The following is a 249,850-nucleotide window of genomic DNA, read 5'->3' as shown; positions in this document are numbered from 1 at the left end:
GTTAACCTTTCACTATTCTTTTAAAGCTTCTCCTAAGCAGCATTACAAAATTAAATAGAGAAAACACCAGACGTTTGATGGCCTCAAAATAACATGTTTACAGTGCATCACAAATTTTGTCCAAGAACAAAATGATGTTGGGTGTCATCTATGGGTGTTCTGTTGTTTGTATGTAAGTCAAAAGAGCATTTGTTGGGTTATTCATTGGAATTTACAAAACAATGGAAGAACCAAATTATATTTTATTTTGGTCCTGTATGAAGGACTGGAGTCAGTTTAGCCAATAATGTAAATTTATAGATATTAAGCATATTTGAAAGGTGAATGTCTGGATAACCAGAACATCTAAAAGAAATATTATAACAATTCAATTTTTTTTTTTTTTTTTTTTTTTTTTTTTTTTTGTGACTATGAATACATCAACAAGAAAATTCTGCTTCAATTCATCTTTTTATAGCATCTGCATTATGATGTCATTAAACTTTACTCAGTATGTTCTGCATGAAGAAAACTTTAAGTGACTGATTTTGAACTGCTAGATGTATCTACATATTTTAATTTAAAAAATAAAATAAAGGCTTCTGAAAATAGCTGTCTTTATTTGATAGGTATAGTTAGGTTGTTATTCATCTCTCTTCTCGAAACTGAGAGATTGAAGTTCACAGCCTGTTGTTCTTTCATACAAAACCAAAAAGTTTCACTGCCAGGAATAAAGTAAGATCGAAAGGGCGTTCAGGTATTTATTTGATGTTTAGACCAAAGCTAAACTTGGTCACGTGGAATCAATTGATTGTGTAATACTAGCTGGTCATAGTGTTTACTAATTACTGGAGTGGATTTACCAATTTTATTTAGCTACTTTGACATTTTTGCATCTGGCATTCCACCTTGTTTAATATGCTACAACTTAAGAGTTTGTATGACTTAGCCATGCTAATAACATGCTATAAAAGTTATCACCATTTTGCTTTGCAAAAATGTTGTTGGCTTCATAGCTATTTATATAAAGAAGAATTGTCAGTTGTATTCTAATGTCTAAATAGTTTTGTTTAATATTTTTCACTATTACACCTCTTTCATGCACTTCAAAAACCACTGTTCCAATGTTTAATATCAATACATAGTGATCATAACATCCATCCTAAATGTTGAAATAGTATTGGCATTGCTTGAGTTTTGTTTGTTTGGATTGAATGGTGTAATTAAATTGTGTGTTAAAACTTACGATCTGTAGAAAAAGGTTTCATGAGCCAAATGTATTTGAAACTTAGTCAGTAAATGTATTCATTGTTGTGGGGGGCATTTTTAGTTGTCTGGTCTGGACCAATTGTAATCCTGCAATTTTTTAGCAAAGCTTGGTTGGTCAGAGGTTATATTCAAACTGGTTTGTACCAATATTCCAATGTTTTCAGATTTTCCAATTTTTTTCCAATTTTCCAGACAAGCTCCTATTTAACAACATTGAAAATGATCACCTATCGCATGTACACTGCAAAAACCTAGAGTTTATTTCTCCTTAAATGTACCATATTTTCTAAGGAATAGCAAAGTCTGAGATTTCCAAAATATACAAACAGAGCTTGTGTATCGGCGAGCTACATTGAGTCACCTCCCAGCATCAAAGCGCTCATGTTCTGTTGTTCACATAGAAATGAGTTTTTGCTGTTTTATCACTTTATTTAGATGAGCACACCCACAGGACAATAATATGTGATGGCATAAATGAATAATTAGCTTGATTTATATTTATCAGTCACATGAAATAGGAAAGAATTGAAAGGAAAAACTATTAAACTATTCAAGGAATGAATTATGTTATAGGAATTCAGTATAAAATCATGTCAAATATTTTATCCAAAAATTGACATGAATCATAGGAGCCCATAATTATAAACTTAATTTCAAGGAACTTATTATAAGTAGCTGAGAGGAACTCACTTCAACCTTCCCAAGTTTTGTGTTTCTTCGTTGGTAATCTGTGTATATAAAACTTGTTGTATCTCAGTATGTTTCTCTTGCCAGTTTATTCAATAATAATTTATTATCCCTAGGTGTTAACCATTGTGCAATAACTTGCTTTTTTTTCCTTCTTCGTAGTTTGTTTAATATCTATCTATGCATTTACAATTCCAATCTCATTTTGCCATTATTATTTTAATGCTTGCTTCATCATATTTGCCTGGTGCACTTTCAGCAGGAATTAGTAGGAGCATTTCAATCATTTTCATTTTATTCAAATAATGTGTATTACATTCTTTTTTATTCTGGACAAAATTCTGAAAGTAAATACATACTTTTTGCCAGTTTCTGTTGGCTATAAAAAGATGTAAAATGTGCAGTTAGCTGTCTTATGGCATTTCAGTTTATTTTTCTTTTACTTTAATTGCTCTGGCCTCTATAAATTGTGCAATATTACATTTCAATTTGTCAGGCTGGTAAATTTACTTGCCATATTTTTATCATGAACATGAACATAGGCTGAATGTTTTGATTTTTGTTTTTTCCCTCTTCGTCATGTTATATATCACACATGTTGCCTGATGGTGAATATGTACATAATACAAATTTGGTGATCGTAAATGTTAGAGGGGGGGGGGGGGGAGGGGAGGTTCATTTTGTGTTGTCCACCTGATACCTTTATTATATCATACCAAATGGTACAACAAGTGAGACTGATTCTGACAGCATTGATAAACGCTTAATTTATTTGTAAAACAGTAACGATAGAAAGACAATGTTAATGAACAAGGACATCTGAAACAGTAAGCTATGATCTGAAGACTCCAGGATTACAACTAGACTCACTAGCTTATTGGCCGAATTTCATAGTAGTTTATATGTTTAAGTTATCAGACACTACAGGGAGCAACCTAAATACAAGTACAATAGTACAAGTAAAGCAGGGTTTCAATTTACCAAGAAGCATCATATTTGAAAAGTGTTTTTTTTATGTAAGGTCTTGTCATGTGATGTTTGTAATGTAAAATGATCTTTAAGGAAATTAAAGCATGGAGGTATGGTTAAAGGGTGAGGGGTGGGGTGAGGGAGGGGATTGCACATCTGTTATGTTGAAAATATCCTAACACAAGTAGGACCTGTATACTAACTCATTAACATTAAAAGAAAGAAATTAACTTGTCATTGTCTTTCCCCGCAGTAAAGTTTGGGAATGTCACCGCATTAATGAGGCTTTGTTGATATAATTTTGATTTCATATTAAGTGTTAATATACCGTGTGTATATGAAAATATCGCAATGGTCCTAACTGTCCTTTTAAACTTATTATATACAGATGTTAGTAATCCTCGGTATTAAAAAACAGTATTTCAGTGATTTGGTGTAATGGTGTGCTTGCGTTGGTGGTATCTGATTTTTCATAGTAAACATTGCCAATTCAATTAATAAATAAAACAAAAGAGAATATATATATATATTTGTCTTCTGATTTATTCTGACTTGCTATGCTATGGAAGTAACATAATGTATTCTCACAGCTAAAAATTGAAATTTGAAATAGTGTCAAGAAACTTTGAATGGAAGAATATATGTATACATGATATTAATTATTAATTAGAACACTTAAAATATTTACAACTTAACCGTATTTCTCACTCCCCCCACCCCCACTCTCCATCCAGATATGTAAGAAGATCCTGAACGGTCAGCTAATGATAATAGTTTTCCCTTCTTTATGCATTTAATCCTCCAAGAGAGGCTTCCTTTAAAAGACAAAAGTTAATATTCGAAATAGGAATGATCTGGAAAGCTGAATATAAATTCCAGGGGTGTTTTTAACGACCATATACTTCCGCTAAAAGTTTGACCACGATGAGACTAGCTAATTGTCTTTATAAAGTTTTAAAGGGAGATAGAATTGTTCAGAACCACATATCTACTTCCAAAAGCCTTTGTAGGTATATAATAAAAGTAAGAGGGGCTCGGCCTTGCGATTTAAGCTGGATATTCATCAGAGGCAGGATCCTGCTATGGGATGAAAACGCCAGGTCCTCCAACTTTTATGTAAATTTAAAAGGGCAGCGGGAAAGTCCTACACCTCCTTCACATTCAGAGGCAAAGACAAAAATTTAATATCAGCAATCTACTTTTACCTCGAATCTATACTGTCTTTATATTATAAAATGCAACGCTCTTATGCAACTTGAAATCAGTCTTTTGGGGCATAACTAATAAGGAAGACAATTTAATATTTTGTCTACATAATTAACCGTTTCTGGATTTATGGCTGACGTCATCAACAATTAGTGGTTTATTTGGTTTATCTTAAATATATCATATCTCGCCTAGAAGGCTGGTACAGCTGAGAAAATCCCGTATAAGCTACCTTACATGACACAAACATGTATCCATATTAAAATATTTAAGATATAGAGGAGGGATAGAGTCAAATCTTTGAAGGAAAATATTGCAAATAATCCTTAAAATTTCCCTTCCAATTAATCACAAATCCTACTCCTCAAGGAAATCATCGGTAAGACATGGGATCATGCTGAGAGTGATCAATAGATGACATTAATAAATTATACACTGAACATGTGATCTCTGTGTTGCTTCATTTTCTCTCCTTGAATAAAGTAGTCAAAGAGAAAAAGAACACTTGACCTGAAAAATTATATTCTCGAAACGTTTGGTTTGATTGCTAATGTCAGTATATACTTACTAATTTATTATAACAAAAACTTTACTGTTGCAACATCTGATGCTTATGCACGAGGCAAAACTTCTGCATAATTCTTAGTACTGCTGGCCTTGTATGGTTACTTGCATAAAGTGGATATTTATGCAACTGTGAGTCAGATTCAAATATCATTTTGGATCTTTCAGTAAAGGCGATATGATAACACTGATATATGCAATCATAATGGCATGGTGGTATGTGTTAAATGAAGAGATATATTACGGCACTCAAGAAGCTAGATACCTGACATTTGGTTCACCTGAATGAAACTACCAGCAGTCATATAGCTGACTCTGATGGTGTTAAACCGAACTTTCATTTACACAATTACACTACCTCTGAACCCCCCCCCCCCACACCACAACTCATACCAAACCAATAGTATATTACAAGTCTACTGTTAAACGAACCACTGATAATAAAATACTTTACGAGATGTTTCTTATCACATACCTGCTTCCCCATTTGTCTTGTGATAATTCATCTTTATTAATGTGACTACGGAAATATCTCGAGATAATTGAGAAAATGGCTACAATGCTGTAACCCTACAACACACTTTAAGTATTCTTTGATGTTCAAACTGTAGTTGTAGTTACCATTAATTAATTAAGTTAGATAAATTGTTTCAATGCAGTTTGCTCACAATCAAGTAGAGTTTTGGTTAAAATTTGCTTACAATACTGATAGCAATATCCAGGCTATTCAGTGCTTTTAAACTTTCACAGTGGCCAAAACTAAAGATGTGTAAAAAGAAAAATTCAATTCCTGGTATAACATATCATGCCTTTAAGACCTACAAAACGTTTTTTGGATCTGTTTGCCATCTCATAATTAAGATATAATCAATCTCTCTTTGTTTCCTATAACTAATCCTCAAATATAATTTGGGCTCATTTTTTTTACATTAAGAGGACACATGTATTGCCCCTGATATTTTAGACAGCTAAACTTGTTCAAACTTTTAAAAAAAATTCTCCCCTACATGATTTAAGGTGAGGGCAATTATAGACAAATACAGGTATCTGGGTAACACAAATCACCTTGAAGTTGCCTGTTAAGGAGATGTTAAAATCTAAACAACAAAACACTTTTGTTTCTCTTGCACTGACATTTTGAGGGCAATGCAGATGATGACATTTTTAGATGTTATTAAGTTATTTTTTCAACATTCCCTACTCTCCTGTTGCATTTGGTTAATGTTGCCTCTTACCTGAGAGAAATATGGAAGTTTAGACGATCATACACTAACAAGTATACGTTCAATATTACTGGTCACATGCTAACTGCCAGTTTAAAAGAAATTATGCCTAATGTAAGGGTGACCGTGGGTCAACTCCGAAGGGAGATGGCATGTTGCGGAGCCATGGTGTGTTTCTGCGATAGCCAAACTGACCGTGGTAACCAAAATTAGGTTTAGCATCTGACATAAACTGCCCGTGTCCATCGACTTGATCTTGCGAATGACCGGCTGCAAAATAAAATGTAGATATACAAAAAGTGTAGGAAGAAAAGGCAAAACCTTAAAAGGTGGATCCTAATATTTTGACATTTCCATTGTACACAAGGATTCTACAACCTGGACAGCGGAAGTAGTTATTATAATATTACCGATGGGGTCAAACAGTGGATGTACACAATGAACACACAAAACGGCTTAGCTTCAAGTTCAACTATGAGATCTGATGTTTACTGAGTATCGTTGGGATGATGAGATGGAAAGAGAGCAAGTGTAGACGAGGTTCTTAGTTATCTTACTTTTATTATACATGGAAAACTACTGCTTGGAGAATACATATATTAGCAGAGGGTGGTAAATGGTCCTAGGGAGCTAGGGTAACGTTGAGCTATTAAGGTAGATCTCACAACAGCTCTATGTGAAGCTATGTTGGATGTACAACTAATTAAACTTGGACCAACCCCAGATCGGATCATTGATCAGCTTGATTAATCCATGCATTCTCATAGATAATTTGTTATTTTAGGAAAGAGACATTCAACATTCAAAATTCAGTACTTAAAGAGGGCTTCGCTAAATTAAAGTCTGCCTATTGGAAGAAACATTCAGTAGACTGGATTTTAATTTTGTTTTGCTGAGAGCTGGAGAAAAAGGAGAATGGAAATGGACTGCCGTCATATTTTTGCAGTTTGTTTTTATTAAAAGTTCGCAAATAATCAAGAGTATAGGGAATCAACAGGTTACACTACACCATTGTTACATTGTGACTCCTGTCTGTGGCAAAATTAGCAATTGCACTTTTCGTGTTTGGTACCTGCTACGTACCTCCTTCACTTTGGAAAGTCTACCAACACCATTATCAACTACCAAGTCACGTTATTAAACCAAGATTGGAGACAAACATAGATCAGCTAGTTTACATCATGAATTTCATCAAACCACAAACCTTTAGCTGCTCGGGGAGCTTCATTCCTTGCATGTAGGTATCTGTAACCAGAACCAGACTCAATGAATCTATCAATCACTGGACCATCAATGGAAGTCCCACCTTTATCCTGAAAGATATAAAACATAGCAAAGTTGCACTACAGTTTCTGATATGTTATATAAAGTACATGTCAAGGTACCGTACGTGAAATTCTTCATTCTCCCCGAAAAGCTGTCTAAGCAAACCTTCATTTTTGGGGGGGGGAGGGGGTGGGGGGAGGGATTGATAATATTCGTCATTGCAGATGTACAACACCTATCATAAACAAAGAGGTAAATGTGATGTGATGCACTAATTGCCATTGAATAGTTGAAGGATGACAGAAGTACAAAATGAATATTTCATAATGTTTCATAAACTTGCATCACTTCTATGAAATGAAGTCCAAATTCATCAATGTACCAGTAAGGTTAACATGACATGTTCAGCTATGTTTGTATCGATCAGCAATTCCATGCATGTTTGCAACATTCCCATGATATGAATGCATAACATGTAAATTTATTTATAAGTTAACAGTACAAAGATAAGGAAATACTGGCCCAAATTAAATTATTCACAGAGAAGAGGAAATGGGTCAATTTAGATTTATCAAATAGACCAAACTTCGGTCTTTATCGAACAGGCCATTTCTACGTGAACTGGGTAGCACTTATCTATTCCACCAATTTTAATGCTAGCTTTTTCAATCCAGTGAATTAATTAACCCACAGGTGGCCTACAATTGATTTCCTGCTTAGGCTAGTTTAAGAATAAGAGGCAACCTCTACACTACAGTAACCTGTATGAATTTGGAATTTTAATTAATTCACTAAATTACTGAAGGAGACATGTTGAACATTGGCTAAGCCATTAACAGGCTAGCGATGGAATAAGAGAAGCAAACAAAATTTTAATTTCAGCTCATACTTGCTCTGTTTTTCTGAGAGTAACATCAACACCCTCTCGCTGAAAATAAACTTTCACATGCTTGTCTTTTTGTGAATTATACGCTGGTATTGCAGGGCCAAGTTTTGGTTGTGAATGTGAAAAGTCTTTACAAATTGTATCCACAGCTATGCAGTCTAAAAGGAAATGTTTTTCTTTATCTGCTAATTCTTCGGGAGTCGGTGATGGTGGACCTCTGTGTGGTTTCTGCTTCTTTTTCTTTCCTGTTTGTGATACTCGCGATGAAGGTCTGCTCACTTCGTCTTTTGCTTCTTTCTCTACTTCCTCGCTGCCAGTGTTTTCAACTTCGCCGTCTACATTTCCCTCCTGGTTGATACTTTCCACTTCTGCATTTTCAGCCATTTTTAGTTTCTCGACAATACGTCTACGGTGCTTTCTCCAACATGAAACCTAACTTAGGCTAGGCTCGCAACCAACAAGGCCTAACGTGTGTTTATTTCCGTAGCTCAGAAAAACTTCGTAGGCCGACAATATACAAACACTGTATTTGTTGCAACAGGTGGTTTTCCGGCAAAGCTGCTCGTTGCCTAGTAACGCCAATATTGATCTACTTCCGGGTTGTTAGACGTTCTCACAGAGCCGTTCACAAAATCAATCAAATGTAACACTTTCGAGGAACGCCAACAAATATGGCATTACAACTTAACTCAAATAAATCACCGATGTGGCCAAAAAATTGACGATCTTATACAATATGATTCTTAGAGCATAATTTGAGTTTCGTTAACTGGCTTCCGACGTGGACAGAATGTTCACTTGTTTGTCGGCGGTATAGCCCTGACCAGAGAAGGAACTCGCAGAACGATCGATTAAATTGATGATCCTTTGCCCTGGCAAGTCTTAGCAACGCATTATTCATTGTTACCTTGAACTTAAACAGAATATCGATTGGTATATAATCAATATCTTGCACTTGTTGTACTGTGTGCGATAGATTTGAAGGCTACTACAATAAAACAACAATTGAGTTTTTCTCCAATTGCAAACTTTCCTCAACTCATTGCCATAAAAAAAGAAGACTAAATTGATGTCTGGATTATCAACTAAACTTAACAAATTGTAAATAACGTGTAATTTAAAACCCCAGTCCTGAGACAAAATATCATAAAACTCTAGCCATGTAATTTATTCAGTGCATGAGGCCTATAATTTTTAAAGAGAAGGAGCAGTTTCAACATAACGTGTACTCGGATTTAAGGACACATAGTCGGCATTTGGTCGACATTTGGCACGCGCGAAGCCCTTCTCATCAGCCGCCCCCCCCCCCCTTGAGCATATTTAAAAAAAAATTGTTTTAATGTTTTTATGATATCGCTAGTAATTTCAAAACAGAAAATGCTAAGATGCAACTTACAAGGCATGGGAAGTGCCATTTCCAGCGATCTGGGAGGCATTGTAAGCCATAATTTTCTTATCCCGCCATATGTCAATAACCAATAACTCTTTTATGCGTGCAAGATTACATGCCCATATAATGACATTGTGCCAAGGGTGTATCACTCAATGAAATTATAACAATATTACACGCCTTGATGGAACTTTTCTCAGATTAGAATTCCCTAAATGAAACTTTATAGTAGGATTGAGTACCCAGATGAAATTTTCACATTGCAAGATTTTATACTTTGTTGACAAACTTTACCAATATTTTATCGAATGTACCTCGATGAAACTTTACCAAGTTTACATACCCGCAATCAAACTTTACCCAAGATTTCACACCTCAATGAAACTTTGAGAAGACTGTATAATTCAACTTGCATGGTTACCGTTTGTTTACTAGTACAGAAAGTTTGTAGAGCTTTGGGGATCCAAGTATAATCCCAATGCCTCCACCCATTATACCCCCTCCCCCTCACCCACACACACCAAGTTATCAACCCAAATGTTACAGGATTTCCTCCTTCAAAACCCTTCGTTCGTAAATTCAAGTTGTTGTTGATGTCGACTTCGTTGTTATTGTTGTTTCGTAGTTGTTGTTGTTGTTGTTGAGAAAGTTATTATTGTTTTTAATTAACCCCATCGATTTGATCCCTTACTTTCCCAAAGCAATTATTGAAGTGAATTCCTATTGGATCGATCTGCAAGCAACTGTTTGAATCAATTTTGATGAATTTTATGCTTTTTGAAACTAAAACCTCATAAGATCGATGTATAGGTCTGTATAGTGCAGCTCAATGTCAAGGAATGAGGTTAACAGTCGAAATCTTCTACTCTGATTTTACTTGTAGTAAAACTATTTATGGAAAAATGTCTAGGCGACGAAATGTTGATTTTTGAATGGAATGCATTCTTGACTCACGAATTAGCGGGCATTTGATGCACTAATCTAGGAGTTTGTTTGATTTTCACAATTTCGCCGATTTTTTTTTGTCTTCTTCTTTTTTTATAAGAAATGTTCTTTGGGTTGCTAAAATTGTTGACCAAACGCACAATGGTACTTCACGTTGACAATCAATAACAAATCTCAAACTTACCTTACAAACCATAGGATGTATACCCCTAGGTCTTGGAAATGTCACGGTCTGGGTTAACAACTTCTTAACTGCTGATTTTCGGAAATACTTTTCGCTGTGTTTATCGTAGAGTGCGTCGTATGGTTCAATGAGTGGCTTTCGTTTGGTGACCTGATGAAATATAATAAAAAATATTTGTATACGGTTATAGGGTTAAGTTGAAACATATTTTTCATCCTTATCCCCACACCCGAAGAAATCTTGGTACAAACAAACCACATTTTATATCTTCGAATTTCTTTCTGCCCTTTTCAACAGTCGATGAAAAATTGGAAAATGTTTATATACATCTCGATCTATAACGACATCATAGTATGGCAAGCCAAAATGGATAAAATGGCTGTCTTCTACGTGTGCTCGAAACAAGCAATCAGTGCAGCGTTTTCACTCATGTAACACGTTTGTCATTGCCTAACAGAATTCGAAAGCCTTGGTGTGTAATGCAAGAGTAGAAGTTGCGTGCACCGTGTCCACGCATTGTGTAAACGTAGGCTATGTATACTAGAAGACTAATTTTTATCTATTTGTAAATTCGCGCCCAAACTAAGGGCCAACAACTTCGAATCATCCAGTGTGATATCCAATTCAATATAAGGTTGTTGTATTTATCATATTTAGGAAAATGCTGCTGCGGATTGCTTGTTTCGAGCAAGATGTTAGGCAACCGTTATTGGCCATGTTGGCTCGCCATAGAGGTCGGACTTTCCAATGTGTCTGGCTATGCACATACCTGGTTGGTTATGAAAACACTGTTATTAATAAAGCTCCCTCTTCTTTCTGCCAACTCTTCTCGCGTTTTCTCTGGAGGGAGTCGTTTTCTGCCAGACAGTGTCAAAGTTTGGAGTTTAGGACGATGGAATGGATAGGGTTTTATCGGAGTAGATGTGCAGTGTCTTGGTTTCATATCCTGAGAGGAGGAGAAGAAAAATGGTAATGATTATTTGGAATACAATCTCAATTGTTACCATACAGGTTGTTCATAACGGGGTGTACCGTTGCAAAGAGGATGCTAACCATATACAATTCTAGGGGGACTTCAGCCCTCTCCAAGAAAAGTACTCAAGGGGACTCACCCCCCCCCTCCAAAAGGGCAGATAACATAATTATTACAAGAATCAAAACCTAGCACACAATATCCATATAACTATAACAAATGTATGAACAGTCTGCACAGTATACATAACTATAACACATGTATGTACAGTCTGCACAGTATCTATAACTATAACACATGTATGTACAGTCTGCACAGTATACATTACTATAACACATGTATGTACAGTCTGCACAGTATACCGCATAACTATAACACATATATGTTCAGTCTGCGCAGTATACATAACTATAACATATATATGTGCAGTCTGCACAGCGTACGTAACTATAACACATGTATGTTCAGTCTGCGCAGTATACATAACTATAACATATATATGTGCAGTCTGCACAGCGTACGTAACTATAACACATGTATATTCAGTCTGCGCAGTATACATAACTATAACACATGTATGTACAGTCGTAATCCTCCCAATATAAAATTCTTCAACAATGTCTCAAAAGTTGCAAACTGTAGCACCATCTTGAAGCCGAACACCCTTTATATAACCAAAGTTTTCTTTCAAAGGATGAAGTATCCCCCTAGATCCTTTCTGGGGGGGGAGGCACATAACATCCACCCCGACAAAATATGGCGTTTGTGCATCTGGTTGTAGGCGGTTGGCTGAAAATTGTGATGCTTTAACTGTCTTCAGTTTTCAGCAGTTTGCAACCAACATACTATAAATTTTGAACATAAGGAACTCGCAATATGATCAATAGTCTACCTTAAAAGTATTGCCAATTTGATATTTAATTTACTTCACTTTTGTGACATCAATTAACTTTCTAGTATCATTAATATGTGTTTCCATAACCTGAATCACTTACAAGGTTTCTTGCAAAAATTTATTCAGGACAAAACCAAAGCCAATAACCGAAATCTCGATACGATGTAAGACCTAAAATTATATTCCTTTTAACAAATACCCCCTCTCCCCCTCCACCTCTTACCCAGCTCCCCAAGTGCACGCCACGAATTCGGAAAGTACAAATTCGCGGAAGAGAGAGAGACCAAAAATAACATACAGGCTTATACACACATTATTAGTAAGATGTGGTTAGTCACCGGCTATCCCCTCCCCCTTCCTCTCTACCACAATCTCCAATCCACCTTGCATTATGAACAATGCAAGGTAAAGTTTACTGTAATATGTATATATAGGCTGTTAGTCATTTGGAAGTAGACCTAAGAGCATTAATTGTTGTCATTACACAGAACGTTTAAACAGTAATATATCTTATAAAACTTAAATTTCGCAATTAATGATCCTTCGGTATCACGTGACACCGACATAAAATAATTAATATTCATGCACAAATACACACCGACTTGGACTTAAATATTGAGTGTTCTAATCCATAAATGCGCCATCTACCTCGTGACATTCGTAAAAAAAAAAAGAACAAACAGCCATCTTTCCAGAAAAGAAAAAAATGGTTTGACACTTTGGTGAGAAAGTCTAGAAATCTGTAACAACGGCCCGATGACAAATAGACACGTTGTAAGGACAAGGAGATGATATTTTGTGTCTACGTGTTTTATTGACCAATGGATTACTTGTACAATGGAAACGACTCAATTTGGTTTGCAGATGCATTAGTTAAGTAAACTTATTATCTACTTCAAGTGCTACAGAAACAGTCAACAATTCTTAAACAAAGAAAGCTATCTTGAAAGTTGTTGCTGATACCTTCCATTGCTTCCTCTTTACCTTGAAATATATTACATGCATAGAAAAGTATGAAAACCATTATAATAACTTAAATTAATGAAGATTGAAAATTAATATCACTAGTCAATATTTTTAGATTAAACTGGTCAATCTATAATTCTACATGTCATCACCAGACATGCTCTAACGCGTCTGGTGCTATTGATTATACATAACTTTTAATCGAAATTAAACCAACCTGACCTGTTTTTGTGTGTATACCCAACATTGTTATAGCATATATGTTGTACCTGTGCTCCAACTGGTCACCCCCCCCCCCACCATCATGACGTAAATTTACTCTCACTCTGGGGTATTTTGGAGATCTATATAGTGTAGCCAATAATGCAAGACTAAGGTTGGTACTCATCATATACCCACGTACATAGATCATTGTATTAGTACGGTACCTGATGGTACAATTGCACTTATTCATTGTACTCTTAGCCATGTGGTTGTACTAGTAATTTGGGTCCATTGGAAATAATGATAGTACAGATATATTATGTACCATAATATCACTTTAGCCTTATATACTCGTACTCATACAAAGGTGTATTCTATGTGTACTCCTACTCATTCTGTACACGAACTCGTGCTGTTGTACCCGTATTCATGCTGTTGTACTCGTATTCATGCTTTTGTACTCGTACTCATACTGTTGTTTTCGTACTCATGATATTGTAGTCGTATATGTTGTACTCGTACTCATGCTGTTGTACTCGTACCCGTGCTGTTGTACTTGTATATACTGTTGTACTCATACTCATACTGTTGTATTCGTACTCATGCTGTTCCACCCGCACCCGTGCTATTGTACTCTTACTACAAGTCTGCCTGGGATATGTCTGTGGGTTTCAATCCCTCCCTAGTATCTGATGTGACGTTAGAAATATTCAGAATTTCAATCGAACCTTTAAATGTAACAATTGGAATGAAAGAGAAAATTTAATTTAATTTTCATTTAAAATTCGAACCCACCACTCTCAAATGTTGTCCTATATATAGTAAAACATAAACCTCGGCAGTGTCTTCCACTGCTCTGAATTCTCTTCTTCTTATTTTCTTTTTTAAAAGAATGCTTCTTGCCTCGGTGTTTTTTCCTTCTTAATTTAAATCCAGGAGAAATATAAATATATATATACTTTTAATGGGGAAAAAGTTATCTGTCGAATGATATGAACCATTCACTCGATTCATATCCAAAACAAGAGAAATATGGAAACCAACTGAATATATTAAGTGTACCATTAATATTTTAACCGCATTTTAATATTCAAGTGTGAAACGTATAAAAATGTCAGTTAAAAATCTCTCAAATTAGATGAATTATACCACGTCAGACTCTTAAAAAAAGATTAAAAACATATAGTCTTATGAAAAAAAGTCATAAATAATATAGAACGGCTATATCACTTGAAATATTTATACTCGTTAATTTGCGTATCAATGATGTCTTATTATTGTACAAATAATTCCATCAGCCAATTTTTTTTATGAGGAAACGTAAAAAAGGTTTTGTAAATGACACTTTTCTTCTTCCTCTTAATGATCAGCCATCAACCGATAAAATAATCATAACAGAAGGGGGGGGGATGAGAGAACTTGAATCCAATAAATCTCAGAAATAAGGAAACTTGATAAATTCCACTCGGTTTTCTTTTCAACTTACACACATATATATACATACATATATATACAACTGATACAACGTCCGTAAATTATCCTTAAAATGCCGTGTTTATATAATTTATCAATATTTGAAAATGTTGTTTGTCGTTTTCTTGATAAGTAAATTGATCGTTACGTCTGAGTTATCTTCTGTTTGGGTTTTGGCTCGTGGTTCGTTATCAGTTACTGATGGTTGCGTACGGTATAGAAGGGCTTGATTTAGCGAATCTTCCCAGACAGGACTTTAAGATAACTTTAAACGGTGTATAACAAGCATAAATAACCATAAAGACATTCTGAACGAGAGGGGAAAAAGGTACCTTTCTTTGGCCTCTAGAGCACGGAAAGTTATTACTGTCTGTAATAAACAAATTTTATTCGCTATTAATTCATTTCTGTATCTGTGTTATATTTGTGCATGCATTCACGGTTACGTGTAAAGACATACATACAAAATCGAACGTGTTTTGTTTTTACTTGCATATGCTTTTAAGGTTTAAAGCAAAGTTACCGTACCTTATTCCTTCCATGTGACAATCTATCGCACTCACACCCCCCCCCCCCGTCCCACTCTCTCGTCGCCCCAACAAGTACCACCATCACTTTAGTGAATTTAAGGGCCGCAAAAAGAAATAAGCAAGTTTGAGGTTTCCCACCGATTCAACTTTAAATAAAATTCTAGAATACTGTATATGTCTAGTAGTCGAGAGTTTCCTCCCTATTACACCCGTCCGATGGACCCTAGTGACCCTTTATCCCCTGCTCCTCCCGAATCAGCCACAGAGAACTAATGAACCATTATTATGTGAATAAACTTTTTAAACGTTGTAGATCTTTCGTTATACTGTTTTATGGTTTTCCCTTTTCTCATACAGAAGAAAATATTAAAGTTCGATGTTTAAATCATTCTCACCGCATGGGTTACGGTTAACTGCCTCCCCCCGCCCGCTCCTCCCCATCCCTCCTCCCCATCCCTCCAATTCCCTTCATCAAAATACCGCCACCTCTGTGTGTCATCGAAAGGAAAATATCAACTTACGTTTATTATCGTTTTCCGTAAAAGTAGATTAACAGCCGGTGATTTAAAATAATGAGCTGCGTACGGGTCGAACCTAGCGTCGTATTTCGGTATGATGTCAGCCGACCATTTATATCGGAGTTTATCGGTGATGATACAGTCGAGGATAAAACCATCTTCCATTTCCCTCAATCTGTCTGGTGACGGGGCTGGTCTAACAGTGTCGTACACCCTGTCGATTCTCGCCAAAGGATTTCCGAAGAGGATGTGTGGGTGGGTCATTTTCGTGGAACTGTCGTGATAAATTGACGAAGAAATTGTTAATAAAAAGTGATACCTTGATTTAATCCAACATGATGTTGAAAACAGCAGGAAACGGCATATCATGCAGCAGGGGGTCGAGAGCTATAGGTTGGGGAAGATTATGTGAATTCACCCGTAGTCATTTTTATTATTAAGTATATTATGATATCAGAATCCATTATTATTTATATGTTTCACATGGCCTTGAGCTGCCCACCCTCACCCACCCGACCCTCCCCTTCCCAGTCGTAAGGACTGATCGAGGGAGACAAGAATGAACCACTTTGACTTAACTTCTCGTACAGAACACGCTACGATATGATGATGGTAACCCTGTTTGATCCCAGGAGGGGATCCTTCAGAGAGAAGAGAAGTTTGAAAGAGGAGAGTAAACATCTCACATTTTGAAACTACTATAAGTGCATTTATTAGGGGGGGGGGGGGTAACAGTAGGTTAGGAGATTACTTTTGAGAAGTAGAGTAATCGGAGTAGTAAGAGCAATGTTCATCTTGTCGATAAATGGGATAAATATGAAGAAAATAGTCAGAACAAATTACAAGAGTGTGGGATGAGAGAGGCAGACACATTGTTTGCCGGAAGAATGATTCAATATCGGAATGACACGGGCATGACTTAAAGTAGCCCACCTCAACAAGGGCCCACGTACATGTCAAATGTCTGTTTATGCGTTGATTTGTTAAAAATACAAGCACGCGCGGGCCTAATGTTAAAGTACGAATTGCCATTCTCTTTTGTTCTTTCCAATGTTGCTTACAATTCCCTTCCCTTCCTTTCCCGTTTAGTCTATTGTTTATACCATTCTATTAACCGTCTCTATCTGTCTTCGCCACCCCTATCCCCACCCCCTATCCCCACCCCTATCCCCACCCCTATCCCCACCACCTGTCCCCACCCTATCCCCACCCCTATCCCCACCCCTTCATCGTCTTTCTCAAGATATTCCAGTGAACATATTCACAAGAGGCCATTGGATTCCCAGGTCATGTGACAGGGGAGGAAGACAAGCACATCTCATGTAGGATGGCGGATATATAAAGCAGAAAAATAGGTGGAACCTAGAGAATGATGCAAAGTAGATTAGCAAATTATTCAGAATGGAAGCAACAACAACAATAATAGACAACAAAACAGCCAGAGGAAGTGGAAGCTGACTTCATTGGTGGTGGCGGTATGGGGTGCGGTGGATTCCCCAATCACATATACCTGTTGACTTGTCCAATGTATCAATGTCATACACCAAAGTCACTACGTTATACAAACTAACAACAAACGATGGGTTACCATTCACCACCCGACTGATTCAATCAAAGTCATAACAATAACACTTTTGTCATAAAGATCATTTCATTAAGTGGTTTAGCAAAACACCAGTCTATTTCTATTGTATCGGTTCGTTAATCCACTGATTTACTTACTTTACAATTAAATCCCGTCGGCACATGTGTTTCTGATCTCATCTTTAAACTGTTACCTTAATCTGATATGATTAAGTCACAAACTCCTCAGATCTTCCCGTCCATGAGGTGCTATCATGCCCCTTTCATTCATTCACTCTGGTCGCTTGTGGTTTATTTTCTAATTAGACAGTTCTATTATGCTTATATAAACCAAAGCAAACCCTGTTAATGAACCCAACAGTCATTGAAAGCAGGAATCGACAAACGAAATAGAACATAAACAATAAAACAATTGTAAAAGGCTGCTGCTAGATGTCAAACTGGATTCGAACAACTTGCTTCATCCTGGATTCTCTTTAAATATCTACAAAACCAAACATGTTCTTTGTCATCTAAATTTTGCTTACGTTCAAACGCACAGTATTACAGCCAAAAGCAAAATGTTCATATATTAACAGTTTGGTAGCGTAACTGAACAGAGAAGGAGGTTAGATACATGTATAGCGACTGTATTGCAGTGAAATTGTTTTTTTTTATATAACCTAACCTTAGTCCTAACAAGATCAGTTGGTATATACAAGGAGCCCAACGAGTCACACCTTTTCATGAGCGTTTCTAACAATTTCTTGACTCGAGTAATTCTATAGTCACACTTTACATTATCATCTCCAAGGTGCCGAACGACTTCGGTACAAACTTAGTTGGAGTTGTCTCTAATTTAAGAGGATTTGAATCGGTAATACAAGTCAAACGTTTCTAAGATATCAATCCGAAATGTTAACTTTCACTCCTAAATTTAACGCACATGACAACAACAATTTACAACAGTCCTCAAAACAAAAATCGACAAACAATTTGAATTGAAACAGAAAACAAATTTATAAAACAAATTAACATTCAATTTCTTTTTTTATTACCTTGGATACCCTTCCGTGGTTAGCACGTCCGATGCCAGCATGTTATCCTTTGTCGAGTGCGCGATTATTTGTAGAAAAGTTGAAGAAAATCAAGCGTGGAGTTAGCGTTCGTTGAAGAAACCTAACACCTCTCCTCTAAACACATGAGTATCTTTCAAAGTTAATGTTACCTCTTCTCCTTTCTTCAATTGATAACAATAAGATAATGTTCTTGAATATCTCTTTCTTCTTCTCTTTCTCTTTATCACCCTCCCTTTCTTTCTTTCAATCTCTTTTGATAAGTCAATCGCTTATTTCTTTTCTCAATCTCAATGTTAACTGAACAAAGCCCGTTTTTTATATAAATATATCGATCAGGTTTCGCTTGGATTACTTTCTTTTGCATCCCGGGGCTGGCTGTTTTTCTACTATGGATTTGTTAATTGAGACACGGTGTATATACATCAATGTATGTGTATATATTGTCTGTAGCGTTACTAAGGAGCCGTGTTCAGATTCTTGGTTCCAGCGTTCATGTTTGCTTAAAGTACAATCATTCTTCGATCGGCACTACGGACACGCAATGTTTTCTGTCTCTCCTTTGTATGAGGGGGGGGGGGGTAGGATCGGGAAGGGGGTTGCAGAGGGAATCATTTGTATCATGAAATAGCCTGAAAATATAATAATATTATTTTTCACTTTCTTATTGTCCCTTTATGAATTGTTAGGAGGTTTTTCTTGTTGGAGAACAAGAATGTCTCTAAAAGAGCGGGGGGTCGGGGGGGGGGTGTTATCAATCGTTGAGTTAAATTCCAAAAGTATATTATTTCACCATTAGGGTACTTGGTGTTTTATTTTGGTTTATAAGAGCCAGGTCGCCCCTGGGAGATTACATCACCGGGCTCCAGAGATTGGCGATTTAAAAAAAAAATACATTGAATTTGTTAATCACTGATTTAAACCAAAGAGTAATTTTTTAACTCTTAACTGAAATACATTTAAAAAGGAAATGTTTTCATCATCATACATTCTACACGGGAGGCTTGAATTAAGAACATTTTCAGAATCAAGCAGGGCTATATCTAACAGAATATAAAAAATGAATACGGGACTCACTTGTTGTGTTTAATAGTACGAATTAGGAACAAAATTCAATGAGCTCAAAGTTTATTCCTTTTTTATTGTTTTTTTGAGAAAATGTATATGTTGAATATATGGTGTTACATAAATTGAATATGTTGATATGATTTTGGTACTGAAATGCAGTACTTAATAATCTGTTCATCAATTGTTTACCACAAGGACCACTTCAAGTTGAAAAAGAAATCGCATGAATTCAAGACAAACATAATGTGAGATAATTTTTTTTTTAATCTTAAAATCGATTTAAATATTAAGTCTAATTTTCGTCAAATAACTGCGATTTTTTTCAATTCTTTCAGGCTTTAATAAGCCGTCACCAACCCAGGTTTCTGTACATTAAACATAACTATATATATCCTCAGTATGCATATCTTTCGTACATCAAAAACCATGTTATGTTAACATAATTACTCATGGATTCAAGGCAAACATAACATTGGCTTCAAAACGTGGAAAAAGCCCCAATTTAAAAAAAAATAACATCAATCAAATAATGTATGGCTTTAAAAAGAGGGAAAATCACCAACTGTGTCGCTCTCCCCCCCCCCCCCACCCTTTGAAGACTGCAGTTTTCATAGGGTACATTATTATTTATCCCATTCTTCCCATGGTCCCCCTTATTGACTCTGCGCCCCGGGGCTGAATCCCTGCAGCTGACACACTATAGTTCCTGTAAGGGCCGTATTATGATCATGTCTATTTCTGCAAGACAACTTACATATAATCATTTATCTTGATTTCATGTGTGTGTTAAGAAAGGCTACTTATGTGCATGCCTACAGGTAGTAACAACTCATGTAGCAAAGTGATGGTTAATTCAAGTGTCACCCAGTAGTTGGGACAACCTTTTTTATATACTGTTTTGTCAAGTCCCGCTTTCAGAGCACTCATCTTGGCAGTATGAGCAGTATGAATATCATGTTTGTATCAGATAAAGGTAAGGAACTGTTTGTACTGCCAATACAAGTGCTTTGAAGCATGATATTGGAGGACAGTTTAGAGAGGTATTAGCATTATGAACTTGTCCCAACTGGCTGTAAATTGTAATGAAAATGATGAATTAACATGAGTCGGTTTAAAATTAAGTAAAATATAATTCCGCTAGGGAGATATACTTAAAAGTCTAAAAGCTGTGATGTCACAGCGCTTCTATAGGATCTGACACATGTTATATTAAGTTGCTTATCTTTTCTTATTTTGAAACCAAATGTCATTATTATGTTATGTTAAGAAGTTAAGTATTTTAGATTCAGCGATTAGGTATAAATAAACATTGTAATACATAAAGGAAAACGTAAAAACTTGCACCACATGTCGATCGATCAAGTCATATTTAGACTAAATCACATTCACCCTTCCCCTATTAAGTCTATGATATCCCAAATTTAGTTAACATTTTCTTAGCTATTGAAATGAAATGAATGAACACGCAAATCAACTTTTACTTAAGTTCATTTGAAAGGAAATTTGAGTATAGTCAAGAACTCAAGATATATACATTAAAGTGTTACGGCATTTTAACTTAATTCGAACAATTTTGTCAATATTAACGCAAAAATCTGCCATTTGAGTACATATATATATATTAAATATATATAAATTTCTATCCCACTTTCTCCCATTATCTTCACAAACTTGTTCACTGTTGCGAAACTTAACCGAGAGAATAAATAAACTGCACTTTTGATTCACACAAGGTCTTTGAGAACAGTTTATGACATTAATGTATGCAGAGTCTGATATTTATTGATTGTCTCACCTTCAACAAATAACTACCAGCTAATCCTATTGTATTCTGTGTTTTGTTTGTTGCAGTGTAATCTTGATATTGATTATGAAATGATCTCATGTGGAGAAGGAATTAAATAATGGAAGGCGCGATGGCTAATGATTGCCAAGTTAGTAATATCTCACCCCCCCCCCCAAAAAAAAACCCACCCAGAATCGGATTGGCCCACCGGTTTATCGGCTCGGAACCGGTGCGACTCTGTTACCAAATGGGCCGATTTCTTCTTGGTTTCGAAAGGTGTCAGACGGACGTGCTAAATTCTCCGCTTGTTTCGTGGCCCCAACTTCGCCGCCGGTGGTATAACTGCACTTGTTGCAATTTGTGGCCTATCCCGCCACATTGTTTTTCTATGTACAATCAGGCATAAGTAACTTTCCGGTTTTTTTTTTTTTCATTTGCAACTAATGTTAATGTACTACTTTTGCTGTATGTGTGAAAAGTGGAGGAGAAAGTGAGCTTTTATTCTTTATTCAAAGAGGAACCATATTCAGGGTTACCGCTGCCTTCATATGTAGAAAAGAACCAGCACTGTTATAAATATATATCAAAGCAAAATATTCAAATTAGTTTGTCTACAACGAGAAAGTGTTTTCAATTTATTAAATAAACAGATGAACGATACTACCTAACAAAATGGAACGCGGCACTTTTAATAAACCGAACGATTTTATTTTAAACTTAACCCAATATATATATATATATATATATATATATATATATATATATATATATATATATATATATATATATATATATATATATATATATATATATATATATATATATATATATATATATAGTCTAACGAAGTTATAATTTGATTTATGTTTAACTCGACCAAGTCTTTGATAGACATGTTTACGTTACGCATCTCGATACCGTCACATGCCATGCGTGAAAGTATACATGTCAAGTCTCCAAACAGTTATCATATTAGTTTGTCAAAACGATTTCTCGATTTAACAGGATTATGCTAAGCTCTGCGTACCAATTAACTTCGTATACCCTCTTGTCATTCATAACCAAATTAGCATGTATATGTTTTGTTGATCACTTAAGCGACATCGATATTAATCGACGTAGAGGGATTCTGATTGGCTAATACAACCTATCATAAACGGCCAAATAAGTGGTTTTACCGAGACTCATTTTGAGAGTTAATGAGACATGTCTGAGTTGCCTTCGTTCATCTGTACAATACGTTAGTGTAAATCAATAGCATGCACCCAGTCAACTTCATTGTAACCCCCCTTATATGATAACTCCCTAGGGTACACTTCTCGGCGGCAACCAGAAAGGTAAGGGCCAAAAAGACTTTAGAGATAACCCAATTTGTGTCTTTAGAGATGATGATTGGTAAGCCCATTCCTCAGATTCACCGACTTCTATTGTATTCTTGAGGTGTTGCTCCTGTGTTCGGAAGCAAACTCTATTCTTTCTATTGTAACGTTTGCATTCATAGCAATTACAACTTTGTATAGTTAGTGTGACGCGAGTAGTCAGGCCTAAGTCTATTGTGACCCAATGACTCCGCTCATTGAAACGCCCAACCGGAGCCCGTAAGTCACTGCTAGGATAGGTAATGATAGTCTCGTCAGTTTTGTTGTGATAGCATTTGGACCAGTTCATTCCCATATTCATGACTGTAGCGCGTAATATCATACTAATTGTTAAAGTTATTTCATAATTTCAACCAGAAAGCTTTGAAAATACTCTTTGCAGTACATAACGTGTTTTTAAGCAACTGAGAAATCTTCACGAACGTTTTCCAGAAGTGTGTCGGCAACTCGAGTCTCTATTAACTGACCTATCAGAGAGTGGACGAATCTTAAATGAATATTTATGAGTGGCATTATCACGATCACGGTCGCATCATAAGGCGCGCCGAATTCTATGCAAACTTTTTTCTTCAAAGGAAAATCCTGAACAGATTAGAGTAATTGATAAAGTATTCAGTTAAGAGTTTTACACAGTACATTACAAGTTGTTCACTTTCGAAGTTACGTCGCATAGTTAAGTATCTGAAGTTACAAAGTATCAGCAGGAAGGCAAAAGAGAAGTCGACTTCAGCGGAGAAACTTGGAAGAGAGTATTAATTTCTAATATTTTACAGGAACTTTCTTTTGATTTATTTTGCAGAGACAGGCATTAACGTTCTTACTTGGTTTTCTGTCTAGTAATAGTTAACAAATTATTTCCGTCTAAAAGGAATTGCTCAGCATGACAGATATGTTGTTCCGATCGCCAGAACGTTTAGCCATCCCCAGCGTGGCAGCAAATTCTGAGCCAGGATTGCCAAACCAGAATGTCACACGGAACATGAACTATCAATATCCTCATTTACCGGCATATTTGCCTTCGGTTTGGCGGTATCCAGGCTTTCCAGCTCCACCGGTAGACGTGACCAGTCACACCGATCCCAAAGATCGTTCGTCTCCTGACAGCATGCCATCACCGAACTCGGAAGGGTCTGCGACTTCGGCCCGAACTATCTTATCTCCGGAGACGGCGACAGTCAACAGAGAGAAGCGAACCATCGGGATGATTACGGGGGATGACAAATCTACGGACCCTGCAGGCGAACAGGGTCGTACATCTCCAAAACGACCAAAGCTCGACGAGGAGGCGGCGAGAAGAACCAAGCCCGCGGACTCGTCGCTTGCGATGCACAAGTCATCAGGGGATCCTGGAAGCCCGCTCTCAAGTTATGAAAGTCATGCCATACTCGGTAAGTTCGCCCTATCAGAATCAATTATTAAAAACTGTAAAAAAAATATAATTAGAAAGAAATAATAATAATAACAATTGAAATATCAAAGCTTTAGCAAACTTTTATTCACTTCCTTTTGGCATGGTTAAAACATGTACTAAATATTCTGTTCCGTTAGTGAAACCATTTATTAATTTATTTATACAACTTGCTTTCCACAAACTTTCGAGAACGCGAAAGGGGTAACATTCAGGCAGCCCCTCTCTTATACTGCAGCTATATATCTATGAAACAATTATCGATGTAATTATTGAGAATTATATCTTAGTCTTACTTAAGAAATTCACCTCAGAGAGGCTATATATACATAATTTACTACGCAAGACATCAAGAAATGGAGATTTTTTTGCGGGGGGGGGGGGAATTTGCCATCAATTTATTTCTGGAAAATGGAAGTTTCTGTTTAAGAAAATTTCTAAGGTGATAAAAAAAAATTCCATGTTGCAATGTAATATCTTCTTCTGCAAAAATATTCAACTATTAAAATCAGTTTATACATCGGCAAAGTGACGCCTTTATTTACAAAATAAGAGCAGCGATTTGAAAATTCTTACAAATCACATTATACCTATTTTCTTTTTAAGCCAATGAAAACGTCATGTTACTTGATAGTTATATAAATAATATATTTGTTTTCTATGCACAAAAATACAAAAAAATTAATCCTTATTTTATGAATACAATTTTCTTCAGAAAGTATAGAAATAAGAAATTTGCTTCGTGATCAATAAAGTTGGTAATTGAATACGGAAATAAAATTTACTAGGTCTTTAAGAAACATTGGTAATATTTACGTTATACAATTGCAATATATAATTTATAACTAAAAATTGTTTACTAAAAACGTTTATCATTGTAGACTGAAATATTTGTTGAATACTGCTGAGTTTGCTTGACTTTGTGTCTTATCTGCTAATTTTTCGAAAAATGTTTCTCAAGGAAGAAATTTACAAAATGTCATTTTAATTTTTTTTTTTTTTTTGGGGGGGGGGGTGGTCTTAGACAACAACAAAATACACATAATATGCGGTGTAACCGTTAAGTACTTTTTTAATTATAAAATACAAATAGAAATAAGAATGAATGTAATTGACTCACTATCAACCATCTTATTATCATTATATATTTTATGTCTTTATTATCCCTCATGCCTGTTTCCTTCTCTCTTTCCTCTTTCCGATCTATCTTCTTCTTGTATTGTCCTTAATGTATTGATTTTTCTATACATGGTCACTATAGCTTAGATAACACTCCTATCTGTTTATCTAGTGCCCTTCATATAATTACTTTCCAACCGTATTAATTTTGTATTTAACTTGTACAAACATGTGAGAAATAAATTTGAAATAGAAAATTAAAATTAAATTTAGATTTAGATATATATCGAGAAACAGAGGTAATGAATTATCTATTAACAATTATGTCAAAAGAGGTTTTGCTATTACATCTATAATATATTACTATTAATAATTATAATAATAATTATTATTATTATTGTAAAAGATCTTATAATACTGTTTGTTTTAGAAAGGTTAAAACATTTTGTATTGTTTGAGTTTTTATATGTTCAGTACAAAAATTTCTCTTCAAAAATTGTGAAAATCTTATGATCCCCATGCACTTGTCTCACTTTCTTTCTCATTAGTCAAATTTGATCAGATTTAAAAAAAAATTGCAAATTCTGGTGGTTTCTATATATAAGTGGAAATATCATATATGTTTAAACCCATGTCACAGACTCTTCATATTTCTCGCTCTTTGTTGGTTGTAAGGAATATTTCAGATTGTGATATATCTCTTATCTTTTAAGCAATTACTTAGGTTATTACATACTGAGAAAAAAAGTTGAAAAAAAATGAAAAAAAAGGTAAATGCCAACATCATAAAGGCGTCTGGATTATTCCATGCATGAATAAATGATCCAAATTATGAAAGTTATGGTGTCATTGTTATAGCCTGCCAAAGCCCATGCACTGGAAAACAAATAAAGCAAACATAAATGTTTTTGAAATAAACAAAATGTAATACAAAGAAACCTATATCTAATTCTAAACAAAAATACTATTTTCGTTTGAGAGTTCAAATAGCAACATTATCTACATTAAAATGTAAGAAAGATTTTTTTTCCCTTCAAAAATATTTAAGATTTTTCAAAATATGTCATTTTCTACAATTTGTACAACTTTTTAATTCACCACAATGTAAAAGAGACGTATATGTTTTTTACATTTTATATAATTGTATATTATACGCTCCAGTAGCATGAAATAAATACTAATAACGTATCATATATAAAATTATTTAAATAAAATGAATCAATCGAACTATAGTTTAAAGGAATAAATGAACTATGAATTATATAGAGACAAATATTCGATTTTTAATCTCAACCAGCCCGGTTGCAATCAATCAATATAAAAACTGTCACATTTTATAAATATGCATATATATATCAACTTAATTGAGACGGGCTGGTTTCTCTCAACTGGTTATGGAATAGTGAACATGTAATAATTGTCAATATTCGTTTGCGGAGAGGGGAAGGTGTGGACCAGTCGTGATAAGAGAGGAGAGCAATGGGTAATCGCCTATTGAAAATGCTGCTAATATTTCCTCAGGAGCAATGCTATATTGATTATTTCTATATCTCGAAACATTGAGAAAAAGGTGTTTAAATTGTTGATAATGATTCCACTAAGGCCCTCAGATAGCCACGTTTAGCAAAATAATAAATAAAATCATAAAAATTTAAAAACAAGTGATTGATGAAGGTAAGAGTACAAAGACTTGCATAAGCCCATGTATATATGCGTGTCAGTATAAAGGAGCTGCTCAGAGATTAATATTATACATTGATGTGAGAGATTATGGAATTGACCAAATATTGCAACACCCGGTTTTTATACCATATTAGGTAATAATTATATGATTTATAAGAAAATGATTCTAAATTCAGTACTTAGTATGTTTATGTGGTTTTTATCTCATCAGATTCTGGAGATAACAGTCAAATAAGAAGATACCGGACAGCGTTTACAAGAGAACAGATTGGTCGACTAGAGGAGGAATTCTTGAGAGAAAACTACGTCTCCAGGCCAAAAAGATGCGAGCTAGCTGCCTCTCTGAATCTTCCAGAATCTACAATAAAGGTAAATAACCGACATAGGACCAGAATAAGACAACTAGCACATCGCTAGATTATTTAATATTAATTAAATACAATATAATGTCTGAATCATAAAGTTATTTTGAACATTTAATTAAAAAGTGGATTTAGTTAAATTATTCTTGGTAAAATTGTATTCAATACTTTTTATTCTAGGCGCTTGCATGATAACAGTTCATATGCGCGTTGTTATAACGGTGAACTTGTGGCAAACACAAAATGATATGCATAATAAATGTAAATTAGTTAGTGATTACTTAATTATGAGAGCGTTTAATAAGTTTGTGGCTGAAAATTGTTGTAAAAGAGAGTACGTAAATCCGATAAACATAACACTGTCATTGCCTGGCGCAAATGTCCAAATTCAACATTCACTGACAGTTATATAAACAGAAAAGAACAGGTGAAAGAAGTACGCTCCTTACAAATGTCAAGTGAAAAATGTACTGAAAAAGCGCAAGGATCGCTCTCTATAAATAACATCCTTTTAGAAGCAAAAATAAAAAATGTAAATATCATAAATTGGAAGATCATTTTTAAGAGTTTACTTAACCTTACTTTACTTAAATAAAAACGTATATAAAGTTAATTTTAAAATCTCAAAGGTTAGCCAAATCAAACTCAAATCGTTATTATATAGATACTAATATAATAAATAGTTCATATATATAACTGACCGTAAACAAACATGACTATACAAATGAAATCGCTTGCTTTATTAACAATAAAATATATAGGTTTAGGCGCCAAAAGTTATAATTTTTCCTGAAATTGTTCATGTATATAAATATCAACTTGAAATGGTTTCCTCCCTTCACATTGTCTGTTAGACCGAAGAGTGTCCGTTTTAGCCGATTGTAGCGTAAAATAATAAGAGAAACGGGCCATGATTATTGTCGTAACCGCGAGATGTTTAAAGTTTGTCCATCAAAAGAAGTTTTTACTTTTATTTTTCAGAGGGAACAAAATTATTACGTTGCCCCTTCTTAAGTTGATTTTATATATAAATTAGGTCACTTTATACTGTGAAATCAGATCTTGCATCCACCCATATCCGTTCAGGTATAGGTGAAAAAAGGGTTATCCGGGTCTCAAATTATAAACAAGATCTATCTTTTCTTTTCTCATTCAACTAAAACAGTTTCCTCTTTTCCGACTTTCTTTCTTTTATTTTTTTTTATCTGAAAGTTTTTATAGTGTCCAGTTGATGTTCCATACATCCTACTTCTTTTAAGTTTACGATATTTTAATCATTGCTAAGTACATGTATAAAAGAATTAGTGCGTCACAGAAAGGGATTATAATTTGCTACAAAAACAAAAAGAGATCAACAGTCCTGCTTCGAGTTAAAAGCATTTCTTTCTAAATGAGGGTCGACAGGGGTTAGGCTGTTAACGCATCCCTGCTCTTCCTCTCGGTGAGCTCTCCCTCTTCCCTGCGACATTTTATTTCCTTGACGAAATTCACTAGCTTTCTTTCTCTGTCTCTTTAACTCACTTTCCTTCCTCTAGAGTTATTATTAACATTGTCATATACACCCTCAGTCCGTTCGACTCTGTATAGTTTCTTTTTTTTTCTTCTCCCTTGTAACTTTTAACATGTGGTTCAGTATTGCCTTAGATAACGCTAATGGGCCTTTTAATACGAACGGCGGTATTAAAGTCTAGATAACACGCTCTCTTTAGATATATGCGTTTTTAACCCTTGCGTTTGAAATGTCTTTTAATGCCCCCATAATAATTGTAAGATATTCTTTTGTATTTCTATCCGAAGCCATTTATTCGCGAGTTTTGAAGCGGCACTGTTCCATAAAATGATCGTCTTTTGAAGTGTTTATATAGGGATAATAGTAACGAGAGTGGATGGCTCTCTCCTCATTTTTGTCTCCACGTGTATATATAGGTTCTCTCTATTTCTAATTGATATTTTGAAACGTCGGTTCCATATGCTTTTCTCTATATCTCCCTCTGCTATTTAATGTGTTTATCGTAATAGCATATCCTTCTTAGGGTTCCAATAAGTAGCGTCTTGGTTTATGGTAGTTTAAATAGGCAAGATTATGTAAACAATCGCCTGCCACGAAGAAGGTATAAAGTGAGATAGTATGAGCTTTGGTTTGGGGGTTATGGGAGGGGAGTAGAGTAGAGTAAAAAAAAAAAAACAGGAAACAAAAGTAGTGTATTGGATCGTTTAAAAACAATAAAGGTTCTCTCTTCTTATAAGAAACATAATAATGTCAGATTGTTGTCCGACTTTTAGGACCAGATTTTTGCTTGCGAGAGAGAGACAGAGAGAGATTATATTGGTACCAAAAAAGAAACGAAGAAAAAGAAAACGTCAGCTTTTAAATACACACTTGTAGGTACAAATTTACCAATTAGCAATTGTCATTGCAAATTAAATTCGATGATTTTAGCGAAATGTTGTTGTGTATATAGAAGGAATGGTTTATTCGTCTGAGGTGAAAACCCAAGGGAATTAAAACATTGGAGATGTAAAAATAATTGCGTCTGAAAAACTGACTCGGTCGATCATGAAATAAGGACGGATGTCAAACTGTTTTTCTGTTTCTATGTAGAGAATGAGTTAATTTTATTGGGACACTGTTTATATGACCCTTTGAAAGAGGCCGCTACTACTGATTTTTCTATTTTCTTGTTAGTTTGGTAAATATTTTAGCCTGAGTAAACCGAAAAGGGTAAAAGTATAAAACAGAAAAGAAGAGAGAAAAACGAAAGTGCAAGTGAAAGTATAGTCCTCGTTTGGAGAATTTAACGGGATGCAAGTTGAGTTGTTATCTAATATGGAATGGCATGATCATACCATCAGTTTGCGGGGCAAAATGGGAGCGTGCCACTCAACCTGTTTGGATGGGTTTACCTACTGACAGACTCCCGGATGATTCCGAGGTAGTAAAGAGTATTTGTAATAAACAGCGAGTCTTCAATACAGCCAAAATTAGATCGTAAGTCACTTCATCACTGAACAAAGCAAACGCAGTCTGAACTAACAAGATTGGGATGGAGTCGGCGTAGGGTGGGGGGGATAGGGGTGAGGATATGGTGGTTACTCGGGAAAGACACTGAGCTCCTTTTTTTAAGTTTCTGAGGGTTAACTTGACTGTCGTTACAAAAATTCTTTCTCATTTATTTTCAGGTTTGGTTTCAAAATCGTCGGATGAAAGACAAAAGGCAACGGATGTCGTTAGCAGCCTGTCACTGGCCCCACCATTTACCCCCCATCGACCCTCACTTCTACTCTTTGCTCCTCTCTGGTCGGATGCCGTACCCGTGTCATTCGTCTGTATCTCCTCATCTGAATTACTACCCACAACCACTTCCGGGAACCGCAGCACCGAATTACACAGCGATGGACGCCTACGCATTGCAACTGCGAGAGAGGGCCGAGCTAGTCAGGGCGTTATCAGCGCATACGTACCAACATGGCAGTGTTCCCATCGGCAGCGACGTCATCGCTAACCCGACGGCCTACCGGTCTAACGCTGCACTCTCTCTCTCCAGTGGAACCCATACCTGTTCTTGCCACCACACACATCTTACGCATGCGCATTTGACGCCACCTCATTCAACTCACGCTTCATCAACGCAACATTCTTGTCATCCTGTCGTGACGTCATCGGCTGTAAGTGAGAGCCGCCCGTCGATTCCAGCCGTACCACTAGGCTTGCCAACCATTGCTTCTACACCGCATTCATCGGTGATCCCGCTCCATGCCACTTACTGACGTCACCACGTGGTAATTTTGAACTTCAACGTTTAAGCTGTCTTCAATACCGCTGGATATCTCTGATGGGTAATGTTAATGAGGATGTCTTTAGGGGTGACCTTTATACTAGTCACAAACTCTGAACTTCTCCGATAAATCAAACAAACTTGCTGCAATGAAACGTTCGACGATGCACATTTCTTATTAAATAAATGATCTCTGTATTGAAAAAAAAACAATATGATTAACCACATAGAATAATGTTGGTTACCATCCAAAGCCAAACTGTAGGGGCGCGGAAGGGTGAATCATTGAACAATTTTATACTTTCGTTACGCTACAGTGGTGGAGAGTTTCTCGGAGGTTTCGTCCTAATACAGGATGCTCATTTACTGTGCAATTTTATTTTTTAACTACGCTGTTTAAAAGTTAAGAGTTTTCAAAGTATTTTCTTTTTGTAATATCATCGTTATGCATTTCTTAGATCTTAAGAAGAATATATTGGATATAAATATATTCCATTTCATTAGTTGACAATAGTTTTAAAAAATGACATTATTTCCTGATCAGTTATGTTACAATAGAAAATAGAAACCAACTTGCCCAACCAAAAACGAAAGCTTACGGTATAGTCAATTGGAAAATTAACAAACACAACAAGGAAAAGTAGCATACGAGAAAGTTTATTTAGTCTTATGTTAATCATGATATATATATATAGGTATTGGACAATTAAAGAAGAATATTGCGTTAATATTGAGACCAACCATCAGCTTTATCTGTGTGTGATATTATTACGAAAAATGGTTAAATATATATTGCTTTACTAATATTCTAGCTTCTTATTACAGGATGAAATTAGGCTGAAGTTTGGCCTTGATATTCATAGTTCAAGTGTGAGGTTGGGGGGGGGGTGGGGATAAGTGTTAGTAATATTTCATATTTATTCCAGTTTTCAAGATATTCACCTTGAGAATATGTTGAATCTCTGGAAAGCTCTTTTAAGGCTAATGTGATGATGACATAGATGTTCCTCAGTGCAAGATTAAATGTAATAACGCAATTGAAATATATTCATTTCATATACAACTGAACACCGTTTGTCATTGGCAAATTTGTAATGCTTTGTAAGTATGTCATTTGAGGCCGGCCATTCAATTCTTATGTGTTCATATTGAGCTTTGCCTTGTATCGGAGGAACTGTGTTAAGTTAATGGTCTGTACATTAGACTACATAATCCAGTCGTTTTAATTGATGAACCTCACTTGTTTAAAGGGTAATTTCTCAAAAATAAATACAAATGTTGTATAAATACAACCTTAAACGGATGGTATAGTGCTTTTTAAACGATCTACAAACTAATCGCAATTTTTTTTTTTTTTCTGGGAGTCCTTTACCTTGTTAAGCCTGAATTGGCTTTTTAGAGGACTTCCCTCCACATGTATATATCCAGTGGAAAATCAAATAAATCAAATCAAATCAAATTAATATTGTGCTTTTAAAAAGTCATCCCTCAAAGTTTGGTTGCTCTGAATTCCGCAATCCGAGTCCGTTCTGAGTTGAGCTATTATCAATTATTTCTTTTTTCAATATATTGCGGTAAAAAAAAAACAATCGTACTGTTTTGCGCATATGCTGAAATGCAAATGCGAAAAAAAGGGTTCCCGGACGACGAAAAGGTTCAGATTTGGATGAATTCCATATTAAACGAAATCAATAATCATTTTGTGAAATTTGTTAGAAAGATATCCTAGTTTGTTTAATTGGGGAGGGGTGGGGGAGAGGGGCAAACACCGGACCGTTTGCTGTAAACTTGATGGAAGTCGTTGAGTGAACTCAACAAACCGGTATAGGTAACATTTAATGGGTGACGTATAGACTGGGAAAGTGATGCCGATTTCCAAACTAATTAGAATTAAAGAATTAAAGTTAAAACAAATGGTACAAAGCACTAAGAAGTTGTTCTTTGTTCTATTGTTGATGATTATTGTTAAAAGATTCGTCTAAAATGTTTTTTTTTTGTAAATATTTGTTTGTACATAACAGGTCGAAGAAGAAATAAGTATTATTGCACATCTTGAAAATATTTTCATTTTCATCATTCTTATATTTTCTTTCTCTCTCGTTCATATTTTTTTTTGTCCATACATAGAAACGCCTGTTTCTTGGCAATGTCTTATAGCTACCGGTGGATGATAAATTAATTAGTTAATTAGTCCTCTTTACCCACTCCAATTGCGCATACTACAGACGTATACTACCCATGTAGTAACAATATCCCCCTCCCACCCCTCACCACCACATTCTCCGTTTTCGCCTAAGTTAATTGTTTACTTGGTTATTTTATTTCTTAAATTAATGGAGACTTTTGTGTTGAATAGATTTCTTCCATCGTATTATTTTATTTACGATATATATATTAGCTGAAAGCAGGAGACCCAACCATCACCATTGCTAAATCTGATTGAGACAATTGTTATGACCGCCCACCCCCTCATCCTACCCTACACTACCGTACATTTTACATGCCCTACCCCCTCATCCTACCCTACCGTACATTTTACATACCCCACCCCCTCATCCCCTCTACCGTACATTTTACATACCCCACCCCCTCATCCGACCCCACTGTACATTTTACATACCCACCTCCTCATCCTTCCCCACCGTTCACTTTACATACCCCACCCCTCATCCTTCCCCACCGTACATTTTACATACCCCCTCGTCCAACCCCACCGTACATTTTACATACCCACCCCCTCATCCTACCCTACCGTACATTTTACATACCCCCTCATCCTACCCTACCGTACATTTTACATTCAGGAGAAAGAAATCGATTTAAGGCAAATATTTTAAATGGTGGGTGTGGGGGGGGTAGATAATACTGTTGAGGCCCGGGGTATTCAGCAGAATAGAATTAAGTAATTATACACATGCTGCAGTTGCCCAGATTGGACATTACTTGATGATGTAAAACTTCCAAATTTGTACTTTTTGGAATGAGATGAATAAGATAAGTGTTTCATAGCAATTTGGACTTTAACGTCAAATGGTAATTTTTTTCTTTGGCGTAAAATTTTCTACTTTTTTTCTTCACGTCAAATTTATGTCAAATCTTTGTGATACAATATCAATAATTATACATAATTTGGTGAATATATGAAACGAAAGATCTTTGATTTGATTTCCTTGCACTCACTTTTACTAAGACGAAGGTTCCCGGTGAATAATGAAGTAAAAAGTGAGAGCGCAGAGACAAATTCCTGCCCCCACCTACAAAGTGTGGGGGAGGGGGGCATGTTTATACAGGCCAATATGTAAACGCTGAATGTGATGTCTTCTTCACCGGTCAAATTCGCTCCAACTGAGCGACTGTCAGTCACAAAAGATGGTCTCAATGTTGACAACTCCAGTCTTGTTCATACGAAACTCGGCCGCGGTGCATTGGTAAAAATATATATAGCAATCCGACAGATGAGCAATCCTGTACTGTAACGTACATCGTACAATTCCTGTTGTATAAGAATAAAAGCTCAAACTTCTTCAATTAAATACGATCGACCCTGACAAAACGAGGTGTAAACAGGTTTTTGTAATTAGATTGTGATTTTTTTTAGATCGGAAGGTTACTTTACAAGGGGGAGGGGAGGGGTGGTTGGGGGAGCACTGTTAAACGCGAGATGAGAATTCGAATTTTACGCATCACGCATCTTCAAAAAAAACTCTTTCACAGCCAAATTTAAGATCATCTTTTAATGAGATTAGATCTTAATTTTTTTCATCACAACAAAACTTTCAAAGTTACATCATATGTTATATGTTACTCTTGGGCCAATATTTTGGAAGGTTAACATTTCAAGATATGCTTTACCGTCGGTTACCATGCACGTTCCATCTTATTTCCAGATATTTGAGGGCTGCATAAAGTTACACTATTAAAATGAAATAATTGAAGGAACAGACGTTGGCGAATGCCAGTTAGGATGATTGTTAAACTGTCCCACCAGTTCACTTTCTAACATATTTAAGGGCAATGGGAGTTATAATTTTATTGCAAATAAATAACATTGAAAAAGACTATAAAAAAAACCTGTTTTACAAATCTTGTTATTATATATATATATATATATATATATATATATATATATATATATATATATATATATATATATATATATATATATTCTGTATATATTCTTAACATAAAGTCTGTTCAAAGTATCTCTTACGAGATCCGGCTTTAGGAATCACAAATGATTTCGAGTTGGTTAGCATCATGTTTGATCTCTAGAGTACGGCAAAATATGTCACCAAAAACAGAACTAGTATTGTTCGATACAGGTGACAAACGCCTACAGTGGAATTACGACCTTCCTTACCGGTTTCGAACCTCTGGACATACAATCAGCGTCCATAGCCTAGTGGTTAGGGTGTCCGCGTACAGAGCGGAAGGCCCGTGGTTCGAATCCCGGTGGAGGCTGAAAGTTTTTTCACTGTTCTTGATTTTCCAACTCATTACGATTTTCATTTATATATATATATATATATATATACATACATATATATATATACATATTTATTAATATATATAGTTTCGTTTTTGCCTCATTGTAATAAATATAGTTCTATGTTCGGTACGTCTTCTTAGTTTCTACTCTATGTGCAGATGGTTTATGGTTCGATAACATTATATCGTCGATCACTATAGACATTAAGAAAATGACACGTCACAAACTTTAAAGGGCTAGTGTTATTCGAAAGGTGACGGGAGATCTACACAGTTAAACATACGACCTCCTTGGTTAGAAATAACTGGTTCAAATTCCGAAGGAGGTTGGATATTTTTTCCTTTTCACACTTCTATCATATTTGCTACTTCACTGCTGTTCTAAAATTTACAGATAATATTTGTTATATCGTATACGTTCTATTTCCTTTACTTTCTTTCTTTGTTTACTCTCTCCACCTTTTTCTCTCTTTCTCATGGGCCGTCTTTAATTATCTCGCCGTCCGGCACCGTTCAATCAATTCATCACCTTTGCCGCCCCCTCGACTTCTAGGGACGTCGATCTCGCCCACAAGCACCTGAATTATTCGCATCATCTTTAACGTCTCCCGTAAATCATTGCAAAGAATGACTTTTCCTATACGCTAAACAAAAGCTTGTCGAATTAACCTAAGCTGATAAGTCGTTTGTATCATTTACTGTCAAGATGCTATAGGTTTAACCGAAATCTCGTCAAGCTATTAAGGCTCGTGAGATATTGTTTGTCCCTGTACCCAGAAAGCTTTTATTTACTTAACTTTAACGCAGAGTGGATTTCTGACGGGGATTAGCAGATAATCCCATAGTTCCTTAAATTTGCTGTTAATGATATCATTTTTCAACAGATTCAAATCCCAACCACCACCAATTTATCATTTAGAGCTCAGTGTAGCATCTAAGTGATCTGCTTTCAAATGCACCCGACTCCACTATACTTTTTCTGTCGCTTTTGATGAATCTTAATTCGGTACGATTTGTACGATAAATTTAGTAGATATATATATATATATATATATATATATATATATATATTTAAATGTGACCTCTGATAACGTTATCTGTAATTTGAGAACTGAAGACGTATTAACAATTGCTCTCATTTTAAGACACTGTTAAATATAAATGCAACTTCGATATACAATATAATTGAATGTATAACTTTTGACTTCGTTAATTCTCTCTTTTCTCTCTCTTTTTTGTTTTTTGTTTTGTTTCTTTAAGTGATGGTAAATGAATTTCTTTAGCCAAATGTAGCACCTTGCCACTTTATTTCTGTGTTAAACCTACACGAGTCATAGATGAATACCCTTCTAACTATAATGGTACGAATAATAGCTGTAATAGTGGCTACAATGTACGGAATCATTAGCTTTTATGAAATCCGCGAGCGAGGCGCGAGTTTCCGCCGACTATTGCCGTTGAGTCTATGGGGAGATCTGCTAGTCGCTCTAGGGATTTCCTGTGAATGCACCGAGCTATTATCTCACCCTGTTTCTGCGATGAGACAAGAAAAAAGAAAGTCGTACCATATTATACCAATATGTTTTAGAACTGTGTCGCGTAGATAGAATTTGTCTTTTTTTGTTACAAATAGATTTAATAGATTGGTATTCCCATGTGGGACACTTTTTTTCTTTTTTAATATTTTCAACCGAAAAGAGATGACATCGATAAAATAAGAAAAAGCGAGAACTTATTGCTCCGCATTTCACGAAAACTTTTTCATTTTTTAACAGTTAATTTATCATTTCTTAACTGCGATCAAATAATGTTGAATGTTTTTGTAGTCACCAAAAAGGAAACAGTATCATACATTTAAAACGGATATATGTATATATTTGGCAGGAAATTTGCTTGACTCGCCTTTAAGAGTGACCAGTGAACTGTGTTAATATTTCCCCGTGGGGACGTTAAATTAAAAGTCGAGATGTTTCATGAATTCCTGCCTGCGCATACTTTATAAATGTGCTGAGATAAGAGCAAATAAATTAATAGATGGGTCAAAAGAAACATAGAGTGACGTCAGAATTTTGATGAAGTGAGAATCGAGATTAATATTTTCACATATTTTGGCAATTATTTCATCATGTCCGGTTATGTATTTAAAATATGTAAACGTATATATAGATGAACACATGGACCGTAGGTGGAAGTGCAGGCGTCCAATGTCACGATATAGTGGTTCATGGTTTCTGTGTTACTTTTCTTTTAAAAAAAAACTTGAAAAAACTAACCACTCCATATATCAATAAAGCTAATAACTGACCGTTTTCTCATTAAATGTGCTTTGTTATATTTTAACTAAACCTCATATAAGAGTTGGGTTGACTCTGACAACTTATAACGTTCGATGTCGCTCAATGTAATATTGTAAATGCATGAATAAAACAAAGAGAAGAGCATAACTGCTTAATTTTTATTGAAACATAGTTAATATAGTCGCCCAGATTATATTGATAGATTTTTGTTAATCTCTGGAAAATCGAAAATCAGAAATGTATAACTTCTTGGTATAATTCTTCATTCTTGGTAATGCCAGTCAAATCACTGACTCTATAATGTTAGTATAGAAGAATCGTGTAGAAAATGTACAAACAAACACAAAATAATATCTAAAGGAAAGGAAAAGAAAAGAAACCAATGAGCAAAAAAAAATGGTCAGAATAAGTTAAAGGGTCAGTTGTCAGGAAGGAACAAAAAACAATTGATTGCGGTTGTGAAATCGTTACAAATTTCATAATGACGTCATCAGATAAACTAAAGAATCTGTGCGTTATACTCAGAATACCATATTAAAACCATTGTAACGGGGAAAACAAGACACCATTATTTACGCTGTGCATTAAATTTAGATAATGTTATTATAGGGTAACCTAAAAACCTGTTCGACCCGCTGAAGAGGGAGTCCCCCGGGGAGAATGGCCGATGTTTATTAGCAATAGTGTATAAAAACGGTTAATGTATCAACAATATTGTTCTCTTAAAGGAGAGATGCAGCATAAAAATATGTTTTTATTTTAAATTCGCTGGGAGGATGAAGGTCCTAGTCGTATGTCCCCATACACTTGCCCATCAGAGGACCCATGCATAAAATAAGTTGGGAGCGGCGTGTGTACGTCGCAATGATCAAAGCAAACAGACGGTCGGTGTTAACCTAAGACGTTTTATCCAAACCTAATCGACCAGATCAGAAAAGTAGACTCCTCGTCTGGAAAACGTTTCAGGACAAAGGTCCAAAATATGTTTGAAGGAATGAGGTAGAAATAGTTAAGGGGTTTCAATCCTTAGTCGGTAAAGAATACAATTATGGCGTACTTAGCGATCTAGTAACTCACTATCGATCTTTTATACGGAGAGGCTCGGAAGGATAAAGACCGAATGGACGATTCAAGAGGATGGACAAACCAGGTTCGATTTAATTGAGGAACAAGTCACTCATTACCCCCTGTAACTGATACCATGAGATTAAAGTAAGCCCGCAGCAGGTAAATAAAGTCACGTGACTTGATTGAGCCTACGAACACAGAGGACAGGTGATGATATCGACTGGAGATGAGCCCATCGAAAGAATTTGCAAACTGTCTTTTTCTTAACTTCAAAATAAAATAAAACTGTTAGCAAAACTTGTCATTTAGCCTCTGAGGAAGACCCTGCTAGGATCGAAACGTCAGGCCAACTTACTTTTACACTTTTTCTTAACTTAGAAGATAATGCATACCGTAGCGGTGTTAACTTTATCAACTACAGATTCAATCTAATTGGTTATTATTTCAATCTAGAGTAATTGAGACTGAAGGCTAATATGATATTTACAAATTGATATATATTCCTTAACTATAGAAGGTAACTTCTAAATATATTAAGCGATGTAACAATTACGAGATGTGGTCACTCCCACACCCCCCCCCCGCTTTATTTATTTTAATATTATCTGCTACTTTTCCTCCCTTCGATATAAGGTAATATTTGAAATATAAGTAATAAATAACCTTTATTACTTGTATTAACAAAATCTTTCTACTTAGCTTATCATCGATCAGCTACGACTTTTCAAAAGAAGAAATAAACGGCCGTTTGGATGTTTGTCTTTAAAAACTTGATTAAAAAAAACACACAATAAAACAGTAACACCACAAAAGAAGACGTAAAGATTCCCTCACGTTCTTATTTGTATTGTTTTGAGATTGTGAATGACAATGAAGCGACTATTCAACTTAATTTAAGCATTTTAACCAAACCTTATAATACGGAATAATAACAAACCAATCATAATTGGTTGTAAATGGCCGGTATGTTTACATAAATTGTCAATATGTTTTCTTTTCTCTTGTTAAGGGAGACTTCGAGTATCTATCATATTTTCAACGAGGTCGTACAACATATATAGTGTAAGACTTTGAAAATGCATTAAAGTTTTTGTTTTTATTCTTCTTCTCCTTATTCATCCTAATCCTATTCATCTAAAAATTTGGCTTGTTTTGATATCACTCGTCATTATGTGCTGAAAGGGTAAAGTTGTATAGAAAAGAAATTGATGTTGGAAACGGTAAAACTAGGAAAGCAGTTAATGGGATTTGTTACAACAAACGGAAGTCATTGTTTTCCCAAAACTTGCAATGAAAAGGAACCGCAAAACCCTGAAGAGAGGGGGCTTTAATAAAAAGAAACAAAAGACTTCTCGAACTGAGTCACCACGGAGATAGTTGAATTAATTAATAACTACATACGGTAGCATCTGAGTGTGTTTATGTAAGTCGAAACGTATTATTATTTTATTAAAATCCTGTCAACATTTCACGAATGTAAAAATTATTTTCAACGGTTATGACTTTGGATGACTGTTTCCGATTAAAGTATAAGTTATAATTAATAATTATATATAATAATCAATGTAGTGTAACTACAGAGAGTATATAGGCAAAAGCTCCCATTTTCCGGCATAAAATATATAGACTGAGGAATCAGTACGGATGTCTTATATACACTATAAGTGAAAGTTTTATGTTCAGGATTGCATGGCAAACTTTGCTAATCTCATTGCATTATTGGAAACTTACGGTATATATACGTACTCAATATTAACAATAAAAATCCCATGAAAATATTATTGGGGGGGGGGGTCTTCCCCAGGAAATTAAAGGTCACGTCGAATGGTCACAGTACATTCTAAGGACATTTTTAGGTCTGTATATAGGTGGTTCTATAAGCACAAGGTTGTCCTATGAAGTACTTTGTGGGAGGTCGAAAAAATGGGTGGGGAAGGGAAGGGGGGTTACATTAACAATGGTCTAATACTCCCCTGGCAGAATGTAACAAAAACCGACTGGACCATTCCCCCTCCCCAATTTCGATTGGAGTGGGAACCCCCCCTCCCCTTCCATCCTTTGCGCACATCACTTTTACGCAAAGAGGGCATCGCACCTCACGGTTTCCTTCCGTCTCAACGCGGACTAACACATCGCCGGGTCGTACACACAACAAACCTCGTCACAGTGTTGGGCTATGTTTACTGTATACAATATGTATCGGAGGTCAAGCAATATCAGGGGAGTACCAAAGTACGTTCACCGCCGATAAGCTCATCCAAATTACCTTCTTTTATCTTCTTTGTAAAAACTTCCTTGGCAGGATCGATTTTGTCATCTAATTTCAGTCTGTAAGAGGTGCTTAGGATACCCAACAGGGTATTTAGCGTGTCTGCTCGAATGGTTTACTAACACAGATTAGTATCTTGTTAATTCGTTTTACCGCCGTCTGTCGCCAAACCTAGGTTTATTTCTTTCAATGAGGCTATTGAGCTCAATTCTTATGTTTCTTGTTTGTGTTCATTTAAAGGCTTTCCCTTGTACGATTTCGTACATCACTAAATCATGTTTCTATGTATAAAGTGTTTTGATTGTTACAGATCAAGAATATATTTACCTTTGATTTGGTTTGATTTTACATGTTTTGATTATAGCTTTAACTGCCATTTTTTCCAATCTAGTGATAGGGATGTAGACGATGGGCTCTAACTTATCGCGAGTTACCATCAATTCAGATAATTCTGAAAATAAAATGATATATATATATATATATATATATATATATATATATATATATATATATATATATATATATATATATATATATATATACATGAAGATATAAAGTTATGTATACTTCCAGAATGTGGTTAGATATTGATAACTACAGAGCTGTCACAAGTATATTAATAGAATGAAATGAAAGTGCCAATCATTCTCCAGATCATCGCTATCAAATATGTTTATGAGGTAAAATGATGATATGTCTGACGATGCTACATAACATGCAAAACTGATGCAAATTGACATATACGGTAAGGTTTGTTAAAATTGACTTATTGATATGTCTATTTCAATCGGTACGTGTTTTATTATTTCAATTGGAACATTAGCTTAGAAACTGGCAGATTCAATTTAAAATGACCCTATATGAAATAAACCAATGAATGTCTTTCAACTGGTATTGACATACATCGATTTAAATATATAACGATTCCCCTAATACAGATGGACCGCCATGTTGTCTCATTATTCTCTGAACACTCATCAGAGAAAAAGGAGGTGGATTCTTATAAGCCGGTGCTCATCCATGATTTATGACATTGATATGACTTGAAAGGAGCTTTCGTTGGCTTCCTAACCGTTGTTAAATGCTAAACTGTAATGAACTATATTAAACTAAAAATTAAACTATAACAACGGCGTTAATCTTTAGTAGGGGGTTTTGCCATTAAATTTTACCAAAAAGTTGGAGTGACGTAAATACTAAATTTTTGAGATTTTTAATTTGTAGCTTTCAGATACCATCTCGCAATTCTTTAGTAAAGTGTTTTGCCATAGATATACATAGATCTATTCTCTATCTAGTTTGTTTTATTTATTGCTGTACTTTTTGTTTACCCATGAACCACTGCGAGATGTATCACATACATGAAATGTACATAATGAAGTCAAATGTTGATTACAATGGTTTAAATAAATAGTCTAAAAGACATTAATAACATGATTTCAATCCGATTAGTGTGGGATAATTATTCTAAATGATCTCAGTAAAATTAAAATTAAATTTTTTTTTAGTTCTCTCTATAGGGCGAAACATAGTTAACTATAAACCACAGAAAACAATGAGAAACGCAAACAAAATAAAGGAGACAAACTGAATGAAAGGACTGGCAGTTTATTTTCTTGTTTTCTGTTTGATTCTTCATAAACGAAAATGGGGAGGGGAGGGTCTCTGCCGATAACTAACAATGGTATTGCAGGGGTTTCTTTTACTGATATAGAGAGCTTCTACTCCACCATTAAATAACATTGTCTTAACGTTAATTATCTCATATCTTGACGAGTGCACCCTCCGCACATCCGTATGTACGGCTTTTATGTGCAGAGAGAAACAACTTACCAGTTTGTCAGAATGAACATTGACAAATACCAAAAGCTTCCAATCACTAACAAGTCATTTACCCCGAAATTTGCCCAACAAATATAAACGTCACTTCATCATCTCCAAATAGGCGATGGTCATTTGAGAGATGAGCGGCCGGGCGCCGGACTGATGAATATTTACTATTACAACTATTCAATTCAGCATTCCCCTTCAACTTAACTTCCGGACTTCAAACGGGTTCCGCACGATGCTTCTATTGTTACCGACAGATAGTCTATTTATACCAAACAATACCTTGCAAAAAGAGGAGGTCCAAATTTAACTTCTCGGAGAAAACATTAAGATGAAAAGACCCGCAGCGAAGATGACCAATTAATTGTGTAACCACATCATTGGAACTTCCAAGTAATCAAGTGGAAGAGAGGCAATCACACATAACGATTTTGTTTGGACCTAAATACCGGTCCCTCGGTATCTAGCTCCGACGTCCAACCCCGGTAGTGACGGTGTAATAGATACCAGTCACTCCTGCTCGGAATAAACTTTAAATTGATAACATGTAATCAGGGCATTCCCCCTGCCAAGTATTCCTTCAAGTTTTACACCCTCTTTAACAGTTTTGTAAATACACTTCATTTAAGCAAATCTTAGTCTTGATTTGGTTCTTACGATGTCATTTGATAGAAACTCAACTATAATTAAAAACGAATTTGGATAATACAGTCCTATATCTAACCGGGCGGATTCTTCTATTTAATTTGAAACATTATGGTATATGTGAAATGTCGTTCCGAAAACCAAATGAATACTTAAATTGTGTATAAAGTCTCATACTAACATTAATTCATTAAATGAAATATAGTTTATGGTGTGAAGTGTCGTTCTTAAAAAAAATAATATAAGAACGACAAAACACATGAATGTATGTACACAGTGAGTGTGTATAAATTCCCGTATACTAACACTAATTAATTAATTAATATGGTATTAGTAAGGTATGTGTATTGTCGTTCGCCAAATTCAAACGAAAACGACAATTAAACATGTGTTTAGTGTATTGTGTAAAAGTCCAATACCAACATTAATTAAACTAAATGAAATTAATAAGGGGTACGAAAGGTCGTTCTTAATACAAGATTAGAACGACAAAACTTATCACAAACTGTAATTGTGTCAAAGTTCAAAATATCGGTATTTCCAAATACCTATAGCATTGCTAATACTATAGCGTGTTGTTGTATCCGGGTTATATTTCGAATAAGGCAGAAAAATGGTCGAAAATGTTCAATTTGTGTGTGTGTAGAGGGGGGGGGGGATGCATGTGAGTTTACCACTTACACGGAAAATAAATGTATGTGATATGGTATCAGTATATAACTGAATGGAATCAGTAGATATCATTTTTTTAAATGATTTAAATTATAATTATTGTCGTTTAGTAAAAACAAAATGTCGGAGCCGGTCCTGTTTTGTTGAATCAATTGAAATTTTAAGCACGGCGAACCTTTTAGGCCTACGTAACGTACAGGAACACTCGGTCACTATATATGGTTAAAAAATAGGGAAATCAAGGAGCTATGCACGGTAATAACAGGTCCACGTGTGTTTATAGCTACCATGACGTCTTTACAACATACGATGCATGGCACTGCAATTGAAGGAAGCCGGCTATTATTTTACTACAAATTAATTTTTTTTTTTTTTTTTTTGGGGGGGGGGGGTTCTTTCATGTACACACTATCGAGTCACAACATAATTGTAATAAATATAGGAAAATTTTGAGAGCGATTATCATTACAGTCTGCAAATTTTGTGCATTATCATTAACTTTCTTTTTGGGGGGCCGAAATCGCCTTTATTTAATATCTGTTGTCCTGCTTTTCCTCCCACCCCCACCCCCACGCTCCCCCACCCTCCCCGTCGTAATACTTCGTTATACCCATGTATAATATCTCACCTCTCTCTTTCTTTCTTACTTACTTAGCATATTTTTTTCATTGCCCCTGACATTTTTATCACACTGTTTTATATCCTATTTTGCCCCGTCTATTCGTCACGACTTGTATAGCCAATATCGTTTTTGTTTTTTTTCCAACGTCTATTTCTTTTTCCCTTTTCTTATCTTTGTAAGTCAGATAACAAGTCAAGGAGCTTTTAATAAATATGATCCAACTGTGAATAAAGATTTCGTTTATTACCCTTAACGATCAATTTTTTATCAGCCGTTAGTAATCGTGAAGTCAAAAACTCAAGGTTGTTCCATTGTGACATGGGAATCACAAGACCTTTTAAGATTATAATTGGTTCACTTTCTAGAAAGGCAAAATGCCTAAATAATAAAATTGGATTAGGTGGGCCAAATAGCTACCGGGATTAGTAGAGATTTTCTTTGAATTGGGATGATTTTGTTGTTAAAGATGAAATTAGCGAGGAGGGATCACCAATCAAATAAAAAAATAAAAAATATGATAAATCATCACACGGAACCCTAATAAATGTGAGGAAATTTGTGGAAATATTCAAAATAAATCAAACTGTTACTTAAATATAATCTAGCGTACATATATCTATCTATAATTTATAAGCATTTAATTTATTTAGTCAAAAGTACAGAATTTAAAATTAAAAAAAAAGGGTAGAGAGTATGTCGTTTTATTCGATTTTGTCGTAGGCCTATAGGTTTCAATGTGTTGTACGGTCACATAATCCGTATTACTTGTAGATGATTTGACGACAAAACAAATCATTTCAATTAAGAGATTCTTGATTATTTTGTAATCACACAACCATGAATATATTCCGAAACACTGTAATGTAAATATCTGCTTGTTTTATGCTCACAACATTAATGTAAACAAATATTTAATAAAAATAGATTTATCAGTTAATATTTTTTTTATACTGATTTTTAATTATCATTATGTAAAGATATTGGTAAATATATCATAATGTGGATATGTTGGATACAGTAGTGCCGTGTGTGCTAACATGCAAACAGTAATGAGAGTAAACATTATACTACCGGTATGCAACTCATACCGGTACGTCGAGAGGCCAGGCAGGCACCGGGGAGGGACAATTGTGTTATACCGCCCCCTTCTCTTGAAATCTATATTTCTCTATCTTCCCTGTGGCCTCCTATTTGACCACGGTTCGGTGGTGTGGGGGGGGGGGGCGGAGGGGCTGAACCCCTTTTGGGTTGAAATTTGTAGGTATAATGGAAATGTCAAATACTATCAAAATATGTGGTTGCCATTGGGACCGAGGTGAAAGCTCACGTGGTTAGGGTCAAATGTATATTTTTTAGCGCAATTTTGTTTCAAAAACTCCTCCTTAACGGCTGTACCGATTATCTTCAAACTTAGTTGGAAGGTACTCCGTGATGGGAACTTTTTTTTAAGGAAAAGTCGCCCAGGAAAGAACCTGGGCACGAAAACGAAACTATACCAAACGACTGACCCGCTCTCAACCCCAGTCCCCTTGCATCGGGACTGTGACTGTGTGATCATCGTCGGGTGTACATCACCATTCCCCTCGAAAGGGAACAGATACTACACTTGATCTTAGCCAAAATGCCGAGGAGCGATGGGAAGTGATAGGAAATTGTGTCCCGCACACTCCCTGGAACCAAAGGTCAAATTATAATGCGTTTGTGTTGTTGCTATTTAACCCCATAACATTGAATTCACATTGAACCTTCACAGATGAGAATTTCAAGTGCTATAAAAAATATATATAGTTGCCGTGTAACTAAGGTCAAAGGTCACGTGATCTAAGGTCAAATGTATATCACTTGGATCACTTGTCTATAGACCACCCTCAACATTGGAGTCGGCTTCAACGACCTCCGGAACCACCCCCCTCCCCTTCCTTCCTCTTCTTTTTTTTTAAATCCTGGAAGCGCTCTTACAAAATAAATTATTGTTTTCTCCATCGGAGATTGACTTGACCTATATAGACGGTGATGCATAGTTTCTTTCGAAATTAACATTAAACATTTCCAAGCTTATTTAGAGCGTATATAATTCCACCATATAGCCATCCATCGATAGCTGCATATATAGTCAATTATAACATCAAGCTCTACAAGTGTGGTTCCTTCGTATTTTGTTCCTGTGAAGAGGTGAAGAAAAAAATGGAGATTTCTTCTATACAAAAGTATAGTAACAAGGTTATTCAATTCGGTACTGTCCTATAACTGCAGTAAATATACATAAGATCATTCGAAATGTAACATTAAACACATGTAATTAATCTTAATTTAGACTTTCAAAACAGCCATCTTTTCAATGACAACATTGTCATTTATCACAAAAACAAAACTTACAAATGCCCTTGAAATACCTTTCATTCACTTCTTTTCCCACTAAAACAGGACAACAAGAAAATAATGAAGGTTCTTCTGTGTATGCAACATATATACGACAATGACATGTTACTTGGTGTTACATATAAAGGGAGGGGGGAGGGGGTTCCAGAATAATTATTATTATTTCTTTGTCCGGATAAAATACCAGTCTCAACTAATTTGCAGCAATAAAAGAAATATAATTTATCACCCAAAAGCGACGGCCTAAATGATAGGTATTAATCGTACCAAATAAAAGACTAAACAGATTCTACTTAACCTTTTGTGTGAGTGTGTGGGTATATAATGTATAGATATATATACGCACACACCCATAGAGCTTGTGCATCATTTAGACACTTGTACGGATTCCTAATTCACCTGTGATAGCCACTTAGGAAAATTCCACCGTGTGCCAGTGTCGTATATTTATTGTTGTAGACAATACCAACTTTTACCGTCCTTTATAAATAAATTAGAGAAATTCTAGGTAATTAGACCGATAATCGAGGATGAATCGTCCCGTTCTTGTCAATAATTAATGAGGAAATTCTTGAAATTAAAAGTTTGTATATGTATAGGAAAGAGCTTAGGGCAAAAAAAAAACAGGTAAGAAAAACAGAGAGTTGGATGATCAAATTTCAATTCATTCTAACGAAAACAAGGATCCGTGCTGCTTTTTTTCCTATAGATTTAGATATAGAAGTATATATGTGACATATCAAACTTTATTTAAAATCTGAAACACTATAGATGAAGTAGGAATTAACTTATTTCGTTTGTACTTTGGCTTTAGCAACAACAAGAACAAAAAAGATGATTAAAAATTAAAATGAAGAAAGTATATTGAACTACAGTAAAGGTATTACAATGGCAACGCTTGTTAAGTTTCGCACCGGTATATATATATATATATATATATATATATATATATATATATATATATATATATATACATTTTCGCTAACTTCTTGTTAAAAGTTAACATAATTATGTATGGTTTAGAAGGACGGTCGGTAAACATATGAGGTGCGACCCAAGAGCGGGTCGCGAAAGAGGACAATCGAACCAATTTGATTTGCCAATATAAAGAATTGTGTTGTTTTTACTTGTTACAGAATTAAATGCTATAAAATGAAATGAATCAGCACTTTTCTTTCATACCAAAAGCGGACTGATCGGTCAGACAATTGGCAGTGCCCGGGGGAACAGAGCATTCGAGGTCCGCAAGCTTTCATGTATACCCTCCTAAGAAGTTCCCATATGTAGCACGTATGGTTACGAACTTCATTCCAATAGTCTTACTACCGGTATTGTTATACAAAAAAGAGGAGTAAATTGTTAAATAAGAAATATTCTGGGAACAAGCAAATTTCGATTTTTGTTATTGTTGCTATCTTCGAATACGTTCGAGCATGTCCAGAAACGTACTCTCAGTTTAATAATAAACGTCCGTTCTGAAGCTCGCGCTCATTTCTAGTAATATAACTGACTTCTCCTTCCAGTTGGATACTGACCTTTCGAATAGCAATTTAATCTGAGAGTTATAGAAACTTACAATTAATGCGGATAGTCCATGAAAGTATTAGCTATATTCAGAAATAAGCTAAATGTAGACACTTTGTCTTAGGAAGAGGTTCGTGAATCCCTCGTATTTTTATTACTGGCTATGTCGCTGGTATATATATAGTGGGCGTATAATGAATGTTATTGCCCGGGGTGCCAGAGTTACCATAAGTCCCCCCCCCCCCCACCCGCCCCGCTTTATGGCATGAATTATATACTTGGATATAAAGTGGAATCTCCTGGTTTTCTACAAAGTAGGTATATTAATAATTTATATATTTGAACCCCAGACTCTCTCTATTTAATTTTTGAAATTCGATAAATGGAGATGTGATAGCCTATCTCAATCAACCGTTGCAATCTGAGTAATTCATAGAATACAATACCGTATATACAAAATCCCTGTGTAAATATTGGAACAATCATCCCAGCGTAAAGCGTATATATATATATATATATATATATATATATATATATATATATATATATATATATATATATATATATATATATATATATACGCTACTTTTACCATTAGCCTAGATATATTAACGGCCAACTTAGCATTAGTAACTTTCAAGATGTATTAAAAGGTTAATCTGCAGTCTAAATCTGACACCGGGATTTAATCTTGATTCACGTTACAGCGTCTTAAAATTACAAGAAAAATATGGGTTACAAAATAATTACTATCTGTCATTGACTGCTAAACAAACCTGACCTGTCTCTTGTCACTTCGCTCTTCCATGTGAACTTAATTTTTTCCTTCTATTCTGGTTTTCAATTATCTGTTTTTCTTTGGCTGTGATATTGTTCCAGCCCATTTTGGTTTAATTATACACAGATAATTGCATGATAATACTATCGCGGTAGTCTTGTGACTATCCAAAGGGTGATATATATAAACGAAATTTGACAAGCAAAATTGATTAAAGTAAGGTCTGAACATTTAAGTCATTTTTTATTTAGCTGTTTTTCAATTTCACTTTAGCAAAATTTAGAGAAGATCTTTAAAGCATAACGTGGTTTGTTATTCTTTCAAACAAACGTTAAAAAATAGAAGCAAAAAAAAAAAAAAAAACAGAAAGAAAGAAAGAAACAAGTGTGTTGGATTCACTTTTAGGACTTCCTTAAGTGGAATTTTTATTACAGTATTTTATGTATGATATTTTATGGTATAAATACTATAAAAACGAATCATTAGAATTTCTATTTTTCCAGAATAGCTATTAAAAAACTCCCTGAATAAGTGTCATTCAATACTGTTTTGCTCTGATGTCAACGATTTCTCGATCTGCCACGAGATGAGCGTAGTTAGGACCGTGTTTTACTTGAAGGTGTGCATGAAAAGGTGGCGGGAGGGGGGGGGGGGGGAGGCGGGTGACTCTCCTTTCACATAAATTATGTATCAAAGAGTGCGCCTATGCACTACACTGAGTTCCATCTCAAATAATATATGGGTGAGAGTATGATAACAGCAAAGGAAGAGGGAAATAAGGAAATTTATACAAAAAAATTACTGAAATAACAACACAAAAGACTATACTAAAGAGATACACAAATATGAGCATCGGCGGTGTTACTAGACCAGTCCGGCCTGCCGCGGCGGACGCCCCGATGCATGGGTGGGGTGGGGGGGGGGGTGGGATGTCAAGTACCGGGGATATAAAACATCGGATGAAACCTCCATGCCGAGTCAGTAGACTGGCGGAGCGGCTAGTGTGAATATTGCACGTACAATCAGTAAACCAGACCCGAACCCTTGTACTCAGCTTAAGGGTCAATCACCATGGGCGGATTTAGCTTGTAGGGGGCCGGACCAGAAGATTGTGGGAGTCGTTTAAGCAGAATCAATGACGATTAATGACAATATTTGTAACGTTAGTCCATGGTGTAACGACATCGCTGTAATACCGTAATAAAATGTTATAGGTATATCAGTAGGGAACATCTCCCAGGTATAAATGTTGTGCTAGCACTTCTGTGTCACGCAGATAGCAGCAGTGTTTGGTATTTCTTTGATACAGTATAATTGGATATCAGGTAAACACATCTCAATTTATTATTCAGATCGCGATGAAACTGCCATATTACTTATTGTGTGCGTGTCATATTACACCGCCTAAGATGGTGAGTTTTAACGTCGAAACATGTAGCGGCAGAGTCTGGCCTCGCACTTAAATCGGGCACAACAACCACTTTTAACTAACATACATGAACGTTCATGTAAAGTTTATGTTAACTTCGGTAAATTGTGTTTTACGTCGTTTAACTTCCATTTTCCACTAGCTTGTCTATATATGTATGGTGTCATTCCATCATCTTAAAAAAAACCGTATAGATTTAAATTTGTCACTCATGGTGAAACTTTTATCAAAGTTTAATATATATGATGGTGAATTTAGTCAGGCTTCACTTTTCGTCGCTTTGTGAGTTTAAACTACTTTTGCCAATTATAGTCATATAATAATACTGGTACGTGACTGGAAACATAGCCTATGAGATTTGTCCGGTAACAACAGCCTGACTTTGTATAATCGTTTAATACAGTACACATAGCCTTCTGGAATTTTTTTTTTTTCATTTGGAAATATGTCTAAAATCGGTCTTCTCCTGGTCCTTTTGCCATGGAATTACATTACACGGTACGGTCATGTTTTTAGGGACATAACATTTCCTAAAGAGCCCGAGTTTTGCATCACTAGATTTCGACAAAATAAACACAAATTGAAGTTGTAAATAATCGGGAAAGCATATGGAATCACACACGGACCTTAAAGAAGAAGTTAATTAGTTAAGTTAATTGCATTCTCTTCGTTACATATCCAACATTAGAAGGAATGGTGTTGCTGGAAGTAACAATTTCCATATGAATTCTGGAGTACTCATTTTTATAGAGAAGACCTCCTGTCGTACACCTGCATGTGAACTATATGCATGATAAACTATGAATCTTGCCTGCAAGCATAAACCATTTTAGTTACGCATTGTTTTGATTTTTAAGTTTGAAGTAAAGATGTCAATGAACAGATTACTAGTTAAAATATCAGCTGTGTTTCAACAAAGAGTATAAAATCCCATTACGTGTTGGTTATAACCTGTAACAATTGTCCTTATATAGTAAGGGGTAGTTTTTCATTGTTTATCAGAATATAAGCCCCGTTGACTTGCATATGTAAAGTAATGGTAACCAGAACTCGGTGATATTCTGTAAATATCAAGGTTTGATCCCTGAAGTGCACAACAGGATGTCGACTGCACACTTAGAAAAGTTTAAAACATCCTCAGTCAATGCATTAAAATGATCAACAGAAAGGTTTGCTGTAAACAACTCAAAGGCTATTGTTAAAGAAGACAAAGGAAACTTAAGGGGAGGGCTAGGGTTGTTCCCTACTGTATCTAATATAACTTCACTGGCGTATTTGTGTGTTCGAAACATTTATTTTATACGGTTCCCGGAGACCCTGGGCCTGCGCATCCCTTGAAAGTTTAATTGCTTTTGCTTTGTCAAAAGTTAATGGTGTGTTTCAATTGAACTGAGCCCACAACAGCGTGTCAAGTGCATCCGAGCTGTATAACCCAACGAACTAAGAAGAGACAAATTTAACCATCATAAAGATGATGGCGCTAGCTTAAAACTCAATGATTTTTTTTTTTTTATAGAAATGACTATTATGTCCTTTGAAATTATCCGTACATTCAATAGTAGAAGAATAGCAGCTCATCAGTTCATGTGTTCCGTCAACGGTGGCTGCACACATACAAGTGTGACAGTGTAAAATCTCTCCCTTAATATTTTAACCGGGGATATTATAGTTTAGTTTAAAATACCCTACCGGATAATATGAAAGAAGAATTGTTTGGGGGGGAGAGGACCCCAGACCCCCCCACCCTACACAGGAGTCGACCTCAGAGCAGTCGTCCTCCTTTATAAAATTTCTTCTTTCGCATCTGGTCCTGTCATATAATTTCATATCCCTACATAAATCCTTCAAGGGGGGGGGGGGGGGGGGCAGGGCGGACTATAGACTGTGTCGTGCTTTCAGTTTTACCCATCCTCATACTAACATGATAGAACTGCAAACCGTCCAAACTGTCATAGGGTACGCCAAGGCAAACTATTGCACCGGGGTTAAAATCCTCGGGTGGATATTATACACTCACACAACATTCGCAAACAATTATTAGACCCAGGCTCCGACCATAGGCAGGATTCACGCACGCCACTTCTGGTCGATTTGACCGACCCCTTTGGCATCCTCCCTTGATGACAAAAGGGAGACATAGACACGGGATCCTAGGCCACAAAAAGTGCCATACCACCACCAAAGTGCTATGAACTCCCGTGTGCATTGAACCCTATAGGAACCCTGAAACAACAGACAGAGTAACAGTCTTTCATCTGCCCCTTAAAGCATAGGCCACTACGTCAGCTGATAGAATATTTGTTTAAGTCAGTGTATAAAGACTCCAGAGAGAAGTAAGCAAAAGAGAAAAGGAGTATCGCATAAACTAACTTCAGATGGATTCGAACCCGGAACATCGGGTAACAAGTCCGAGCTTTATACACTGAGCCACCTGATCCATGTACTTAGCTTTACACACTGAGCCACCTGATCCAGGTACTTGTCAATGAGCTTAAATGTATCTTGCCGGTTGGGAAATGTGCATTCATAGCAATAAATTCCGCTCATTTCATCAAAATATTCTTCCAGGCAACCTTGCTCACCTTAGCACAATGGATAAGAATACTAAAATTTACAATAAGCTTACAATGTTTCTTTATTGCATCGCAACAGACAGGGAAGGACTTCATGTTTTTTCAGTGGAAATATTTAAATCTAAAATCAACATACACTACAATGCTATCGTAGCAAGTAGAAAAATAATGAATCGATTTCGTAAGGCTACAATGATTTGATGTCAATAGAATAACCTCCAATCATACTTCTTAAAGGGAGAACGGTTGGAAGAAATTCTAACATTAAACGATCAAAACCTTTTCACTCTTCGTTTCAAATAAAGCATTTTCAGATTGAATAGTCGAACCTTTATATAAATAAAAATGATAAAAAGTAAACTTAAAATATGAAGCTGCATATTTGATATAAAATGTCGTAAGTTTGAGGAACGAGTAAAAATGTTGAGATAGAATAGTCGAAAGTTTCAGAAAGCGTCGAGGGTTGGGGAATATAGACGAAAATTTGAAATAAATAGTCGATATTTTTAAATAAACAATGTCGGAAAAAGAGGTATGGAAAGAAACAATAAACTGGTCGAATAAGTCAAAACACCCAAATTCTGAGATAAACAGTAGATATAAGTCGAAATTTTTAGAAAATATCCAAGCACTGAGGGAAAAGGTTAAATTTTAAGGCAAACGAGTCGAAATTTTGATAAAAATGTTAAACATTTCTGATGCCATCTGTGTCACCGTAGCATCAACAGAAGGAACAGTTCATTTTGCGAAGATGCCTAAACTGGACAAAGTCCCAAGCCCCCCCCCCCCCCACTTTGCGATTGCTTGGAGCCCCAATGTGTTTGGTGCCCTGATTTTCGTTTCGCAACGGTTTGAGGTGTCTTCGTCTCATTCCCCGGCCTCCACCTCCACTTCAAGTGGACTGCCGTCCCTGTTACGTCGAACGGGTTCAGTAAAACTACAAAAAAGCTATAGAAAATCAATATGAAATGGACCTCCACTACGATATGGTTTACGGACACATCCATCATCTTTTAAGACTATGCGGTACAGCCACCATACATAGACATGGAGGTATGCATGATTTCGTATCTACGTTTCTAGTTTTATTATTTAACCAAGCAGATTTTTGTTCTACCTCTGGGATTGTTGACATGCCTGACTAATGAAGTGTACACCCTGAAGTGAATTGCCCACGCATAGACCCCACTGCTAATGTGTTGTAATGTATAACCAAGCACAGACATTTCTGTTAGTCACATAATAACGACGGATGCCAGGTACAAAAATCATGACAAAATCATGATTTATAAAAGAAAAACATTTGTTTAGCTATGAATCAGCATAAACACACATAATAATATATGAGTTGTTATGAAAAGTATGTAAATTAAAGACATGTAAGGAGTTTACGAGCTATGCCAGATATATGTATCCACATTTACTCGCTAATCACCAATTCAACACAGTCCTACCGAACAATCCTCCACATCTAACTAAAATGATTGATTTCTAACTCAAATATCGCCTTGTTTTGCGAGCGCGCCTCATTCTGCAATCCTCAAGACAGACCTGTGTCTCAAAAAGTGACGAAAGCTTCAAAGAACGTGATTTGGCGACGCAATGCTACATTGTCCTTTACATAGACGGTTTACTATACAGAAGTTAAAAAACCTCATCGTTCATGCAGCTGTCATCCAGCGACGATGTTTTGGCGTTCCATGCAGTTGATCACTGTGTTAAAAACACCACATTGAACCCACAGCTAGATATTTCTGCGATTTATATTGAACAGAATAGGCTAGGCCTAGTAAATACTATCTCGGTCCAGGCCCTAACCCAAGCCTGATATTTGTCTAACTTTGAAAGTTTTCTAAAATACAGCAACAATGCAGGTTTCTCGTTTTATTAAAAGAGCACTTCTTTGCTCTAGAATAAACCAAACCCAAACAGCTCTCTATTTTTCGCCGTTCTCAAGTAAGTTTACAATGATTGTGCTGAGACTTGAGTGTATTGTGATATTTATACTAAGCACAGCTTACACCGCTACATAAACAGCTAGGCTAAAGTCAACGTCAAGCCTTACTGTGATTGTTGGGTAGTCTATCTTTTAGCAAACAGTGTGAAATTAAGGGTCGAACTCGTTTTAGTGGAGCTTAGCCCAGATCTGCACCCTTACTAGTGTAGCCGAGGCCAGTGTACCCTGATGTGCAACGTTAGTTGGCTAGGCTGCCAGGTAGTTGTACTACTTCTGACATGCTATCAATTCCAGAAACATGAAAACAATGTTTAATGCATGGTTAGTATGCGCTAATGTAGGGGTCATGCGAAGTTACCGTATACCATACATAAAATGTTGACTCACGCATTGTGCAATGTTAAAAGAATACTGTAGGTCTAGCTATCCTTGCAGAGTTAGATTTCACTTTTCACAGCCTGTTGCAATTATATTTCTACTTCTCTCCATCAGCTTCATCAGAAGATATGGTAAGTTTATATGCTTTTAATTGTTCATTCATACAACTCTATGCACACACATATGGTGTGCAATACCCTTCTGTAGCTGCCAGACAGAGTGCTACCATTTAAAGCGGGACCAATAGTAAATATACAATAATATTCCACAACACATTCAAGCTTTGGCTTTAACAAATTTGTTCTCAGATTAACAATGGAATATAAGTGCAATTATGTAATTGATATTGTATATAAAGTGAATTGTTTCAAAGAAGAGATGTACTTGGCCTATGCGGAACGTAATCTATGGAACGCCACTTATTGAATACATAGGCAGACAGTTTAAAATGTGAGACCAAACTATTATGGCACATTTGGACAGCCTGTGTGAGATTATCAAACAATATACAAAATTAATTTTCTCAGCAGGCCTCCAGGTCAGCTGTTGGATTTATCGGTCTTGGCAACATGGGAGGATACATGGCTAAAAACCTGCTACAAAATGGTTACCCGATCGTCGTCAATGATGTTTACCCAGAGGCTACAGCAGAAATCCATGAGTTGGGAGGAGAGGTGGTTGAGACCCCAGCTGAAGTTGCAGAAAAAGTGGATCGTATCGTCACCATGTTGCCATCCAGTCCAAATGTGTTGGAAGTATATAACGGACCAAATGGTATATTAGGGTGAGTATTACAAGATTTACGGAAGTAGCCACAGTATGCGAGAAAGCTTTCATGTGATGGGTTAAAGAAATTTGCTTAAAAAGCAAAATGATCGACTCCTTCGCCTACCACCCACTGCTCACCCCCCCCCCCCCACCCCGACCCCACCCCCATCCCCCACCAATATGTTGTTCTATTTAATTTGATTAAGTACCACAAAAATTAATTTGGCAACAGGAGTGAAGAAATTTAATTATGTACATATCAGAAAAGGAACATGTGTGGAGGTCAACGTTAGACCAACCAGGTTCTCAAGTTACATAACTGAAGTTTTTGTTTTGGTCTCCTGTAAGTAGTTTTCACAAGTCTTGTTTGAGTCAGTTGATTATTTTCTATAAATCCAAGGTTGGATCTAATTAAGCTTCTCATTATACTCAAAGGTGCCAATGGGATACTTAAAGGTAACAAGACTCTGTCCCTTTATTAATGAATCATGCATGTCATATGAAAAGAGTTGTTTGTGTAAAATTGTCAAAGATATCCTTCCCAGTTTTATCAAAGTTCCCCATGAGAACATGCCTGCATTGTAGTTCTCTCAACACACATTACAAAGAGAAAGCCTTTTGTAAGCTGATTATCTACCATTATCACCTTAGTATTGAATATTATTGTAATATTCCCCCAAATCAATGCACAAAACTGCACAGTGGTTTTCAAACACTTTACTATCCTCATTACTATTTTCTCCTTCTCTAGGAAAGTGAAAAAGGGGTGTCTTTTGATCGACAGTAGCACCATAGATCCATATGTTTCTCAGGAAGTGGCTGCTCTTGCTGAGAAGCATGGAGCAACATTCATGGATGCTCCAGTATCTGGAGGTGGGTGAGATGAATTTTCCCGTCATCATCAAGGGCAATTATTTTTTTAAAAATCTCTAAATAGCTTCTTGTCTCTGCAAATTTATACACAGCCAGAGAAATTGAAAAGCAAATGCCATAAGCTCACAAGACATTTCTCTTTCTTTATTGTATAGTCATTAGTCTTGTGAACAAAAGCTCTGTTTTAGAGTGCCCTCCATATTATGTTAATTTTTCTACTGTACTCTGTGTTATGATTTTTGTACAATAAGGTGAGAAATAAATTTGAAGTGAATTGCATTGTAAGGAATAAAATTGTGTTCTATATATAACTCTTGTAATAATATTGTGATCCCCACAAATTTAAAAAACTATGAAAAATTGAAAGCAGGTGCTATTTATATCCAAGGTCTCTTAACCAACCCTTTGCATGTTTTGCAGTGGCTGGTTGTGTCCATACATAACTACCATGTAAATGCATTCATGAATGCAAAATGTGCTAAACTAGTTTGCTAAGTTTTTGGTTTCGATGATAATTGTAACCTTTGCATTCATGATGGCGTATGTGTGTATGTAAGTGTGCATATGTGTGTGCGTTTGTGATGCCCAGCTTGTAAACACGATATCTGAAGAAGAGAAGGTTGGACCGATTTATAATTGGTGTGTAAAAGTACCACATTGAGTACAAGAAGCCTATTGTTTTTGGTGGAGGTCAAAGGTCATTTGGGGTCACCAGGACTCAAGTTGTGAAAACCTTGTGAACATGATATCTCAAGAAGGGAATCTTGGGCAGACTTCATATTTGGTGTGTAGGAGTACCACATTGAGTACAAAGGTCTATTGTTTTTGGTGGAGGTCAAGGTCATTTGGGGTCATTGAGGTCAAATTGTGAAAACCTTGTAAACATGATCTTGTAAGAAGGGAATCTTGGACAGATCTCATATTTGGTTTGTATTATTGCTTCTGGTGGAGGTCAAAGCCTCAAAGGCCAAGGTTTGGAATAATCTGTCATCAAGAAAGCCAAGCCAATAGTTGTGATATCATCATAACCTCGCAAAACTGTTCCATGTGTAGGAAGAATGATATTAATTTTTTGGTTATTCTGCGATTAATGTTCAGTAGGAAAAGCACTTTTGGATGGGAAATGTTTCTTTCTGATTCTTTATACAGTTGTTATTTTAGAAGAGTATGTATCCGTAGGTTCATATTTTTTCTTCCCTATGTAATGAACCTTCTTTGTTTTTACTTTAGGAGTAAAAGCTGCCAAAGAGGCTTCCTTGACTTTTATGGTTGGAGGAAAAAGTGAAGAATTCAAAGCAGCTGAAGAACTACTGAGGCACATGGGGAAGAATATTGTACATACTGGACCTGTTGGTACAGGACAAGTGAGTGCTTTCTCTCCAGTAATAAAACAAATATTGTAACTGGACCTGTTGGTACAGGACAAGTGAGTTCTTTCTCTCCAGTAATGAAACAAATATTATACATACTGGACCTGTTGGTACAGGACAAGTGAGTTCTTTCTCTCCAGTAATAAAACAAATATTATACATACTGGACCTGTTGGTACAGGACAAGTGAGTTCTTTCTCTCCAGTAATAAAACAAATATACATACTGGACCTGTTGGTACAGGACAAGTGAGTTCTTTCTCTCCAGTAATAGAGCATCTACTGTAGTAAGGAATATTTACTGCTATGACTGGCATAACTGTGTTACATGCAACACATTAATAGTCCAGATTTAATAATTAAGATTTAATTGAATGTATGGTTCAGTAGCATACTTCAGTTCACTTAAGTTCCTTCTTCACTGGATGGAAAATGAGTGTTGTCTCTAACATATTCTTTAAAAAGAAAATCACTCAAAACAAGGTTACTTTTTAAGCTGATTACCAGCGATAAGCCTGAGCCTAGTATGAAAAGGGTAGTCCAACGGAAAATATATTTTCGCCTGACGAAAGAGAAGTATATTGAAAGCAACTTGATGAAATTTGAAAGGGAATACTACGTAGAGTTTGCGAGATGCTGGAAACTGTCACAGCTACTTGCAGGTGTCATGTAATAGTAGAACACTGAGAGCAAAATGTGTTTTGTTATTTTTGCTTTATTTTACACTTTATTGTTTTGATCTTGGATAAGATAAGGCTATAATTTTACCACAGAGGATGAGCAGTTAACAATACACCAGTGACTGTAGCATCTTGAAATGGGTGACAATTTGAAGTAGAAATTTGAATGTAAATTTTAAACAAAAACATAAAAGCATATTTATCAGTGTGCTGTTTGCTTCAAGTTCATTGTTGGTAGAAAATGTGTCATGTCAATTGTTGTTATACAGTACTGAAAACAGTGTGCAGAAATTGAATGGAAATTTCACCAGTATATGTTTCTCTATCTTCATGCAAAGATAAATTTTCATTGGGACTAATCTTTATAGTGATCTGATAAATGTTTAGTAGGGTTATACAATGTTAAAAGTTTTAAATAATGTGATTTATTTCCATCATGGTGTCCATTAAGAGAGTAATAATAGGTCAATACATATGCAGTGGTTCTGGTAATTAAGTGCAATATAGATCTATGTAATTTTGGGCTATTTTTGATGACTGATTATTTGCAGCCTTGATTGATTCACGCAACAAATATTACTGGCATGTAATAGAGTGGAATATATTTTATACATTCTGTAAGATCCTTTAAACCCCTAAAACAGCATGCAACAAACCTTTAAGAACTTTTAGGGGCAGGCCAATGTACAGTAAGAGAGCTTCCATCAATTCTAAAGATCCAATTTTATTACATTCATACAAGTTTCAAATATTTCCAAGATTTGCCTCTCCTGCTGAACCAATCTACTAAACAATGAAGCAAACCGTGCGGGAAAAAATTTCTGTCAGATGCATACTTATATTCTAACATGAACTACTTACAATTTAAGGGAGATCCATTTCTGGTACTATCCAGAGTCATAGTATTGATAAGATGGACAATGAAATGATTGGTCTTTCAATCCGGCAAGAAGATGATGGTTTCATCCAATTCTATTTTACAGACTGCCAAAATTTGCAATAACATGATGCTGGCTATTTCAATGATTGGAGTCTCGGAATCTATGAACCTCGGAATGAGGTAAGGACTTATCTTTATTAGCTGTCATCTGTTGAATGTTCCCTTGGTGTTTTATTGAGGTCTCTTTGGTTTTTGCAAATGTATTGCTTGTTTGTACGCAGATGGCATGAAGTAAAACTTGTTCGAATGAATGGCATCGTTTGTTGTTTGTTGTTCAAAATAATGCTTGATATTCTGGAGTGCCGATGATCTTAGAATCTCGAGATAACAATGATCGAGAATAAGCATCATACAAACAGACATTTGTTCCTCTCAAAACACAATGTAAGTTTGTTAAATGTAAGGCTTGGAAAAACATCAATCATACCTACTTTGATTTGCTCCTCAAGTCATTACAGTGCCGTGATATAATAGAGGGTGTAAACTGGGGATTAAAACTCTGCTATAGTGTGCTGTAATTGAACCGAGTTCTCGTACAACACAGTGGTACTTTATGCTATGATCCTCTGTGAATTCTTCATAGAATCACTGTCTTTGTCTGTCCGTCTGATCTCCTGCTCATTGTAACTTTTGAAGAAATAAGTTTCTTGTACTTTTCACAAATTACTTTCTCCATTTTATGAAAAGGTGCTGACCTACAACTATATATCATACAGTTGTCTTGGAAACTCGTTGCTTTGTACGTTCTCTTCAATAATTCCCCTTACTTTTCTTCACACTTTCAGGCTTGGTTTGGATGCTAAGATCCTAGCCGGGATTCTGAATACCAGCAGCGGTCGAAGCTGGGCCAGTGAGGTTTATAACCCTGTTCCAGGAGTGTTAGAAGGAGTGCCTTCTAGTAACAACTATAAAGGAGGCTTTGCTACAGCACTTATGACCAAGGTTAGTCAGTTCAGCACTTCATAGTGTTGTTATTTTTCTTTCTTTTTTTCATTTTTTTATTTATTTTTTCGTTTTTGATGGTATGAGTAGAATTTATGTGAGTCTCAAAAGTGCTGTACAAAATGTAGACAACATTATTACTCTGTCTACCGCAAGCTATCATTCGATTCCAAATTTTATTTTTTCTCATGTGACATTCAGAAAAACACATTAAGTAACATGACTAATTAACACAAAACTAACTGTGATATAGACACTAGCCAATAAAACCTAAAAAAAAAACACAAGAGACTGTTTAGTAAAGCTAGTGACTGCCAAGACAATATGAGATAGGACCTTGTATAATACATCCCTCATCCCTACATCCTTACATGCATACTACATCCCTCCTCAACTTGGTTGGTTCTTTTATGCAGTAGTTGCTATTCCTTTATTAAAACTGTAAGATCAAGATTTACAGAAAGTTCATCAGGTGCTGCTTGGTTCTTGAGCCTCTTGCACACTTTGTCATGTGTGAGGGTATTGTCTGTTGATAAACCACAGCGCAATGTCTGCTGATAAGAACTGAGTCTCTGTGGTTTATTTACATGTGTCCCTGCCAATGGTTTCTTTGGGTCCTCACATTTCGACAGTAACTGGCATTTAGACTGTTTTTCAAAAAACAAACCAAAAATTTAAGCAAACACTTTTCAAAGTTTAGTTTACCATTTTACAATTACAATATAGGTCAAAAATATGTTAGTGATATTATAATTCTTGTGAAACCAAAACCCCAAAGGCCTGTCAAGACCACCAGTGTTTTAAAATCAGCACCAAACATCACCAAACTGGTCTGTGCAAGGGATGCACCCAGCTTGGCACTACCTTTGTCATACAAAAATAACACTTGAAAAAAGTGGATACAAACATACAAATCCAATAAGAGGCATGGCAACAATTTTGTGTGTTGGAAAGCATTGGAAACAGGCAAGTGAATTTGGCCTGTGTGAGTGAAAAACTGCCCAAAACTTAGTTCAAGAGAATGAACTTAGAGGTAGATTCAGAGTGTACCTTGCTAACAATTGTTAAAGGAAGAACAAAATCTTGGTTGAGATATGATAACTAAATAATCATAAAAATTCCATTCTCGCTATAAAGGTCATCCCATTCAAGTCAGCCAAGGTTACTCCTGTCAAAAATCTGGATGACAGAATTTTTTTAAGAATTAATCAGATAATCAGTTTCTTCTTCTCCATGCCAGTTCTGAGCTGGCTTTTTCTTATTGAGCTAGTCATCACTGTCTGTAACGTGTAGTCATAATGATGTTGAGAAGGTGGGAGGGGAGAGGGGGGGGGTGAGTGGATGCCTGCAGTGGCTCTGAGCTTGCTGATAGCAAAATAATGATAGAACAATCTTTGATTATTTTTTATTTAAAGCACCTGATTGCATTTCATCTAAATAATATTTCACTCCCCAACGTATTCACTCAATTTTCTCTCGTCTGTGGAGGGCGCACATCAAGACATGCTGTTTACAATCTTGGAGAGCATCTTTCATTTTTTTTATACAAACTCAACTCAAGTCGTACCAGAGCTACATTTTGTATCTTTGTGATCATCTTTGATGATTTGTACTTGTTGCGAATGCTCTCTGTATGAAGAAGGCAGACAGAATAAAATTACCAAGATTTCTCATTTCCTTTCTCCTTCTTCATTTTTCCACGATTTCCGTAAAGGATCTGGGCTTGGCTCAAAATGCAGCCACTACAACAAAGTCGCCTATACCTATGGGTTCCTTAGCCCATCAGCTCTACAGAATACTATGTAACAAAGGGTACGCCATGAAAGATTTCTCTTCCGTCTACGAATATCTGAAAGATGAAGGATCCTCGTAGGACAAAGACTGACGTTGGAGAGCAGCTGGTATCATCGTCAAAAAAAAAGCACCAAAAACTTTAAAGGAGCAGTTTGCAGTTGTCTGTTGTAAAGATGCTTGGAGTGCCGGAAATTTCCATTATTGGTTAATTTCATCTTCTGGACAAACAAATCAAGTTCTGGAAATTAATATGAGGTGTCAGAATTTATATCACCACAGAGTAGTTTATTATCCTCTCCTCATCTGGATAGCACAGGCTCTCTTCCGTTCTTTGGTTAACAGCTGTAAATACCGTATCTACAGGATACGGTGAGAATCTCGTCTCAGTTTAAGCTGCATCTTGAATTGACTCTAACACATTTAAATTGCACAATTCCTAGTGATTGAATGGCCGAATAGTAATTTACGAAGAATTGTTTAATTGCAGACATACTTAGTAACAGAAAAAAATACTCAGTAAAATAAATGAAAACAAAGAAATAGGCCCAAAAAATTCATGAAGTCATACAGTAAGTAGGACAGGAAGAAAATTCCTATCAAACTGAATGGGAACTAATTCAAATAATTAGGAACAGCCATAGGATTGTCACGGTCATCACTCTTGGGTTATACTGCTCGATATCCAAATTATGTGTTAATATTAATCATAAAACCTTGGTCAATGTGAAATATATTCACAGTACAATGCAACAACATATAGCTGTAACACATGTTCATTCTAAATATTAGTTCATCTCAGTATCTCTCTCTTGTTCATCTTACCTCGAGATGGATGAGCAGATGAGATACTGAACAGGGCATATAGTCATTTTGTCATCTTGCAGTAACTTTTTAATGTTACCATAGTAATGGCCAATCGCTTGCTAGAAGTACTTGGCCAAAACCTTAAAGAATCTGGTTGCTTGGCAACAATTCAATTATTTCGAAGAAGAGACAAAAGAAAAATAAAATGTTCATCTAAGACTTTCTAAGTATTCTGTACTTGAGAAAATTTAAATTAACAAAAGTTAATGGGCCTAATGTTTCAGTCCTAGCAGGGCCTTCTTCAAAATTGTTTGCGCTTGAAGAAGATCCAGCTAGCATTGGACTGTCAGGCCTTCTAGCTTGTAGATATATTAAATTATTTTACCATATCGCCCCACATACCGGCATAACTACTCAATATACGGTACAACTGCTACTGATTTAATATCTTTGACCCCAAACATACAGTCAGTATGTGTAGTTAGCTCTTTCTGTGTGTATAACGTAACGTTAACATTCTTATATGCTAAATAGGATGGGTACGCACGCTACAAAAGGGCTGTGGCCTAGATTGAGTGATAATGCGAGAAAATTGACAGACAATTTTCAAGCTTTCAAAATACGTTTTGAAATTAAGGAAGAAGATAAAAGTTGGGAGTTTTTGTAACAGGGTCCAAACAGATGTGTTGTTAACTGACATCAAGCAGTGTGTGAGTTAAGTATTTTTTACCAAGTTATCAATGATGAGTAAGTGGTGCAAATATTCAACGAGATGGGGGGGGGGGGATGTAATGTAAGCTGAGAACTCAAGCCCTTCATTAACAAAATGTAAAACTCTCAGAAGTTCTCTACAGAAATATGGATGTGACAATTTTGTCTGTGACATACAGAAGTTGAATAACACATTATTGTTAACACAGTTTGAAAGAACAAAACAGAAATTAAATGAGGTAAGATTTCATATTTTCATGTCTTGCAAATTGTTCCTTTAATAGTCAGACAAAATGGCAGCTTGGTTTAATGTTTTGAAGAATGGATCTTGTGGATGCTTGGTCTGATATTGTGGTTGAAAGAATTCACTTGTTTTTTTCTTTTGTTTTCATTGGTTTACAGTGTTGCTAAATTACAAAGAAGGGCAAAAAAGTACAAAGATTGCTATCAAAATCTGTATGTTTTCATAAACAATGTCACTAGTTATCAGTGTGTTTTATAGTGTATTAAACCTGAAGAAACATGAGAACCATCACCATTACATAATATTATCATTGTTGACTGTTTGTATTTATGCAACAAGTGATAAATGGAATTGTATTGCATTATTCTAAGAGGCTTAGCAAAACATACTGAGAGCAAGCAATTTATTTAAGAGATTGCCTGGCAAACATCACTGGACAGCAGGCAGAGATTGGTAATTAAGGGAAAAGGTAGATAATTAAAAAACAAACAGAAATAAAACAAGAAAACAAAGAGAAAGAGAGAGATAGACAGAAATGGATTAGTAGTTTTGTGGTAGTTTAATATTTTGTTTATTAATAAATCAAATGTTAAAAACAGACTGGAAAATGAGGAAAGAAATTATGAATAATTGAAAGGAAAAAAGTTGACTAGATTAGGATTTGAACCCACTGACCTAAGGAATGCAAGCCCACTTTTCTGCAAGATCAGCTAAACACTATTACACAGTTTATTCTTTTCTTAATAGCAGAAGTATGGTAAAGGCAGAGTTTTGTAAATGCTGTTGTGCTTGATAGGGTGTACCTGTTGGAACTGCAAGGTTTCTTTTCAGAGCAGTTTTACCAGGGCTTAAAGGGGGTTATTCCCTTTGAATAAAGGTTAACTTTGAAAACAGTTTGAATAAAACAGGTTTTTATAAGTACTTTAAAAAAAAACAGAAAACAGAAAACTTGATTAATAGCCCTACTTGATTGAATAACATGTAGATGGCTTATCTAAACAGGCCATAACAAAAGGGAAACTGCGAGTGACAAATTCTGTGCTTCCCTGGTCTTCAGTTTTGTATCTTTGGGGGTAATGATCATGAGAGGAAGGTGAGCAGTTAAATATGGGTTGTAATATTTGTAACTGCCCATTTAACTTTTATTATTTCTGTTAGATGATTTGCTAATTTGCAGTGTCTGATACGTAATTTTCCTCTGTTTCTTTACACTCTATTTATGTAATCATGACTTTGCAATGATGTTTTAGTTTTCAGATTGTTTAAGCACTTTGTCCAGTTGCATGGCTAATTTTAATTCTGTATGGGTTTCAGGTTTTCATTTGTCGTGCATTTGAACCTAAAAAAACCCCAACCTTCTTATCGGGTAGCTGGTTGCTAGGCTAACATGTTACTAATTAGTGTTCAGGTGTTCATATGTTATACATACGAACCCTAGACAACCATATCTTTCGTATTAGAGGGCTAGTTGCAAGGCTAACTTGTTTTCGAATGGTATTTAGGTTTTCAATTGACATTTATATGAACCTTAGAGAACCCTAGCCCTGGTATTGGAAAGCTGGTTGCAAGGCTAGCTACCAAATGGTGTTCAGGTGTTCATATGTCATACGTATGAACCTTAGAGGACTCTATCCCTCCTATTAGAGAGCTATTTGCAAGGCTAGCTACCAAATGGTGTTCAGGTGTTCATATGTCATACATATGAACCTTAGCGAGCTCTATCCCTCGTATTAGAGAGATATTTGCAAGGCTAGCTACCAAATGGTTTTAAGGTGTTCATATGTCATACATATGAACCTTAGCGAGCTCTATCCCTCGTATTAGAGAGCTATTTGCAAGGCTAGCTACCAAATGGTTTTAAGGTGTTCATATGTCATATATATGAACCTTAGCGAGCTCTATCCCTCGTATTAGAGAGCTATTTGCAAGGCTAGCTTGTTGTGGGATGATATTTAGGTTTCCAGGTGTCAGATATGACATCTTGCAGTTTTTGTTGACAAATCATGAAAAATTGTTTCTATCTGCCTTAAACAGTAGACAATTCTATTAACAATATCTTATGCTACTATATGCTATGTGTATCTTTTACACTGGCCTCACACAAATTGATGCTATTTAAGTACTATTCAAGATGTGAAGATGATTGTTTTTCACCTACCTTAATATGATTTTGATATTTAATCTTCATAGGATTCATCAATTTTAAGTTTTCTTGAAGAGAAAGTTGTGTGATTGTGCATGACTTGTAATGTACAGGTGCAATACCCATTTACACTAGCGTAATGTAGTGATGTTGATTCAAAAATGAAACCGTCTCCACTTGAAAGATTTTCATACACATCACGGATTCTTCACATAATTTTTGTCTGTATTTATAACCTTTTTTTTAAAAGTTAAATTTTGCCGCAATGCCGTTACCATGTTGTTACAAATTACACACGTGTGATTTTTCCTTTTTACTATGTTTATGTAACCACCCTGTTATTATCTCTGCTATGAACTCACCTATTCTGCACAAATTCTCTGTAATTAACAGGACATTGCCTAATTTCACAGACACATGTCATCATGGATGAAATTTAATATGACATGGTCTGATTTCACGCAGGTGCAGCATAAAGATCCAAATCTTGAATTTCGAGTGGAATATTTTGGAAAAAAAATTGGAAAGTGATATCACTGTTACCACAATTAACTAGGTTTAAACATTGGCTGACTAATGGTAGGAAGACATGTAACTGACTCACTTACACAGAAGTCATGTCAACATATGCTGACTTGCAAGTAGCAGCTAAGGGTAACATATGCTGACTTACAAGTAGCAGCTAAGGGTAACATATGCTGACTTACAAGTAGCAGCTAAGGGTAACATATGCTGACTTACAAGTAGCAGCTAAGGGTAACATATGCTGACTTACAAGTAGAAGCCATGTTAACATATGCTGACTTGCAAGTAGCAGCTAAGGGTAACATATTCTGACTTACAAGTAGAAGCCATGTTAACATATGCTGACTTACAAGTAGCAGCTAAGGGTAACATATGCTGACTTACAAGTAGAAGCCATGTTCATTCATACTTAGTAAAGATTCCTAAATCCTATTGGTCCATTCAGGTCAGCTGACCGTGGTTAATCCTGTGAGTAACGCACAGTAAAATTACAGGGCATCACTTTAATAAATCTTTGGTTATATGTAACCAAAAATGTTTTGTTTTATGATTTTCCCCCACACAAATGGTAGTGTATGAATTAACGGGGTTAATCAACGGTCTAGGATGCGTTACTCACAGGATTAATGCACGATCGGGGGATAATGCAAGCGATGCACGAGGGCGGAGCCCGAGTGCATCCAGCGATAGCATTAACACCCGGAGGGGCATTAATCCTGTGAGTAACGCACGCTAGACCGTTGATTAACCCCTTATGCTGACTTACAAGTAGCAGCTAAGGGTAACATATGCTGACTTACAAGTAGAAGCCATGTCAGCATATGCTGACTTGCAAGTAGCAGCCATGTTAACATATGCTGACTTACAAGTAGCAGCTAAGGGTAACATATGCTGACTTACAAGTAGCAGTTAAGGGTAACATATGCTGACTTACAAGTAGAAGCCATGTTAACATATGCTGACTTACAAGTAGCAGCTAAGGGTAACATATGCTGACTTACAAGTAGAAGCCATGTCAACATATGCTGACTTGCAAGTAGCAGCCATGTTAACATATGCTGACTTACAAGTAGCAGCTAAGGGTAACATATGCTGACTTACTAGTAGCATTCACATCATTGTATGCTAACATATGTCATGTGATGTCAACATAAATTTGACTTACAAGAAGTCGTCATGTCAACAGTGTGCGACTAATAAGTGGAAATCATTTCAACATTCGCTAACTCACTAATACATATTCCTATACAATGATAGCCTCACCATCAATGTAATGATACACTTTTTCTCTTTTTCAAGTAATCCTTCAACTAAAGCTTAAGGTGGTCACATGACTGAGATAGGGTACGCTCTCATGTAGAAGAGAATGCTTATTTGCCAAGAGATATTCATATAATGAATTTTATTGATGAAAATTGAAGTTAAATACACAGCTTCCTTTCAAAGGATATTAATCAATGTGATCATTAACATCGCTTATCTGTACCTGTAGCCTCATCTTGTCTCTTTTCTTTCCAAAAATCACGTAAAATCTGTTGTAATTTACTGCTTAGACTAATAACACCTTTTCTATAACTTTTACATGAAACATTTGGATTATTCATTAAGTGATTTATCGATAAGATTGAGATTCCGATGATCAGACTGATATTTACCATATAGTTTCTTGAAGTCCATTATCTGTGATGACATATGGTATTGAGGTATTTTTGCCACATCCTGTGAGAGTAATCAAGTCAGCACATTTTTCAACATCGGCATCTGTCAAACTGTTGAAAGATACGATAGTATAAGCAGCCTACATAAGAACAAAGGTTTACCGCCATGGGGCTTGTGGTCTACACGTATTTCCACAGGTTATATAGTGGCCAACATGTGTGGAATTTCACTACTTTGGTTTAAATATATATATATATATGCAGAATAACATATTCGCTGCAAGTACCGTACGTGAAGACTGGTAAGATACATATTAACATGGTGCAACCTCGTCAATCTACTTCACTCCTGGAGTAATTGGTGAAGGGGGTCAGTTTCACAACAGTGAAGTTACTTTTTAGGCTTATTCTCACCCTAAGGTCGGATCCTGTGTGATTTAAAAAAGTTCACAACACTTGAGATTGTAGGGAAGATGGCCATGGTATAGATAAAGTTCTACAGCACGCGAATGTTCCACGTTAAGACTTCCTATCCCTGATGGTATGGCATTTTAGTGTTTGTTCATCTCAGACTCCCTCATTGTCGAGTCGGATACTCCCCCTCCCCCCACACACACCCACCACCGCTCGCTTTGACGGCAAAGTTCTTGGCAGTTCTAACATCACCTGCGTATAAAGGCCCTTGTCAAAATGTTAATTTGCTTCCGTCGCCTTGGTGATAGATCCATGAGTAAAAGAGCGATAGGCATGTAACTATTATTCCATTCCTATCATTCGAAAGCCTTCAGACATCTCTTAATCATAACAGCCCCACCCAGACAACTTCAAGTGTCAATAAATAGATATGAAATATAAATATCTAATAGAGAGGATTTCCACGTGATAGCATATTTACAAGAACATCACACTGGACGAGTACTAAATAATCATGATGTGACAAGTTTGTCTTGGCAAATGCTAACCTAGAAAGGTATACTCTACAAATTGTGATTAATTGAATTGATCTAAAAATATGAAAACACACAGGTGGGATATTAATGACTAAAGAATGGTTCTTAGAGGTCATGACCTGTCCAAAGACACTTAATCTTCAAACCACATGTATGATGCGAATTTGTACTGAAGAAATAACAATTACGAAGAATGGCGACTGGTAAAGCTATTTAAAGTTAAGTTTAGTAACAAATCTTTCACGTAACTCAAGGCTGACGGCAATAACCGTAAAACCACCCATAGGTCAAGTGAAGAATTGGCCAAATATAGAATCTTCTTCATCGTGGTCCGCCTGGTACCGTAATATGGTAATGCGATTTCCAAGCTGTTTGTAAGTAACGTAGTTTATTTATCGAATTTGGTGTACTGTTGAGATAATTGCATCATTTGCAATTTTTGTAAAAAGAATTCTGAAACAGCTAATCTGGATTTGCTTTTAATTTGTCAGGCTTTTACAACTCTATTTATAAAGATGTACTTCTACTACATGCTATTTATACTGGACACAAATAAATTGAATTGACGCTCAGTCAGTCGGTACACGTGTGATCAAATTTTCTGGAAATCTAACCAAAAAGCTAAAATGTAAATCACCTTACATCCCTGATATAAAGTAACTACCTAAAGTTTTTTTTTCTAACACAAAGCGTATTAGAAGAACATTCGGACTCTCTGTGAATCTTATTAGGTGGTGACGTGAAGAGGATATTTAAATGACATTTGCTACAAACCAAAAGCATTTAAATTTTCAGAAAGTGATGTGAAGAGATTTTACGGTTGGAAATTTATGGAAAATTAATGCACGGTTTGAGACGAAATGGGAAACATGCATAAAGTTCGTATTTTAATTTTATGCTGTTATGTATAGCCTACCAATCTCTCATGTAGCTTATAGAAGTTAAGACCAGAACCAGGTTATAATTGCCCATTTTCCGCGTGGGACATTCCCACCAATACCGAAATTGTTACCTATGAAGTACTTATTAAATAACTTGTTGATTGGGTAGTTCATATCCTGTCGGCAAACTATTAACACTTCGTAACGGTCCCGCTGTATGTGTGTAGGTTGCTCTATTGGTCGATAGTTGCTTCAGTGTACACACACATTTGACTCTCCACGTCTCATTGGGGTTCGAAAATTGGTCTAGCTATACATGGCACCACTAACTGACCTCGAATAATCCCGAACATAATACAGTTGACAGACTGTTTGACCATTTTACCTGATAACCTAAAACAAACAGGATACATATCTATATTAGGATTTGTAGACTGTTCTGGATCGTTAACAAGAACGAAGCCTTCTATTGAAAGCTATGAAAGGGTCAACGAATTATAGCCTAATGAAGACGTAACTAAGTCAAAGTACATCCATATGTAAACATTAACGTTGTTTTATTAGTCAATATGATGTTATAGGTATGGTATTAAAACTACATTTTAAGATGAATTTGCCGCAACGTAGTGGCATCCTATTTAGGACCGTTAAATTAAATATATATATATATATATATATATATATATATTTGTTGTGTTGCTCTATTTCAAGGACCAAAAGGTAGAAATGGGAGATTGCCATGCATGTGTACAGGCCTATATACGGTACATTCCTATATTAAAGAAAAGAGAAAAAGATTGTGGATATCACTAACTCCCAGCAAAATACATGTAGGCTATGCTATATCTCAATATATGGTCTGATTGGGGCAATCAACAACGATCGCAGTCCGACAGATTGATCATACCGTGCAGCTAAACTTGAAATAATTTCTAACCTCCTCTCTTCTCGTATCGTGTAATCGTGTCGTGTGGCATGTAGTGTAAACGGTGGGCTCATATTATTACACGGTTTATCAACTTTAATGCTGTATCCTGTCGTAGAATGGTGTGATTGGAGCCTAAGTGGCACCAAAATTGCACAAGAGAAAATAAGACAAATTAGCCTCAAAGAGTTGCAAATGAACCAATGGAGTATTACATTTCATGTGACGTTGAAAACTTTTATTATTAGAAACAATTTCTTGTGGGAAAATACACGATTGGCTTATATAAATCGTGAAAATTTTAAAGTTAAAAGTACTCTTATTAATATCGTCAGCGGTAAGGATTGGTAAATGCTATGTCCTTGAATGAGATATAAGTATTGTTTAAACAAACAGATATGTTGATTTATGCGTCATGTTCCTCCGATCATTTCATTTCATATCTATAGTTGTCGTTTCACACGTGGTTGGTTTTGACTGTTTCCGCAGTTTAAGGATGTCCTTATAGATAATTCATAGCCCCCCCCCCCCCCAAAAAAAAAAAAAACTGAAAGGAAGAAACATTTGACTGCTATATAGTATCATGTTTCTGTATAGCTATTCTGGTTTCCAGATATTCACTTTTAAAATAGCCTAATTAATTTCTCGAATGCTCCTTTAAAGGCTAAATTAATGATAACGTCGGCTCCTAAGTGCAGGCCTGACATTAATGTTAACCCACTGTTTTATAAATTCTAATAACTCAACAAAAACATGTTCTTTTAACTTCACATAAACAACAGTGCACCCGTGGATAACAATTAACAGTCAACACCATGCACATGTGTCCTTTATAAATGTATAATACATTAGAAACCCGTCATTTGAGGCCATAAACGTTTCACGTGTTGCATCTGATTAGGAATGACCTAATGGTCTGTGAATCAGACTACAAAGGTCCAGTGATGAACCTCATATGTTGAAAGGGCCTTCTCTCAGAGATTAAAAGTTCTATTGAACTGGACTGATAAATAGCATGTAGCTTTTAATGGCCTACAACATACCTTTGAATTGCCTATTTCTTAAACGAATTAGTGCAAGTTCATGGGATTTCGTTTGAAATGTATTTATTTCCTCTTTGCTGGCGAAGAGGAAGGTATACTGTTACACGCACATATAACTTTGACCAACTTTAAATTGGTATATTTTTTACGCCCACATCCATAGAGCGCCAGCAAAATATCTTCGTTCCCACGTGTGTTATTATTTGGCACGACTATGTAGCTTTAGGGTATATAACATTTAACAGGAATGTAGGCCTGTAAGTATAAGCTTCGAGGTATATCGGGGCGTGTCAACTACCCAGTCGGTCCCTTTGGATAATTATGTCACCGAGCCCCATGTTTTAAATCTTCTTTTTCTTTAGTACAGTTAAGAAGCGTGAGAATGACAGAATTTAGCCAGAAGTTAGTTTTTACTCCATGCATGTTCTTGGGCCTCTAAGTGACTCTGGGCCCCCGGGGTTGTATTCCCTCTCCCCTCCCCCTCCCCTCACCCCCTCCCATAGTTTCTTAATACACGAAGTAAGCGATTGACAGTTCTCTGAAGTTTTTTCTGTTAATGAGTTTACAGGTTTGGTAACCATAATCCACGGCAAGGACAAATTGTTTTTAAAATACTTTAAGATGAATCACAATTTTGTTAAACTTATTACAAGGCTAAGTGGAACCTTTTTAGGTTAATCGTTTCCTGCTGTGTTCCAATAAAAACCTTAATTTAACCTTGACCAATAAAAAGATACATGCATATATTGCAGTTATTTGCTTAGTGTCCAAAGGAGACAAGGTTCGGAAGTGAAAATACCTGCCGCCAGTCACTTGGAAGAACTACGTCATGATGACGCTAGATTTTAGTCAGCCGTTTTGTGCCGTTGACACGAATCTGTAGATGAATGTGCATGGTTACTAGTAACAACATGAAAACTGATATAGAAACACATTTTTAATGATGACCACTTATATTTCGAATTAGAGAAAATCAAGGAGGAAAAGACAAGAAAATATTCATCGACGCCTGTATAGTATTTCACCAGCGGTTCTTGAAACTTTACTATATTTTGAGTTATCGGCTGATTATGGTCCCACATGTGTAACGTGAATCCTTTGTTTTATTAATTATAATTAATCAACCAGAACATGCATCTTTTAACTTCATATACTAAACAACAGAGCTAGCTTCCTTGGATTACATTCAAACATGAAAAGTGTTGTTGTACTTTACTTCCGATAGATTGGTTTTTAACGGTCTGCAACATATATGCAACAAAATGTTGTGTCCCTAAGTCATTCTTTAAAGATAATCCGCACAAAATACAAAGAAAGCACCCATATTTATACTAAACGTTGTATCTAACGGATTCAAGTCTTAAAGCAGCTCCTTTTTGCATTTCAGTATAGTAAGCCATCATATTCCACTCAGCAGCAGTTTCACTCCTGTATATACCATATACGAACGCAATTTTGTACGAAATTAAGGTATTGGTAAATTACCTTGCCCAGATTCTCATGTGTATATTATGCCGGACCTAGGGTCCTAGTCATGGGGTATTGGTTCCCGATATCTGTGTTTTAAAGTCACGTATAAGTTGTAAAAACATATATATCTTGTGACGTGCGTTATAAACTGAGATCAAACTAAAGCCACAGTGCTTTTTACGTGACCCGCCATGCGGGATCCAAAACGTCACGGCCAAACGGCACTAAAAAATAAATATGCCCACCGACCTGCAGAGACAAACCCCCAACCACCCACTCAAACATTCAAAAAACCACAGTGAAACGAAACACCCCCCCCCCCCCCAGCACACCACCGTCCAAAAAAGGCAGCCCCAGATAAACGGCGAAAATCGCCTTCAACATTAAGGCAAATTTAGTAGTGCTGTTTACGTGACCCGCCATGCGGGATCCAAATCGTCACGGCCAAACGGCACTACCGAATCATCCCATTCTGATAAACGAAACTCAGGTCAAGCGAGCCAAACTTTTACTTTGCATGGCGTGAGATGTATAGCCTGTAACGCTGAGAAACTTCAACCACCCTCATGCTTTAAACCAACTTCAAAGTTATAAATACCACCAGGTGAAAATCATTTGCAATAAGGTCAAAGGCGCTTGTAAGATATATAATGAAGGCTCGCCCTCGGTCGCGAAAATAGCTTGTTTTAGCCGGAGGTAGTTACAACTCTCCTATTAAGATCCAGCTATATTGCATTGGGAATAGTTTCCCCGACTACAATAGTTCCCATTTTTGTGAGAGAAACTTTCGTCTTAAGGACCGACAAGGGATACTTTGTAGAGACTGTGTTTATTAATTCATTTGTTCGCAATGCAAATATTCTAAGATCTACAGCGACACCGTCACTCTGAGCCCTCTCGGCTGCAGGCTATAAATAAAGGTAGCTGGTTGGATTTGCCCTACATTGTTTGATAAGACTCCATCGAGTAGAGAACCGAAGTTTGACAAAAAAATTATAATCGAGTTAGAAGATGGACACTACAGCAGCACTTTTACGAACGGCTGTATTCCTCGCCGGTACTTGTATTCTTGTGGAAGGCGGAGGTAAATATTTATGCCTTTAAATTTGATACTTATTGCACTTAATTATTTGACACAAATAAAATACCTGAAGAATATGTGTGATGGGTCTCGCAGAAGTGACACTTTTCTCAGTTATAGGTTTTAAGTGTGTAATACGTTATACATGCAGCAATGTTTGCCTGGTTTAGATTTTCGTATACAGCAAGGAGAAATATTACAGCTAACTATATCGCAGTATTCCCACAAAAAGTTTATTGCGCGTTCGAGCATATTCTCTACCCCCCCCCCCCCCCCGCTTAAATTATCGCTTTTTTGAAACAGAGAATATGCCTATAGGCCGAAAATATTTCGCATATAGTGACCCTTAAATTAAATATTTAAAAAAATTATCACTTTTTAACACTGCAAACAGAAGTAGGACCATATATTGTTATAAATAGGCTTAAATTTAATTAGCAGATTGCAGCTAATAATTTAACTTGTAAGAAAATGGTTAATTGCTATCAAGTAAAAAAAAATGCGTGTTTTATTACAAAATGTCCAACCTTACAATATATACCGACACTTTTCGTACGGGACCGGCATATGAACTTGAACACCACCAACATGTGGAGCCCTGGGACACCATGCTGACAGTTGACATCCCTAAGGCAATACCGTCAAATAGACGTCGCTAAAAAGTGTAATGTTATAGAAAATGAATAAAGAAAACCCCCAAACTTAAAGCCATATTGTAAACATATAATGTCTCTGGTTAGGTCGGTTTACTGGACATGATCTCTGCTTGTATATAATCTTACCCAGTATAATATATGTGACCGTATACAAAAAAGAAATGAAACTAAAATAGCTAGTGTCCCCCCCCCCCCCTTCACCCCGGAATATCTAGATATGATGATATCTTACACCTCAAGTGTTTTGGTCTCTAATAACGGAATAGTGGCCGATGGACTTATATTGCAAAATCATTGAGTTCTGGAGAAAAAAGTCCCTCGCTCTTGAAGCAAATGTAAATACAATGTATCGTCAGATATGGCCATACTATAGTTCGTTGCAAATGGGAGATATTTTAAATTCATTATTTTTTTTCTGGGTGGGGGGGGGGCTAGTTTACATATACTGCGAGAGAATTTTCAACCTGGCAACGCCTATCGGTGTTTGGTTTCTACTTGTGTCTAATATTGGTGCCGTTCGTATATGGCATATTATCGTTAACAGTTTGGCAATAAGTGATGTTGACTTATTATGGTCAATGGCTATGGTTTAGTATGCTTAGATTAAATGAAAATAACTGTTATGAAGACGTCCTACATTTTTCGCCACAGCATAAGCAGTAATTTGATGAGCAATATTGAAATCATTTAAATATAATTATTTTACGTGGAAAATCTAATGTCATACCCACTCATTAATGTATTCTTATGTAGGCCTAGCTTTACCTCTCTGGCGCTTTGAGATTCTATACACCGGTGTATATATACTAACAATGATCTGAACTAAGCACCACATTAGTTATATGTTAGAAAAACTGTCTGGAATTCGCTAATTTGATACTATTTAAGAGTATGACATGCACGCATCCATCTATTATACGAATGGATTATAATGTGTCACTAAACAACGAGACATAGCCTATATATATACCAAACTGACTACTAAAAGGCTCAAAACCCTCAAACAAATTTATTATTTTTTTATTTTATTTATAATATTCAGAATTTTGTGACAACTTTTTGTGCTCAAAATCTTCATGGTGACCGGCCGGGCAGATTGGTCTACTAGCGGCATACTGGTTTAGTCAGTCAATGAACTATGACTATAGGCCAATATAAATCTCTGTAGCTACTAATATCACTCGGTCTCGAAAGTTTCGTCCCAGGTGGCAAACGCGCCACTTGCTTGTTTCAATGCCCCAAATGCCACCGGTTGTAACACTGAGACGGTAGCAGTTTATGCCCCCATTCCGCCCCTGATGGTGGCGTAGACTAAACAAAGTCAGTCTTTACAGATGTTTGTAACTATATGAAGCGATGCTTCTATATTGGTTTTCTAGTTGTATACCCTTTCTGCCACTACATTATTATCGACAGATCGTACCCTGCCGTTGAACTTTTACGTATAAACCGTCGATTAAGTTCAGTAAGTGAAACTAGGAAAGTCGTCGCGCCGCCGACGTGTCATCTCATTTTGAGGTTGACCCCTCATCATGTATTTGAGTAGTTTCTAGAAATGAACTGATATGTACTTGGCCCAAGTAACACTTCCCTCGTCTGCAGTCATTGAGTAAATGTCATTCTATATATATACAGAACAAAATATTATTCAAACGTGCATGGAGAACAGAATGACGCCATTCAAAAACAAGCAGCTATAGGAATCGTCTGAAGCCATGAACGAAGCGCACATACTCATATAGCACAAACCCATATTGCAATGTCACGTAGGCATATTACATATAAACAAGATGAACAGACGTATCGCATTTAGCGGCCAAAGAAATATTGGTGTCTGAAGATTTCGTGAATGTATTTGACTTGTCTTAATGTTCAAAAGCTGAGTATAGTCGGTTTGAGGTATCAGTCCAATGTACACTTACTTGTGTTGGAATTGTCTAGTGAAAATCACTGTTGTGAAAAGTATTGAGGTCACACTCACACTCACACCCACTACCCCGCCCCCCCCCCCCCTGCAGATGTCAGGTGCCATGCACTATCCTACTTGTTGGTAGCTTACATTTTCAATAGAAAATCGGGTGTTATTTTGTAATTTTTCCAGCTTAGCACTGCTATACATTATGGCAGTTTTAACCACCGGGGCCATATATCTTCCAGCAAACCGTAATAGTTTGGTAAGGAAAGTGCATGACCATTTTATGACCAGCGAAATAGATCTTAAAGATACAGACAAAACATCTATAGTCTTTACTGTTATCGTATTAATCATGAAATAGCAACTCAGGTCACTACATACCAGACTTATATTTTGACGTCATGACATCGCCGTTCTAATAATAATTCAATATAAATTCGTTTGACTGATTTTATCGGAACAGGAAGAAGCCTTTTATCAAAGGTGATAAATATTCCGTTATCAAAATATCTAACTTTTGCCATTTTCTTGGTGGGCTACACTATATAGCCATGGTTAACCCTGACGTTTTCACCTAGATGGGCCTTTGTTGTTGTTTTTTCTTGTACCTATCCACGCCTGGGAGCTTAGGATGTCGCTGACTCAGTTCTCATATGTAGAACATTAATATTCACATTTATTATCACTGAAAATGATTGGCTCTGTCACTGATTAAAGCCCACAAAGAGGCGTAGGGACCAGTTACTGACATCGGGGACAACTTTGTCACCTGGCCACGTTTTTGAAGTCTCCACTTCCCCTTAAGGCTATTATTAAAATAAATCCGCATCCTTCTTTAATCCATATTGTTCTAGGGACACTACCGACCCCGGATTCCGGGACCAAAGTCCCTGCCCCCCCCCTCCACCTCCCTTAACGCAATATCTTGTGTATTATCATTTGTGTGTTATTATTTTCAACTAACAGATTAATATTGACATAAAAGACAACCTTACTTTTTGTAGTTGCTTGAATTGGCATTATGTACGTTGTAATCCGCGAAGACAAGATCTCTTTTATGTAGCAGGCTACACGGGAATAATAACATCCGTTTGTGACCTACGTAAAGCAGACAATAACAACATTATACTCTTGTAAAGTTGAAAATAGGAAGCCGCCATATTCTTGATAACATTTCATTATAATGTTAACTATAGTCTGCAAATCAAGTGAAGTGCGATAATAGGTGATAATCGTTCGGGGAGAGATCAAGCTTATAATGAAACTTGAATGAGGCAAACATATTGAATGAATGAATTTGGAAATGAAATAAAGATATAAACTTGTGATTAGACACACAGTTCGGCTGTCTAGGAAAACCTCATTATATAGCTTATATGCAGACCTAAGTAAATTGGTCGCATGTAGACCAATTTGAAATATTGAATTCTAATTCTTGACATGCAGGAAGGGCAGAGAAACCATTCACAGAAAACTATCACCAGACGGTAACGCAAAACTGTCGATATCCTATTTTTCAACACTGAAATGCAGTGATGTTGTTTTATAGAAGAATATTGGATCACGCCAGAGGTGTAACGATTAATATGGTAGCCCGGGGCGGAGGGGGGGGGGGTCAAGGATTAGATTAGGCCCGTAAATGAGCAAAGCGGGCAACTGTGAGACCACACTAATGCAATGAGATTTGGTACCCACACCTTGATGAAATTTTAACCTGTTACCCTGAACGAAATGTGTGTTCTTTTTAGGCTCAGGGCCCCTAAGGCTCCGGGGCTTGGGACTTTGCCCGTTTTAACCCCCGCCCCCCTTCCCCCCTGGCGTTACACCGCTCGAAATAGCCAGCGTACGAACAATTATTTTCTCTACATTAATATAAATAATAATTATTACACACACCACCATCAACATTAACACCCTCATGTACAGGACTTGCTCCGGAAATCTACTTTGCTTCCTGTAGCTTTCAGGGGCGGCGAAAAGAGGGTTCAATAGAAGTAGGACACACGTACTTCGAGGGGCATTGGGAGATGTGATTTTGATTTGGTGCAAACCAAAAACCTTCACCTCAAGCATTTCGACATAATAGATCCTGCGTTCCGTTCCACAAATTCAAGTATTTGTATCTTTTCCAACACATGGCTACTGCTTAATTATTGTTTTCCTTCTTCCTTATTTTCAACTACACCTTTCAATTACAGACTGTTTTCTTTATTGTTCACAGAAGTTGTTTATAATAACTTCAATTATCTAAAAAACAATCATAATGACAAAGTTGGAACATGAATGGTATACTTTTAATCACCCCGAAAGTGACATTATACTTAATAAAACGGGGGAGGTGCCAGGGTCCCTCCCTCTCCCCTCTGGTTTTGCCGCCAGTGGCGTCGCCAAGGGGGGGGGGGCAGGGGGGACGTGCCCCCCTGGAAAACCTAGTGCCCCCCCGAGTGCCCCCCCATCTGAGATTTGGGTTGGTCAAAAAATATATACATATATTTTGTTATATTCAACTCCCATCATCTGAATTGGTTTTTCATAAGGACAAAAACTTCTACTCAATGTGGTACTCATATACACCAAATGTTAGATTGGTCCAAGCTTCCCTTCTTGAGATATTGTGTCCACAAGTGAGGCGACGCACACACATACACACATTCTCCGCCTGCATGAATGCATAGGTTACGATTATCATCGAAACCAAAAACGATCGCTTAATTATGTCTATGATCAGAAGACCCACATTAAGATTGATATCGGCACATCCTGGCAAGACACAAGTTCTGAATATATGGTACAACCTTGTCACAATTATTTTTTCAGTGTTTTCCCGAGTATCTGCATGCACTTCATCTGTCGAGCAACGTATTCAAGCTAGGAGAGACTGATCTGAATACTATTTAAGTGACGTTAGCCTTATAGTCTTACAGATAATACTGGGGAATTGATTATGTAGCCGCTAAAAATATTCTGCTAACAAAGCTCTCTTATTATGGTCAGTGGCATCGCCAAGGGGGGGGGGGTAGGGGGCACGTGCCCCCCTGGAAAACCTAGTGCCCCCCCATCTGAGATTTGGGTTGGTAAAAAAATATATATATATTTTGTTATATTCAACTCCCATCATCTGAGTTGGTTTTTCATAAGGACAAAGAAGCACAGTAATTCGTATTTTCTTCAAATGAGCTGCGAAAAAATGAAAAAGTTCATCCTTGACTGTCGGGTATCGAAGTCGTAACCCGCGCCATCACAACAGGTGTCGATATTTACATTGAATGTGTCAGTGCTCACGCCATACCAGCGGCTATACACGTCCGGGAGTAGAGGGGGGTAGAGTATTCCAGTTTTTAAGTAGGGTAGTTGAGAAGGCTCCTATTTTGCTCATATTGTAACATGTGAAGACTAGCAGAAAAATGATACTTTCATTCTTCTCACACGTATCACTCTTTGACGTTCATATTGTACATAGACAAGCAGAAATATTATACCTTTATTCTTCTCTCAGTTATTACTCTTCCAAGTTCATTCTATTCCTTTTTTAATGCACTTGACTCATTGTCATGCTGCTTGTGTGCATTTGTCATATGGGTGAGAGTGTTTGTCTGCTGTCTGTGTGTGTCTTTTACCTCTCGTGAATTGGATGCCTGTGAAATGCCGAAAATCCGGACCTGCTATGAGAAGGGAGGGTACTGCAGTATGTTGCCTTGGTCTGAGGTTGACAGGTTAGGAGCTGACGAAATGTGAGAATGTGAGGGTCCGCAGGCACCATACTTGCCTATATTTGTGGACCCATATATTAACCCTGTTGTGTAGGGGTGCAGAGGTCATTTGAGGTCAGATGCTTGTAGGAACAAATGGCGAATGTTCACACCTGCATACTGAGCCATACTCGATGTGTGATCAAACTTTGGATTGCATGGTGAGATCCCTGATAGGAGCCAATAACGATGCTGGAACCTGTTACATCTTAATAGATAATGGGAGAAAACGAGAAGGACAAGAAAGGAGTCGGGGGTCATGCACACATTAATTCAACAAATGTAGGTTCTATTGATAGGGTTAGGCATAATATCGACAGCATATGTGGTTCATATCCTCTGCAAAATTCTGTGCGTTGTTAAAATCATTACCTCAAAAATAGCAATTTCTGGAGATATCTTCAGATCGAATTTAGCATCAAATGTGGCACCATTTTGCATCCAGCCCATCCTCCGTATGCGAAAATTTTCCAAAGGGGAGGGGGGCACCCCCTCCCCTTAGACCCCTCCCCCAGGACGGCGATCCGTATCCACCTAAGTGCCCCCATCAAATGCTGGTGCCCCCCCTATGCCCCCCCAGACTGAAAAGTCTGGTGACGCCACTGTTTGCCGCCCGTGGATAGTCCAGTGTTATATGTGTGGAAACCCACGCGGAAGTCAAATATGCAGTCACTGTACATAAAAGGTAATATGACGTATACCGGGGATTAAAAGCACTCGTATCCATTGTTTTCTTTGCATAGCCAATAACCCTACTAAATTAGAGATATGCGTTCCACATGTAGCTCTCGTTAAGTATTCGTCAGAACGTAACATTAATTCCACCGGGAACTGACAAAGTAGGCTATACCACGAACACGCCTACATTAGTCTGTTGAGTCATACTATGTTAAACTCATTACCTCGACATACAAAACATCTTCTGTAACTTTGTAAAAACATAACTGATTTACGACCCAAAAAAATGGAGTAATAACTTTCCATCCCGGCACAGTAAACATTTCAGCAAGGGACTTTAAAAACCACATTGACGCCCATGCGAAGTGTAAAACAGAGCAAGCATGTCTCTTTCACATTCGGCAAATGATTGTTAGTTTAAGCTATCACGTTTGGTTAAAAAATAGAATATTTGGATATAATTTCAACATTAGTTTCATGTGTATGTGGGTGTAACCAAGGAAATATTGAAGTATTCAAGTTAATATGTCATTGGGGACGTCTGGGATAGACTGTTTTTTCTTTCTGAATTGATGGTTCATCGCCTGGTGTCGGTTGAGGTTTGTTGCCGATTGATATAGAGGACGAGTTTATACAATATATCCATCAACGATAGTATTCATTTACATGAATCATTCTGTTGCATACGTCACAAACATATCGCACATAACCAAACTACAAAGGATGTGTACCTCTTTCCTTTTAATATAACCTTACTGTAAGTGGATAACATAGTTCAACTCGGTCACTCAGCCACTGACAAAACACAGAACAGAATATGAGAAGACTATATCAATCCGTTTGGCATGAATTGAAGAATTGTAAGAGAGTGTCTTCTTCCGGAGGTCAAACACCTTCCACGTTTCATCACTGCTATAGACGGTTATCATAGAAATATGACATGGATTGTTTTTTTTTTGTTGACAAAGAGCAAAGTGCTAGTTTTCAGCAGCTTGTTGCAGTTCATAGACATATTTAGTATTTACCGTTCCACTCAAGGGGCGGTTATAGTCATACCGGTTTACCGGCTCGGAACCGGTACGCCGCTGTGTCCAAGGTACCGCAGAAAAAACCAAGACCAGATGTGAACGCCAAGACCAGATATGAACGCCAAGACCAGATATGCCGAAGCTTTCGATTTTTCCTTTGTCGCGAAAGTTACTACCTTCGGCCACGGCGCCGAATGTGCTTGTTTCAATGTTTCAATTTTCAGTAGCAAGTTTATGCCCATAATTATATAGCCTAGTCCGAGGGGAGGGGGAGGGGGAGGGGAAGGCTGAGCTATCTCTTATTTCCTTTTAGAGCGAAGGAGGGTGAATAAAGTCCCCAATAGTGGTTGCGCCCCTGTTGTTGAAGTTAAATATTATTTGAATATTATATGAATCATGTTTTGTGTTCACGGTCGGTTTCTCCAAAGATACAGACATACTTTTCCTCATATGCATTTCACGAGCATACAGTTTAATGTGGCATATTTCGTAAGTAGTATTTGCAAGAAACGATCGTTCAGTTAATACCGGCCGAGCGAAATCATATCACCTTTCATACTTTCATTCCCAGTATACCTATGTATAGTTTGTACAAAGTATACTCAAAGGGAGTTTTTCCTGATTAACGGTCATTGGATGTAAATATAAACAAACGATAAATACTTTCACCGTGCTAATGAATATTTATTTTATTTAATGTAGGCCCTTTTTTAATTAATAACCAAGTTTTGTCTTGTTTTAATTATTCTCGTCGATTTATGACGACACGTATTTTCCAACTTACAAAATTTGGATTTCTCTATCATTTTTGTACATTTTCGTATTGTTTTCTTTTGTTCTAACAGGGATTGGAGCTCAAGTAATTTGTCCAGCAGGATACAAGTACTACCAGGGTTCGTGCTATTCATTCAAGACAGAAGTTGTTAATTTTGAAACAGCTCGAGAAATATGTCAGGCAGATGGTGGCGATTTAACAAGTATAATGACGAGGTCAGAAAATATCTATGTCGGTAACATGGCGGACGGTCAAAGGTCATGGATTGGAGGAATCCGTACGAAATCTGGTAATTCAAATATGTATAATATATATATATATATATATATATATATATATATATAAATTGGTTTCCATGGTTATGTATCTGGTTAGTTATACAGTTATCTATGTGCAAAACACTTACGTTCACAAGTCATATGTTTTCCAGAGTTTCATTAACTGTGTATGTGCTAACTTGACTAGATTCAATCACTTTTATAAATGAATAGCCGAAGTATAGACAGTGTAATTCTGAAATGGTGAATTTGATAAACTACCGTTTATATTACAAGGAATCTCAGCCTAAAACAATTTAATTTGACATTTTAAACGTTACTGTTTGCTCTATGTTGTCTCGTACTGTATCTGTAACTAGTGAAATAAGAGGTATATATTCGCCTACGTACAACATGAAAGTTCTCAGAATACACCCAGGAATGCTTTGACAATATTTCAGTTGACACGAATGATACAGGGCGGATCCATGGATAATGAGAGGAGTCCCGGGAACTATCTTTCGCACTAAAAATTAGCTGCGCCAATAACTTAGTTCAAAACAAGAACATTGGAAGCTTTAACGTACATCGTGAGCTGCCCTTCCTTGCATTTTAGGGAGCTTCAGGACTTACAAAGAATGTTTAGATTCGCAAAGTATAAACTATACCGTACCGTACTATATCACATGACTGTGAAAAACAACTGAGTTTGGGCTATATACCTATTCTTTTCACTGGTGTCGGTAACCATAGTGCTTTGCTTTATATACTATTTAAAGTCTTGCTCATTATGCCTACAAGAAGTACGAGTGTCTACACTCTTTATACTTAACATTCTGCTACTTTCAAGCGGCGTTGTAACCGGTTATAAACACTTGTTACTCGCTCTTCAGTTGTTTATGTTTGGTCTCCGCAATTACTACCTGCTAGTTTCCTATCTGCGTAGATCTCTTTCCTCAAGTCGTTTAGTCTTCCCCTTGAAGGAGACTCTGCTAATCCGATGACTTTGACCTTTAACCTATCGACAGATGCAGTCACAACAAGCTTCCGGTGGGTCAGCAGGGAACCGTGGGGATTCACCAGTTGGAGGAAGCGGGAACCGAACAACTGGGGAGGACGTGAGCATTGTATCGAAACTAACTTCGTCAGAAGAGCCTGGTGGAATGATCATTTCTGCACCAAAGAAAAGCCTTTTGTTTGCGAGATTTCTATACTTTAAGTAAAACAACAACAAGAACAACAAACAAAACACACCATCAACAAATTCTATGGAAAGACCAGTTAACTAAATACAGGCATACTATATATATGTCTTCCAAACAATGTAGAAACAATAACCAAACAATAATGAACTATATGAAACTATGAGATTAGGACCAAAGTAAGATGTCATTAAGGGAATTAATTGGGCCACCAATGGCTTCGTTAGAGGTCGCGAACTTGTCAATACCGTATTACGTCATCAACGCATCACTGCCGTACTTCGTGCGTTACGTGCTATCTTTCACTGCCAAGCTATGTCACTATTTTCTCACAACACTGAAGCTACAAATCACCTTGTTTACTGTAGCAAATTAACACAGCATCTTCTTCTCGGATACCTGACTGCAGATATTTAGTACGAGTACAAATCGCATAAGTACCGTATACCGGAGTACAAGTAAAAACTTGTCATTGTTATGAGTCCGAGTACAAAAACAAGCACTAAGTCAACGACAATTACTTACACTATAGTGTTTATTAATATAAGTAAATGAACAACGATAAACTGACAAGGGAAATTATAAACAATGGTAAAGAGCAAAGAAAATTATGGCTAGAGTGGGATTCGATCCAGTGACCTCTGGCCTGGTTAAAAGCCCAGCGCTCTGACTGCCCCCCTCAGCAAATATATAAATAGTCGTGAACTTCTCTTCTCTTTTCCACTTATCAGATTATATATTAGTATCTACATATTGCCTAGAGTAAGATTACTGGTGGTGCATATTCATGAGGTCGATTACGTAAGGGAGCTGATATACTTGGTATGAGTGAATACTATACTATACCATAGTATGTTAGGATACTATACAACGAATATACCATCAATGTCTGTAACCCCTAATTCAGGCAGCCAGTTAGGACAATTTCCTAATGCTAATATACCTCTCTAAACTGTACTCCATTATCATACTTCAAAGCACTGGTATTGACAGTACAAATAGTTCCTAACATTTCATCTGATAGAAACATGATATTGATACTGCTCATACTGAAATGCGAGTGCTCTGAAGCGGGACATGGCAGTACAGTATAGACAACAAAAAATTGTACCAACTCATGGGTACTTCAGGTATCAATGAGCTACAGATGGTACCTGGACTTGAAGTTTAAAACTGTAGCGTCTGTGTCAGTGCCCTCACTTTCTTAATGCAATATAGTCATTGCAACAAGGACAGTACTCTTCCGTCGCCTTCCTGTGTTCAAGCCATTAAGCTTGTAACAGAAGGTAAACAGCATAAGTCCCTCGATGACATGATATTTTCACAAGCATTTAATATTTAAGTCTTGTATACATGTAATATAATAAAGCGTGGGCGGCGTAGGAATTTAACACACCTTTGACAGTTCGATTTCGACGGTCACGAATCCATATTTGTTATTTGTTTTTTTGGGCCCTAATGTCATCTAACGTTTAGACAGTATATGAAGATGCAACCGGGAACTATAACCCGCCTCAGCAACTAGGAAAGTATGCATCAGACATGTGTAATGTTAATTTGGAATAATCATCAGATCTATAAGCGCTTCACTCATCGAAATATGTTCATTCAGGAGTCGTGAATATACGATCATGTTAATTTTATGTAAATATCTATTTCATTAACTTAATTTCGCCAAATGTGCAAGCATTTCTTATTTGTCTTTAGTAATAAATTTCGAATGAGAAAATCATCGGTTATTTTATTTTATTGGGTATTTGTCAGATATTCTGAAGATTTTGCTGCATTAGACTATTAAACCACTGGACGAAAATTCATTGCAAAAAAAAAATACAGAGAACTGAAATTTCCAACAAGCACGTGCATCTTTTTTGGAATGTTCTTGCTTTTGATATCTTTTTTAAAACTATTATCACACACAGGCGTATTAAACGCGTATATATAGGAGTAATGGGGAGGGGAAGGAGTAGGGGAGGTCGTACGCCCACAGAAACATTTTGGTATATCATACCTCCCCCCCCCCCACACACACATACACTCCTTCCCCCTCGGAAGTTAACTTAAAACATTAGTCCAGGTCAAAAGTTCTTTTTGATATGTTAAAGAGGAACATAATCTAAGCATTCTCGTGAAATTTGCATTCCATTCCTTCATACCGTTTTTAAGATATTGACAGTTGAAGTTGCCACCTTTCGTAACAACAGTGAACTTGGAGCAAACAGGTGTGACGTCATTGTTGCGCATTTGTATTTCTTAAAAATTTACGCCTAATTTTATAATCCACAATTGGATGCATCCATAATGTAAATGTACCATAGGTATAAGTAATTTATAATCTTCATATCCCCTTTAAACAAACTAGTTACCCTATCCAATCCAAGGTTAAATCAATAGACTGAAAAATAAAGAAGAAAAAAACAACTCATTATTTGTCAGTGTGCAACTATGACATCTACCTGTTTGCTTCAAGTTCAGAAATGGTCATCAAACTTAATTTCAATCTCGTTTGATAAAAATAAACAGTGTATTTGTCGTGTACGATAAAACAGAGATTGGGGGAATGGCAACAAGAATCTAGATGGCGCATTTGTAAAGAAATTGACATAAATATAATAACAAAATGAAAAAAAAAAACGAAAGGAAAGGAAAGAAGCATGGCGGAATAACAAATCAATGATAGTTGATAATAAAATTATATTTTCAAATGTTTGCAATCTATGATATCAATCGGTAGTGAGCTCCAAATTTTGGCTCCGATAAAATGGATGCGAAGTTGCGAAGAATTAAGCCTAAAATATGGAATAGATAAATGATTCTTAGCACGGCTACGACATGAATGAGTATCACCAAGCAGTTGAAAAAGTTGTCAAACATAGACGAAGCTGCATAATGTAACCATTATACAACATAATATCAATTTATGTGAACAATACTAAGAATTTGAGATTCGCAAAAAGCGGTGCAGTACACTTTTCAACAGATACAAATATTGTATGTAGATGTAAAAAAAAAAGTCATCTATCGATAAAGTTCGGCCCGTAACCAGGGGATTCTGAGTGGGAGGGGCACCAACCATTTTAGAAGGAGTACAACACTATAATGTCCTGTTACTTGTGAAGGATTTGTACAAATGACGGTGTCTTGGCCAGAGGATGATGGGACTGCCATGTAGTCTGCACTGGAGAGGACGGTTCGCCCTGTGCCACAGTGGCCTGATTCCAAGCCTTTACATATGGACGGATGCTGGTACCGCTCCCGATGTGTCCATTGTCAGGACACAACTTACTATAATGATGACATAATTTTGTATAATTTTTTGACATTTCATTAAACGAAGGAGAGGTTTAGCATAAAGAGTGAAGAGGGAAGCAACACACATAGGCGTACGGGACCATTTCAGTTTGGGGGGGCAGAAAATTTTGTGCCCGAAAGTTCCCGTGACACTATCTAAACGGAGCGCCACCATCAGTTGGCGCGTAGCGTACAAGAAATTTTTGGGCAAAATATGCCTCTCAGATTGCCGGAAATGGCACTTCTGAGGCTTTGCAAGTTGCATCTAAACATTCCTTATTTTATAATCTCAAGTTTAGAAATTTACACTTCCCCAAAAATTTGGTAAATTAGAAGAAGAAAAAATGGTAAAATCACTTTGAAGGGGAAAAATAGGACAGTATATTTATTAAGCTCCTATTTAGTTACGGTATTTATAATTTTAACACATTACTCAGCTACCTCCAGAAAAACATACATTGTAGGCGGGAAAATGTCGCTGTGTCGGGTGAGACTGCAATTTGTCTCACAAAAAAAGTATAAAAAATAACAAAGAATATGATAAACCTGTACTTTTAAGCGTAGGTACTCCCCCCCCCACCATCCATGAAAAAGAAATTTTTCTTTTATACACTCATGTCGGGGATGTCCAGGTATACAGTTGACTAGTGAGAAAATGTTTACTGCGGTATTTTCACTTCAGAGACTGCTAATATCCATGCATACATGTCACCACGATTGTGAGCGGCGTTCCCCTGTTAATAATTTTGGGCGATATTGCAAAAAGCGTGGGAGCCCAGATGAGCTGCGCTTACGGTGGTGTTACACGGAAATATTCGGGCATCATGATGCTAAATAAAGAAAATCATCAGGCCTATATTAATATTAACGTCACAAAACAAATAACACAGAACGCTCTCCATGGAATTGTCGGGCAAAAATATGAAAAAGATTCGGGCAAGCTACTGCATATTTATATATATATTTTTTTCTCCTCTTAGGCTGCCCGAATTTTTCAGGACTTTTGCCCGAATTTCTTGTCCTCTGGAAATTTGGGGGGGGGGCAGTCTGCCCCTGCCCCCCGCCTCGTACGCCTATGACAACACAGAAAGTCAATGAAAGCGTTACGTTGGGAAAAATGATGTAACAGAGGGTGGAGGATACATTTGTTAGGCTAGCATGTCTGGTTCGTTACACTTGCTGACATGGAGCATCCTATTCTATTTATAGGGGAACTGATGGGTATAATGGTGACTAACCAGATCCGATTCATAACAAAATATTGTTAAACAAAGGAAACAAAGGAGAAACCATAAATAAAGATAACATTGAACGGAAATATGCTTTCTGGAATGTGAATCTTTTAGGACTAGAAAGAAGGTCGTTTACCACGGAAGAAAATGGTAAACTTCCCCTTACTTAATAACAAAATAGTGCATCTAACATTTGCTTGCTACCTGAACGTACCTGGTGTAAAAACTTGCCGGATTTTGTTAACTGACAAATATAGAGGGCGTTACCTGTTTTGTCACAGTAAACGTACCGTCCACGACTTTACATTCTCCCTCTTTTCAATATCTAAACACAAGAGGTGTGTTTAATAGAGTCAGTTTTACACAAAAAGCGGTGATTAGAAATGGAAGTATAAACTTGAATACTGAACAAAATGAAAACAAGTAAACAGAACAACTTTATTCTTAAAATTCAATTACAGACAAAATATGAAAGATTGAAGTGAAGTTAATGACTAATTAAGGAGTCAGTAACAAATGAAACGGAGATTGCATGCAGGGTAATCTATTTAATCACAGAATACATACGCCAGCAGTAGTCAACATACTTTTTTAGCTTGTTTACCTTGTTCGATTTTATTGTCAATAATTTTAAATGTTCTGGAGTCAGTGTGTTGCAACCTAGTAAATAAATTAAGTACTTAGTAAATAAATCAAATCAATTAGCAAACTAGTAAATGTTATATGTTTAGTCATCGCAACAATGTTCACTTTGAAAAAAAATAAAAGAAAAAAATATCACCTGAGACACTAATTTGATTCTGTTAAAAAGTGAACTTATTTTCACTATTTCACCATGGTCCAGCAAGCGTCATTTAATCTTTTGGATTCGGAGCTGTGCTGAGATTTGTTTTCGACGACATATTGTTTTTGTTCGGTCGCGTACATAAAACCATGGTCTGCTCAAAACAGCGGATGAACTTCGGACATGTGGAATTTCACAATTCTTTACTTAAATAAATTCATATTCAGTAGGCCTACTGTCTAGGCGATTTGATCGGAACATACAATATGCATGCATCGCCACCTGCATTGACAGACTCAGCCTCTGTACATAAGTTCACCCAAGACAACAACTCTGAACTGACGGGTGATCAATACGTGAAGAAAGCTCCCCAATAGAAACATATTAGGTATATGCACCGATAATACAGTGTATCAGTTTACGGATTCGTTTAACAGACTTAACTCATTCGAAAATATTTCAATGACCATGAAATGGTAACGCAGAGAACGTTCAACCTTACAGCAAACGTTTGTATAAACATTCAAGGGAGCCGCTGGGAGCAGTGGCGTAGCCAGACTTTTCCATCTGGGGGGGGCAAAGGGGGGGCGAAGGGTCTGATTGGTGGGGCAGACTAAGCTAGTACAAAAGACATACCAAACAGTTTGCATGACAAACCGTGGCAAATCGGGTATTGTGTCAGCAATGTAGGGTACAGATGGTCACTCTAGTTAGCTGACGTTTTATGTTATTTCCACATAGGTATTATTAACGATAAAACAGATCACTGAAAAAGTCCTCGATAATTCTCTTTAAAAATCTGAATAGACTATGCTCTTTCTGTCAGTATTCAAAGATGATCAGCATGATATCTGACTTGCCTGGGAGTGTAACCACCCCCCCAATCAACAAAAGATGTTATCATTCCCCCTTCGGGCCCTTCTTTTGCACTTTCTAGGGGTCACTCAAACAGTCTAGCGAAGGTTAATTCGCCTATTCTGATGACTGTCTGCGAACTTATCAACGAATTTCGCGCACTATTACAGACAGACTAAATTAAGGTGACCATATTTTCGTGACTGAAATCGGGGACATTTATTGCGTGACTGATATGGGGGAGGGGTTTAAGGGGAGGGGCTGTCCCCCTCCCCTTTGGAAAATTTTCAAGTGCCTAAGGAAACACATCGCGATTGTTCGCGTAGGCGTAGCAAACATTTTGTAAGTTTCAGTCAAAATGCAAATTGTTTCTAAATACTGTGATATTCATTTTGCCATACACGTCACTCACGTGTGAATCATTTCGGAACACAATCCAGGGATCAGGGATAACCATGTGAACATAAAACTGAACGTAGCCTCCGCTTGTGAGTGCCGCGGAGACCGTTTAATGAAATTGCCAACCCGTTTCCACATTTGACAATACAGAGACAGTGGCGGTTTTTGCGCTGCTGCTTTGGTCAAATTCTTTTTCAAGGCAATGTTGCCATGGAAGTGATTTTTATTTTGGCCACCCAATTTCGCAGATAGAGAATTAGGAAGGTAAAGAATAAAAATTGCACAAAAACCATGGTAATATGCACATAGGCCCAGCAACATATTTAGTGTGCATTCAAGTTTTTTTTCTCAGTCAATAAATTCCATTTGGGGGGGCAAGTGGGGGGGGGGGCGAGCATTTCAACTGGGGGGCTCCCGCCCCCCTGCCCCCCCGCCCCCTGCCCCCCCCCCCCGCTGGCTACGCCACTGGCTGGGAGAATACTAATAACCCTCCTAAACATCTTGTCCTGATGTGCTTTCACATAATAAAAGCCTCTACATGGGCGTATCATCGTAAGCTTTCTCAAAGCAATTTTGTGAAGTTTCACTGGGGAAAACTACAACGTAATAGAAACTTTTTAGTTCTATCTAGTAAATTCTTTTTACTTTTACAAAGATATGCAATGACTTTCAGAGAAAATCTTACATAAAGAAGCAGGGATACCGGTTGGACGTCTTCATGTAAAATATATTTGGATTGGCCCACAATCCTTCCCTGACCTTATACGGCTGCGCAACTGAACTCTTCGGTGTATATACTACGGTTGTACCTGATCATGAATAATTAGTGAAAGCCGATTAGCGGCGTTTATGTTTGAACAACTTAGAAACTTGGAATAAAATTCAAAACGTACAGAAATATCAACATTATTCTTTGCAACTTTTGTTTAACATGATTTTCCAATTTTGAATTGCTCCACGTACCGAACATTCGACTAATACAGGGCTTAGATTTATGATATATTTTAACGATCTTACTATAGAACTAGTAAAAAATAAAGGCCATCCAATTATATGGATCATACACAATACCGTAGTTGAGCTACTGACCAATTACACGCGGGAAACATGGCGATGGCTTTCCAAAAATGGTTTTTACCATTTTGCTCAATACTACTTGGAGCTTCGGTTTCCTTCGGTCACAGACTGAATATTCCTAGGATTATGCTTCCATATTATGCCACAACTGCCATAAATTTTACTCTTGAAGCCGCCGAGGGATGTTATCGATGGTAGAATCTTCCTTCAATTTGTACATTACGTTAGCCTAACGTTAGGCCCACTTGTTAGGCTCTGTAGCCTGTACTTTCCGGTTGTCGTTATTGCCTCTTGTAGTCGTTAATGTTAAGGCTTGTAACTTTTGTAAACATCATGATATAACTTCGTGATGAAGAATCGTCTAAAGTATAAGTTGAAATAAAAACATTGGTATATATCTCAGTACGGTAAGATGAATGTTAACGCCGCATTTCCATTAGTTAGTGAAACTGGTACTTACGGTATGTCATAGCAACGCCTCACGTTAGGCTAAGTAATGGCATGGAACCTAGTTGTTACAAGTTGCTAACATTGTGGCTTTTTGTTTTCTCAAGGCGAATAACGATGTATGTCCACTCTTGGTCTCTCATCTAGATCACTAATTAGAGATAACCACCATTGTTTGTGAATGTAGATTGAATGCCGGCCCCATTGTTCAAAGTGTTGCCACATGATACGCTGAGAACACCTAGGCTAGGGTCAAGTCTGGTGATCTGGGGAAATCGGTAGCTCTTGGACAGTGGCATTAAAATTAAGGATGAAACAAAAGTCATAGCTCAATGCATGAGTTGAGGAATAGTAGGCCTAGTACATATGTCAACATCTGAGCAACATTGTGATACTAAATTAAATTTGAATGATTCCTTCCTTACATTTGCTTTTGAGAGGAACCCTCTAAATTGTCTAATATAAAGACCAATTTCTTTTAATTAGGGGGCCTACTGACAATTGTAGTTGTTTTTCAAGTGTGCAAAAAGAAAAGGGAGTTACCAAAATATGTCATAAAAGATTCATTTTTAGAAACATCTTGAGAAAACTTGATTTTTGCATTGGGTGAATACGGAAATGTAGTTGAAAAAGGCTACATATTTTTAGGCCAATTGCTTCTGTAATACCACATTTTATCCTATTGTAGTAAGTGCACTTTCAGTGTTCTAACAATGTGTTTTCTTTGTCAGGATAATTATCTGTTTGGACATTTTAATGTGTTACTGCATCATCAGAGATTACTTTTGTTACCAATCAACATATCACAAGAAAGTTTTTCTTTTTACATTTGTAGGAGATCACTTAATCCTGAATTTGTGTCTGTCCAGCCAATCGGAGCGAAACCGGGAAGGGAATGCTCTACAAGGGCAGTGGTTACAGCTGTTTCTACCCACCCATCTCAGAAGACTACAGTTGTGTATGCTGAAGAAGAAGGTGATGTACAAGCACAAGCAATTTGCCTAGTTCTATTTCTTTTGACTTTAGCGTATAATAGTTATCATGTGTTACTTGAAGCTCAAGTTATCCTTCAATCTATAATATATTGATTGATTGACTGACTGACTGATTCATTCACTCATTGTTATGATAAACAGGCTTGAAAGTTATAATGTTTGCACAATTTCATATTGTGTACACCGTGCATAGGTTGCAACAAGCATTTTACAATAACAATTTATTTTGTCAACAGGAAGTGGCCTTAGCCTACGGTGTGATGTCATAGTAGCCAAGATTGTCTTCATTGACATCGTCACGACAACACGCATCCTCTACCTGGGAGATTCCCCTGAGGAATTTGAAGTCAGAGCATTGGATGACAAAGGTTTGCACTCATTCATTCAATGACCGCTACACACTTTTATGCAAATCTCTATGGTTTTTGCAGTATAAGAGACATTTTAACATGCTGAACAGGTGATTGGTAAGTTTCAAAACACTGCAAAAGAACATACACTCACTGTTCAAAAAGCAGTACCTGGTTAATTGTTTGTTGGATATCCAAGTTGAGAAAATAAGGAAGTCATGAATGTTTTTAATTTACAGTGATGCATTATTCGACCAAACAAAGGATTTCATTGTACAAGACACAGTCATTAAGTTTCGGCCACAAGTCAACACGTAGAACAGAATGCATGTCTTTTGTAAATAGATCACAGAGAAACTTTCAATTCAGTATATATTCTGATCATACCAGTCAAAGTGTTGTAGTGTAGTTGCAAATTTTCTAATCTTTACTTGAGTTTATATTTCAGAGAGTGTTTGAATCTTTCATTAAAGTGTAAATTCCATTTGGTATTTTGCAGGTAATACGTTTAGTAGTCTGGAAGGATTGGAGTTTGAGTGGGCTCTCCTATCAGATGACACAGCACCAACAGTCATTGATGCCAAAAGCATCCTTAAGTAAGTTTTTAAAATAATGATCTTGTAACACCAATGTCTGAACCAGAGATTTCAAGTGAGCAGATTTTGAAATTTTGATGAGCATCTTTCGAATCTGAATTATTTGCTTGTATTTCCAAGTTTGAAAAAAAGAAGAAATTGAAAAAATGTTGTTGAATCTGCTGAGATTGAGCACTAGTAAAATGATCCAAAGTTGATAAACTTTGAAATACACATAGCCATGCAATATTAATATTTTCTCAACAGCCGAGTTTAGTTTTAGATATGAAATTAACACAAGAAGGTGCTACTGTACAGTATGCCCTTGATCATCCCGTAACACCTTGCTTATATATGAGTACCAAGGTTAGGTAGTCCATTAGTGACAGTGTTTTAAATTCAATTCAGTTCATTTCTACCAAACATATCACAGATTCATCAGTACATATAGGATATGATATTTTTGACAAGTTTTATGAGACAAACAAAGGAAAACTTATTGGTTATTAATAGGTAGGGGAGCCAGATATAAGCAGAACTTTTTAAAGTCTGGCACCTTAAGGAGAGAAACAATTGGTACCGTACAAAAAATAGAAGAGAAAAAATGGAGAAGGAGAGAGAGAGAAAGGGAACACAACAGCAGGACAAAGAAACAGAAACAAGATGCACTCTAAAATGATAATCAAATACAAAGTATACGTGTTCTACATGGCTACCCGTTGCTCTCATAGCAACAGCCTTTCCACAAGATATCTGTTACTGTTACGCAAAGGAAGAAAGCATTTTACAAAAGTTTGGAAAGATATGTCATATTATTACTATGGTTTCTTTAGTTTTGACTGACCATGGTAAGTCATTATTACATTTCTCATTTCAGGTTCGTCACATTCCAAGACTCAAAGTACTCGGCTCTTTCGCACATAGCCAAGTTTGAAGCCAAAGACAAACAAGGCGATCGTATTCTGATCGAAGGACTCCGGGCAGGCTCTGCAAAGGTTGAAACCAGACTTAAGGCAGAAGTATTTCAGGTAAATTTCACATATATTTTATTAATTGTCAAATTGTAAGTTATTTGGATATATATAGTTATGAGTTTTATTGCTACAGAAATCGTTACCTGCTTTCAAATGTTTGTGTCTCTTGAATGTCCCTGTCAACCTCCAGTCTCTCCCCCCCACCCCCCACCCATCTTTCTCTGCAGGTTTCAAATTTATGAATACTCTCTTGAAATACCCATAATTCATAGACTTCAATAGATAAATGGCTTGGAAACAAATCACCTTTTTAACTTCAAATATATTTGGAAGGTTGCAGGTCATTTGCAGGAAAGATTTGATTGGTTATGCTAGGGGAGTTTGAATAGGCTTCTGCTTTGATAAGAAAGCTTTCCGGTTTACTAAGGATATCAAGCTAAGTATAGCCTCTGTATCAATAGTCAATTATTCTTTCAGTAGAAACACATGTATTTCACAGAACCATCCAAAGCTCAGTTGACTCTCGGCTAGGTTTTAAACCGTGGAATGTAATTTTCGAAGTAGTCTAGCCTTTTGTGGCATGTCACATTTGTAAGTACAGGTTTGATCTAAAAGTAGATTTTTGGGAAGTTGGAGGTAGGTGAGAGTGGGGAACAAGACATTATGTATGGCATTTTCAACAGTGTAGCGAACTGGTCACCTCCATACATATAAAATCAAGTCATCTCATTGTGTTTCTTGTCTCCTAAGGATGTCAAGCCTAGCGTGGTGCGGCTCATCGTTATCGACCATCTGATGCTGAATCCGTCCCAAGACATTTACATCCTGGTGTATTGTCAAGTACAGTTCTACGTCGAGAAACTTCGACAAGGAAAAGTCACAGGTAACGAGATGGCCACAACAAACTCATATTTGACCTCTGTCAGTTGTGCAATGTTCAGCAATCTTTGTCATGGTAATGCTTGCAGGACTGACTATTTCAAACAGATTGCTAGTCGATACTCGGGCAATCATAATTCTGTTTTAAGGTTGCCAGGACAAACATGTTTTCTTGGTTTCATGTTGGAATCAATAGCTGTGCTCGTATCGTACGTATGTGAGCTTGTGGTCTCTGGACCACCTTGGGGTGATGTTTTTAGTCTTTGGAGATCAATTGATATTTCTAGTTTCTATGGGATGGTATCTGTTCTCTGTCTACTACAGCTCAGTTCAAGACCCTTTAAAATTACCTGAAATCTGTTAATTAATCTTGACAGAAACCAATTTCACAAGTTAATGACCTTTAGTACTTAAAAAGAAAACTTGTTTCACTCGTCCCCATCAAATAGTTTTAACTTTGAGTTAATTAGTGCGTGTGGATCGCTCCGAATACCCCAGCAGAGTTTTCTGCATTAAATATAACACAGAGTGCTAGGTCATTCTTCTGTCGATATCCAAAATACAACTTTAATAGGACATGTAATGCAGAACTATGGTCCATGTCTTTCCATCTGTTGACATCAACGAACTAACTTTTCTTTGTTAGTCCTTCCGATGCCATCCAGTCAATACCATCTTGATGTGGGTAATGGTACAGTGGCTACCCTGGATGCATCCACCTCCATGCTCACTGGCCTGGCCCTAGGGGACACCCATGTGACTCTAAAAGACCACAACATCAGAGAGGGGTTCAGTCTGCCTTCAACAGGGGTGCATGTCATAGAACCAAAGTACCTTGGTGAGTTTTTTTAAAATTTTATTTTCACCTCTGACCTTGTGATTTTGTAAGCACTAGATGAACAGTACCTGATCCCTAAGCATATATAGCGACAAGAATATTCTTATATTAAAGAATTATTCATTGACAGATAGAGTACCTCTTGTGATCTGACAGCTATTTTTATGTACTCGTGGGTCACTCAGCTGGAGTTGCTTCTGTTGTTAATGGTTTTGTACTGTGTTAGCTTAACAATGAGATGGTACTCTTAGGTAACTATTGATGATGCTCAACAAAGGCTTTTCTTCTCTTTAAGTGCTCATTTTGGTGTTTTAGCAGAAGAAGAAATTTTGCTCCTTTCAAAGCCATCTTATTCTTTGTATTTGTAGATGTTTCAAAGCTAATGCTGGGTTAAACAGTTGCAAAACAAAAGGTTGTTTTGAAGTCTTTAGATTGAGCAAACTTTGAAATAAAAAATTAAACAGTGCTATCTTGTTTCATTATGCTTTCTTTGTGTTTTGCTTGCAAAAATTAATGAAATTACTTTGATGAATAACCTTGAGTGAAAGGTGAGTAAAAACTGAGCTGACTGCTTGTTAATAAAAGTTGACATTTACGCTTTTATCACTTATTTTTGATTTTACATTTTGTTTAGCTACAAATGGTTTACATGCTCAAAGATGCCAGTCTACTTACATAACTCTTACATAACCTGACATCCTTACATACCCTGACCTATCTACGACATGTATGTATCAAATGTAACAGAATAATATGATCTTAAAGATACCCCGCTATATCGTCATGGTAATAAGTATCGAGATATAGTTGCCCCACCATTTAAATGAAGGAGCTAAATGCAATTAAATATTTTCGTTTCATATCATAGTCTTTGATGCTTTGATTTCATTATTCATATCTCACAAAAATACAAAATTTCATGTGTGTTTCTTTCCACCAGGTGCTAGTAAGTATAGATGTTTACATTTCTGTTAGCATGGCTTTATACATATCCTCTAAAGCTAAATGTTGGGTAAAAGAAATGCTCAAATATGCATGTAGTGCAGTGTGATAATCATTGTGTAGTCCAATAACAATTGTGCGATTTAAGTAGCTGTTGTGTGGGTCAAAAAAAGCTATTGTATCCATCAAGTAGTAATAGGGTGCAGGTCAAACAGCTGTTGTGTGGGTCATGTAACTATAGAGTGCAGGTCAAACAGCTGTTGTGTGGGTCATGTAGCTATATAGTGCAGGTCAAACAGCTGTTGTGTGGGTCATGTAGCTATAGGGTGCAGGTCAAACAGCTGTTGTGTGGGTCATGTAGCTATATAGTGCAGGTCAAACAGCTGTTGTGTGGGTCATGTAGCTATATAGTGCAGGTCAAACAGCTGTTGTGTGGGTCATGTAGCTATAGGGTGCAGGTCAAACAGCTGTTGTGTGGGTCATGTAGCTATATAGTGCAGGTCAAACAGCTGTTGTGTGGGTCATGTAGCTATATAGTGCAGGTCAAACAGCTGTTGTGTGGGTCATGTAGCTATAGGGTGCAGGTCAAACAGCTATTGTGTGGGTCATGTAGCTATATGGTGCAGGTCAAACAGCTATTGTGTGGGTCATGTAGCTATAGGGTGCAGGTCAAACAGCTGTTGTGTGGGTCATGTAGTCACAGAGTGCAGGTCAAACAGCTGTTGTGTGGGTCATGAAGCTATAGAGTGCAGGTCAAACAGCTGTTGTGTGGGTCATGTAGCTATATAGTGCAGGTCAAACAGCTGTTGTGTGGGTCATGTAGCTATAGGGTGCAGGTCAAACAGCTGTTGTGTGGGTCATGTAGCTATAGGGTGCAGGTCAAACAGCTGTTGTGTGGGTCATGTAGCTATATGGTGCAGGTCAAACAGCTGTTGTGTGGGTCATGTAGCTATATGGTGCAGGTCAAACAGCTGTTGTGTGGGTCATGTAGCTATATAGTGCAGGTCAAACAGCTGTTGTGTGGGTCATGTAGCTATAGGGTGCAGGTCAAACAGCTGTTGTGTGGGTCATGTAGTCATAGGGTGCAGGTCAAACAGCTGTTGTGTGGGTCATGTAGCTATAGGGTGCAGGTCAAACAGCTGTTGTGTGGGTCATGTAGCTATAGAGTGCAGGTCAAACAGCTGTTGTGTGGGTCATGTAGCTATATAGTGCAGGTCAAACAGCTGTTGTGTGGGTCATGTAGCTATATAGTGCAGGTCAAACAGCTATTGTGTGGGTCATGTAGCTATATAGTGCAGGTCAAACAGCTATTGTGTGGGTCATGTAGCTATATAGTGCAGGTCAAACAGCTGTTGTGTGGGTCATGTAGTCATAGAGTGCAGGTCAAACAGCTGTTGTGTGGGTCATGAAGCTATAGAGTGCAGGTCAAACAGCTGTTGTGTGGGTCATGTAGCTATATAGTGCAGGTCAAACAGCTGTTGTGTGGGTCATGTAGCTATAGGGTGCAGGTCAAACAGCTGTTGTGTGGGTCATGTAGCTATAGGGTGCAGGTCAAACAGCTGTTGTGTGGGTCATGTAGCTATAGGGTGCAGGTCAAACAGCTGTTGTGTGGGTCATGTAGCTATATAGTGCAGGTCAAACAGCTGTTGTGTGGGTCATGTAGCTATATAGTGCAGGTCAAACAGCTATTGTGTGGGTCATGTTGCTATAGGGTGCAGGTCAAACAGCTGTTGTGTGGGTCATGTAGTCATAGAGTGCAGGTCAAACAGCTGTTGTGTGGGTCATGAAGCTATAGAGTGCAGGTCAAACAGCTGTTGTGTGGGTCATGTTGCTTTGTAGTACAGGTCAAACAGCTGTTGCGTGGGTCATGTAGCTATATAGTGCAGGTCAAACAGCTGTTGTGTGGGTCATGTAGCTATAGGGCGCAGGTTAAATTTTTTTAACAAGAAAAATATTTTTGCATAAAGTTGCAATTGAAGAGAGACTGCCTGTCTCTCTCATTCATTCTACCAGTCTTCATTTCTTGATGTAACAGCTGTTTTTTTATCTTTCCTGTTTTCCTTTGTTTTTCATTTTCGAGAAAGCTCTCAGTTTGGCTTTATTCTTGTCTGAAAGTAAAGCATTTGCTTGTATAAGATGATATTGTGATTCATTCATGGAAGTCAAGAGACATAATTTAAAACTCATTTGGTAAATATTAAAATATATCTATTGAGGACAAATACACAGTGATTGATGCAGCACTTTTATTATTCACTCGTACACTCTGCTCGGCATCTTTGGAATGAACTCACAAAAGAACAACCTACTCACAAATACAGAGAAGAGCTGCTAGCTAGTGAAGTTATAGTTACTTATGTAGTGCAGTATATATATATTTGTATCGGTTTTAACTGCCATATTGCATCATATAATCACATAATGGCTTAGCTTCAGTTTAAACTTCTCTCCCATTTCTTGCAATAATGACCTACCACTTCCCTTGATGAATTAACTAGTGTTGCTACGATAATCGTTTTCAATATCGGTATCGACCGATATTTGCAATATCGGCAGCATATCGGTATTGGTAAAATTTTGCCTAATTGCCGATAACAGCAAACCGATATTGAACTTTTCTTTTTAACAGCAGTGCTACTTCTTTATACTTGCAATGATCTGTTAATCTGCCTAAGACGATCCATTTCTTTAGCGTCAGTTAAACTCAGATTCATTTTCGATTAATATCCATGGAAAGCTGACCCTCCGTAACCTCTAAAAACATGTCGACGGCGCGCGAATATAACCAATGACCTTCGTGAACCTTGGCCTACACACAGCATTAGTGCAGCATATATACACTGTACTAACCATTCATTTTCTCAAAGGCCGTGATAACCTTGAACATGATGTATAACTGCACAGTTCAGCAGTGTTGGAAAACCTTGTTCAATTTCCCACGAACACAAAATACTGACAACTTTTTTTATTTAAATTGTCACGAAACTGATAAATTTAAAAAGGCTCACATTTACTGCGTCCAGTTTATTTTAACTGTTAAAAAATATCGGTATCGGACCGATATTGGGATGATAATATTGGATATCGGCCAAAACCGATATTGGTGATATCGGCGCAACACTAGAATTAACCTCTGTAGTACGTGCTGGATACAAATGAACATCCTCATCGGATTTTAACTAAATACCCTTACAGGATGTGGCACCCTGGGATACAATGGGCCATGTAAATTTTATGTAGCTTCTGAAATACATCCCAGAATATGTTTGCAACCCTTTAACTTGCTTTTTATCTCCCTGTTGTTGTTGTTGTTGTGCCTTTGTTTTGTTTCATAATGTAATTACCCTCTATACCCTCAGATAAACTCATTTTAATAATTTTGCTGACATTAAGCATGTTTTCAGTTTGACCATGTAGTATGAAACTAATGGATTTACTCTTCATATGATTTCATATTCGCCTGTTGTAATGTGCTACTTTGCCAGTGGATAAAGCCATGACTGTTCTCTATGGTACTTGAAGTGGTAGTACTTAGTTGGCTTCTACAGTATGTTGACATTTATAACACATTCTCTCTCTCTCTCCCTCCCTCACTTATTACATAGAGCCTTCATAGAGCCTTGAGACTTTTATGAATTTATAAAATGTTGTTTGACTTTTACAAACTGGTTCTCAAGAAAGTCAATCACTTCTGTAATCTCTTGGGATAATATCGTTTTTTCTGGAGGGCTGAGCCTCAATGCCTTCTCAGGGCTAATTCTCTATGCCTTCTCAGGGCTATACCTCTATGCCTTTTCAGAGGGCTAAGCCTCTATGCCTTTTTCAGAGCACTCAGCCTCTATGGCTTTTTAGAGGACTAAACCTCTGCCTTTTCAGAGGGCATTGCCTCTATGCCTTTTCAGACGGCTAATCCTCTTTGCCCTTTTAGAGCAGGAAGCCTCTATGCCTTTCAGATGTCTTTTCAGAAGGCTAAGCCTCTTTGCTTCTTCAGAGGGCTACTTTCTAGACTTATTTGCTCTGTTTTTTTACTTGGTTTTGATCATGTTAAATGACTATGTAACCTTTTGTAGGATGTTGGCTATGACTTGAAGTACCAAGACACAAAGAGAAAGCAAAAGACAAAAGCAAGTAGCTAAGTTTCAGTCGAGGGATATTTGTGATAACTATTGACAACAACCCTTAAATGTGATTAGCATCTGCTTAACATTAGAAGGTCCTATCAGGAAGAGGAAAAGGAGACAGGAGACAAAAAAGTAGAGGAGGGTAAATATGACAGAAAAGGGAAATGCCATTTGATAATGACCATCCTTTCCGATACATTCATGTTCTTGTTTAATAAAAATGATAATAAGTAATATTTATATAGCCCATAATCAGCAAGGCTGCTCAAAGCACTTTACAAATGTAAAAGCCTAAAGCAACAATATAAAAAACACCCGTACTAAACGATAATAATTAAAGCCCTAAACGCATATAGTCCAATACAAAGTCAGAAATATGTAAATAGTAAAATAGTTTTAAACAAAGAATACACAAAATATTAGAACATAGTCAATAATAAAATATAAATAAGTATGAGAAACTAAAGTACAATAAGAGAAATGTTTGTTTCATATGCAGAGCATTGTAATTGGTCCGAGTCAAACAATTTTGTTCAGATATCATGACCAAAACCAGCTTTGGAGGTCGTCCGTTGAACGACTACTTGTTTATGTTAAATTCATGATGAATGATGAATTGGTATCACCCTCCATCACTTTTGGAAAACTTTCTTACTGACATAAAAAATTTAGTGGTAGGCTTAAAGGGGAGTTTTACTGGCCCAAAGCTAGTGTTCTATTCACCAAGCTTACAAATCATCAGGCTTATGCATCATCAAGCTTACGCATCATCAAGCCTATACATTGTCAAGCCTACAGTCTACATATTGGTCATCTCTGTTGTTTTGCTGCTCTTTTTCGTACAACTCAAATTTGCTGTTCAGACAGTCCAAACGTAAGACCTGTTTGTCCGAGAGACAACCAGAAAAAATCGTTTGAATCATGTCTTTTTATATAAATTGTTTCCTCACATTGTGTTCATTCATATGCTGTTTTTAATTACATTGCATGGTTAAGCAGTCATAGCTATGGAAAGTTATTGTTAGCGAACAAGTTAATGTATACGCAGATGATAATTGGTATGTTGGCATTTCTGGGCATTTTTACCAAACAACAAAGTGTTCAACGTCTCGGTGTGCTCAACTGGTAATGGGTTACTCATTAGTCAATCTGATCAAAACTGCTCTCTTTCGTCAAAAAGACTCTTTCATCATATCAGCATAAATTAATCATATTCTCCGCAACATTTACATTTACTCAAGTAACTGACTACACTGACGGTCAGTTGCCGTTGGCGCACGTACAACTTGAGGTAATATAATGTCCCTAAAAATCATCTGTTACGAAAATCAACACATTGCCGTGCTACTTTAATCAAATTGCCGTAGGTTGCTTTTAACCATCTTTACCAGTGCTCAAGAATTGTACTTTGAAAAGGCGCCTTGATACCTCTTTCAAACTGTAAAAAAAATATTGTCTTGGCAATCTTTTGAACGCTTAATGCAAAGAATAACATTACTGTAGTACCCTCCTCTTTTATCTTTAAATTGAATCTTGCCTATTAATGCGAATGAGGTGATATATTTAACTTTTTGTCAGGGTGGACAAGTGATACTAATTTGATGTAATTGATCTTAAATTCCCTAACTCAGACAGCTTTGTCCAAATTTGTATTTTGATGCAGACATTAACATGCAGAGCTATACGTTATGCATTGCATAGGCAATTAAACATTATAATGCATTGCATAGGCAATTAAACGTTATACATTGCATAGGGCAATTAAACGTAACAATTTAAGGATGATATCATTTATGCAAAACTATATTTTAGTGAACTATAAACAAAAACTATAAAATTGTTGATCGTTAAAAAGTCACTCCCATCAGAACTGGTTTTAATTTCTATGCCACTTTTAATCTTGTTTTTTGAGAAATGACCATTTAAACATCTGAGGCTTGTCATTAAAAGCGGCTGGATTACTGAGCCTAACACACAGACAACCTGGTCAGTGCTTTCAAGTCAGTGCAATACTTTGATAGGAATACAAAGAGATTTATGGCCAAAAATAGTATACTTTCAATCCACTTAAAATTTATCAAAGAGATATTGTATTTTATGTCATCCATGGGTGCTCTGTTCTTACAAGGGGAGTTTACGACACGTTTTGGTTGGATGAATTAATTATTACTATTTATAAAACAATAGATGCAGTTTATTGTAATTCTCCCTTAATTATCTATAACTTTGCGGGCAAATGGAATCTTCCAATTACATCACTGATGTTTTAAACAGTTTTTCTTCTTTCTGCTTTTTAAGTTAGATTGAACATATTGAAGTTTTGAGTGAATGTGTGTCTTTTGCTCTAAAGGGTTGTGATGTTAATAGTAGTATGCTCCCTGGACCACAGTCAGGATTTAATTTTGTTCACCCTCGACCACGATGCTTGTTGTGTTTACTCATTCTAGTTGGTTAAACCTACAGTTAAAGGTCACAGCAATGGTTTGATTTGTCGGCTCCTTATCAGGTTTATGAAGGTCATTTCTGTTCATACTTTCTAATTCTGTTATAATTAATTTGTCGTAGATCGTAAACCGCTTTACGCATATTTTAACTGATGACAATTTGATTTATATTCGTAGGGTTTGTGATCTTCCCTGGCAAGAACTGGGTGTTACAAACCAACAGTTGGTACGAGATACTGATCGAGGTCTACGACCGTGACAGCAACAAGATGTTTCCAGCTAACATTCCAGTAAGTAACTTGTCAGTCCACGCCCGAAAGAGAATTGGTATTAGAGCCTAGTTACGGTATTTCTGCTGGTGTAGACATGTTATCTTTGATATTTGAAATGAGAGTTAACCGATTGCTCTTTAAGTTTCAGTATTGTAACTCAGTGAAGAACCTCATCATGTAGTAACAATGGAAAACACTGACAAAACAATTAGTTAAGTGTGGACAGGAATTCTACGTTAGACTATGGTGTGCAAGGAGTAACTGATCGAGAAAGACAGAGAACGGGAAATATCTTCTAAGTGTAGTAATATCTGTATGTAAATATAACAGATGCGTGTCTTGTGGTATATGTCTCAGTATCCACATAACACAAAGTGTATATATAAATGAACCAGATGTATGTCTTGATGTACACTTCTCATATTTCTAGGGGTGTCCACGTATCGCGATGTGTATATGTAAATATACCAGATGTAAGTCTTGATGTAAACTTCTCATATTTCTAAGCGTGTCCACATATAGCAATGTGATTATGTAAATATACTAGATGTATGTCTTGATGGACACTTCTCAGTTCCCATATATCTAGGGGTGTCCACGTATCGCGATGTGTATATGTAAATGAACCAGATGTATGTCTTGATGTAAACTTCTCATATTTCTCAAGGGTGTCCACATATCGCGATGTTTATGTAAATATACCAGATGTATGTCTTGATGTATATACATCTGGGTGTATAAATATCGCGATGTGCATAAATATACTAGCTGTATGTCTTGATGGACGCTTCTCATATTTCTAGGGGTGTCCACTTATAGCGATGTGTATATATAAATAATAATAAATATACTAGATGTATGTCTTGATGTACACTTCTCATATTTCTCGAGGGTGTCCACTTATCGCGATGTGTATATGTAAATAAACCAGATGTATGTCTTGATATTTATACGTCTGGGTGTATGATACATATCGCGATGTGTTTAAATATACTAGATGTATGTCTTGAATGACACTTCTCATATTTCTAGGGGTTCACATATCGCGATGTGTATATGTAAATATACCAACACACAGATGTCAGTGTTCATGTATCCTTTGTTCCTCTTAAATTGTTTATAGCTCACTATTAATCCTTTGAGTGTGTTTAATAATTCACTATTTACTTTAGCAAACATCTTGTAGTGCGGCCATTACAAGTGCTAACTGGCCTTTTTCTTCTCCCCTTGTCTCTTTGGACAGAACATACGCATCGAAACCATCTTTCCAGAACTTTACTTTGAAGTGAAACGTTCCACTGAGAATGGCTCCTTTCATTACATCCGCACCAAACAGAGCGGAATCACAGAGATAGAGGCATCTCTATTAGCTATCGTGAAACCTGTAAGTTCATTTGGCTTTTGAATGTAAAACTGCTCTCCTTATCTGCTTTGATACCCTTACATCTCTTCAAAAGTAGAGGAATTTATTGTAAATCCCTTTCATCTGACTTGGACTGGTCACATGTTTGTTGGAAATTGATACTCTAAGAACAGTTTATTTGCCAGAGGCACTCTATCGCAACTTTTAGCAGACTGCCAGATATAAACTTCCTGCACGACATTTTTCGAATGAAAGATACTTATCAGGGATTTCTGTCACGGTTCAATTTGATCATGCGCCAAAGTGGAAGCATCGCAGGGACTATCAAAGACTAGAGAACATGAAAGTCATATGTGACTTCAGTATTGTTACGTCTGCAAAGTTTCTTCGGAGTCATAAAAGTTTGGAGAGGACCTTTTCCGCTCATACCCATGAAGAATGGGGTATCAAGTCCTGCTAATCAATCACTGATAACAAGAAACTTGACTTAGAAAACAGGTTGGAGAGTTAGACTTTAACGTTGGACAGTTAGACTGAAACATTGGGAATTTAGAGTGGAAAGTAATAGTCTGGAAAGCATATATGCATATCTGATTGTGTTTGTATGGCTTGACCTGACCCATTATTACCATGGCAACCATACAATCGTTAGACTGAGTATGGTAAGTTACTCCATTCTTTGATGAGAGGGATGTATGTTAGGATTTTATGTCTCCACAAAGGTAGTCAGAAAGTGATTTGTTTTGAATAAATCAAACCTGACTGCCAGATAGCACTGCCATTACATTGTTATTGGTGGACGGTAGCACGATGGAGTTTATCAACCCAATTACCCAATCACAAGAGAGGCTTTCTGGCTAAAACCAATCTGTGACCTAAGGAGTTCAACATACCAGCCTCTTTGCCTCTTCTACAGGATGGTGAGAAAGTGTTGTTTGTAAATCCCATCAGTGAGTCCCAAGAAGTAGAAATATATGACCCTGTGAAGGTCATGCCAGAGTACCTGAGTTTTCCATGGTTACCGACAGGCAACAGACAGTACAGTTATCGTTTGGAAGTGAGTATCCCTCTTTTTGATTTCTGCATAGTTGATGAATGTAACCTCTTTGAGTTTGATTATTATATGAAGTTACACCAGGAAGTAATGTCGTCAAAATTGAAAACGGCTGTTTAACATGAATTGTATGAATGAACAAACTCATATCTTAGCTCAATCTTAAAAATTATTTTAAGCTCTTTCACTGTTTCAATTTCTTTCAATCTTCAATCAGTAAAATGTTATCTTGTTAAGTATTTGTCAGATATCAGGTCCTTTGATATTTGGCATGTATTAGAATGAAGTTCATGCTGGAAAGTGATAAAGATAAATCAGACCAGGTGTGTCAGATCTTTGGATGTCCTCTAAAAGATTTGAAAAAAAAGGCCGTTTTGAAAGGATGAGATCCGAACTAGAGTATCCTCAGTGTTAAAAAGCGCTTAGCTCTACTACTTGATTTACTAATCCTACTGATGTTCCTCCTTAATCCAATCGTTTGGGGCACTGTCAGAAGCCACTGATCCTTGTAAACAATGTAACCCAGGGACCACACCCCAAGTTTCATTTGATACAGCCAAGAAAGTGACAGGGGAAGGGAAAGTGAATGGATTTTCACCTTTCTATGTGAGTTTACGAGATAGAGTAATAATAACACTATCACTTTTACAAAAAATTTTTCATTAGTTTGCCTTTGCATATTGACATTTTCATATTCTTCTTCTTCATCTTTCTTAATATTTCCCACGGGTTGTTGCTTTCTTCCTACCTCCTTAATCCTTTAATCCGACAGGCGACAGGTGGAACTGGTACCTACATTTGGTCATCCTCAGACCTACCAGTGGCCAACGTTAACGTCCAGGGGACGGTGACAACGACAAAAGAAATGGGCGTCACCGAGGTTACTGCAGCGGACAGTAGGAACCCTTCTCATTATGGAACATGTATGGTAAGGACCATCCTCACAGAGAGGTCAAACTCAAGTCAAACTTGCTGTATTTTGTATTTCGTATATGATCATCGTTTCAGTCTATGGCGAGAATAGTACCATCATTTGTAAGAATCAGAGGAAACCTCACATGATGGCAAACTGGAAATATATTTTATCTTAATGAGGAAAAAAAGGAGTGTTGTTCTAAAAGAAAATTTGGATTTATTCTGTTCTCAGCGAGTTTCACATCAGTTCGTGATGACGTATTAGTTTGCATTGCTATTCATGAATAACAATACTACAACGTAAATTAGCAACGTTGTCGGTGACGCAATGTGATCCTTACAAATCTCTGTTCCTTTCCACTAAATTTTCTGTTTTACTTACATTTTTACAATTTATTGTAGGTCAGGTGGAGTAAAGAACCTGTGACTGTATTTTTTACATATAGGATCAGTATATGCTATACATATCTCACATAATTGCAGCTGTAATGCCGTATATGTCAGGGTTGGGCATGAAATTGATCTGGGGAACTGTAGTGGAATTTGTACACAATCCACTTGCTGCAACACTTGAGGATTTACCTACTCTCGCAACAAAAATGGACATTTGACATTAATATGTGCGGAAGACAAGATCATAACGTTTTACTACATGTTGTCCATCTGTTATACGTTGAACTATTCTATCATAAGTAGGAGCTTGATGCAAATTATATAAGGTATACATAATTGATATATTACCTTGCTCAAGGACCCACGAGACCCCATAAACAGGGTTGAAAACCTCCTTGGGAGTCGCAGAAGATTTCTCACGAGCAGCAACTTGCTCGTCTGTGCCTCACATAATACATTTGCTCGGCATCATCAGTGTTTTTGTCTCTGTTTTTTCTATTGTTTTTAGGTCTACGTCCAAGCTCCCACCGAGATGCAGTTCATCGATGGTCAGGTGGAGGTGATGGTTGGGGACGAACTTCATCTACCTCTGGCAATGTTTGGAGAGGTTTTGGAAAGTAAGAATTTATATCTGTTGCATATTCATGGTGGGAGTTTAAAGGAGCATACAAGGTAGTAGGTTTGTAACTATGGTCTCTCCTTTTGAAGATTTATTGGAATCATTCGTAGTGAATTTTCCTCTCTGAATTCTTCCCAGCAGGTCTTGGCTTGGTCCAAATACTAATTAAGAACTCTTTGCAGTCCTCGTTAAACTACTGTGCACATTTAAAGGATTGGCAATGAGATGATTTTCCTCCCAACAGAAGAAAGTACAGAATCCTCCATGCCTTCTCTTACAGGTGCCAAGCTTCAAGGCAAAAAAGAAAGAAACAAATAACAAAACCATAAATCAGATTTCCATAGGTAGTGAACCCTTATTGCTGGGAGAAATTTTTGAAATCCATTTCAGATATTTTCTGTCAGAGCATTTATTTCAGTCTTCCATTTTATGATATTTATGATATTGTATTATACAATAAGATTTAGTCCCTTGGGTTTAGAACTGAGAGGAACTGTATGTAAAAACCAAAGCAAAGGTAGAAAATTATTATATCCTATTTTTGCTATCTCGCATATAAATGGCAACAGTAGCAGAGTCTTGTTACATGTCTAATGAAGTAACTTTCACATTACAGAAAATGTGAAGATAAATACCAACTAAAACTTACATAAATACTAATATAATGATAGTAAATAATGAATAACATAATAATAATAATAAATAATAGTATAATTAGAATCTTTGATTAAGACTGGGACTTCAGCTGTCTGCTCAGGTTTATTACCATAATTCCTTTGGGCATAATAAAGTTTTCATGGTGTGATGAAGCAGCCCCTTATTTGCCATATTTGCTCATGTAATATTAGTGTTTAATAACTGTACATAACAAGACCCTTTCACTGTATGTATTGGCACTCTCTTTACATGTGTATGACCTTTGACATTTAAGATGATTAAGAGAAATTAGGGCATGGTTAAATTTTTTTCTTGATTTGTCATCATTAGTTCCTCAATTGTATATATTGGTAATACTGTAATTTTTTTCAATGGCTTTCCGTATCGAGACCATCTTTTCGTATTATGTCTTGACACCCCCTTCACATGTTTATGACCTTTGACATTTCAGATGGTAAAAAGATCAGGATTAGCATGACTGACTGTAGCATGGTTGCACTGAGATCCTCCATCGCTGACGAGAATATCTTTGAACCAATCGACTCCAGGGAGGATGTCGAGCTCCCCCCAGGTGCCTGTACCTTCATCCACGTCAGGGCCCTGAAGCCAGGCCACACCCAGGTCCGGGTGGTGCTGGACCAGGTTAAGCCACCTGTGGAAGCCTTGGTCACCATCGCTGCCTATAAAGAGTTACTGGTGTGTACTGATAAGTCTCCGTTCTCTTGTTTAGTTTCGGTACTTCTGCCATTTCGTGTCCAGTTTTCCCCCTCACCCCCCATATTTCCCCCTGCCCCGCTTCCATAATAAAGTTTCAGCTGCATCTTGGTGATTGTCATTTGCCTGTTAATTTCTTCATAGGCTTTATCGATCTTGTCTCGCGGACTTTTGAAGTCTCATAAATGTTCCCGTTGGAGCGATAGTGAATAAAATAGTTTTCTGTCACAGAAACAAACGAAGGATGCTTGTTCTTAGTTTCTTCCTTTCATGTACAACATACCTTGAGTGACTCCCTCAAAATATAAACAACAAGGAGCATCTTGTTCATATTTAGCAATTTGGTAAAGCTTCATTATAATTAGCACTGGTTCTTATCCTTGCAGGCATTGGACCCCGATTCCGTGGCAATTGTGACCCCCGGGTCATCGAAAACAGTTGTTTTCCAAGGAGGACCTCAACCATGGGTCTTAGATCCCACTCAGTACTTTGAACGTCTCAACGGAGAAAAGGCGGAACATGTTTCAATAAACCATTTGAAATCTTCGAGAGGTTAGTTAGTTTAAGTGATGAAAATGCTCTTCTTTTGAATAGAAAGAGTCCCAATGGATGTTATCGCCCATATTTTGGGATGACTTTGACATGAAGTAACTTCTTGAAACACTTGTTTTCTACTTAATAAATTGCCCTGTTCTTGGAGGTTTGGATTGGGAACCCATCAGTGGCTTCTGATCATTAGAGATAATTATTATCCCAATTTTTTAATTTGTTTTTATAATAAAATATAATTTATTTATTAACTGAAATTTGTGAAAAATATTTTCTGGGAAGAAAATTTTGTTCCTGTAATATTCAAAAGCTTGTTTACAAAACTGTGGTTCATGTGTTATGAAATTGGAATTCCTTTGTTTCGTAAACGATATGTTGGCAAGGGTTTCTGAAATTGCATTGACGTATCAATCGCAGGTACTTATTTGATTTAAAGTGAATTTTAGAAACGAAAAACCAAACATTGAGTTTGGATTGGTACCTTTAACAGGGTGAGGAGAAAAACAGTTATTGTTTTCATTTTAATTGTAGCAGCTGTATACGACCGTATTTTTGTTTTGGGGCTGTTGTTTGCTAGAAGTAGCTTTACTTCATACAGCTTTCCCAAGTGTTATAATGACATGAATTACTGTGTCCAGGTATCTATAAGATAACTTAAGGTATATTCAATGTACTGTCATCCTCTGTTGTTTTATATAGCGACCTTCCTACCATCTATGACTCATATTTCCCAGAGATTGCAATTTGTCTGCACTGTCTCTCTTCATCCTCATCTCTTCAGGTTCGAGAGGTCTCCACGTATTTCAAGTGCTCTGCACGAAGAGAGGCGAGCAGGTCCTGACGGCCGAGGTAGGGAACGGCCCCACCTCCAGGAATAAATACCCGGCTATCGCCAAGGCCTTCGTTCAGTTCAGATGCGCAAACCCAGTTAGTCTGCAGGTGTTACCCCTGTTGGTGAGACCGGACGATTTGGATGAACCCTGCCCCGTCAACCTTGATGCTAATGGACAGGTAGGTTTAACATTTTTTGACTATATTTTGTCATTCCCACCCACCTGGCGAGAACTTTGTGAATTTCATTAGTAGTGGAATGGTACAATGCAGCAAAGTTTGGATGCATTGAAAACTTCATCTCTGACTCACAGTCCGTTGAATCTAGTATGGGTGTGATAAACGTAGGCTGGCATCAAGCCTCCCTTTTCCTCCTTCCCTCCCCTTCTCCTTTGCCCCCTCCTCCTCCCCTCCCTTGCCCACTCTTATTTCCCCAGACCTACTGCTGACTTTATGAATATTTTCCATGGGACGTATAAGTTCCATTTCTTGCTGATAATGTATTACTACTACTCGGCTTTGGAAATGTGTGACACTTTTGGGGAAAAAAATCTGCCTTTATTAAAGATTATGAGAGAGCTCTCCCACTTTAGTCTGGAATCAACCCACCTGAACATCTGTAATGTATAGTGTGCATTACATTTTTCTGAGAGGGTTCTGTGTTGTGAAAAACTTAATGTTTGTCTTAAATATTCATATAACTCTAGCTGGTGATGTCGCAACGCCGACTGATGCGAGGGCTTTGCAAGGTCTTATTGGTCTTTGCAGAAATTCGAAATTCCCCTCAATCCACAAAGTTTACCAAGACAAAAAAAAAACAAAACATGACTGTTCATTTGCATCATTTTCTGTAAGAGCTTTTGAAACAAAAAGAATAAAAAGTTTGAATTGTTTTTGAAAAAGGTTGTAAACTGCAAAATGAACAGAACAGAACACTATTTTCACCAAACACATGACCTTGAATGTATTTTCATCTCCTCAGATCCCCGTCATGAATAACAACGAGATCGAGTTTGAGGTCAAAGCTGTAGACGGACAGGGCAACTTCTTTGACAATTCTTCCTCTCTCATAATTAAGTGGAGCAGCACAAATAACAACTTGGCCAGTTTCGATTCCTCGATCATGACCTACGCTGACCTCGATGGGGACGTGATCGGTTCAAGAACACTGAAAGGTCCGTCTATTGTGTCATTCTCTTCAGGTGGCTTTGAAAAGGGTTTAATTTGATTATGTTGTCACTATAAAATCACAGCAATCAGTCATGTTTGTATTTTCTGTACATACCACTAGTAGTAGTGATTGGGAAAGGATCCAATAAAATGTCTGGGGCTCCAGATTATCTCTTAAACACTTGAGTGCAGTTATAGGGAATGCTTTTGCTATTCATCCCATGATGCAATGGGATATTGTATTGGCTAGTTGCTCCAGATTGTCTCTCGCAAGTTGTGTTTACTTACGGGGAATAATTTAGAATTTTTTCATTGTGAAAATAACAACGTGGAAGTTTATGAATTTCGTCAGTAAATCTAATTGTGTTTGTTTTTTAATAGCACTAAGTAAGCTTCCCCAATCAAGTTTGTGAAGTTTTGTATAGCATTTTGTAACAACGTGGAAGTTTATGAATTTTGTTGTATCAGAAAATGTCAGGAAATACAAGTTTCTAATTATGTTTGTTTTAATAGCACTTGGTGAGCTTATCCATAGCATTTTGTTATGCTATGATGGAAATAGTAAGTTCTAAGTTGCATTTGCAGTAGCAAGTGTGTGGACTTTTGTATAGCATATTGTGATGCTATGCCCGGTAATGCTATGCAAATGAGTTATATCATATGGTCATTATTGTCATTTTTTGTTGTTGTATTTACAGCGATTCAAGTTTGTAAACTGAGTACGAAAGAGGGTCCAGTGACCCTGACTGCCACCAGTACCTCCTATGATACCGGTCTCTTACAACAACACGGCGTTAAGATGTCGAGTAAAGTGGAAATGCTCAGCACCAGCGTGGATCTGATGCTGGTCAGCGAGGCACGGATCGAACCCACAAAGCTGTCCATCTTTAACCATCCGTCTAATAAGGTATTAACATACATCCAGGCCAGTTTAGTTTATAAATAAACATCTACTTTCACACACCATGGTGAACAAACCTCCTTGTGTCATTTCATACAAACAGAGAAAACGGCAAGGAAGGGAGTTCAAGAGAAACTCAGCTTTTTCTTGTTGCAGATATGTTTAAAGCAAGCTGAGAACCAAACAGTGATTGACAAATAAAACCTACTGAGTTTATTTTTCCATCCTTTTTCTTTGTTTTTTGTGTCCTTTTCTTCTTCCTTCCTTCCATTCTTTTGTTCTTCTTTCTCTGTTGTGATGGCCGAAGAGGAGGAGGAAGGTGCCACCAATAACAGCATCATTCACCTCGTGAGGTTGGGAGGTGTTTTGTCAGATACATCTCCCTCGTCTGAGAAAACTTGATATTTTTGTTTTCATCTCCTTTCATTGAGCATGATGCACATTAAGGCAACTGTATCAAAAGTAGATCGCTGAGGAGGATGCAGCATCGTGCAGCCACAGTAAGGCAACTGTATCAAAAGTAGATCGCTGAGGAGGATGCACATTAAGGCAACTGAATCAAAAGTAGATCGCTGAGGAGGACGCAGCTAGGCTGTGCCTGTTGTGCTCTGCAGTCTGCAAGCAAAGGCACTGCTGGATTGCCAAGCTGATCTCTGTTGTTTAACATCAATTCAGTCTTTCTGCAGTGGATTTTACAGCTATTGCAGCTTTCATCGTTGACCCAGCGACTGAACGAAATCTCATATGAAATGAACGATATTGTTAGTGGAAGCTCTTTCTGTCAGTGATATGGACGTAGCATTATCTGAATTTGTCAAATTTATTTTTATTTAATGCAATTAATAGCTGATTTAAGTTTTGTTTCATACAGAGGGAGGCAAAAACGGAAAGATGATCTCTTTTCTTTCTGTAACAGGCCGAACTGAAACTTCTCGGTGGTTCCAGTCATTTCCTTCTTCGACCGAACCCTCCGGGGTTAGCAGACGTCACTTTCATCGAAAAGAAGAAGACCATCAAAGTGGTACCGCTCCACGACGGCAAGCTCACCATCACCGCCATCGATCTCTGTCTCGCTACTACCCATCATGCATCAGCCGAAGTCAATATGGCCGGTGTTCACACGATACAGCTGCTCGTTGTCGATCGGGTAGGTAACATTCGTCTGTTATCGTACACGGTTTTTGTTTCCAATTTCATAATTCATTAAACAGGTGGTCAATCATATTGATCCGTTGACAATCCTATTAAAGACGAACTCTGTTTGGTTTTCATGAAAATCCTGCTGGGTTGGAATCGATCGGGCAAACGAACATATACTTTACCTAGATTTTTGCAGGGCAGGTAGTTGAGTCAAACAAAGTTGGGCGAAGAGGGCTCTTTACATCCTGTAGTCCATGCTATTGCCCAAGAGGCCAGTGTCGTTCTTGTGAGAATAATTCTCTCCATTGCTTGCTTACAGGTTCAAGTCGAGCATGATATCATTGCAGAGGTCAGGGTGTTGGATTCCACCGGTCAGCCTCTTTCCGTGTCATTTTTCCCGCTGATGAATCTCAAACCAAACGTTGAATCTGATATTATTGAAGTCAGGTGAGCAGATTCATAGATCAAGTGACTTGTTTATTTGTTTGTAACAAAATGATCCTTTTCCTACCTTCAGCCATTTCCTCTTTCTACCTTCACAATCCCCTATCCCTCCCAACCCCCTTCAATATCCCATCCCCTTCCCCCATCCTCTCCCTAGACATCCCCTCACCACCCCTGTTACCTCCCCCTAGAATTTATTATATGAGCTTTAGTTAATGTTACAGCCTGACCATGATCATCATTCACTCGGTATTTTATTTCATCTAACATTTCTACACACAGACCAGACCAGACTAAGCCACCAGACCAGTATACATCTTACTATACTGTACACGGTGCTGTTCTGGGTTTCACCAATCTAGCATTCACTGCTACATCTAAGACTGGTCAGCTGGTTTCTAGCCGAGTCAGGGATATCCAAGTCTTCCCACCGTTGAGGTTGTCTCCTCGTAATGTTACATTGATCGTCGGGCAGTCATTCCAAGTGAGTTTTCTTCCATTGTTTGCTTCCATGTCATGTCATGAAATAATGTGGGATGTACCCCTGTCTGGTTACTCCTGTATGCTCCTTGAAGTCTCTTAGGCATGACCAGAAAGTTCTCTCAGGGGTCATGGCATGCCTGGACTTGTTCGGCTTGCTGGTTTCCCAAGATGCAACAGTAAGAATAAGTTGAAAGATCTTCTTTGATGATGAGATGCATTATCAAGTATGTGGTGCATGTTGGGAGGTTTTCACATGAAATTGGCTGTGGGAAACACCCAAAATATTCCATGATATTCCATAGTGGTCTGGCAGCAGCACTCAAACACTTTACATGATATCCCATAGTAGTCTGGCAGCAGCACTCAAACACTTACATGATATCCCATAGTAGTCTGGCAGCAGCACTCAAACACTTACATGATATCCCATAGTAGTCTGGCAGCAGCACTCAAACACTTACATGATATCCCATAATAGTCTGGCAGCAGCACTCAAACACTTACATGATATCCCATAGTAGTCTGGCAGCAGCACTCAAACACTTACATGATATCCCATAGTAGTCTGGCAGCAGCACTCAAACACTTACATGATATCCCATAGTAGTCTGGCAGCAGCACTCAAACACTTACATGATATCCCATAATAGTCTGGCAGCAACACTCAAACACTTTACATGATATCCCATAGTAGTCTGGCAGTAGCACTCAAACACTTACATGATATCCCATAGTAGTCTGGCAGCAGCACTCAAACACTTACATGATATCCCATAGTAGTCTGGCAGCAGCACTCAAACACATACATGATATCCCATAGTAGTCTGGCAGCAGCACTCAAACACTTACATGATATCCCATAATAGTCTGGCAGCAGCACTCAAACACATACATGATATCCCATAGTAGTCTGGCAGCAGCACTCAAACACTTACATGATATCCCATAGTCTTTTGGACTTGGGCAAGTCAAGAAACAAGGAGAGAGGTTAAAGACAGTGCTATGATGTAATCGTTAGTATTGTGAGGTAATTCAAGAAAATTCCAAATGTGGCGTAAAAAGGATGTTTTATTTATGGTAGCAAGAATTTTTGTAACAAAAAGAACAGCTTCACAGTTAATGCTTTTGTTCCTCTTAATATCACAGATCCGTAGTCTTGGAGGTCCGCAACCCCTATCTGAAGTGGAATATTCTAACTCTGAGAAACAGATTGCTGAGATCAGTGGATCTGGCATCATAGAAGCCCAGGCCGTCGGTAACACCGTGATCACTGGAACAGCCATTGGGTTTGATCCTGATGTTGGCTCAGATGTGACTTATTCAACAGTGAGTATTCTGTTTGACTTTTGTTTTCATCATAGAGAAAGGAAAGTGGTGTGTTCACTTTTTGGCTTCAATCTGGATAACTTGGCAGAATCACAGCTGCGGAACATTCTGTCTAGTATTTTGAGATATTAAGCATTATTCAATTTTCAGGCATGCTTCTATTTTTGTAGTTTGTTGTATTTACTTTGATTCAGGAGTTGTAAGTGTACAATTTAATTTCAAAGGATCTCATCAATATTACCAAATAGAACAGTCACTGTGAGTTATTTATGGTCTGTTTATGGATACTAAGCTGCCTACTAGTGCTCTGGACCTTGCAGAGAACAGTGCCCAAGGAACTCAAGTAAATCTTGTAAAGAGACGAGAAGAGTTGTGAAAGGTAATTTAATTATCTACCTCAAAGAGATGGAATTTAGTATTTAAAAAGATCCACATTATAAATGTACTTCAGCACCACTGGCCTTGTATTAAGTTACTTGATCAATATGCATGTATTTCACAATTGTTTCTTATTTATTGTGTTTATTTGTTTGTTTACAGGATATAGTGAATGTTCATGTGATTGAGCTGGGGGGAGTCAAGATTCATGCGCCCTTACACCGCCTGGAGACGGACACTCTAATGCCAGCCTATGCCATGGGGCTTCACGACCAGGAAACTCCATTCACCATCGGCAGTGCTACTCCAGGATTGCAGTTCTTCTGGAGTTCTAGTAACAATGATGTCATCAGAGTGGAGTCTGTTTTCTCTGAAGTGAGTTACATTGTCAGGATTCTCTTTAGAAGAAAGACAAGAAGAAACATATTGTGGGCCATTGTGCAAGTCTGAAATCCTGTTAGTGTGACGGAGTGTGGTTCAAAATGGTTCATGGCGAAAGGGGTGTGACTTACAGGGTTATCACACACATGGGTTTGTGTGAGTGGTAATGTGGCCCACTGTGAGGGAGAGTGGGTTGTGAGATATGAGTATGATCCAGTAGTAATATGGCCCACTGTGGGGGAGAGTGGGTTGTGAGATATGAGTATGATCCATTAGTAATGTGGCCCACTATGGGGAAGAGTGGGTTGTGAGATATGAGTATAATCAAGTAGTAGTGTGGCCCACTATGGTGCAAAATGGGTCGTGAGATATGAGTAGGATCCAGTACCCAGTGGCCCACTATGGGGGGGGGAGAATGGGTCATGAAATACTAGTATCACCTACAAGTTTGAGCAAGTAGTAGTGGGGTCCATTATGTTCTAGAATGGGTTGGGCAAGTTTTATAGAAGTCAGGACTCACTGTGACTCAAAATAGAGCAAAGTATGTTTGTAAGTCTGTTACGTGTCTCAGTTGGTTGAAGATATCATCTTGTAATCTTCAAGTTTAATCTGCTACAGATACATGTGTAAAAAAAATAGATCTGCTTTCTGCTTTTGATTCAACTGTGGTATGATATTTGTATTTATTCATCACAAGAAATGACAAATTGAAGGTCTATAGGTCACTCTTTTTCACCTTAGCTAATGTTGGTTCATTTTATTGCATTTTCAGTGTCTTATCACTGTTCGATCAAGACATCTTGTGTTGGCATTAGCTCTTGCAGCATTGATTACGATTTAATGGTTTACTTTTTCTCTATCAAGGATGGAGTGGAACCTTCTCCAGAGAACAGTGTTTCCATCCGAGTGCGTACGGTCAATCCTGGTGAAGCTACCCTTAGATTGCAGGTCACGGTGTCATCACAGAGTCGACATCAGGTGGTGAGGAACGGTTTACTGACAGACGAGATCAGAATAGAGGTTTGTAAATGATTTAACCTATAATATTTAAGTATTTAAACGTATTAAGTGAGAGAATTAATTGTACAGTGTATTAAAATAAGAAGCATTTTGGTCCAAGATCGAAATATCACAACTTATGCTGTTGCACGTTCCAAGCTAACATAAAAATTTGTAGTCTATATGCTATATGTGACCATGTTTAATATTCTTAATAGCATAATCTTGGACAAAGAATTGTGCAGCTCTTGGTGATACACACTCAACGTAGTTTATATGACTGCTCGATGTTATTCTTTCGTCCAGGTATTGGTGATACACAGTCACTGTAGTTTATATTAATACTCTATGTTATTCTTTCGTCCAGGTATTGGTGATACACAGTCACTGTAGTTTATATTAATACTCTATGTTATTCTTTCGTCCAGGTATTGGTGATACACAGTCACTGTAGTTTATATTAATACTCTATGTTATTCTTTCGTCCAGGTATTGGTGATACACAGTCACTGTAGTTTATATTAATACTCTATGTTATTCTTTCGTCCAGGTATTGGTGATACACAGTCACTGTAGTTTATATTAATACTCTATGTTATTCTTTCGTCCAGGTATTGGTGATACACAGTCACTGTAGTTTATATTAATACTCTATGTTATTCTTTCGTCCAGGTATTGGTGATACACAGTCACTGTAGTTTATATTAATACTCTGTGATTCTTTCGTCCAGGTATTTGGTGATACACAGTCACTGTAGTTGATATGAATGCTCAATGTTATTCTTTCGTCCAGGTATTGGTGATACACAGTCAACGTAGTTTATATTAACACTCAATGTTTATCTTCCGTCCAGGTATTTGAGAAGTTAGTCATGTTTGATAGCTGTGAGTGTCGACTTTTGATGGCCCCCGAGACTCAAGCCGTTGTCAAGACAAACAGGTAATAGTAATTGTGTATGTATAGATGGTTTAGATTTTCAACTTTATGAAGTCTCAAGTGACCTTTGAATGCAGCCTTCCTTTTGTATCGATTGGATCTCTTTTAATAACAATGTTATCATCATTTCTCTCACCCTGCATCTTGTAGGGATGGATCTGCTATCATGTCCTACACACTGCTTTCCAACTCTGGCTCGGAACCAATCGTGACCGTTAGTCCTCAGGGCGTCGTGACATCCGGATCCCGTACAGGGAAAGCTGTCATCGAGGTCGTTGCCAGGGAGAGTTTCAGGGCTAATCAGACCATGTTAGCTCTTGTACAGGTAAAATATTAAGTTTATTGTGTTAGATTGATGAGTTTGATTCAGAGTTCATTGGTATTGATATGACTGATTAAATAATAACGTGGGCTTTAGTGAAACAAACCAACCTGTTTTAAACACTTTGCAATAAGCAATATTTCGATATTCAGTGAGTAGCAGTGGTAACATGGACATGTCTGTACTGTCTCAATATTTTTATTTACTGATGGATTAGGACTTTGTAATTCCTGTTCCAGCCGGCTACAACTTTTGCTTTGACAACATGTTTCACAGGTCCAGCTGTCAGCACTGCTTCTGAAACATAAAGTTATAGACCATGTTTGTAATGTAATGAAGTCACCTGATAGAAACCATCTTAGATATACTGATATATAGCATTTTAGCCAAAAATTCATCAATTGAAAGGCAAATATCTTTCTTTTGTTTCACAAATTTTTCCAGTGTGAGTGCAGAAAGGTCGCTAGTCTAGCTTTGTTCAATATCATTATAAAATGGAGACTGAAAACTATATTCCACCGTTTATATGGGTAATGTTTTTTTAAGCATACAGTGAAACCTTTGCTTTTTCCTACCTTAGGTAAAGCCTGTGTCTTACATCGCCATTGAACCTGCCACACGCCTGGCCACGAGTAAGACAGCCGATCTCAAAGTCTACCCTGTCGGACTTCCGTTAGCCTTCTCCGTCGGTTTCTATGACAACATCGGTGAAAGATTTGACGCCACTAACATGAGGGTAGCACACAGACTTCATCGGTAAGAAATACTTACAGATTGTATTATAATATTGTTTGGGAAAGTATGGCTCTGGTTAGATGAAAGTATAAACAGCTGAAAGTTACTAGTTGTTGTTAAATTTCTACTAATATTTTATGCTTCAGAAAACAAATGAGTTCATTATATTGTTTGGTAAGCTATCCTAATAGTCAAATAGCTTCACGTGCAAGGGACAGTATTGTTTGTCTTGTCTATACACACGAAAATGCTTGGACATCCTCGATACAAACGTTGTGCTATTACTTTTAGTTGTAACAATATCATGTTTGTGATTTGGACTGTAATTAAATGATTTGAAATTGAGGATGACACTACCAATAAACTTCCATATACCTTCACAGACACCAGCCGGAATAAACCTGTGCATATGGAGAAAACAAGGCAGTAGATAATTTGAAAACTACTTACATCTTACATCAAAACAGCCTCACTTAGAACTATACACAATCCAGGGTTTAAGGTTTTATCATGCTGCATCTATTCTTGTGTTAGATGGTAATCTGCCTCTGGCTATTAAGTTTGTTGTATTTGGTTTTTGCAGATTTGACTATCTCCAACTGCAGGCTGGTCCTGAAAATAGCACTTTTGCTGCAAGGGCAGCTCACCATGGTAGCACCATCTTCAAGGTTAGTGAGATGTTGTTTTTTACACAGCCAGTCAAGTTTGCGACCTTAAAGCTGTCACCATCGAAAGTTTTTTTTCTAACGTTTCTCCTTTTAGTTCAATGGATCAAGTTTCATTTTTGTGTCTGACAACAGCTGGAATAATATCATTGGAATTGAACAGAAAATGTTTTCATTTGTCTGTGTAATGTACGCATCATATCATTTTTTATTAATTATTTACAGAGCAATAAAATATTCTTACAACAAGACGATATAGTTTGATGAAGTCTTGATTTCGTAGCACATTACTGAATTGGCAACCTTTCCAAAATGTTTCACAATCCAGTGTGGTATCGACAATAATATTGTAGTCGAAAAGTACTGTTGGGAACAGCCAATGCCCTCGCAAAACTTTTACGAAAGAAAAGGTTTATTACGTGCAAAACATTGACCAATTTAAAATGCAATTAGAATTGGGATAGAATATATTGTAGTAGGGGTTTCAATTAGCTGTGTTTGTTTCTGCCCCTGTTAAGTTCTGATTTTACTGGGACATAGACCAGTACAGAATTCCCATCATCGTTACCTAAATAAGACTTTTGCTATTTCTCATTAATAATCTGTAGCTGCCTCTCTCTCTCCCTCCTTTCTGTAGCTGGCTCTCTTTCTCCATCCTCTCTGTTCTGCATTCGTATCTCGATCGGAGATGCAAATTAGCTCCCAGGACCTGTGCAGGTTCTCTTTAGCAACAAAGCCTGTCCCTTTAATTTAATAAAAAAGCAGTTTGTTGGTTTTGACCGTAGCCTATTAACTGTTTTTAATAATTATGAAATAAAACCTGTTCCATTTTAATAGTAAAGGAGTTTGTAGGTTTGACCTTTGTTGGTTGACCCTCTGTTGGTTTTGACGTTAACTGATAAACTTTTTAATTTTGAAATAAATCCTGCTTTCATTCGATATCTTCTTACGAGAAATGGAGGGTCAATAAGATGTTAAGTGCTTTCTTATGGTCATGGTTTTCTCTGCAGATTTGGGATGAAGATAACCCTAGAGTTGATGACTACGTCAATGTTCCAGTTGGTAACGTCCTCCAACCCACAGACAGAGACTTCGTTGTCGGGGATGTGATTCGCATGCACACGCCTCTGATTGGTCAAGAAGGTATGTACATCTCTACGTCAACTTGCTGAAAGGGGAGGGTGTGAGTGTGTGTTGGTGATGTACGGATAAAGTTGCTCATTTGTTTTGCTTGTTCTCATGAGTCTACTGGGAGTATATATTTGTTACCCAAGAGTACTTGTGTTTTTGTTTTTGTTGTTGTTGTTAAATACTTCATTGGAACTGATTGTTTGTTCTATCTTTTTGCTGTTAATGTGCTGAAGCGGGTATTTAACTTAAAACAAGTATTTTAAATGTTATTTCTAAAGGAACATAAAATATTTTGACAAATATTCACGGACTTTACATGGAATGTTGTTACTACCAAACATCATAGTTGTAGTTAGACATGATTTCTGTCTCTTTATGTTACAAGATGTGGATGTTGCATTGTCTGAAAAAGTTGCCCAATTTTAGCATAATTGTTTTTTTAAATTGAGCACACTAGTCTGGTTCTTGATAAGGCATAATGCAAATGAAATAATGAAAATGGTAAAGAAGCTAGTTTGTTCATCTCAAACCACATCGGGTATATTAAGTCTTATAATTTTAATCTGATAATCTTACTGTTATTAGGATATATCAGGTCTTTCGATAATCTCAAGTGATAATCTCAACTATATCGACCTCTTAGAGGTGAGATATCCTTTCCCGAATAATGCTACATTTCAGAGGCCAAAACTACTCCAGTAATAGACCCACATGGCAGAGCATTTTACTGCATTGCTACTTTCTTAATTTGGTGGGATCATGAACAAAAATCAAAACATTTGTTAACATTCTTTACTTACATTAACTTAAGGAGAATACAAAGCTAGGTTGTCAAGTGAGTTGTGGACATCCTTTACAACATTTAAGAATTGATTTGACTGAAATAGAGTTTTTGTCAATTACATCAAAGGAATGACTGCCCTGAAAATATTTCATTTTATGTCATGATGATAAAACTCTTCCATCACAGGTAAGAAGGTACAGTGGAGCTCCTCGGATGACACGGTACTGTCGGTCCGTTCTGATGGGCTGGCGGTCGGTCACGCTCCTGGGAAGGTCACCATCTATCTAGATGTCGGACAGAATGCCAAGACTTCAACAGAAGTAAGTAAACAACGTAGGAGAACAGTCAGTATATATTGAATATAATCCAATTGAATAATTGATTAATTGATAATTGATCCATTAGGTGATAAGTGGATCTGTAATTTGCGTTACACAAATGGTTGATGTCTTGTGGTGAACGAGCAACTATATATTTATAAGATTAAGAAAAGTAAGCCCAGGGTACAAGAAGTTGGGTCATACAAGAGACCATCAAAAACAGTAAATGGGAGCTTGTTCTTTGCACACTTGCTACCTGTAAAATGGATGCTTCAGGAATATGATAGGTGTAGGGAATGGAGGGATGAGTGATTTGCCGTCAGACGTTTGGTGCTTAAAAAATCAGGCACTTTAGTCCACGAGTAGATGTATTTGTTGGTTTGACAGATTTCTCCTGTCCCCTTTACCAAAATATATATGGTGTGGCTATGGACAATATAGCAGCTATGTTAGAAATGTCTATGGAAATCTGGTTTGGTTTTGGGCTTTGAATCATGTGGTGATCATTATCCCCCCTCCTCCCTCTTTTAGGAATGAATCAAAATTTGATACTTTAACACCTGTTATGTTTTGTGTATTTCTGTAGGTAGTTGTTGGTCCCATCACAAGGATTACTCTACAAAAAGATGCAACTTCCTCTCACCTCACAAATCTCCCTTCTCAGGGAGAAGTAAGAGTAACAGTCTTGCTGAATGATAAAGGAAGCTTTAAAGGTAAACACTTATATTCTCTCTCTCTGCTTCAGACTAGAAGTAGGTTAAATCCGATTATCAAGGTTTGCACTTATGTTAAAGGTTCGGTCCGGATAGCAGACAATGAATCAGTTATTTCAGCAGGTGAGGAGGTTAAACTGTGACAATTATGTGTCTCTGTGAGGTAAGATGCCCTGAAGGAGGCAGGAAAACTGGACTTTAATGTCATCATGGCTGACCATGTTTGCCATTTCTAACAGACTCTATCACAATACTAATGACCTTTGATATGCAGTTATGTGTATTATAATGGCCTACAACAGTTTCATTGACATGTACCCTGGCTGGTTCCTGCGTGATTCCTTTATTTGGGACCTATTTACTTGCTTTAAGTCTTTAATTGGGATTAAATATCCCATACTCATAAGAGTAGTGAATAAATGTTTCCGTTTATTTATTTTTTTTAAACTTTCCTATAAAATCAACAAGCTTGAGTATTTGTCTCTTCTGATCGGTTATCTTAGGAGGAGCCTTCACAGGCCAGGACCTTGAATTGGAGGCGCTCCACCCCCCTTTCTCATGTCATGTACAGTTTTCTGAGGTCAAGAACACCCAAGCCTCTGATTGGTTCGCTACCTACCCACGCTTTGATCGCCAAACAGGTAAGGAGGGATTTTTTTTGAGCCACAAGCTTGCTCTAAATGTATTACGGAAGGTTACTTTGTGAGAGCAAGAATGTAGAAGTCAAGATGGGTCCATATTTGTAATCCACTGACAATATTTACTCACTCATCCTTTTTACCTGTCCCCACTCGACATGCATACCGTTGTTCCATATGCATGCATGTAGCATTTAAAACAGTAACGATAAGAAGAAATAAATCAGTAAACATCTGTCAGTTTCTGTTGTCTGTCAACTCAGGGTGTCGTCGAGTTTAATTGGCAAATGCGACATTTTAACTGGAAAACTTTGTGAGGTCGTCTGGGCAAAATTTATTAAAACTGTATTAAAAAGTTAATAATAAAACATGTATGCTATTGAAAAGAGGGTCCGCCCCTAATGATGCAGAATGTTTAATGTGGTTTGTTGCTATGCCAACAGAATATTGCAATCGGATATGTTTATGTTAGCTTGTTATCCTTTGCCTTTTAGGCTACTATTCTGGAACATGAATGAAAGCGTTTTATATTTTATCGTTCGTCTGTTTTGTCGCAGGAAATTATTATTGCGCAGTCGAGAAGAAAGACTCGAGGAGAATTCCTCAGTTTCTGAGTACTCTGGATACAGCTGTTGACCTCCATGTCACTGTACACAGAGGGTCGGGTCAAACAGAGGTCAGATCTGCGACACTCTCCATACCATTCTATCCAGGTTTCTTTGTCCATCAGGCGGAATTTACTTTGAGCTCTGTGCAGAGGAAGACGGAACTGTTTGTGGAGGGAGTGGAAAGTGTTCTTAAATCACTACAGGTGAGGAAACAAGCTTTATCGGTGAAAGGTTGGTTAGAGAATAGACCCCAGGGCACTGTAGCTAGTTAAAGATCTGTCAACCATAGATACTGTGTTTGATTGTGAGATATTTGACAAACTTCCTGGTTACCAAAGTAGGTAAGATGCACTCAATACATGATACACATCGGCTAGTTAAAATTCTGTCAACCATAGATACTGTGTTTGATTGTGAGATATTTGACAGACTTCCTGGTTACCAAAGTAGGTAAGATGCACTCAATACATGATACACATCGGCTAGTTAAAATTCTGTTAACCATAGATACTGTGTTTGATTGTGAGATATTTGACAGACTTCCTGGTTACCAAAGTAGGTAAGATGCACTCAATACATGATACACATCAGCTAATTAAAGATCTGTCAACCATAGATACTGTGTTTGATTGTGTTTCATTGCATGTGAGATATTTGACAGACTTCCTGGTTACCACAGTAGGTAAGATGCACTCAATACATGATACACATCAGCTAATTAAAGATCTGTTAACCATAGATACTGTGCTTGATGGTGTTTCATTGCATGTGAGATATTTGACAGACTTCCTGGTTACCACAGTAGGTAAGATGCACTCAATACATGATACACATCAGCTAATTAAAGATCTGTTAACCATAGATACTGTGCTTGATGGTGTTTCATTGCATGTGAGATATTTGACAGACTTCCTGGTTACCAAAGTAGGTAAGATGCACTCAATACATGATACACATCAACTAGTTAAAGATCTGTCAACCATAGATACTGTGCTTGATGGTGTTTCATTGCATGTGAGATATTTGACAGACTTCCTGGTTACCACAGTAGGTAAGATGCACTCAATACATGATACACATCCTCTAGTTTCAGATCTGATAACCATAGATACTGTGCTTGAGAAGTTTTTGTTTAATTTGATGAAATGGCTCCTCTCTGCCCAAGTTAAAAGTGATAAGTCACCTGTGTTGCTAGGGGGCAGGTAACCCTGCTGTTTTCATCGCAGATGTTGTCATCAGTCTTTGCGCTGCTGGATCTTTCAGGACAAGTGTGAAAGTCAATACAACTATCAAATGCTGTGAAAGCTTTCCAATTATTATGGAATATGATAATTCAAAAATAATCCTATATTCTCAAGTCATCCGGTCAAGGTTTCGAAAGGCAATGGAACCACATGCATAAACTGGTGACTGCTCACTGTCCCCCTTATTTATTTTCCACTCATTTCTTCTGCCTGTCTGTTGATGTTTGCAGCAACACTGATTCTGTAGCTTTTAATGTGCACACAGGTACAGCTTGAGTTAAGCATTATTATGCTGCCTGCACACCTCCAGGTGAATGTTCAATGTTAGGTTTACTACAATCTAAGTTATGGCATAGTAGTAAACTGTGTTCTTTCCATTTCATTGTCATTGGCCTACCACCCCATCAGTCCTATAACCACACCTTCTTCAGTTCATTAATACCGTGATATATTGAATACCTACAGCCAGTGTTCCTTTCACAACAGGTCACTTTTCCTAATGTTGTATAATGTTGACGACAAATACCCCAACAAACAGAGTTGATGTACTTTATTGGTCCTTCAGTGCTGTCTGTACTGAAATGCATCGTTCTGTCGCAACGTTAAAGAGATAGTCTCGCTTATCTTCGATCACAGGTAACAACCAACAACACAGAGCTGTTAGCAATCGGCAAGCCGTTCAGTAGTGGTGTTCCAAATGTCCTACATTATAATATAATGCTAAAGGATCTTCCCAGCTCTCAGTTAACACCCACGTTTCTCCAGAGTGCTGTTGAGGTCCGCAGCAGTTTAACTGACCAATCACAGGTCTTGCCAGTCAAGCTGAATTTAGTGCCAGTCGTCGGTACAGCAACAAAAGGTAAGGGTCGTGTCTTTTTATATATCATCACAGAAACGAAAGGAAAAAAAGAGGGGGGGAAAAAAAGAATAAATACTTTGAATGTTGACTTTAAGTTACAAGGTGCTATACATGACAGGGTAAACGTTGATCAAATTTGTTGGTATGATGCACCCTCTACATAGCAGAATAGGTACTGTGTTACATGAAACATTATGTTCAGGAGTTCAAGAGAGATCTCGGAATTGAATGATAACATTATGTTGCTACCCATCCTCCAATACCTACCCATCCCCCAACACCTACCCATCATCCAACACATACCCATCTAACTACCAATCATCCATCCCCTACCCATCCTCCAATACCTACCCCTCCTTTAACACGTACCCACCATCCAGCAACTACACATCCAACACCTACCCATCCAACCCCTACCAATCCAACCGCTACCCATCGAACCCCTACCCATCGAACCCCTACCCATCCAACATCTACCCATCCAACACCTACCCATCCAACACCTCCCATCATCCAACATCTACCCATCTAACATCTACCCACCCAACATCTACCCATCTAACATCTACCCACCCAACACCTACCCATCCAACACCTACCCATCCAACACCTACCCATCCTCCAACATCTACCCATCCAACATCTACCATGCATCCAACACCTACCATGCATCCAACACCTACCGATCCAACACCTACCCATCGAACACCTACCCATCCAACATCTACCAATCGTCCAACAATTACCCATCCAACTACCAATAATCCAATACCTACCATCCTCCTACCCATCTAACACCTACCCATCCAACATCTACCAATCGTCCAACAATTACCCATCCAACAATTACCCATCCAACTACCAATCATCCAACTATTACACATCCAACAATTACCCATCCAACTACCAATAATCCAACACCTACCCATACTCCAACCCCTACCCATCCTCCAACCTAAGGAAAACTATTTTTTTCTTGTGTTGCAGAAGAGGCTGTTGTTGCTGGCTGGACAGGAGTCTTTCAAGTTATTGCTAATAATTATCAAAACTGGATATTTTTACTTATATTGATCTTAGCCATAGCTGGAGCTGTTCTTTTAGGTAAGTGCAGATATTTTAGGCCTTTGGCATTCTTCAAATAGTAAACATCATTCATGTAGGTTCCCACAGCAAACAAATCATCAAAATTGGCTGGAAATATATTTGCTATATGAGTACATACATTTTTCTTTGTCGAATATTATAAACACTTTGGTATTGTAATAAACAGCTGATAAAATTCAGTAAACATCCATATTTTAAGAGTACTTAGAGAATTTGTCATGATGATGTGTTCTCTTCTTGAGGTCATATTGTGTTTTATGATCATGTGCCTGCGTACATGTGGATATAGTTATAATTATAACACATATAGTTATAATTATTATGTATCTATCCATTTCCAATGCTATTAAGTCTTTCATATGATGTGGTTATGCTAATGCCAGTACTATGCAACAAAAGTACAAGGTTGCTAGAATTACCAAGTAAACTAATGATTAGGTAATGAATGACAAACTGTCTTCTTATTTTTCCACAGGTTATCACTTATTGCTAGCACCGAGGTATTATGCTGCTCCGGTTAACTCTAGCGCCTTCATTCAAACACCAATCCATGGTTCACCTCCACCATATGCAATGTCACCTTCACCAGGTAATAGAAAACATAAAATAAGATACGAAATAGTTAAACTGATAGTTTGATAGAGAGAAAACTAAATGATATTATGTGAATCCAAGGTTTCCTTAAAGCTGGTCTACCTTGAGAAGTTTGGCTAACTGTAATATGAGTGATTTTAACTGAAATGTAATACAGACGTATGTAGTTACGCACTGCTGAATTAATTATTTTGATGTCAGGTGTAGTTGTAGGATTTGCGTCAACCCTTCTGCTTGTGGGTGCCCTGCTTTTGCATGTGTTAAGGCTTTGTTTACGTCACATGATGCTTCATTCAGAGTTGTACCAATGATATCTTTGAGTACCAAAAGAAGGCTTGGAAATGAACAGTTATGAGATGTTGAAATCCGATCCGGTGTCATTGATTTGGTTTTTTATCACAAGATAAAGTATTCACATTGCATTTTTTCATTGATAATCTCCCTGCAGTCTATGGAGGCTCTGAAGCGTCATATCAGCGGAATGACAGTTCTTTCAGAAGGAGGCATCCCCACTCACCAACAAAGTTATGGAGCACCACGTACGGACCTCAAGAGGGTGGGAGTCCCAAATACTGATCAGCCTGGCTTCAAGGTTGCAATGGTGCTTTGTGCAGTAATTCCTTCCAGCGAGAAAACAACGAGGCTACCTCAATTCTGAAGGAGGGGAGTATGTAGCAAGAGTTGCAAAAAGCATATGCCAGAGTACACCTCTTGCTGAACAGCCGCTTTTGTCCAAGTGAGCTATGCACTCTGACTTGAAATGTGTGTGAGGCAATTTTGGGAGAAAGTGATTTGTTTAATATGAAATCACCAATCTACAGCAACGATTCTCTTACCATTATTTTTTAATTCATTTTCATTTTGAGAAAGCGATTACTTGCATATTAGGGCAAGTAGGATGATGGTCCTAGTATTGTGTTCATATCATATACAAAAAATAAAATCCAAATTGGACCTGTCACTTCTACAAAATCAGGGACAAACTCACTGGCAGTGACTTTTTATAGCAGTATGAGTGTAATGTTCTGTAGATTTCATTTGGGGGGGGGGGGGTGGTAGTTGTGGAATGTTGGAGGTGTAAAAATATGAAACGATCATCTTGTGATCCGATTGCTAGATTCATTGATCAATCGATGACAAACATGTCATCAAAGAAATTGAGAGGATGGTTTCACATTCTGCACATATGGTGATTCTCCAATAGAGACTTATTATTAAAGGAAAAAGAAAACATGCGTATTAAATACTTCCTTTTTAACTTCAACTGCATGTTTATGTTAATAGGGTAACCCACTGTATGTATGTATTGCAGATACACACATGCTGAGTCAACAGTAATGCTGTTAGGTACGTCTTTCTCAAGGTAGCTGGTCCTTTCAAAATCATCCCCCGTGAAGACTTTTCTATTATTGCAAGACATCTGTGCCTTAATTTTGAAGAAAGCTGAACTTTTCACCATTCCTGTATTATACAATGCAAAACCTTTTCTTAATTGTTCTTTTCACAACAAGCTAGCAGTTTGAGCATAATATGCGATAAAGTCAGGTTAAGAATATTCATGCATGAAATATCATTTTGACAGTTTGACCGTTTCTTATTTAAACGTTTCTCATTTTGCATATGCAATATTAAGCATGAATACATTTAATACTAATTATGAGGAACGAATAAAATCAATTTCATCTAATTTCATGGTTAGGTTGTTCCAATCGAATGTACAGTATTTCCCATTTATTCCAATTCAAGTTGACTTACACATTTACTCATACACAATTAGTCTTACACATTTAGCAGGGTTAAATTTCTTTTGTACACTGAACATGGAATTCTTTTTGTTCAATAATTTCGTGTGCATTAGTTTACAGGTGTTGATTGTTCAATTGAACTCCTGAATGTATTTTTACAAGATAAAACATTTACAATGCCATGTTTAGAATATTCCAGTGTTGTCTCTCATTTGAGAGATTAGTCCATGTCAGATCAGGTGTGGACTGTAAATCATCTTCTACTTGTCATTTATTTTTTGGGCTTCCTGTAAATGTAAATTCTAGCATTTTTGTCAGCCCCTTTTTTCATTTTCTTTGTGTATTCGTTTGTAGCAAAGATACTGTATGATACTTCAGATGTGTGTTATTGGTTGTGATTCCTCACCAGCCTTGTTCATTTTTAAACAATGCTTCATTCCTTAATATATGTGTGAAAATTGTTGAGATGATTAAAACAGGAAAGGGAATGTTTATAGGTTGGAATGGGGGGGGGGGGGAGGGGGAGTAAAAGGTAGCAGAGGGAGAAAGGAAGGCGAAACTTTCAGAGTTGACCAGGAAAGGATGCAAAAGTCATATGTAATAAGCAATAATGTGATGTGTACTTCTGTTGTTTGTGGGAACGATGGATATGTATCCATGTTTGTTTTAATTTTTAATTATGCAAATTGAACCAACATATTTATTTCCTGCTGTACATCTGTAGGAATTGGTTTGTAAAGTCAGTTCTTTATCCACTTCCATCATTTTCGTTCACTCCTGATCATCTCCAAGTTTTGCCGGTGCTGAACTTTCGATGGTGCTTTTAAGTAAAATGGTTTAACTGTTCATCGAATAGATATTATGTCTAACAGGATTAAATTCTATCTGAGGAATGAGGTGCATAGGTCAAGAAGACTTTGACTTTCTCTTCTGTTGCCTAGTACTATATGCAGTGCAGATTAACTCCCTCCAGGGACCAAGGCACCGTTGTATGCAGTGCTGTTACTGCTCACTATTGAGTTTTTGCATAAGCAACATCAACACTAAGCATTATAATGAGCAAGCTTTGTTGCACATCAATTTGTAAATATATTTGTACTATATAGGTGCTGGATCCAAGAAAGCTTTGTACAATATTTCTTTTATTTACAATTTTCTTTTCTTTTGACTTTAATAGTCAATCGCTTCCTGTTTTCGACACTTTTTTAGGTAATATTATCTTGGAAGTAATTGGTGTATAACATTTACAACTTGAAGAATGGAGTTTTAATGTGTGCACATCTTCTGGACTGCACTCTTTGTTGTTTTGTGTGTTCAATTTGACTACCCAGTTATATCATTATCAAGGACATAAAGAAGACAAAGTGTTTTACCGTGCATCCGACTTTTCCCCCAAAAAAGGGGGGGGGGTGGGGAGAGTTATTGCTAGCCATTGGGATAGTTTGCAATGGATGAAATAAACAACTAAAGAAAGAATTTGTGAGATATTTGTTCCTTTTTCCTTTTGCTATTGTTACACCCTGCAGCTGTTTACATACTATATTAACAAGAATTTACTACTAAATCAAAGAGATGCATAACTAATTTCCAGCATGTTCCCTCCCCCTTCATACTCATACTATAATTCATACTATACTCATACTACATATTCATATTATACTTCATACTCATACTACATATTCATACTACATATTCATACTATACTTCATACTCAAACTACACTTCATACTCATACTATACTTCATACTCATACTAGACTTCATGCTCATACTATACTTCAGCTATACACTTAGTCTAGCTACATCTGTATTTGAAGCCTATCACCAATTTGCATGATTCCTTCTCACAATGCTACTTTTTAAGCAAATGACTATTTCGCCTCTATCTATTCTGGAAATGGAATACAAAGACACACAGCACTGCATTAGAATAGTGTAGTACCATCCTAACAGTATGACACTACTATTACAGATAGTACAACTAACAGTATTCACATAATTAATTGTTACAGCCGAGTCCATGCAAATAAAGAAGCGGGGAAAAAATGAAATTTTTCTCTGCACTTGTTAAAGAATGGTAAAATTCTGTCTAAATGCAGCACCATATGAAAGAAAATGTTAGCACACTTAAGACAATCATACATCGTTTTGTTAACATCAAGTATTCTTAAACTTTCAATTCTACCACACCAACTAGTGCATTGTTGCTACCAACCCCCCTGGACCCCCTTACCCCTGCTTTTGATCTTGAAAAGGAATGATAATAACGTCCATGTAATTAATACATTTCCTGAATAATGTAGGACTATTAATCATTCCTCCAAAATGGTCTTCAAGATCATTTCATTAATCAGTCAATAATATTGCGTCAAAGTCAAAGGAAGATAAAGTGCCTTCCTTAGGTTGAAACAGACATTTCCAATAAAAGTGAAACTGTAAATTACTGTAAATTTATAAGCAAACTTAAATTTACAAGAATAAATATGTCAGTGCTTGGTAAAAACTTCAGAGAACTGATTTATGACACTTGTTACCACCATATCATAGAAAGAATGGGACCTGAATTTAATATTAACCGCAATTGCTTTTAATATACATTAAATTTCACCTTTTACAATATTCCAAAGCTAATACACAGCATGCTGCTTGGGATCTGTAAACAGTAATTTGGTACATAATTGTGAACATTTTAAAGTATAAACTGATACAAAGCAATCAAACAGATAACACTTTAATTCTAGTGATTTATCTACTTCTAGACATGATTGGAGAAGAAGAAAGAAGAAAACCTATCTATTTAGCAGAGTCGCTGCTGTTTGTAATATTACAACAATTATTGTTTTTTTGTAATTCAAACTAAAAATTCCCAAAATATGACTTTGTAGACCCAGCTGCTAAACACCAAGCTAAGCAAACTTGTATAACATCATTCTGCAACAGTTCTAAACATAACCTACAGTAAACGGCAGCCTATACAACATTCAATTATCTTATATCACACAGCCTGTGCTGCTGATAAGATGAATAAATAATTTATCTTCACTGACATGACACATGTATTTGGCCCCTCTTCTGTCGAGAAAAGGTGTGCCAGTTTCATGGAGAGGTGGGCCCAAGGTTTATGTGGACCTCATGCTCTAGCCAGATGGCCTCAGGGGACGACTCTTCATCAGGAGGACTTCGTAGTGATGGACTGTTGTTATGGTACTTGTGTTTCAATTTAAAACAAACCTGTAAATAAAGAGAGTGAACTAAAAGTATTGGAAAATATACAAGTACATCCTCCTCACACCCTACAAAAATCATGGAATATCTTCATGTCACATTTGAATAGTTCACAAGATTTGTCGGTCTAGATGGGGGAAATGGAGGAAGGGGGTGGAGGAGGGAGTTATGCCTACAAAAAGCAGAATAAGCAAAATGGCCAAGTTCTTCAGATAGGGGATCCTCAAAGGAGGTCGAGGTTGCATCAGTCGCTAGGTACTTGATTATTTCCATACAGATATTTACTACCACTAAACGTATTCTATAAGCTAAAAGATAAGAAAGGTTTACTTCCAAGTTTTTAAAACTTGACCAAATCATACTGAAGTTAGATGGGGTTCGTTTCTGATTTCTTTTTAATAGTTTTGCCCAACTTCTTCCATCAACAAAGAAGTGGCAACCAATTTTCTGTTCCCTATCAACTGATTTCAATCGACTCACCACTACATCTGCCTCTGATGTCTGGGGTGTGACCTTGAAGAGGACGCCGAGTTTATGTCCACTCCTGAACTGGATGAACCTTCAAAGAAAAAAGAAAAAAACAGGAAAAAATACAATGATCGATAATTAACATGTTAAATGCATTTTGTAGATGTATAAAAAAGGCAAAAACATTGTACTAAGCTGACTGATAATTTTCATAGAATCACATGTGGAGTGTCATAACTCCGTTGGTACAAACACAAGTACTTCCACAGACCCCACATACCTTGGAAAATGTATAGAGAAGATTAAGTCAAGGTGTTAAATTTCTGGTTCCTGCTCGTCGATGGGCTTGACTTTGCATTTGAATACCTATCGCTAAGGATAGAAGTGGCATTCACAAAATATCTCATGTGACAAAACCCTTCTATTGCTGCAGGTGACTACATCATCGCTAATCTCGCTGTCCTTATCTGCAGGTGTTATTACTCATTTGAGTAATCATTTATCCATCATAATCATAATCATTTTGCCATCATCCACGATACTTATAATAACATCCTTTTCTTTGTTTCATCAATGTCACAGAAGATATTTTAAATCTTGATAAAGACACTTGGCCTAGACCTACCTAACTTCACAGGCAGGTGTGCCTTGCCTATTCTGTGTTTACAAAATCAGGTCTGACACTGTTATTGTGATCAAGTGTTGTAACTGTACCACCTGGACAAGAGGAGAAGACTGCCTCATAGATCATTGTGGTAGCAATTTGTGTTCAATCGTGTGGGGAGTGGCATAAATTGATCAAACACAACTAGAATAGTATAGGTATAGAGCTATGTTCCCTACAACTATGTAGTTATACTGAAATGGACATAAATTAATGTGGATGAGGAGGAGAGAGAACTGTTAATGCTAATGTATGAGGACAAGTCAAGTTAATTTAAGTGATTAAGTCACAAGGCAACACACATATATATATATGTATATATATATATATATATATATATATAAATATATATATATATATATATATATATATATATATATATATATATATGATGTATATATATATACAACAGTCACATACTGGAATGGACAGACTGACTGACGGAAAAGGTGGGGAATAAATGGGGTGATTCTATACAATATATATACGCTATATATACGCTATATTAAGTGAAGCTCAAGATACAACTTTTTAGGGAAACAGAGTGACGCTATGCACTAATTAAACAAGGATTTTTAGAAGACGGTGCGATACAGTATCATTTAAATAAACCCAGGCTAGAATACAGATTATTTTGAGGTTACTTTTGATAACAGTTATAAAACAATATATTAGTAAATGAAGGACAGTAAACTGACTTGGAAACTTGAATTTAAACTATGGTAACGAGCAAACAATCAATTTTCTTTAATAGCTAGAATGGGTTTCAGAAACAGGTGAAACAGGTCACAACTCACATATTTGCGGCATGTTAATATTTAAATTTGAATAAATCAACCACACATCTAATTTTAGTAAAATACTGGCTCATTAAAATACCCATTGAGAGTGCAACATCACCAATGCAAGATCATATGCAAATCATGCTCATGCATCATTCCTAACCTGGGATGCACCCAATAGACCCCCCCACCCCCCCCCCCCCCTCAATAGGGGAGGAGCAAGCCAGGACTGCTGGGATACAAATCTATAGGGTACAAACAAAATTCCCTTAGAAGATAGACATGCTGGGGTAGAATTGTGACCCCATTTAAAAGACAGACATGAGGGGGTATAAATGCCTCAAACCCAATTGATAACAGCTAAAAGTACAATTCTTTCAATCTATATATCCACTGAAATTGTTGATCAAGATTCCTTTAAATGTTAGTATGAAGTCATAAAGATATATGTTAGTCAGAATAAATATGTAGTGAGAAAGAAAGGAGGTCACACATTGATATATATAAATATCTCTCTAACCACATCAAACTGTCAGTGTCAATGGGTAAAAATTTAATGGATATATATGATATGATTAAAACTCCAGCACCAGTATTGGAAGGATCGTGAGTGAAATATCACTGATGATGGTGATGAGGATGCTGGTGGTGATTAAAGAGACAGCAACCTCTGAATATCTTGTCACCATGGTAAACTTACCATTCACTCTCTGAGCTTTTCTGTCTGTAGTGAAAATATTGACAATAATTTTAACAAACCCCTGGGAAACATTGACCTCTGAACCAGTATCTATTTACTCGGACAACTCCACAAAGGTTTATCTACTGCAGACATACCTCTGAAACATGCCTCGTTACTTTTAATGTGACAATTTTCGAAACCAACGTTTGTGTGAAATGTTGGAGAACAGACATTCATTACTGAGTACAAAAAGATACTCTGTGAGGAATGATTTTGAACGCCTAGCTTCTCTTGATGAACGCCAAGGTACCATCTCAAGAGCTGTAAGATCACATTTCTTAAAGTAATTTGATTTGTTCTTTTGAAATGGCTCCAGTTTCTCCTCTCAGGAAAACTTGGAAGTTGATTCCATGATTGAGCTTCAAATTACTGCAAAGAGTATTACATTCTCTCTTGAAATGCTAGTTGATGGTGTGACATTCGGTTTGAAGAGAAAAATTCCCCAAAATGTGTTTTCAAGAAGTAACCTATAAGATGATGGTGATACTTTTGAATCTTTCAGATCTAGTTAAAAATGCCTAGAAACTCATTTGAGCACATGAATTGGAAGTGCAATGTAGTATACTCATCTGCAGATATTAGATGTAGCTCTCAAGATTGCTATGGTGACACAAAATATGCAAAAAGAGTAAACAAGACATACTAATCATACTTTATGTGTCTTGGATAACAACTGTGTTTTTGAAAATAAACTTCATGATCAAGTTGGTCAACCTGAGATCTACAAGGGAAGTAATTGACAAACTTGAGGCAATTTGTGGCACATACTTCATTTGCAATGATGTCTAGTTTAAGTATCGTTTCAACAATATGAACTGTACCATGCCGTGGAATTCCTTCCAAAGAAAAAGCGAAGGAAAAAAGAGACTTAGTTAAGGACAACTAAGGCAAAAAGGAGGAACACTGTAAGACTATTTGATTCCTTAATAGTCTCAATGTATCCCAATCTGTTGGGTGTAACAAATACAGAGAAAACTCACAATGTTTGAGGAGTGCTAGGTATCACTTTCTTCCAAGAAATATACATTTTTTGGCAATTGTTAAGTGTGCAGGCTGAGAGAGAAACTCAGCCACATTTTTCAAAGTGAATACAACAGTAAGTGCTTTATGTGGACTGTTTGCTCACTAGAAACCCTTGCTTGTATGATGCATTGCAAGACTGAACTTTGAGGTAACTGCAACATGAGACACCCTCCATGCTGAGATCACACTCGCTACCAAACAGCACTGACCAGTGTCAGATCCAGGATATAAAAAAGCGAGTAGAGGGATCGAGGGGGGGGGGATGGAGGAGGGAGGCCTCCCCCATTAAAACATTAAATGGTGAATTTTGAGTCTGACATCTTCCCTTTAGACCAAAGATGACACATTCATACTTACTCTGGGTTGTCTTGATATTGACTGGTGTCTGCGACCTTCTCGTCAAACTCTGCTGTGATATCTTTTGCAGCTAGTGCAAGTTCGATACTTGGTACGATTAGCTGAGGAACAAACAATTAAATCATATTACTGTTATAGTCTTCCACACATGTGTAAACTATGAGAAATCTGTATTGTATTACTGAGTTATGCCTATGAAGTAATTTGTCAGGATCTACCAATCCTGCAGTTTATTAATGAAACCTCTTATTGGTTATTAATGTTCACTGTGCTAGTCTTGACAACATTTGTTTTTGTCTGTGGTTTGCCTTGGACCTCTTTGCCTTGTCACAGTCACTCCTCATTGGACCCTATGTTCGGTCCAGTGCTTCCACGATAACGCAGATAGGGCTTGTCTTGATTTACGATATCACCCGGAACTTTCCTCTGTTGAATTGATTGTTTACCTTGTTTTTTTGCTGCTATCTCCATCAGTAAGTATAACTAGTATTGTACTGCTTATTACTTGTTCACATGATCAAGTACAATTTCGACTAGAACACTCTTTGGGTTTAAAGGTCAGTGGTCGTTTCTCTTTCCTTTAGGTGGCTTAACTAATGAAAACTCTTGCCTTTATAATAATTTACCTTGTAATGGCTGACTTATTCAGCCTCAATTTAAACTCCAAAACTTTCACGCTTTCAGCAGTTGCTTCATATTTTGATCACAACAGGATTTAACTCCAATTGGCAGGATTAGTATTATTAAATCGTTAGCGCTGTCTCACTTAGTTTCAGATCCTTCCAGATCCTCCAAAGTCTTTCTTGAAAAAACTTGCGATGTTATCTAATTAAGTGTACTGTGTTGTTCGATTTTCCTGACATGGGTGGGCTAAGGATGACACCTTCGTTCTTTCTTTCCAAGCTAAAAATGTACTATTTATGTACGTAAACAGTATTGGGTACCAATATATTATGGGATACAATTTTTTAATTTCCATTTGGACAAAGGATGATGCTTCCTTTGTAACTTTAAGAGGGAGTATATTTATGTTGATAATCCTTTTATGTCTGTGTTTCCAGGCAAGTTTTGCTTTCCAAAGACCTGAAAATTAATTTTGGTGAAGAAATTTTGGGGAACAATCATTTTATTCAAGTGAATAGTAACACTATTAACTTTAAATCTTTAGTCAACAAAGATGTTGTTTAAGTCAGAGACCTGCTGAACCACTAAAATTACCTTTGTCATAACCTGCTTTGGTGGCAAAACTTTCTCTGAATAATTTACCCTTTACTTTATTTTATGGTTTCCTTTCTGCCATCCCTCGAAATTGAAGGAATAATTTGAGTATTGATATTTCGGAGACGCCAAGTTCTCCTCTTGATGTTCTTCTGCCACAAGCATTATATATAATGTTTTGCTTCAAGTAGTTTACTTGCCCACCTACTTCCATTGCAAATTGGAATCAAATGTTTCAGTTAAATGATAATCAATGGAATGCCATGTTTGTGCTTCTTTTCTTTCTGTTCTGGAAAGTTCGATACTTGCAATTTCGTTTTGTCCATAGCATTTCTTCCATTAATCAGTTTCTTTATCAATAAAAAGGATACTGCTATTTGATCTTTCTGTGGACATTCTTGTGGGGATTGTGACTTCTAATTTTTTGTTAGGTGTCGAGAGTGCTATATTTGGAGGGGGATGAGAGGTTGACTGCCGGTGAGTATATTTTTGGAGGGAGATGGGGGGTCGACTGCCGGTGAGTATATCACTACGTACCATTCCAGTAGATGGTGGATGGTTTAATGCCTCCAGCTGGATTTCCATTGGTTCCTGAGATGGATTGCTTAAGAGGATTGTAACGATGCTCTCTCTCTCGTGGTGAAGCTTGGGGACCAAGTATATGCGAATATCAGGAATATGTTGTCTGGAAAGAATAAGTTCAACAATGGGGTCACAAGGTATTTGCTACAAAATCATAATATAAACTTATTTTTCACACAGAGCTGATTATCACAACTGCTCCAAATATACCATTTAGGATGTTCAAGTGTGCTCTTCGCTTCTACAAACCTTCAAGTACCTTAGCATTAGTGTAGTAATGAGCGACTCCAAAGTCAAATGGAAGGCAGAGTGAACAACTCAAAGTAACTGCATTATCATTGTGTAGCAAAATATTTCAAAACTTTCATTTGCATAATTTTAAATTTTAAAGAAATAGTTGATTGGAGCCACAAATACTTACTTGAAGTACTTTACTGTCACTGATTGACTCAATATTAATTAACAGTGAACTTTTCATTCTGATGATGCTTTACACTTATGAAAAAATATTTTACTATGTTAAAGAGATGGAACATTAAAGTTATGTTTCATTCATTCATAGTGAAATTAATCTACTATGTTAATAGAGACGGAATATCAAAGTTATACAATATTTCAAAGTAGGGCAGCTCAAATAACAGGAACCAGGGAAGAGATTCAAGGACAACCACATCAAATTGACCGACATAAGAGGATTTCACTGCAAATAAAATCTTCTACAACTAAATCACCTCTTATATCATGATCAAAAGACTGACATGAACAATTTCTTCACATCCATTTTCATTGTAATACTTACAAAGCAACCAGTTGAATTTTAAATTTGATGGATGATGGATTATATTCAGGTTTGCTGAGATTATGCTCACAGTCCTGCAAAGGAGAAAAGAAAAACTTCAAAGTCTCATGTCACGAAGATGAAATCACCTGGTTGTGTTTGAAAGGTAACATGTTCTAACATAGGAATACTACTGAATATGAAATAGATTCTTAGGGATGTTCTTTTAATGTCTCAAGAAATGTTTTATTCAGTGAAAAGTTCAGTACTTTTTCCTTAGCCGAAGCCTATAAAACTTTCAAAAATCAAAAGCAAATATAAATATAAATCAAATGCAAAGTTGCTAACACCTTAAGTAGGCCAGGGAATCAGTTTTGATTTATAAAAGTTTGAAACAAATGTAACAGTCTGTAAAAGCAGCTTAATGCATTTCAATCCAATCTCAGAGGCAGGACTAGATTGTTTGTCACTTAAACATGGTGTAGCTTTCATGGAGAATTCATTAGCAGGGGCTGAATACTTCAATTAAACATTGTTGTTACTGACATACTAGATAATGCACACTCTGAACTTGACAACAAAAATAATTTGCTACATTGCTTGACCTTCCCAGTGCTTGCACGGAAAATCAAACATGAGTGTATTGTTGTTATCTTTATGTCTAGATGACCTGCCAGAAATTCCAAATTTCCGATGCTGTTTTGAATGTCGCTCAAAATCAACAGTACAATACAATGTAACCTTTCAAGCCCCAATGGGAGAACAGTCCTACAGTACAGAAGTGCCAGACAAGCAATTTCTACAATACATTCCACATAAATGTCTTACTGCTGTGACTATAACGAAAAAAATAGTTCTGCTTCCCCTGCAATTGACAAACACATCATCTACATATAAAAACAAAGTTGTTGAATCATTCTGCATGTGTAGACAGATCTTACCTTTTTCATTTGAAGGTGGTAAAGTAAAACATACCAGACATAGAAAAGGCAGATCTTCCACTGCTTAAACATTAAATGTTTCTTGAATTTTACTCAACTGAACAAAACACTTACTGGCACCTTAATTCTTATTAAAGTCTTACATTATCACTCTTTTCTTTGTTGTAATCGACTGAATATTTATCTCTGGTGCAGGAAAGCGAGATCCACATCTGCCGAAAAATGTGTGAGTTTCTACGCTGTCTCCATAGCATTCAAACTTTCTAAGAGTACTGAGCAACTTACCCGACATCTCTGTGAACGTTTAATCACCAGGTGTTTGTGCCTTGGGTATAACCCTTCCACTTGGTTACTGGCAAATTCTGGTCGATTTAGCCTCTGGGCAAGTGTTGTCACTGAAAGTAAACCAGAAAGGGAAGGCTGTCAGATATAAATACTAAATAACTTCATTTGCATCAGGTCAATGTTATCTGCACAAACATTGCCTTTTACTGGAGCATTTTACAAGACTACATTTTAACTGTTTACAAATCAGTAAAATCCTCAAAATACTTTCACACCCTGCCACTGAACATGTAATTACTTATCCTTTTAACTAAATCCCTCCTTCCTTAGCCTCCCCCTCCCCCACTTTCCTCTTCAAAATTTATCTCAAAGTGAATATTTTTTTGGGCAAGTCCAGTTCTTTCAAAATTGCACATTTTATTGGTTGTTTCAGTTGAATAATACTGTATATACTTTTAATACTTTAAATTTTGGCTAAAATTCAAATTCTGATGTAAAATTTTAAAGTGACTTCACAAACCCTTTTCTAAGACCAGTGGTTGGGTATAAAACTTAGACGGGAGTGGGTCGACCTCGTCACAGGGCGGTATTTTACTGACAGGTGTGACTTCAGGCTCATCAGTTTTAGGTCTGCAAAGGTAGAATAATTATATATAAAGAGGAATATTCCAAAAGCCAGATACGGTGAGTTTATTAGGATATTCACATAATTTTATTAACGCAGGGAAAAAAGAGTCTGCATTCACATTTCTAGTTTGCACACTGTCAACTTATTCTGTCTCAATTTTAGAAAAATCAACTGGAATTGTTTATGTAAATTTACAGCAGTCATGAAAGTGTTGTTGAAATGGAAGGCATTGCAACAGTTAGTACAAAAGAACTGTAGGTTATAATTTATATATAAAGACATCCCTTGTGGTGTGATCAGACACAACTCTCTTACATGGCAAATGGTTTTGAGGGAAAACCCACAAAAACAACATTGAGGCTCTGTTGCACTAAACCAGGTACTGTTCATAATATGAATCACTGACACAATAAAGTGCAAATTGAAAAACAGATAAATCCTCAAGTGAGCTTTCAAAGCTCTGTGTTGCTTTGAATATTCCACGAACATTGTATTGTATTTTAACTTGGAAGAAACTATGACAACCTTGAAATATGATGTATCACTAAAGTCCACCAGAATCACAAGGCAAATGGTGAAATTACACTTCAAGTTCAAGGCTTGCAAATTTAACTTAATTAAATTTTTTGGGACATATAAAAATGTGTAACCTGAATATATTAGTAAATTTAAAGATTTACAAGTCAATGGACCATAGTTTTAACCACAAAAAGGTTGGTCAGAATATTGAAAAGACACAAACCCCCAAGGCAAAATGCAGCTTTAGCCAAGGCTTTTTATTAGCTATAAAGGTCTTTGTTAGATCTCCATGCAATGGGAGTGCACTATGTTAGATCTGAAATTGAGTTCTGACAGTCAGAAATGCAACAGCTTTCAAAAACCTGATGTGGAAAGTTCTGTTACTATTATAAGAATCTTACTGGTCATATAAAACTGTAGTAGTAAACTACATGTATGCAACACTCCACTTATTAGATCTAAACTGGTAAGCATGAACATGGTGAAAAGTACTCACGCCAAACTAGATAGGGCACTTAGGAAGGAAGTCTTCCTCCTCGTTGTTAAGCCACCGGGAGAAAAGTACTTCTCCTGGAGCCTAAGGTATGTTCGCCTTTTGGTAAACTTTTTCTGCTCTCGTTCATTCTTCTCCTTGATGGCAAGTTGATGGTAGAATTCCAGCAGATTATTCAACTGTGTGAAATAATCGAATGTTGTTTGATAACATCAAAATAGTTTTCAATTCCACTTTTGTAGAGATCGGCATATAACTCTTTGACTTTAAAAAGAGCAGAAACCCAAAACCCTTCCACATCTTTCTCCACATACCTTTCATTAAATACACCAGGAGTACCAGTAAGGAGTACCAAAGCCACCTCTACACCTTATATCCACTCAATTTGTACAGGTCCCCTAATTCCCCTTCTTGTCAACGTATGGCTGCTAAGTGATCTATGCATCATATATTCCACTAGTTTATGTAGTTCATGCCATTGCACAGGGTTCATTCCTAACCCTGCTAATTCAGGCTATGGATGTTAATATCTTGCATGGAAATTTATGAAGATTTATTACAAGAAAATTGATAAATGTGACTGTACAGTACCCTTTCTGCATGGTTGTTTTCATATTCCTCCCATCCACCACTAGCTGTAAAGAAATTAAGTATATATAAAGTATTGAGTGTATGTATTTGCTTTATTATCATTGCAAGGGGATTTGGCAGGGTAGCAAGGGATTTCAATTGAGCTCATACATCAATACTACTCAGTGTGCAACAAGCCATTTATTATTGAAGCTTGAAATATCATAGGTCTTAAATATCAGAGATGACCCAAAAATGAGTATATACAGATGTGCTTTTGTTCTGATGGAAACTAACTTTCCATAATAATAATATGGTCTCTTCACAAACCCATGATATACAGTAAACCAACAATATTCTCACTTGGATTCAGTCTTCATAATTATAGATCATACTGTGCTTTCACAATATCACCTGAGTCAGTATTCAACCTACTCACATCTTTCCAACATACCTTCTAGTTATACTGTATTCACGGTTGAAGAAGGAAACAGTACTAAAATAGTAGCATAGACACAGACATACTAGTAGTAGACACAGTAGTATATACTAGTAGTAGACACAGACATAGTTGCAGTAGACACAGTAGCATATACTAGTAGTAGACACAGACATACTAGTAGTAGACACAGACATACTAGTAGAAGACAGACATACTTGTAGTAGTCACAGTAGTATATATACTAGTAGTAGACACACAAATACTTGCAGTAGACACAGTAGCATATACTAGTAGTAGACACAGACATACTAGTAGTAGACACAAACATACTAGTAGTAGACACAGACATACTAGTAGTAGACAGACATACTTGTAGTAGTCACAGACATACTAGTAGTAGACAGACATACTTGTAGTAGTCACAGACATACTAGTAGTAGATACAGTAGTATATACTAGTAGTAGACACAGTAGCATATACTAGTAGTAGACACAGACATACTTGCAGTAGACACAGTAGCATATACTAGTAGTAGACACAGACATACTAGTAGTAGACACAGTAGTATATACTAGTAGTAGACACAGACATACTTGCAGTAGACACAGTAGCATATACTAGTAGTAGACACAGACATACTAGTAGTAGACACAGACATACTAGTAGAAGACAGACATACTTGTAGTAGTCACAGTAGTATATATACTAGTAGTAGACACACAAATACTTGCAGTAGACACAGTAGCATATATTAGTAGTAGACACAGACATACTAGTAGTAGACACAAACATACTAGTAGTAGACACAGACATACTAGTAGTAGACAGACATACTTGTAGTAGTCACAGACATACTAGTAGTAGACAGACATACTTGTAGTAGTCACAGACATACTAGTAGTAGATACAGTAGTATATACTAGTAGTAGACACAGTAGCATATACTAGTAGTAGAAAAAGACATACTAGTAGTAGACACAGACATACTAGTAGTAGACACAAACATACTAGTAGTAGACAGACATACTTGCAGTAGTCACAGACATACTAGTAGTAGACACAAACATACTAGTAGTAGACAGACATACTTGCAGTAGTCACAGACATACTAGTAGTAGACACAGTAGTATATACTAGTAGTAGACACAGACATACTAGTCTTAGACACAAACATACTAGTAGTAGACAGACATACTTGCAGTAGTCACAGACATACTAGTAGTAGACACAAACATACTAGTAGTAGACACAGACATACTTGCAGTAGTCACAGACATACTAGTAGTAGACACAGTAGTATATACTAGTAGTAGACACAGACATACTTGCAGTAGACACAGTAGCATATACTAGTAGTAGACAGACATACTAGTAGTAGACACAGTAGCATATACTAGTAGTAGACACAGTAGCATATACTAGTAGTAGACACAGACATACTAGTAGTAGACACAAACATACTAGTAGTAGACAAAAACATACTAGTAGTAGACACAAACATACTAGTAGTAGAAACATTGAAACTGTAATAGGCAACTGTCACAGAGCTTCTTACCCTGCTTCCCCCTCCCAACCCTCTCTCAGCTCATTAACTCTTGTCAAGTGTGTGGTACTTAAAAAACTTGACCATCCTGCAAAGTCCAGGAACTACTTGTTTTTATGACCTGCACAGCACAAATTTTTACTGCATGTAGAAAACTGGATAATTTTAATTCCTATCATACGAATGGAAAGATAGTTTGGCTCTTACCACTTTCTTTATCAGTCAGCCCAATATCACGAGAGGTCCATCGACATAAGCCACATGCCAGGTAGTAGACCTTCTTGGTTGTTTTCTTTTCAGGACTTTTGGCATCAGTTAGAGCCACTGAGGTTGCTCTTGTTGTGAGGCTGTGATTACAGCTTGGACAATCCAAGCAGTTTGCACAGCGATTCTTTTTCAGTTTTGCCTCAGCAGATGGCATATTCTCCAAGCAGTTTGGGCAGGAATAAGAATCAACCTGTTAGTAAATTTAAGAAAACATTGTGACTGGTTCAGCAAACTATGATCATCCAAACTCTTATCATTTCACCTCCCATCCCATCCCCTCTCACTCCCACAAGAAACACAGAGAAACTGTCTTAAAAATCCAACCTAAACATGCTCACTTGACACTGAAAGATATTGAGGTGGTTGCATGCCAAAGTGAACAGTAAATGTTTTGCGTGTATCTATAAATAATTGTCATCATTGAAGGTAAAAATGTTTAATTGGCTAGACCAAGTAGAGTATAACTTTACTGAGCTACAACTTGAAAGGTTTCCTACAGAAGCTTAAGAAAATCATAATTTATGATGATATGTAAATGCATGACGACAATGGAGTAACTATAGAATCCCCCCCCCCACTCCCCTTCCAAAGTGGGGTGAAGGGCAGTCCCAGTGGTGATAAAAGCTAAGTTGATCATTTAATGCTGGCTGCATAATCAGATTATTTTAAGAAGTCTGCACAGGTTCTGTGGTGGAGGCATAGCTGTAGTCCCAGTGGTGATGGAAGTTTTTTTTAAAGAATGACACAACGCTGTGTCAAAGTTTTTAAAACCACTCAGTTTCCATTCTGAGGTGGAGGCATAGTGGAGGATTGGAACCTATATTGATAATGCAATGTTGGCTGTGTGTACAGATATATATAATATTACATAACAATGTTCAAGCCTACTGAGCCTCCATTCTGGAGGGGTGGGGGTGGGGGCGGAGAAAAATAAAAGAATGTTTGTTTCCCATTTCTCTTCACATGTAAAACAATCTGCCAACCAGCTTCTCCCTACACAAAGCTTAAAATCAAGTCTATCTTTCACTACATAGTTGTAACCATCATCTGGGCCCAGACACCTGTTTCTTTGAAAAATCTTGGCAATAGTCCAAGACACCTTTAACACATTCAGTCCTACTGTACATATGTCATATGTGAATGTATCGTGTTTAATTAAATGGAATAATTACAATGGAGTCCTCAGCCAGGCCGTTAATCAACAGAGGACATTGTCAATATCGGTCCTTTCTAGTTCTAGTGAAACTTGACACGCTGCAGTCTTCTGAAATCACAATTCCTTTGAGGCATTTTTGACAGATACTTCTGGACAAAGTACTGTACTCGCACATTCCCTCATTTACACATAGCCTAGTGTGATAGTTTGAGCTAACATACTGCTTTCACCACTTTTAACTACCAAATTTTAGCAACGAACAGTTGGCCAACATCCATTTAGCATCTTTACGCATGTCTGGTCATGAATCAATTAGAAAGCTTCTTTGAGGTATTTTGATCACGTCCCCTAAACTGAGTTTAATTTTTGTGCATCAGTAATATTGTGTCCATGTCTGGACTTCTACCTATGATTCTTCTTGTAAATATTGAAGATGAGATCTTTTGAAACATATTTGCACACCAACACATAGACTAGATCAAGATGTTACAGTGCTGTACCATTGTTAAAAGTCCCTCTTCATTGAAATCATTTAATCCCAGCTCATTGAATGCTGTTTAGGCATAGGCTAAGTGCATTCTTCACATGGCTGAATTCTAATAAACAATTATGAACGATGTATGTTTTCTTTCCACTGAGCCTCCATCCTGTGTGATGCTGCAGTCTCAGTGGTTAAAGAACATAGGCATAGGTTTAACCAGGGAGTTGCTATGGAACAACTCCCTGGTTTAACTGCATAACTGCTTTTACTGTTTTAGCTGTAACATTGAGGGAAGGTATCATTCATATCCTAACGAGTAACAGTACATTAGGACCTAACTTTAGGCCTAGGCTAAGCTGTAACTTGTAAGTGTAACGTCAGTGTATTTACCTCATGAGAAACACATCGGCCACACCTCAGTTTCAAACAATGTTTACAAAAATATAGACTAATTATTGGTGACTTAATTCCGCATGAACATTTAAGTAAAACCTTCTCAAATTGCAAGAGAGTAGCCATCGTTCATAGAAGTCGATATGTTACTTTTTGTTGACCAATTTCTGCAAGCTATTTAGGCATAGGGTGTCCAAAAGTGGATCCGCGATCACGGTCCTTTGTATGGAACGCCAAATGGATAAAACTGTGTAATGCTATCCCTAGTTGCTAACGATTGTAGGGCGTATATATTTCTTTTCAAAAATATGCATACCATCCTTTGGTTATCAGAAAAGACTCACAGACGACAGACTCCGATAAAACCTCTCCGACAATAAGTTTATCAGGACCGTGCAGATATTTTACTGCAAATTACATATTCTACACCAGTTTGACATCACACTCGCAGCACCTACTGACCACACGCTAAAATGCATATATTTCTTTCTTTAAAATGTGATCAAAAGTAAAGCACCTTAAATCAAACGACATGTGAGGTCTTTTTGCAATATCACATAATGGGGGGAGCGTGAAGTATCACATATCCCCCTTCCACCGACCTGTCGGCCCTTTAAAAGCAAAATGTGTTTTCATCTATGGTACTGTGTTTAAATGACGTTTGTTTTGCTCAAAAAGGGAGGTAGGCCTTTCATATATATGTCAATATTGAATATTGACATGAGAATTCCAGATATAAATATGGCACTGTTAAGCTCGCTTGCTAAACAATGACTTGTACGGCGAGGATAACAATGGAAAAGATTGGTATATCCAGTTCATTAAGGTACGTCAGTTTTGAATATAGAAATAGGACTTTGAATCACTCGGTTATAGTGGCCATATTATGATTTGTGTGGATGTTTACTTAATACGGTCCTTACATTTTCAGAGGTTAAGCATGCGAAAACGTTACTGGTGTGATCACGTGGGGAAGAACAGTAAGAGATGTGAGGATGAACACAGCCTGGCAGAGTGTTCGGAGAATTATGTTCACAATGATCATGCTTTCATTAAGAAGTTACGTCAACATTTCTAGCAATTATTTTAGAAAGATACAACATGCGATCGCTCAATTGGTAAGCTTAAGGTCAATAATATACACATCAAGGGATTTTGTGGAATCACCTCTTTTATAATTTCTTCACAATTTCATGTCGATCCTGATATACGATACTTTTTCAGTAGTGTTCAAACAATACTTACGAAGTTCATTAACATCTATAATGTTGGGATTTGTAGGCGCTATAGTGACCGTTATAACGTGCCCCTCAAAAGTATAATGACAATTGATGTGGGAAGTAACAACAGTTCTGGTGTCTAGCCTGACCCATTATATGCGCGTAATAATTCTCACTGGCGCCCACAAATGCCCGACATAACTGATGTGCGAAGAAAGCTTCAACTCTGGTGTCTATCCCACCCCCCAAAGGACATAACCTGTAAGATCTCGCGACAAAGCCATCATTGGCTTATCAAAGCCGCAAGCTGACCGAAGTCAATCTCTTAGATTCATATTCAACGTCCATGATTGTCAATTGTCAACAACTCTGTAACTTGACGACATACTTTAATCTTGGAATGACTCAACCTCGGGGCCTTATGATTGAAAGGCACCGGCCATAAGCGGGACCATTTCAGTTTGGGGGGCAGAAACTTTGTGCCCGAAAGTTCACGTGACACTATCTAAGCGGAGCGCCACTATCGGTTGGCGCGTAGCGTACAAGAAATTTGTTGGCAAGATATGCCTCTCAGATTGCCGGAAATGGCACTTCTGAGGCCTTGCAAGTTGCACCTAAACATTCTTTATTTTATAATCTCACGTTTTAGAAATTTACACTTCCCAAAAAAATTGGTATAGAAGAAGAAAATGCTAACATCACTTTGAAGGGGAAAAATAGGACAGTACATTTATTAAGCTCATATTTAGTTACCGTATTTATTATTTTAACACAGTACTCAGCTACCTCCAGAAAAACATACATTGTTCAACGACACGTACCGGGCCGGATAATGTCGCTGTGTCGGGTGAGACTGCAATTTGTCTCACAAAAAAGTATAAAAAATAACAAAGAATATGATAAACCTGTACTCCTAGGCTTTTACCCCCCCCCCCCGGAAATATTTGGCATCATGATGCTAAATAAAGAAAATCATTAGGCCTATATTAATATTAATGTCACAAAACAAACGCTCTCCACGGAATTGTCGGGCACAAATTTGAAAAAGATTCGGGCAAGCTACTGCATATTTATATATATTTTTTTTCTCCTCTTAGGCTGCCCGAAATTTTCAGGACTTTTGCCCGAATTTCTTGTCCTCTAAAAATTTGGGGGTAGTCTGCCCCCCCTGCCCCTCCCCCCCCCCCCGCCTCGTACGCCTATGGCACCGGCGTTAACCACTGAGCTAACACTCCTAGGACATAAATTTAAGGACTTATAAAGGACATGCTTGACAAAATAGATGTGTCAGTGTCGCCTAGTGTCAAGTTTACCTTATCTGCACTTAATAGTGGTCGCTAAGGTCTTTGAAAGCCTAACGACATATACATATATAGGCTATTATGTAAGCCCAGCACAATTGAGATGCAACTGAACGACGGCTTTTCGGTTTAGCCCGCCGCTCATATAGTGATCTGCACTCAAAAATGGAAACCGCCTGCGATTGAATATGCTCGTAAAAACGAATCTGGTGTCTAAGCCCGCCCTCGATAGACTTTATCAGCACCAAAGAAATACATAGGTGTCGTATACCACAATTAATTGTTCCATAGACTTACACATTAAACTCGTCACTTTAAAGACCGGCTAAAGCATAGATAGAAGTTTTCAACTGGCGTATCTTAAGCCACACATGAAAGCTGAGATCTTGGCCTGCCATGGCACTTGCACATTTTTATATCATGACCACTTAGATTTTGAGCCAGAAGGTGGCATACTCCTATCAGAGTCTATGTCCATCCGCCCGATTGTTCTCCTTCAGGAATAGTGCCAAAAAGCAGCAGGAGAACATCTTTTTTGACCTATTATCAATCATGATCTATTTCTTTTGGTGACTTGCAAAAATTCCTGGTGAAAAATTTGGTCACTTTTAGACCCCCTTTGGGCCTCCCAGGAGCAGCGTGCGAAAATTGTTTACTACTGAGTGAAGAGGTTTGTTTACAAGTGGCGAAAACTTCAGGCTCTGATAGCCAAAAAAAATTTCTGCGCGGTCATGATACGGAAATATGACGACGCCATGAAAGGCCAACTTGTCAGTCAGCTATTCGGTGAAGGGTAGCGTTTAGCTAGTGAGAACTTCTATCTAGGCTTAGAGACCACATTACTTTTGTGATTTAGTGTGTAAGTCAATGGAGCTTTTAATGGGCGTATGCTAAAAGAGGAGCAAGTTTAGCATACTGAACCCCAACCCTTAAAGGCATTGAAGACTGGCCCAAACCGCGTACCGCGCTCTGAAAAGTTAACTTTCCATTGTTTGCAAGTGAAGTTTCCTTCATTTCGCTACAAAATGCAGACAGTAATGAAACATGATACCTAGTTATATTTAATCTAGACCTGCTATGTACACTGTGTTGTGGGTTTTGACCGTAGCTGTATGTATTGACTGTACACTAATGTCTAATTACCGACGGTAGCAAGCTGTGTGTGCATTTTCTGAGATCGATGGTGGTGTCTAACACTTCTGTAACACCTCATTCGAAACTAGGTCAGATTACCGGCATGAGACGTTTCTTTGTGCGCAAGTCTTCACACCCTTTAAGTCTGCTCGCTTGGAGTAATAACAACATAAAATAGTTTATATCACCTTCAATCTCCCCCCCCCCCTCCCATTTCACACCATATGTGCTTTAAATTATGCTCTTTCACATTAAGATAGAAAAACAAGCGAACGCTAACTGCTCTAATTGTGGTGTGCACATGTAGAGCTGTATAAATTGCTCTGATCCGCACGTAATATGAATTGAATTTGAATTTATTCTCCACAATCGGAAATTCGGCTCACACAGGTCGTAAACGAACAAAATAAAAGAAACACGAAAAGCAATAGTATACGTACCAATACACTGCGATACACATACAGTAATACAAACATACATACAGCAAGTCCTACAATCTTCTCACTTGTGAATTAAATATATGGATAGAGTTATAGGCACAAATGAGTATCTGTAGCGGCCCCTAAGTGTACGTGGTGGGCATAAACGCAGTCCAAAGCGGTTGTAATTGTCACAGTGATAAAACATAGGGTGTGTTGGGTCTTGCATAACATGTTTCAATTTATTGCAGACTCTATCATGATACAAGTACTCTAACGATGGTAATTGAGCACCGATTACACGCTGAGCAACTTTCCTAGATTGCTCAAGCATCTTCACATCGATTCTTGTACCATTGGCAAAGTAACAAATTATGGTCTATATCAAAACACTTTGAATTAGGGATTTATAGAACAAGGTCATGATTGTTTTATCCACTCTGAGGTTTTTCCGTTTTCTCAAGAAATACAGCCTCTGATTTGCTTTCTTATGGACAATTGTGGCATTATTAGACCAGTCAATTTTGTTACTCAGCATGGTTCCTTAGTACTAATATATATATATCTATACTTGTTCCCCATGAACATAGATGCAGGGAGCGTGAGTTACTGGCTTGCGACGGAAATCTATAATCAGCTCCTTATAGTTTTGAACAAATGATCATCGCACCTTGCACTGGACAAACCTTGCAATCGTGGTGGCGTATGAGTCGATGTCATCTGACAGGTAACCAGTAATGACAGCATCATCCGCAACTTTGATGACTCTACAACCACTGGTCATACTCTGACCAGGGAGTTTGTTCCACAACAATTTAACAACTTCCTACTCTGACAGTCGCTGGTATACAGGGGGGAAGCCAGGGGAGAGGACACAGCCCTGAGGCGCACCTACACTTAAAATCAATTCCACTGAGTGAACATCGCCTACCTTCAAATTTCTAAGGAAATCATGAATCCATAGGGTAATTCGGGGGTATACACCTTATGCGATTAATTTAGCTGTAAGAAAGTGTGGGACAACTGTGTAGAATGCACTAGAAAAGTCTATAAAAGTAGATCTCGCATACTTTCAATCTTTATCCAAATATTGAGAATAAACTACATGTGCACTAGCGCCTACGAAAGCTAAACATAACAGATGATATGGTGTCTAACCCACCCCAGTGACATTTTCTTTGCGTTATAATAGTCACATGTGCCTAAAAAGGCACAACACAATTAATTGTGACTGTACAACGGCTCTTCGATCTAGTCGACCGCTAATTGGCTCGGTGAATGTTATAATGGGCACCGAGCCTATACATGCTGGACAAAATGGATGTGTGACGCAACAACAGCTCTGGAGTATACATCCAGCCGATAATATTCGTTTACTGCACTAAATAATGTTCACTATGGCCCACAAAGCCCAACACAATCGATGTACGAAGTAACACGCCCCCCCCCCCCGTAACAGCCTCCCCCCCCCCACCCACATATGCTCTGTTACAATAATCTCAAAGTTACACTTATATTTTATTTTGATTTATTTTATGCCGTCTCCTTCTATATATCAATGTAAATATAAACGCATATGATATGTAATCGCTCAATTCTCAAATCTGAAGTTGTTATGTAAACTGAGTGTGTCAAGCGGAAACGGAAATGCGTGGTAAGGTTTCTGCGATGAAACGGCATGACAAGCGAGGAGCATGGGTGTACTTACTGCGGTAATGATTAATTAGCCCTGTCCTTCCTGGACGGTAAGGTTATTGTTTAAAGGTATATATATGTTGCCAGATTTAGTAGAGTTGCCAGATAATAAAATGTTAGCCTGCCAGGAATGTACAAAGTCAATAAAAAGGGAAGTTATAAATAAAACCAATGCCTTTCAAATATCTATGTCGAGTTGAAATGTACACGGCACAGTTTCAGAATGTTTTTATTTTTACAACGATTTTACTGTTACTGTTACAGATCGGGCGGGTTGCTTTGCATGCTAAGGTAAATAATTACAGTGGGGGAGGGGTTTGATGCATGGGTGAACGGTAGCGATGCTATGTGGAGCATAAAATTCCACCGCCCCTTAAACGCTCATATTCACCGGAGAAAATAGCCCTGTCTATTCACAAGTCTTGTTTCTTTTGCTGAGCTATGAAGAGCGATATAAACTCAAATTACGGGTTCATTATATATTGCAAAATCATTTAGTACCAAAATCTACGCATTGAGTTATATAATGTTGTTTAATTCATGGCAAGACATAATTCCATGTCACCCTTTAATTACCTAACAATAAAACTTACTGTTAAATTATTAGAACTTCATATACGTTGACGGTAGCACTGCAATACGACTAAAATACGCACTATTTTTAGTCCCAAATTTAGCTCGATTAATGAATAAATCAAATGTACCACAATGTTTACAGTTCTTATATTCTGTAATATATCGGCTTCCTTGAGTTTTTTTTTTCGTTTGATGCCTGTGTAGTTGTATCTAGGCTGGAAAGAGATTAATATTATCAGTACGGTATAGTCTTCCTCTTTAAATGGAAATATACGAACCTAGACAGAGTTTATCACGACTTCAAATGACATTAACATAGTGTCTAATGACATGGATTTACCTATACCATTGAAAGAAATGAGTATCTCAATCGAGTGGATTACAGCTGAGAGATATGGCGAAAGAAAGAGTAACCGCTACAATGTAGCATATAGTTTGTGAGCATATATATGTGAGTCTCTATATAAGGCTCTGATGTGAGGGATATATCGTGCGCCCTCATATTTTTGCAGAGCCTCACATATAGGCACCTAAATTACTGATGTGTGCTCTGACGTGTCTTACACGTCAGCGGCCTTTAGGAATGGTTATGCAAACGGTCACACTGTAGGGCGGATGGGGAAAGCTGCGTGACGGAAGGGAATAGGCTATAACTGACAACTTTGACCGGCCCAAGCATTGAGCATCCAACATGGACATATTGCATCACTCATCAAACCGTGTATGCACACTAGATCGAACAAGAGGAAAAACGGATAAATTCATTTTGTCAGAAACCCTTCCCCCTCCCCGGCCCTCAAACGATAATTATATATTCCACACGGGAAACGGTTTCTTATTCCCGGCACGGTCACATTATTGTGTAATGTTGAAGCGATGACCTCAATCTGTCATTTATTTTTTATTCTGCACCTTTTGAAGTGGTCTAACATAATGAATGCTAAGAAATCCGGCCAATGAGCTTCATTGTTGTGTATGTATTGACCAATTAGAATCGGTTTCACAGACCGAAAAAGTTGATCTATAGCGTTGAAATATAACCGTGTGAAACGGGAAGTCTACGTTAATGACAGTTTTCAACTTTGCGGAACGCCCTCACTCTTCACGCCGCCTATCAACAACTGGTGAGCTGCTAATATTTGTCTTCATTTCCGATGCTAGACGTGAAGGTTCTTTGGACTTGTTTTAGTCGTCGTCATATTTAAATGCAGTGATCTTTTTTGTTATGTTCATTCTTGAAGGTTCACAAGTCTTAACAAAACCAGGCTACAGGAGGAGTTAAAAAGAAGAGAGTTTATAAGAACGGTCGAAGTGTGTTTGACATAATTTATATTTTATCAAATGGAGAAAACCATGGCCTTTCTTTTACGTGCATTATTACTTTTACAAAGCGTGGATTTTCTGATTGCGATGATCCTATCCAAGAGCCAACCGGTTGACTTCTTGACAGGTATGAACACTTTTGTTATTTAGATTTTGTTTTTACGTATGTTGAATATTGAAGGAGAGGAGAGGTGGGACTCGGTGGGGTTGTTGTGCAGGTATAATGTTACTGTTGTCGTGTAAAGCTGCGGTATAAACTGATATTGTATACCTGCTGATCTAAGAAGATTGAACAACGTACATCAACAACAGCATGAAAGTCATAATCATCGTTGAAAAGAAGGAGAAGGGGTAGGGAGTGTTAATTGTATGTTGAAATAGTGCATATGAGTCACCCAATATAGCTTGCAATATTTTCGGTGTGCATACTACTCATCAAACCAGTTTGGCATTCACGTTGTATTTGAATGGAAGAAAGAAAAGAAAAGAAATAAGTTTGTTATCAAATCGGCCATGACATAGGCTTATATATATGTATATATATGTATATATGTTGTTTCCCAAGACTGTTACAACAAGACCTACTGCGACAGCAGTGGTTAATTTAAGACTGCAATTATCCTAGTTTACCTATACGAATCGTACTTATAGGTGGTATTTTCATGAAATTTTGCGCCAAACAAAATGCTAAGTGTGACTTTTCACAAGACCAAAAAAAAAAAAAAAAAAAAAAAAAACGAAAACATTAAATGAAAGGCTCTCTGGAAGTTGAAAAATGTATATTGTGCCCCAATTAAATTAAGTAAGGCTTTCCGAATTTGGGTTTTATAGCTAGTGGAATAAAGAGTGAACCGGTGGATGTCCAAAACAACACATCAGCGAGAGCCACAACAGTTTTGCAATGTTGGTCACATTCTAACACCTTTTCAGAAATGTAAACAAACCATGTCAATTGATGTAAGTGGTGTAAGCATATCTCAAGTTAAAGCTGGAAAAAGAAAACATATAACTGTTTTAAGATCATTTTAAAGAATTCATTATGACCGATTTTTCAAAAGCGATCGCTTTAATCATGCAGGAATCTAAGAGTTCTCCAAACTCCCCGCTCAAGTCATGTTCGATGGAACCGTTCATTCATGACGTGTTCAACTTTCGAAGCCCGTATGTTGAATTCCATTCTTCATTTCAAATTGATGCAAATGATCAGTATCCCAGGGTAACCCTCTTGAAAATTTCGTGTAGAGTTTTTGCGGAACACTTGCACAAGTAACTTGTTTTTTTTTTTTTTACTTAAAGCTTGTGAAGTTTGAGCAAGTATTTTGAATGAATCTGGGCGAAAGGAAGAATATTGTTATGAAAAGCAAGAATTCTTGCAGTTATATCTTTGCAGGGTATCAGATCACTTATTGATTTTTAAATATATATATTGCATGGTTTCCTGTCAGTGTTATATTAACTTGAAATAATCAATCTAATTGACACACACGATCACATCACGATTTTATCTGCAGGTGCATTTGAAACCAGTGAGGGATATATTGCCCACGAGTGGAATTACAAGAAAACTAAAGGTAGGGTGCAATGTGAATCTATATACTTGCTTATCAGGATGATGATGATGATGATGATGATGATGATGATGATGATGATGATGATGATGATGATGATGATGATGATGATGATGATGATGATGATGATGATGATGATGATGATGATGATGATGATGATGATGATGATGATGATGATGATGATGATGATGATGATGATGATGATGATGATGATGATGATGATGATGATATTCGTAGAAAAAAGGTGGACAAAGGTGGAAAATGAAGATTTCTTTTTAAATTGAAATAATCAACTAAGCGTGCACCCTTAATCAAAAGTGTTTCAAATTGCGATTGGGGTACCACCTTCCCGTAGGCTCCTTCCCAGGCCACAAAATATTGCAATCGAGGGTCGCCAAGATGATCAAGGAGATAATTAGGGTCACCAAGCGAACAAAGTTTGGACATGATTTTAAGAGTAAAAGTCAGGATACTGTATATTTTACCGGATGTCTTAATTAACGCCAATTCAAGGATATTCGAATCTGTTTAATGGTTCTTAATCCATCCTCGGGTATTTAATTTCCGTTATCTGGCCTCTTAAACCCAGCTGACCTAATCCCATGATTGGGATTCATATAAGCTTTTCGATAATTAATCCTCCTAATCGCCGTTCTCGTTTCGTCTCTTAATGAAATCACAAGGATATAGGCTACTAGCCGCTGTGACTTAGTGACCCTGGTGCAGTCTGTTTCACAAGTGATAATAAGTTAATTAATTGTTTGCCTCCTTTAGAGAGGTCGTGGTAATTAAATAATTTCATATGATACGTTGTCATCCACAACCTCATCACGTCTCATTTGACCGCACCCTAATCCCACTGAACGATGTGGCTCATGCATGCATGCTAATGGTGATATATATATATATATATATATATAAATGAAAATCGTAATGAGTTGGAAAATCAAGAACAGTGAAAAAACTTTCAGCCTCCACCGGGATTCGAACCACGGGCCTCCCGCTCTGTACGCGGACACCCTAACCACTAGGCTATGGACGCTGATTGCATGTCCAGAGGTTCGAAACCGGTAAGGAAGATCGTAATTCCACTGTAGGCGTTTGTCACCTATATCGAACAATACTAGTTCTGTTTTGGTGACATATTTTGCCCTACTCTAGAGATCAAACATGATGCTATCCAACTCGAAAATCATTTGTGATTCCTAAAGCCGGATCTCGAAAGAGATACTTTGAACAGACTATATATATGAATATATATATATATATATATATATATATATATATATATATATATATATATATATATATATATATATATATATGTGTGTGTGTGGGTGTGTGTGTGTGTGTGTGCGTTTGTTTTGCTATCTGACCGAGGACTTGAACAAAAGAATTTCAGGTCCTCGGTTGTGATTTCTAAAGAATCACCACGTCCTCGGAAGAATTCTATTGTATGGGGTATTGTTAAGGTTAGGGTACGTGGATTTGAACAATGGAAAATACAATGGGGTCCTCGGTTGGAATGAAATACAAACACGTGTGTGTGTGTATATGAATATATGCCTATCTTACTCATGCTAAAGTGTATATTGAAACTTTTAGTTTTCATTTTGTGCACTTGAGATGCCAATATTATTTTTAATTGGAAAGGAAATATAATAATTTTATTAGCCACACTAGTCTTCTGTGGTAAGCTAATGCTCACCAGTTTGAATATAAACGAATTTGTCGTTCCACTGAAATGCGCAATTTTGTACTAATGAGTACAGATATCAATAGTACGGCTTTATACGTATACTGTATACTTGCAACTAAAAGAGCGTTCATCAAGTATATATAGGAGGGAAATCCCTTGAAGATTAATTTAAAATAGTTCATTACCTTGTATACTTAGCTGTGGTTACTTCTTGTCAAACAAATTTTGATATCTCTGTGTGAACTTTCCGTTTTTAATTTAGGCTGATGTAAAGTAACTTGGCAGTTCACCAACTGACATAATTAGACAAGAATTCGCTATACATTTTGCGATAAGAAAACTGATACAGTCGAAGTATGAAAGAACGAATTTAGCTTGACTCATAAGGTCAGCGCTGCAAATAAAAAAAAGGGAGGAAGTTATATATTTTTAGGAGAAGGAAACGGCAGGTGGAGTACAGGGGCCGAGGGATGCATGAAGCCTGTTGAAGACTGGAAATATCAAGTTAAGCTCTAGAAGGTATGGGAGTACATCACTTCCTATCAAAAATCTGTAAATGTTTACTCTCAGGAAAGTAGTGAAAGGAGTGATCATTGAAGATACTTTCACAGAAACTTACAAATTCATTTCAATAGTCCGTTTAAAAGGGTGACTTTTTTGCCAAATTTTTTGGTTTGATATGTCCGATACCGTAGGTAAAAAGAAGAATTGGAAAAGAAAGTTGTATTTTACACTAACTTGTTTGCAAAAATTTGTTTGCAAATTACGGCCTCTTCGTTTAAACTTGCATGTCAAGACTGTTCAGGAAGTCAACAAAGGGATCCGGAAGAACCTAGAAAGGAACACTTAATTGAGAAAGGCCTAACGTCTTAACAATGGTGATCCTGCCGATGGGAATTAAGGTCGCTTTGTGACCAAAGATTTAATACACGTTTTTAAGACGGGAGAGCTTAGGAGAGAACTTGAGCTTGAACAAATCAGCCCCTTTCATGAGTGAAGGTAACTCGTATCACACATGTCACGGGACCAACACTCTATCTGAAGCCATGAGTGAAAGGGAAATGGGAATTTCTTGTACCCAGTGGGCCCAAGGGAAAGAGCGAAGACTTATCATTGTTAACTATGAGGCTGGACGACCTCTCAAAATAGGTGCTGTGGCCGAGTGGATAAATGCGGTGGCATTTGAAGCAATAAGGCTTAGCAGTCGGGTGGTTCCGGGTTCGATACCCGGCCGGGTCATATATGAGGTGGGGGTTTTCATCCAAGAGCAATCTACGGTTCAGTTGCCATCTGAAATGACTTTCTTAATTAAAAAGATTCCAAATTTGAGTTAAAGTGTTGAATTTTAAGCCACCCGACGTGTAAGTTGTAATCCATAAGCCATTGCGGGTTTCTCCCACATTTTGTGGTCGCTTAAGCGTCGTAAAAATAACTGCTGTTGATTATTATTATTAATATTATTATTATTATTTGTTTTATTATTCTTATTCATCTTATTATTATTATTAATAGTGCGAGAAAAGAACAAAAGAATTACAGGTTCTTATATGGGACTCATGCAGACGTGCCATCCAAGGAAACAATAGTATCATCAGCATATATACTGTAATGTTTCTATCTTGTCCACTCTATCATTTGGAAAGCTTTTTCAAACTTTACTTTACTAGAAAAAGGAGACCGCTTTTCTTCTTTTCTAAATACTCACATATGTTCGATTAACTTTATATACATTACGAAGTACTCTTTGATGACAATCGACATTTTATGACTTTGGAAACTTGAAATGCATTGTAAACATGTCATTTGAGGGGACAAAGTCTTATAATTTCTGATTAAGTTTGCTTCTGAGGAACTGACCTTATGTTTTTTTGCGTGGTAGACTATAAGTAGTTCAGCCACTTGAATTGATGAACCTCATAGACTTAAAAGGTAATTTCTAAAACTTAAACTTTGCGAGCCTGCCAAGTAACGAAATGTGATTTATACATTTCTGAGTTAAGTTCTAGAGACTATGTGTGTGTGTGGGGAGGGGGAGGGGGTGGTTGCAATATAGAGGTCCCCGTATAAATGACGCTAGAGGCACGTCGCTATGTACGATGTCACACAATCCATTATTACTCCGGGGATCTATAGGACTTTGTAATTATATTGAATTAACTCCTCACTTTGCACCTATGTCTTCCAGAAAACCTTTTCCTGATACATTTTATTAATTATTATTCTCTAGGCCCTGACACGTGGCCAGCATTATATCCAGAGTGTGCGGGAGCCAACCAATCACCAGTCGCCATCGTAACCTCTCAAGCCGTTACAAGTCCAGATTTAGGACCCGTTGAACTGTTAGGTTACAGAAACAAGAGGCTGACGATGCAAGCATTTAATAATGGCCATACGGGTATGTAGCTGTGTACTTAGGACAATAACTACATATCAAATTCATTTCATTAAGTATTCTTCAAAGTATAGTATATTATAGTATAGTACAGTACAGTACAGTGCATTGCAGTATACAGTACAGTATACATTTCTGTGTATACGTATAGTAAAAGTATACCATACAATGGCTAATTGTATATGTATGATGTATTCCACATGATGTAGCCAAGTATATTTGGCAACGGTAGACAGATTATGCACATTCAAACCGGGTAGATGATTCTTAGCCAGTGTGTCAGACATTCAGCGGAACTCATCTAATTGTATAGATCCTTTCACAACTTGAGGACACGAAGGCTTTTGCGTTTACTGTTGTATAACCTTCAGTCAGTAGAGTAAACAGACAGCAAAATGACCTGGAAATGTTGATAACTAGTTAGGCTAACTATACTAAAGGCTAACAGTAATCAGAATGTACCTAGAGAAATGACTCGTCTTAGTGATGGCGACAATTCGACTTCAGTGAAACGGAATTTGTGGCACGGATGGTGCATTGAAATTGGACATGAGAAGTGAAAATGAAACCCCAACAGTGTGAGATGAGCCTGACCTATAAATGTCTTGAAAATGTCTTGGTAACCAAAAAAACAAAAACAATAGTAAACGGGAATAAGCTTCCTAAAAAAATTATTTCCTAACTTAAATTATGCCAATTATCATATCGGCTCATAATTTTTTGGGTATGTACCAAACACTCCTCGCGTCTCTCTTTATCTGATCTCATACAAGTTACCTTCATCAGTAAATTGCAAGATGGGTCAACGTATATGCCTATAGGCCTACATATTGCTCGATACTAATCTGCGCGGTAGTATAGTACTTTGAGATGTCACGAGTTCGCGAGGTTTATCATTTCCCGTTGCTTCGATATAAAAAGAAAAAAAAAAGGTCGGATGCGAATGAAGTATTCCAGGCACTATTTTGCTTAATTTAATTTCCGTTGAGTTTAGTCCAAGTTTCCCAATAGAGAAGAAATTGATCACTCGATCTGCGAAAAGGTATACACTGAAAGGGTATACCCAAATTATCTTAGTTATTTATCACTTCCAAAAATCGATATTTACATCGTCACGTGTCATTTATAAGTGTTAAAATGAGGAAATTATCTACGAGGACATCTAAAGAAATATTGAAGTTGATTATAGCGTCTTTTCCTGAGGAGGAAAGACAACCCCTGAAGTATGGGGCGAGAAAGAGAGGTATTTCAAGCTCATTTTTGGCATAGCCTTAATCCTACAAAACCTGCCACGTGGAGGGGGGGGGGGGCAGGGGGGCGGAGGGTCAGGCTTTTCTACCAAATTAGCTGACATTTAGAAACATTCGTTAAGTCGTAGGGCAATCGGCAAAAATCATTACTTCTTTTTTATAGGCTATAGTGACCGTTGCATATCTATATACATAGAGGACATTGGTGTATAGGGACTGTACAGTACAATACAGTATTTACTTGGTAAAAGTATGATATAAATATACAGGTATTAATCGATCTCGGTGGTGGGTATATTCAGAGGAGAATAGGCCATGATCTGTCTTCTTCTTTCGTTTCAAAGAAAAAAAAAAGGTCACACTATATACAACGGAAAACTCTGGAAACAAAAATATAGTTAAGTTATGGAAATAATCGCACCATTTGCAACTCAGCACCATTTACCGTTCTCGATTTTAGGAGGGGTCCCCTATGTTCCCCTATAGACTCCACTTAAAGACAAATATTGGCTAACAATATTACTGTTTTGTCAATGGTTGACATGTAGATATCAGGTAATAAATAGTTCCATACTTTGAAAGTCAGATTTAGAAGACGAAATAATTTGAATATTTTTTTGTTTGTTTTGTATTTTGAACAGTTAAATTCAAGTTCACAGCGGATACCCCTACGAAACGACCAGTCAGATTTAGAAGTTATCGCCAAAAACAGCCAGTCGACGCGTACGAATTGGCAGAAATTCACCTTCACTGGGGGCAGACCGAGTTTGAGGGATCTGAACATTCTTTAGACGGGCAATACTATCCCGCAGAGGTGGGTATTATATATATATATATATATATATATATATATATATATATATATATATATATATATATATATATATATATATATATATATTTAGCAGTCTGCAAGCCTTCCCGTGAGTGCGACTAGAATGGTGGACTATTTATTTATTTATTTATTTATTTATTGTATGTGTATCTCAGGACCGGGTGGGGAGGGGAAGGGGCCGGAGGGGGCTGAGTGTAAGTGAATGAATGACAAAACTGAATGGACATCAGGCCAAATGTGAGGCAAGCGACGGGGTGCTGGGACGTGTAGAAGAGGGGATGACCAAGTTGAAACATTCTGGGTATCACAAGAAGAGGGCAATAATTCAGGGGTCGTCTGCACCTACAATATCATCACTTTAAAAAAGTGATGAAGAAATTGGTTCAAAGAGTGGAACCATTTTGTGCTCTCCGTGTGGGAACATAATAAGTGATAACCCGCAACCGTGTGTTTACATCTGGACGAAGTTTATTGGCCAAATGAGAGGCACGCCTGACAAAGTATAGACAATTTTGAACCTCCACAAGTTGACAATCATCGACATTTTGTTCTTGATGTTTCAGATTCATTTTGTTCATAAGTTAACAAGATTAACATTGGATGAAGCACTAAAGACACCTAAAGGGTTAGCTGTCCTGGGTGCATTTTTCATCATTGGCCAAGGGGATAATCCAGCTTACGAACCCATAATCTCATCATTAGGCAATATTCAGTACAAGAGTAAGTATATGGTTTTACATGAAATGCGTAGTTTATGATAATAAACTGATATATGAGAGACATAATGAGGCAAAGTTATACAAGTGAAAAAAAAATAACGAGTATACCGGAGGCGACACTCGAAGGTGGAAAATTCAATTGATCAATATATTTAAATAAATTGGATTGAAATGAGTGACCAATCCAATTATAAAATAATTCATTTTACAGGATGCGTGACTTTGAAATGAGAATTATAGTCGCTGAGAAGTTATGACATATATATACATGACGTTATCAATTGCTAGTAAGATTGAAATTTTCAATCTAAACAAGTTGACACCACATGACATGTGTAGCCCCTAGAGATAAGTATGTATGTATGAAAGTATTTTAGATCCTTCTGCAAGCAGGAACTCGCAAAGAAGCCACATTGGCTTATCAAAGCCGCAAGCTAACTGAGGTCAGTCTCTTAAAGTCATATTTAACGTCCATGATTATGAATTGTCAGTTGTCAACAACTCTGTAACTGGACGACATACATTAATCTTGGAGTGACTCGAACCAGGGACCTTATGATTGGAAGGCACCGGCGTTAACCACTGAGCTAACACTCCACGTATATTCCAAGTATACTAAAATGACATGACAATTTTTTTGCAGTATCATGATCCATTGTTATACCATAAGGGTATTTATTACATTAACAGTTCATTCTTTCTATTAAATATCCAGTCTAATAGAATAACTCTCATCCCAACATTTTGAAAATGTCACTATAGGCAATCTAGTTGACTGGAATGAATTGTTTCAATATACGAGTGACACACGAAATATAATTGATTTAGCATTCCAAGTGCAGGTATTATCAAACAATTAGCAGTAATTTGGTCAAAGAGTAGCGTTTGGATTCGTAAAACATTTGTCGCTTTTAATTCACAACCTATATCTTTATAGTCATAATTATTATAATAGTTGTATAATTCGTCTTTTCTTCGTTTATTGTCTGCCCCCCCCCCCTCCCTCCACCCTTCTACTTCCTAATCTCATTTGATTGATTTAAACAGATGAAACCACAACTATGAAATTTACTAAAACTTTGCGAAGTTTATTACCTCATGATGTAACGCAATTCTTCCGCTATGATGGCTCGTTGACCACACCTACATGTAATGAAGTCGTCGTTTGGACCGTTTTTAGAAACCCGATCTGGATTTCTGCAAGACAGGTAAAATAAAGTATAAAATGCGGTACATGGTCATTAAAGAAAAGAAGACGCGGTCAGACCGTAATATAAAGAGACTCGGTGAAGCAGGGATGGAGGGATTTGGAGGCGGGGAAAGGGGTCGGGGTGAGGGAGGAGTCGAGGCAGATTAAAGTAGTCACCAGAGCAGTAAGCTTAATATCATGTATGTAACTATATCAACGTTGGGAAATTCGATCGAATCCACTCTACAAAATGCAACAACGCAAAAACTGCGCAATACTTGATAAATGGGACGTGTATTGTAACAAATTAAGGTATTGGAGACAAATATCATTATGCTATTGTGTAATTAAGCATTATTTTCTTGAAATGCGATGTTTGTGCCCAGTATTATACTGTATAAGTGACGTGTACAGGATTTCCAAGTTGGCAGAGGGGCCAAGTTTCTATAATTTCCCCAACCGATTTTAGAAAGGGCACGAACTTTAATGTAAGGACCAGAGCGGATTCCATTTTTTTTTTATTATGATGGGATGTGGCCCGAGTTTAACTCCCACTTAAAGGGGTTTGTGTTTTATTTTGAAATTTAAGAATGGTCTAATTCTTCCTCAGGCGATGTAAAAACCCCAACTGAAACATACCCCAGACTGAAGATGGGGTACACTACCCCACCCGCCACCCGTGCCCGGCCCCTTTGTGCACTATATTATAAAGGTGGTCTAATTAATAAGCGATTGCCGTCTGGGTTAAATGGTACCAGTTGCTTCATTAATGTCTTACATTTTATTATTATCAATTACTGAGTAATCACTGATAGAGTATAAAGAACAGTTTGTTACACTCTTTTGACCCCCCCTTTCTCTTTCTATTTTAGATGGATGCCTTCCGAGGTGTGATGAAGAGTTATAGGGGTGAACCGCCATCTCCGATTCAAACTAATTACCGACCTGTACAACTTATTAATACTCGACAAATTTTAAAATACGGCATTTATCACTAACAGGGAAATAATACACACCTGTTGAAACATTCTACTGATTTGTGTTGACATTGTTCTTAGGAACACGATATTCTAGCCACCCCCTTCCCTTCCCCCTATCACTGTCAGTAGGACTTTTGACTACGTCTTAAGTGGTTATAATATTGTTATAAAGATGGAATTATATATAGTTTATTAATAATATATTTGTTTTTCAAAGGTTCTTCTATTGTTCTTCCAATGAGACTCTCTACTGACTCAAAACAGAACATATGCATATCTATATGTTTAATATATGATTAAACAAAATATATATATGCCTTAAATTAAGCAATATAATAATATGAAGCTAAATATTTAACATATTCATGCATGTACATAGTGTGCCTTAATAGAAATATATATATGTTGAATATATAGTTAAATTAGTTAGAGAGAGAGATAACTGTGAATTAAACATGCTGTGTAGATAAATATATATCAAAGTTTATCAGAGGACGTGACGTTTCGATGGCTATAGTAGGATCTTTATCTGTAAAGGCAGCCGAGACACTGGGAGACAGTGGACAGGATATTTATTCTGTGGAATTGGAGCGTTAAACAATGAATAGAGTACTGCGAAATTAGACAGAGCAATGCAATAACACATGAGCAGTGAGATTAAATAAAACTATAGGTGCATGAGGGGGCTACTATATATAAATACTATAGAAAAAAGCGTAGGAAAAACATATTTCTATTATTGGATTTAGAACATGCCATCACTATAGTGATCCATATACTTTATCTGCGATGACGTAATTTGAAAGTGCAGTTTTATGAATTCTTCCGTAAAAATTAAGGAGTTTTAAGACTTGTTTTGACTTGCTGTGCTACTTCATTGATAATGCATATTTTATTCATAAAAGTTACCGTATTCTTTCGACCTTGATTTCTGCATATATTCACATGTATCTGCCTAAGGTAATGCATCTCCTCCCCCCCCCCCTCAATCTTGTCCCGTCTCCTGAGAAAACTAGTACCAAAATGGCGTAAGCCTATATTCATGTGGATTTTGTTGTTACGGTCCCCAAGAATCGCCCGGTCATAATCGTTCCGCCCCACTGTTTATCGATCGAAATGGATATCTTATTGTTAAAGTTTTAAATCCTAAAGTTTATTCTTGATACATCTATATTAATTAGTTTTAAGTGTAGATATAACGAGAGTGAGAGTAACCTTACCTTCATTGTTCTGTCTTCTTTATAAAAAGGGACTAATTAGGCCTATCATGTGGGCCACGATCTCCATTTTGTAGCTAATATGGGCTTGCCCATCCCACCACCACCCAGTGGCGGCGGAACCGGGGGGGGGGCTTGGGGGGGCTCAGCCCCCCAATAAAAAAGTCGAGGGGGCAAATGCATGATAAGCCCCCCCAATATTTACCAAAGCTCCGAAACGTGCATCTGCCCATTTTTCAATGCATACTTGTCGATCTGTCCGATGCACACGTATACTATACAGGTGTAATAATTTTAGTAAATGCTGGGGGACCCTCGGCCCGTCCCCTGGCTATAGACCACATTGTCACCCCAACCGCGTCTTCACGCCCCGTGAAAGTGGAAGCAGTGAGTGTGAGTACCGGTAAGCGCAACACAACTTCGTCTTCAAAGGCCAATAACTTGCCTTATTTCAGCCAGTTCTCCAACATCCCCTTACTCAGTGGCGAAGCGTCCATACAGTCAGGGGCGGATGCCCCCACCCCCCTGACGGACTCAAATGGACTGCTGGCGCTCTTTTCAGCTTTTCACTACTTTTTACTGATTAGCGATTATTGAATATTTTATTGCGCTCTCATCTACCTATTGACGTTTGTCATATTCTGTTGGTGTAATTTTCCGAAAAAATGGCGACGACACCTATTTATTCTACGTGTATCTGCAAATTAGCAAGGCCCGGAAAGGGTCATTTCCTGCAATCTAGGGAGTATCTTTACTCAAAAATGTTCTGTACGCTCCGCACCAACCTGTGGTGGCGCTCCGCTGAGATAGGGTCGAAAGCGCCCCTACAGACCATTCTTGCCCCCCCCCCCGACCAATACCCCTAGCTCCGCCACTGCCCTAACTACACTCAAAACACGTCTTTGCGAGTACACTACGAGTAATAGCTACTCTCTTAAAACACCATCGAATATACAAATTACAATGTTTTTACATACAGACTTTTACGTGCAATCTGAGAAATTTCAGGCTTGAGACCCATATTTTAGGGCTAGGTATTCGCAGCATAAAACACTCGGGAAGTGCCGTTTCCGGCCATCTGGGGTTTGAAAAACCCCCAAATTTTCTTGTACGCTCCGCGCCAACCGATGGTGGCGCTCCGCTTAGATAGTCTCCACACATTAGCCCCCCCAATAATTTTTCCGTTCCGCCGCGCCTGCCACCACCCCACCCCTATCTGAATCATCTGCTACTGTGTCACACTTTTGTCAAAAGCAGAATTATTGTTGATCTTTGGAGGGGAAGACATATCCCAACAAAATATGTCCCTCCAAGGTGAAGAATATTACACCCAAACATATGTCATATTAAATTACCACTATGCATTATACATCAGTGAAAATAACTAAAACTATAAATCAGCATCACATCCTTTGCACTTGGCCGACCCGAACATTTATGAATTTATTTGCCCACAGTGCAGCCGTGAACCTTCAATGTGTGTAAAAATTACCCACATGTCCGACACTACAAATTATAACAGGTCAATCCAAGTAGTACATATAACAACTCCCTTGGCGTTCTCCAATAACATAAACATCTAGGCCTACAGCATTCCACAGTCATTCTACTATGATTGAGGTGAAACAGTACCTTTCACTGCCTGAACCCACCCCCCCCCCCACACACACACAATCGGGTACAACACTTAATCAGACGGAATCAGAAGTTGGAGAAACAGAGGGCGTCTGACATTAATTGCTTGGCTGGATTCATTGTGTAGCCCCTTTAAGTTCCATGGCGGAGCCGTACGGGAAGAGCATATCTGCAACTCTACTCATCTCCTCAAAATAGTAGCATCATTTAGCAAATCATGATGCGATTTGCCGCTAGTCTATCACTTTCACTGTTTAATTCGTACAACACTTCGAGCACGCAAAATCATTTCATACAAGTGCCTCTGCAAACCCACACTATATAATTATTATAGTTTATCCAAGTCGCAGAACGCAAAATGAAATCCAACGTCATGAGCAAACTGTGAACACGGATTACATGTATAACATATTATAAATAGATGCACCGTGTAGATTTGCTGCAAGACTCCCGACTCATCTTTGAGAATGGGGAGGGAGAATGTGGGTTGGGGTGCTGGAGTCAAAGCAATGTTTACTGGTGTTGCCGTCTGTGGCGGCACCACTCCCACATGAAAAAATCTAGTTGTGAAAGTTATTTAGGGACTACTCCGGGAAGGGAGGAGGGTTGATGAATGTCATAGAAAAAGACAGTTTTGTAGTTTGTATCACCGTTAGTTCTAACAGAGATGTAAACATTACGTTTGGGTCGTTGCACTATTGACCGTAAGATCGTCGGTGTACTGATCTTCCACCATGGTGTACCAGGTACATTCCAACACAATGGTTCCTTGTTGTGTCAGGGCAACTCCCTAACCTCTCCCCGGTTAAAGTGTATTATACCATCAAACTGCCCTAACAAAATTTCAAGACTATTCATAAGACAGGCGCGTAGCCAGGAATTTGCCAAGGGAGGGACGAAACTGTTGACAAACTATCAGAGCCGTAGATACGGCATTGTAAACTATCTAAGCGTAACGCAACCATGATTGGCGGGAAGCGTACAAGAAAATTTTGGCTGAAAATGCCTCCCAGATGGTTGGAAATGGCACTTCACAGGCCTTGTAAGTTGCATCTTAGCATTTTCTCTTTTGAAATTACTAGCGATATCATAAAAATATTTAAGAAAAATATGCTCAAGGGGGGGGGGGGCGGATGCCGCCTTCGCCCGCCTACGCGCCTGCATGTACAGTATACATGGTACAGTATTGTATGGTACCAATATACCTAATAAAAAATTGGACTACATTCATGTTTAACATTCTCTTAAATTAAACATAAACAATCAAATGTTTCTTAGATTGTACTGCATGTTTCACATCAAACATATATGTGAAAGCCACACTGCACAGCAAGGTTGCCCCAAATTTCTTTGGTACAATCTGAAATATCATTTAGACTGTTAACTTGTTATATTTATGTTAATATTTATAGCATATAAGGCTTGCCTAGTCTAATGGCACATTCAACAGAACACCGTAGGTAAAATTTCAGATGTGGAAGTTTACAATTTGGAACTTGACTTTCTAGGACCCATAGGTGCAGGGTATACAAGGGGACTGAACCAGACATATATCTCTACAATTTAACCCTATACTGTGGCTCTCACTACATGATTGGTAGCTTGATGTTAAACCTGCTTAATGAGTGCCTCATCCATGCAGTGCTGTGGCAGTGACTATAATCATATCAGTTGCAGATATAGTGTATATCAGTGACTGTGTCTCTAAAGCGCAGTAACAAACTGTGCTCTGTAATTACAGTAAACCTTGATAGAGTCAAACTTAGGTGATATATTCAGAGTTCTTCTAAATCTTACCCTTTGCATTCAAACTCCATCTCGCTTTCATGTATGTGTTAATACATTGCTCCCATCAAATAATTCTCCAGAGACATACTGCATATGTTTAGTATTTACATAACTTCCAGTTTTGCTGAAACACAAAATACGGCACCAGACCCTGTCCAGGGTATTTTCACTTGACAAAGCATGATCACTGCCAATATCTTCTAAACCAGATGTAGCAGATAATATTGTACAATGTCTATATGCTCAGTGGAGTGGCTGCTGCGTGTTAATACCTTGCACATACAGAGAATGTTTTGAGTCTTATAATCCATAAGCTACAGTATGTTATTTCCTGCCCTATACATTTGTGCATCAAGGTTTTTTTTTTAGCCTACTCACTGTAATTAATTGTCTGCTGTTTTGCACATTTTCAGAAGAAAAGTTGAGGGTCCACAGCAGTCACATAGAAATACTGTGAAATGGGTGTGGGACGTGTCAATGGAATACACTGGTTAAAAGCATTGAAGGCTCGCCCCAAATCGCGTACCGCGCTCTGAAAAAGTTAGCTTTCCGTTGCTTGCAAATGACGTTTTCTTCTTGTCGCTACAAAATGCAGACAGTAATGAAACGTGATACCTTGTTATCTTTTATCTAGACCTGAGATGTCCACGCTGCTATGTACACTGTTTTGTGGGTATTGACCGTAGCTGTATGTATCGACTGTACACTAGTGTCTAATTACCGACGGTGGCAAGCTGTGTGTGTATTTTCTGAGATCGATTGTGGTGTCTAACACTTCTGTTACACCTAATTCGAAACTATGTCAGATTACCGGCATGAGACGTTTCTTTGTGCGCGAGTCTTCACACCCTGCAAATGAGGTAACAGCACATATCATACCTCAACCCTTGCAGCAGAAAGAGATATTATGATGCTTCGATGGGAGATCTACTATAGTAACTACACGAACCAGTGCTACCCACCAATTAGGGAGAATAAGGTTATTTGTCATTGTTTTTCTTTGCCAAGCGACAACATTTGAATGTTTTATTATTCAATATGCCTTCCCCACCTCTCTTCCCATGTAATTGTCTTTAAGTACAATGTAACAACCTAGATGCTCAACCTTTAACTGGACTGGATATGCTTTTGAGTTCAACAAAATGTATCTAACTGTAAATAACTTTTCAGTAAGATTTCTTTTAGACTATTGTACATGTATTGTTACCATATGTTATGTGGTGTTTACAAATCCTGATGAGCAGATTTTGGCAAATTGTCTTGCTTTTATTCGTAGCAACTTCACAGTTGCACTGGACTGACAATATCAGTTAAACATGTTCTCTACAGACCTGGAATACATTGGGATATGTGATGAAGGTCAGTTTGGGAGGAATCGGCAGATTTAAATAAAAGTACTTTTCAGAACCAGGGACGAACAAGCCTGTCCCACTGACACTTCTCAGGACGATGATGTTGCAGGTATAGGACAAGCCAGACCAAATCCACTGTGATCAGAGATACCAGTTAAATCTAGAAGAGTCCTAAATTTACCCACACTGGAAGCGTTGTTGCAGACTTAGAACTGGTTACCCTAAAATCACGTCATACTACCAATATGCACTCTTCACTGTTTGGGAAAGAAAATAATATTACCAATCAGGATTTTGGCAACAAAAAGAGTATATTTTCATTGTGCGGGAAGTATTAAAGATGGCGCTATTTAAATAATACTTTTGTAAATATATTAAATATGTAAATGGCATTGATTAGCTTCCGTAGGTAGATTTTCAGGATGATAGTGCCTCATTGGGCCACGTATTCAGTGAACATGGGCTGAACATATGCCGGTCGCAGTGAGGGTCTCGCCCTTTGGCCAAAGGCAAGGATTCACGCACGCCACCTAGAACGCTTCTGGTCGACCTCTGACCGACCGACCCTCCTCGCATCCTCCCGGGTTCGCTGACGACAACAAGGGGACATGGCGCGGGATCCCAGGCCACAAAAAGCACCATACCTACAGCCGGATGAATTACGCCTCCAGCCTGTCTCGAACCCTAGCCACGGTTTACATGATTAGCAGTGCAAGGTCTTTCGCTTACACCGTCGCGCTAACCAACACATCAGCTAGAAAACTAACTTCAGAACTATAATACTTAAAGACGAGACTGAAAGAGGAGGGAAAAGTCAAAATAGAAGTTTGTCACATTCGTGTGTCTTAGCTGGGTTTCTAACTAACTCGAGATATCAGCTTCTTATTCATCTGCTCAACCCACTGAGCTAACGGACGACGCTGAAACATTATCGAATTTAAATTTAGCTTCGACAGATGGGGTAGAAAATCTTACTCGTTGCAATGAAAGCAGAAAGCAATGCTTCTTTTGTGTTCGTTCTAAGTGATCAAATAGTGCGAGATTCTTGATAGATCAGATGAACAATAGGTTTACCGTAGAATGTCATTGTGGATTACTTCAAGACACGAAGGATATTAAATTCTAACAAGAGATGCTCCTTTTATAAAGGAGTAAATCTCAAGTGAGATACCTTTCATCAGTATTCTAAAGATCTGAAAGTTATGATAGGTTCAAATATGTTGGTGTTAGAAGTTAAAACAAATGTTAGTTCCACCATCATTTTCCTGTGAGGGTGTATTTACTACGTACATTAACTCTCCCATAATGTTGACTGGCGGGTATGAGCTGTATATCACCCCACCTAAATTTATCTTTGGAAATTACTCATCATGTGACCAGAAAGTTTTTAAGCTGATGGGTGGATCCAAGAACAATGAACGATCAAGAACAATGAGAGCTTCCAGTTACGAATGTGGGTGAGTGAGGCAATATTCGATATTCTGTAGCTCGCCAAAATTAAATGGCATCAGGATTAGGTTTAAACGAAATGTATAATTGTGTATCGTCTGCGTAGAAAATGGTAGTGTAGGTTATGGTGTTTGATAAGAGTGGGGAGGGGTACACTGTTCTAAAGGGTTTATTGAGCACAGGGGACACATTCTATAGCACGCGAGGTACGCTGAAATATCCCGGGAAGGGGCAATAGCACCCTGAGTTTCACACAGAAGATTATATCCCCCTCCCTCCCTCCCACCCCTCCACTCCTCCCCTCCCCTCCCCTCTCCCCCCGCTCTCCAAAGTTCATTTTTGAAAAATATCAGAGATGTCCCGTTTTCTAAAGAAGCAATGTCCCTTGTTTGTTAAAGAAAATTAACCTTTTTCGTTGTCTTTTGGGGGTAAATTTGAAGCTGGCCAAAAAGGAATATGTGGTATATGATATGAACAAATGATTCATTGTTTCTTCCTTCGGGACGCTCGTGTAATTCACGGTACAAACCTGTGTATGTAAAACATACCACAGTCAATTTTCCGGGCTAGCGAGAAGTGGCAACAAATTTCCAGCAACAATCAAAACTACAGTATGAAATTTTTCTCCGAAAGGAATGAGGGCGGTATTGAAGAACTTAGCATGCATAGAATTCCGGATGAATGACCTGATACGTTTCACTTTGCCCTTTGGCTCTGAGTCTCTATGTTGCCGTGTTGGACGAATCTAACTGTAATAATAGTTACCGACTTTGCGATCCGACTATGCAATCAGCGGTCCCCATGACAAGTTCGCAAGGTCGGTAAGAGTGACTCCATAATTTTCCCTTTCAGGAAACCAAAAGTGAGTCAAAAACAGAAAAGAAAGACGTTCAATTGAGAGCTAGCCGTTGTTTATTACATTGCAAAATATATGCTCACAAGTCACCACAACCTTTTGCACCCCCCCCCCCCACCACACCCACAGCATTTTGTTCGTCCCATTTTAATACTGCCTCCCACAAATATGGAAGTTCGAAGTTTAAAAATGCAAATGCAAGCAGGCCGAACGTATGGCAAGAGTTACGCAGCACGACTGTAGATACAAGGAAACGTACCGTAACTTCTAAATGTAAACAAAAACTTTTGATTCGAAAATATCTATCATACTTTACTTTGATTTGTTCCTCACCCCCTCCCCATTAGTAAGACCTAGTTGTCATTACATATAGGCAGCATTATACCTCAATAACGAGATTACGAGAGCATGATGATTGATGGTCAATATGTCGCTCAGTCTGATTGGTCAAATTTAAATGAATATGTAAATTATGTATCTTATTGTAGCATACAGCGTGTACCTTAGAAACCTGCCAACCTAGCTGTAAATATTGGCAAGAAATTGATTAAATGATACGGAATTTATGTGACGTCACCTCCATGAAAATAGACTCAAAGAAAGGATCGATAGTTATAGTAAAATATATTAAAGATTTTAATGATTATGTCAATTAGATTAAAAACATTTTTTGGGGGGTTTTGGTTCTAGTTTGTGATGGATAGTTGGTCACGAAGTTTTCAGCTGAAATCTGTCAAAATGAAGATGTAAACTTCGTCGTCAGATGGAAATAATCCTTCGATACCTAGAATAGGTAAAAAGAAAAGAAGAGGAAAGAAAGAAAGAGTGAGAACAATTATTTTTTGATTTAATATTTTTTGATTTAATATATATATATATATATATATATATATATATATATATATATATATATATATATATGTATATATGTATATATATATATATATATATATATATATATATATATATATATATATATATATATATATATATATATATATATATATATATATATATATATATATATATATATATATATATATATATATATATATATATATTCAAATAAAAAAAATAAAAAAAGCAGCAACAATAGTTAAACCTTAAACAGCAATTCATCTTCCATGACCGTGGTTTTTGCATTAATAGTAGGCTACACGTACCTTTTGGGGCATAGGTTCCCTCTTGACCGATGTGTATGGTCCAATAGAGGCTGTTGACACTGTCGTCAAAATCACCGTTGATGGCGTCAATTGATTCACCAAAGGCAGATCCACTACTTTCAAAACTGTGGATTATTAAAGAAGACAATTGTTTTAGCCGTGTGAGTAAATGATCCACATGCTTTCGAAGCTGTTTAAAAAGAAGTATTTTGTGTTATTTGAAAGCAAATGACTGTGTGTGTAATTATGGTCGACTGTTTGCGTAAAAGTTTGGGAAAGGCCAACGTAGTGCTATATATGATTCGCCATTGGGTGTAGCCATAACGTGATATCGTCATAGTGAGGAGGCGATTTTAGACTATAAGGGGTTAAATATCGCCACAAGGAGGTTTAATTTGGCCCAAACTTCCGAAACAGTACCCATGCGTATAGCTTACTCTGTCTGCTATTAATAATTTCCATTTATGAACGTGGTATATTGTTAGTAATATTGCCTTTACAACGCGATCAAGGGTGAGCAGATGTTATGCATTTGTTGCAATATTTTTGAAGAAATTAATTTCAAGGCGAACCGATCATCTTTGGACCACCCATAAAAAGTTGAAATCTTTAGTGTTCATATGTTTTTAAACAAAAATCAATATTGCACACGCAGGTCTCGTCTCATTAAATAGCATTAGTTCTTATTAGTATTATTCAAATTACGTGAAGTCATTGTTCAGATCAGCCAATCGAATCATTCCAAAGTAGAGATTCTCTCCGTTGAGGATGGTCACTTGGTAGCTCTCCACGTCGCCATTCGCTCTGACCTCAATGTCAAAGGTCACGGTGTCATCGCCTGGCTCGATAACAGGTGGCACCGGAGGAGTGGGCACTGTGAAGCGAAAATAAATCAAACATCAGACAAAAATGGCAATATTGACTTTTGTTAAAAACGTTTTTTTATTTCACTGATACCAAACAATTGATTTATCCAGGGAGTTGTTCCATAACAACTCCCTGATTTATCTAAAGAAAAGTTCTGATTCATCTGAGACTTTGTAGATTGAGTTTTTTAGGAAAACTGGAAGCTTACAACTTGCATTGTTGCCATCAAAACCCTGAAGATTAATATATACCTGACGAAGTTCCTCTTGTTGTTTGAGTACCGTCTGAGATCAAAAGCCAAAGCCCACGATAATGTAAGAACGACTGGTTTTTAACATACTTGACAAGGTGTAATGTGGAGATCAAAGTATATATATATATATATATATATATATTTATAACTCTAATATGCAAAATCTCGTTACTTGGAAAATTAGTTGAAAATATACGTGCGTATTCTGTATAACACTAGTCCTAACCTCGATCGTATTCCTCGTCAAGTTCATATGCATGAAACTGTGTGCTAGATTGTTTTGTTTTTTGAAACCATTACTTACAATTTGGACAATCAATTTGAATGGTTTGTAGGCTGCCAAAGTTGTTACACCCAAGGAAAGGAATTATTTGGGCAGTTGCACCGACACCATCAAAATCACCATCAGTCTGTTGGGCTAACAGCCACGTTACCGCAGTTTCACAGCACCAATACGTTGGATCGACGCCAGCTGCCGTTAATGCCTGTATAGAGAAGGTCTTTTACTTCTGTCTGACAAACATGCTATTTGAGTTTACGCTTGGATCATATATGTATAAATCGTTTGAAATAAATAGGAGATAACTTGTATTTACCATTTGAACCGGTTTTTCACGTAGACAGCTAAAGATTTCTAGTTGAAAAAAAGCTGTGCCTGACCGTTAGAAAATTGTATCTGTACTTGCTTTTCTATCTTCCAATTGCTGATATATGCAAAACCACAGTTAACGAATTCCGCATCTAATTAACATAAAATCTATCACACAAAAGCCTTCATATCCAAAATTTAATCATCATCGAAAGAGACCGTTCATGACGTCATCACATCATCGTCGTCGTCATCGTCGTCATCGTCGTCGTCGTCGTCATCGTCGTCGTCATCGTCATCGTCATCATCATCATCCTCATCATCCTCATCATCATCATCATCATCATCATCATCATCATCATCATCATCATCATCATCATCATCATCATCATCATCATCATCATCATCATCATCATCATCATCATCATCATCATCATCATCATCATCATCATCATCATCATCATCATCATCATCATCATCATCATCATCATCTTAAACGTTACAGAACACATTGGCCGATTCAGTCACTGACTTTCCGAGTATGTATAGTGACAACCTCCGCTCACCTGAATAGCAAGAGCCGTAGTGATTGCATTTCCAAATGATTTATTGGCGTTCTGAGCGTACAGGATGCACTGCACTCTCTCATCAAGGATGTCGTACCAGTTTTCTACGTCATAATAGATAGCCTGGTCGGTGGCACAGACCATGGCCATCACTTCAAGGGATAACGTGTCAATATCATCTAAAGTTGGAAGTGGATTAAAACAAAAATTAAATAATTAATTAAACCATGTTTTTTTAGGTTAATACTCTCCCTTTAATGTTCGCGTTCTAGAGGGATAGGGGCGGATATCGGGTTGGGGGAGATAATGCGACGGTATAGACATATTCAAATTGGCAACACCTGCGCCAAATGTTTAGATTTATTTCATCTACATAAATGTGAAATCTTTGGAACCCAACATCCGTGCCGATTTGTGACGCTAAGTAGCAGCTCCTTGGCTTAACGTTATGCGACAGTGCAGGTATATATGTTCCGCGATTCTCCTAGTAACTAACCGTCTATTAGAGAAATAGCATTATCAACAGTCAGTGTCCATGCACGATCCCTTTGTAAAGTCAATGTGTTATAGTTCCTTGTTCACTAAAAGCTGCTCTGTTAGTTCGATAACAATATCGTTCTATAGTTCAAATCCGGGATTTTATGAAAGAGAGTGTCTGAAAGTGACGTCATTGAACCAGACTTTAATGGTGTATTCTTGGCATAATTTTATACTATAAATATGTAAAAAATTATAAATAAATACTAGGTGGTGCTAATCAGCTAATGACTACTTGAGCGTGTGTGTGTCATGTGTGCGTTTGTTTGCTATCTGACTGAGGACTTGAACAAAAGAATTCCAATTTGTGTGTGTGTGTGTGTGTGTGAAGTTCAAGGGGGGGGGGGGGGGGGGTGTACTTGATGTTTCTCGCCCTGCTATGCCTGTTCACTAATATTGTAATGATAGGCTTATGTACATACCACTGCACGGGTCATTCTTATCGGACCCGTCTGCCAGTTTCACAAGGCCCTTCTCGAATATAGTGGCATTGCAACTGCACAGTGATAGGATAGCCAGGCTAAACTGGAAGAAGTTGTTGAAATTTGGCTCCGGGAAATCTCTCAGAAGCTTCGTCATCGAGCATTTCAGATCCACACCGTAGAAGTCATCAGTGGGACAGCAAACTGATTGGAGGGCGAGCATGTACTGACCCAAAACACCAGCTCCTCGACCAAAACTTCTTGTACAACATTCATCACTGTTGATGACATATTTATCAATTTAAATATTCGATTCATCCCAGACTCTGAAGAAGGAATGACTTCAAAGCGATTAACACCACCTTGATCGATTTCTTGCTGGCAAGACTACCATTGAAAAATGATAATATTTCACAGTAGGACGAAACCTTCGACCCCAACCACCCCAACCACCACATCATCCCATCCCCACCCCACCCCACCCACATCCCTTGACCAAATGATCGAATGATGATTTGAAGACTTGCGTTAAGACGGACATAGAACCAACTATCATCTTTGGCTCAAAATAAATGAAACCTGTTACTTTTTTTTTCTTTTCTTCTTTCTTACTTTCAAACTAGAATGTCACGAGCATCGACACTGAAACAAGTACCATCATTATGTCATGTTATATGAGCTTCAAAATGTAAGATTGAGCATTTGCAAAACCCCATCTTTTACGACAGAAAGCAAACAGTGAAATAAATCACGACAAACATAAAACATTGAAGCACACGTGGTTCGATCAAGTCTTCAGCTGTGCCACTGTATGCGTGTGGGTGTGAAGGAACAGTTAAATCCGTGAAATCTTACAAATGGAATGATATGTTTCGTATGGCTATTGGGGGGGAATAGTGTGTATGATCACCCGATACACACAGAGAACACAGTTAGTAATGTAAATCTTAAAGTTTTGTACCACAGTAACAAATGGATCGTGCTATAAATCGGTAGCACGTGCTATTAGGATTACAGTAAGGACTGAGGATATTTGTAATCCCAACAAATCCAGTTGTTGGGATTTGTCGGGATTACACATATTTTCAGTTTCTTATTGCAAACATAGTAGCACATGTTATACCGACTTATCAGATTTGTCACTACACAATCCAGTATTTACTGTGGTAGGTACAAAACTAAGGATTTACAGTATAGTCACTGTAATCTCTATGTGAATCAGGTGGCATGACAGTACAAACGATATCACAAAGACCAACAATGATGATTGGATTTGTGTCTCCTTTAAATAAATGCAGAATTAAAGTAGGTATGTAATACATACCAGTCCTCGTCGCTATCTGAACTACTGCTATCGTCATCGCCGTCATTGCATCTGTTAGAAACGAAAAAGTAAAGCATTTGTATGCAATAGCAGTTGAACTTGCAACATGGTCATAATTTAACAGGGTATAGAGAGACGCAGGCCACGTGGTTGACTTAAACATGGGACATTATGTTCTCAACTCTTCTCGCCATACATGTATTCGATGATATTTGCACCGCGCGTGGCGTTACCTTAGAAACCATGAAGGTGTTTTATTAGTAGGATGTTGTCATGACAACACCCAAGTGCAAACTCACGAGTAATGAATTTTTCAGACAAGCGTTTGAAGAAAAATTACTAATATTAGCTCTTTATGAAAGAACCACGGCATAACACCACCGCACCTTAACAACACCCTAAATAAGAACAAGGTCAATTATTACAACAACAACAAACCAAAGGTCAACACAACGAAATAATTCACAAATGCAAAACAAAAAGGGGCAATGCAATACAGTACAGTGTAATGTAATACAGTGCAATACAATACAGTGCAATGTAATACAATGCAATATAGTACAGTACAATGTAATACAATGCAATACAGTACAGTACAGTGTAATGTAATACAAAGCAATACAGTACAGTGCAATGTACTGCAATGCAATGCAATACAATACAGTACAATGTAATGCAATGCAATAAAGTACAGTATAGTGTAATATAATACAATACAATACGGTGCAATGTACTGCAATGCAATGCAATACAGTACAGTACAATGTAATGCAATGCAATAAAGTACAGTATAGTGTAATGTTATACTATGCAATACAGTACAGTACAATGTAATGCAATGCAATACAATACAGTACAGTGTAATGCAATAAAATACAATACAATACAGTACAGTGCAATGTACTGCAATGCAGTACAGTACAATGTGATGCAATGCAATACAGTACAGTGCAATGTTATACAATGCAATACAGTACAGTACAATGTAATACAATGCAATACAATACAGTACAGTGCAATGTAATACAATACAACACAGTACATTGTAATGTACTGCAATGCAATATAATACAGTGCAATATAATATAATGCAATACAGTACAGTGCAATATAATACAATACAGTACAGTACAGTACAATGTACTGCAATGCAATACAATACAGTGCAATGTAATATAATGCAATACAGTACAGTACAGTGTAATGTAATGTAATACACTGCAATACAGTACAGTACAATGTTATGCAATGCAATACAGTACAGTGCAATACAATGCCATGTCATACAATGCACTTTTCTGACCAATCCATGTCATATCCATACATATTATTAGAAACCCATCACTCTGACTCAGGAATCCATGTTGCTACATGTTTCGACCTAACTATATAGCAATCAACTAAACGTTTCGCTCAATGCAGACAAATTGTTACATCGATTGTCAGTGTGATACCTAGTTAAGCGGCATATATATGATTTACTGTGACTTGCGACACCAACAAGGGCTAGAGAGCTCAGTTGGCAGAGCACGGGACTTGGGGTCACGAGGTCACTAATTCAAATCCCGCTCAGCTAGAAAAACGGTTGTCCATGATTATCCAGCCATTTTACCATTTCTGCGGATAATACCATAAATGTAATTAAAGACAATAGACAATGTAGTAGTTATAGGTAGGACGCCATCACTATGCAATAATCACGACCTATACACCACCGGTTAAACTAATACACAGGTAATGGCAGGAGCCAATTCAAGAAATAAAGGAAAGCAAGAGGTTTCGTGAACCAGTTCGGTTCCAGATGGGGTGGGGTGAGGGGAAGGGGGTGGTGTCGACCACTGTCACCGGGCCCGCTGTTTGAAGCCTTCATTTTCCCATACGAACCGGTATGTAATGAAAATGATAATATATTATTCAATATTTCCCGGGCTCTCTTATTGACCCCGAGGTCGATGCTGTATCCTCCTCATGCCTCCCATCCCACTACCCTGTCTCTCTCTTTATCCTGCTAGGTCTGAGTCAAGAATAGGTCTATATTCTTGTTATGAACGTTACAGTAGCTCAAATATTTACTGCAATAACAACTATACTATTACTACAACTACTGTTACTGTTACTGCTACTGCTACTGCTACTGCTACTGCTAATGCTACTGCTACTACTGCTACTACTACAACTACTACTACTACTACTTCTACTACTACTTCTACTACTACTACTACTAATAATAATAATAGTCATAATAATAGTCATAATAATAATAACAATAACAACAACAATAATAATAATAACAATAACAATAACAATAACAATAATAATAATAATAATAATAATAATAATAATAATAATAATAATAACGACGACGGTGACGACGACGGTGACGACGACGGTGACGACGACGGTGACGACGACGGTGACGACGGTGACGACGACGACGATCATGATGATGATCATGATGATCATGATGATGATCATGATCATCATCATGATGATCATGATGATGATCATGATGATGATCATGATGATGATGATCATGATGATGATGATGATGATGATGATGATGATGATGATGATGATGATGATGATGATGATGATGATGATGATGATGATGATGATGATGATGATGATGATGATGATGATGATGATGATGATGATGATGATGATGATGATGATGATGATGATGATGATGATGATGATGATGATGATGATGATGATGATGATGATGATGATGATGATGATGATGATGATGATCATGATCATGATGATCATGATGATCATGATGATGATCATGATGATGATCATGATGATGATGATGATGATGGTGATGATGATGGTAATGATGATCATGATGATCATGATGATGATCATGATGATCATGATGATGATGATGGTGATGATGATGGTAATAATGGTCATGATGATCATGATAATCATGATGGTAATGATGATAATAATAGTAATAATAATAGTAATAGTAGTAGTAATAATAATAGTAATAATAAAAGTAATAATAATAGTAATAATAATAGTAATAATAATAGTAATGATAATAATAATAATAGTAATGATAATAATAATAATAGTAATGATAATAATATTGAGTAATAAAAGTAGAGGCCCTTTCAATCACATAATATTATTTCGAGGGCGTATCCATTCACAAAATAATAATTAGAGGGCGTATGCATTCACCATGATAAGTACTTACAATGCAGGTAATAGTTCACGTAATAGTTCATATTCTAATCTTTCTTTTGTAAACAGTCTTTCCTTCAACCCATGACCAGCTAACCAACCCGGATCAGCAAGTTGTAGTCCCAATATAGCGTTCTGAGTGTTGAGGCTAGGCCAACTCCCACCCAGTTCTTGTTGATCTGCCAACCACTGAATAGCTAGATCTCTGACGTCACTGACCTCCTGCTCTAATGTTGCGTTTCCTCCACCTAAACACAAAGTAACAAATAATGTTCTTTTCATCCATTATTACTTTACCTTTGAGTATGATCAATGGATGAAAGATGAGAAAACATAGATCATGTTATACTACATAGTTGCGTACATATTTCTTTCATAATAAAACAAAACTGTTAGCAAACGGCTTATCCATATATATATATATAAGTATATATATATATATATATATATATATATATATATATATATATATATATATATATATATATATATATATATATATATATATATATATATATATATATATATATATATATATGTAACCTCTGTGTATAGACTGACCACATATCGGACAGCTCCCTTCCACCAGAGACGCGGTGAGAAAGATACTCGCCAGTACGATTTTTATATCCATTTTGTTGATTCTCGATAGTTATAATTGCCAAAAAAAAAACATAATAAAAAAATACTATACTAATTCCATCACTATATAGGTTTCATTAAATCAATGTTTCAACTGACATCATGTGAAAAATGAAGTGCTGTCAAAAAATGGCAGGCTATAATCTTACACGAGTGGCGATACGCCTCCTCGCCATCTCCCCCCCCCCCTCCCCGTCTGGGCATTTGGTTAACGGAAGGCATGTACTCAGTCCCACCTTTTGCAGTAGGCGTAGACAAATGCATTTCGTCGCATTTTGCAGTGTGTTTAATGGAGGTCACTATAGAACTCTCTTTTTGGTCGCTAGAAATAGTTTCTTATAAAAACCTGCATACCCGCACAAACAAGTAAAGCAAATGCAAGATAATTACTTTTCAAAATTTGCCTCTTAAAATTGTCCACTCTTTGTTATTGAAATTGCAATACAAACGAACAGATTGAAGTGTTAGCTCAATGGTTAACGCCGGTGCCTTCCAATCATAAGGTCCAGAGTTCGAGTTACTCCAAGATTAATGAATGTCGTCCAGTTATAAGAGTTGTTGACAATTGACAATTCAAAATCAAGGATGTTAAAATATGAATCTAAGAGACTGACTTCGGTCAGCTTGCGGCTTTGATAAACCAATGAGGCTTCTTCGCGAGTTCCTGCTTGCAGGAGGATCTAAAAAATATACATACATACATACATACACGCAAACATACACGCATACATACATACAATATCGATATTACAAATTTCCATGAAACCTCGCAGAATTAACAATAATATCAATCATAATAACAATAACAACAAAGATTTATAATGCGCACATATCCAACCAGAAAAGGGCGCTCAAGGCACAAAAGCTTGTCACATAACGTGAGTTTTAAGCTTCCTATAAAGGAGGAGACACGCTAAGCCGTCTTTGTTATCAAGTGGTAACATATTCCACAATTGCGCGCAGCAACTGAAACAAAATAGTACAGAATGATCGAGAAAGCTTTCGGTTGAATTTTCCAATGTCCAACTACATAACCGTATCTACAAAACTAACATTCTCCAAATGGTTACAATGACCCCTCCCCCACGCCCCCATCCATATGAGAAGCAAATCGAAGCCCATGGTATCATGCATGGAACTGTATGTCAACAGTAAACTTTCTACACGGTAAGTTTGTTCAAGAATTTCATGTTTATACAATTATTAATCTATCACAAAACATTTATTTATCAAAGAAACTGTCACAATAATTCAATCACTAATTTCCTGCTAAAAGTTGTTAATTTATAAATAAAACTCTCTCCATGCTATTCCTATTACGTACCTGCTTTCTTTGAACGAAAAACTGAATCTGTGAGAACTGATTTTGGGGTAAAAATAAAATGGCCTCACACTTCGAAAGAATGTTATGAATTGATGTCGTCGCATAGCCCTACAACTGGTTATATCATATGTATGTAAAATTAGTCAACGTCTTTAAAGAGGCACTCATTCGTAACGGAAAATGAATTAGTTTTATGACAAACAACGTTAGGCCTAGACAAAAAGAAAATCTGAGACAAACGAAATAACTGAAAAATACCTTGATCAGCGAATCCCTTTTCGGACCTGAGCTGAACAGAACAAAGAACTACACTGAACAACAAAACAATTCTCTGAAAAGAGTATATATAATAGTCACCTTTCTTGCATAAAAGGGGAAAATCGACAGGAATGTTATTCTGTGCAACGTTCCCGGACTCAAATCATAGGTCTTTGTATATACTATTATTTTTTTTATACATTTTCATGCATGAACGGAATGCAAGCAACGACTTTCAAATCGCGCATTGAAATATTATTAACAAAACTGAACTTGTAAACCAGCATGCGAAACGCATTGAGGATTTGATGGCTTCATTGCACTATAGACTTCTGCTTGTACAACAGAAATAGCGGTTAAAATAATAAAATGGCCCGAACCACTATGTTGATGTACAATTATACACTACGGCATGGTAAACACAGTTCAGTCTACTGTAAGTGGCAATACACACCTCCACCAAAACGATTGTACTCAATGTGATGCATCCACACACCAAGTATGAGTAGTATCAATGTTACATCATTCAACTAAGAGTGTTTCTACAACCTGTAGTTTCTTTTTTCTTCCTTCGAAGCAAACAAACCAGTTACCATGGGAAAACTGTGCGCGGTTAATAGTACACAATACGCTGATGATATGTAACCATAGCCATAGGCGTAGGAGCCCAATTTGATTGGGTTGGGGGGGGGGGTGTGTAACGACTTGCCCCCAAAACAGGACCAACATTTTGATGTAAGTTTTTACAATACAGTTATTGTAATCAGATCAGGTTCCTTATGAAAAAAGTTCTTCTTCTGATTATAATGATTATTATAATAAATAAGACCTTACAGTACTGTTTCTCTCACTCGGAAGGATTTTAGACTCCATCGTATAGCCTTTTAGAATCTAACTTTTCGGTAAAGCGATGATGTAAATACAGAACATAGGTTTCTTCTTAAAAACTAAGCACTTATTACAATAACGTATATTTTCAATATTTGTCTCCTCAGTCAATGATTTTAAAATCCATCTTACATATGTGATTGATGATATGACGCTAAGACACAACAATTCTAAACAGCAAGATCCGGTTCGATCTATGCTGTTGAGTGCATTCCTAAAATTATCAAAGAGGGGTGCTTAGTATATCGCCCTCTGTTTTGATTTACCGGCTGTTCGTTTTCGCCCGGTGTTCATTTTGATTCTGTACCAACGTTCGTTTTGATTTATGGGGAGAACTTCCAATCGTGGGGGCGAACTTTCATTTAGTTCGCGCTGTCATGTTGCTTATTATCGATAGGTTGGTGTAGTTTAAGTTGGTTGTTTAGTCAGTTTCCTTTTGGTGCATTTTCTTCTTAATATTAGCTGTATCATCATGTTAATTTTCTTTGTTTTTTGTTCTTTTCTTGTTTAGAATGTTTCATATCTATACTTTCAGTCTATCTATAATGCACTACATTTTTACTATTGTTCCCTTTCATCTTTGTTGTATGTTTGTCTCTTGTTTCATCGTTGTTGTGATTTTTTTGCCCAAATGGCCGCCCATAGGTCTGTGTATTATGTTGTTTATTTCAGAAGTGACTGAAATAAATGTCTTTGAATGAATGAATGACGAACGAACGAACGAACGAACGAACGAACGAACGAACGAACGAACGAACGAACGAACGAACGAACGAACGAACGAACGAACGAACGAACGAACGAACGAACGAACGAACGAACGAACGAACGAACGAACGAACGAACGAACGAACGAACGAACGAACGAACGAACGAACGAACGAACGAACGAACGAACGAACGAACGAACGAACGAACGAACGAACGAACGAACGAACGAACGAACGAACGAACGAACGAACGAACGAACGAACGAACGAACGAACGAACGAACGAACGAACGAATGAATGAATGAAATTATATATAAAGAATATTAATATAAAAAAAAGAAGAAGAACATTCACTCATATCTTTAAGTTTCTAGAATGAAACCCTTCGAAGTCACATATGTCCGTTACAAATGATTTCAAGAACAACAGATATTTTTCATACTCCAAAGAGTATATTTCTCGCAATACTTTCAATTGTAAAATTCAAAAGAATATAAACCTCAAACTATGAGCAAAATATTATGAAGGGTTAGTTTTCTTTCTATATATTAATTGCTACATTATCTGGCACTTGCAGTACAGTTATTCAGATATCAGCCATCGCGGTAACCATCGGCTACCATTGTTGGCCAACGCTTATAACAGCGGTTATCAATGGTTACCACTGGTTGATCAAATTTCTAACAAACATAGAACTAAAAATACAGTGTTTTGTTAAACAAAATGAAAGTGGAAGAGGTTTCTCGTACAGATGCCTCCCACAACAATGTAAATACCAAACATACTTGTTACTTTGAAATACTGTATGTATATATATATATATATATATATATATATATATATATATATATATATATATATTTATCACTTGTAGCCATTGATCGTATGATCAGTGGTAAACCGGTACTTGTTTTCTGTAGATATGTCGTATCTGAAATAAACGAAATTATGCATATGTTATCATTTGAAATGATGTTTGCAATGATTTTTTTTTTACAATTTGGAATGAATTGTTAAATTATTTGTCCATGAAATTATACTTCACTGTTCGAGTATACTTATCATAACTTCTGAATACTACAGTAATAAACTAGCCATGCAAAGGTAATTAAACTGTTGCGTCAACACGACTCCACATTTGCCCCAGAGCGTCCCATCCCCTCACCTGACTAAATACGACGTACTCATCTTGATGCTTTGCATAATGGTACAGACCGTACAAACGATTGTGCGAACCTGGCTGCTACACAGTAATACAGACAATCTCTCTCGAAGAATTGGTATAACCAACGGTCAGGCGCGGCGGAACGGGAAAATCATTGGGGGGGGGGGGGCTATTGTGTGGAGACTATCTAAGCGGAGCGCCACCATCGGTTGGCGCGGAGCGTACAAGAAAATTTTGGGTTTCAAACCCCCAGATGGCCGGAAGCGGCACTTCCCGAGTGTTTTATGCTGCGAATACCTAGCCCTAAAATATGGGTCTCAAGCCTGCAATTTCTCAGATTGCACGTAAAAATCTGTAAAAAACATTGTAATTTGTATATTCGATGGTGTTTTAAGAGAGTAGCTATAACTCGTAGTGTACTCGCAAAGACGTTTTTGAGTGTAGTAAATTACTACTTGCAATTAAATGCAATAATTAAGCCCAGCATTTACTAAAATTATTACACCTATAGTATACGTGTGCATCGGACAGATCGACAAGTATGCATTGAAAAATGGGCAGATGCACGTTTCGGAGCCTTGGTAAATATTGGGGGGCTTATCATGCATCAACTTTTTCTACAAGCCCCCCCCCCCCCCCCGGTTCCGCCGCCACTGCCAACGGTGCTTTCAACACACTGTCAAGCATTTTTAAAAGCAAAAACATAAGCCGGAAAATTAAGCTTAGGATCTTTGAGACTTTATTAAAGAGTATTTTTTTGTACAATTGCGAACTGTGGGGCACAACGAAGGATCTTGATCGCAAAATTGACACTTTTCAAAGGAGACTACTTCGAAATATTCTCAACATTAGATGGACCAATAATAATTGGTTATCAAATGATGAGCTCTACAACGAAACCAACCAAACACCTTGGTCATCGATAGTCGCACATAGAAGATTGAGATTTTTCGGTCATGTAGCAAGACTCCAAGAGGACGCTCCAGCAAAGGTTGCTTTAAGACAGGGTTGTCCAACCTACGGCCCGCGGGCCACAGTCCGGCCCGCCGTAGGGTTGCGTCCGGCCCGCCAGAGATAATCTACGGTGCGAAATTTTAGTGAGCAGATTTATTGATAACAATTTGAAGCTATATAATCAATCATTCGAACCTTCTGGGTCCAAAACACTGCATACAGGTCAGTTAATGTGACACTCTCAGCGGAGGGGGGGGGCGGCTGCACTTTATTCATCTGTTTTATCAGGAAGGAAAATAAATCAGTCCCGCGCGCAGTGCGCACATTTTGTTGCTTTGGGCTTCGGTTAAAAAATTAAAAAATCGAGCGTAGGGTTCATGCGGCCCCCTCCTTCATTATAATCATTCCATGTGGCCCTCCTCTGCAAAAGGTTGGACAACCCTGCTTTAAGAGAAGCACTGAGACATACTGCTAAACCAGTTAGAAGGCCCGTGACTACATTGCTTGGAAAAATAAAATCGCAATTCAAGGACATTAATATTAACAATTTCGAAGAAGCAATAAACCTTGCGCAAGATCGTGATACGTGGCGGAGGTTAATCACTGAGCATGTCGGATAGACGAGACTCAACTTACTACTTCTACTACAGTCAAGGGCGGCGGAACCGGGGGGGGGGCACAGGGGGCACGTGCCCCCCCCACTTTTCGTCAGGTTAAAAATGTGCCCTTTTTCTACATAAAATTGAGGTGTCTCAAGTTAGCAAGAGGCCAGGGAACCAGAATGAACACTTAGGAATGGCCGTTTCCGGCCATCTGAGGGGTTTGTAAAACCAAAAATTTTCTTGTACGCTCCGCGCCAACCGATGGTGGCTTTCCGCTCAGATAGTCGTGCATACAACTTTGCAAATCCTGGCTACGCCCCTGACTTTTAAGGAATTTCTGTGGGTCAAACTCAAAGCTATTTTGAATGGATTTTTTTTAAAGATATTAACAAGAAATAAACTCTAATTCGGAAGATTCCTACATAAGCAACTAGCATGATTTCACCTCATTTTGTCTCAAAAGAAAACTTGTTCCTTGTTTCCCAATTTGCACATTGGATAATGCAGTGCTATAGTATGCATATTTTCCTTGAGGGGGGGGGGGGTGTTGATGGAGTGATCTGTATACGCAAATAAGATAATACAATAAGAGTTATAAAGGGTACTAAATATAAGGCTGCATCATTCCAATCGAATTTCTGCAAAGTGCCCTTTGATGTCGGTGCCGCCCCAGATTAAAAGTGCTTCCGCCGCCCTTGACTACAGTGTTTAGTGTATTCTCTTAGAAACAACATGGCGGCTTTATCCGTGTCTGGTACTTTACATTGAAGAATCTACATATTGGCGATACCGACATCAAATACTCTGTAGCTGTAACAAATGTGTTCAAAATCAATGATACCAGACACATGGATCTTATCTTTACTGTTTGGTATAGCGGTACGGAAGCTAGTACATTTCCATCGTTGTATAGTCGCCGTGAATTATAGCTGCAAAAAAAAATAATATTGAGATGAATTCTAAAGTTGTCTAAAATAATCAATTATCAGTTTATCTTAACTTAAAAAACACCCTTTTATCAGGTATACATGTCACGACATTAAGTATCAAACGTAGGCCACAAACAACGACTACAAGAGAATATTGAGATGTGATCATTAATCAATTTGTTCAAGCAATGTCTTTTTTTTTGTGTCGTTTATGAAATTGGAAGGTAGACAGTGTAATATATACTTACCCTCTGTTAACCTGTTTCGGTTGGTAAGTACATGCCTGTCAAAGCTATCTATGACACTTTGTATGATATGTACTCTTCGTGAATCGTTCACAAAATTGAGCAGTTCGTCACGTAACTCAGTCGCATCAGTGACCATGGATTATTGTCCCCTTTCTCCTTTAAGCAGCCGTAGTCCATTTTGATACCCTGCAAATGGAAATATTCGGGGGTGATGTCCACATTTAGTGCACAATGAAACCAGCATGCTAATGCGCTACAACGTCCAAAGTCTGAAAGGTGAGCTGTACAAGGAAGTTGTTATACCCTAACAATTACCTAGGTACAGTATAGGCCTATACTGAAAGGCATTGTTTCTTCGTTATTTCTGACCTCAACTTGGGTTTTTATGTAGGACAGACAGTCGGCACAAAAGCCGAACAGAATACTCTATTTTATAGTATACTTATGATAATGTTGTCTGCCTTTAAACTATGCTTTACTTCCTTTATTGCATTAGTTGGGCGTATGGTCGACATTGGACCTTTCCACTATGAAATAGGTATACGAATACAGACAATTTGTGGCCACTATATAGATGATCATATCACTGCTGTTATTTCAACGCAGAAACCCATATTAATTACGAATTTATTAAATTTCCCTATATATATATATATATATACAAGGGCGTAGGAACCGGGGGGGGGAGGCTGGAGGGCGCCAGCCCCCCAGTGAAAAATGTGGAGGGGCGGAAGTATCATTCCGCACCCCCGCTTCGCAAGTCAGAAAACCCCTTTTTCATTTCCAAATGAGAGAAAAAATCTCATTTGGAGCACCAAATTGCATCTAAGGCCTGGTGAAAATACAAAATTAAGTTTGCAAAATGGAGTAGGTGTTGAAGTGTGCTATATTGCACCAAATTGCATCTGAGGCTACCTGGAAATGCAAAAAATTCCAAAGGGGAGGGGGACACCCCCTCCCCTTAAACCCCTCCCCCAGGCCGGCCATCAGTCTTCAGCCCCCCCACTCAAAAGTACCTTCCTACGCCACTGTATATATATATATATATATACTCATGATATGTACCTTAGGTCGACAGTTTATGGTAAGAAAGTGTACCTTAGGTCAACAGTGTACCTTAGGTCGACCTAATGTTTTCACTACCATTTTAAGACACTTTTTTTATTGTCGCAAATAGCTTTATAATGTTCTCCGTCCTCTAAAACGTCCATTTAAAAGTTTTGGTTAGGGTCGGTTCAGGGTTAGGGTTAGAAAAAAGGGTTAGGGTTAGATTAAATTTAGTGTGTAAGTCAATGTAACTGTCGACCTAAGGTAGGATCCATAAGGTAGGATCCATATATATATATATATATATATATATATATAGTGTTGCAGTTGCGAAAGATTATTCTAGTATTAACTGCGGTAACACTAGGTTTCTGCCTAACGTCAGTGCTAAGTGCTGAAGACCCCAACACAGACGAGGAAGTCCCAGCTATAAAAGAAAGGGAAGAAGAAGGATATCAGAGACTATAGTGAAGCAGACATGGAAAGACTATACCAGCAATGGGAGGTTGGTAAATTCAATTTCAATTGCCCTCGTTTTTAGTCTTGGAAATGTGTCATAAACCGTACTATAAATTACGAGTTAGACTAAGTTATAGGCAGGCGCGTAGCCACGAATTTGCCAAGGGAGGGGCGAAACTGTAGATTCGGCATTGCAAACTATCTAAGCGTAGCGCCACCATAAGTTGGCGCGAAGCGTACAAAAAATTTTTGGCTGAAAATGCCTCCCAGATCGCTGGAAATGGCACTTCCCAGGCCTTGTAAGTTGCATCTTAGCATTTTCTCTTTTGAAAATACTAGCGATATCATAAAAACATTAAAATAAAAATTTAAAAATATGCTCAAGGGGGGCGGCTGCCCCCCCCCTTGGCTACGCGCCTGGCAAAGAGCAGACATCACATAATATCAGTGAGCATGAAAATGCATGTTCAAAAATGAACAGCCTCAAAACTGTCTATGTGTGTAGTCAAAGGCGTAGGAGCCCAATTGGATTTGGGGACTGTAACGACTTGCCCGAAAAATATAACCAGAATTTTTCAACGTTCAACATGTTAATGTCAATATCATATAAGCAAGCATAGGTCATTACATCGCATGGCATCGTGTACCGTACGGTCCGTGAAAGTTGCGCAGTATACCGCAGGATGCCAAGGTAAACAACGAAATGTCTTATGTAGATGGAAAAAAAGCATACAGGTCCAATAATGTCAAAACTCTCTTTTACATAGTAATGGCGAATAAGTCTGCCAAGCTTAGAACTTTATTTTAATTACCAAGGAGATAATTTTTAAACTATTCATTTATTCTCAGCATATTGTCCGAATTTTCAGGGGGAAAAGTTTGGTTGGGGGGGGGGGGGGGGGGCTGCAGCCCCCGCCTCCTACGCCTATGTGTGTAGTGTTCGGTTTCGAAATATCTGATATCGGAAATATCTGGTATTTTTCATTTCCTTCAACGAAGTTTTATAATTGCCGTTATAAGAGGTTGTAATATTTGTACACCAATAAATTAACTGTGTCTGAATTTTCGAAAATTTCCTGACCAACATTCTTCATCATACTTCCCTCTACTCGTAGCAATTTTGACATGTCTGTTAGGGGTTCAAGGAGGTTTTTCTATATTGGTTGTCCATAGATTGAATTTTGTGCAACATTATGTATATGTTTTGAAGTGATTTTCTTCACGAGAAATGTGAATTTTCAAATTCTGAACAAATAATGGGCTTAAAACCTTGAAAAGTGGGGCTGACGGGTATTGTGGGCCGTGACGTAGAATCACCTACAAAAGCAATGATCCACAGGACATGCAATGAGGTCGAACATGATGTGTGACTGGTTACAATCTTCAAAAAGGTTATGGATGAAAAAAAAATATTGGGAAATACTTGGTTCTCAGGCAAAAAGTGTACATCTGGTTGGTCATTTTCAAGCCCGAGAAGTGCCATTTCCGGTGATCTAGGGGGTTATCAAAACCAGAAATTTTCTTGTATATACGCTCCGCGCCAACCGATGGTGGCGCTCCGCTTAGATAGTAATTCGCGCCCCCCGGGTTAGAAAATCCTGGATACGCCCCTGTGTATTGTAACAAATTAAGGTATTTGAGACAAATATCATTATGCTATTGTGTAATTAAGCATTATTTTCTTGTAATGCGATGTTTGTGCCCAGTATTATACTGTATAAGTGACGTGTACAGGATTTCCAAGTTGGCAGAGGGGCCAAGTTTCTATAATTTCCCCAACCGATTTTAGGAAGGGCACGAACTTTAATGTAAGGGCCAGAGCGGATTCAATTTTTTTTTTATAATGATGGGATGTGGCCCGAGTTTAACTCCAACTTAAAGGGGTTTGTGTTTTGTTTTGAAAATTAAGAGTGGTCTAATTCTTCCTCAGGCGATGTAAAAACCCCAACTGAAACATACCCCCCGACTGAAGATGGGGTACACTATCCCCCCCCCCCACCCCCGTCCCCGGCCCCTTTGTGCACTATATTATAAAGGTGGTCTAATTAATAAGCGATTGCCGTCTGGGTTAAATGGTAGTTGCTTCATTAATTTCTTACATTATATTATTAATAATTACTGAGTAATCACTTATCGAGTACACAGAACAGTTCGTGACACTCTTTTGACCCCCTCCCTCTCTTTCTACTTTAGATGGATGCCTTCCGAGGTGTGATGAAGAGTTATAGGAACGAACCTCCATCTCCGATTCAAACTAATTACCGACCTGTACAACGTGTTAATACTCGACAAATTTTAAAATACGGCATTTATCACTAACAGGGAAATAATACACCTGTTGAACATTCTACTGATTTGTGTTGACATTGTTCTTAGGAACACGATATCCTATCCACCCCCTTCCCTTCCCCCTATCACTGTCAGTAGGACTTTTGACTACGTCTTAAGTGGTTATAATATTGTTATAAAGATGGAATTATATATAGTTTATTAATAATATATTTGTTTTTCAAAGGTTCTTATATTGTTCTTCCAATGAGGCTCTCTACTGACTCAAAACAGAACATATGCATATCTATATGTTTAATATATGATTAAACAAAATATACATGCGCCTTAAATTAAGCAATATAATAATATGAAGCTAAATATTTAACATATTCATGCATGTACATAGTGTACCTTAATAGAAATATATATCTGTTGAATATATAGTTAAAGTAGTAAGAGAGAGATAACTGTTAATAAAACATGCCGTGTAGATAAATATATATCAAAGTTTATCAGAGGACGTGACGTTTCGATGGCTCATGATAGCAGGATCTTTATCTATAAAGGCAGCCGAGACACTGGGAGACAGTGGACAGTGGACAGGATATTTATTCTGTGGAATTGGAGCGTTAAAGAATGAAAAGAGTACTGCGAAATTAGACAGAGCAATGCAGTAACAATGAGCAGTAAGATGAATTAAACTATAGGTGCATGAGAGGGCTATTATATATAAATGAAAGGGCTATACTATAGATGAAAGGGTACGAAAAAAATATTTCTATTATTGGATCTAGAACATGCCATCACTAGTGATCCATATACTTTATCTGAGATGACGTAAATTCAAAGTGCAGTTTTATGAATTCTTCCGTAAAAGTTAAGGAGTTTTATGACTTGTTTTGACTTGCTGTGCTACTTCATTGACAAAGTATATTTTATTCATAAAAGTTACCGTAACCTTTCGACCTTGATTTCTGCATATATTCACATGTATCTGCCTAAGGTAATACATCTCCCCCCCCCCCCCTCTCAATCTTGTCCAGTCTCCTGAGAAAACTAGTACCAAAATGGCGTAAGCCTATTCATGTGGATTTTGTCGTTACGGTTCCCAAGAGTCGCCCGGTCATAATCTTTAATCCGCACTGTTTATCATTTTTGTTTTAAAGTGTAACGATCGAAATGGATATCTTAATGTTTAAGTTTTAAATCCTAAATTTTATTCTTGATACATCTATATTAATTAGTTCTTAGTGTAGATATAAAGAGAGTGAGAGTAACATTACCTTCATTGTTTTGTCTTCTTTATAAAAAGGGACTAATAAGGCCTATCATGTGGGCCAAGATGCTTTAAGTTCCATGGCGGAGCCGTACGGATAGAGCATATCTGCAACTCTACTCATCTCCTCAAAATATATAGTAGCATCATTATGCAAACCATGATGCGATTTGCCGCTAGTCTATCACTTTCACTGTTTAATCCGTACACACCTTCGAGCACGCAAAATCATTTCATACAAGTGCCTCTGCAAACCCACACTATATAGTTATTATAGTTTATCCAAGTCGCAGAACGCAAAATGAAATCCAACGTCATGAGCAAACTGTGAACACGGATTACATGTATAACATATTATAAATAGATGCACCGTGTAGATTTGCTGCAGGACTCCCGACTCATCTTTGAGATATGGGAAGGGAGAATGTGGGTTGGGGTGCAGGAGCCAAAGCAATGTTTACTGGTGTTGAGTTGACGCGTCTGTGATGGCACCACTCCCACATGAAAAACAAAAGTTGTGAAAGTTATTTAGTGACTACCCCGGGAAGGGGAGGAGGGGTGATGAATATCATCAAAGAAGAAAGTTTGGTAATTTGTATCACCATTAGTTCTAACAGAGATGTAAACATTACGTTTGGGTCGCTGCACTATTGACCGTAAGATCGTCGGTGTACAGATCTTCCACCATGGTGTACCAGGTACATTCCAACACAATGGTTCCTTGTTGTGTCAGGGCAACTCCCTAACGTGTCCCTGGTTAAGGTGTATTATAACATCAAACTGCCCTAAGCTAAATTCCAAGACAATTCATATGAACAGGGTGATGAATCGGGCAAGCACCTATGCGTTTCTTTCGTGAGTGATTGAAACCTTTTATCTACATTTGACACGTAGAGTAAAAGAATGGACCAATCACAACACACGCAGTCATGTCAGGGTCACTTCCGGATACAAATTCTCGTAGCAGACTACATTTTACATGTGTGTCGTTCAGCGTGAAAATTACGTAGGTGCAGCAATACGCTGTGTATAAGTTGAAAGAAACCAAATAGTCGCAGAACCGATCAAAATACCTCGACAGTTTACAAACTATACGCAAACAGCCCATTCTCCTTACTTAAAGAAACTTGAGGATCGCTGGAAATTTCCAATTATAGCGTCGCATCTCGAAACAGACTAAACAACGAAATGGCAAGAGTGTTGCAGTTGCGAAATATTATTCTAGTATTAACTGCGGTAACACTAGGTTTCTGCCTTACGTCAGTGTTATGTGCTGAAGACCCCAACACAGACGAGGAAGTCCCAGCTAGTGAGAAATGGAAGAAGAAGGATATCAGAGACTATAGTGACGCAGACATGGAAAGACTATACCAGCAATGGGAGGTTGGTAAATTCAATTTCAAATGCCCTCGTTTTTAGTCTTGTAAATGTTTCATAAACCGTACTATAAATTACGAGTTAAAGGGTGTGAAGACTCGCGCAAAAAAGAAACGTCTGAGCCGGTAATCTGACCTAGTTTCGAATGAGATGTAACAGAAGTGTTAGACACCACCATCGATCCCAGAAAATACACACACACAGCTTGCTACCCTCCGTTATTAGACAGTAGTGTACAGTCAGTACATACAGCTGCGGTCAAAACCCACAGCACAGTGTACAAACAATACGGCGATGGACATCTCAGGTCCAGCTAAAGATAACAAGGTATCACGTTTCATTACTGTACTGTCTGCATTTTGTAGCGACACGAACAAAACATCACTTGCAAGCAACAGAAAGTTAACTTTTTCAGATAGCTGCAAATGGTTTGGGGTGAGTCTTCAATGCCTTTAAGGATAGTACAGGTCTGTCAAAATAGTCATGTGTTGTCCTTGTGTTCACATTCAATACTAGCTGGCTGCTTGGGTAAAAATGGGTTTCTAACTTTAAATTTCTTATTCAGTGTTTTATAGTACAATAGCTGACGTTTTTAACATGTTTTTGAATCAAATAAGCTTTCCTACAGCGAGTCAATTATGATGTAACTGCCACTTTGTTATTTAGTGAACAAACCAGGAAGTGGTGATGTGATCAAGATTAACCCCTGCCCTACCCATCCACCACCTCTTCTCCCAAGTATAAAAATCCTCCGACCTCTACAGGACAATATTTTTCCGGCTCTGTAATCACTTAGATTGATGAAGAGATTGCTTTTATGAGTGTTAATAGCAATGAAGTTTTATAATTTTCTGTTCATTTTGTATGAGAAGCAAATTTGCAAAGTTGAATTTGTTTTCTTGACAGGAAAATGATGACGAAGAGCCTGATCCCGATGACCTTTCGCCATACGACAAACCAAAGCCTAAAATAGATTTATCAAAATTGAATACAAAGGACCCAGAGGCTATGATGAAGATGACCAAGAGAGGTCAACCTATCATGATGTTTGTATCACTATCTGGAAATCCTACAAAAGAGGAGACGGAAAAAATATCGTCCAGATGGCAAGAGCAACTTTTCAATGCCAATTTTAACTTCAAAAGGTAATTGTCTATATAGGGTACAGTATGTTTTCATTGTGGTAATGTAGGGCTACAGGGTTTCTGATCAAAGAATCATTTAGAGGTGAGTATTTTGCAATGCTATGACTGTAGTATTTGACACTAATAACACAGTGTACATATATTAGCTAAGTAGTCAAGTTGAATTCACGGCTTGCACGGCTCGAACAGGTCTTTCACTCTGACCATGCATTGAAGATATGGAAACCTTTTCTATATGTCAGACTGAATTTTTATTATGTGTTCGTTACCAGTTTTTTACCACTCTTAAATTGATTGGTGACAAAAGATTTAAACTAATTAGTCAAAGTCTCTCAACTCAAGACTTCCCAAGTTTTATTAAAGTTTCAAAGTCAAAGAAACTGAGTCATCATCATCAGTAACCTTCACAATAAGATGCAGCTGCTGATGATGGCAAAAACCCCCATCTGCCCTCCATCTCACCAATAGTTTATTAAGTAAAGTTTCAGCTATGAGTAAATATAAGCTGAGCCGTCATCATCTTCAAAAGTCTTTAACTTTTCTACCATAATCTTCTTGTTGATTTTTGTCTTGTAAGGTGATACACATTTCCTCTCTGTTCTTTGAATTTTCAACACAATTTAGATTTCTATAGCATGATTCTTCTTCAAATGGCAGCGATTATCATTTTGAAAATGAGACTAAAAAGATCAATAGGATAGGTATTGATATGTCATTGTTGATTGTGGAATGCATGTAGTTCAGTGCAGGAAGGAAAAGTAGTGATTCCATTATTTGCTTTTCAAATTAAATTGCTATTCTAGCCATATTTTGGATCACAATATGGCCATTAGACAATAACTATTTCATAGGATGAGATCACTTGGCAACGACATGTATTTGGATAATTGAATAGTACTACACCATGGTAACACATATACATTGGCAAACTGTCTAGGCAAAACATCCTGTCGAATCCAAGTTAAATTTTTTACATATTATTCACTTAAAATAGTAAATTGCGGGAAGTAAACTTGTCTTAAAATAGCTGTATTTACAATCATAAATATAACCATGTGCATGAAATGAATCCAGGTAACATTAAAATTGATTTCCTATTAATAGATTTTGATTAATGGAAAAACTTAAGGTGTCTGCATTTTGAAACCCAATCAGCTTCCCTGTTTGTAGATATGTCTGCCAAAAATTGGAGGGCCGGGTTGGGGTATAGGGATTCAAATGCTGAGTTATTTGTAATAGGACATGATTGTGTGAGTATTTTACATTGTTTTGCTCTCTTAATTTGAACCCCCCTCATATGATAATGAGGCAAATGTAAAATGTGTGTGAAAAAATGGACTGAGCAAAATTAACAAAACGTCAAATATTTAGAAAAACACCATGCATGAAAAATATGTCGGCTGTGGATAGACATGGGCCCTGTGAATTGGGGCCTTACTTTTCCACAGGAAAAGTAATTTTGGATCATTCTTGAATACATAAATCTAGATTCATTGTTGATTTACTAAATCTACACCCATCTTTCATTAATAGTAATTATCTAAACTAAATATCCATAATTTCTCATGTTTCAACAATCATTACAGGAGAATCAGTCACAAAGTCAGTTTTTGTTCGATTGGTTGACATGTGTATGTATGTTGAGTTTTCAAAAATGACCTTGGGAGAGTAACCAAATATGGGAAGATGATTATTTTTGAATAACACTTAATTTGCTCGTCTCCTTTTTCGATTCAGATACGTTGTCGGAGATGACCGACTTCTCTTCCACATAGACGACGGTAGCTGGGCATTTGACATCAAGAACTTCTTAATAGATCAAGACAGATGTAAAGACGTAACTATCGACCAACAAATCTACTACGGCAGGGGATCAGGAAGGAAGGTGGACAACAAAGCTCACATCGTCGGCGCAGAGGAGGCGGAGGAAAAGAAGAAAGAGGAGGCAGAGAAAAGTAAGAAGAAGAAAACTAAAAAGAAGAAGAAGAAGACAACAGAAAAGAAGGATGAACTTTAGTGGTGTTACCTTTGAAAGAAGATAATGTATCCAAGAATGAGGTACATCTCACAGAGCGAACTAAAAGCAGAAAGAAAGATATCATGTGTGAGCTAAATGAAATTTTTACTGAAACTTAATCATATATGAAGCATTATATCATGGATAGAGTTTAATGACAGTTTCAGTAGTGAAAGAGGCAGCAGGAGCCCAACAATTTCATTTTTCAGTGTTTGCCAAGTGTGATGAATATCAACAGAGGCAGGAATGTGTCACAAGTATTGCTGGAGCCTGGGTGGTAGTGTTGAGAGAGAGAGACGAGTCCTTGAATATTGACTGTAAGACTAGATCAAATATCCACTTAATGCCCTGATGTGGACTTGGTGTGACAATATCGAGGCTCGAAAGATTCTCAGAGTTTACTAAATATAAAATGCTCTGTGATATATTTTTAGGCTTTAATTACTGTTTAGCAAATCTAAACAGTATACTGTACTCCTCGAATTATATTTCTTATCCACATTATCTCTCTTATCTTTGTAGCTTACAAAAAATTGGTGATAAGTAATTTTTCTGCTTCCTTGGACTGGCTTAAGTCAGTTCAAACATACTTTTCCTCCAGATGGAAATTTGAAGAACGACTTGCGACATCACTCAACCCAAAATGTAAGATTCTTCATATTTACTTCACTCCTATCTTACCCGTCTCTTTTCATCACTGCCTCGTCCCTCGAAATCTTCTTTTGGCAGTCCACAAGCATTTTCAAAGGTGATTTTGCCACCAACGTGAATTTCCTTGGTCATTCACTTTGACTGAAGGTTTTCCATTCCAGTGAGTTGGAGAGGTTCTTTAAGAGTATCTTTTGAATTTCAGTTTTGGACTGTTATTTCTTTAATAGGTCATGTACTTTATACAGGTATCAATTGCTTGATGGGTACAGTAACTGTGTGTGTGTTTTCCTATTACATTAGTGTACCCTTTTTTGTGTAGTGATTAGCTGCACTATTTCTCTCATCCATTATTGCTTGTGTAGTGTACACTCCAGTGGCAAGGTTTGGATTAGTTTGGGGAACTCCATCCTTTAAGTAGTTCGGAAAGTGCATTTATAGGAGACAACTTATCGGTGCTCGTAAAACCCTCACCTTAATCAGTAAGTATCGGGGTTTGACTGCCTAGTTTCTTTCTCATAATGTGACACAAAATTTATCTGCTATAAGAAGGAATGAAATCTGTTAAGTTTTGATCTTTGTCTCAATAAGTCCAAAACTGAGGGGATCACTTCCAATATTGAAATGTTCACATTCCGTAAAACACAGGGTGGCCCAGAGCCTTTTCATTTGAAAGTGCCTCACCAGCTTTTGCTAAATCTTTATACATAGTTTGCAGAGGACTCTGCCAAGTTATAATGTATGATGTTTGTGCCTTACTTGCCCATCTTGGATCAGGTTATGAATACAGGTCTGTATTAGATTTACATGGGTCAGGTGTCTGATGATCCCTGGTCATACTACAGCATTCTCTTCCCCCTAAACAATAATTCTGCTACGGCTTTCGTTTAGTAACTGATTTACAAGTACTTAGTTCATTGTTGTATCAGATTTACTTTGCATCATTGGGTTGCATCATTGCAAGATTGGGTGGCATCATTTTCTGTGTTTGACTAACACCCTTAGGAGCCTTAAGGCACCATATGTTATCCCAAAGGAGTGCAGACACTACCAGAAAGTAAACTAAAGTTGGTCTGTCTTGTCTGAAAGTGTTCATGGATGCAACTGGACCTTGAAGGCTGCTAGGCACTTGCCCACTCTGCCAAAATAGTGAATACTAGTGGGCACTGGTCATCGTATGTAAGGAGACAAAGTCCTGGAAGTCACATTTCTAAAAACTACGCTCTGTAAACATTCTTGAAATGCAAATGATGAAGTGCAAATGATAAAACATGTGCCAACATATAGAATCATTGATATGTGATATTAATGAAGACAAACAGCTCCTTTGTTTGAAGTGTTATGTAAGTTACAAGTCAGTTTGATTTTCTTATTTGTATAGATGTGGCTGCTCAGCATGAAAGTAGCAGCAGGTTAATATTACCATTGCAGGAGTATACTAGAGGTGTAGGAAAGGGAAAGCCATTAGTGGGTAAGATAAAACAAGAAAAATCTTTCTTGAATTGTACTTAACAAAATAAACACCCTTTGGATTAGAAATTTAACATTTTCACCAACATCGGTTACAGAAATTGGAATACTGATGATGAATTCATTGTTGATACTCTTTCTAACTTTTAGGGTAAAGCTTTTTCCACTTGCAGTATTTTTTCTCTTAAGGGTATGTTCAATTAATTTGAGTTGGTTTTGTGTAAGAGTAATATAAGACTTAAAAATGGATTCTATAAATCTTTGGAAAAAGATGTGTTCCAAGGTTGCATTGCTTTCTTGTAAAACTGTATTCTTATAAAAGTTCCCTCCAAATGTACTTTTGAAGGTGTTATATGCAGTGGAAGTAATCCATCAAGAAAACATACAATTGGGATGAAATTGTTCTGGATTTAATATTTGTAATACCTCTTATACAGTTCCAAAATCCATGTAAGACAAGGGAAGATTAACTGTAGTGGAGATCCATTGAGACCTATGCAATTCAAAGGAGTATCTATTTATCAAGTAACTAAATAATAATACAGTCCATTAAATGTTAGTCAAAATGGGGCAATGGGATTCCTTTTATTTCAATTACAGCTAAACATTTCCATCTTGTGCACCTGAATAACACTAATAGTCTTTAACTTTTCTCTTTTACCAATAACAACAATTTCATTAGGCACTTTTGTTTATATTTCTTGTTTGTATTTAGCTTCTTTTTGCTTCATATCAATGTACATACTGTGTAAACCAATAGAAAAGCAACTTGAGACATGATGTGAATCTCGTCTTTCTTCGTTGTTATAAGTCTACAAACCAAAGAGAAAAATCAGGGCAAATTTTTTACAGCCGTCTGATCATCCGAGATGACCAAATTTCTTTGGACGTCCATAATCGGCTTTGGAGGTCCGGTGCACTAATAGCTGTTTACATGAAATTCAGATTGTACTGTAACTTTAAAAAAATAAATGTAGGTAAAATGATAAATTAGTACCCCCCATGTACATTAGAAATGAAAACCTGGATGAAACTAAAATAGTTGTAGGCCTATGATCGACTTGTTGATTGAGTTTTACTGACTTAAAGTTGATGCTCTATTCACATAAGTTACACATCTACCGGTCAGTATACCTATAAGGCCTTTCTTTATTATTTTGTTACGTTTTATTGGAAAATAAAATCGCAGACCTAGTTGTTAGAGAGACAACCGAAACAAAAATCCTTCAAACTTTACCCAGCAAATGATTTGGTTGTTATACAGCACATTTCAGATTCTTTGTTCGGCTTCAAGATTTGACTACAAATGTTCAATGACATGGAAGTACTCTGCTACACTGTTTTATCATGTTTAGTCGCCATGAATGCTTTAACAATATAATATTGCAATGTCCACCTTGGATTTTCAGTGATATTTCCTTAAAATATTGCCTTCCTTTTTCTCTAAAGGGCACAGGACAATTTTCAGGTTTGCAGCAACAAATCCACATTTTAAAGAATCTTTGGTAGATTTTCTTTCAAGTTACTGTAGGTTCTGCAATATAGGACACTTCAAACTCAATTTGACATAGTTTGTTGTTAGTTTTTAGAAAACACTATGAATTAAAAAGAATATAATACAATTAAATTATATTATACCATCTGCATTCTGTGGGTTTTGGGTTGGAGGATGGGGGGGGGGGGGGGATTTGGGTATATGGCATGTGGACAGGATAAAGTAGATTGAAAATAGGGGGATATTTCATTCACTACACACAATGTTATTTATGACAACACAATGACAAAATCTACTTAACTAATGAAACAAGTGAAACCTGGCAAGGAATATCATCAGGAATGTTTCAAACTCTATCAAAGAACAAATTTTCATCCAGTAACTGAAAGTCTCAGTGAATTTCTCTGAAGTTCTTAGGTGAAGACAGATTTACTCTGCAAAGTTACTATTATCCCTCTAACTCGACTGTTCTTCTACGTCTCCCGTCAAAAACTAAGCTTCTATAAATGGATACATCAAATACAACTCTTATCTGAGTTGATCCCAGGCTTTGATATGAACACATTTGACAAGTCAACTTCTCCTTTGAACACAAGATATTAAGCAAAAGGCTTATAAACATCCTGTTGGTAATAAATCAAAGCAAAGTTCCTTGTAGGACTTATTTCCCTCCTGTTCTCCTTGGGAAAGTTTGACAACTAAAACTAGTTTTCCATCCCGATCAATTGATGAAATCAACCATCCTGTTGGAGGAAAGGATTTGCGATGGGTTCCATGTTATCGGAAGGACAGATAAGGACTACAGATGTTCCTCTGCAAACTGTCAATCCAAGTTCTCTTGTGTCGTCTGTGATTTTAAATGGATCATCTGGATCTGAAAAAACAAAATAAACGAGTGCAAGTTTCAAGAAAGAAAATACATAAAAAAAAAAATTCCCCTAATAAGTTAATGCTAAGTGCAAATCACTAACCAATTCCTTTCTCTAACAATGACTTATCTATGACAATTGTTAACATTTGTCAGTTTGAGGTAATATATTGCTATTGTCATAACTGACAGGTCAAATCCAAGGCATGCAAGCATAGTTGAAGAGTTGCTATCACTCTATGTACTATTCTCTAGTTTCTCCTCTGCTGCTGTATACTACAATCTGGGCAGGAGAAGGCGAGAAGCATAGAGGCAGGGCATAATTTAGTTTTCAAGTGTTTGGTGGCAGTTTCGAAGGCTCTGAATTTCAGCTCTTAAAATAATGTTGTTCATTTGTTCAAAAAGAGTGATGCTTGTTGTTTGTCCTTGTATTGCAATTTGAGTATATTGTATAGCATTTGATGTGATACGGGATGAGATATTCCCTGAGAGGGAGTAAGGACACTCATAAATGATAAGTCCTGGTTGAAAGAAGACGTTTTCTAAACTGATGTATACTGTATTACCTTTAGCTGTGTAACTTTTCAAATGATAGAAAATAGACAAATATATAAAACGAACTTCACAAGAAAAAACAATGCTGGTACCTCTGAGATATTCTGTGGCTCCATCCAATACTAAATTAAGGAGAGGATCATAGCCTTTAAGAACTCCAGATACTGAAAGAAACAACAAAAACAGCATTAGTTTCAATTTTTTCTGACTCAAATTCAATGTTCTGCACAAAAATGATCAAAGCAGTGTTGCAAGCAGAGGCTCAATCGAATGTTGTGACTGGAATCAGTGGTGTAGCAACAAGTAACAAGGTCCTGGTACAGTAATGGACATGGACCCCCAAAGAAGAGTCCACATGCACTCAACCCAACCATGGTTTAAGCTAGGGTGAGCAATTTTATACATTTTGCACTTCAAGATACTCCCGAATATGGCACGCTCAGGCTTTCTCTGTTGAAGACAGGATTTTGTCTGAATTCCCATTTTAGTCAGTTTTGTCATCAATTTGTTACTGTCTAGAATACATCCGGGGGGGGGGGGGGGGCTAACATGCAATACATTATTTATGTTATAAGCTCTCAACAGGACTGACACACAGTACGGCAAATTTTAAGTTCAATATGATGGTTTAAATATGACATATATAATATAACTATATGATCCTGATGACATTTAATGTACTGCTGTTTATGCTTTACACAGCCATGTAGTGTCAATGTCTGCTGTTTGAAAAGTATGGGATTTCCTAGTCCTTGTTTAATATTGATGGCCTCAACTTGATAAACTGTGACCTAGTTAAGTGGTTGTCTAAACTGTACACAATGCCTAGTTTATCAGTGAACAGGTTTTACAGCATTGAATGAATTTTTGTGCATTGTTGCAATGACTTCTAATGCTGACCTTGAATATATATTTCAAATGACACACCAGGGAATATTTTGGTGTTCTAATTATTTGCTCATAGCACAAATGTCTTTTCAAAACCCTAATTTTTGTTTCATAAAACTACCATGGTTTCTGTGTACAACAACTGCTATACATACATCTTTGCTCTTGTATAGCAAGTTGCCCATTTTGAATTGCATTTTGTGATGTGTTACCAGATAAGTTATTTACACAGTATACATTTATTTCTACAGCTCTAGGCTTAATGAAATGTACCAGGACCGATCAAAATTTATAAGCAAATTTTGTGGTCCTGGTCGGTTCCCATCACTAATTTGAAATACAGGCTTACCTTCTCTTCCACCTTGGAACTTGACTCTAATAGATTTGTCAATAAACCTGGACAGGTCAAGAATACTCTCCTTCTTCTTCTTTTCACCTTGTTGCTGCTATAGAGAAATCAAGATAGGATCTAGGATTGTTGCTTGGGCACCCATAAGGCCTTTTTACTGTATTCCCCTGACATTAAATGTATAAGCTAGGCCTGTGATGGTGCAGGTTATGGAGGGACCGGAGGGTGTAATTTAATACCAAAGTTAATGTTGTGGCTAGTATTTGTCAGGCAGATAGAGGAAAATAATAATCACATTTTGCCAATTATTTACTTTATGAACTACTTTTACTTACATTCATAGTGCAGCCTGAAACAAAGTGCCATGACTGCTACTGTATCTGCTAGTATGATTATCGCCAAATTCAAAATAAATCTTTTCAATATTCTAGCCTAATGGTTTACCATGGTCTTGACTTGTACTCTATTTACTGCATATGGCCTTGGAATGAAAGTTTTAAATTTGCATTCACTGAATAATGCCAAGGTTAATATGGAAAATTTAGCTCAGATATTTCCATTATTTTTAAGAAAAAGGTACTCTCCACAAACTGAAGCTCCAAACCATCCAACACTCAGCAGTAAAACTAGATGTAGGCTTGCCCATTACACATTATCCTTACAACATACATGCAGTAGCCTAGGCCTACACTGTATGAAAACTGATTTGCGTCTATAATAGGCTTCGCTTCCTAATCTACCACAAGTTATAAGTAATACTAGTAGACTCTGAGCGAAGAGTTGGGGTAAATACACATGACATAGGTACTAGGCCTATGTAGTTTGTAGCCTAGCACATGGCCTAGGCTTTACCGGTAAATTGCATTGAAATCATAGAAGCTTAAGGGAGTAAGACCTACTAGCAAAAATCATAAATGATTAATTAAAACGAAAGCCCTCAAACCATGTGGTAAACTATGACTTTAATGACTTACACATATCGCAAAACCCCTACCTATGAGTATTACACTTATGATATACTACAACAGACAGATGTAGTAACACGAGAGATGTCGTGTAGGTTAGGACTAGGACAAGCTTACAAAAGACATGCACAACCTTTTCGATTTTTCAAAATACTTCAACACATTTTTTTAAACATTTAATTATTGAATAAAATTCGACTTACTGCCATTTTGTCAGGAAATACGGTAAACAAGTACAACCCTATGAAAGAAACTACTTCAGACCATTCAAGCGTTTGTTCGCGGACTAGGTGGTACATGAATGTTACGTACGTCTATTGCTCGATTCCGGATTCGTCGAAGTCATCAGAACAGTCTAACTCGACTGTCGTCAAATAAACCACTCACTAGTTTTTTTTTCCAAAGCGCAGTACCACATTTATTTTCTACCTGTTATTCCTCTGATGCAGCGATTAAATGATATGTAGACTTCAGTGGCGGAGCGTCCATACAGTCAGGGGGGGGGGGGGCTGATTCCCCCCCTGACGGACTCAAATAGACTGCTGGCGCCCTTTACAGCTTTTTACTTATTCGCGATTATTGACTTTTTTATTGCGCTCTCATCTACCTATTGACATTTGTCACATATTTTTGGTGAAATTTTCTGACAAAATGCTCTAACATGTATTTATTCTTCGTTTTTCTGCAAATTAGCAAGGCCCAGAAAGGGTCATTTCCGGCGATCTAGGGAGTATCTTTACTCAAACATTTTCTGTACGCTCCGCGCCAAGCTGTGGTGGCGCTCCGCTTAGATAGTGTCGAAAGTGCCCCTACAGAACATTCTCGCCCCCACCCCTGACCAATACCCCTAGCTCCGCCACTGGTAGACTTGCTCCTCATTACAAGATTTGCATTTAATATTGTACGTTCTGACATGTGCTCTTGTGCTGTTAATGTCGCTGCGAGAGATTATTAAGGAATATTTTAATTTTGAAGAATACACCCCCCGGCGCCCCCTCCCACATACAGCTTCTTATGTAATTATTAAATGTTGATTGAATATTTTAAACTAACGTAACAAAGGGAAATATGTTGAAAGGTTTCTTGCATAAAGTGGAGATAGCTACATCTTCGCTTGAGAGAAATTTCAAAGGCCCTAATGTCTAAACCAGTGACACTTTAAAAGTGGGTGACCGAGGGTGGGGTCACTTGTGCCTGATTTGTTACATTCTATCGCTTAACTTCAACAGTACGTTAGTGAGAAATATGTTGTTAATACGAAAGTGCTTTACAATTATTTGAAATACTCTTTGCGACAAGAAGACGCCAAGGACGTCTGAGGGCCCCACTGAGAACCATACGCACACAGTAGTTCCTTTATGATGCAATTGCGTTATACTTACAGTAGCACAGGAAGACGTATTGGACCTTTCATGACATGGAGTTGGGTCCTCGTATCCGATCGTGTTAGAAATATTTACTAACGCAATTTCTAAAACGAAGACTGCCGAAATCTGTTATACTGGTCATATCACAGTGTGATCCACGGTACCCTTTGTGTGTTTCATTCCTATTGATCTTATTGACGTTTTTAACCTGTATTGAAACATTAACAAATCTACTATACGATTCTTCGGATCTACCGGGCAATATTGATAAATGTCTTATTCAAAGATTAATTTTTATGGAAAGTTTCTCAAGATTGAGCCTGAGCACGAAAATTTAACAACTTGATCGACTCTCAAGATCTGTTCCGTTTCATGGAGAATGTAACCACATCAAGCGAGTATCACTTATCCTTGCAAAAGGGGAAATAGATACTACATCAAGCATAATCAAGTACGCCTATTTTTTAAGATCAACCACAAAAGATAGTCAAACAAAAAACTTGATCCACTCTAACTCCGACCTCCTACAGTAAGATCGAGACTGTAATCGTATGGCCATGGGTTGCATTTGAACACCCCCCCCCCCTCACATCAAGATGATTTTCCCCAGTCACCACCCTCTAAGTCTGTGCCTGTTACAAGATAACTGTCTCATAGATCAGCAGCTTCCGGGCTGAAATTATGTTCCTTTTGGACATGTCATTTTAATGAACTTCTCAAACTCCCACGAGAGCTTTGATTTAAATTCCATAGAAAGTGAATTTATCTCTCTCACATGTACTTTGTGCTCTAAACTCGCTATGAGAGAATAAGGAATCTCTGAAAACCTTTGTGCTTCCTGAGACAAAACCACCAGGACCGGGCCCACTAGGACCCTGAGTAACATTCCTGAGAATTGTATTAGTGTAATTCCTGTCTCACCTCATTCGAAACTTGGTCAGATTACCGGCATGAGACGTTCCTTTGTGTGCGAGTCTTCACACCCTTTAAGAGCCAGACATTGGCACTTCAATAAAGACACTATACACAGAGACTGGCAACAATTGAATTATATTGGATCTTTAAATAGTTTTCTAAATATTTTGACATTTAATAAAGTGTTTAATAAAATTCCTTTTAGTTAAACATAAACAAAACTCAGATATTAGCACATGCAAAAAGCTAAACAATAATCAAGATAAATGATAATCATGCATCACTTTTTAAGTACTTTTTAAAACTATTTTATTAACTTGATTAGCTATTGTTCTTACACCAATTTCATGAATATTTCATCAAAATAAAAAATTAAACTTTATTAAACAACATATTCGTTTTGCATCAGGGAGACAATTAATGTTCAAAAAGCAATGAATTTCAAAGTGAGAATTTTTCGTTAAAATGTACTGAAGGAGGACTTCGAAGACAACACAATGAAAACACATATAGCTATAAGACTTAGGTAATAAGTCAATCCAGTATCCAAACTAACAAGTTAAGTTATAAATCAGGTATAAAATCGGTATCAACATACAACAGAAGGCTGATCACTAGTGGCATACTTCTTCAATGCATGCAAATCATGAAGAAATAGAATGAAAGAACACATAGTTGTTTTGTATGCTGAACATAAGACATAGCTTCATTAATACAGGAAGTAGAGCAGTCTATACCAGTATTCACCACTGTGTATTAATTTGTACTCACATTGGAAACCAAAATATCAATACTCATACTACCACTTAGAGGTTTGTACTCAGTCATTTCAGATGAGGAATGGGGGTGGCAGGGGTGGGAGGGGTGTGTACTTGTACTCATACTCATGCCATTGTACTCAGACTAAGGGTCAGCTGAATCCAAAGTAAAATATAGTTCCTGTATTAATTATCGTAATTGATATTAAACTGTATATCAAATTCATTTAGAGTCTGAGTTAACTATATCATTTATGGTATAGATCAAAATTTCTTATATTTATGTTATCCTCAACATTTCAGGCACATGACCAAGGCAACCTTGGATCTACTTTCAGATTTCATAACCAATTTAGCTAAATATTGATAATACATCAATCTGTTTCACAAGAGTGAAAAATTATAAATATTAAAGACAGAAGAAAAGAACCACAGTGCTATACCTAAATATAAAATATAAAAATTGTCTTCTCTTTCCTGTACTGTTAATTTATAATTCTTTTGTACAATGATTAAACCTTTCCAACAGTGTCAATGAAAACTAAATGTTAATAGAAGTGTATTTCATCAAGGTCATACCTAATTCAAAATAAAGGATTTTTATTATTTTTAACAATCAACTGTAGAAATGTTCAAGATCAAAGAATGACATCTGAAATATTGATACATGCAAATTTTAGTTCAAACTTCCTTGGTTATTAGCTTTGTGGTTCAAGAATAGCTGCATTCAAGAACATTTTCAAATTCTTTCAAGGTAATCTATGCAAGGTCAAACATAAATGAGGAAATCATATATCAAGGGTTTATCTGTCAAAATGATCATTTCACTGATGTGAATGTCTAATATGCAATTTCATTTTGGAAAATATACTCAGTTTCTAAGTTAGTTAAGTAAAGACATCTGATAAGGAAGGTATGAAACGATATCTAATAAGCAAGTATGCAGATGTTGGCATCTATAAGTTTATCTTTTGTTTTGTCAATGATACGACATTGCTTAATTGCTAAGTAGCCAAATGATAGTACAATGTGTGTATGCAGATGTTGGCAATCTAGCTTAATCTTTTTTTTTTGTCAAGCTACGAATTTTCGCTTTTGTTATATCAACTGTATATGATTATGTATTACCAGTAGTTGGGTTCATATTGTACAAGATATCTAGCAACAGGAAAGCACTCACATCCATGGAAAGGAGTATTGTATTGTCAATGAGGACATAAGTTGATACTTTTAAAGAAAAGTCCCCCAGGAAAGAATCTGGGCACGAAAAAACCAAACGACTGATCCGCTCTCAACCCCAGTCCCCTTGTATCGGGACTGTGACTGTGTGATCATCGTCAGGCGTATATCACCATTCCCCTAGAAGGGGAACATAATACTACACATGATCTTAGCAAAAAGGCAGAGAAGCGAGAAGGACATAACTTATACTACATATTTCCGTCATACTGCTGAGGGTCGAATGGTGTAACTCCTGGTCGCTGAGGACTTGAAAGCAATTGTGTATACTCGTATTGCTGAGGTCACAAGGAAGTAATTAATATTCGAACAAATGCGGTTTGAGAGTCGATCAAAAGAACTCAAGGTTTCCTGTTGGGATTTAGCTTGCTGATGCCAGGTTCCCATAACCCTAGCTACCTGTAAGTTGAATGATTCATATTTATGTGTTTATGATATGGTGTTCATGCTAATAAAAAGGAATATTAAAACAAAGATTGATATGTTTTAAAATGCCACACATGATGTGAAATGCCACAAAGAATAAAGGTTCCTTTTAATATTTTCTTTCATGTACAGTAGTTGAAATGTGGCAATCTATTAGTGAAGGAACTAAGTCATTGGGAATTAAAAGGACTTCGTTCCGTTGGAGTTTGTGTTATATTAGGGGTTTGTGAGTCAGTTTTTGGCAAGTTAAAAGTTGGTAGGGTTTGTCTAAAAGAATTGTGACATATTTACATTATTGGATAAATGATATTAAGGACACTAGAATTGAATACAGATTCGTATCATTGGTGTAAGATTAAGTTGAGAGTTTAAATTGTTGTACTTTGTAAGCTTGTGAAAATGAACCTACATATTGGTTATATATAGGAGATGTAAAAGTGATGAGTGGATTTGAGTGATATGATAATTATACGACAAAAATAGTAGAAATGGTGTATTTCACTGCTATATTTACAGGGTCATATTGTGACGTCTCAGGGAAAATCCGCCTGGTTTTTACTTTTATCCACGGTTACATCAATTTAGGGTTTACCGACTCCTCCAAACCTTGACGCATAGCAAACACAAGGGACATAAAACCATATCGGGCCAGCTGCTTATACCCACCAACTCATTCAGGCCATTCATAACTGTTTATTTGTGCCAGTGTTGAGATGGCCTAATAAAGACAACCTTAAGTAAGAGTTAGTTGTAAATATAAGTTGTATTTCTATATGTATATATATATATGTATTTTATTGTTGTATAAATCCAAGCAGCTTAACAAGGATTTACAAACTTAAACTGACTGTTTGTGTATTCTTTTGACATCGTCTCTCATCAGAGCAACCTTGTATTAATTTCTCCTGTTTTTGTCTTAATTCCTCTGGATCTAAACTTGTGACAGTGAACATGTCAATAACCTCACTTACCATATATGTCATCATGTTAGGTGAAGGTAAAGGTGTTTTGGTATGGGTGCAGGTGGGTTACTTTAACAATTGGAAATTATTTCATAGTTTGCAGCTTACTTGTCTGCCTGCAGCAAGTATTAAAAATAAACAGTGTTGACCTTATCAGAAGCCAATGACAGATATTTTAAACTGAAATAAATCTGAAAAAAAGTCGGAAAAGCAAATAACATCCCTTGTGTAGGACCTGCCTCTTGGTAAAGCTACTAGCTAGTAAAACATTGGACAAACTGAGCTGTGAGTGCTTTCTGGTAACCTGAAGTGTGATCAAGTTGATTTAGTTGAACCTATTTAGGGTGGTTCATGCTCTCAAATTGAAAAGACAATCCAACCTGTTCTAGCTTATATACATTTGCACCAAACTTCACGACTAAGCATGATTGATCCCATCGTTCACTTCACCAGTCAAAGTTACGTATCTCTTGATTGGTTCTCCAGTCCACAGTGCCTTCAATTCCCTTCTACAACAACCAATAAAAGTCACTGTCAATAGAGTGCACGGTACGATGTAAACCAAAGCCGGTTGTCCGGATTCCATAATTATCAGGGCCACGAAGGTGAGCAAGATTCCCAGACCGTACGCTGAAAATGAAAATAGTACATTAGTACCTGCCCGCATTGGGATGAAATTAATCTAAAAAGGTAACGTATTTCATTGATACTAATAAAATCATTTTTAGGCTCTTGTTTAAGAAAAAGAATGAGCAGATAGGCAAACAGCGATTAGGGACCAAAGCCATAGACAATTTCAGCGTAATACTTTGTTACTGGATATGATGTTGGGTCCTTTTTAGGATCTTGATCAGAGGAGAGAGTGAAGCCCTTTAATAGATTTGTTATAGTCAGCATACTGGACGGACTAGAGCAGTGGTAATGATCAAATCTCAACACTCTGATACAGGAATAGGGATAATCGATGTCGCAAGCGAGACAAGATGTAGTCGCACGGTCACATTGTGACATCTGGGTCAAGAGGTCGACACACGCCACGCTCCATTGATGCGGTGTTGATCAAAGGAGAATAGTGAGAATGAAGCAGCATATCTGCTATGCAAAGAATTTACCGTTCACGACCTACTGCAATCTTCAAACCTTTGAGAAAACGATACTCCCTGCTCGCCAAGTTTAATGATCATTATTTACAATCTGGCTGTATCAAAGGGGAACCTACCAGTGGCGGAGCTAGGGGTATTCAAGGGGGGCGAGAATGGTCTGTAGGGGTCCTTTGGACACTATCTAAGCAGAGCGCCACCACAGGTTGGCGCGGAGCGTACAGAAATTTTTTGAGTACATATACTTCCTAGATCACTGGAAATTACCCTTTCCTGGCCTACTAATTTGCAGATAAACGAAGAATAAATAGGTGTCATCGCCAACAAAATGTGACAAATGTCAATAGGTAGATGAGAGCGCAATAAAAAAGTAAATAATCGTGAATAAGTAAAACATGGTAAAAAAGCTGAAAAGGGCGCCAGCAGTCCATTTGAGTCGGTCTGGGGGGGGCATTTGCCCCCCCCCCCCCGATTATATGGACGCTCCCCCACTGGAACCTACTGTAAAAGAGTAGCATCAATTCGGCCTGAACTGTATGTGCCTCGTACGAGTTATCGTGAGGTGTATGGAGCAATACTTTTTAAGTGACGTTGCAGGACTAGCATTTTAGAGCTAAAAATCTTCAACATTTGCACATAGAGGGTGAATGTCCTTCTGGCTGAGTTCAGCTGTCCAAATAAGTAACTTTTTAAATCCCATTTTGTACTGTATATCTTGACAAACTCTCCTAAGTTATTATAAAATGCGTTAGAACGCTGAAAAGATCACAAATGATATCCCTGTGCAGCTTGACATAATCTCAATGTGTGTAGTATAATTACATTGAGATATAGAGAGCCTGACCACTCTACAACCAAAGAGAAACTTTAGGACAGAGCTACTCACCTGCTGTTGAAGCTATGTAATAAATTTTCATAGATTGTATCTTCCTATCAAAACTATGGCAAAAACCGACTAATAAACCTGTAAATATGAAGAGGAAAAACAAAGGAAATTGAATTTAAAAAAAATAAAAGACTTGGGAAATTGCTAAAACTTTCCCAAACCTACCGATGATTTTCCCCCTTAATATTCTTCCTTTTTCTCAGCAACAATATCCAAGTTGTCATTATTGTATAAAAATCCATGAATCAATGAATATGTATTAGTTCACACGACAAGAAAGATGCAAAAATAATGCTTTACTAATATCAAAGATAGACATACTTTAACTGATTTGATCGATCAATATTCACAAATCCTACTTTCATTACTTCAAGCTTTTGTTGCTAAATGGCCAGAGGAGAGACTATAATCAGAACTTAATAGCTTCAATACTAACTAGATAACAGACTCACAAACATACTAGATAACAGACTTACATATATACTAGATAACAGACTCACATATATACTAGATAACAGACTCACATATATACTAGATAACAGACTCACATATATACTAGATAACAGACTTACATATATACTAGATAACAGACTCACATATATACTAGATAACAGACTCACATATATACTAGATAACAGACTCACATATATACTAGATAACAGCCTCACATACATACTAGATAACAGACTCACATATATACTAGATAACAGACTCACATATATACTAGATAACAGACTCACATATATACTAGATAACAGACTCACATATATACTAGATAACAGACTCACATATATACTAGATAACAGGCTCACATATATACTAGATAACAGACTTACATATATACTAGATAACAGACTCACATATATACTAGATAACAGACTTACATATATACTAGATAACAGACTCACATATATACTAGATAACAGACTCACATATATACTAGATAACAGACTTACATATATACATATAGACTTGCGGTCAGTATAGATACTTGTAGTTAAGAATAGTTGTCTGTCCTCCTATTTGCCCTTAGATTTGTCCATTTAGTTGTAATTTTGGGCATTTTTTGAAATTTTGTAAAGATGCAAGTGCTAGATAAAGTACTTGTACTGGTACTCGCACTCACACCAAAGGGAAATACAATGTGAGCCAAGTGACAAAAGACAATACTGAGTTGATGCTGGAACAAGAAAGCCTCAATGTTTTATAATTCCTTGCCATATAATTTGCTCACAATTCCACTTAAATATCTGAAATAATTTATCTTAAAAATAAAATCTTACAGAATTAAGTGAGAACCAAAGATCTGGGTTGTCTTGAATTCAGTACAGGCCCTGGGCCCTATAATATGCTAGGTTTCTTTCAGCCCTGAATCCCTCTAATGCAAAGCAATGTACACGTATGTAACCTTGGACAGCTATAATGGCATAGCTATAATGATACAGCTATAATGGCAAAGAGCACATGACACAGCCAAATTTCCCCCTAAAAGTCTGAGGTATTATTATCTTCATATGGAGAAGGGACTTAACAAACCAACTTTGGAAAGGGGGTGGGGGGGGGGGAGGAATGGGATATACAAATCTGATTTTCATAAAGGTCACCTTGGATTATGATTACATGATTACTGATACAAGATGCAGCATCTTAAACTTACCTGGTATTAGAACATCTCCAAATCCTAACAACGAGAAACCTTTACAGACACTGTAGGGCGAACTGCTGAACGTCGGGAACATAAATAAAATTGGCAGCTGAAAAACATGAGGTAAACAAAAGAGCGTGATTGATCGTTTAAGCAAAAAAGGTGAAGGAAAGGGTTTGCATTTTGTTTCGACAGAAGTTTCGCTATTTCTTGGTCCTTGGTCTGAATGCATGACCACCACAACTAGATTGCCAATGTACAGCTCTTAAAATACACACTAAATCAAGCCATGTATACAAAGAGGCACACATGTGTACATTATTATTAATCTATGTATGATATTGTTAAGAGTAGTAATACCTGAAGCAGGAGTCTTTATTTGCTTTTCTAGTAGCTGATTCACCATTATTTCAACTGATGATAAGCCAGTTAACATGATATGGTAAACAAAACAACATCACAGCACATAACATACAAAGGTGTCATTTACATCACACAACTGGCTACTTTAAAACGACATGGCATAACACAGCATCACAGCACATAACATACAAAGGTGTCATTTACATCACACAATGGGCGACTTAAACACGACATGGCATAACACAGCATCACAGCACATAACATACAAAGGTGTCATTTCCATCACACAACTGGCTACTTTAAAACGACATGGCATAACACAGCATCACAGCACATAACATAAAAAAAGGTGTCATTTACATCACACAATGGGCGACTTAAACACAACATGGCATAACAAAACAACATCACAGCACATAACATACAAAGGTCTCATTTACATCACACAATGGGCGACTTTAACACAACATGGCATAACACAGCACATAACATACAAAGGTGTCATTTCCATCACACAACTGGCTACTTTAACACGACATGGCATAACACAGCACCACAGCACATAACATACAAAGGTGTCATTTCCATCACACAATGGGCAACTTTAACATGACATGTGTTACGATGGCCCATTGTAGCCTAAGGCTAGTCACTGCTAGTGAGAAACCTAATGTTATAATATAAAAAGTATTGAAATTGCCTACGTGATAAATCAGTATTTGAGAAATTAGGTCGGGTTACCGTGTCAGAATGTTATAATACACGATTGTTCTAGTATATTCCTCATGATGACGCGCTGGTCTCGGGTTAACGTCGGTTTACGTGGGATCGCGTGTAAGCTGTACACATCTTCGTGGATTCTCTGGAATATTCGCGAGCGATGCAAAGGACTTCCAAGAATAGAGAAACCGGGTCGCGTTGTTACTCAGGTGTATCGAGAGAGATCTAGATGATTCTTGACATGGCGAATCGTATATAAACCCGCCCAGATCGGAGAGTTTCTCAGTTTCTGAACGAATACAAGCGACGACACAGATTATACCATTCTACTATATATCGTCAGTGCTCAACTGCCAGTACTTTCTGAAGGATTGAGATATCGATACAAGATTGATTCTACACTTCCATTCAGAAGTTTGAAGAGGACTTTGCTGTGAAAGAACAGTTTTTCCAGTGTTTATTTCGGAGAAGGTGAAGAATTTCTGTCTCCGTTGAGGTAGTTCGTTACGCCAGAAGTTAGTGGCTATAAAGCTGATTTTGGACTGACTCTGGTAATATTTAGTCGGCAAGAAGTTCGACTTGTGCTTCACTCTATTGTGGCTGGAAGTCCGTCTTCTATTTTGGAGCATCGCCGGAAAGAAGGTGACTGCTGTTTCTGGGATCGTGAGAAACTTCGTCGAGGACCAGTGAATTTCGCGGGACAACGGACCGAGAATCGTCGTCATCGAGGTCGTGGCCGCTGAGGGACATCGCCGTTGGAAGAGACCAGCGTGTTTTAAAGTGTATCCTATCTTGTTAAGTTTGTGAGTAATTTTCTTTATATTTGTAATTACCACTTGTTGTTGTTGGTTCGAAATCCATTGTTCAATATAGTTTACGTTCTCATTTAAAATCTCTAGACTCGTCAATTTGTCTGTGTTCCTTACGGAAACGAACCCAGGCTTGTGTCTCGTTAAAAATTAGTTATCGACACCTCTCGTATTCCAACGTAACACATGGCATAACAAAACATCACATAACATACAAAGGTGTCATTTACATCACACAACTGGCTACTTTAACACGACATGGCATAAAACAGCATCACAGCACATAACATACAAAGGTGTCATTTCCATCACACAATGGGCAACTTTAATATGACATGGCATAACAAAGCATCACAACACATAACATACAAAGGTGTCATTTACATCACAAATGGGAGACTTGCATAACATCAGCTATGAGGGTAACAAATGTTCTAAAGATTTCTTATTTTACAAAAGTCTCTTGCAACAGAGACAACTGTGGCTGGGGACCAGATACCCTTTTAATCTCTACTTTGATAAATATCCTCTACCGATCAAAGATGACTTTAATGACCTGATATTTTGATTCCAGCAAATTGTTTATCAGATACCGTAATACCACCGTTTCCTCAAACTTTAAAACGTTTACCGAACACAAACCTCCCTTCTGTTGCGGGGATGATGATTACTTCAATATTGCACAAAATAAGAGAAATACACAGACGATGTAAACATTTCGTTCTTTTAGCGTTTGAGAAGAAATCTACAGCAAGTTCCATCCGTGGTCCACAGATTACAGAAACTGAAGTTCGGGGTAATTTCAATGTAAGCACAATCTATTACATTTCACTACACAAAACTTTGCCAGAAGATTTGAATATCAACAGCACCTGAAATTGACCAATCACAGGATCTATTAGTTGCATTTGCATATAAAGCTTACCTTTTCAGTAGCCCCGTCACCGCCGGTGGCAACCTTTAGCATTACACTCTCACCCTGGAAGAGAAATGACATTAAAAATACACCAACGATGAAACCAGAAATGCAGAATTGAAAAACAGTGGCACATTTGCAAATTCCTGAGTCCTACTATCGGCAATGCACTTCTAACATAAACTAGTAGGTACTTGATAGTGCAAATTCACTTCCGAGCAAAGTAGATACATATTTGATGATGATTTCTTTCCAAATATGGAGAATTTCATTTTCAAGAACTGTTAATATGACATAAAATGCAACAAACTAGGATATATATATATATATCCTTATGCTCATGTGCCTCTGCATGGTGAGAGGATGATTGCATTGGTTTTAACAGTTTCCCGAACCAATTCATCTCTGCAGCATTTTTACAGTAAAATTTCGTACACTGTTCAATACAAGCAATGGAAAACTCTACTATAAATGTGGTTCAATAGATTAGTAACTTTTTCATTTCAAATAATGAAGAAAAGTTCAAAATAAAAATAGTTAAATATTCTGGCATGTTGGCTTGCTTAAATGCAAAAAAGTGGATTTGGGAGAAGGAAATTATTAATTGAATGGAATCATAAATATCTCCATAAGAAACATTCATGAGCTTAGTTGGGTGCAATAGTGTTTTTCAATTATAATTTTTTTTACGAGTAATAAACTAGTCATGGTTGGCGACCACACGCAAGCAGCTGTTCTAAATGTGTACAGAGAGTGGGGGGGGGGACCCGACTATGGACTGTTAGAAAAGGAGAAATGTACTGAGTGAGTAATTGACTTACATCATTGCTAATGAGGGGTGTGATGAATACGAAGAACAAATCATAAAAAAACAGCAGCCCGAGAAGGAGAACACACATCTGAAAGTAAAACAATTTTAAAACAAATGTTAGATACATCAATAAATTCAAAAATTCACCTCTACCTGTATCATATACGTAGACCGTGGCAACCGTATACCGGTAAGAGCTATTTCTGCACTTTTTGGAAGTTGTTAGAACTATCAACTGTCTAATTAAAAACATTTTAATTGGCTTTAATTGATCCTTTCCCAATCCTCCAAGTTTATGTCAAGTCTCATTACTCCTGGCGCACCTCTGCTTGATAGATTTAAAGCGATAACAAAGTTATCAGGGACTTTACCATTACTTGACTAGAGGTATGCATGTAGGTATATTAACACAAAGTAAAGCATGAATGAGCATCTTGTCGAGTGTGATCCCACCAGTTTGCCTAAGTTTGGACTAACTTTTACGATATGATCTAAGATGACCAGACATCCCCAATTTCCGGGGAAATTTTGTGCAGCTTCCCCCCTCACCCCCCCCCCCCCCAATCAAAAGCATCTTTTGAATTGTCCCCTGGTTTTATATTCTATCCCTGAATGTGTTGAAAAGGTCCTGAATAACTTAAAAGTTTGCATATTGGATTTTCACATGTAGATATTAACAGTTTCAACGTAAGTAATGATTGTTTACCAAAATCAACTTCATTCATACTCGTGGCTGAAGGCAAAACAAATCACCAAATAAATTCACAATCTGCAGTAATATCATATTCAAACCATACATGTCATGGAAGCTAACATTTCCCGTTATCTACAAGACTTTTCACCTTGGGTTTTTTTTTTGGACAAAGTACTTGCTTCTGGAGGAGGAAAGACAGACCCTGGGTCATTTGGCAATCATCTTTTTAACAGGATTTTGAGGCCATCTCTGTGTTTTGGCAGAGATATATGGCAAACCAAACACTGACATAGCATCAATATTCCACACCTCTCCTTTAACATAATGTGTAGGGGGGGTCAACATTATAACAATATTGTTCCCTAATTTCCTGAAAAAAAATAATAACAACCTGAAAAATGATCATATTTGGCAATCAGGTATAATTACCCCCCAAAACATTAAATCTGCCAAATAATACTTACCATAAAATTTGGCATGTGGATAATCTTCAACATGCTGATACAGAAGGCAGCCCCCATGATATCTTGAAGGATCCAGGCACAGTCTTCCTTGCGATAAACAAACCAGCAGACCACTGGAATCAAGCAGACCGCTGATAACACGATGCTTACATATGTGTACTTCTCCTTCAAGACTGGAATCACTGGGGTACTAAGAAACCAACACAAATTATATAAGACAGAGAGAGTTGTCACAACTTGAAATATTCATTGAACGAACAATGTTTTTATGTTGCTAAATTGTGAACAAAATTCTAGAAATCGTGAGGTTGGGTCTGTATTTAACTCTGCACTACTTTGGTTACAAGTACTTTTTGAAAGAAAAGTCACCTGAGACAGAGGGAATGAACATGATGAAAAAACAAAAACAAATGGTATTTGACTGAATTGATCTGATTCTTTGACTGCTTCTCTCGTTACATTTGAACTATTAGTTCCCACATGACCATGGCTTGTCTGATACATTGTCATGATGCTCCTGAACAGGGCAGGTACAACACATGCATGGTGTTATCCACAAGGATATACTAAATGTAATTTAACTGTTATAAGGATGGCAGTTGTCCTATGAACGTACTTAAACTATGGCGAGGATGACAGCTGTCTTCTGGACGTACATGAACTACTGTATGATGAGGGTGACAGCTGTCTTCTGGACGTACATGAACTACTGTATGGTGAGGGTGACAGCTGTCTTCTGGACGTACATGAACTACTGTGTGGTGAGGGTGACAGTGAGGATGCCAGTTGTCCTCTGAAGGTACTTAAACTATCGCGATGGTGGCATGACAGTAGTCCTCTGGAAGTAATTAAACTATGAGGATATGTTGAGCTGCATTACAATGACCTAACAAACAACCAGGGTGATATTTACACAAAAAATAGTTGTATTTAAAAAAAAATTAAGCCTAAACAATGAAAGTACTTTCATAGCCTAAATATGTAATAGCACGACATGAAAACATCACAGTAGGAAACATCATGAATGACACATATTTCACATATTAAAATGAGTACATACCTTGCTTTGCTCCTGAATACCCTTCTAACGAATGGATGGAGGCAAACGTAGAGACTACTCCAAGATCCCAGACAGAACATGAAAATGACAACATAAACTGCAGAAAGGAGTAAACATCAGAACCTTAATTCTATGATACTTAAGAAGGTGGCAAGACTAGGATATTGGTTAAGATAGGAAGAAAAGGCTTCAAAACTCTGAGGTACACCCTCACCCCCCCCCCCCCCCTCTTCCAGCACCAGATTCACTCTCCCTCTCTCTAAGTTAAGATATTCAATTCACATATTTTGATTTGTTAAACCGAGCTGAAATTTCATACGTCATGATAAATTACCACAAATGTGTAGAAAATGAGTACAAGGTCAGTTCTAGCCGTACAACGTAATATTTACCCATTATATTGTAGAAGAAATAAAGCAGTAGGAGAAATGTGACGAGCATCACCACCCAAACCACGATCAGCTTGATGGAGATGGTCAGAGAATCATCGTCGTTATCATCGTCATCTGCTGCATCAGTCTCCTCAGCTCCTGTTTTGTTTCTGATAAAATCAAGAGAGGATAATGTCATGTCAGTCCTACATAGTTCTGCGAGACTTGACAGGTTGCAGTCTCGGACGACAGATCATAACGGAAGTACTGTGCGTTTATCACTAGTATATACATATATATATATATATGTATATATATATATATATATATATATATATATATATATATATATATATATATATATATATGTATATATATATATATATATATATATATATATATATATATACATTTCGCTTTCATTTATGTATGTATGTATATATATATATATATATATATACATTTTGTTTTGATTTATATATACATGTATATATATATATATATATATATATATATATATATATATATATATATAAATACAATTTCATTTGTAATTATGGAAGAAGAGATCTTTTGAAGCCATTTCCGCATAGTTTCAAGTGAAACTTCATTCCAAGCACCTTAAACTTGAGTATTTTCTCTCAAGCACTTTTCCCATTCACCCAGACTGCACAAGCGGAAACTTGAACTAGCCAATTGGATCTGTGTGCAAGTTCATCATTGTGAAGGCTTTCACACAACCGTGTCACTTTGACTCAGAGATCTGGTGACATGTACATGCATTAAAATCAATAGGATTTGAACGATTCAAGCGTGAATTAAAAATTCTCCTCTTTAAGGAAGCATTTTATTTAGACATTTCTTGACTGTATGAACTTTTTGTACTGTATGTACTTAATATTATTATTAATTTTTTGGAAAGCGGCGCTGAATGCACTTTTTTTTGTAGTTATCGTGGACTTTATAAAATAATAAACATGAACAAAGAAATGTCGGAGAGCCCCATTAAAAACAACACAATCCAAGACAGATTGCCTTACGTTTTAGATGTCAATCCAGACCAGTATCCACCAATGGCAACGACTGTCACCGCCAGGGTCCAGATAAGGAACAGATTTGGATCGAACAATGGAGGCGCAGGCTTGAAAAGAACAGCTTCCGCACCTTCACCAGGAAGCTGTTGTTGGATCTGAAGAGATGAAAATAGTGTAACGTTTGTTTCAGGTGAAAAGACTGGACCTGTTTTGGGAATAACAAGACCTATCACTAATTGTGGCAAATACACCTGAATAAAGTTATCAATCAATTTTTTACCTATACTGAAAGTTTACAGACTTTTTCCACATGTTATTTATGAACCATTGTTACATCAGCTCCATCAGGGTATGTATTTAATATAAATTAACGATGAACAAAACATATGTGAGGACATCAGGTCAGGTGTGTTTGTGATCCCAAAGGATCACAGCAAATAACATAATGGGGTAGAGTGGTGGGGAGGGGAGGTGGTGTTGGATCACATATCTGCCAATGTTATACTTTCAGACACTTTGTGAGAGATGATTGGCATGATGAGGAAGCTCTGTGTTCCGTGCTCTGACACTCTCGGGAACAGGAAGGGTAGGTTTGTATTGTTGCATGTCTATGCTATGACAGTTTTCCTTGCTCCAACACTCTCAGGTACAGGAAGGGTAGGTTTGTATTGTTGCATGTCTATGCTATGACAGTGTTCCTTGCTCCAACACTCTCAGGTACAGGAAGGGTAGGTTTGTATTGTTGCATGTCTATGCTATGTCAGTGTTCCTTGCTCCAACACTCTCAGGTACAGGAAGGGTAGGTTTGTATTGTTGCATGTCTATGCTATGTCTGTGTTCATTGCTCCAACACTCTCAGGTACAGGAAGGGTAGGTTTGTATTGTTGCATGTCTATGCTATGTCAGTGTTCCTTGCTCCAACACTCTCGGGTACAGGAAGGGTAGGTTTGTATTGTTGCATGTCTATGCTATGTCTGTGTTCCTTGCTCCAACACTCTCGGGTACAGGAAGGGTAGGTTTGTATTGTTGCATGTCTATGCTATGTCAGTGTTCCTTGCTCCAACACTCTCGGGTACAGGAAGGGTAGGTTTGTATTGTTGCATGTCTATGCTATGTCTGTGTTCATTGCTCCAACACTCTCAGGTACGGGAAGGGTAGGTCTGTATTGTTGCATGTCTATGCTATGTCAGTGTTCCTTGCTCCAACACTCTCGGGTACAGGAAGGGTAGGTTTGTATTGTTGCATGTCTATGCTATGTCTGTGTTCATTGCTCCAACACTCTCAGGTACAGGAAGGGTAGGTCTGTATTGTTGCATGTCTATGCTATGTCTGTGTTCATTGCTCCAACACTCTCAGGTACAGGAAGGGTAGGTCTGTATTGTTGCATGTCTATGCTATGTCTGTGTTCATTGCTCCAACACTCTCAGGTACAGGAAGGGTAGGTTTGTATTGTTGCATGTCTATGCTATGTCAGTGTTCCTTGCTCCAACACTCTCGGGTACAGGAAGGGTAGGTTTGTATTGTTGCATGTCTATGCTATGTCCGTGTTCATTGCTCCAACACTCTCAGGTACAGGAAAGGTAGGTTTGTATTGTTGCATGTCTATGCTATGTCAGTGTTCCTTGCTCCAACACTCTCGGGTACAGGAAGGGTAGGTTTGTACTGTTGCATGTCTATGCTATGACAGTGTTCCTTGCTCCAACACTCTCAGGTACAGGAAGGGTAGGTCTGTATTGTTGCATGTCTATGCTATGTCTGTGTTCATTGCTCCAACACTCTCAGGTACAGGAAGGGTAGGTTTGTATTGTTGCATGTCTATGCTATGTCAGTGTTCCTTGCTCCGACACGCTCGGTTACAGGAAGGGTTAAGTTTGTATTGTTTCATATCTATGATATGTCAGTGTCCCTTGCTCCTACACTGTCAGGTACAGGATGAGTAAGTTTGTATTGCAGCATGTCTATGCTTGCTAAGGTGCTGGAAATTGTGGAATGATAATGTTGAACATTGTACAGTATTCTACCTATCTGCAGTTTCTGTGATGATTTGACCTGAGAGAACTGGTAAATGTTTATATACTTTGTAATGAAAGACACAATATGATATAGATAACTCCCATCTTTTTTCTTTTCTTCTTTTTCTTGGGGTAGGTGACTGTAGTTACATTTAAACAGCTGAGGAATTCATTCACTACCAAGTCGCCAAAGCTGGAGTTGAGTTGTAATGTATGTCAAGATGTCTAGCATTGCATAAGAGAGACACTGGGAGTGGTTTACACTACTAAAGCTTATGTAAGGCAATAGGTATGCAATATACTGACTTTGCAAAAACAAACGTATCCTTGATGGCTTGAAAAAGGCTGAACTACAATATGCAAATACGAGATATTGCTGTTACTGAACTATGGTTGTAAGCAGTCAAACATAGTCCTTTGATAACAGAAAAATGACCTTTCATCTATGTATATCTGGTATCGCAAGCTGCTTACCTTCACAAAAGAATCATAGTTTTCCTCTGACATGTATACCACTGATATGTTGGAGGTACCATTCCCATAATGGAGCTGAAATGATTATGACCAAAAGAGAAATATTGTAAATAACAACAGTAATTACAGATCTATCTTATTGTCTTAAAGCATGATGTTTTTTTACATTGTCTTACAGTCTTCCAGAGCAATAAAGGGTCCTATACTATGCTAAACAATTGTAATCAGTGCTGCATTGTTACAAAGAAAATTTTGTTCCATTCTGAGATCATCCAACCAAAGGTGAAAACCAAGGATGAAAATAAGATGTTTCACATTTTGATAGAAACAAGCCTACAGTAGAATTATCAGACATGTGTGACACAAGTATTCCAACTAAGATGGATTAAATTGATAATATAATATAATTTTGTATTTGCGGCAATGGAATAATTCTTATGAAGATGGATGCTCAACCCCAAATATAATATATGTATTCATTCTGGTAACACAATATATAAACATATTTTTAACTTTGAACATGACTTACCCTACAAATTTTATTATTGGTTAAGGCTTAAATTCACAAACAAAACAGCTATCGCTGCTATTGTTGCCAAACAAACAAATGTATAATATGATCAAGATGGTAGCAATTAGTGACTTTTCTGTTATGACAATTTTAAAAGTTAGACTTAAGATATATGAATATTTCAAACTTGGTGGTATTTTGTTTGTATTTGGGTTTCTTTATCAAATTGAACAAACCTATTCACAGAGGAAATAACACTTCTACAAAGACACGTGTGCATTTGGATGAAAACCTATTCGCAGAGAACCATGACAGATATTCACAAAACTTCCAAACGTATCAGATTTCTATAATAAATCAACAAGGACATTACAATAGAAAAGTAAGTTTCTCAAGACCATTTGCTATATATGACATCATTGACCAACAACTGTGATCCCCTCTACTGAAGACTAAGGATTTAAAAACAGTCAAGACATTCAACCAATCATATCTTGAGTTATGGACAAGGTATTTAGAGAGAGTTTTCAACTCAGCATTGTGGAATCATTTTTGCCATATTAGAGTCAGCACGTCTGCCACCCAAAGATTTCATTTAAGCATGAAATCTTGCAGAAATTTTTATGAAAATCGAAAAGAAAAATGTTTTACAACACAATTGTGCTAAAACAAAAAAATAGTTCAAACACCTTGCAAACTTTGAAACTTAAAAATGTTTGCAACCATGCTTTCAAGGAACTTACATCATCTTCAGTGAGCACAACAATGAGACCAGCTGCGTCTACCTCTGCTGCAACATATGCACGTTCCAAGACAGTGCAGTTTGAAGCTCCGGGCACTAGCAGGATAGAGTCAGACAACTGTGATGTTGCAGGCACCTCACACAATGGGTTTGGACTCAAATCCACTAAAGGTAGAAAATCCTATCAGGAACACAAGCAAACGAAGAAATAATAATAAACCATTGACTACAGCTATTAATACTTCAAAACTTGACTTCCATGAACAATAATAGATATTTTCAATCTTGTACTTTCTGCCATCTACTAGCTCATTACACTGATTCATTTGTTATCATGTAGGTTAGAATGTTTACAAGCCATGGTGTCACACACATATACACACACAAGCATGCACAAACACTATCACTGTTGCATAGCATAGCATAGTGCATAATCAAAACCCACTTTAAGGTTGTCCAATGGTTCACAAAATGCATTCCTTACCTTGTCGGTATAAGAGTCAGGAAGATTAACATCTTCGGTATACGAGACACAATAGGTGGTCTCACGATTGTCTTCAAATCGTATTACTAAAACAGCTGGACCAGATGCCACCAGAGTCACCTAGAGAAAAATAAATAGGAAATGTACTTTGTTTTTATTGTTTGTTGTATTTTTATTGATCTTGACCACTATGAAAGAATACTTTCAAACTAACTCATAAAATGTAATGCCTTATTACCTTTTACAAGATTTTGACAGAACTTGTAGCTTGCTGCAATGTCCTTACTTATATAACATGATCCATTCCACTACACTCTTAGCCTATGTGTATGTAGATGTGAGTTGTCATAACTCAAGATTTCAAGAGGATGAAAATCATGAAATACCAGTTAGCAGGTAAACTTCAGTCCTCAAAAAAGGGATCAAATATGTACATTCTATCAACTATTTACGGTCCTGTGAAAATTTATCTTCAAGATTCAAAGTCATCGTGTGGGGGAGGGGGGTGGGGGATTAAGGGCCCTTTTCTATACCGCTTTCCATTTTATGCATATCATGTTGTTATTGTGCATCAGGTTTTCATGAAAATAATCCCACTTAAATGGCTTCTTAATCAATCTCAATGGCTTCTCAGTAGACTAATGATGCTGCACTTACCAGATAACACAAAGCTGCAATTCTAAACATCATTTTGTCTATATCTTCAATTACCACGTCGGTCAAACGAAGCTTATCGTTGGTACAAGAACAGTGTTAACTTCCTCACTCTTGCTTCCTCGAAGGCCGAGAGACTCAAACTCACTAGCACTGGTCAGTTGTACTTATACAGTAAATACTGTACTAACTGTACCTAATCAGTAACAGTAAGTGGACACTTGATGACTAGAGTCTAGACGGAGGTCCAATAGCTGTAAAAATGAAATTGCCTGTGACAAACTACACATCAAAGAGCATACATTACAACAATATTTCAGATGATGAGTGTCTTAAATCTAGGAACAGTTCATTCATACCTTGATTTGCACACTCATTTCAGTGGCAGGCTTGACATATATATCTTAAGTGGTCTACAGTATGTGGTTACAAAATATATGGCTAGGACAAACCCTGTGAAACTTAAATCATGTTAACTATCTTTCAAGGAAATTTCTGTGAAATTATTTCATGAGTTTGAATCCATTTCAGGTAAGTGCTGATCAAATTATGCTTTTTTTTTAAGCTTTTAACACCCTTCCGCCAGTTTTGCACAAGTTTTTAGCATTTGGAAATCTTACTCCCAAAAATAACCAAATTTACATCAACATGATACCACTACTCTCTGGGACCTGACCTGTCTGAGCTTAGAGGCTCAGAGCATAGCAAACAGCATCCCCAGTCAATGGATATAAACTTACACAAAAGTTACAGTTACTGTAGCTTATCGAAGATTGTGTCAATTCGGGGTATGAAAGAATTTGACACAGCAGACATTTTGTGGTCAAATTCTGCTAAATTGTACATTGTGTAGGCACAGAACGATACATATTTTGAGATCATTACATTTCGGAGGAACTACACATGTAAAACGCATACATTTCAGGGATTTGGATTTTTCGTTGATAGACATAGTTGATCAAATCCTTAAGTGCGTCAAGTATGAGCCATGCTACTAAAGTTTATTCCTGCTGCAGCTGCTACATTAGCTATAGCTGGCTCACACAATGTAAGGGAAGCCTCGCAAATCTAACCGCAATGTCCGGGCTGGTGGATTTTTCCGCAGCTATAATAAGCACAGCCACAAGCAGATAATGAGTCACACTTGAGTGCACACTCTCTCCAAACCACACTCCACGCTATACATTTACATTCACAGCCGCAGTCAAGTTTTTACTAAGCCGATTTGAACACAATAGTGAGTTGAACAAAACATCATAGCTAAGTCAAAAGGTATTCAAATGTTTCAAAAAGATTGTGTGTTTATACGCCGTATTTTATCCTACTGCAGAAGCAAAACTTCTGTGAAAAAACAGTAAGGCAATGTGAATTTACACTGCAGGAATCTAAAATGCTATCTTTCTTATTTTCCCAGTCGGCCAAGTAGGAACAAAAACTTTCATTGCCTTTTTGCAAGGACAAGTTTCCTGAAATTTTAAGATTTAAAAATCTAAAAAACTGAAATCACAATCTCACTTATTGTACACGTGCACATTGACGTTACCTATAACTGTAGGTTTTAACCAATAAGAATGAAATGAATGAACAAACACAACAAGCTTCATGGTCGAGGGTGAACACAATTAAAACCTAAACTTGGTCCAGGGAGCATACTACTAATAACATCACATTCTCCCCTAACTAAACAATTGTCCTAAAGTTAATGTAACTAATAACTACAAGTGTTCTTTAAATGTCCTGTATAACACAAACTACTACAAACTCTGACTCACAGATCTAACCTGTCCGGTGGCCTTCGAGGCCTTTGCGACCTTCTCAGAGAAGGCACTTCATTACTGTCAATTAACTCTTGGCCCTGCTCAAGTTCTACTGGGCCATTGTCCCCGATTGATGATTCCATTTGATCAGTACTTTTCTCCAGTCTTGGGGTAGCTTCCCCGATTGGTGCTAGGTGACGTACAGAGACAGTTGTCTCTCTCCCATCTGACAGCCTAACATGGGCATATTGTGGGTTTGCTTGGATGACCTCGACCTCATCCACTAAAGCATCTGTCTTATGTAACCAAACATGCCTTTTAAGCAGTGCAGGACCTGGATTGCAAAGCCATGAAGGGACTGAACACCCTGTTGCAGACTTCCGGGGGAAACTGAAAAACCTTTCATGGGGTGTCACATTTGTTGCCGTGGACTACAGAGATCTGATGGAATGAAGGGCATCTTGTAAGACTTCTTGCCAGTACTTAGGTGGCAAGCTGCGTGCTTCGAGTGCCAATGTAATAGCCTTCCATATGGTGCCATTGTAACGTTCTGCTTGACCGTTTCCTTGTGGGTTATAACTAGTAGTTCTACTACTAGCAACACCCTTGCTTGTTAGAAAGTCTTGTAGTTCCTTACTCATAAAGGCTGATCCTCGACCTGAATGGATATAGGACGGCATGCCAAATAAAGCAAAAAGGTGGCAAAGGCATTGGATGACAGTGGAGGAAGTCATATCAGAACAAGGAAACACAAACGGGAATCTGGAGAATTCATCAATAATGGTAAGGAAGTAAATGCTTTTGTTTGTGCTTGGCAATGGGCCTTTGAAGTCAATATTAAGCCGTTCAAAGGGTTGGGTTGCCTTGATCAGGTGAGCTTTCTGTGGTTTGTAGAATCTAAGTTTACATTTTGCACAGATACGGCAAGACGCTGTCATTTTCTTGACATCATCTACAGAGTAGGGAAGGTTCTTTGACCTAACAAAATAAAACATCCTGAGAACTCCTGGGGTGACTTAAAGCATTATGCAATTCATACAGAATATCAGTGTCCATAGTTGCAGAACAGATTGAGCGTGAAAGCGTATCAGGGGGAATGTTCTCTTTGCCAGGGCGATAGATTATATCAAAGACATAGCAAGATAGTTCCATCCGCCAACGCATTATTTTCTCATTTTTGATCTTTCCTTTGTGATTAGTGTCAAACATGTACTTGACTGATTTTTGATCTGTCACAAGAACAAAATGTTTCCCAGTAAGGTAATGCCTCCAATGGAGCACAGCTGCTATGATCGCTTGTGCCTCCTTTTCAACTGATGCGTGACGGCGCTCTGAGCCTTGTAAGGTGAGCGAAAAGAAAGCCACTGGGCGACCCGCTTGGTTTAGAGTTCCTGCTATTGCAAATTCTGAAGCATCCGTTTCTACCTGGAATGGGAGAGACTCATCAATGGCAACAACCACTGAATTCTCAATTTCCTTCTTTAATTTCTCAAAAGTCTCATTCGCTTCATCTGATATTGGAAACAGTGTGACTGTTGCTAATGGACGAATCTTTCGAGCATAGTCTGGACTCCATTTAGAATAGTAAGCAAAGGAATCCAAATGTGCGTCTTAGTGCTTTCATGTTTTCAGGTGATTTGAGTTCACGAAGGGGGCGGAGACGCTCGGAGTCGGGGCGCTTCGTACCATTTTCCAACAGATATCCTAGGATACTTATTTTGGTGGTGGAGAATGTGCATTTGTTCTCATTATACACAATATTCTTTCTCTTTGCAGCCTCTAAAAATCTTTGCAAGTTATGATCATGCTCTTTCTGGTCCCTACCACAAATGGTGATGTCATCCAAATAAGCAAAAGTGCCTGTGAGTTTTTCTTCCTCAATGAAAGAATCCATGATCCTTTGAAAGCATGGGACCCCATTCGTGACACCGAAGGGGACTCGAGTAAACTGATAGAGGCTTCCATCTGACTCAAAGGCTGTGTAGCTTTTATCATCTTCCTTGAGTGGTACTTGGTGATATGCGCTGCGCAGGTCAATGGTGCTAAATACCTGATATTGAGCGATCTTATCCACAGTTTCATCGATTCGTGGAAGTGGGTAACTGTCCTGGAGGGTGAATCTATTAATTCTTTCAGAGTAATCGATGGCAAGTCGTTTCTTGTGGTTTTCGTCCTTGGTAACCACAACTTGAGCTCTCCATGGAGAATTGCTTTTCTCAATGATTCCTTCGCGTAAGAGGCGTTGAGTCTCAGCTGCTATAAATTTCTTGTCATCCGAGCTGTAGCGACGAGATTTTGCAGCTACTGGGTGGATGTCAGGACTAAGGTTAGCAAATAGTTGCGGCGGTTCTGTTCTCAATGTTGTTAAACCGCATAGGACTAGGGGAGGGAGATCCCCTCCATACTTAAGTATGACACTTGAATGCTTTTTCTGGAAATCCTGACCGAGTATAACATCTGCACACAATCCTGGTAATACTCCTAAGATCACGTTTTTATAGCAATGCCTGTTGAGAACAATGTCCACATAACAAACACCTTTTGTTTTGACAGATAATGAGGACGAGGCCATGTTAACTGAAACCGCCGAAGGTTTTAGTTCCAAAGAGAGTGCTTTAGCGAGCTGTGGGTGAATAAAGCTTTCCGTACTGCCACTATCTATGAGGCAGTCAGCTAGCCTGCCGTTAATGCTTACTTGTACACTGGCTTTTGCAAGTTTTGGTGGGCTTGCTGCACTTATTGCACTGGCTAGGGTGGAGAGGGAGGCTGAAGTCTTTGAGTTTGATTTGGATTGACATACCTTGGCAAATGACCCCTCTTATCACACTTGTTACATGTCTCGTCTCTCGCAGGGCATCGTGAATGTGGGTGCTTTGCGGTGGGTTCATGACGTCTAGTCGCTAACAGATGGCGAGCGAAAATCTTGTTCTTTGGTTTAACATAGAAGTCGCCAAGGATTTTAATCGCTGTCTCGTATGTAGTACAGTCCGCTATCGATTCGTATACTTTAGGCGAAACGAAGTTAGTAAGTATACATAGCTTGTTAGGCTCTCCTGTGAGAACAGATATGAAATTTTCGAATGTCCTAAACCAGTGTTTCCATGCTTTAGCAGCATTTTCAGAGTTCGAATCTGCATCAAAACGTTCTGGGCGTAGCATCCTATCTATTTTAGAATTTAGTTGGTTAAATTGACGTGACCTATAACTGTAGGTTTTAACCAACTAGAATGAAATGAATGAACAAACACAACAAGCACCGTGGTCGAGGGTGAACACAACTAAAACCTAAACGTGGTCCAGGGAGCATACTACTAATAACATCACACACATTAGCGTGAACCAGACCCTAACATACGGGAAGGCTTTAGCATAATCCTACTAAGTTGTATAGAACAGGACCTAAACTCCCTAGCTAGGTGAAAAAAAATCGGTTGACTGTATGGCATTTTTTGCACTCCAGCGAAGCTGTACTTGTTTTTAGCCAGCTAGATCGTAGACATCCCTTTTCAATATCATGTGTCACTGCATTGGGGGTGTAGAGCAATTGGTCATGTTTTGTCGGAAGGGTGGGGTGGGGTGTATTACCATTACGTTTCTGGAAAAGTTTGTCGAGTACACATGTCATTATCATACCAGGGCTGAGCTATACAGCAGCTTGAAGGTTCTCTGCTTCAAACAATGCAATACGATGTGGAGAAATAAACTGAAACTGTATCGCAAATTAGCTTGCATTAAAGTTTTCACTGAATAGTCACTTATATCTCTAACCACATGGCAGCCTAACACACACTAAGACAATGGGAAATCAAGCCTAACCATCTGTTTATTCGCTGAAATTGTGTCGCAGTTAGCTTCAGAGATCAACGTTACGTTCGATGTTCTTTCTTTAGCATACATATGTGGCATAGCTTAACTATTGTTTTGCTTAACTTTTGGTATGTCAATATGGGTTTTCTGAAGTTCTTGGGGGGCATATTTAATGCAATGGCTGATTCATTTTTTAATTCATAGTTCGTACCACTCGTTGAACAAGGCTCATAATGTATAGGCCCAGGTAGAGGCTGTTTTTATCGAACTCTCGAGTAGCAGAGTTTCACAATTGTTCATGAGAGAGCAAGAAATTTTATTTGTGAGGTTTGATAACGAAGATTTGCAAGAATTATATAAAGTACTGAATCTCGGACATTTGGTAGTGGCGGATTTTAGTGTATAAGTCACTTTGCAACATAAACTACCGATCTATTGACTGTCAAAACCGCCAAAGCCAAAATTAATCCGGTCACTTGGCCAAGTTTGCTCATTGTTTGTGAACAATAACCAGCCTTGTGTTGTCAGGACGCTGTGCTCATTACTCTGGCTGGCAACCAGCTTGTGTGCATTCAACCATGGGACCAATATGTACATGCATAATGAGCAAGGGGTGCGAGATTTCCGCCGGCCCAGAACCGGCGGTTAGATTTGCGAGGCTTCCCTAAGTGTGGATTGATTGTGTTGGCATATGATAAGGAAGACAGCTTTGGTTACTTCATAATCATAGATCAGATGATACCCAGAATTCAGAAAATCATCTTTTTTCCCGGGTATTATCCAAGCGAGGGCTAACCAGGTTGAACTCGTAATGGTTGTGCTGTATACAATTTTACCTGGTCCAGATAAAACTTTATATCGTATCAAGATATATCTGGCCAAATTTTTATCTGGCCTGATAGGAATACCATAGCTGTGCCATATATGGGCCAATTATAAAATCCACAACTAGGCAATATATGGATTTCAAATTGGTCCGCAGGTCTATATGGAATTTCAGTAAGTGTAATAAAGCAGCAGAGATATAATAACTTTCAAGTTGATCTACAGTTTGGTTTGAACCTTACATGATAAAGATATGATATTCGTTATGATAAAGTCAACTAAATGGTATAGTGGTATTTCATGCATAGGCCTACTGCCTAGCTTCACAGCCTTATGATAAAATATTTAGGCTATGGTCAGTGATAAAATTCTGAGTGGTAAGTCTACTGGCATACTGTTATGACTCAAGAAGTCACACTCTGCAGCCAACGTTAATGTAGTGTAACGATAGGCCTAGGCTTGCCATTCTATGACACCAGTCTTGCAACATATTCAATGTGACTTAGGATAGGCCTAGCCTAGCTAGGCCATATATAGAATTGTATTGAAAGTTGTAACCTTATGTATACGACCTGTGTAAATTAACACTCGCCAACCTAGAGCCTGAAGGTTTAAACCGCTTACAAATATTCAATCCCAGATGACAGTACTTAAATCTTGAGAATCTTGAAAGTCGAACATCCCTGTAAATAATAGACTGTAACTTGTAAAGTGGCAAACTCCTGTTTTGTGCGGGTCCGACACAGGTACATACACTCATACTAAAGAGCCTCTTGGTCTCACGTAGCAAACTATATAGATTATACCGTAGATTCATATGTCAACATACGAATGGATCTATTTTTGTGACTTTTTGTGTGGTTAGTTTGAAAGTGTTTTACAATTGTAGCGGACAGCTTGTCTGTTGTTCTAGTAGTGAAATGAATTTATACCTTTCAAAAGTACTTTGACTCCATTCAATGTCGACTTTGTTTCCATTGTATGGTAAAGACTTCATAATTGACGCAATGTTATTGATTCTAAGGGTGGTGTTAGCTCTACTTTCTACTAAGTTCACGGCAATTTCATTTCCTTATATATTTGATCCAACCACAAGAACAGTATACACACAACAAGTATGAAAACACCAAGCCGATCAGGATGTACAAAGGAAACCAAATTCCTGTAGCCCGGAGTCCTGTACACCATACCATGAGATACTAATTGGAACTAAAATAAATATATAATATTCACAAATAAAGCCATAAGAAATATAAGAATTAAAATTGACAAATTACACATGTGATTAAGCTAAGAAATGTTCCTTAATATTGCACACAAATGACTGGTAGGAACCACACAAGAGCAAATTTCTGGTCTCAGGGGGAATTTCATACAAAGTCCTAGGAAATTGGTTCAAAAAATTCATTTTCAAAACATTTGTTTTTGCAAAAGCATGATTAAAAAGTAAATTCTCAGTGTGTTTTCATCACTGTATATTCTTTCAGGATTGGAATGCTCTGCCAAATCATGATTTGAGAAAAAAATTGCATGAAATTAAACGAATAAAATTGTTAAAATTTTGTTGTATATATGAATTGCAAATTGTTGTTTAGTTTGATGAATTTAATTTCGAAGAGTATACGTAGTTTGCAGCCCCCCCCCTTTCCACCAGCCCTGATCCCCACCCGCCCGTTCCCACCCATAGTATTTCTATGCTTAAACTGCAAACTCTCAATAGAAGTCCTGTATAGGCTACTGTAATTTTCACCAGGTTCTTCATTCTACTGTAATACATGGGCGGAGAAACAGGGGGGTTGGGGGTTTAACCCCCCCAGTTTTTGAAAAAGGGGGTTAGCCCACACAATCAACCCCCCTAGTTTTTGCCAGTAATGTTCTGCTATAGCCTATGTTATGTGCTACAAATGGCATAATAAATCAAATTATTAAATTTGAAATTGTTTAAGTCATTTCAACCTTTTTACCGGGACAAACTAAAACGAATGACAGCGAATGACCGAATGACAATTGACTTTGTACAGGGTTAATTATCATTTACGAATGACAGCGAATGACATCGACTGTCAACGAATGACAACGAATGACAACGAAGGACAGTGGTGAGTGGAGTAAATGCGGTTATTGGTTTTCTGCGCAAAAAAGGTTTGAGGAAAATCGCATGTTACGTGGTTGCAGGGTTTTGGTGTAATTTACGGATAGAAACCACAGGGAAAGTTTTTGTGTGAGAATGCGCTTGAGTGCTTTGCTATTTACCTCTGTAGATTTATATATAGAAAGATATAACTGAAGCCGTTTCAAAATTATAGTATTGTTAGTTTCTCGGAAAAATGACGTTAAATTTACTTTTTAAAATCAGACTTACAATTTCGCTTACTTTAAGGTGCGTTTTTATCTTGTCCGTACTTTACTAGATCTAGATACCCACGAATTCTGAACTGTGATATCCTGTTGAAGCAAATGTCTGTGCTGTCATTACTGTCATTCGTTTTAGTCAACGCAATTTTTTAGTGTGTACAACATATTGTCATTCGTTATGTGTATCGCAATTGTCATTCGTTTTAGTAACACCCCTTTTACCTGGTATAGGCTACATCAACAATTAACGACCGAAAACCGAGTTAGAATTGACCCACACATTATTTCTAGCCCCTTTCCCCCACCTTGCGCATTGGAACTTGTAGCTCATAGCGCTAACTTCACCCCACAACAGGCATACACAAAATAACGTTTTGTTGCTGTTGAATAGCTTTGGAACTGTACACACTTGCCAACTTCAACGAGGTGAAGGAAGGAAAAGAAAAAGAAGAAAGAGAGAAAAGGAGAAAAGGATGGAGTAGAAAATACGGCAAGAAAACGGGAAGAGAAAGAGGAACAGTGACAAAATTATTCGAATTTGTAAAGCAAACAGCAGATATCACATCATATCAGTGAGCATGAAAATGGCGTTCCACAAGTAAACAGCCTCCAAACAATGGGCGCAGATCCTGGTGACTGACAGCAGGACGCGTCCCCACCAACTTTTTCAGTAGTGGGGACATGATATACCGTGTCCCCACCAATAGCTGCATTTCAAGTTCCCCTGTATTGAACTTTGGCCCAGTTTGATCCAGCACTGTGCAAATGACATGCAGCAGTTCTCATTTTATTGTATTTTATCCACAGTCTGTTGTTAAATATAGGACGGAAATCGCATTTGCGGCAGTCTATATTTGTTTTCTGGGAGAGGACCCCAGACCCATCGTATATACAAAAGTCTACTTGGATTATTTGTCCCCTGATTTTCTTTCTGCAGACGCCCATGTATTTCTCCAAACTAAATTTCTAAGCCATGAGATCTAAAACTTAAGGAGGTTTAGGAGAGCATCATTAGGTCTGGGAAGTGTTATTTCCGGCGATCTGGGAGGTATATTTGCCCAAAAAAAATCGTACGCTTCGCGCGAACCCATGGTCGCGCTCCGCTTAGATAGTGTCATAGAACAGACACGCGTCCCCGCCATTATCCAAGACTGATCTGCGCACATGCTCAAAACTGTCGATGTGTGTAGTGTTCGGTTTCGGAAATATCTGGTATATTTTTATTTCCTTCAACGAAATGTTTTAGTAGCCGTCTGAATTTTCGAAAATTCCCTAACCAACATTCTTCATCTTACTTTAAAGCTTTTAACACATGCACTCCCCTCAGTTTTGTATGTTTTTTGGCAATTGGAAATCTTACTCCCTAAAAATAACCAAACTTACCTCAATATAATACCACTACTCTCTGGGACCTGACCGAGTTTAGATGATCAGAGCATATATCAAACAACATCCAAAGTCAATGGATGGATAGTTAGGCTACACTTCAGTTAGCTTATCGACGAATGTGTTAATTTAGGGGTATGAAAGAACTTTATACAGCAGACATTTTCTGCTCAGTTGTAGGCCTATACGCTGCGTACTATAGGCACAGAACAATAAATACTTTGAGATCATAACATTTCTGAGGAACTACATATATGAACCAGAAAGCCACTTCGCTTGGTAATTCCTTGAAATACAATTTTCTCAAAATTGAAACAACTATCTGACTAAATGTAGAGCAAGTGAATTTTATTTGTCCAAGATTTAAATAAGAACCAGAAAAGATCAGAGATTTCAAATTATTCTTGGTAGCACTCCCTTGCAAGTGGGCATCAACCATTCATATTGGTAAGGGTAAAGATTCATTATTATATCTCGTCTAGCAAGTGCATTTGACTTGATCTTCATGGAGATGAGATCTATCATTTAAAGTTTGTAACTTATTCTGTTTCTTAAAAGAAAGAAACAAAACCACTAACATCCCCGTAAAATATGTTACTAAAGTACAATCATTGGATTAGCAATACTGAAAAGCTTGGAAAACAACAGCATGAAGACATAAAACAACAACATAAGTATATAATGCTCGCTATATATTATCATAATGAAAAAAAGAAACAAAACCACTTACACCACCCTATATATGAAATATATATATTTAGGCTATATACATATAAATATATTTATATATATATATATATATATATATATATATATATATATATATATATATATATATATATATAAATATATATATATATATATATATATATATAAATATATATATATATATATATATATATATATAAATATATATATATATATATATATATATATTTATATATATATATATATTTATATATATATATATATATATATATAATATATATATATATATATATATATATATATATATATATATATATATATATATATATATATATATATATATATATATATATATATATATATATATTAGTGATTTGAAGTAACACTTTGCATGTGGCACGATTTGCCGTCCCAGATAAACCAAAACAATTCCTTTACAATTACGACGGAATCGGATTAAAATAATCCGACCCGGATTAAAATAATCCGAATGTCTAAAACTTCTGCTCAGTTCAGCAGAAATTAGTAAGTCGCTTTTAGGCCATCAGCTGAAACTCAAAAAGATGCTGTAAAATCAGTTTCGTTCCAGCAACACTGGGTCTAGATTTGTAAAGCATTCTTGGGTAGTTCAATGCATCACAGACATTATATCAAAAGTTCTCCAAAAAATTTCCTGCAGTATTTTCGTAACGCACCCTCGAAATTGGGTATGTTATACAGACATTACGTGCTACGATGCTAAGTATTAGGAACACACTAACGTTAGATTTGGTACAGTGGTGCATACATACCACTCTTTTCTTATATGTTTAATTACGACTGATATATTTTTTTTGTATAATAGTTGGGTCAGGGTCAGGGGCGTAGCGAAGAGGTTTTTGTTGGGGGGTGTGGAGAATTTGATTTGCCGACGGATCTGGAAATGGTGACTGAAATGGGGGAGGGGTCTAAGGGGAGGGGGTGTCCCCCTCCCCTTTGGAAAATTTTTAGTTTTGAAACGTCCTTAGATGCAATCTGGTGCATATTTTAAGTCAAATTTGGCACGGAAGAAGCTCCCGTTCTCCTTTTCTTTATTCAGCTTTCCTTCTTTCTTCCCCTTCCGCTCTCTTCACCTTTTCTCCTTTTGCCGACAGACCCAAAATTTGCCGACAGCGACCAAATTATTGGGGGGGTGTGACACCCCCCACACCCCCCCCCGCTCGCTACGCCCCTGGTCAGGGTTATAAGAATGGTGGATGAGGATTCTGGTCTAAGGGTCAGTGAGGGTTGTTTTCAGGCATTACAAGTAGTGCCCTCCCCCCCCCCCCCCATTTCGCCAAAATGGTAAAAAAGCACATTCTCAACTTTGAAATATGAAATACAATTTTTACACATTATAACTTAAGGGTTTTAATTATAAAAATGTACCACTTTTAATAAACTCAGATATATTGCTTTGTAATAAATCAAATATTTTTAGATTTTCCACCTATGTTATGAATGCATTTCGTCTGTGCATGTATGCGTAAATATACACATATAATGAAAAGTTCCTCTCCATAATTGTTACACTCCCCATCCAAACTGTTTTACACATGTGATCCCCTCCCCCTCTACTTTAAATGTTGCTAAATCCCTAGTTACAGTGAGATGTGCCAATGCCCCAAGACCAGTGACCTATTTTTTTTGTATAAATCAATATATAAGTTGGCACACTAAGACGTCATGGCATATCGTAGATGTGAAATAACGTTATAGTCGGTATATATCCATTACCTTAGTACTCTTTCTACAGTCTTCTGCAAAACTAGGTACTTTCTCCATGTTACGGAAACAACATGTTTATAATTCGTATTCCTGCAAAAAGAGTTTCCAAGGGAGTTAACGTATAAAAGAAAAGATCGACAAGGTTTGGAATGGTATTTTGAATAATAATAGATCTATATTCTACAAATAATATGAATAATAAAGGTGAATGGTACAAATAAGTGAATAATGAAGACAGTTAACTTAAGCCCCAGATAGAATGAAATAATGTATCTATTAAGACTGGTTCGATACACTCAATGGTGTAGTAGAGCTGGGCCTTTGCGATGATTCAGATACAGGTTCTTCATCAAAAGGCGTGGCGCGGAATTAATATTAGTGATTAAAAGTTCATCCAAGGACAGTTGTACTAGTTATAACAGGATCCACTTCAATTCACTGCATGGAAGTCAGATATGGTATGGACAAGGGAAAGTCCATTCTGTAGTAGAGGTGAAGATAATTAGATGAAATAAAAGTCACTAAAGACTTGAATATCCTTCAGTCAAGACTTGAACAGATGCACAAAACGTATTAACAATATGAATAAAACAGGTAACGAAATGTTACGGCAAAACAATAAAGAACCGTGATATTGGAACAGGGTCAGGGGCGATGGTTCCCCAACAACAGTATATAAACCTCTGACTGGTTTCAGGACGCGGTATTTGCGTCATCGTCATCAGTAAATGTAGTTGTGAATATGCAAGAGGTAAAGCATGCCCATAACACTCTCCTCCCCCCTCCCCTCTCAGCAAAATAAGTGTGATTTGAAGAAAATGTGGATATTTATCATAAGGTGTCTGGTAGGTAGGGTAATCTACGTAAAACTACTAATAGCTAATATGAATATATGAATAAGATCATGTTTTCTGATTCCTTTAAACTCTGGGGAACAAAATAATGACAACATGACTTCGATAAAGTTAACCCTCTTCACAAAATTCAAACTTGATTAAAATTTCAGACTAAGATATCAAGATTTAACACCATCACAGTTCATCCTCCAAATCATCTTCCCCTGCATCAACAATCTCAACATCTTCTTGGAAGTTGCTGCAATTTCTATATTTACATAGGTCTGTACACGGTAGTTGTGCATTCATTCAGGAACATCTTCCTTTAAGACATTTGCCGACTCTACAGCTACTGCTGACACACTGAAGCAAAACATCTGGAGCAGGTGGCTTCGTCATCCAAGTGATTATAAGGTCCATCCATGTCCCTCTGGTGAGAGTGCATCAATCCTTTGCTGCAATGCCCTACTGTGAATAGCAGCCTGGTTGGTGCAGCGCTTAACATGCTGGATCAGAGCATCTTTTGTTGGTGGTAAACTCTGCTCTGAGGATGGAGATGAACAGAACACCTTGTACCATGAAATTGGATATTTTTGAGTCTCACATTTTATAATGGGGTACCAATATAATTACAATTCAGCTAGAAATATGTTGCAAATTACTTTAATAATTTCAATGGAAAGATTAACCTGATATTGCATCTCAAAGCGTTTAGAGAATTTTTTAAGTTTCCTTGGGGGAGGACCCCCATATTCCAAAAGTCCTAGATCCACCCCTGAACACTCAATGAACCACACATTGAAGACAGTACTTTACCTTTCAAGATCTGTATGTCTTCCTTGTCAAGAATTGTATCTAGTTTCTTCAACATAGAGAGTGGTACCTCACTTCAATGGCAACACAGTCTTTTCCTCTAATATTCATAAAATCTGGGCTCATCTTTTTTCCGCTCTGCTGCTTGTCGAAGCAATACTTTAATAAAATGAAATAAAAAAGCAACTTGTTTTGCATTTTCTGTTGATCAAAATGTAAGTTTGAACAAATAATAACTAAGACAATTTTATTTATATACCATGTGATCTGCTCATCTTCTATGGACAAACAAAGACACATTCAAATTTTGCAAACCAGTGTCATGCAAAAAAGAATTAAAACAGGCTTTTTTGACAGTACAGTACATTATCTCTTAATGTTGTGGTTTAAATTATACAATGGTAGATTATATCTGTTACTAATAATAAAGGAGTCAGATACTTGTTTATTTTGGTAAAGCTAGACAGGCTGACCATAAGACCTTGCAAACCTAACCTTATTGCACCTTTGTTACACTTATTTTTCTAACTAATATAATATCTCTATCATTCAAATAAAGGGCCACAGTAAGAAAACTATGAAGCCTGTAATTAACACTTAGGCTAGTGCCCCAGATGGAGAATTTGAAACAAATTTCCGTTCCTTCCACCTTATAACAAAACAAATCAGATGACCATGCCACTAACTATATTATGTTCCGGTCCAACACTGTGTCCTTTGACTTGGATTCTAGCCCTCAAGAGATACTGATCTTGCATTATGCAACTTCTCTTAACACTTCAACTATGCCACAGAAGTACAAGTAGAGTCGTGTAGTATGCTTAGGCTTACCTCCATCGAAAGTCGCTGCCTGCTGCAGCTTGTCCTGCACCCGTTTGCAACGCCGAGTAATGTATTGTTTCTTTTCCCACATATAATAAATTGAACAGGCAATAAACCAGCGCTTCTGCTTGGTTTCCTCGATCTTTTCCGTCAATTCTTCGTTTCAAACCATACGGGGTCTCCTCTGGTACTGTCCGTTTTCTTGCAGCAATGTGCTTGCAATCAATGAACCGCCTGTAACACTTATCGTGGAACCCCATCATACTATGCTGTTGAACACACGCTTGATCGTAGTCTAGTAGGCCATGGAGTAATCAGTAGTACGGCGATATAACTGTCTCCGCCACTGAGATTAAGCCAATCTTTAGCGCAGGATGTAACTTTAGTCCATCGTTTATTCGTCAGTGCTTTGACTGCTTCAAATTTTACAGATTCAATGTGCACTGAGCACTGTAGATTTCCGTATGTCGGAGACTGACTTGCGCCCATGGGAGCCGCCATGTTTGTTGTTTTCTACAAAGATTGCACACAAAACTCATGGCTCATTGGACAATTCATATCACATGGTAAAGATATCTCACTGGCGCAAAACTTTTGAACGTAAAACGGCAGGTTTCTTAACATACGCAATAAAAAATATAGTTCGATCTTTCGAGCGGAATTGCCAAAAACTGCAGGAAAGTACATGGAGAACTTTTGGATCATTAATCTTAGTTAATTTATGTATTCAATGCTGTAGAGAAATTTTAGACCCGCAGTTGCTGGAACGAAACAAGCGAATTTCGACCTTCAGCTGATGGCCTATTTGCCTTTACAACCATGCCGACATCTTTTCTATAAAATAGTTTCAATTCCTGCTACTCCTTGTCACTTTCGGTGATCATGCACTGAAGAAGAGCTAGTTTTGCCCGAAAGCTCTGCAAAAACCAAACATTGGCTGTTTTACTTCCAATCACTTACCTAATTCAATTATTGTATCTCACTCGAGATCCAGCCTTTCTCTAAATGCAGCATAGTTGTTTAATAGTTTTTATATATATTTTTATATTTTTATATATATATATATATATTTTCATGTCATGATCTGGTTCTGGCAGTGTTAGTGCAAATACTGTCTCGAAATAACAAATGTCTCTAAAATTTGTAATCGAACTTTTAATTTAATCTCTGAGTTTGAAATATATTTTGGTATCTGATACAACTATAAACTTCAAGCAAACCACCCTCTTTTAGAAGTCCATATCAGCGGTCTCAGTATGGTATTTCTGAAGTATGTAGAAGGAAGGTGCCGTAAAATTGGGAAAGGAGCGAATGGATATCAGCGTTGATAATAATGGCATTGGTTACAAGTTGTTCGAAGCAAGGGGAAGAACAATTTGCTCATCAGCAAGAGATCAAATGAAACCCACAGACTTTTGGAGATACGTCAGCTCAAAACTCTTTACGGTTATCTATACATTCAACTGTTATTCTCCGATCGTCGAAAGTTTCTGTGCACACTTGCTTCTTGTTCAGATGTTTACCGCCGCCGTCTTTCATCTTTATTAAAGGTTTCAAAAATAAGTTTCAAAAAGATAATATAAAGGTTCGAATTAAGAACGACAAGAACACAAGTATAGCTTTCTACCATGAGTTTTAGAAGTGTCTATCCTTACTTGAAGCTATAACCTTTCCAGATAACAACACGACATGTACAAAAAACACAAAAACTTTTTAAGGGACTGCCTAATGAGGTACAAAGTTGCTAAGCTCTTAATCTGTTTACTTATGTTGATTCTATGAAACGATTGATCCTAATCCGAGACTTTTTCTGTACAAAGGGCTGAAATGTGGAACCTAAAAACTCAAGTAGATCCTTTTGCAACATTTTTTTTTTGTAAAACTCCATCAAAGACGAAATAGTTCTCAATATCACTGTAGGAGAGTCATATCGTAACATTATAAGAACGATGAACACTTATCACTCTTCTGAAGATATCGTATTGCTCATGTTTACTTCTAGAATATTAAGTGATATATATATCAAAAAATAATTTAGAATTTGAACTCAAACGTCTAACACTGCATAACTTCCATTTTTAATATGTAGGCCTATGTCATGTAATGTTATGAGACTATACACAAACTCTGTTCCAGTCGAGATTCTTCAAATATATAGAAATCTTGTAAAATCTGCATATTACGTTACTTGTGCCAACAACAATTAATAGACTGTGGTAGTATGCCAAATATGAGATATATTTTGAGGC

At 37.3% G+C, this 249,850-nt stretch overlaps 11 protein-coding genes and 1 long non-coding RNA gene across 26 annotated transcripts; 6 read left to right on the top strand and 6 right to left on the bottom strand.

Annotated features, from left to right (window-relative positions):
* Nucleotides 1-3,745: 3,745 nt before the first annotated feature.
* Nucleotides 3,746-19,067, bottom strand: LOC139966783 (sperm microtubule associated protein 1-like). 2 transcript variants are annotated; one of them, XM_071970140.1, is made up of 6 exons: nucleotides 18,749-19,067; nucleotides 16,131-16,401; nucleotides 11,338-11,514; nucleotides 10,569-10,718; nucleotides 7,102-7,210; nucleotides 3,746-6,167 (listed from the first exon to the last, which is right to left on the bottom strand). In XM_071970140.1, the coding sequence occupies exons 1-6, from the start codon at nucleotides 18,787-18,789 to the stop codon at nucleotides 6,007-6,009; spliced, it is 909 nt and encodes a 302-aa protein (XP_071826241.1). In that variant the 5' UTR covers nucleotides 18,790-19,067; the 3' UTR covers nucleotides 3,746-6,006. The 2 variants fall into 2 exon arrangements, with proteins under 2 accessions (XP_071826241.1, XP_071826242.1); XM_071970141.1 differs by lacking the exons at nucleotides 10,569-10,718; nucleotides 11,338-11,514; nucleotides 16,131-16,401; nucleotides 18,749-19,067 and adding an exon at nucleotides 8,053-8,839.
* Nucleotides 19,068-23,580: 4,513 nt separating this feature from the next.
* Nucleotides 23,581-31,860, top strand: LOC139966780 (uncharacterized). Its single transcript, XM_071970134.1, has 3 exons — nucleotides 23,581-24,387; nucleotides 27,421-27,578; nucleotides 30,752-31,860. Exons 1-3 carry the CDS (start codon nucleotides 23,880-23,882, stop codon nucleotides 31,337-31,339), a joined length of 1,254 nt encoding a protein of 417 aa, XP_071826235.1. The 5' UTR covers nucleotides 23,581-23,879; the 3' UTR covers nucleotides 31,340-31,860.
* A 23,756-nt stretch (nucleotides 31,861-55,616) lies between these two features.
* LOC139966779 (3-hydroxyisobutyrate dehydrogenase, mitochondrial-like) lies at nucleotides 55,617-69,540 on the top strand. 8 transcript variants are annotated; one of them, XR_011792748.1, is made up of 10 exons: nucleotides 55,617-55,877; nucleotides 56,371-56,387; nucleotides 56,784-57,040; nucleotides 57,776-57,897; nucleotides 59,128-59,261; nucleotides 60,930-61,006; nucleotides 61,672-61,828; nucleotides 63,543-68,312; nucleotides 68,347-68,446; nucleotides 68,830-69,540. XR_011792748.1 is itself a non-coding variant. In XM_071970133.1 (8 exons), the coding sequence occupies exons 1-8, from the start codon at nucleotides 55,790-55,792 to the stop codon at nucleotides 63,699-63,701; spliced, it is 1,008 nt and encodes a 335-aa protein (XP_071826234.1). In that variant the 5' UTR covers nucleotides 55,617-55,789; the 3' UTR covers nucleotides 63,702-69,540. The 8 variants fall into 8 exon arrangements, 2 of the variants coding, with proteins under 2 accessions (XP_071826234.1, XP_071826233.1); XR_011792747.1 differs by having other exon boundaries at nucleotides 63,543-68,446; nucleotides 68,830-68,862; nucleotides 68,930-69,540; XR_011792744.1 differs by having other exon boundaries at nucleotides 68,347-69,540.
* A 6,118-nt stretch (nucleotides 69,541-75,658) lies between these two features.
* LOC139966778 (galactose-specific lectin nattectin-like) lies at nucleotides 75,659-88,173 on the top strand. The gene is made up of 3 exons (XM_071970131.1): nucleotides 75,659-76,060; nucleotides 84,929-85,147; nucleotides 86,144-88,173. Exons 1-3 carry the CDS (start codon nucleotides 75,988-75,990, stop codon nucleotides 86,332-86,334), a joined length of 483 nt encoding a protein of 160 aa, XP_071826232.1. The 5' UTR covers nucleotides 75,659-75,987; the 3' UTR covers nucleotides 86,335-88,173.
* Nucleotides 88,174-93,941: 5,768 nt separating this feature from the next.
* On the top strand, nucleotides 93,942-132,968 carry LOC139966776 (nuclear pore membrane glycoprotein 210-like). Its single transcript, XM_071970126.1, has 36 exons — nucleotides 93,942-94,149; nucleotides 95,238-95,377; nucleotides 95,634-95,765; nucleotides 96,247-96,343; nucleotides 97,200-97,350; nucleotides 98,047-98,179; nucleotides 98,822-99,013; nucleotides 106,698-106,810; nucleotides 108,036-108,176; nucleotides 109,072-109,212; nucleotides 109,982-110,137; nucleotides 111,026-111,134; nucleotides 112,245-112,489; nucleotides 112,894-113,059; nucleotides 113,838-114,067; nucleotides 114,870-115,062; nucleotides 115,756-115,964; nucleotides 116,875-117,105; nucleotides 117,418-117,545; nucleotides 117,825-118,026; nucleotides 119,172-119,351; nucleotides 119,892-120,104; nucleotides 120,975-121,130; nucleotides 121,964-122,049; nucleotides 122,197-122,371; nucleotides 122,949-123,124; nucleotides 123,687-123,771; nucleotides 124,779-124,911; nucleotides 125,870-126,003; nucleotides 126,590-126,716; nucleotides 127,220-127,357; nucleotides 127,912-128,165; nucleotides 129,843-130,065; nucleotides 131,053-131,166; nucleotides 131,645-131,758; nucleotides 132,212-132,968. Exons 1-36 carry the CDS (start codon nucleotides 93,986-93,988, stop codon nucleotides 132,337-132,339), a joined length of 5,709 nt encoding a protein of 1,902 aa, XP_071826227.1. The 5' UTR covers nucleotides 93,942-93,985; the 3' UTR covers nucleotides 132,340-132,968.
* A 1,723-nt stretch (nucleotides 132,969-134,691) lies between these two features.
* Nucleotides 134,692-151,292, bottom strand: LOC139966777 (dynactin subunit 4-like). 2 transcript variants are annotated; one of them, XM_071970129.1, is made up of 12 exons: nucleotides 151,063-151,292; nucleotides 148,976-149,225; nucleotides 146,804-146,847; nucleotides 146,216-146,391; nucleotides 145,093-145,202; nucleotides 144,573-144,682; nucleotides 143,368-143,441; nucleotides 142,524-142,671; nucleotides 140,769-140,869; nucleotides 139,347-139,370; nucleotides 137,213-137,291; nucleotides 134,692-136,738 (listed from the first exon to the last, which is right to left on the bottom strand). In XM_071970129.1, the coding sequence occupies exons 1-12, from the start codon at nucleotides 151,189-151,191 to the stop codon at nucleotides 136,604-136,606; spliced, it is 1,380 nt and encodes a 459-aa protein (XP_071826230.1). In that variant the 5' UTR covers nucleotides 151,192-151,292; the 3' UTR covers nucleotides 134,692-136,603. The 2 variants fall into 2 exon arrangements, with proteins under 2 accessions (XP_071826230.1, XP_071826231.1); XM_071970130.1 differs by lacking the exon at nucleotides 139,347-139,370.
* A 7,251-nt stretch (nucleotides 151,293-158,543) lies between these two features.
* Nucleotides 158,544-199,352, top strand: LOC139966772 (carbonic anhydrase 14-like). 2 transcript variants are annotated; one of them, XR_011792742.1, is made up of 8 exons: nucleotides 158,544-158,860; nucleotides 160,245-160,304; nucleotides 164,228-164,395; nucleotides 166,284-166,456; nucleotides 167,041-167,197; nucleotides 168,244-168,404; nucleotides 169,258-170,038; nucleotides 198,784-199,352. XR_011792742.1 is itself a non-coding variant. In XM_071970122.1 (7 exons), the coding sequence occupies exons 1-7, from the start codon at nucleotides 158,752-158,754 to the stop codon at nucleotides 169,381-169,383; spliced, it is 954 nt and encodes a 317-aa protein (XP_071826223.1). In that variant the 5' UTR covers nucleotides 158,544-158,751; the 3' UTR covers nucleotides 169,384-170,584. The 2 variants fall into 2 exon arrangements, 1 of the variants encoding a protein (XP_071826223.1); XM_071970122.1 differs by lacking the exon at nucleotides 198,784-199,352 and having other exon boundaries at nucleotides 169,258-170,584.
* Nucleotides 177,763-188,676, bottom strand: LOC139966771 (cobalamin binding intrinsic factor-like). Its single transcript, XM_071970121.1, has 10 exons — nucleotides 188,546-188,676; nucleotides 187,140-187,240; nucleotides 186,592-186,826; nucleotides 183,384-183,434; nucleotides 182,060-182,337; nucleotides 181,101-181,279; nucleotides 180,250-180,430; nucleotides 179,531-179,699; nucleotides 178,826-178,950; nucleotides 177,763-178,446 (listed from the first exon to the last, which is right to left on the bottom strand). Exons 2-10 carry the CDS (start codon nucleotides 187,210-187,212, stop codon nucleotides 178,382-178,384), a joined length of 1,356 nt encoding a protein of 451 aa, XP_071826222.1. The 5' UTR covers nucleotides 187,213-187,240; nucleotides 188,546-188,676; the 3' UTR covers nucleotides 177,763-178,381.
* A 954-nt stretch (nucleotides 199,353-200,306) lies between the features above and the next one.
* On the top strand, nucleotides 200,307-206,782 carry LOC139966773 (LDLR chaperone boca-like). The gene is made up of 3 exons (XM_071970123.1): nucleotides 200,307-200,735; nucleotides 201,636-201,874; nucleotides 203,612-206,782. The coding sequence occupies exons 1-3, from the start codon at nucleotides 200,541-200,543 to the stop codon at nucleotides 203,889-203,891; spliced, it is 714 nt and encodes a 237-aa protein (XP_071826224.1). The 5' UTR covers nucleotides 200,307-200,540; the 3' UTR covers nucleotides 203,892-206,782.
* Nucleotides 206,696-211,491, bottom strand: LOC139966775 (U6 snRNA-associated Sm-like protein LSm7). 2 transcript variants are annotated; one of them, XM_071970124.1, is made up of 4 exons: nucleotides 211,333-211,491; nucleotides 210,165-210,261; nucleotides 209,020-209,091; nucleotides 206,696-208,378 (listed from the first exon to the last, which is right to left on the bottom strand). In XM_071970124.1, exons 1-4 carry the CDS (start codon nucleotides 211,426-211,428, stop codon nucleotides 208,239-208,241), a joined length of 405 nt encoding a protein of 134 aa, XP_071826225.1. In that variant the 5' UTR covers nucleotides 211,429-211,491; the 3' UTR covers nucleotides 206,696-208,238. The 2 variants fall into 2 exon arrangements, with proteins under 2 accessions (XP_071826225.1, XP_071826226.1); XM_071970125.1 differs by having other exon boundaries at nucleotides 210,165-210,258; nucleotides 211,333-211,484.
* Nucleotides 211,492-213,530: 2,039 nt separating this feature from the next.
* LOC139966770 (signal peptide peptidase-like 2B) lies at nucleotides 213,531-240,019 on the bottom strand. 4 transcript variants are annotated; one of them, XM_071970118.1, is made up of 14 exons: nucleotides 239,868-240,019; nucleotides 232,550-232,800; nucleotides 231,893-232,012; nucleotides 231,410-231,589; nucleotides 230,156-230,230; nucleotides 227,676-227,824; nucleotides 226,657-226,805; nucleotides 226,265-226,361; nucleotides 225,205-225,394; nucleotides 224,057-224,134; nucleotides 223,245-223,298; nucleotides 220,440-220,536; nucleotides 218,783-218,860; nucleotides 213,531-217,426 (listed from the first exon to the last, which is right to left on the bottom strand). In XM_071970118.1, exons 2-14 carry the CDS (start codon nucleotides 232,580-232,582, stop codon nucleotides 217,215-217,217), a joined length of 1,512 nt encoding a protein of 503 aa, XP_071826219.1. In that variant the 5' UTR covers nucleotides 232,583-232,800; nucleotides 239,868-240,019; the 3' UTR covers nucleotides 213,531-217,214. The 4 variants fall into 4 exon arrangements, with proteins under 4 accessions (XP_071826219.1, XP_071826218.1, XP_071826221.1 ...); XM_071970117.1 differs by lacking the exon at nucleotides 239,868-240,019 and adding an exon at nucleotides 239,560-239,842; XM_071970120.1 differs by lacking the exon at nucleotides 239,868-240,019 and adding an exon at nucleotides 239,508-239,526.
* Nucleotides 240,020-244,668: 4,649 nt separating this feature from the next.
* On the bottom strand, nucleotides 244,669-248,608 carry LOC139966769 (uncharacterized). The gene is made up of 3 exons (XR_011792740.1): nucleotides 247,611-248,608; nucleotides 246,783-246,938; nucleotides 244,669-246,510 (listed from the first exon to the last, which is right to left on the bottom strand). It is a non-coding gene; the product is annotated as an uncharacterized lncRNA (long non-coding RNA).
* Nucleotides 248,609-249,850: the final 1,242 nt, after the last annotated feature.

Source organism: Apostichopus japonicus, chromosome 4, assembly GCF_037975245.1.
Source record: "Apostichopus japonicus isolate 1M-3 chromosome 4, ASM3797524v1, whole genome shotgun sequence".
In the NCBI taxonomy this organism is placed as follows: Eukaryota; Metazoa; Echinodermata; class Holothuroidea; order Aspidochirotida; family Stichopodidae; genus Apostichopus; species Apostichopus japonicus.
This window is presented reverse-complemented; position numbering and strand designations above follow the sequence as displayed.

Coding starts and splice junctions, on each gene's coding strand:
- LOC139966783 (XM_071970140.1), bottom strand. CDS start 18,789: ATGCTGGCATCGGACGTGCTAACCACGGAAGGGTATCCAAG. Junction 16,402..18,748: donor ACCACGGAAGGGTATCCAAG/GTAATAAAAAAA, acceptor TTATCACGACAG/TTCCACGAAAATGACCCACC. Junction 11,515..16,130: donor TACGGAAAACGATAATAAAC/GTAAGTTGATAT, acceptor TCCTCCTCTCAG/GATATGAAACCAAGACACTG.
- LOC139966780 (XM_071970134.1), top strand. CDS start 23,880: ATGACAGATATGTTGTTCCGATCGCCAGAACGTTTAGCCATCCCCAGC. Junction 24,388..27,420: donor TGAAAGTCATGCCATACTCG/GTAAGTTCGCCC, acceptor TTATCTCATCAG/ATTCTGGAGATAACAGTCAA. Junction 27,579..30,751: donor TTCCAGAATCTACAATAAAG/GTAAATAACCGA, acceptor ATTTATTTTCAG/GTTTGGTTTCAAAATCGTCG.
- LOC139966779 (XM_071970132.1), top strand. CDS start 55,790: ATGCAGGTTTCTCGTTTTATTAAAAGAGCACTTCTTTGCTCTAGAATA. Junction 59,262..60,929: donor GACCTGTTGGTACAGGACAA/GTGAGTGCTTTC, acceptor TCTATTTTACAG/ACTGCCAAAATTTGCAATAA. Junction 61,007..61,671: donor TCTATGAACCTCGGAATGAG/GTAAGGACTTAT, acceptor TCACACTTTCAG/GCTTGGTTTGGATGCTAAGA.
- LOC139966778 (XM_071970131.1), top strand. CDS start 75,988: ATGGACACTACAGCAGCACTTTTACGAACGGCTGTATTCCTCGCCGGT. Junction 76,061..84,928: donor TATTCTTGTGGAAGGCGGAG/GTAAATATTTAT, acceptor TTGTTCTAACAG/GGATTGGAGCTCAAGTAATT. Junction 85,148..86,143: donor AGGAATCCGTACGAAATCTG/GTAATTCAAATA, acceptor ACCTATCGACAG/ATGCAGTCACAACAAGCTTC.
- LOC139966776 (XM_071970126.1), top strand. CDS start 93,986: ATGGCGATGGCTTTCCAAAAATGGTTTTTACCATTTTGCTCAATACTA. Junction 112,490..112,893: donor CTGCCTATAAAGAGTTACTG/GTGTGTACTGAT, acceptor TTATCCTTGCAG/GCATTGGACCCCGATTCCGT. Junction 127,358..127,911: donor ACGCTTTGATCGCCAAACAG/GTAAGGAGGGAT, acceptor GTTTTGTCGCAG/GAAATTATTATTGCGCAGTC.
- LOC139966777 (XM_071970129.1), bottom strand. CDS start 151,191: ATGGCTACTCTCTTGCAATTTGAGAAGGTTTTACTTAAATGTTCATGC. Junction 146,848..148,975: donor GCTGACTGATAAAGAAAGTG/GTAAGAGCCAAA, acceptor ATTTCTTTACAG/CTAGTGGTGGATGGGAGGAA. Junction 143,442..144,572: donor AACGTTCACAGAGATGTCGG/GTAAGTTGCTCA, acceptor TCTCCTTTGCAG/GACTGTGAGCATAATCTCAG.
- LOC139966772 (XM_071970122.1), top strand. CDS start 158,752: ATGGAGAAAACCATGGCCTTTCTTTTACGTGCATTATTACTTTTACAA. Junction 164,396..166,283: donor ATTTAATAATGGCCATACGG/GTATGTAGCTGT, acceptor TATTTTGAACAG/TTAAATTCAAGTTCACAGCG. Junction 168,405..169,257: donor TCTGGATTTCTGCAAGACAG/GTAAAATAAAGT, acceptor TTTCTATTTTAG/ATGGATGCCTTCCGAGGTGT.
- LOC139966771 (XM_071970121.1), bottom strand. CDS start 187,212: ATGGATATAAAAATCGTACTGGCGAGTATCTTTCTCACCGCGTCTCTG. Junction 182,338..183,383: donor TCAGATAGCGACGAGGACTG/GTATGTATTACA, acceptor TGTCATCAACAG/TGATGAATGTTGTACAAGAA. Junction 180,431..181,100: donor CTACGGCTCTTGCTATTCAG/GTGAGCGGAGGT, acceptor TTCTCTATACAG/GCATTAACGGCAGCTGGCGT.
- LOC139966773 (XM_071970123.1), top strand. CDS start 200,541: ATGGCAAGAGTGTTGCAGTTGCGAAATATTATTCTAGTATTAACTGCG. Junction 200,736..201,635: donor GACTATACCAGCAATGGGAG/GTTGGTAAATTC, acceptor TTTTCTTGACAG/GAAAATGATGACGAAGAGCC. Junction 201,875..203,611: donor GCCAATTTTAACTTCAAAAG/GTAATTGTCTAT, acceptor TTTTCGATTCAG/ATACGTTGTCGGAGATGACC.
- LOC139966775 (XM_071970124.1), bottom strand. CDS start 211,428: ATGTACCACCTAGTCCGCGAACAAACGCTTGAATGGTCTGAAGTAGTT. Junction 210,262..211,332: donor TATTTCCTGACAAAATGGCA/GTAAGTCGAATT, acceptor ATTTCTCTATAG/CAGCAACAAGGTGAAAAGAA. Junction 208,379..209,019: donor AGCCACAGAATATCTCAGAG/GTACCAGCATTG, acceptor TTGTTTTTTCAG/ATCCAGATGATCCATTTAAA.
- LOC139966770 (XM_071970118.1), bottom strand. CDS start 232,582: ATGATGTTTAGAATTGCAGCTTTGTGTTATCTG. Junction 226,806..227,675: donor TCTGGATTGACATCTAAAAC/GTAAGGCAATCT, acceptor TGATTTTATCAG/AAACAAAACAGGAGCTGAGG. Junction 217,427..218,782: donor TTACATAGCTTCAACAGCAG/GTGAGTAGCTCT, acceptor TTTCATTTTCAG/CGTACGGTCTGGGAATCTTG.